We start from the raw sequence: 288,358 nt of genomic DNA on the forward strand, positions 1-288,358 counted from the left end.
AATGGATAAAAAAAGTGATTGTTACTTTAAAGTCAAAACAGTGCGGAAGTATTAAAAAAAAAAAAGTGAAGTGAACTTCTGTGGCCAAATTCTAGTCAGGGAAGATAAGTGTTCTCATAAAAATTCTCTGAAATCACAAAAAATATTTAAACGAACAAAAAAACACATTGTTTCTCACAAGCAAAACAAGCAAAATGCTTAATTCGGAACAAGCTTAAAAGGTAAGCTCACCTTTACAGAAAAATCTGTAAGGTGAGCTTACACTGGACCCTCTCCCCTTCCCCCCTGGTCCCGCAGACCAGCGATCAACCTTACGGACACATCGGGTCGCTGCTTTACCGGTCCGGGGCTTAGAAACCCCCTGCGTCTCAATCCACTAAACGTACCTCATCAAAACCCCGGTCTGGTAAAGCAGCGATACGATTTCTCAGAACGGGAGATCGCTGGACTCCAGGTTAGCGGGTCCAGGTACGATGGGAAGGTGATACAGATTTTCTGTAAAGGTGAACTTACACTTTAACGGTAACCCTTGAACTCTGGGAAATACAAGCTGTATATGGGAGCTGTTTTTTCCTATCTGTCCACTCTCAAGAGTTACACAGCTCTGTCACACAGCATGCCCAGGCTAATGAGATGGCATTTTTGTACTGCAGTTAAGTATTGCGGCTTGGTCACCTCACTGCCCCCAGCCTGTGACTGGACAATAAAGGATCAGTATTGCACTGATGAGGTCATCTGATCACCACAGCCATCAGAATACAATAGCCCGGGAGGGAAATTTATGGATGGAGAAATCTATTAGTGGTTGGCCAACTAGAGGATAATAACCTGTATAATAGAGTTAATGATTTCAAGTACATCAATGTGTTTATGTTATACCTGCCTGGAGTTCATCTGTAAAAGGAATGTCTTTCTGTGGAATAAAATGTACAAACCACTACAGACACTATATAAAACATGTTATAAAAAAATATATAACGGGATGATGGAGTGCTTCTTGTAAACAAGATGTCTGCTTTCATTTTCTATGCAAGTACATCTATATCCGATTGCACATGTCAACACGACAGTTCGCAAAACTTAGGTAGTATAAGTGATTTGAGCAAAAAAAAAAAAAAAGGATGTAAAAATATTGCAAAACAACCAACAAATAGATCAGGAACATCTGGCACACATTTTTAGGCCCAGGTTACACTGACTATTCTGTAGTAGTGATCTTTAGCAGCTTTAGAATCACTCTCCTTAGAGTTTTTTTGTCAGGAAAAAAATAAATCAAATGTCAGTCAATGAATGCCATTGTCATTGAAAATCATAAATTTGTAGCTGAATACTGAATAGTGACTGACAGAAACGCCTGCTTTTAGTAGCTATTCATGTTATCCAATGAAACTGCCAACGATCATGGCACACCAGCTATTTATAGCTGCAACTCTGTATCTAGCTACATATATTGTCAGAGAAAATAAGCAGAGTTTCATAGTCTCTGCACATTGCTGCTATGAAGTTGCTAGTGTGACATAGCCACTTTGATTTAATTGTTTTGAATCACAATCAACTAACTATCCTGTGTCCTGAAAGATGCAAGGCTGGGTTGTGGAACCTTTATAATACGAACATGCATGTGGCTGTTGAAAGCCAACAATGTTATCAGATTAAAAACTACAACACCAATTAACCAAGACTGACATCAATACCTTTGACTTACTGACCATTTAACCTAATCCTTGTCTTTTCATGCAAATTCAGGATTTTAAGCAATCCAAAAAATAAAGTGTCAGAAATCACAAAGTATGAGCTTAACACTCAGAAATCTAACCAGTTTCCAGCATTGATTGTCTAAGCAGAAGTGAGCAGGCAATTTGAATGTAAATTTTTAGAGAAACAAGCTCATGCATGACATGGGAAAATAGACTCCTGTTCCAAACTGTCCTAGGGTGACGTTACATGCAAAATTAGACATGGCTAGTTGCAAGAACAATCTCTGAGATTACTTTTGTTCTTCCAAATATCAACCTCTAAGTGCTGGTTCACACTAATGGGATGCCAGACATTGTATGAGATTTGCACCGCATTGCTGTGCGGAACACATGCAATGCGATTTCAGCCATACAAACTGTATAGCTGAAATCGCATTTGCACCAAAATGGTGTAGGACCCTTTTTTTGGTCCGCACTGGAATTAGATTGCACAAGTGTTCACAACTATGCAATCTGATTCCTGCACCCTTTCACAGTTTGCACTGCGATCCAATCTGGGGGGGGTGTCATAAACATTGTATTGATACCCTCATGCCACATACACATGGTCGTTTTTTTGTGATGAAATAAAACGACGTTTTATATCATGAAACAAAACAACGTTTTTGAAACTTCAATTTTAAAAAACGACGTTGCCTACACACCATCGTTTTTTCAAAATGCTCTAGCAAAGCGCGGTTACGTTCAGCACGCTTTTCCATTGAAGCTCGCTTCATACCTTGCTTCTGAGCATGCGCGGGTTTAAAAACGCCGTTTTAATAGTCATTTTAGCTACACACGGTGATTTTTTTATGACACAAAAAACAACGTTTTGAAAAACGACACAAAAAATTGAAGCATGCTCGAATTTTTTTTTGTCGTTTTTCAGAAGACATAAAACAACGTTTTCCCCACACACGGTCATTTTAAATGACGTTTTTAAAAACGTTGTTTTTTTCATCCAGTCCAGCGGCCTTATCCGGTCGTCTGTACAGACTCACCGGATAAGTCCGTCCGATCCCATCCCTCGCATGCGTCGTAATGATTCGACGCATGCGTGGAAGTATTTACCTTCCAGGGTCACGCACGTCCGCCGCGTCATCGCGGCCACGTCACCGCGGATGTATTCCGTGGGGATTTTCATCTGATGGTGTGTACAGCCATCAGATCAAAATCCGCCAGAGCATTTATCCGCTGGAAACGGTCCGGCGGACCGTTTTCAGCGGATATCCTCTCGTCTGTACGAGGCCTTAGTGTAAGCTGTCTGTACCATGTACAGGCAGGCAGTTACACAATGTCAGGAAGACTCGCCTAGAGAGCTCAAACGACGCCATCTGCAAAGGCTGTCGGGTACTTATAGTCCTCCGACTCACAGAACTCTGTGAATGAATGACGCAGCCTGGAGGGTGGAGCCCCACGCGGCCCTATTTTTTGTGACAGCAGGTGTGGGGAGAAGATCCCCTGCACCCTGTCGCAACAAGGGATTGGTGGTGTGGGGGCTGCTGCAACAGTACTATGTTACAAAAGGTGAAATTAACTTTTAAGTTGAGTAGAAACTAAGTTTTATTTTCGATCAACCCAACGGGCTGAATAAAATAAAAATGGACAGCTCGCTGTACTAACACAATCGATGTTAGTGCGACGAACTCCCCCACTGTGCTATTGTGTTCCGACAGGGGGACTGCCCTTCCCCCAACAGAAATCGTTGATCGGATGCTGGCTTTCCAACATGCCCATTCAACAGAATCCGGTCGCAAGACCTGCGTCTGCAGAACAGACAGCTGTTCATATGTGCTGAAAGTCGGCTGATTCCTGCCGAACTTACCATTTTTGGCCCATGTGTGCCCAGCTTATGTTACACTATTTTTTACTAGTAAAGATGAGCTTGAGCATCCTCTGAACCCATCTCCAACATAAACTTACACTTTTTTATACACACATTGGTTGCAGACCAGGTTATTGTAGGAATGCCCCAGCATGCAACTCATTGGGAGTAGAGAAAAAAAAGTGGGCGTTTTGGGTAAAACAGGAGCTGAGAAGATGCCAGAACTAAGTCATAAATACTAGGGGAGGGCCTGAGGACCAAGCCTTGCCCAAATTCAGGAGTCCTAAAATACTGGATAGAATGGAGGTAGGAAGAAGCTCAAAATCAAGGGCACAAAGTCCTAGCAAAATGAAACTAAAGCAAAAAACAGATGCAAAAAACACAGGGTTTGTAGCCCAAAATATTAACAAATTTACACTGCTGCATCAAGGACCCTGTGATTTAGAGTTAGGGACAACACTTATCAGAGGTGCCTTTATGTGGTAGTATAGCTTCCACATGTATTTGCAAATGTATGCAACAAAAAAAAAAAAAGCAATTTTTAGTAGTTAGGACATTCTGTATATTGCGGTTGCCATTTTAGATTGACTTTTAGCCCCCATTCACACAGAATGCAGCTTTGCAATCCAGCTACTTTAGCGGGATTTCAAAGCCGCAGGGTCAGTGCGATTCCATGTGAGGCTTTCCAAAATCTGTACAATTTCATGCACAGATTAAAATATAGGTCACACATGAAATCACCCAAAATAGTGCAGGAACATTTTTCAAAGTGGTGCAAGTCAGACTATGTTGTCACTTTCTATGGTATGGGATAGGGTTTGTGCCAACACTTTTTCAAGGACCAGCAATTTCCCCCATGTCTAGGACTGCCATGACAAGCCAACCTTTATAATCCCTAACAAACAATCTGTAGGAGGTGCCCCAAGGCTTCTAGATGATTCGCTGCTAAAGTATACAGATAACTTACACAGGCCAGTGATGAAAAGAGCTTGGCCTGTCATTGATGAGAAAATGGATTCCAGCTAGAGTTGCAAGAGTTGTCACACAAAAAAAAAACACTGACATTTTCTGATTCCTGGGCCAGGTCAGGAAGCTGAACATATCCAAGACCTGTGTCAATGAGTTTGAGCTAGTGTCAGTGGGCATATGCAGGTGCATTCTGCATTGATATGAGTTTAATATGCTTCCGAGATCATTCTGAGTTCATGGACAGACATTTGGCATCTAGTTAACCACATCCTGACCGGCAGTTGACCTCCTATGCTTCCTCAACCTCCTTCAAGCCGTTTAGAATTCATATTTACCTGTAAGCAGTTTTGATGCAAACAAAAGCCTGTTGACAGTGGCCTAAGCGCTCATTGTCGATAAACTGCTGAATGGCAGCTCCCCTTAAATACAATCCCAGGAGTAACGATGACCAGATTCCCTCAGGAGAGTAGACATACTAATGACAGCCAATTCCTGAAGATGGTTGCTGGTTACCTCACATTGTTCTATGGCCTGGTTTAGTTTACTTATAACAAAAAGACAAAAAATAAAATAAAAAAAATAATCTATATAGTGTCACGTATAGAAGTACCAACCAACAACATGCTTCTGATACAAATAAAAGCTGCATCAAAACTGGAAAACATCATACTATGTAGTGCAACTTGCTCACAGATGCCACATCGCCTAGCATACAAGGATTCAAATGTACACAATACTTCTGCTTTTTATTAGAAGCAGTCGAAAATTATATTTCTACGGAATAAATATACTCTTCAAACAGAATTCATAAGGCACAAAATTTGCAGATTATTAATCAGTATAGCCAAATACAGCAGTTTATCAGCATCTTATTACAGGAAGGGCAATTCCAACTGGATATTACCAGCACTTTAGCTGACAATTAAAAACACCAAATGTCAATAAGAATACTATATTCTGTTGACTGCTCACAAGTGATCCTTTAATTCCATGTAAAAAAAAAGTGCAGGTCAGAAACACTGGAATAATTAGTTGAGGGGGCAAAAATGTGCAGAAAACATAAGCAGCCAAAACATTTAGACTTACACTGAAATATGAATAAAACCTTAATATTACAGAAAACCACCACACAAGCATTAACACATTTTAACTTGTTGAAAACTAAAGGGCAGCACAGGAATCAACAAAACGTTTACAATATTTTCAAGTGAACTTTACCCATCCAGGGCAAAGTAACATTCACTTAACTGCCCTCCTAATCTCTACCCTGTTGCCTATACTCCACAATTCCATCTCCATCCCTACCACTCCACTAGCATGCTAGAGAAAATACAAATCATTCAGGTTTGATTTGGGCATACCCAGAGGCATGGGCTACCCATCAGCCCTCACATGGCTGCAAGCAAATTAAAGGGGTTGTAAAGGTTAGTTTTTTATTTTCTAAATCGGTTCCTTTAAGCTAGTGCATTGTTGGTTCACTTACCCTTTCCTTTGATTTCCCTTCTAAATGTTTTTTTTTCTTTGTCTGAATTTCTCACTCCCTGTTTCTCCTCAGTAAGCTTGCCTCCATCATCCGAGCGGTGTTTAGTCAGCCAGAACAGCTTACTGAGGAGAAACAGGAAGTGAGAAATTCAGACAAAGAAAAAAAACATTTAGAAGGGAAATGAAAAGGTAAGTGAACCAACAATGCACTAGCTTAAAAGGAACCTATTTAGAAAATAAAAAACAAACCTTTACAACCCCTTTAGGTCTAACAAGCACCCAGCTTTGCACTGTACAAGAAAGGGAGAGACACTTGCTTCGACTGATAAGCAAATGGAATTCAGGAGGCGATAATTAAGTGAATCTGTAACTTTGACCTGCAAGGACAGGCTCACGTTAAATATAAAGTTTCAGCTGGGGAAGGGTTAAAGTTTATGAAACAACTGCCATAGAATGGTTGCTTTTTTTAACATGAGGTTAAAAAAATATGGGAGCGAGCCATGGTACTGAAATTAAAGAACCAGAAAACAAAAAATTATACTTGGGTAAAAAATCTGACACAATTTGTTAATATGGATATAGAGGTACAGATATATGTACAAAAAGTTGAAACATATGGCATTACCTTTGCCATGAAGCTACATTATCAGCCATTGTAGGCTATATAAGGCTTACCAAAGGGGGCCTTGTAGTGTCTTTCAATAAGCTTGTTAACTGGAAATAAGCTATAACAAAATATTTCTCTGCAGGACAGGGGATTTACTGCAGTAGTTTTCATTTCTGGTAAGCACTTGACACTTTTGAAATACACAACATTAGTTGCATATTGGTTTCAATGTCCCTTTAAGTATAAGTGCACTTGCACATAAAAATCAGTACAGAACCCCTGCTGGCCTCTGCAGACAAATTATATACAACAAATTGCACCTTTATCCCGAAAAAGTCTCAGTATCTCAACAGAACAGTGTTCCTGTACCAAGCAGAACACTGGGTTGGTGGGCTTTAAGGCAGACTGCCCCTTATTTCCATGAGGCCAGCCTGGAACAGACCCATCACCCCATCTACAGCTTGGTACGGACTGACGGTTTTGTTGGGAATTATAGAATGCCAGATCTCGTGAACACCACATAAACCGCAGAAACTGTTTACTTCAGCACACAGGCCCTACATTATATGAATATTATGGCTGCAGATGCCAGTTGGTGGGCTGCAATATTGATAATTCATAGAAGTACGTTTATTTTGATCAACTTCAAGTATAGGTCCTACTGCCACACCATAATCCCCAACGTATTAAAATACTACAGAACTGCCCATCTACTGCAAATTATTCAGGATACTGAAGTGACCTCAAGAAATATGGTCTGGAAACAGCCAATACTGTAAAAAGTTCCATGCATCTATAGCTACCCTATAGCTCAGCATTTGGAAGTTCATCTCTTCAGGCCCACTAACAGGTAATGCTCTGTGGTTCTCTTCACCACATTACAGGTGAAACCATAAGCTCATACAAGGATCCACGAGTGTAAAGAAGCCCACAAGAAATTGTTCAAAGCAAGGAAAGAAGATGCTGATTAGGTGCTATGGGCAGGGCTGACACTTTTTACTTTTATTGATGAGACTAAAGAACACTGCTTGAAACTGTCAGGAATAGGAACCATCATTGGAAACTGACAACTGTTTTAAAATAATGCATATCTAAGTAGATTCACAACACTGAAAATACTTTAGCATATTTATGATACTTTAGGATCTTTAAAAAAAAAAAAATCTTTAGTATGAGGTATTTTTTTTTAAATTTCTGGGACTTGCCCTTTAAGACTTTACTATCTTATTGTAGTTATTAACTTTTGGAGTGCAAACATGACTAGAGATAGTTCTAACTCCAGAAATAGATCATGGGTAAATAAGTTTAAGACAGGAGATATGTCCAGAATAAAAATAATAATAATAAAAAAAAAAGAAAATATACATACCTATATATGATATACAATATACATACACACAAAACTGATTGATTTTACCATCTCTAGAAAGAAATACAGAATTTTAGCCCTGTCATGTATATCGTAGTCTGTTAAAACCATGCAATGCAGCCTAACAGCATTGACAAAATAAAAAACAAGGTGGGAAACCACTTGTGGGTGCAGACTTGAACAACCAAGTTGGAGGCAAAACATTTTTTGTCTAATCAAAAGTATATAAAAAGGAAGATTGGAAAATGGCCATGTACATACTGAGCAAACAGCTCAAATAACTACATCCACTTAGTTAAGGATGAAGCAACACTCTTCTCTAGAAACAACATACATATATTACATATATATATATATATATATATATATATATATATATATATATATATATATATATATATATATATATATATATATATATATACACACAAATAAAAATCACATTAATTTTATGTTATTTCCAAGGCAGACTTACAGCACTTTGCTGCATTTCAGTAATTTGGCAAAAAAAAAAAAAAAAAAATCACCAATTTAAAAAAAAGAAAGAATAAAGAAATGTAGGATTGGAGGCTCCTCCTCCTCGGTTATGCAGTTACTCCACACTCTGGTGGAGAGAGATATAACACAATTTAGGCGAGCAGGAGTAGTGATGGAGTTTGGTCACACCAGGTTGTACTCTTTAAGGTTTAGCTGTAGAATGGTGTCTTTTACAGCAGCAAATACAAAGCGGATGTTCTCTGTGTCTGTGGCGCAGGTAAAATGTGAGTAGATTATTTTGTCACTATCGGGATTCAGATCCACGAACATTTTCAAGATGAATTCACGAGCAGTCGTCGCATCTCGTTGAGGGCCTAGAAAGCAAATACATAAAAAAAAATTAACTTTGTTTCAGATCTCTTGGCCGAAGGAAAGAGGTCAAAGACTTCACACACCTCCCTTTTGGGTTCCTTTCACAAGGGTGGATCGATAGGGTCTGCCTGTTCTTTGGGCAGATCGGATAGGACCATCTATTGTCCTCTAAGGAGTAGTGGGTATCAATAAACATGTTTCCATTGACAACCACCAACATCAGATCAAATTCGCCAAAAACAGACAGATAGGGGATCGTTTATCCATCCGTCTGGCGGATCGCATGACAGTCAGGTGTAAATAGACAGGTGGTCTGTTTACATCCGAACGCCTATAGAGGACAGTGGGCTGGGTCGGTGTCTGATCTGCATAAGCAGAACAGACAGGGACAAGCCACCCACCAGCTCAGCAGGGATTAGTGGACAGACTACGCGCTGAGCTGGTGGAGTCCACCCCATGTGAAAGGAGCCTTAGTAGGTCATTATGCTCCTATATTTGCATATAGGAAAGAGACCATCACTGACTGCACAGAACAATGTAGCTCCTCCCAGTCTTGTTCTGTGTTCTCATATGCTGACAGATTCCTATTTTTTCAGACATTACTTGTTTTAAAAAAAGTTGGTAGGTTTGAACTGCATTATTACATACCAAGCTCCTGGGAATGAATAAAAAGTGAATAATTAGTGGAATGATTGGGAACCCCTGGCAGATTTAACTGCTTTAGAGAGAATTTACCTTACTCCATGCCCTAAAAAAAAAACTAACAGCAACACAGACAGGTTTTATTTATTTTTGTAAGGTAAGGAAATCCTATAAATGTTGTCAATTTCTTTATTATCCAATTCTCTATGTAAAAGGTTGTTCCCAGAATGGAGTGAGAGGGAATCTCTCCAACTGAGCCATAGGATAGCAGTAAAACCTGACTGCAACTGAAGCAAAACCGTATTAGAGCACATAAAAAAGGTCACAACATTTCTGGAAACAAATGAATTATACTATCATCAGAAGATCGAACACTGGCAAATTAAGCGGTAAGGGCAGCCCAGTATTACCCCTTACCACCGCTACCATACCACAGTTTTTTTTTAGCAAGCAATAGTAGGAGCGGATCATAAAAACACGGGTTGGACCCGTGTCCAATAATGTAATCAAAGAAAATGATTTTACATGTAAGACAAAAATCTTATTATATTAATAGAAAATTACAGTACAGAGGATAAAGTATTCGGTAACCAATGGACAGCCAAGAGAAGTCCAGCTGAGAGGGGAGCAATAGAGTAGAGTAAACAGAAGGCTAACATTCCCAAAAATAAAACCAACAGGTTAACAGAGGTGTATCAAAAAGGACCCAAAGAGCAATCTGAAGGACCTTACGACTGATGCTGGAGGCCTTAAAGGGTCACTAAAGGAAAACATTTTTTTTGCTGAAATGACTGTTTACAGGGTATAGAGACATAAAAGTTAACGGATTCCTTTTAAACATGATTAAAAATAGATTCAATTCAATCATATAATGTACCTGTAGTTTCACTTTCATTTTTAAACTGTTTTTTATGTTTCTGTGAAGTAAAGAGACATACAGAACAAAAACAAACAAATCCAGGGCAGTGTTTTGTTTTTAAAATGAATCTAATTGGTTCTGAGGAGTTTTAGACACACAGCTTGGACCACAGTGAAAAGCTGCCATGAGATTTTTCATAAGGAGCCAGACAAGCTGGAAGTGTGGAGATCACAGCAGAATTACAGCAACTTCAAAGCAAAAACGAACAATGAGGACATGAAACCAGTACTGCAGTAAGGTAAAGGAAGCTATTTAGCTAAATAAAAAATCCTTTAGTGATCCTTTAAGATTCACCTAGTAAAACTTATTCGAGTGTGAACAGAAGACCAGGTGGCAGCCTTGCAAATCGAGACCAAAAACCCAAGAGAAACTAACTGATCAGGCAGAGTGGATCTTGACAGGAAAAGGGGGCACCTTACTCTTGTGGTCATAAACATGAATGATGAGCTGTCAAATCCAGCTAGCCTTACAAAGTGCACGGATCATATGATATTTCTCAGCTTTCCTAAGGCAGGGATTGAAGATCTGACACCGCATCACACAGTGGGCGTAATCTTAGACTTGAGGTAAAGGAAAGGAAAAGGGAAAAGAACCCCCACCTCCACCCAAATACACCCTCAATGGGAAACATACACATCTAGGGCTGTCAATCATCTTCTGTGTGCTGGGGGGGGGGGGCATCACCATGGATTCCCTGGTGTCAAAGAAAACTGAGAAATCATGCATGGAGATTGCAGAAGAAGGAGAGAGCAGCCGGGTCCCACCCTAGGCGCTTTTTTTTTTTTTTTCCTTACACTTCAGACTCCAACCTCATAGAGTATGCATTGGTACGCTCATGTTCTGTTTGCCAGCCCTTAGCGTCTCTAATTTGGTTTCGCATCATTAGTGTGGTTCTTTTTCTTTACTTTTTTCTTTCAAATATATATATATGTTTTTTTTGTCCTTTTGTGTTGCTCATTCGTTGTTTGATTTATTGGCAATATAAACACTTTTCGATTTTTTTTTCCTCCTTGTTATCTCTCCCTCCCCCTCCCCCCACCCACCCTCCCTCCCCCTATCTCACCACAAATAATCTCGGATGCCTCCTGAAGACTTCTTCTCTATTTTAAGATCATCTCTAGGTCTCCTCCCTAAGTTTTTCAGCATAACTCCAGGATCTCTTAAAATCCCTCCAATTATCCCACTTCTTATCCTGAACTATATTTTTGCCCTCCACTCCTTCTCTCAATTCTTCAATTTTGTAGGTTTCTTCCACTGAGTCTATCTATTCCCAGATTGAAGGGCATTCTGTCTCCTGCCATTTTCTCGGTATTATCCTTTTGGCTGCATTTAGTAAGTGTGGAACTAGGGTTTTCCGATATTTTTTGATTCCTTCCTCTCCGCCATGAAACAGTACCACCCATGGGTCCAGCTTGACTTTCCCTTTTGTGATCTGTTCAATACATCCCAGGATTTTTTTCCAAAATTCCTCAACTTTGGGGCACCTCCACCACAGGTGGGCCATGGTTCCCGGGAGCCCACATCCCCTCCAACAGTCTCCCGTTTGTCCGTCTTTAAATTTGGATAATTTGTCCGGGGTCATGTACCACCCAGTCATACATTTATAGCTCATCTCAGCCGTGCGGCTGTCTACCGCTGAGGAGTGGACCAGTGTCAGCATTTTCTCTATTGTGGCCCTATCCCGTTTTGACTCAAGTTCCCTCTCCCATTTTTTAACGAATGGAGGGACAGTCTGCTCATCCACTTTTAGCAAAATCCTGTAAAGTTTTGAGATAGTTCCCTTGACCTTCTCAGATATGCATAATTTCTCCAGTTCAGATAACTGCTCCCCTGACCTCAATGGGTGCGGCAATTTTTTAATAAAGTGGGCTAGCTGGCCATATCTCCATTCGTTAATTTCAATATAATTTTTTTTTTCCTTTAATTCTTGTAGTGTTACTATGTGCCCGTTTTTGATTACATCTTTTAATTGCATCGTGTCCTTTTTTATCCAATTTCCTCCAATCTGTGTTTTGCCCGGTGCGAAGTAGTCATTATTTTTTAATGCTAGTAGTGGTGAGTTAAATTCTTTATCTCACAGGATGGCGTGCACGTGCACGTGAGGACGTGGCGCGCTTGCAGGTGGGGGGAATGAAGAGCTATGGGATTGCCTGAGGGGAAGGACGGACCGTACTATCTGAAGGGAGGAGACGGCTGACGGACGCCCCTACGCTGCACGATACATGCTGACAACCGCGCCGCACAGTGGAGGACCCGCACGGATACCAACGTTTGGTGGCGGAGGTCCAGAGCCTAGCATCTGGCATTGCAGGCTACGCCGTGCGGACGTGGGAGACTCGGGAGAACCCGGTGAACACCTGGTGAGTAGCGAGGACAGACGAGCGGCAGAGAGGAGGCGGGACTACTCGTTTTTTACTGTAAAACTGAAGGGGACTGCTCTTTGATATTAAGCCCATAAAGCCTATAAAGCCTATTAAACCAGAGATGTACCATGTGAGAATTGAGTGAGAAAAGAGCTTTGGTTACAAAGTATAAACCCTCAAAGTATCTCAAAACGGTGCTCTTAAACAGATACCTGGGCCTATGAATTCTGTGCTATGTACGCTAAACAAATATATGTTACACATCTAGTACAGGCATGAAAATTAATAATACGGTATGCAAATCAGCACCTGGGTATATCTGAACTTTGAACTCTGAACTTTTTTTTTTTTTTTCAAAAAAAGAAAAAAAAACTCCTATGATACCCCTGATATTGGCCCGAAACCTCATTGAAGAAACTACAGCTATATGTAAACAGGGGAGGTCAAGCTATTAAAAGGAGATCTGAAGATCAGTGTAATTAACAAGAGGGCCCCCAGATGAAATCGCGTTCTCTCAGTGATATTACATCCCAAGTCATTAATTCTCTCCCATTTCCTTCACTTTTTGGTTCTCTTGTTTGTCGCATGTTCTCTTGTGTTATTGCTGTCTGATTTTTACCCTAATCTCCTGGCTCGGCAAGTTTTGTTGAGCCGGAGTGAGTGGAACGTAAGGGGCGAGGGAAAAAGTATACCTAATCTAAAGCATACGGAAATAGTGCGGAGATATGCCTGCATATCATCCGTAAGTAATAAACCCCAAATAAGCCTTTCTCTCCAATACGAGAATAAAGACACGGAAAGGGCGTTTTCTTTAAAACTGCCCAAGTACAGGAGATTAAAAGAGGTGGTGGCTAAGTTGAAAGAAGGAGAAAATAAATAAGGGGGGAGGAAATAGGGGGTCGAGCTGGGGAAGAGAATCAGAAGAGGGAGGCAAGCAATGCACATGATGGCGAGTAGATCCACAAAAGGGGGTCCCCCGAAGACATCAATCGACAAAATAGCAACAAGCTCCATCAGATCGTTTATGGTTAAAGACGATAGTCCACGAACACAGGGGGCAACAACAGATGAATAAAGATAAAGAGAAAAAAAAAGAAAACAAGAAACCTCAGAACGGAGACTCAAGAGAAACATCAATAGAATTAAGAGAGGGGATGGTGGAGAGCGACCCAGAAAATAATAGGATGGACGAACAGCGAGCACCAACACAGCCCCTCTTAAAGGGAGAAATGGAAGAAATGTTGCTGAGATTGGAGAACGCGATCAAGGGAGAAATACAGACCCTACGGACAGATCTCGGACACTTACTTTCTAGAGTAGAGTCAGTAGAAGAGAGGATAGATCAGCAAGAACTAGAATCAAACACTTTAAAAGACCAACTGGAACAGATGCAACTCAAACAGAGACAAATTATGTATAGACTGGAGGACCAGGAAAATAGAAATCGGAGACAGAATCTGAGAATAATATCTTTACCAGAGGAGAATGCGGAGGAGCTTAAGATAATAATACAGAAAATATTCAACCCCCTATTGGAACGAGCGCTAGAAGAAACAATTGGGATAGAAAGAGTGCACCGAGTGGGAAATCCTAAAAGAGCAGAGACGGAGCGTACCAGAGACATTATTGTAAAGTTCCAGCTATATGAAGACAAGAACAAGATTTGGAAGAAACTAAGGGGGGCACCCCCATTAGTGTATAATGGACGAGAGCTCCAGGTCTTTGCAGACCTGGCCCCCGATACATTGACAAGGAGGCGGCTCTTAAAACCACTTATAAATCAGCTCGTAAATCAGAAAATTAAATATAACTGGGGGTTCCCCGCCTGTCTAATAGCAACGAAGGAAGGGAGGTCCGCAGTATTGAGGTTTCCGGAAGACCTCAAAGATTTTTGTAGCAGATTAGAAATACAGACCCCTGACCTGCCCGATTGGGTGTAGCGAACGGGCAGAAGTAGATAAAGAGAAAAAAATAAACAGAAATAAAAAATTTTTTTAAAAAAATGCGGACCGTACCCTAGAAAGACGAGATAGACCCTTCACCCCCCGACTCGAAGTAGTCAGGAGGGGAGGAGAGAAGGCAATCCCAGACCCCACCTGGAGAGATTCGAACCAAGATATGTTAGCTAGTTCGGAGGTCATCAGGTGGCCAAGGGGGGGGGGGGGAGATGGGGGGAGGGAGAGGGGGGGGGATGGAGGGGGGGGGGAGGGTGTGAGGGGGGAGGGAAGAGGGAAGGGCAGGGGAGAGGAAGTTCTTTCTCACCAGGACAGCCAACAGGAAAAAATTCAAAGGAAAATAAGATGTCAGACCCGAAGATGAAAACAAGGAAGAAAAAAAGATGCCGGTAGTCAAATGTGTATCATATAACGTAAAAGGCCTCAATAGCCCGGTAAAGAGACACAAAATATTGAAAGAGTTGAAAAGATTGAGAACCGACATAGCCTTCTTACAAGAAACCCACCTCTCAATTAATTCTAATATTAGGTTATATTCCCAGGACCACCCAACATGGTACTACGGAGACACTGTCTCCAAGAGAGCTAGAGGAGTGGCGATTGGAATCGCCAAGGGGACGCGTTTTAAATTATCGAGTAGAATGACAGATCCAGAAGGGAGGTTCCTTTTTTTAAAAGGGAGGATTGAAGAGATGGAATGTACCCTTGTAAACATATACGCTCCGAACAATCGCCCTATAAAATACGTAGCTGAGATACTGGGGAAGTTAAAAGATTTTGGAACAGGAAAGGTGATACTGGGAGGAGACCTAAATTTCTGCATGGACCCAAAAATTGACAAGACACCACAGACACAGGGAATTAAGAATACACAGATAAGAAAGATAAAAAAAAGCCTTTATGGAAACCAATTGGTTGATGTGTGGAGAACTTTAAATCCTGAACAGAGAGACTACACGTTTTATTCACCGGTACATGGAAGCTATTCCCGGATCGACTACTTTTTAGTAGATCATAATACCCTGGAAATGGTAGTTGAAACTAAAATTGAAGCAATCACAGTATCCGACCATGCTCCAATTAGCATATCCTTGAAAATAGCGGGAAACCAGAAGCCAAGACAAACCTGGAGACTCAATGAGGAGCTATTGATGGAGGAATCCAGCTTAACGAGGATAAAAAAATATCTTGAAGAATATTTCAGGTTAAACGACATAGAGGGAATATCGACAGCAACAATATGGGACGCACACAAAGCTGTAATAAGAGGGACCCTAATATCGGAAGGAGCAAGGAAAAAAAAAGAAAAAAGCCGCAAAAAGGACGAACTAATCACGGAAATATTCAAATTAGAACAGAAACACAAAATAACGGGAATGAAACCAGAACTATACCAGGACTTGGTGAATAAACGAAATGAACTTAAAGAACTTATGGACCAGGAAACAAGAAGAGAGTTCAACCTCATCGCGAAGGAAAGATACAAATGGGGAAATAAAACACATAAACACCTTGCCAGGATGGTTCAGAAGAAGAAAACAAGGAACTATATAGAGAAGATCAAAAAAGAAAACGGGCAGGAGGCACGTACAACAAAAAATATTGCTGAAACCTTTAGAGCATATTATGAAAAGCTATATGCAGTCGAACAGACAATCCGATCAGAGGAGGAGAAAAAAGATAAGACCTCAGAATTCCTCAATGCAGCTGGACTGACAATAATGAACCAAAATGACAGCTTGACGATGGACAGACCAATCACAGAAAAAGAAATTCAAACAGCCTTGACAGGATGTGCGTCGGGTAAAAGTCCAGGGCCAGACGGCTTTACGGCCATATATTATAAAAAATGTAAGGAGATTCTCCTGCCAGTACTATGCAGATATTTCAATGGCCTAGGAGGAGACTTTGGTATGAGCAGAGAGGTCTTAGAGGCAATTATCACAGTCATACCAAAGGAAGGCAAAGATATCAAAAGCTGCTCCGGTTACAGACCGATCTCTCTCCTGAATGCCGATACGAAATTGTTTGCGAAAGTATTGGCAGAGAGAATCAAACAGAAGATGGGAAAACTGATCCACCCTGACCAGACAGGTTTTGTCCAGGGAAGGGAGGGAAGAGACAATGGCGTCAGAGCCCTACTGATTCTTCAAAAAATAAAAGAAAATGGATCCCCAGGTCTACTCCTGTCGATAGACGCGGAAAAAGCGTTCGACAGGGTAGACTGGGGATTCATGATACAAACCTTGGACAAAATGGGTTTCGGACGGAGGATGCTAGACTGGATCAAGACCCTTTACCGATCCCCAACGGCCAAGATAAAAGTAAATGGTAGCCTCTCAGAATCTTTTATAATGAAGAACGGAACAAGGCAGGGATGTCCTCTATCCCCCCTTTTGTTTGTACTGTCTCTTGAACCTTTCCTGGCTAAGATCCGTAAAAACGTGGACATTGAAGGAGTTAAGACAGAGGAGGAGGAACACAAGCTATCAGCATTCGCAGATGATGTACTCTTTTACTTGGTGAACCCCATAACATCAATCCCCAAGTTGCTGACCTTATGTAAGCAATATGGGAAAATTTCAAACTTTAAATTAAATGTCACAAAAACGGAAATATTAAACGTAAATATAAATAGGATAGAGGAAAGACTATTAAGATCAACTTTTCAATTCCCCTGGGTGAGGGAAATTAAATATTTAGGAATTCGACTAGCAAATACTATAAAAAAAATATATGAAACTAATTACATACCTCTCCTGGATGAAATAAAGGCTGAAATAAAAAGGGTAAAAAATAGACCCATATCCTGGATAGGGCGAATAAATTTCTGTAAAATGGTCCTACTACCCAAAATTGTATACAAATTCCAAATGATCCCTATTGCTCTACCAAGATCTATGCTTAACACACTGAAAAAAATTATCATGAATTATATATGGAGCCACAAGAAGCACCGAATCTCCTTACAGACTCTGAAACAACCTAAGTCTAAGGGAGGTCTCGCAGTACCGGACATAAAAAAATATTATGAGGCGGTCATAATATCAAGAGTGGTGGAGTGGGCCAGGGTCAACAAAGAAAAAAGGTGGGTCGGTCTGGAGAACACACTATCAAAGGTGAAGCTTGAAGCTATAATATGGAACCCCCCCCCCAATTTAGAGAATTAAGCACGAAAACACATGAGATTACTAAAAATGCACTTAAAGTATGGAACACGGTCTATAAAAAAACAGAGAAGGACTTTAACTCACCCCTTATAGCACTGAAAAATAATGATTATTTTGCACCAGGGAAAACACAAGTGGGGGGAAATTGGATAAAGAAAGACACGGCACAATTAAAGGACATAATTAAAGACGGACACTTGATAACACTATTAGAACTAAAACAAAAAAAAAGTTTGATGGAAATCAACGAATGGAGGTATCAACAGCTCAGTCATTTTGTTCAAAAGTTACCACCTCCACTAAGATCAGGTGACCAGCTAACGGAGATGGAAAAATTATGCTCTACAGAGACCTCTAAAGGCCCCATCTCAAAGGTGTACAGGATCTTGGTGGAGAATGACGAGCAGGAGATTCCACCATTCATTGAAAAATGGGAAAGGGAACTTGAAATACACCACGATAGGACCAAACTAAAGAAAATGTTGAAACTGGTACACTCCTCCGCGGTAGATAGCCAAACCGCTGAAATGAACTACAAATGTATTGCTAGATGGTACATAACACCGAACAAATTAAATAAATTCAAAGAAGACCAATCAGGACACTGCTGGAGGGGCTGCGAGACCCCAGGAACCATGGCCCACCTTTGGTGGGAATGCCCCAAAATAAAGAGATTCTGGGAGAAGATACTGGAACTTATAGAAGCAATCACAAAAAGTAAAATAAAGAAGGATCCATGGACCATTCTCTTTCACGGAGGGGAAGAAGGGATCAAAAAATACAAAGACTCCCTGGTGCCGCATTTGCTGAACGCGGCAAAGAAGCTAATTCCTAGAAAATAGCAAGAGATAGAATGCCCCTTGATATGGGAATGGATTGACGCGGTGGAACAAACATACTCGATGGAAGAATTAAGGGAAGGCATAGAAGGGAACAACAAGGGTCAAAGTAAGAAATGGGATGGATGGAGAGCTTTTAAGAGGTCATGGAGCTATGTTGAAAATCTAAGGGCTGACATTTGAGATTTCGGAAGAGATAGATAAAGAGGCTGAGCGTGGTGAGAGGGAAGATCTGGGGAGGGGAGGGAAGGGGAACAAAAACGGGAAAAGAACATAGTATATTTTGAATTTCGTTAAAATAAACACATAAAAATTATACTATAACAAATTATTAAAAAAAAAAAAAAAAAAAAAGAGAGAAGAAATATATAAACAAAAAAAAACCAAAAAAAAAGCAAGATAAAATTCCACCTTTACTAATGATGCGAAGCCGAAATGGAGACGCTAAAGGGCCGGTAAGAGAACTTGTGCGCTCCAGGTAAAACTCTACTAGGTGGAGTCTGAAGTAAAGGAAAAGAAAAAAAAAAAAAAATTCTTTATCTATTTTTTTGTACGTAATATCCCAAATTTTTAGTGCGTTTTTTGTTATCTCATGTGTGTTCTCTTATCAAGTGCCCTATATTGGGGTGGGTTCCATATGATCTTATCCAACCTTGCCTTCGCTAGTTCGTTTTCAATATTAACCCACCTTTTTTCTTTGCTGGCCCTAGCCCACTCCACCACCCTCGACAATACCACAGCATCATAGTATGTTTTGATATCCGGTACTGCTAGTCCCCCCTTATTTTTAGATTGTCTAAGAATCTGGAAAGATATTCTATGTTTCTTATTTCTCCAGATAAAGTCCATGATCTGTTTTTTGAGAGCTGAGAAGAGTATTCCAGGCAAACTTATCGGTATCATCTGAAACTTATAGGTAATTTTTGGTAAAATTACCATTTTACAAAAGTTTATTCGTCCTACCCAAGATAAAGAGATTTTTAAGACAGCTTACCTGTAAAATCTTTTTCTTGGAGTACATCACGGGACACAGAGCGGCATTCATTACTATATGGGTTATATGGAGTACCTTCAGGTGATGGACACTGGCAATCTCAAACAGGAAATGCCCCTCCCTATATAACCCCCTCCCATAGGAGGAGTACCTCAGTTTTGTAGCAAGCAGTATGCCTCCCAAAATGGTCCCCAAAAGAGGGGTGGGAGCTCTGTGTCCCGTGATGTACTCCAAGAAAAAGATTTTACAGGTAAGCTGTCTTAAAAATCTCTTTTTCTTTATCGTTACATCACAGGACACAGAGCGGCATTCATTACTATATGGGATGTCCCAAAGCAATGCTTACAATGAGGGGAGGGAGAACATCTCCAAGACAAAAGGATTTAATTTAGAGAAATACTCAAATCATAATAAATCCAACTTAGTTGAGAAAATTAATCTTAAATTTTAAATTTAACTAAAAAAAGAGGAGCCCCCGGAATCCGAGGGTCTCAAACTGCAGCCTGCAGCACTGCCTGCCCAAAGGCTGTATCCGAATTCCTTCTTACGTCCAACTGGTAGAATTTTGTAAACGTGTGGACAGAAGACCAGGTTGCCGCCTTGCAAACTTGAGCCATAGAGATCTGGTGGTGTGCTGCCCAGGAGGCGCCCATGGCCCTAGTAGAATGAGCCCTTAATGATACTGGAGGAGGCAACCCTTTCAAGCCGTAGGCCTGAGTGATTAATTGCTTAATCCACCTAGAAATGGTGGACTTTGCAGCTGCCTGCCCCTTCTTGGGCCCATCCGGTAAAATGAACAGCACATCTGTTTTCCGGATCTTCTTTGTAGCTTTAAGATAGGCCTTCATGGCCCTGACAGGTATGCAGCAACCCTTCCTTTCTGGAAGTAGGTTTAGGGAAGAAGGATGGTAATACCAAATCCTGGTTCAAATGAAAACTGGATATAACCTTCGGTAGGAAGGAAGGATGAGGGCGGAGAACGACCCTGTCCTTATGAAAAATAAGATATGGTTCCTTACAGGATAAGGCCGCCAGTTCCGATACTCTTCTTGCGGAAACTATGGCGACCAAAAATACTAACTTCCTTGTCAGTAAAACCAAAGGAATTTCAGCCAACGGCTCAAACGGTTGTTTCTGTAAACTTGACAGAACAAGATTTAAATCCCACGGACAAAGCGGGGATTTAACTGGAGGTTTAATACGTAAGACCCCTTGAAGGAAGGTCTTAACCAGCGAGTGGGTGGCCAGCGGCCGCTGAAAACCACACTGACAAAGCAGAAATCTGTCCTTTGATTGTGCTTAATGCCAATCCTTTATCCACTCCTAGCTGGAGAAAACTTAAAACTCTATCGATGGTGAACTTGCGAGGAAGCCATAGCTTGGACTCACACCAGCCTACATAGGCCTTCCAGACCCTGTGATAAATCACCCTAGAGACCGGTTTCCTGGCTCTGATTAGGGTAGAGATTACTCTCTGAGACAGACCTCTACCCCTGAGAATCAGGGATTCAGCTTCCAGGCCGTCAAATTTAGATGCCGTAAGGCAGGGTGGAGGATCGGACCTTGCGATAGCAGGTCTGGCCGTAGAGGAAGAGTCCAAGGGTCTCCCACTACCATCCTTAAGATTAGTGAGTACCATGCCCTTCTGGGCCATGCTGGAGCTACCAGGATGACTGGTATGTGCTCCACCCGGATCCTGCGCAGCAGGCGGGGTAGTAACTGGAGCGGGGGAAACGCATAAAGAAGTTTGAACTGATGCCAAGGGCAAACCAACGCATCGGTTCCGCAGGCCATCGGATCCCTTGAGCGGGACATGAACCTGTCTAGCTTCTTGTTGAGTCTCGATGCCATGATATCCACGTCCGGCACTCCCCATCTTTGGCAGAGTGCTTGAAAGATTTGTGGATGCAGAGACCATTCCCCCCGGTAATAGAGTCTGGCGGCTTAAGAAGTCCGCCTGAAAGTTGTCCACTCCTGGAATGAATATTGCCGATATGCAGGGCACATGAGCCTCTGCCCATAGGAGAATCAAGTTCACCTCTCTCTGAGCGGCTTGACTCCTGGTTCCCCCTTGGTGATTTATGTATGCCACGGCCGTGGCATTGTCCGATTGAATTCTCACCGGGAACCCCTGCAATTTTGACGTCCAAGCCCTGAGGGCTAGTCGAGCAGCTCTGAGCTCCAAGATGTTGATGGGCAACTGCTTCTCTGGCTTTGCCCAAGTACCTTGGCGAGTGCAACCATCCAAAATTGCTCCCCAGCCCGTCAGGCTGGCGTCTGTGGTCACTATCTTCCAAGCCACTGGGCTGAAAGACTTCCCCTTCAGTAGATTCTGAGGGTCTAACCACCAACACAGACTTTGTCGGACTCTTGATGAGAGCGGCAACGGGATATCCAAGGCCTGTGGCCTTCTGCTCCATGCTGACAGGATGGCTGCCTGCAGGATGCGAGTGTGGCTCTGGGCGTATGGTACCGCCTCGAATGTGGCCACCATCTTGCCTAGTAACCTCATACATAGGCGAATAGTCTGTTCCTTCTTGCTTAGAACCAGTAGGATTAATTCCTTGATGGCTTTGACCTTCCTCAGAGGTAGAAACACTCTTTGTTGTTCTGTGTCTAATCTCATGCCGAGATATTCCAACTGCCTTGTGGGCAGGAAAGCTGACTTTTTTCGATTTAGGACCCAGCCGAACTTCTCGAGGTATTGGACCGTGAGGGCCACTGATCGCTCCAAGCCAGGAGACGAGTGATCTATGACTAGGAGGTCGTCCAGGTATGCTAGGATCGTGACCCCTTGGATCCTTAGCTTGGCTAGGATTGGAGCTAGGACCTTCGTGAACACCCGGGGGGCCGTAGCCAACCCGAAGGGAAGCGCCACGAATTGGAAATGACGCAAAGCCACCATGAAGCGTAGATATCTTTGATGTGGCTGATAAATTGGAACATGAACGTAGGCATCCTTTATGTCTATGGACGCCATGAAGTCGTCCTTTTGGAGTGTGACAGCTGCTGACCGCACGGATTCCATCCGAAATGAGCGGACTTTTAGGTATGCGTTTACCATCTTTAGGTCCAAAATTGGCCTGACATCTCCATTGGACTTTGGGATGATGAATAGGTTGGAGTAGAAACCCAGCCCCTGTTCCAGGACTGGTACCTCTACTATTACTTCCTGGGAAAGTAGATGATTTAATGCCGACATTAATGCGGCTCCCTTCTCCGGATCGTTTGGAATCCTCGACGCCTGGAAATGAGGAGGAGGAAACTTTAGGAAATCTAATTTGTAGCCCGTGGCCACGGAAGACCGTACCCACTCGTCGGGAATGCTGGCTTCCCAGACCTCTGAAAAGAGTCGCAGCCTTCCCCCCACCTTCGTGGGTGGGGGCGCCCCTTCATAAGGTCGGCTTGGGGGCTGGTTTTGCTGGTTTGCGAAACCACTGCTTTCTGCCTCTAGCAGCCTGTCCTTGTGACTTGCTGTTGAAGCCGAAGTTTGCTTTCGCAGGAGGCCGTCGATACTGTTTGGCATTAGAGGGCCCCTGCCCAGGGGAGTACTGTCGTTTAAACGCAGGCCCCTGAAACTTCTTCTTAGTTGGCAAGAGAGTACTTTTGCCGTTTGAAATGGTCTGAATGTATTTATCTAGGTCTTCTCCGAAGAGTCGTCCTCCATGGAAGGGGAACCCTACCAGGAGCTTCTTGCATGGGGGCTCGGCCTCCCAGCTTTTTAACCATAAGAGTCTTCTCATATGGATAAGGGATAACGATAAACGTGACGCTTGCTGGATAGAATCCTTAATTGCGTCTACCGTAAAACATATGGCCTTAGGGACATCCGAAAATTCTTCTGCCTGCTGGGCAGGAATAAGTTTAAGCATCTGCTTAACTTGATCCGATAATGCTTGAGCAACCCCAATCGCAGCCACAGCTGGCTGTACTACTGCCCCTGCAGTAGTGAAGGAGTTCTTAAGTAGTGCTTCCAAGCGTTTATCAACTGGATCCTTGAATACCTGTATGTTTTCTACAGGGCATGTTAATGATTTGTTAATACATGAGATGGCTGCGTCCACTGCAGGAGTAGCCCATTTCTTGGAAAATTTATCTTCCATAGGCTATAGGGCAGAGAATCTTTTAGGTGGTAAGAAGATTTTATCTGGCTTGTTCCAATCTTGGAACAAAACTCCCTCTAGTAGAGGGTGGATCGGAAACACTGCATTGCTTTGAGGCGCCCTCAGTGAGCCCAAAGCTGAAACCGTCGATACCTGGAGATCTGGTACTGGCAAGTTGAATGCATTATGGACCAATTCCGTTAAGGCTTGAATCCACCAGCTCTCCCCTTGGGAGACTGCTCCAGACTCCTCTGTATCCGGATCTTCGATCCCTGAACCTATTTGGTCCTTGTCCAAGAGGTCGGTCAATTCCCCTGAGGAAAGGACCTCCTCTTCTGAGGGTCCGTGCTCGGGCGACGGAGATCTAATCCGTTTACTGCCCCGCATAGCTGTGGCTATCATTTTTCCCATTCTTTTCTCCATCTCCTTTAAAGAGGTGAGTAATACCTCGTCCGTGACTATCTTAGGGTTGGACTGACCCGCGCCAGCTCCAGCCCCAGATCCCGATGGCCCCAAGGCTCCCTGTGGGGAAAGCAGCGGCATAACTTTGTCCGAGACCTCAGACTCTCTGGGGGAATCCCCACCTCTTGTACCCTCTGACCCGGATGCCATGGTACAATACCGAGGTACACCTGCTAGCTTATTGGTTCTTGGAACTATAAATAGTTAATTGCCCAAACACCTGTTTGGGGGATAAAAAATGCTTCCTCTCCCCTAGATGACTTTTTTTTTTTTTTGTTTCAAATCCAGGAAAGAAAAAGCATTCTGTCCCCCTGAGTAGTATTGCAAAGAAAAACTATGAGATGGAAAAGAAACAGCCTATTTCTAGGCTTGAAAACAGTCTTCTGAAGACTGCAATATCCTTTCTGGCCACTGTGTGTCCTCGGCGCCCCGTGCTGCCGCTCTGGTCTTTCCTCCCCAGTTCCAATGTATCGAATGAGCTGTTTGGAATGAAAAAGGAAGGGCCGCCCCTTCCTTAAGCCACTGACCCGCCCTTCCCCCCTCAGCTAAACGGCGCGAATTGCGCCTATAACACGTGAACGCGTGCCCGCCGATAGGGGGGGGGGGTTGGGGGGAAGGGAGCCTCTCTGCTCCAGCTGGAACCACGAGGAGGTCAGCGTTTTGCCTGCTTGCAGGCTCAGAGGAGGAAGACTGATGGAGCATCGCCTGGAGGCTTGCAGGTAAGCACAGCTCTCTGACACACACATACACTTTATATCACACAGGCCCCACTCAATGCTTTTCCAACACTACAAGGGAGGTCACTTCTTATGGGGAATAATACACATAGAGCCATCCTATCATTAAGATATGTGACTAGTTTGCCAGATGCAGCGCATAACCTTCAGGCCCTGGGTTCCTATGAAGGATCCACTGTCCTGGGCCCATATAGCACTCTGGCAACAGAAACATTAGGCACCCAAAGGTTTCTAAGTTCTGGGCCCAGGGTCCAGCTCTCTAAAAAGAAAAGCATTATGGGCTATACCCCAAGGGTTTGGGGTCCGGTTACTGACCACTTTAGCGCTGAGGCCTTTGGACAGAACCGGTTAGCTCACCTAATCCCAAGGATGCGGAGGCAAGCTAAACCATGACCAACACCTAAGACACTGGCGTAAAAACTGAGGTACTCCTCCTATGGGAGGGGGTTATATAGGGAGGGGCATTTCCTGTTTGAGATTGCCAGTGTCCATCACCTGAAGGTACTCCATATAACCCATATAGTAATGAATGCCGCTCTGTGTCCCGTGATGTAACGATAAAGAAATTGGTCTATCTTTTATCCTTCCAATTTCTTTCCTTATTTCATTTAGTAAGGAGATAAAATTTATCGCATACATTTTTTTAATTGATTTTGCTAGGAGAATACCGAGATACTTAAGTTCTTTTACCCAAGAAAAGCGGTATTCCATTTTTAGGTCCCTTTCTTCGCTTCGGTTGACGTTGATATTCAGGATCTCGGTTTTAGCGACATTGATTTTAAAATGTGATATTTCCCCATATAGCGTGCATAGATCTAATAACTTTGGGATTGAGGCCTTAGGATTTGTCAAGTAGAAGAGGACATCATCCGCAAACGCAGAGAGTTAGTGTTCGTCCTCCCCTATTTTGACTCCTCTTATGTCGGGGCACTTGCGTATCCTGGCCAGGAGTGGCTCCAAAGAGAGCACAAACAGGAGTGGGGACAGGGGGCACCCCTGCCTTGTTCCATTTTTCATTGTCAGTGCTTGGGATAGACTCCCATTTCTTTTTATTTTTGCACTAGGCTCCCGATAGAGGGTCGCTATCCATTCCATCATCCTTTGTCCAAACCCCATTTTCTCCAGGGTGCGTAACATGAGTCCCCAGTCTACCCTGTCGAACGCTTTTTCTGCGTCTATCGACAGGAGTAGACTCGGGGACCCCGTCACTTTCATTTTTTGAATTATCAATAGAGCTCTCACTCCATTGTCCCTCCCCTCCCTTCCCTGGATGAACCCTGTCTGGTCTGGATGTACCATCCTAGTCATTTCTTGTTTCACTCTTTCGGCCAAAACCTTTGCAAACAGTTTTATGTCTGTATTTAGCAGAGATATTGGTCGATATCCTGAGCAGTCTCCCCTATCCTTACCCTCCTTGTGAATGACCGTTATAATGGCCTCAGAGGCCTCTCTGCTTAAACCAAAATCTTTGCCCAATCCATTAAAATATTTGCATAATTTTGGTAGAAGGATTTCTCTGCATTTCTTGTAATATAATATGGTAAACCCGTCAGGGCCTGTGCTTTTACCTAAGGCCGTGCCAGCTAGAGCTAAATTAATCTCTTTTTCCGATATTTGTCTATCCATCACTAATGTTTCGCTTCTGCTTATTTTTGGCAGCCCTGCTTCCTGCAGGAAATTTGCGATTTTATTCATTTTTTCCCCCTCCTGCCCGTTCTTTTGTTCCACCGAGTAAAGTTTCTCGTAGTATACCCTGAAGGTTTCCGCGATATCTTTTGTTGTGTGCATAATCTCTCCTTTTTCGTTTTTGATTTTATCTATATAATTTTTGGATTTCTTTTTTTGCACCATTCTTGCTAGATGTTTATTTGTTTTATTCCCCCACATATATCTTTCCTTAGCTACAGAGTTAAATTTCCTTCTAGTTTCTTGGTCCAACAGTTCTTTTAGTTTGTTTCGTTTATTGACCAAATTCAGGTAAAGATCCCGTTGTTTCCCTACTTTTTTATGTTCTTGTTCTAGCAGGAAGATCTCTTCTATCAATTTTTCTTTTTTGCTATTTTTTTCTTTTTTTTTCCTACCACCCTCCGAGATCAGGGTCCCTCTTATCACTGCCTTATGTGCGTCCCATAGTGTTGCAGCCGAGACTTCATCCGACTCGTTCAACCTGAAATACTCTTCCAGCTCCTTTTTTATCCTTATTAGACTAGTCTCATCTATCAATAAGTGTCCGTCTAGTCTCCAATTACGATCTGGCCTCTGGTTTCCTGGGATGTCTATTGTAATGCTGATCGGGGCATGATCAGAGATCGTCATGGTTTCTATTTTTGTCTCAACCACAATTTCTAAGGTCCTATGGTCTACTAGTATGTGGTCTATCCTTGAATAGGTCCCATGAACCGGGGAATAGAATGTATAGTCACGTTGGTCTGGGTTGAAGACTCTCCAGGCATCTATCAATTGATTCCTGTGTAAAGTATCCCTCAGTTTTTTTAACTGTACGTTCCGGGCATCCGGTGTCTGGGACGTCTTGTCTATTTTTGGGTTTAGGCTCAAGTTCAAGTCTCCTCCCATAATTATTCTTCCTCTCCTGAAGTCTGTTAATTTCCCTAGTATTCCCAAAAGGAATTTTATCGGTGAAATGTTTGGGGCGTAAACGTTTACTAGGGTGCACTCCAATCCTTCCAGTTTTCCCTTTAAGAAGAGGAATCTCCCCTCTGGGTCTGTCAGTCTATCAGTTAATTCAAACCGTACCCTTTTTGAAATTCCAATTGCTATCCCTCTGGCTCTTTTGGAGATAGTGTCTCCATAGTACCAAATGGGAAAGTCTGGGGCATATAGTCTGACATTCGATCCTAGAGTAATATGGGTTTCTTGTAGGAAGGAAATGTCTGCTCTATACCCTTTCAGCTCCTTTAGCACCTTGTGTCTCTTGGTTGGGCTATTGAGACCTTTCACGTTATAAGATATACATTTAATTTGTGGCATCTTTGATTTTTCCCTTTTTCTTTTTTCTGATTATTTTGGTGAGATAGGCCCCAACCTCCCCCTCCCCCCCATCTCCCCTTTAGGCCAATTCATGACCTCTGAGCCATCCTCCATGTCTGGCTCAGTTCCTCTCCAGGTGGGGTCCCGGAGCTACCTCCTCTCCAGTCCGATCGTCTGGCTGGTGGGAGGGGGGGGGATTAGCGAGTCCCCCACCATCGCCAGAAGTAGAAAAAAAATTGTTTCTCCTCTACCCTATCTTTTCCCCCCTCTCTTTGACATAGAAGGGGGAACCGATAGCCCAAAGAGAAGGACCGACAAAAAAGAGAGGAAACTAAAAAAAAAAAAAAAGGGGAGCGAGCTCGGGCTCCATCTATACTAGGTATTTAGAGAATAGTTCTCCCTTCCTTCCAGAATTTCCCCTACTCTATCTCCATCCTGGCAAGTCCGGTATCTGCATATCAAATTTTTTACAAAACTCTTCCAAATCTTCCGGGAATCTCAATGTTGCAGATCTCCCGTCTTTGGTCCCGATTAAGCAGGCCGGAAACCCCCAGTTGTATTCGATATTCAATTCTATCATCTGTTTTAGTAGTGGTTTTAACGCTCGTCTTCTTGCCAGGGTCTCTGGTGATAGGTCTGTAAATATCTGGATCTCTGTCCCTTCCAGGACTATCGGGGGCCGTCCCCTTAATTTCTTCCAGACTATTTCCTTGTCCTCATATAGTCGGAACCTGATTATGACGTCTCTTATTCGCTCCGAGCTCCCTCTTTGCGGGTTCCCAATTCTGTGAACTCTTTCAATCCTTATTTGATCTTCTACAGGTCTTTCCATCAGGGGGTTGAATATCTTCTGCATTATTTTCCTAAGATCTTCTCCCCTCTCCTCTGGTATTGATCTTATCCTCAAATTTTGTCTACGACTTCTATTTTCCTGATCTTCTAATTTATATAGGATCAGTCTCTGTTGCAATTGGGTCTGATCTAATTGATCCTTTAATATTTTTACTTCTTGTTCCTGCTTCTCTGTTCGCTCTTCCATTGTTTCAATTCTAGAGAATAGATGACCCAGATCTGTCCGCAAATTCTGTATTTCCTCCTTTATTTCGCTCTTGTTCGCTGTTTCCAGTCTTGACAACATCTCTGCCATTTCTCCTTTTGATGGAGATTGCGAGTCTGTGCATTGTTCCTCTGTCCTACTGCTTTCAGGACTGTGTTCTGTAATGCCTTCCTCACTAGTCTCCAGAGATATTTCGCTGTTGTTGCTCCCCTGGGGTTTCTTATTTTCCAGCTTTTTATCTTTGTTTACTTGTTGAGGTTGTTTCATTGTGCCCTGTGTACTTTGAATTTTGGGGCTATCCCCTTTAGTCATAAATGGTCTGATAGAGCTTGTTGTATTTGTGTTACTTGGGGTTTTCGGGGGGCCCCCCTTCGTAGACCTACTTGCCATCCTGTTCATACTGTTATTTTCTCTTCTCCTTATTCTCTTCCCCAGCTTGACTTCCTCCTACCTCCTCTTCATACACAACGGTCCCCTTTCTGCTCTCGTCCCAGCTATCTCTCCTCTTCTTGAGCAATCTCAGTGGGATTGAATTTCTCCCCCTTTCTGTTTGTATAGTAGTATACAGCAAAGGTATAGGATAGTATATAAAGTCCCGAGTATTATTATTATATATTTTCCTTTTTATTATGGATACTGGTACCTCCGAGGGGCTCTTAGTTGATTTTCCCTTTTTATCGATGCTGGCCGCTGAGTTTTAACAGGATAGGTCCTTTATGTTTATAATATGGGGGTAGTCCCCACTGTGACATTTGCTTTATGTGTTTATTTTTCGCCTTTCTGTCTCTGTCGACTTCTCGGGGAGGCATACACAGTCAGCCCCGGGTAATACACTAGCACTAAGGCCGGCCTCTACCCAGGCCAATAGATACTTCGAAGGATAATAAACAATACCAACAGTACTTAGAACCAGGTCTGGTATTGGGGAGAAATGAAAAAAATGGACACAAGGACTAAGGAAAAGTGCACTTTATATGAGGCTATGCTTTGTACATTTCACAGGTTTACAACCACTTTAAGACTGCCAACTCAGGATCTCACCTTGCAGAAGTGACTGATCAGAAAAGGATAGGCTGCCTTTGGAGTAACTACAAAACCAGGTTGAGAACCCACAGAATGATAGGGGCATGTACAGGGGGAAATAATGTGCACAAGGGGAATGAGAGGCAAGTTTTTATGGTAGTTTTCAAGTAGTTTCTGAACAGAAATGCCAAGGGAGATACCTGGCTCTTGATGGTACCAAAGGCCACTTGCTGTTCCAAACCAGATTGGAGAAAAGTTGGAAAACTTCCTGGAGACATCGGCCCGGATTCACGTAGAGCGGCGCATCTTTATGCCGGCGTAGCGCATCTCATATGCGCTATGCCGACGTAACACAGAGAGGCAAGAACAGTATTTACAACGCACTCGCTCCCTACGTTGCGCCAGCGTAGCGTAAATTCGTCGGCGTAAGCCCTTCCTAATTCCCTGATATAGGGAATGACGATCACTGACGTCACACGTCCAGCCCCGCCCCCTACAGTTAGAAACACACATAACCCCTTCAGCGCCCCCTAGTGGTTAACTCCTAAACTGCCATTGTCATTTTCACAGTAATCAGTGCATTTTTATAGCACTTTTCGCGGTGAAAATGACAATGGTCCCAAAAATGTGTCAAAATTGTCCGATGTGTCCGCCATAATGTTGCAGTCACAAAACAAAACAAAAAATCGATGATCGCCGCCATTAGTAGTAAAAAAAAAGTTTTTATAAAAATGCCATAAAACTATCCCCTATTTTGTAAACGCTATAAATTTTGCGCAAACCAATCAAACGCTTATTGCGATTGTTTTACCAAAAATAGGTAGAAGAATACAAATCGGCCTAAACTGAGAACAAAAATTATGTTTTTTTTATATATTTTTTGGGGATATTATCGCAAAAAGTAAAAAATATAGAATTTTCCCCCAAATTTTTGTTTATAGCGCAAAAAATATAAACCGCAGAGGTGATCAAATACCACCAAAAGAAAGCTCTATTTGTGGGAAAAAAAGGATGCCAATTTTGTTTTGGAGCCACATCGCACGACCGCGCAATTGTCAGTTAAAACGACGCAGTGGCGAATCGCAAAAACTGAACAAGTCCTTTACCTGCATAATGGTCCGGGTCTTAAGTGGTTAATCGGGCGACAAGCCACACCGGTCCATGTGCAGATTGGCTGTTAATTTGATTCTGTCAAGACAAAATAACATTTTCCCTCTAGGAGGCGGCACCCCGGAAACACGTTGCGGCCAGCCCCAATCCTGATTTGGTCTCTTGCGGGTGTGAGAGCTAAATATGCCACTGGTTATATATACCTCCAAACAAAAAAAAGGGGAAAAGAGAATCTGCACTAAGATTAAATAGGTAATTCCATGTATCCACAGGATTACAAAAAGGTGCTAGTAAAAAACAAATACAGAGCTGCGACTTTCTGTGGAACATCAAACCGTGAACAGAAAATAAAAAAACAGGATTTTTATAACAGCTTACCTGTAAAATACTTTTCTTGGAGTACACCACGAGACACAGAGCCATATTCATTACATAATGGGTTATATGCTCACCAGAGGTGATTGGACACTGGCACAACCAATCAGAGACAGTTCCCCTCCATATAGCCCCTCCCATTAGGGGGAGTACCTCAGTTTTGTAGCAAAGCAATAAGGTTCCCTTTAAGAAGGAGGGGGGGGGGTCTCTGTGTCTCGTGGTGTACTCCAAGAAAATAATTTTACAGGTAAGCTGTTATAAAAATCCTGTTTTCTTTATCGTACACCACGGGATACAGAGCCATATTTATTACATAATGGGATGTCCCAAAGCAATGCCCTATATGAAGGGGGAGGAGACACAGATCAGGCAGAACGCCATGGACAAGAAGCTCTATACTGACACCAGCACACTTCGCCCAAAGGCGGCATCCTCATGTCCTCTCACATTTATCTGATACAATTTAGAGAATGTGTGGACTGAAGACCAAGTTGCAGCCTTACAGATCTGAGCCAACGAAGCCTGGTGGTGCACTGCCCATGAAGCACTTATCGCCCTGGTTGAGTGCGCCTTAACAGAAAAAGGAGGAGTCCTTTCCTTTAAACCATAGGCTTGAAAAATCGTCGGTCGGATCCACCTGGAGATAGTGAATCTTGACGCCGCTTGTCCCTTCCTGGGATCATCTGGCAAAATAAACAAAATATTTGTTTTGCGATTGCCTGCAGATACACTCGCTAGATCTTGTGAGCTGTAAAGGTGTAACAACTTTTCCTCCGCTGTCTGCGGATTCGAAAAGAAAGAAGGTAGGACAATATCCTGATTTAAATGAAAAGCCGACACCACCTTAGGTAAAAAGGCAGGATGGGGTCCAAGTACAATTTTGTCTTTATGACAAACTAAATAAGGCTCCTTGCAAGAAAGAGCTGCCAATTCAGATACTCTTCTAGCTAAAAAGATAGCAACCAAAAATGCCAATTTCCTGTTTAAAAGTGTGGCGAATAGGTTCAAAGTGTTGCTTCTGCAACACAGATAATACTAGATTCAGATCCCATGGGCACAAGAGAGACTTGACTGGTGGATTGATCCGTAGTACCGCCTGAATGAAAGCCCACACTAGGGAACGAGATGCAAGTAGTCTTTGAAAGAAGACTGATAGAGCTGATATTTGACCCTTAATGGCACTAAGGGCTAGTTTCATATCCACTCCTAGCTGGCAAGAATCCTGCTTATGTCATATCTTTGACGATTCCATTTGTTGGTTTCGCAACATATGCTTCCCAGACTCTATAGTAAATCAGTCTGGAAGCTGGCTTTCTGGCATAAATAAGTGTAGAAAGCACTGGGCCTGCAATCCCTTTCTTCTTCAGAATGTGGGTTTCAGCAGGCAAACTGTCAAATTTTGCATTTGTAAGGAAGGATGGAACACTGGACCTTGCGACAGCAGGTCATGGCGAAGCGGAAGCTTCCAGGGTGTTCCTACCATCATCTTTATGATCTCAGCGAACCAAGGTCTTATGGACCAATCTGGGGCCACTAAGATTACAGGGATCTTTTCCTCTTTGATCCTGCAGAGTAGCCTCTGTAAAAGGGCTATCGGAGGCAATGCATAGATCAGTGAAACTGATTCCATGGGACCATAAGCGCATCCGATCCGTAGGCCAGAGGATCTCTTGTCCTGGACACAAATTTGTCCAACTTCCTGTTGAATCTGGAGGCTAACAGGTCCTTATCTGGGGTTCCCCATCTCTGGCATATAGCCTGAAAGATCTCGGGGTGGAGAGACTACGCTCCTGGTTAAAGTTGCTGGCGACTCAGATAGTCTGCTTGCCAGTTTTCTACCCCTGGAACGAAGATTGCAGATAGACAAGGCACCTGTTCCTCTGCCCATTTTAGACTGCGATTCACTTCCTTCTGGGCGCCCTGACTGCGGGTGCCTCCTTCCTTGGTGATTGATGTAAGCTACTGCTGTAGCATTGTTGGAATGAATCCGAATTGGGTAACCGTCTAACCTGCTTGTCCAGGTTTTGAGGGCCAAGTATACTGCCCGTAATTCGAGTATGTTGATGAGCAGACTTCTTTTGATTTTGGCCCAGCTTCCTCCCACACAGCTCCCCAGCCATTAGGATGGCATCTGTAGATATCACTCTCCAGGTGATTGGGAGAAAGGATCTTCCTTTCTGCAAGTTCTTGGTCTGTAACCACCAACTGAAGCTTTGGCGCACCTGAGAGGACAGGTGCATGGGTAAGTCTAAGAGCTTGGATCTTTCTGTTCCAGGTGGCTAGAATGCTGCCTTGAAGTAGTCTCAAATGGAAGTGGGCATAAGGGACGGCCTCGAAAGAGGCTACCATCTTGCCTAATAGTCACATGCAAAGGCAGATTGAAGATCTCTTCTTTGCCTTGACTTCGTGGATTAGGTCCTTTAGCGACTTGATCTTTGATTCTGGTAAGAATACCCGGCTTTGGGCTGTGTCTATGATCATGCCCAGATACTCTACCCCTCTTTGGGCTTGTAGAGCATAAAATGACGTGTCCAAGGTCACAAGGAGCCAACATGAGGATAAGATCCTATGTCTTCAGGAAGTCTCCCATGGCTACTCTGGTCTTCAGAGTACTTAACCTGCGAGGGGTGGCTCCTTCACCAGTGAACGCTGACATGTGGATTCAAACCCATGCCTGTCAGGAAGTCTCCCATGGCTGCTCTGGCCGTCAGAGTACCTAACCTGTGAGCTATGGCTGCTTCACTCTTTGTGAGTTTACAATTCATCCTAGGTGCTCCAGGTATCTTATAGTGGTGAGCACTGCGTGATCCAATCCTTCCACGGACTGATCTATTACAAGTAGATTGTTTATATAGGCTGTTATCTTTTTGCCTTGTGCTCTGAGATTGCCCAACAAAGGGGCTAGTACCTTTGTGAATACCCGGGGTGCTGTGGCCACACCAAAGGGTAGAGTCACAAACTGGAAGTGGCGATCTTCTACCACAAACCTTAAAAATCCTTGGTGAGAGGGATGCATAGGTACATGTAAATATGCGTCCTTGATGTCTATGGACGCTATGAACTCCCCACCTTGCAGGGTGGCGGCTACTGATCGAATAGTTTCCATTCAGAAATGGCGAATGTTCAGAAACTGATTTAGCGATCTTAGATCCAGAATGGGTCTGACGTCTCCATTTGGTTTTGGGATCACAAAGGGGTTAGAGGAAAACCTAAACCTCGCTCCTTTAGGGGTACATCTGAGATTACCCCTAGGGACAGTAAGTGACAGTAATCCTTTGAAAAAAGGACGCTCTTTTTAGGAGGAACTTTTGAGTCTTGGGCTTTGAAACCGGGAAGATGTGATTTCTTGAAATTCCAGTTTGTATCCCAAGGATACTGTGGATACTACCCATCTGTCCTGTATTTCTGTCATGCCGCTAAAAACTGACAAAGCCGCCCCCCCCCCCCCCCCACTCGGCTGAGCGGGGGCGCCTCTTCATGCAGAGGCTTTGGGTTTTTGCTTGTTAGCTTTAGAACCCCACTGCTTCTTGTTTCTTTGGGCCTGGTCTTCTTTGGCTTTTGTGGCTGGCTGAAAATGCCGTCGCCACTGGCTGGAGGTAAATCTGCCAAAAGCCGGAGACAGAGAACGTTTGAATCAAGGACGGTTGTTTTTCTTCTTCTCTGGTAACAGCGCAGACTTTCCACTGGAAATCTTTTGGATAGATTTCTCCAACTCTTCTCAGAAGAGGTGTTCACCATGAAAAGGAGAACTCGCTAAAAGTTTTTTGCATGCCAGTTCCGCAGACCAATGCTTTTTTTTTTTAACCATAAAATTCCAAGTTTATTGAAATGCAAAAAAGATGGCATACATACATAAAAAAATTGTGGACCAACATCGCCCAAACATTTAGCGGTACAAGGTTTGATCTAAACATAGTAGGCACTATCGAGCTGTTCATTACATACATGGTCATATATACAGGAGCGCATTAAAACCATTAGTTAGACACATTTGTGTAGAGGAACACGGAGAGGTAAAACTAAGGCTCAACCCAACAGTTCAACTTAGGTCCATTACACAAAATACATTTGGATTGTCCAGAGCCACCCACTCTGGGATTCGGTCGTGTTGAAATAATACATATGTGACAATTGTGACGCTATATAATAATCCTGAACATCAGGAAGAGAACATCCTCCCTCTGTATTAGGATTCTTAAGTAAATGCCACGCTAGTTTATGACGGACTGTGCCCCTAACAAAAGAGTTTAAGAGGTATGTACAAGGGAGTGTGCCATACCATATATAAAATTTTAGGCAGCAAAATAATTTTTACTAAGTTAATTCTACCCATAACCCCTAAGGGCAGTCTCGCCTAGGCCTGGGTTCTAGCCTTAATAATGGCAAACAGAGGTACTACATTAAGAGGGACGTAATCTCTCAAGTTCCTGGTTACCCGCACCCCTAAGTATTTAACTTCCGCAACTCTTTGTAAAGGTAACTCCTGGGACATTACCGGGGGGGGGGGGGGGGGCAACTGGTCAAGGGGGAGAATTCGGGACTTGTCCCAATTAATCCTTAGGCCTGAGCATTTGCCCACCTCCTTAATAATAGTCAAAGCGGCCTGTAACGATTTTCCCTTCCTAAGGCCTATTACCTCCGGGCTCATTCTAATAGCAATAGCCAACGGTTCAGCTGCCAACGCATAGAGCAGTGGTGACAAGGGGCAGCCCTGCCTCGTACCCCGTTCAAGGGAAATCTGTTCTGATAGCCACCCATTCACAAATACTCTGGCCTTTGGGGTCTGGTATAGGAGCTGCACCCAATGAAATTCGGGCCAAATCCATACCATCCCAAGCATTCCCATAGATAAACCCATTTGACTGAGTCGAAAGCCTTGGCCATGTCCAAGGCAACCACTACCCTGGTTCCGCTGTTTTCATGCTAGGCTTGTACGTTCATGAATAACCTCCTGATATTCATGGCGGTATTCTTTCCCGGCAAAAAACCTGTTTGATCGGCATGAATCAGGGTGAGAATGACTGTATTCAGCCTGGATGATAATATCTTGGCTAGTATTTTAATGTCCACTGTTAATAGGGACATAGGTCTATATGATTCTGGATATTGTGGGTCTTTGCCCGGTTTAGGAAGGACAATAATTTGAGCCTCCTGCATGGAGGCGGGAAGCGTGCCAGAATCAAATATGGACTGGAATAGTGCCCTCAGCTTAGGGACAAGCGTCTCCGAGTATGTGGTGTAGGTGGCCTATCCTCTAGGTATGCCAAATATGCCAGCATTTTCCAGGCCTTCTCCCCGTGTTCATACACCTGTGTCTTACAGAAGAAGATGCACTGCTTGGCCTTTTCCATGTGCAATTGTGATATGACTCTAGTCTGCAATTGTACCTTAGTTAAGTTCTCAGGCGTGGGCTGTACATTATACATTTCCTCTAAGTTCTGTAGCGCGTCCTCAGCTCTGCTCACTACTACCTTTGAAGACAGTTTAAGTCTGTTGATCCTGATGTCCAAAATTCTGCTTGAATGTGATTTAAATGCATCCCACCGGGAGTTAATTACTGTGGACCCCTGCCCGTCAGAAAGGAAAAACTGTAATTCTCGTTCTATACTGTCGTGGTCCGTCAAAGCCGTCAGCAAGTAGGAGTTGAGTCTCCACACCCTCCTAGGAGCCTCCCCCAAGAGGGACAGCTGAACCCAACATGGTGAGTGGTCTGATAAGGCCCTAGGTGCAAAACCTGCCCCGCTCACCCTTGGCACGAGTGGAGCAGAGACCATAACATAGTCTATGCGCGACATAGTGGCATGGCTAGTTCAGTGACAAGTATACGCCCGGGTCATTGGGTTTCGCAGCCTCCACACGTCCACCAGGGCAAATTCCCTCATCAGGTGGCCCCGTCTGGACCCCCCTGGTGTTCCCTCGGGACGCGCCGGTCGATCCATAGTCATGTTGAAATCCCCCATCCACACCGCCGGTACCGTCGGGTATCTGGCCATAAATGCCAGGGCCGTGGTGACGACCTCCGAGCAGTACGGAGGGGGGATATAACAAGCAATCAGTAAAATAGGCATTCCGCCGATGCGGGCATGTAGGAACAGATATCTCCCCTGCTGGTCAGACTCAAAAGACACTAGTTCAAATGGAGTGGCCTTGGACACCAATAACGAAACTCCCCTAGAAAAACTGGTATGGGTGCTATGGTAAGCCCAGCCTATCCATGGGCGCTTTAGTGCAGACTGCAAATGACCTGTAACATGCGTCTCCGTCAGGGCCATTACATTAGCCTTCTGTGATTTGAGATAGGCCAGGGCAGCCGTGCGCGTTAATTTTATTTCTCACGCCCCGCACATTCCAAGTCAGGATTTTAACCGAGGTCATGGGATCACCGGTCGAAATCTACTCGGCCGGAGCAGCAGGGTGACAATCTGGTAAAACATTATAGGCATCCTTTCCTTTAACACATCACTGTTACTTGCACCTTCAAATACAGTCATTCTCCTTACATCTCTACAGCACAGAAAGTATTGTAACCAAATAGGGTCACAACGGTGGCCCTGCAAACTTAAATCCCCCCTCCCAGCCCATCACCTCCCCAACCTGGTGTGAGCATTAGTTTCCCAGAAAATATAACCAGTTCCAGAAAAAAAACGTCCAGTAGTAGAGAAACCTGACTGGAGGCACATAACTTTGGTTCTGTGTACATCATGGCATGGCAAACACTGTCCAGTCCCGTAGGGGTGATTGTTCACTGAGCTGCACGTGGAGCTGAAGCGGGAACAAGGAACCATTCCCATGAGGTTTTAAAGGACCCGCTCCTCCTGCTGTTCAACTTATGTCCCACCATGTCATACCCCACTTCTGCACCAATATCCTTTACGGATCTCAAACACATCCGCCACGGCGGGCACATATATTCAAATAGGGAATCTGATTCCCCCTCCGATCCCGAAGGGAGCCGTCCCTATTCCAAATGATCTCTTATAGGATAATATAGAAGCATGGTAAAATCTAGGGTTGTCCCGATACCACTTTTTTAAGACCGAGTACAAGTACCGATACTTTTTTTCAAGTAGTCGCCGATACCGAATACCGATACTTTTTTTAAATGTCATGTGACCGTTTTCAAACCACAATACAAACTAAGGATATTTTCTTTAGAATTATGAAGAACTGGTACATCATGGTGTGGGGCTGTTTTTTAGCATACAGTACTGGAAAACTACATATCATTGAAGGAGTGATCACTGCCAGTGCCACCTATCAGTGCAGCTCATCGATGCCAGTGCCCAAAAGTGCAGCTAGCCAGTGCCACCTATCAGTGCAGATCAGTGCCCATTAGTGCATCAGTGCAGGGAGGCAGCTTATTAGTGCATCTCATCAGTGCCACCCAATCAATGCCAGTGCCACCTATCAGTGCCATCCATTTATGAGTGCCATTCAATCAATGCCAGTGCCACCTATCAGTGCCATCCAATGGCACTGCAGCTGCCTGGACGTGTGGATTTATTATATAGCGGTCGTTGACCGGCCGCCGGGCTCTGGTGAGAGAATTAAGTTTGGGCCTATATTATGATGGGGGCCTGGAGCTGCAGCTCCATCAGCCCCACGGTTAATCTGGCCCTGCCTCTATGCACCGCTCGATGTCACAAAAAAAAAAAAAAAAAAGTATTCTATTTTGGTATCGGGAGTATTTGCACGAGTACGAGTACTAGCGCAAATACTCGGTATCGGTCCCGATACCGATACTGGTATCGGTATCGGGACAACCCTAGTAAAATCCCCCACTTGTGGCCAGGCCAAAACTTGCAAAAATAAAAGTAAAAAATTAAAGTTGTAATAGAAGAGCCCGAGGCAGACATCTGTAGTCTCCCACATCTGGGCCTCATGTAGGCAGTCAAGAGGCACATGTATATGCTCACTCACGGCTTCCCAAAAAAAAAAAAAGCTGTACTCACATGCATCCAAAACCGACTCTATGCTTGTCTCCCTTTCCGATCCAACCAGGCTGCTGCGGACGCTGGTGTGTCAAAAAACTGTACCCGGCCATCCTCTTCCACTCGCAGCCTGGCTGGAAACAGCATGGCATATTTGAGGTTCAGGACACGCAGACGGCGCTTCACATCCTGGTACTGTGATCTCTTCCTTTGCACCTCGTTGGAGAAGTCCGGGAACACCGCCATCTGACCATTTTCCACTCGCATTTTCCCCTTTTCCCTGGATAGGCGCATGATTTTATTCCTATCCCTGAAATTTAGGAATCTGGCAATAAATGTACGGGGGGTGCCCCTTCAGGCGGGGGTTTTGCCGGTATTCTGCTTTTCCACTGCAAACATCGGTGAAAATGCTTCTCTCCCATACACTTTAATTAGGAGGTTCTCCAGGAATCCAGCCGGTTCTCTGCCCTCCACGCGCTCCGGTAAACCTATGAAGCGCAAATTACAGCGGCGGAGCCTGTTCTCCATTTCATCTTGGTGGGAGTGTAGCTGATGAATCTGCCGCTGCATGTCCTTCACATCATGTTGCATGGGGTGTAGCATGTCCTCTGCGGCGCTGATGCGGGCCTCCGTCTCAGAGACTCTCTCCCGGACCGTGGACAGATCCTGTCTCATGAGGGCTATGTCGATCTTTACCTCATCAATTTTAGTAGTGAGGGTGCCCTGAAAGGCGGCTATAGCTTCTAGCACTTTCGCTGTCTCTGCCGCATGGCGATCCTCCCCCTGAGCCTCGTCCGTGCCATCTTTGGCCTGCTCCTCTTCTCCGTCGTGTCGGTATTTGGCCAGTTTATCCGCAGCGGCGGCCGATTTCTTCAGTGGGGACATCTGCCGCTCCGGTCCCGGAGGTTCCAGGCAGGCTTTTGAGTAGTTATAAGTTCAATCTGTGACTCAGGATGGTAGATAGAATTTGCAGCAAGAGGAGCTCCTACGACCCACTTCCTACTCCATCGCTAGCCAGGCCACGCCCTCCCCGCAGACCAATGCTTTAACCAAAGGACTCTGCACATATGTACCAACTGGAGTGTAAGACGAGATGCTTGCTGCATGGAATCTCTCATAGCATCTATTGTAAGACACAAGGCTTTGAGAAAATGTTCCCACAACTTGGCCTGGTCTGGATACAACTCCTTAAGTCCCTCCTTTACACATACCCACTGCAGCTACAGCAGGTTGTGCAACTGCACCTGCTAGTAAGAAGGAGGATTTCAATAAGGATCCCAACCTATTTTCTGAAGGGTCCTTGAACACCTGTGGGTCATCTACTGGCCAAGTCAGGTTTTTGTTCACAGAAGATATGGCTGCATCTACTGCAGGCTAACTCCACTTCTTGGTAAATTCCTCCTCCATGGGGTAAAGAATTTCTTTGGAGGAGAGAAGCGCTTGTCTGGGTGTAACTAGTCTGCGTAAATTAGCTTCTTTAGCAGTGGATGAACTGGAAAAGAGCCTGAACTCTGCAGGGATTTTAATGAACCTAGAGAGGAGACAGGTGATTCTGATAAATCGGAGGCAGGCAGCCTGAATGCAGTATGTACTGCTTCAGCATAACATTGCGCCTGTGATTTTAGCATCTGGGAAGCAGAGAAAGGCTCCTCTGCCTCTGAGCCGTCTGACTCCCCATCCCTGTCCTCTGCAGATATAGCCTCATCTTCCTCCTTCTCCTCTTCAGATCTTTCTGACAGAGGATCTAATGTTAACGAAGGAGATCTGCTTCGCTTTTTGTCCCTTTGTGAGGACTTCGCGATTAAAGTCGCAATCTTTGCTTCCAATTTCTCCATGGCTGCTGCAAAAGTGTCTTTAGTGACATATGCAGGCCCAGATGCCACCGCAGAGACTCCTGAAAGTGGCAATGGATCCTCCTGTATAGGCAAGGCCTACTGGGGAGGATGGTACCGAACAGGCACGGGTAGAGCCCCCTGGCTCCGGCGGTGTTGCCTTTTTACTTTTAGCCCCTGAACCTTTCTTAAGGGAAGACGTTTTTCAGAGCAACAAGCAGAGGTACCAAAATGCATATACTACTGTGCTCAGTTTAGCAATTTACATAAAGTATGCAACTTAAACACCCAGTTTCCTGCAAAGAGTAGGTGTCTCTTTGGTAATGCCCACCAACCACATAGCTTAGGTGTCCCCAAGATGCTATGTCCCGAGGGAGAGCTGCTGCTACCGTCTTTCTTGCTGCCTCTGGCTCCTATTTGGGCGCCATTTTCAAATTTGGTGTCCCGTGCGCGTTTCATGCTAAAGCGCCCCCCGTGCACGCGCGACCTAGACGGCTGCCTGGAGGCATGGGGGACCTTCCCTGTGCCTTTTTGGGAAGAGAAGAGCGGTATGGTGCAGAGTGCTGCAGCAGAAAGCGTGCTTGTGGGTCTGACATGTCTGTGGCTTAAGGTGAGTAAGTTCAAGATTTTTACTCCCACCGGTGGCCAAACTTGAGAAGACACCGCTCTAAAAATATTTTTGGAAAAGGTCATAATAAAGTTTAACTTCCCTTTCCCTTACCTTATCCCCACAGCAGGGTTTAACTGCCTTTACAGACAGTCCCAATCTTCACCCATCTCTGCGGGCTTTGTGTGCCAACCTTCAGGGTTATGGGTTCCTATTTAAAGGATACCTCTTCCCTGGGCCATGTAAAAGACTCTGACCAGGCCTTTTTGCTGCAGTAGCGAAAGTGCTGGAACTTCAGAGCCCAGTCCTCCAAAGAGAGACATTACAGGCAAACACCTCATACGTGAGGCCCGGATCTCATCCAATTTTGTCTTAAATATTTTAGCGTCCTGGATGGACCCGACAGTCTAGCTCTTCTAGCCCTCAAAGGGTTCTTTGAGCTTCCCTTAGCACTTCTCCACGCGTCCAATCCTTAGACACTAGCGAAAAAAGAGGTACTCCCCGGATGGGAGGGGCTATATGGAGGGGAACTGTCTCTGATTGGTTGTGCCAGTGTACAATCACCTCTGGTGAGCATATAACCCATTATCGTAAAACAGTAAAAAATAAAACAATTAAAACTTTTTTTTAAAAAGTCCAAAAGGTTCTATGTAGAACTGTAGCAGCGCTACTTTTAAACCAGCGTTTAAAATTCTTTAATGGATATGGTAAACTCATAGGCATATGATGATAGTGCAGATGGATCACACACAAACTAGTCCTTAAATAAGTGCTCCTTTCACCAAGGGGGGGCGTTCACCACGTGGGGGGATGTTTACTCCCCTGCTGGGGATGCACTCACCACAAGATTGAAATAAAAGGGCCTGAATTATATGTCTGTGTATATCCCGGAAGATGCACTCTCCACCAGCAGGTATGTGAAGTTCAATGTTAATGTTTAGAGACATTTCCTGAGGTGTGGGGAAGAGACCTACAGACTCCAACATTTCCATAGAGAAGGTATGCGGTTTGAACTTAACATACCTGCTGGTGGAGAGTGCATCTTCCGGGATATACACAGACATATAATCCAGGCCCTTTTATTTCAATCTTGTGGTGAGTGCATCCCCAACAGGGGAGTAAACATCCCCCCACGTGGTGAACGCCCCCCCCCCCCTTCATCTGCACTATCATATGCCTATGAGTTTACCATATCCATAGAAGAATTTTGAACGCTGGTTTAAAAGTAGCGCTGCTACAGTTCTACATAGAACCTTTTGGACTTTTTAAAAAAAAGTTAATTGTTTTATTTTTTACTGTTTTACGATTATTGTCATATTTGTTTAGCAGCAGCTGCATCTCATACATATTTATTAATCTGTTACCGATCACTTTGAACTTACGTGCCTAAGCGCTGAGTAGTGCTATATTGTAAGAGGGGCGTTATTAGCACTATTTTTGAATTGATATAACCCATTATGTAATGAATATGGCTCTGTGTTCCGTGGTGTACGATAAAGAAAATATAAAGTTATGCTAAACAGCTAAAGTGAACATGTGCAAAGGCATGAAAAACTTCCAATAAATACATTTTCAAATGGAAAAAACTGAATAAATAATAATGTGTAAATATGAAAACAATCTGTAAAGCAAATCCCAAATTGATTCATAAATATAAAGTCCACTATAATCCAAAACAAGATAAATGGATGATCCTTGAACCATCCACAATGGTGATAGCTATAATGAGTGTCCACCCGTGCAGAAAAATTCTTAAGTGGTATGATCCACGCTCTTCTATGATAGACAATACAACCAGTGAAGTGATATCCACCACCAATATGCATAAGGATCTGCTTACCAGAACCCTGTGGTCCCTTATTATAGGGGACCCAGGGCAGCCTTGAGAGTATAGACACTGCTGGGCTGCCTAGCTCTAAGGACCCGCCGCACTGTTAATCCGCACACTCCAAGGTGATGGATGCCAAGTATGGTATATGATGCGAGAAGGCAAAAAAGCCTTGAATAGTGTAAAACCTCGTAGCTTTATTGACAACTTAAAAACAGATTGCACTTACAATTATATGATGACAGAATTGCCTATAGCCTGCTGCGCCGGCCAGACGCAAAGCAGGCAGACCCGTCTGTCTGGGAACCACGAGCAGTGAGGGAGGGTGACGTCAGCGCGTCGCTCGTTCCGCCCTACTAGTTTTGTGAAAAATCACGTTTTCCAGGGGCATTCTGGAAGACGTGATTTTTCCCGAAACTGACGTCACCTTTCCTCACTGCTTGTGGTTCCCAGACGGACGGGTCTGCCTGCTTTGTGTCCGGCCGGCGCAGCAGGCTATAGGCAATTCTGTCATCATATAATTGTAAGTGCAATCTGTTTTTAAGTTGTCAATAAAGCTAAAGGGTTTTACACTATTCAAGGCTTTTTTGTCTTCTCACATCATATACCATACTTGGCATCCATCACCTTGGAGTCAGGCAGCTCAGCAGTGTCCATACACTCTAGGTTTTTTTTGGAGCTTTATAGCCCAGCAGTGTCCATACACTCAAGGCTGCCCTGGGTCCCCTATAATAAGGGACCACCGGGTTCTGGTAAGCAGATCCTTGTGCCTATTGGTGGTGGATATCACTTCACTGGTTGTATTGTCTATCATAGAAGAGCGTGGATCATACCACTTAAGGATTTTTCTGCACTCATTAAATCTATCACCATTGTGGATGGTTCAAGGATCATCCATTTATCTTGTTTTGGATTATAGTGGACATTATATTTATGAATCAATTTGGGATTTGCTTTACAGATTGTTTTCATATTTACACATATTTATTTATTTCAATTTGAAAATTATTTATTGGAAGTTTTTCATGCCTTTGCACATGTTCACTTTAGCTGTTTAGCGCAACTTTATATTTTTTCTTTTCCATATACCTCCATACAGCGGGCCCAAGCTTATCCCCACAGCGGTCTTCTCATCCCTTGTGCGGCTGGCTGTTTGATTAATGATCGACATCCACCCTGTGTGCAGCTTGCAAGATACTTTTATGTAAGTGTATCTGAATAAAGTGTTACTTGTTTTTACACTCACACTGACCCAGGCAACCTCTATCTGCTGATTTTGTTTATTGGGCAGAAGCCCTCTTTCACCTGGCGGACTGAACTGGTTTAGGTAGAAACCTTGAAAACCTAATTTATTCGGGGCAATGGTTATGACTCCCTGGGAGGAAAGTCCTAACAGGTTCAGGGCTCTTCAGAGAATCCAGGGTAATCCCTTTTGGAGTAGCTGATGCAGGCAGAACTGAAATGTGCAGACTGTGTCACTAAGGACTGAGATAATATTGTGAACTATTGTGAGTCCCAAGTTCTCAAGGTTCTATTCTCCTCATCCTTGTCTGAATGTGCAGAAGCAGCTACAGCCTCATGAAAATCATAGAAGGACTCTGGACGAAATGCGCAAGCATGATTGCAGCACCTGTAATCTGATGCCGCGTACACACGATCGGTCAAACTGATGAGAACGGTCTGATGGACCGTTTTCATCGGACCAAACTGATCGTGTGTGGGCCCCATCTGTTATTTATCCATAGGTTAAAAAAAAAAGCAATCTTGTTTTAAATTTAACCGATGGATACCTAACCGATAGAAAAAAACGATCGTTTGTAGGCACGTCCATCGGTTAAAAATCCACGCATGCTCTGAATCAAGTCGACGCATGCTTGGAAGCATTGAACTTCGTTTTTTTCAGCACGTCGTTGTGTTTTACGTCACCGTGTTCTGACACAATAGTTTTTTTAACCAATGGTGTGTAGGCACGACTGACCAGCAGTCAACTTCATCGGTTAACCGATGAAAACGGTCCATCAGACCGTTTTCATCAGATGAACCGATCGTGTGTACAGGGCATGAGACAGCTAGCATGACTGTGATATTATTATTATTATTATTATACAGGATTTATATAGCGCCAACAGTTTACGCAGCGCTTTACAACATCAGGGAAGACATTATAGTTACAGTACAATTTAATACAGGAATGATCAGAGGGCCCTGCTCGTTAGAGCTTACAATCTAGAAGGGAGGGTGAAGTGGAACAGAGGGTAGTAGATGTGGGGGGTGATCAGGTGGGCAAAGTTAAAATACAGTTGTTAGATGTGGGTAGGATAGGCTTCTCTGAAGAGGAGGGTTTTCAGGGATCCTCGAAAAGCTGAAAGAGAAGGAGATAGACGGATAGTTTGGGGTAAGGAGTTCCATAGGCTTGGAGAGGCTCTGGAAAAGTCCTGTAGACGAGCATGGGAAGAGGTGATGAGAGTGCTAGAGAGCAGGAGGTCTTGAGAAGAACGAAGAGAGCGATTAGGTTGGTATTTGGAGACAAGGTCAGTGATGTAGCAGGGGGCAGAATTGTGGATGGCTTTGTAGGTTGTAGTTAGTATTTTGAATTTAATTCGTTGGGCGAGCGGAAGCCAGTGGAGGGATTGACAGAGAGGAGTAGCAGAGACAGAGCGGTTGGTAAGGTGGATAAGTCTGGCCGCGGCATTCATGATGGATTGAAGTGATACTTAACGGATACTGTGAACTCAGACATAATAGCAGAGAAATCCTCTCTGGACAATACTAAATGGGTCCCCACTTCTCCCCCAGGACAGCAGGCAGATTGAAATGTGGTCACACCAGATAGCCCCTGCCCTTGTGCCTCTGATCCACAATGTGTGTATGTGTGGGAATCCTGCTAGGGAAACTCACAGACCAGTCTACAGGCGGGTGAAGGGTTAACGGACAAAAGAGTTTGCCACTAGATTCACAGGAGACCTTGCATCTGAATAATAATAATAATAATAATAATAACGGTGGTGGTGTGTGGCAAAAGACATTTAAACCTAAATGGGCACACACAGTGGGGCATCCAGGCCTAGGGGATGGCACCAAATAAAAAACAGTTTCTTTCAACAAATAGAGCTTTCTTTTGGTGGTATTTGATCACCACTGGGGTTTTTATTTTTTTGCTAAACAAACTAAAAAATACCGACATTTTTAAAAAACATTTATTTTCTTTGTTTCGGTTATAAAATGTTGTTTTCTCCTTCATTGACGGGCACTGATGAGGTGGCACTGATGATGAGGCACTGATATGTAGAATTGATGGGCTATGATATGCAGCACTGATGGGCAGCACTGATGATGTTTTGACAGGTGTTACTGTAGGGCACCAATTGACAATGTGATGGGCACCGACTGGCATTGTGGTGGGCACTAATTGGCACTTTATTGGGCACTGACAGGCGATCCGGGGGGGGGCACTGACTGGCAGATGAGTATGTTTTTGTTCGCCTGTGGTGGAACATCTGATGGGGCTGCACTGATTATCAGCACAGACCCCCCTCTGACAGGGAGAGCCACCTATCGGCTCTTCCTGTCAGCGCGAACTGAGGAATGCCGTTTACCGGCACTTCCCGGTTGACTAGATGATCAGCCGTTATTGGTCACAGCTGATCACGTGGTAAGAAGCCTCTGTCAGAGGCATGTTATCCTGCTGGACGTCATATGATGCCCAATGAGGATAACAGAACCACTTCCCATACGTCAATCTGTTATATGCAGGGCGGGAAGTGGTTAATGATATGAGCAGTGGCTCTGCAGTGAGATCTTAACACAGAGCAAATACAAATAAGATATCAAAAGAGCAGGATAATAAAAAAAAATTACGATATTAAATAATGCAAGGATACTATAAAGTATCCATACAATTTTCTCTTTTTAAAGAATAACTGCAAAATAAAGTCCGAGTGCAAATAGAATAATATTTAGAATAAAGTGCAAAATGAATGTGCAAAAATGTAATCCTCTTCAGAAATGTTCAAAGATAGCCATGTAGATAGTGAACGTCCATCACCATTACAACATCCCAGCCGTGAGGGATGCAGGTTTACTAAATTTATAGGACCCTTGTCAAGTCACCCATGGCCAGATGACAGATGCACACCATTGGAGTCAGGAGTGCACCACTATGGTAGTGGACCCTAAGGCTGACTGCTGCGGATGCAGCTCTGGGTGGTTCAGGAAAGCAGGTCCACTGGAGCACCAACACGGATTCCACTGGGAGCTAGAGCATAAGATTTCCTAGGGCACATTGTCTAAGAGCCAGCAGGTGTTCACCAGAGCTTTTAGTGGCGAGGGTGGACTGCGCTGCAACTGGCTCTGGGTCGTGGTCCCCAGGGTCTCCCAGCTCCCAGTGACCGGTCTCTAAGCTGACACAAGTGAGAGGTAAGCAGACAGACAGACATAAATATTAGTTGAAAATTCATGACAACCCTCTAATGAAAGAGAAGTCAGTAGAGCATATATGGCCAAACACCCTGGCCAGGGTTTTCCCAAAGCTCTCCTACAGGATTCACTCGAGGACAGGAGTGTGTATTGTGTTGGTCAGCTCAATCATAATACATTGGAAACATAAGGACATAAAAGAGAAAACTCCACATAATGTAAAACCATTTTGGTTTGCTTTATTAAAAAGTTTAAGGTGTAATGCTTTAAAATCTTACAGCAAAAAATGTCCCGCACTTCTGGGAACAAGCAATGACGTCAACACATCGCTTCCCCTATGCATTTCGTCACACGTGACATTGTCTGGGGCACGGGTGCTATCGCTGCATATATACAGGTTGTGTAACCAAGCCTCGCTCTGAGCCACAGGCTTGTCATTCGGAGCAGCAACCAAGCCTCAGCCCTGGTTATTACAGACCAGGAAATACCTATAAAACAGTTTAACCAGACCTCAATACGAAACCCATTGTGTTATATAATTTGGTAAGAACTTGAAAAGCACCCAAATAACCCAAACAAACTAAAATTGGTGGAATAAGAAATTTCCTATCCACATCGGTAACAGCACATAGGGTGTCTATTACACTCCACTAGCAATTAAACATTGGCAAACCCAGAAATTGGCTTTAAACCTTCATATGGAGACACCGGATGACATGAACGTATTATGGCCATCTAGTGGACAAAAATAAAATGGCCATTGCCAAGGTAAATATTGGTTTGTTTAAAAATTAAAAAAATAGATATCAATAGAATGCCTGCTCACAAAAAAAAGGAAGAAGTATATAAACCTTGCCTTTAGGTCATAACTGTGTCTCAGAGCGAGAATGGATTTTCATGAATCAAATATAATAAATGCATAATGAAAAATATAGAATAAAAATGATTACATAGCAACCTATATTTACCACAATTCAAAAATCATACCCGTAGTAATTTTTTGTATGATTAATTTATTACTATGTAAAATATCAAAAAACTTAAAATAACCACATAAAACATACATTCATCACCCCCAAAAAAGGGGAGGGCCTGCAAAAAAAAAATATATAAAGAGGAGAGGAATAAGAGGAAAAGGAGAAAACCTTATCCTATGAAATATCTATAAAAGCCTTTACATCTATATCCACGTTTAATCCATGAGTAAACACACAATGGTCCTCAAGTGAATCCTGTAGGAGAGCTTTGGGAAAACCCTGGCCAGGGTGTTTGGCCATATGCTCTACCGACTTATTTCATTGGAGGGTCCTATAAATTTGTTAAGCCTACTTTCCTTATTGATGTGATGGCGTCACGGCTGGGAGGTTGTAATGGTGATGGACGTTCACTATCTACACGGCTGTCTTTGAACATTTCTAAAGAGGAAAGGATTAAATTTTTGCACATTCATTTTGTACTTTATTCTCAACATTTGCACTTGGACTTTATTTTGCAGTTATTCTTAAAGAAAGAAAATTGTATTGACTCTTTATAGTATCATTGCATTATTTAATATTGTAAAATGATTTTTATCATCATTGTTAATTTAGCATGGTTCTTTTGACCTCTGTGATACCCAGGCTCCCATAGGAGTGCAAGGCTCAGGCTTACTATAGATGTCTTCTCCTGCAGACTCTCATCAGGCGGAAGGGTGGGGAGGAATGGACAGGCCCCTACCTTTAGGATTTTAACCTTTACAGCGGCCATACCCACTAAAGGGGTCTTCAGCAGGAAAACGTATCCTTATTCTCCACATATTAAAACTCCCGCATTACATATTGCAGGTGCTTTGTCTCCTTCTACCCCCTCCTCTTGGTGGTCCAAGTACGTGGCTCCTAGTAAGCCCTGTGAATTAGAGGCTCGCCTGGAGAATGCGGAGGGGCCACACAGAAGCCTCGGGATCATTGAACACAATTGCTTTTAAATTCTGGTTAGGTGTTGCACCTCTATGTTTCCATCAATTGAATGGTAAATATATCATTATACAAATGAAGATATGTCTTGTTTGAAATGAAATGATAATGAACATTGTTAATAATGTCCATATAAGCTAAAAAAGTCTTTTAGAGTAACAAATCCCCCATAAGACCACAAATGTAGGGGTCAAAATGCATTGGGGTACTCATGTGTAGTGCATAATGTAATGTAACAACATTGTCTTAATGTGCATTCCTTATCATCAATGATGGTAATTTTTGTTGTTTGAATGTTCTAACCAGAGCTCATATTTAAAATGTTGTGTAAAAAAACCAGAAATGTATCCTTTTGACTACAAAAATAAAATACATTTTAAGCCAATACTTTTTGATGGTTATCTTGCTGCTGAAAACCCCCCCAGGGGAATCCTTCCATGTTTTAAACAATTTTGGTGTGTGCAGCCCTGCTGACTCTCACGTGTGTTCTTTCCATGATAGGCTTACTATAGATATCTTCTCCTGCAGACTGCCATCAGGCAGAAGGGTGGGGAGGAATAGACACTAGACCCTACCTTTAGAATTTCAACCCTTACAGTGGCCATACCCCCTAAAGGGGTCTTCAGCAGAGACAGGGTTATACCAGATGGGTGCACCACAACCCTGGACCTGTAGAGCACTCCTTGGCTGCCTTTTCAATTTTCACTACGTGCCTAGCTAAACGCCTCTACTGGAGTCCAATGCTAGATTACACATTACAGGCTGGCCTCACATTGTCCTCATTGTAGTGGGGCTTCGGATACAGCCTCCAAGGTTATGCCAAGGGTAAAAAAAACGTCAAATTGGAGAACCAGGGGCTCTGCAGCTTCTGAAGAAGCTTGCTAGAAGAAAATAATATTGATGAAAAGAAGTTTGTAGCTTCTATCAGAGCAGCGAGAAGACATCCTCTTCTCCTTGAACAGTAGCAGAAAATGGGGAATGCTGGGAGTGGGAGGGGTTATAATGGGTTGTCGTTATAGCTTTGTTTGCCAGTGTAAAATCCCCAGACGACAACAGCATAACTCATCGGGTCCAGAAAAATTGTAATTGTAAATGTAATTCTTATGGAAAAAAGTTTTGGCTATAGAAACACTTAAAAATGACCTTGTGCCTACAGCATGCACACTTAAGGTACATATCCTGAAAATGCAGTAGAAGTAAGCCCTCATTAACCTCTGTATTATAAGCATTGTGGAGAAAGATAATTTTCAACGTTTAGAACATACAGTATCTCACAAATGTGAGTACACCCCTCAGATTTTTGTAAATATTTTATCATAACTTTTCATGTGACAATACTGAAGAAATTACACTTTGCTACAATGTAAAAGTAGTGAGTGTACAGTTTGTATAACAGTGTAAATTTGCTGTCCCGTCAAAATAACTCAAAACACAGCCATCAATGTTTAAACAGCTGGCAACAAAGGTGAGTATACCTCTAAGTGAAAATGTCTAAATTGGGCTCAATTAGCCATTTTCCCTCCCCAGTGTCATGTGACTCTTTAGTGTTACAAGGTCTCAGGTGTGAATGGGGAGCAGGGGTGTTAAATTTGGTGTTATCGCTCTCACTCTCTCATACTGATCACTGGAAGTTCAACATGGCAAAGAACTCTCTGAGGATCTGAAATATATATTTTTTTGCTCTACATAAAGATAGCCTAGGCTATAAGAAGATTGGCAAGACCCTGAAACTGAGCTGCAGCACAGTGGCCAAGACCATACAGCGGCTTAACAGGACAGGCTCCACTCAGAACAGGCCTTGCCATGGTAGACCAAGGAAGTTGAGTTCATGTGCTCAGCGTCATATCCAGAGGTTGTCTTTGGGAAATGCTCAGACCATATGCTGCACACTGCATCAAATTGGTCTGCATGGCTATGGTCCCAGAAGGAAGCCTCTTCTAAAGATAATGCACAACCAGGTGAGGAGTACAAACCCCAAACACACCTCCAAGATGACCACTGCCTTGCTAAAGAAGATGAGAGTAAAGATGATAGACTGGCCAAGCATGTCTCCAGACCTAAACCCTATTGAGCATCTGTGGGGCATCCTTGAATGGAAGGTGGAGGAGCACAAGGTCTCCAACATCCACCAGCTCCCTGATGTCGTCATGGAGGAGTAAAAGGGGACTCCAGTGGCAACCTGTGAAGCTCTGGTGAACTCCATGCCCAAGAGGGTTAAGGCAGTGCTGGAATAAATGGTGGCCACACAAAATTCTGACACTTTGGGCCCAATTTAGACATTTTCACTTAGGGGTGTACTCACTTTTGTTTCCAGCGGTTTAGACCGTATTGGCTGTATGTTCTTTTATTTTGTGCTGGACTCCAGGACAGGTTAGTGTGCTGATATTAAAAGTCAGCAGCTGCAGTATTTGTAGCTACTGGCTTTTAATATTTTTTTTCAGGGGACATCCGCTTTAAGACTCTTTAGGAAAAAATAACTTTACAGTAAAAGTAGCTAGAAGTCAGGAGTGACTTGTTTTAAAGCTCCTTTTACTGCTTGTTAATAATACATAAATAGTTAAAATGTCCATAGTCTAGACACAGGCGCACTTTAATATTATAGCAGAACTTCACCCTAAAAGGGAATTTTTTATTTTTTGTTGTTCCCCCCACGTAGTGCTTTTTGACGTTTGGGAGTGGGAAACCTAGTTTCAGTAGGTACCTGCTACCACTTCTGGTCAGATCACCTAAGTGATTACACCAGAAATTCGCCTCCCCTCCTCTCCTGCCTGCAATCTCCTTGGAAAGGTAAGCGTCCTTTTAACGAAAGTCAGGAGCTACAGTATTTGTAGCTGCTGACTTATTTTTTTTCAAACAGGCTAAAAATCCTCTTTAGGCAGAAGAAAATTGAAAGGAAGTGAAAAGGAACCCAACGCTCCACCTGTTGGCAGAAAATGGCAATGCAACACATTAAGCAATAATTCATACTTACTTGACTAAAATAAAAATATAAGAATACAATTAAATCAAAAGTAGGAATACCATTTACAGCTAAAGCAAGGTCTCAAAAATGTATCATCAGAATGTTAAACCTATATTGACATCAGATCCTGATCTATGAAAACCGTCAGGCCACATATAGGTCAGGCATTTAGGGCCAGATTCACAGAGAATTGAACAGGCGCAGCGTATCAGAGATACGCTACACCGCCGTATCTTACCTGGCGGAATTTCGAATCCAGGAAGATTTTGCGCCGTAAGTTACGGCAGCGTAGTGTATTTCTCGGCGCGTATTTCAAATTGGGCGGGTAGGGGGCGTGATTCATTTAAATGAAGCGCGTCCCTGCGCCGATTGAACTGCGCATGCTCCGTTTTGAAATTTCCCACCGTGCTTTGCGCGAAATGACGTCGCACCGACGTCATTTTTTGAACTTCGACGTGAGTTACGTCCTTTCCTATTCACGGACGACTTACGAAAAAAAAAATATTAATTTAAGTTTGACGCGGGAACGACGGCTATACTTTAACATGGCAAGTCTATCTATACGCCACTAAATAGCAGCTTTAACTATACGCCGGGAAAAGCAGACTAGCGACGACGTAAGAGAATGCGACGGCCGCGTGTACCTTCGTGGATCGACGGAAAAAGCTAATTAGCATACCCGACACGGAAAACGACGCAAACTCCACCCAGCGGGCGCCAAAGTATTGCACCTACGATCCGAAGGCGTACGAAGCCGTATGCCTGTCGGATCGAAGCCAGAAGCCGACACATCTTGGTTTGAGGATTCAAACTAAAGATACGACACGGCAAATTTGAAAGTACGCCGGTGTATCAGTAGATACGCCGGCGTACGTCTTCTGTGAATCTGGCCCTTAGTACTTAATCTGTAAGTCTGTGAGCATATCCAGTAACTATTATTGCAAATTTGATCATTTAAGGACTGTTCCCCTTTCTTTGAAAATGTATACTGTGGTAGGCTGAATTGAGAAGAAGGGGTTTAGTGGAACCGAACATTGCAAATGAGCACAAGAAGGTATCTCTGCGCTTCTCGTTCTCAGAAAAGTGTGTGTGTTTAGCAAACTTTACACCCACTGGAATGGGACCAATGTAGGCGTGCCAGTTCCAGTTTTGCAATGCAAAAAAACACAGAGAAACTACAAAAAGCAGCATAAAGGTATTGGCTGTGTATAACTATTAAATCTATACAAATAAGGAAGGGGGGTCGTAAACTACAACAGCTTCATGTCTTAACAAGATTTCTGATGCACAATTGAAATCCTGAGGGTGAAATCGAAATGACTATAAATGGCAATGCATGAAGCTCTGGAATCTACCGGTGATTATGAAAGTTACAAATACTTTACCTTATTGCTGGTATGAAAATGGCACAATTACAGTCATGCGAAAAGTATACCCCATGGAAATTGCTGATTTTCCAACATATTTAAATTCCCAAACATTATATCTTTATTTAAATACTGCCTGCATATAAAAGGTTTTATGCTTAAAAATAAGGGGGCTTTCATGCTGATGCTGTGCGTTTTTCTACAGCGTGGGTGCAGCACAGTGTACCTGTGGTTTTTCTGCAAGTAACCTATGCTTTGCCATAGGCTTCTATAACATTGGGCGGTTCTGCACGCAGGACTTTTGGTGCGCTTTCAGAAAACACATCAAAGCCGCCTGTCGCCTGATCTAATAGAAGTCTATGTAAAGAGCAGGTAACCAGCATGAAAAAGTACACCAAGCTGCAGGAAAACTGAACCACATCAGTATGAAAACACCCTAACACAAAGTAAAAAATGTCTTTTCCATTATAAAATATCAACAGATGCATCCGTGTTGTGCAAAACGTAAGTACTTTGGTCTCAGAAACTGGTATTGTCCCTTTACCAGAAATGACTCCTTGTAGATGTTTTGCATTGATCTCGAATCAACTCTAAAATTTCTGACCACCTCTCCATACAAAATTCCTTCAGTTGCAAGATGTTTGAGGGTTTCCTTGCATAACTGCCCATTCCCCCCCCCCCCCCCCCAACATTCCAATCCAATAAGGATTTGACTAGGCCATTCTGTGTGCTTAAGATCATTATTGTGATGCAAAATCTATTTCAACTTGTGGCAGATAGCCTCACACGCTTACACTTTAATATGATACAGAACGCATAGTTGATTCAATGGCTGCACGCTGCCAAGGCTGTAACCCCAACCCATAACGTTTATACCACAATGCTTCATAGTCTGTATGAGGTTCTTCTTCTGAAATACTGTCTTTGGTTTGAGTCAAACATGTCAATTGTTCCTTTTGCCAAACAGCTCTATCCTGGATTCATTAAGCCATAGCACATTGTGCTAGAAGGCCTATATGTTCATTGGCAAACTATAATCTTGCTCCAATGTTCCTTTTTGAACCACAATGACTTTTTCCTGGCACACTTCCCATGTAGGATAAAATTATGCCATCTCTAAATGTAGATGCATGCAGTTTGACAACAACTGTTAAAAGTTACCTGCAGATCTGGAAGATTTATTTTAGCATCAGACAGCTCTTGGTCTGAATTTGCTAGGCCAGTCAGTCCAGGACAAATCTCCCTCATTTGTAGATACATTTTCCCTTATAGTGGATGGATTGATTTTAATTAACTCTGTGATCTTTTTAAATCCCTTGCGATACATCCAGGCACCCAACAGCTTCTGAGCGCCTCAGAGAACTCCATTGATATTGGCAGAAAGAACACACCACACATCAATAGTAAAGAAAACACCAGACTTTAGATATCTGTGGTTTAAATTAGACATGTCCCACGTGCACACTCCCTAAGGCCCCTTGCAGATGAGCCGGACTCTGCCAAGCACATCCACCTGCTCAGGGAGGGATCCGTCCTGTGATCCCCATGCTTCTATATGGGACGTTCGGATGGAAACTGACTACTTGTCTGTTTCCATCCGACTGTCATCCAACCTGCTGGATAGATGGGGAACGGATCCCCATCTGTCTGTTTTTAGCTGACCGAATTAGATGCTAGCACAGGTGTCCGCTAGTGTGATTACTTTTTCCACGTGACAAATCTGAAGTTTTGTTCATTTTGATTATGAGAATGAAAATTATGTGCAAGTATATCACCTTATATGTAGACACAGCTTGAACAATGACCTATTAGTTGCCTTTTTTTTTTATAAAAAAGCTCAATTTCACAAATTCCCTAAAGCATAAATAACATTCAATAGTGTAGCAGCAAGCTTACCTTCAGATAATTTATGTTCAATCAGTAAGCCCCATTCTCTGGAAAACAAGCTATTTTCAAAACTTGTCTTCAGGCTAGCTGCTGGCTACCATTTCCTGTTGTGGAGACCAGTAACCACAGTGTGCCATCTATGTGCTGGGTGACTGGTCTCCTCACTGCCCCCCCAGCAATTCTAAGCAGCTCAGATGTCATAATAGAAGCAGGAAGATGCTAGCTGCTGATGCACTTTACTATGCCTCTCTGTCTTGCTCTGTCCCTGAGCCTTCATCCACTGATCAGTGTCCTGCAACACTTGAGTAGAAGAAAACGCACAATGGTGTAAGTCTTGCTGTCTGAGGTGCCTCTGCACCCTGAAGTTTAATCCACGGATCAGTATTCCGCAACTCCTGTCTATGATCGCTGAGTATAAGGCTTCAATGTAGCAGACCTTCTATCTGCCTCTAGTGCAGTACTTCTTCTACCCTGAAGTATAAACCCACTGATCAACATCCTGCACCTCCTGGCTAGGAGCTCATGACACTGACAGCAAAGTAAAATGCTGTAGTAGAGTAGACTTGATGTCTGCTCTGATGTCTCTCTCTCTCTCCATCCCCCTGTAATTAGATCTACTGATCAGCTGCCTGGGAGCTCTGGGTACAGTGTGTGTGAGGTTTTAGTGGAGTAGACTTGGTATCTGCTCTGCTGTACCTCTTGCTGCTTGCTTCCCTGAGCCCCAATCAGCAACAGAGATCTTAATGGTAGCAGTAAAACTTCAGTTTCTAAAAAAAAAAAAAAAAATTATGTTCATGCTTGGTCTGTTAACTAAATGTGTAACACTTATATAATTTACTATTTAGTGATGGGGGAGAGTGTGGCCAGTCTCTGTCTGGCACCATTACATTACTAGCTAATTTTACTTGGATACTCCGAGGGGACCTATGATGAAGTCACAGGAAATATACAGAAGAATATCCCCTCAAAAGGAAACAGACAATTTATAGTTAGTTATTATTATTTAGCTTTAAATACTGCCTTAGATATTAAAACAGGCATGTCAAACTCAAAACTGGTGGACCATGCAAGGGATCAAAATTTGTCTGCAGAAAGCCACACCTGTTTTGTTCTAGAAACATTACATTGTAAAATGGAGTTATTTTGCACATAAAAATTACTTAAGCTGTTGCAGTAATTAGCTGGACAGCAACTAGGGCTTCTTGCAATTTGAAGGACATCTTCTACTTTGGTAACCCCCATCCCTGAGGGCAACTTCAATAAAAGTGAAGCTATCTTCAATCTTAAAATACTCAGGGTCGTACGAGGTCCCAAACATACCAGTCTGACATACCTACCCTAAAATAAACCTGTAATGCAAAAAAATACTCAGGCTACCACTGCTGACTTCCTTCTGATAACTAATTATCATGTAGCGAAGACAGATTCTGAACATCTGCATATTAGTGTCAAAAATATAGAAGCCTATGGGTAAACATCAGTTACAAAAAGTCACAGAAAACCTGGAGGATGTCATCAGGCTCTGCATGCACTCCGAACTATGAATACATGTAAAAGCACTTGCAGGCAGCTGACACAGATTGAGCCTAATGGAGAAAAAGTACTTCTGGTACTTAGAATGTTTTATGTTGACATGCTGGAAAAAGGCAAGTTTTTTCACATAATACTTACCATCAAACTCAGGAAAGTAATCTACAAGGTGAGAGTACATGATCTTGTCTTCAAGAAGGTCCTTCTTATTGAGGAACAAGATTACTGAAGAATTCTGGAACCAGGGATATGTGATAATCGTTCTAAAAAGAGCCTTGCTCTCCTCCATCCGGTTCTACAAAGAAAATACAAATATAACCACCATGAAGTTCTTCTGTTTGAGCAGAGATTCCATATGAATCAAATAAAGTAAGGAGACTGGATTTCAATGGTTCAGTTTTTGATGTTTTGAGAAAAAAAAATACAAGGTCATGCAGTGCAAAATGCTGGGGGTAAGAAATGAGGAGAAAGCACCAAGCCCAGCAAAGGTTGGATGCAAAATATCCTTCACACTGTGAATAGTAATGAAAAGTCAAACACATGGCATCTAAATCGTACAAAAAAAAAAAAATGTTTTTAAACCCCAAGGCTCGGTTTACATAATGCCGCGTACACACGGTTAAACCGATGAGAATGGTCTGATGGGCCGTTTTCATCGGTCCAAACCGATCGTGTGTGGGCGCCATCGGTTATTTAACCATCGGTTAAAAAAAGCCAACTTGTTTTAAATTTAACCGATGGATTCCTAACCGATGGGAAAAAAACGATCGTTAGTAGGCACAACCATCGGTTAAAAATCCATGCATGCTCAGAATCAAGTCGACGCATGCTCGGAAGCATTGAACTTCATTTTTCTCAGCATGTCGTTGTGTTTTACGTCACCGCGTTGGACACAATCGGATTTTTAACCGATGGTGTGTAGGCGCGACGAACCATCAGGCAGCTTCATCGGTCCGTTCTCATCGGATGGACTGATCGTGTGTACACGGCATTACGTGAACCAGACCAACTTTCAATGAAGCCGGTTCATGTACATGCGGACCGATTGCGGTGCGAATGTAAAAAGGGTCCTGTGCGTTTTTTAGTCAGCTGAATGGAAACCGCACTGGACTCTGCACAGGAACTGGCCCAGCATATATGTGAACCCAGCCTAAAGCACTGACTTGCAATTAGAAGCGTTGGTATCCTGCCATGTGTGGTCCTTTCGATAGAATTTGGAAGCCAAAAAGTTTGGATACCCACCTCATTATCAGACTCCACAAGAACCTGGTCATATTCACTAAGGGCAACTAGGAACATTATGGATGTAACATTCTCAAAGCAGTGTATCCACTTCCTCCGCTCAGATCTTTGACCTCCTACATCAACCATTCTGTTAAAGAGATAAAAATAATAAGCATACTTTAAGAATATAGTAAAAAAACAGCGAGTGCTTAGGAGGTGGAGCTGCTAGCACAAGAAGGTGACCAACCTAGTACCCAGTCAAAATCAAAACAATGTGCAGCCCATAAATACAATCATAAGTATTACAAGACCGTATAAATCCTATAAAAAAAACTTTTTTTAAAGCGGTTGTATACCCATCCCAAGGACTTTTTTTACAAGGACAATTGCAGGTTATAAAATTAACTCTAAATATTTCTGTCTAATGACATCACCCGCGCATGCACCATATGTCCTAATTTTTTTGGCAAGCATAGACCATGCCGGGGCTGCATTGTTTCTTAGTGTCGATGTCAGCCCCGACATCCCGCGATACTTCCTTATACTTCTTCCTCATTGAGAAGAGGATCATGGACACCTTGTGACTCGCGTCACAAGGTTGAGGGCTATTACTGCGCATACGTACGAAAGTAAACTAGAAGACAGATGCGGAAGTCCAGAGCCGATAAGGTGACGGCTAATACAGAGCAGCAGCATTTCGAATATAAAGGATGCTTGACAGTAAGAACGATTTTTGGGCATACTCTTAGGCCCCTTTTACATGTGCGGACCGTATGTCCGCATTTTCATCCATCCGTTGCGGATGAAAACGGGACATACATTGGTCCCTATGTGATTGCGGGTGTCAGCGGATGACCATCCGCTGACACCCGTAATCACCCACCTCCGCAATGATCCGATTTTTCTGACGGAAGAAAATCTTATTTTTCTTCAGTCTGGCGGATCGGATGAACACGGACATACGGTCCGTGTTCATCCGATCCCCCTATAAGGGAGAGCGGAGGAAAGACAGGGCGGTCCCTGCACAATGTGCGGGGACCGCCCTGTCAGCCGACGGCTCAGCGGGGATTTTACGGAGGATCCCTGCTGAGCAAAGCGGACACACGGGAGCGGATCATTACTGATCCGCCCCGTGTGAAAGGGCCCTTAGTGGCCATTTTATCAAAAATAAATATTTTGATTCTAATATTGTTTAACCATTTCACTTCCTGCCCATACACATTTTAAGCTTTCAGCACTGTTACATTTTGAATGACAATTGCGAGGTCATGCAACACTGTACCCATATGAAATTTTGATAATTTTTTCCCCCACAAATAGAGCTTTCTTTTGGTGGTATTTGATCACCTCTGCAGTTTTTATTTTTTGCGCAAAAAAAAACAAAACAAAAAAAGAGCGTCAATTTTGAAAAAAAAAACTTTTTGCTATGATAAATATCCCATTTAAAAAAAAAAAATCCTCAGTTTAGGCCGATATGTATTCTTCTACATGTTTTTGGTAAAAAAAATAAAAAAAAAACAACAATAATCGTATATTGATTGGTTTGCACAAAAAATATATAGCGTCTACAAAATTGGGAATACACTTATGGCATTTTAATTGTTACATTTTTTTTTTACTAGTAATGGCGGCAATCTGCGACTTTTATCGTGACTGCAATATTGGACACTTCTGACACTATTTTGAGACCATTCACATAGCAATCAGAGCTATAAAAATGCACCGATTACTGTGTAAATGTGACTGGCAGGGAACGGGTTAACGCTAGGGGGCAAGGAAGGGGTTAAATGTGTATCCTAGTGATTCTAACTGTAGGGGGAAGGGACTCACAAGGGGAGGAGACCGATCGGTGTTCCTCTGTACTGGGAACACACCATCGGGCTCCTCTCCTCTGACAGAACCGTGGATCTGTGTGTTTACACACAGATCCACGGTCCTGCTGTGTTCACGGGCAATTGTGTGTGCTCGGCGGACATCACGGTCGCGGGGCACGCGCATCGGGTGCCGAGAGACGCGGAGTGCGCCCCCTAGAGGCTCGGGAAGAAAAAGACATCATGACGGCGGCCCTGAGGGACAAAAGGTTCCTGCCACCGTCATATCATGATGCACGGTAGGGAAGTGGTTAAATCATTTAGCTTTTGGAGTGTTTACTACCGCTTTAATAAGTGTTAAAAACATTTATTTATAAATACTAATACAACACCATAAATGTGATCCTATAGTCTCCATAAAAAAAAAAATGTATATCTATATACATCAAAATGTCCACCAAAATTCCACTCACAGTGACACTTCCAAACGTAATGGGTATCCAGTCGTCCTTTACCAATATACACTAACTAGAAGGTTATTAGTAAACAGCATGGCACAACACTCCAATCATATGAAATCTCCAGCAATTGCTCTTACATGTATATAACACTCAGCCGGAGGGGAGTCCTAGTCAAAAGATGCTCACCATACGGAGCCCGAGAGGTAATACATGTAGGGCCAGATTCAGGTAGGACTTACGCCGACGCATCTCGAGATATGCCGCGTAAGTGTAAATGTGCGCCGTCATATCTATGCTCCGTACCCACAGAACTACATACGCCTGAAAATAGGCTTCTCCCGACCGACGTAACTTTTCTCCGCCGGCGTATCGTAGGCGCATATTTACACTGAACGTATCTGGCGCACCCATTGATTTCGTATGCAAATATGCAAATGAGGGAGATACGCCGATTCCCGAACATACGCGCGTCCGGCGCAGGCTACTCGCGGTGCGCGCAAGTTGTACGCCCGGCCTAAAGTTACTCCACATAAAGCAGGGGTAACTTTGCACCAGACTTGCACAAGTCAGCTGGAGAGTAGCTTCAGCAGCACCGTTACGGACGAGCTGAGCAACCACACTTGCAGGACAACACATGGCAGCCGTGGTCCTAGCACTACTAATGGGCCCACCGCCCCGTAGGAGGGCACGGCAGAGTATATACCGAACGCGCATGAACGTCTTTGGCATGGGGGAATCGGAGGTGTATCGCATCTTCAGATTCAGCCCTGATGCCATCCTGGAATTAGCCACAGCCCTTCATGATGACATCACCAGCAAGACACATCACTCACATGCAGTGCAGCCACTGGTCAAGGTACTGGCAACACTCCTTTTCCTTGCAAGTGGATCTTTTCAGCGTACAAGTGGAGTCGTGTCTGGGATGTCACAATCCACCATGAGCAGATGCGTGCACCATGTTGTCCCCGCAATCCTCAGATGCATGTCCCACCACATCATCAAACCCACCCATGAGCATCTGCGGCAGAAGGCAATGCGGGATTTCTATGAAATTGCAGGATCCCCACGCACCGTGGGGGCCATTGATTGAACACATGTGGCACTACGGCCCCCCCGTGCCACAGAGCACATATTCCGCAATCGGAAGCACTAGCATTCCATCAACGTACAGGTGATAGCTGATGCCCAATGCCTCATATGGCACGTCCGTGCCAAACACCCAGGGTCCAGCCACGACAGCTACATATACCGTCAAAGCAACATCCCAACAGAATTTGAACAGAACATGTACGGGAACAGCTGGCTGGTTGGTGAGTGACATGGGAGTCAGGCATGACTGTCCGACCCCATGATGCACACATCACGAGGGGCACATGCACGACTAACATCCTCCTGTCTTTTCCCTTCCAGGTGACTCAGCATATGCACTTGGGCCCCATCTCATGACTCCATTCCGGAATCCCGAAACCAGAGGAGAGAGAAAATACAATGATGCACACCATACGTACGCGTGCAGTGGTGGAACGCACATTTGGCCTCCTGAAGTCCCGTTTCCGATGCCTGAATAATTCCGGGGGTACCCTGTTGTATTCCCCAAACTTTGTGTGCCAGATCATCGGTGCATGTTGCATGCTGCACAACTACGCCATGAGAAAGGGCCTTGAGATTGACATACGTGATGACCTGACCCCCGAACCACACAGTCCCCCCCTAAACGAGGCTACCCCGTCTGCTGAGGGAAGAGCAGTCAGGAGATGCCTCGTGGTAGGCATGTTTGCACATTAAACACACACATTCATCATGGCACAAGGAGAATGCACGCATGCACACCACTGTGGTCCCTAGCTCACACACACCACATCCACATCACATTGGATTAGCCCAAGTCCACCATGCAGGACTTGGGAGCAGCAACGCCGCGCCAAGGCTCCAATTATGTCACTGACCATTGATACCACATTCACACGGTCGTGGGGATAACTTCTCCCCAACGACCAAGGGTGACACCCCTTACTGGCAGGAGTGTCACCCCCACATTCACACACCAGTCACACTGTAGCCTGCACTACTGATCGTGTGCAGTATTAAAAAAAAAAAAAAAAAAAAAACGCTCCTCACCGGAGCAGAAATAAAAATAAAACTCCTCACCGGAGCTGAAATAAAAATAAAACTCCTCACCGGAGCCTAAAAAAAAAAAAAACACCCACTCAATTGCCCCGTCGTGGGCTCCGCCTGGTGCCACGTCTCTGGCTCCTCAATTGCCTGGGGGCAACTTCAGGTGGGGGTGTGGCATCATCAGGAGACTCCTCCTCAAGTCTGCCACTCCTGGCAGGTTCTGGCTGCCTGCCCTCCAACGCCACTGCTATGCGGGTGAGCACCACGGTGGTCTCTGTGTGCATCAGCAGCTGGCGGGTGGTGGTTTGATGTTGCTGCCGCCTCATGTGCCTCACCTCTGCCGATTAATGAAATTTGAGATGGCCACATATATCTGCAGTGTTTTCTTATCGCTCTCCAAAGCCTTAAAGCGGAGTTCCGGCCACAATTTCACTTTTTAAATATAAATACCCCTGTAATACACAAGCTTAATGTATTCTAGTAAAGTTAGTCTGTAAACTAAGGTCCGTTTTATTAGGTTGTTACAGCATTTAGACACTTTATAAAAATAGAAATTGACTGGGGCCATCTTAAGTGTGGGCATCATGAAGCCAGACTGTATGACTTCCTGGATTTCAGCCTTGCAGATCTCGCACATGCTCAGTGCTGCACAAGCAATGTAATAGTTTTCAGATCAGGTTTCAGCACTTGTACTGTCCAAGTCACATGATTCTTCGAGACTGGGGAGTGCACAGACTCCTGGAAAGTTACACCCACTACATTCCCAGGAGTCTTTGCGGTGAAGCTTAAGCACCTAGGTGCAGGAAGAGGGAAGATTAACTATTCTGCCTAGCAACAACACTTTGAAGGCATCTAAAAAAAAAAAAAAAATTCTTAAAGGACTAATGACATTTTTTTAAAACTACTGATGTAATGTTATATTTATGGGTGGAACTCCACTTTAAGACCCATGGCTTTCTCCTACTCTGTTATTTTGTTATCAGCATAACTTCTGACAAGTTCTCTGTCAACTGTGATAAAAACAAGCCTGAATTTTGTGTCAGGGTGGGTGCTATAAATAGATCAGCAGAGAGTTGGTCTATTCACAGAACAGCTCTGCAAGTCTCCGCCTATGTGGGGGGGGGAGTGCCATCCCTCCAATCAGAGGTCTCACAGTGTATGGCAAGAATCCACACCCAAACAGGTGAATTAGGAAGAGAAAATTCTAATAGGATGTGCACTTTCTAAAGAATATTTAAATCTGAAGACAGCAGATCTACATGTAAAACTTATGTAGGGGGATTGGTTTCATCACTGTGTATCATCTGAGGCTGTTCACTTCACTGGGTATATGTAAGGGTTTACATCCACTTTAAAATACAATTAAAAGCACCCACTTGGTGTACACCAAAATCAACATGGGTGGACTTACAGTGATGGCTGCCAATCTGGAACTCGGAAGTGGCGGCGTGACGTCAGCACGCAAGGCCCCATCTAACGCAAGTCTTCAGAGGATACGCCTACCCAGCCGTATTTTGTTTTGTTTGGTGTACACCATGCAGATGCTTTTAATCGAAAAAATTATTAAAATAAATACTACACTAAAGGTAACCTCTTGGGCTCTGTACGGTAAGTATCATTTGACTAGGACTCCCCCCGGCTGAGTGTTACACACATGGAAGAGCGATTTCTGGAGATTTCATACAATTGGAGTGTTGTGCATGTGTGGGAAATGTCACCATTAGTGGAATTTTCATGGACGATTTTGATATATGTGGACATCTTTTTTTATGGACACCATTTGATCACATTTATGGTGTTTATTAGTATTAAACATATGTATGTTTTTCACACTTATTAAAATAAGTTATACGATTTATAAGGTTTTGAAATACTTAGGTTTCAATACATTGTTTTGATTTTTATACCTTTAAGAATGTTTTTAAAGCAGGGCTCAATTCCCCAAGAACGTCTTTGCAAATATTACTTCATGATAAAATTGTATATACAATGATACACTACTGAAATCTCTGGTACTAAGCAAATTAGAAAAAAAAAAAAAAAAAAAAATGGAGGGTCCCATTATATGTACCAAATTGAGCAAAAAATATTTATTTATTTTTATAAATTGGGAACCTTATCCTGGTTGGTTAGCTTTGAGAACGGTGTTAAGGGTTTTAAAAAAAAACTTTTTTTCTAAATTTTGGATAGAGTAATGGCCCGTACACACGATCCGAATATCGGACAAAAACTGTCTGAGGAAGAATCGTACGATTTTCGGATCGTGTGTACACTAATTTCGAGAGCCGATCAGGACAGTTCGTCCGATATTATTCGGACAATCGCGAAAATTTTCCTTGTACGATATCAGATCATACGATTTTCGTTTAGTTAGTATAGTTGTCGTCCGAAAATACAATACAACACATGACATCACTTCCGATTTTTTTTTCTGTCGTATGAGAATTTTCATGACTTTACTAACCTATTCAATTTCTACTTGCGACTATTAAGCGAAAAAGGTCATACGGTCTGTCGTACGATATTCAGATCGTGTGTACGGGCCATAAGAGAGGGTTAATCTCCCTGTCTACCAAACAGCACAATCAGCTACTTTCTGTCAAGTGTGCCTACAGCCTCATATTTGTATATATGCAGTGTAAGATGTAAAGCATTTCACACAAGCACCAAAATTTCCACTTTTTCAGCGTTCAGGCATTTTTTTATTTTTTTTTGCAGCCCACTGCTTTGGAAAAAAAAAATTGTATTACTGGTCAGAATTGTACACGCATAAAATGACACTCCCTTCAATTGTGGGAGCTAGAAGCATATACACGTATGGACATTTCCATTTATACAGGTAAACGCTCACACTATATGGACCAGACTTATACACAGAACCTTCTGCCAGTAATAATTGGCGTTAATACATCAGTACCGTATGCAAGGACCCAAAAAGTTCAGACTCGACAACAAAAACTTCCAAACTATGAACTTTGTAACTAAAAACAAAATTGGTAATCAATACAGCATTTACCTAAAGATGATGTTTTCCAAGTCAAAGGGGTACTCTATAATACCAGTTGTTGGCACTCTGACACGCAATACATCTTGCTGTGTGGGCAGGTACCCAGGCTTGGAAATACGTTCCACGTCAGACAAGTAACTGAAGAAAAGAAATAAACAGAACTTCACACTTAATAAGAACAATAAGGAGTTAAGCACTCTTAAGTAAAAGCATTATCTGGAAAAACAAATAAGGTTTTTCTTTGTCAAAGAATGATGAAGGGTTAGAAGCCTCTGTCAAGTCATCTACTGTCATCTATGAAGTGTTCATAGTAGTGCAGAGGTGTTGGGATATCCCTATCAAATTTGTAATTACTGTCAGCGTCCTGTCCCAGTGTCCACAGCAATCTAAAATTTCGAGTACAGGTGTCACAGAGACAGAAAGGTGGGAAAATATTTCCCTGTTGAAGGTTACAGACAGTAAGCCTTCCCCACACTTTAACCCTTTTGTTGCCATGTCCTTTTTTTTTTCTTCTTCAAAATGTATCTGAATCTGTCCTTGTTTATACTGCCTGTAACCCCTTGTAGAACAGGGGACTATTTATAAACATTCCCAGATAAGATTCACACAGCTTTCACTCAGGAGTCACACATTTTTAAAAGCAGATCTTCACTGTATCGGAACACCACAATACAAAAACACCAATAATTCATATTCAAAGCAAACTCCCCCATCCTTCCAGGTCTCCATGTTTTATTTTGTTGAGAAAACACTTTGAAAAACAACCCCCTAGCATTTCTGGCTGTGGCCATCTTGAGTAAGGGTATATGATTCATGTAGTATTTACTTTCTTGAATTTATCTGCCCTTAGCTCAAGCATGCATGCAGAAGAGTGCGCATAGCTGAGAAAGCCCTTCCTCACATCCTGAAGACTCCTGGGATTTATGACATTATTTGCCTAGGTAAAAAACCAGGAAGTAACTAAAGAAATAAAAAAATTAAAAAAGTTTAACCACTTTAGGCAGCTAAATTCCCAAGCCAGGTTTTGCGATTCGGCACTGCGTCGTTTTAACAGACAATTGCGCGGTCGTGCGACGTGGCTCCCAAACAAAATTGGCGTCCTTTTTTCCCCACAAATAGAGCTTTATTTTTGTGGTATTTGATCACCTCTGCGGTTTTTATTTTTTGCGCTATAAACAAAAATAGAGCGTCAATTTTGAAAAAAATGCAATATTTTTTACTTTTTGCTATAATAAATATCCCCCAAAAATATATATATCATTTTTTTTCCTCAGTTTAGGCCGATACGTATTCTTCTACCTATTTTTGGTATAAAAAAAAAATCGCAATAAGCGTTTATTGATTGGTTTGCGCAAAATTTATAGCGTTTACAAAATAGGGGGTAGTTTTATTTTATTTGTTTTACTACTAATGGCGGCGATCAGTGATTTTTTTCGTGACTGCGACATTATGGCGGACACTTCAGACAATTTTGACACATTTTTGGGACCATTGTCATTTTCACAGCAAAAAATGCATTTAAATTGCATTGTTTGTGAAAATGATAGTTGCAGTTTGGGAGTTAACCACAGGGGGCGCTGAAGGAGTTAGGGTTCACCTAGTGTGTGTTTACAACTGTAGGGGGGTGTGGCTGTAGGTCTGACGTCATCGATCCAGTCTCCCTATAAAAGGGATCACTCGATCGATGCAGCCGCCACAGTGAAGCACGGGGAAGCCGTGTTTACATACGGCTCTCCTCGTTCTTCAGCTCCGGGGAGCGATCGCGAGGGGCCGCCTCGTCCCGGATCGCTCCCCGCGGGTTACCGACCGCCGCATGTACCGAGGAGGTCTCGATCGGACCCCCGTACATGTACGCCCATATGCCTGTACGTGTCATTCTGTGGACGTATATGTACATGCGGCGGGCGTTAACCGGTTAACACAAGTAAATTTGATATACTTTCCTATTTACTAATGCTAACAGCACGAGAATTAACAATAATCAATGTTGATTGGGAGAGTGAAGTTCCACTTTAATTGAATCCAATTTTGAAAAATGTGCAAGTCGTTGATGTAAGTTGCGCGACTCCTTTGTGAAAACACCTATAAAATAGTCCCCTGGGTGTGCTTCAATGGCTAATAAAGTGGTTGTAAAGGTTAATTTTTTATCTTAAAATAATAACAATGTTACACTTGCCTACTCTGTGCAATGATTTTGCATGGAGTGGCCTCAAATGTCCTCGTCTGGGGTCCCCCACTCTCGGCACAGAGCTGGACATAGGTAATTATTTGGGGATGGGGGCTTATGGATTATTTTTTAATCTTAATGCAGACAATGCATTAAGGTAAAAAAAACTTTAAGTTCGTCTGATGAAAACGAACCAATCTCATCGGACAAACCAATCGTGTGTGGGCCCCATCGTTTTTTTATCCATACTCTTATGGTTAAAATACTGATAGAAAAAAAACGATAGTCTGTGGGGAAATCCATTGGTCAAAAATCCACACATGCTCAGAATCAAGTAGATGCAGGCTCGGAAGCATTGAACATCGAACATTTTTCTCAGCACGTTGTAGTGTTTTACGTCACCGCGTTGGACACGATCGGATTTTTAACCAATGGTGTGTAGGCAAGACTGATGAAAGTCAGCTTCATCGGATATCCGATGAAAAAATCCATTGGATTCGATTCCATCAGATATCCGATCGTGTGTACAGGGCTTTAGCCTTTACAACCACTTTCCGTCCGTAGGAAAATTTACTGCAACTGTGTGAACTACTGTGGTCATCTGAAACTTGTTTGCAATGCATGGCCAAATAAGTGGCATTGTTAATCCAAAATATCCATCCCTGACTGCTTGGCTCCAAGACAGTAATTCATAATTTGTTCTGCCTTTTCATGTGTTTATAATCAGAGATTCCATTGTTGCTATATGGCCAGTATAAAACAGGCTGAACCATGTAATCACAGCATGTACAACCACCACCGCAGAAGCCATATACTGTATGCCATAACTTCCCCCATTGTAGCTGTAGGCACACACACACACACTTCCCTTCCAACCTCACAGTAAACCCCTGGCCTAGCACTGCAAATTATTTTATTACTTAAAAATAGTAAGAGACGCAATAAAAGTGCTGGTAAAAGAAAAAAAAAAAATTTTAATCAACAACCCAAAGCTAGACACATTTATATAAGGCGTTACATTTTGGTATTTACAAATTTTATTGCATGTAAAGCATTAAAAATGAAACATCTAAAAAGGTGGACTTACTATTTGGCAGAGTCTGACAGCTGGTATTCCCGACGCCTATCATAGCATTCTTGGATACCTGGGTCATTCCACAAGGTTTTGATTGCACTAATATATGGCTGTTCAAATGTACACACTTTTTCCACATCAACTTCTCTCACAACGAGTGCATTAGCCTGGAAATAAATGAGGTAGCAAAGTCAAGAAGCCAGTTTAATCATCAGCAAGCATACGCAGGTTCAAGTTTGAGACAACAAAGCAACAATGTTGTCTTGTGAGTCTCCCAAAAACATATGTACCAAGAGAACATTGACCATGGAAGGGAGAACTCAGATGTTGCTTGAAGGACTTGGTGAGGTATAACTGAAAAAATATCATTCCTAGTGGTTTTCCACAAGTCTAAGCCCTCGAATTATGTTGGATAAAAAAATTTAAATCTAACAAAGATGTATATTCATTGAAAACCCTGACATGCAAGGATTGATGTTATATGCAACCAAGTCTTATGGTACAAGCTATGAGTTGGTTGCTATCTATGTTGTAAAAGGGCACTAGACGTCAAGAGTGAAATATCGATCTGGTTTAGGTCATACAGGTGCCATGCCTAAAAATGCTGAGCGTGTGCTTTAGCCTTTAATAACACTATTAACCACTTGCCAACCAAGGTACGTACCTATACGTCCTTGGGTTTTAGTGGTCATACTGGCATCATGTTATTTAGCCAGCGATTCTCTTTCATGTAGAAGTGATCTGCGTGGCAATTTAGCCACTCGAACACTTCTGCGGGTGGCAAAAGGGGATTCCACCCCCATCTCCCAGGCGCTCCTGTCCCATCACGGAGACCGGGAGCGATGCAGCTGGTGGCGATGGCTGCCCTGTACAGAGAGAGGTACAGACGTCACTCCCCTCTCTCTGTAACGCTAGAAACGATGAGTAGTTTGTCACTTCCGGTCCTTGTTTACCTGGCCACCAGTTGCCAGGAAAGCAGGCGATGTGTAAAAAATGAAAAAAATAAAATTCTAAAATATACAAATAACAAAATAAAATGCAAAGCGCCCCCGTCTCACTGTGCTTACGTGCAAATGCCAAAGCTCTAAGTGCAGTTGCTTTCTGCTGCTCCGTTCCTGTTAGCATAGTCACTTCTGACAAGTTCACCGACACAGCAGCTGGAAATTTGTGTCGGGGAGTGAACTTAGAGGTAGATAAGCAGAGAGCTTGTCTATTCACAGTACAGCTCTGCACGTTCCAGCTCTCACTGTGATTGGACACAGCGGGAGCCAATCAGCGGGTCCAGCGGACCCAATGCCCACAGAACCTGCCAATCGTTCCCAAGGCAGACAGAAAGGCAGTCTGTCTATGTAAACAAGGCAGGTTGCCGTTTTGCAACAGGAGAAGACAGATCTTGTGTTTCTGCTAAGCAGAAACACAGATCACTGTCTTCTTACAGTACAAGCTACCCCCCCCCCCCATCCCCAGTCACATACCTCCCAACTTTGAGATGAAAATGAGGGACACCTATCAGCAAAAGTATGCAGGCATAGGACACACCCCTTGTCACGCCCTTCTTAAAGGAGAATTGTACAAGAAAACAAGATTGGTTAAACCCACAAGTGCTTTTTTTTTACCACTACTATTCCTTTATATTGGCTTTTGGAATTTACAAATGCAGCCATTAAGAAATCAGGTGAAAAGTTATGTGCTGAAAAAAACATTTTGTTCGATAAAAAGTGCATTTCATATACATCTATATAGATCAGAGCAAAATGACGGACAAATAAGGAGGAATGATAGACATTTCTCCAAATCAAGGATAGTCCCTCCAAATCAGGGACAGTTGGGAGCTATGCAGTCAGAAAGCACTCCCTAGGGACACATGTAACCCTCTGATTGCCACTGTTAACCCCCTTCCCTGCCAGTGTCATTAGCAGTGTTACCGTGCATATTATTTAGTCCTGATCACTGTATTGGTGTCACTGGTCCCCCAAAAAAGTGTCAAAGTGTCACTAAGTGTCCGATTTGTCCACCGCAATGTCTCAGTCCTGCTACAAGTCACTGATCGCCACAACTCCTGGTAAAAAAAATATATATATATATTCCATAGTCTGTAGACACTAGCTTTTGCGCAAACCAATATACGCTTATTGGGATATTTGTTAACCAAAATTGTTGGTCTTTTTTTGTTGATAGCGCAAAAAATACAAACCGCAGAGGTAATCGAACACCACCAAAAAAAAGATCTATTTGTGGGAAAAATTACACCAATTTTATTTGTGTACAGCGTTGCATGACTGTGCAATTGTCAGTTAAAATAATGCAGTGCCGTATCGCAAAAAAATGACCTGGTCATGAAGGGGGGTAAACCTTCCAGGGCTGAAGTGGTTAAGTCAGATGCTTTTTAGAGCTTCATACACAGCTCTACTTCGGCAATGAGCACCCCATTCCCAGATCACTGCCGCTCTCCCTCACGTCCTTTCCTCTCTGCTCCAGGCAGCCCGAATTCTGCTCCTAGCAGTGCTCCTGTAAACTGGTTGATTGTTTCTTTTTCAAAGTGTGTCAACAGTAACATCATGTCAAGTCTGCTGCGCATTATGGCATTCACAAGATGGCCCTTCTTTCCCATTTTGTCTGGCGACAATCTCTCAGAGAAGATGGTATGGGCTATGTCAGTGCCTGAAAGCCCTGTGTATGATTAACGTCTGGCATGACTAAGCTTTTTGACCTACTCTCAACATTACCTGCTGCAAAATGTCTGTGGACTTCTCTCAATAGATTTCATAGCCAATTTATCTCCTTCCATGGACAAGGCTGCCATCTGGGGAACAGTGGACCACTTTAGCAAGATGGCCTATTTTGTGGAATTATTCAAGCTGCCTTCTGTCAAACAACTCTATTTATACTAGAAATGATCAGGCTTCATGGCAGTTCAGCAAACTTTCTGACCGAAGATCTCAATTCATCTCTGGTTTTGGAAGGCTTTCTGTCCTCAATTGTTAATTGCCCTATTTGTCTATTCTGCATATGGCCTGCAATCCAAGGCCCCTTTTACACTGTTGGACAGTTCATGTCTGCCTGTCACTTTTGCATCTCTATAGAGTGTTGGATGTCAGCGGAGACATGTCCGCTGACATCTGAGCTGTTTCGCTAAAAACAGACGTATGGGGATAAGTCCTCATCTGTCCATGGCGGATCGGATAAGATCTGATGAAAACGGACATGCTGTTCGTTTTCATCAGTTAGCTCCATAGGAGACAGTGGCACCCGACAAGCCCCTCCCTGCTCAGTGAGCAGAGAGGAGCTTGTCATCCATCGGCTCAGCGGAGATCTCCCGCTGAACTGGCGTGAGCAGGCGGACTCTGTAGCGAGTACGCCTAGTGTGAAAGGAGCCTAATGTGCAAACAGAGCACACTAACCAGTTACCAGAAGTCTTTCTCCACTGCTTCATTTTTGACAAGCAAACAAAGGCTCCATGCAGACTGGGCCTAAAAAACACCAGTTCTAGAGAGCGTTTTTGTACAGGCTTAGACTCGTTTTAGGAGTATTTTGAGTTTTTTTGTTTGCCAGAAAACGCCAATCAAAAAGGCAAACCAGAAGGTTTTTTTTTTTTTTTCTGCCTCTATAGGCTAAAATATGCCTCTAAACGTCCTAATGTGCATGGACACATAGGATAACATTAAGCTGCTTTTACTGGCAAAACACAACTACAGGAGAAGCAGCCAGTGTGCATGGACCCTGAATGGGGCTCTTTTCACCCATGGGAAGAATTTGCTATTATTATCAGACACACTCTTCTGGGGTTTCACCTTTCCTTTGTGCTTATGGCCTCCCAACTCTGGGCCTAATCCCTTTCTTCTCTCAATTCTAATTTTCCAGAGGTCAACAAGCTTAAGGACCAATGTTTAGCTACTCCCACCTTCAGCCCTGGTTCACACTGGGCTGCGGGAGTGAAGCCGTGCGAGTTCAGCTGAACTCGCATGGCTTCACTCCCGCTGGCAGTCCCGATTTCGGCCGCGATTTAAGAGACATCTGCACAGATGTCAATGTAAATCGCGGCCTGAAATAGCAAAAAGTAGTACAGGAACAACTTTTTGAAATCGGTGCGGCGTCGCACAGATTAGGACGGTGTAATTGCCGACAATTGCCGCCGATTTGAGATGCGATTTCACATGTGAAATCGCATCTCAAATCAAAGCAAATCGCTCAAGGTTAATGATTTGGCATGGCTATACATCCACAATTTCTCTGTTGAGGGCTTTGGGCTTGTGATTGTGTTCTGCTTTCTGGCTCCTGCAGTCACACCTTGTCTTGTCTTGGATTGCTACTGTTGCTTAACTCCTTGCCTGGAAACTGTTCTACTGATTGCTGTCTGCCCTAAACCTTACTTGGATAAAAAAAAAACTTCCCACTGCCTGCTGCTAGCCAGTCCTGACCATTGTCAGTTGGTAACCTGCCAGCCAGCCACTTGTCCTCACCACTCCTATATATGGTATCGGCCTCGAACCTTTTCATTGTGATGTCATCTGATACAGTACGTGAACTATCTCTCTCTAAGGGTTGCTGTCCCAGTCCTGTAGGCATTCTAAGTACTGGCAGACATATTAGCCTTACGAGAAAGGTGGCTGGTATAGGTAAAACTGCCCACAAGTGTTGGTAATGTCACAGGACAGGCCACAAGCACTCAACACTGCAAAACAATTGATGCCATTGAATAGGAACATCCATTCCAATCCATTAAAACACAAAGGAATCCATATTGCCAACATGTAAATGTTTGGAAACTTCTTGTCACTAGAGTAAGTGGCACCATTATAATGTTCATGGATTCTGACCCAAAGGGACCTAGAAATGCACGCAACATTCTGAAGTGCCCAAAAAGTGCATTCTACAACATATACCACATTCTTGGTACTACAATTGATATAGTCATGAACAGTGAACTCTTTGCCCATGGATCAGGAAACAACAGTTTTAGGATTTCTACTATACTTATCACAGTAGCGGCAGGTTTTTAAGCCACAACAAAAGAACCACTGGTATTGAGCAAAGTGCTCTTGTGACAATATCGCTGAAAAAGGCTGGGGGAGGGGCAGTTGCCAAGGATAATAGCACGCCTACTGGAGAGCCTACAACCACTGGGATAAGTGTGGCCTGTCTGCTAATGATCCAAGGAAGAAAAAATAAATAAAAAAATCAGTGATTGATGCTTCCTGCCATCAGTGTTGCTCATCTTACTTTAAAAAAGTAATTAGTTACAGTTACAAATTACTTCTCCGAAAAAGTAATTGCGTTAGTGACTCAGTTACTACATTGAAAAAGTAATTAATTCGTTACTCAGCAAAGTAACTTACTTTTTTTTTATATTCTACAATGCAAATACGTTCTATAACTTCTTTAATATCACCTCTGGACCCTTTTACACTACACAGCCCTCTGCACCCCTTTACATTACACAGCACCCTGCACCTCTGGACCCCTTTACATTATACAGCCCCCACAGCTCTGGACCCCCTGCATGTTACACGACCCCCCTTCAGTGCAAACCCCCTCCCTCAGTGCAAACCCACCCCTCTGTGAAAACCCCCCCTCAGTGCAAACCCCCCCCAGTGCAAACACCCCCCCTTAGTGCAACCCCCCTCAGTGAAAACCCCCCTCAGTGCAAACCCCCTCCCCTCAGTGAAAACCCCCCTCAGTGCAAACCCCCTCCCCTCAGTGAAAACCACCCCTCAGTGCAACCCCCACAGTGCAAACACCCCCCTTAGTGCAAATCCCCCCTCTCTCAGTGAAAACCACCCCCCCTTCAGTGCAAACCCCCCTCTCCTCAGTGAAAACCCCCCCTTAGTGCAAACCCCCCTCTCCTCAGTGAAACCCCCCTTAGTGCAAAACCCCCTCCTCAGTGCAAACCCCCCCTTAGTGCAACCACCCCCTCCCCTCCCCATTCAGTACCTCAGATCAGCGCAGCGACGGCACATGAAGATCTCCTCCCCCTCTGTACACATAAACAGAGAGAAGGGGAGGTGGCTTCACATGGTTGCGCCTGTGTGACGTCAGCGTCAGGTCAAGTGCCGAACACGGAGCACCGCTCACAGCCCGTGGCTGTGAGGAGGGGATGGATGTCACCCCGCACCCCTCCCTCTCCTCCTCTCTTGTATCGCGGCTGCAGCGCTGACTGCTGTGCTGCCTGCGGCTGCCTAAGCCACTCTGAGTCTGCGGCGCTGCCGCTCTGCTGCCATCTAGTGGCGGTAGATGTAATTGCAGTAACGCTGCCCAAGAAATGGGAACAGCATTACCATGAGGGGGAAGAGTAATCAGTTAGATTACTCGTTACCCTCAAAAGTAACTGCGTTAAGTAACATCGTTTACTTTAACGCAGTTACTGACAACACTGCCTGCCATGCAAAAGATGAAGGGCATCCAGGTGCAGAGCCTGCACTCTACAGTCTGGAGACCACCAGTTGAGAAGAGCCAGTGGAAATGCCTCATCTCTACGAAAGGGTAGCGCCCTCAGCATCGTCCAGTGAAGGGACCAGTCTGCTTAGCCTGTCACGCAGAAAGCTTTTAGAACAGGGATCTTCAAACTACGGCCCTCCAGCTGTTGCGGAACTACACCTCCCATGAGGCATTGTGAAACTGACATTCACAGACATGACTAGGCATGGTGGGAATTGTAGTTCCTGAACAACTGGAGGGCCGTAGTTTGAGGACCCATGTTTTAGACCTTCCCAAATGAAGCTCTACAACACCAAAGTGATGAAGACCAAGTCAGAATACAAATTACAAATGGATTCCCTGACATAGCAGGAGCCTTATTGTTTTAGGGAACCAGACTGAAACCACAGATCTGGAAATGCCAGAAGTGGACTCAGTCTCCCAGGGGTGGGAAGAAAAAAGTACCCCATTTACCCCAAGAGACCGTCCAGTTGCACCTGGGACTTCTTGGTTCAGAGAGACCATTTGTAGGTCTCTCCTCTAACCTAGACCAAAAGACAGAAGGGGAGGCTGAAAAGGACTGAGTCAAAAACAAGAGGGTAAAAGATGCTTTGGGTATGGATTAAAGCGGAGTTCCACCCATTTAAAAGTCAGCAGCTACAAATAGTCTAGCTGATGACTTTTAATAAAACAGACACTTACCTATAACATGGTCCAGCGATGCGGTCGTATGAAGCCTCGCTTCTCTCCCCCTCCTCTCCGCGGTACCGGCATTGTAATTGGGAGCCCATCTGTGGCTTCACAGTCGGGCGCGTGTTGCCAATGGCCGGGCAATCTTCTGGGACCTGTGTAGTGTCCCAGAAAATTGCAGGCGGGGGGGGGAGAGGTGAACTTCCTTCCGTCTCCCCGGCCACATGGGAGGAAGTGGAAGCTGGGGTCCTGTCAAAATTGGGTACCCCCTCAAAAATTTCATGCCAAATGTGGCATGTCAGAGGGTCACCAGTAATTAAAATGGAAGTTCCATTTTTGGGTGGCACTCCGCTTTAAACAACCTATAAGTCCTGAAAGGGGTAGGGCAAGGGAGTGAACATAATATATTTTAAGCAACAGATAGCATGGATTCATAAGTTATTACCGGAGCCCACGGAGATTCGGGGCTCAGGTAAGTAAAACGGGGGCGGGGCATAGAGTGCAATGTATTTTTTCACCTTAATGCATAGGATGCATTAAGGTCATCACAGAGGACAAGGGGGCACTCTTATCAACTGGAGGAAAAGAGATTTCATCTCCAAATACGGAAAGGTTTCTTCACAGTAAGAGCTGTGATTTAAATATGAGCCTCTTAACCCCTTCCCGACCGCCGCATGTACATATACGTCGGCAGAATGGCACGTACAGGCACATTGGCGTACCTGTACGTCCCTGCCTAGACATGGGTGGGGGGTCCGATCGGGACCCCCCCCCGCGACTTGCGGCGGTCGGGTCCCCTCGGGGAGCGATCCGGGACGACGGCGCGGCTATTTGTTTATAGCCGCTCCGTCGCGATCGCTCCCCGGAGCTGAAGAACGGGGAGAGCCATATGTAAACACGGCTTCCCCGTGCTTCACTATGGCGCTGCATCGATCGAGTGATCCCCTTTATAGGGGAGACTCGATCGATGACGTCATTCCTACAGCCACACCCCCCTACAGTTGTAAACACACACTAAGGGAACACTAACTCCTACAGCGCCCCCCTGTGGTTAACTCCCTAACTGCAACTGTCATTTTCACAATAAAGAATGCAATTTAAATGCATTTTTTGCTGTGAAAATGACAATGGTCCCAAAAATGTGTCAAAATTGTCCGAAGTGTCCGCCATAATGTCGCAGTCACGAAAAAAATCGCTGATCGCCGCCATTAGTAGTAAAAAAAAAAAAAATAATAAAAATGCAATAAAACTATCCCCTATTTTGTAAACGCTATAAATTTTGCGCAAACCAATCGATAAACGCTTATTGCGATTGATTTTTTTTACCAAAAATAGGTAGAAGAATACGTATCGGCCTAAACTGAGGAAAAAAAAATTTTTATATATGTTTTTGGGGGATATTTATTATAGCAAAAAGTAAAAAATATTGAATTTTTTTCAAAATTGTCGCTCTATTTTTATTTATAGCGCAAAAAATAAAAACCGCAGAGGTGATCAAATACCACCAAAAGAAAGCTCTATTTGTGGGGAAAAAAGGACGCCAATTTTGTTTGGGAGCCACGTCGCACGACCGCGCAATTGTCTGTTAAAGCGACGCAGTCCCGAACTGTAAAAACACCTTGGGTCTTTAGGCAGCATTATGGTCCGGTCCTTAAGTGGTTAATATAAACAATAGAAAAAGAATAATAGTACCATCATCCTAGGAATCAATTTGGAATAGAGTAAGGACTAAGGGGACCCCAAAGGCCCAAAAGGCCAAAAAGGGAAAGGGGGGCAGGGGGACTATATGGGTACTAAGTAAAATGGAAAAGTAGTGGAGATAATATATATATCAGTTTATTTAGCATGGTATCAAAAAACAAAAGACATGCATAACTATAAAATACATAAAAAAACAGCAATGTAAAGCAATGGACATATTGCACGACCGACCATACAGGTCACCGAGATGGAATAGACCCTGAGCACAGGGTGTCGGTGAGAAGAGGGGGGTCATACAATGCAGTATCTTAACTAGTTTCGCAACAGGGTTGCTTCGTCAGGAGAATTCTATACAGAGAACAACCACTCGCTAGGGAGCCAACAGCCAACCTCGGAGAAGACTCTCCCGCGGCGACCAGGGGGGGCAACTGCGGAAGTGGACCTGTTATGGCTGTGTATTATTAAAATGTTAGGATAAAGGGGCCCTAGGACCCAGGTGGAGACGAACGGCAGGTAGTTATCAAAAGCCGCACAATAAGATTGTGTGTTAGAAATTCAGATGTGCCATCGACAATAGGTTCGCTTGTAGATGTACAGCTTTTGTTTGATGGAACAAAGGCGCGTCCTAGGGCCAGGTGTGCATTGTATGACCCCCCTCACCGCCACCCTGTGCTCAGGGTCTATTCCATCTCGGTGACCTGTATGGTCGGTCGTGCAATATGTCCACAAGTAAAATGGAAAAGTAGTGGAGATAATATATATATCAGTTTATTTAGCATGGTATCAAAAAACAAAAGACATACATAACTATAAAATACATAAAAAAACAGCAATGTAAAGCCTGTTTTTTTATGTATTTTATAGTTATGTATGTCTTTTGTTTTTTGATACCATGCTAAATAAACTGATATATATATTATCTCCACTACTTTTCCATTTTACTTTCTTCTTGCTTAGTACCGATATAGTCCCCCTGCCCCCCTTTCCCTTTTTGGCCTTCGGGGTGCCCTTAGTCCCTACTCTATTCCACAGTAAGAGCTGTGAAAATGTGGAATAGACTCCCTCCAGAAGTGGTTCTGGCCAGCTCAATAGATTGCTTTAAAAAGACCTGGATTCTTTCCTAAATGTACATAATATAACTGAGTACTAACATTTATAGGTAAAGTTGATCTAGGGAATATCAGATGGTCTCAGGAAGGAATTTTTTCCCCTGCTGGAGCAAATTGGATCGCACTTTGCTGTTTTTTTCCCCTTCCTCTGCATCAACTGTGGGTATAGGATTGTGTAGAGCAGGGGTGCCCAACCTTTTGAAGAGCGAGGGCGACTTGGTAACCGGTCGTGGGCCACAATGAGCGGAGTGGGTGGATCGCTGCCCACTCTACTCTATAGAGCCTCTATTCTTTTTTTTTTTTCACGGATCGGATTGGAAGTAGGCATTTGGAAACGGACACAAGTCCATTTACATCTGCCACTCCTTTGAGGTGAATGGAGGGTCCGACTGGGTCGAACTGACCATGTGAAAGGGGCCTAAGGCTGCTTTCACACTGATGCGCTGTTTACCCGCACCACAGGTGCAGCTCAGTTCACCTGTGGCTTTTCTTCATGTTAGCTGCACTTTGCCATAGACTTCTATTATATCCTGTAGGTGTGGTGCACTTTCAGAAAGCACACAAAACTTGCTGGTAATAGAAGTCTATAGCTCAGTGCAGGTAACCCACTGGTGCACCGCTCTGCAAATGCGGATCAGTTTAAAAGCAGCCCAGTAACCACTGCAGAACAGATATGCCCATACATACACACACTGTAATTTTATCAATAAAATGTACCTTTAATAACAGTATTTAATTCCATCCCAGAGTAGGAGGTCGCAGGCCACATTAGAGGCCTGGTGTAGAGTATATGGGATGACTTTTTTTTATTGGTTGAACTAGATGGTCTTTTTTCAACAGGACCAACTATGTAACATCCATCCTCGCCTGCGGTTAACCCACAGCTACCAACACTAGAAACTTGTGAAGACTGATTCAGTTGAAGATTGCAGGTGTAACACCATTTAGAAGTGTTTGTACTGCAAGAATCCAGAAACCTGAACCTCTTAAAGGGAAACTCATCTGAGCGTTCTACAATTTGTGCCAACAAATCATGCTAGGGTGGACATAAGGGTCAGAAAAGTGGTAAGGGGCAGCTGAAGGAGATGCCAAAAACAAATATTTAGCCTGTGAGCTACAGGAGAATGACCTGAACCCTCAAAACTAACCAAAGACCAACCTGGATGTACAAATAGGCCCCCCACACTTGGAGTGGGGTGCACCTTCACACAGAGGAGTCCATCAGAGGGCTTTTTTCAATTTCTGGCTTTAAGCTCTATGGCCTATGTAGGAGGTAAGCTTTAAGTTCCCAAATGTACTTACTGCTGAAGGGTGGTATTCCTCTGCCCCCTCCATAGTCCTCCTACATTAAAGTGATTGTAAACGATCACCTTGTAAAACAACCCATTCAGTTTAAAATAGAAATATTTTTGCATAGATATAAAAATACATTATAAATACCTTCGTTCCCTTGCCTTTGATCACATTCAATCGGTTCTAAGCTGCATAAGAGCTAGGGGAGGAGAAGTAGCAGTACATTGAGCTTCCTAAGAAATGGCTGTGCAGTGGGGACATGTCAAGGACAAACCGCAGAGGTGATCAAATACCACCAAAAAGAAAAACTATTTGAAAAAGAACCTACATTCTCTTTGGGTACAGCATCGCACGATCGCACAAAATGTCATGCAGTGCCATATCGCACAAAATGGCCTGGTTACAAAGGGGGTAAACCTTCCAGGACTGAAGTGGTTAAAGAATGCCAAGGAATCGAAGATTACTACATCCATTCTTATATTATCATCATGTATTATTGTTTTTGATTGTAGCAGTCACATCTGGTCTATAGGATATAGCATTATACTCTAAAATATCTCCACCTTTCTGTCTTCTAGTACAGATGCACAGTCTCTTCTTTCCTGTATATCATGCTTCATCAAGGCAACGTCCTTTTAAAACTTACTGAAGTTTAGTTTTGGATAGAGTCAAGAGGGATTAGACCCCCTACAGGTTTTTATTGCTGTCTGTGCCCCTGTGATGGAGATTTACTCTCTCTCTGTCCTGGTTAGCCATTGAAAGTGAAAGTAAATCTAAAAGAAAATCCCATATTCTGAGTTGACATCAGAACAGTAATAGAAGGGAAATCTTCCAATGGTGACACACCAGGACTTCCTCAAACTTCCTATGGGAGCGAGTGAAAATATCCTCTATTGGACACATATGGCAAAAAACACACAACACAACACACTGACAGGATATAACCTTCCCTTACTCTTTTCAAAAAGAAAATAACGTTTTAACTTTTTTTACTCTTTAAGGCACTGTATTGACTTGGTAATGGAGGAGTTACTCTTATTAATTGCCAGCAGTACTTCTGCAAATGTGTTCATCCTTGGGCATCTGTATTAGGCCCCTTTCACACTGTCAGTTTTTTCGAAAGAACCTGAATGGGCACTCCATGCAAGTCTATGGAGCATTGGATGTCAGCGGTGACCATGTCCGCTGACATCCGATCCGCTAAAATCAGACGTATGGCGATACGTCGCCATCCATCCTGGCGGATCAGATCGGGTGAGATCTGATGAAAACAGACATGCTGTCCGTTTTTGTCCGATTTCTCTATAGACAAGCAGCGGCAATTGACAAGCCCCTCCCCGCTCAGTGAGCAGAGAGGGACCTGTCATCCGCCGGCTCAGCGGAGACCAACGAAGAGATCTACCGATGAGCGGGCGGACGCAGCTGACAGATCCGCCTTTGTGGGAATCTGCTATATCAGGGAAAATAACCAAGATGAGGAATCTCCATTAACATGTTCAGAGTGATCTAGTCATAACCAAGGTTTTGCCCACTCCACCATTATGCAGGCATGCAGGTGAATTGTAACAAAAAAGTTTGCCTGCAGGGCCCGTTCCAGATGTATGGCCAGGCTTAGACCATGTAACTGGTTGCTGTGGAGTCATACTGGTTTTATTTATTTTTTACCATCACTGCGAGAGCAGGATACAGCATCACTGGCAGGCTAGGGAGGAGGTCTGGTGTTGGTAGGAACCCAGAACTAGAGTGCAAAGCAGCAGTGGCAGGTACAGTTACAGTTGGAGCCATACACTATTGGACTGGTTGTAAGAACCTGGAGTTTGCACGTTCTCCCTGTGATTGAGTGGGTTTCCTCCAAGTACTCCGGTTTTCTTCCACACTCCAAAGACATAATGGTAGGTTAATTGTCTTCTGTCTAAAAATTGACACTAGTATGTATATGTATGAGTGTTAGGGACATTAGATTGTAAGCTCCATGAGGGCAGGGACTGGTGTGAATGTTTATCACAAATTTGCTTGGAATCTAGGAGCCAGCTAAAAAAGTTAGGAGCCAGAAAACGCACCCCGTCCCGACGAGCTTGCGTGCAGAAGCGAACACATACGTGAGCAGCGCCCGCGTATGTAAACGGTGTTCAAACCACACATGTGAGGTATCACCGCGATTGGTAGAGCGAGAGCAATAGTTCTAGCCCTAGACCTCCTCTGTAACTCAAAACATGCAACCTGTAGATTTTTTAAAACGTCGCCTATGAAGATTTTAAAGGGTAAAAGTTTGTCGGCATTCCACGAGCGGACGCAATTTTGAAGCGTGACATGTTGGGTATGAATTTACTCGGCGTAACATTATCTTTCATAATATTAAAAAAAAAATGGGGATAACTTTACTGTTGTCTTATTTTTTAATCGCCATGGCGACCTGGCGACCGGGATTTGTCTAGCCCTGGTTTATCATATATGTAAAGCGCTCCGTAAGTTGACGGTGCTATACAAGTACCTGTAATAATAAATAAAATAAACTTTCTGCTATACCCCTCTCTAAAAGCCTAAGTACATCAGATCAGAAGAAAGGTTTCATTAATTCACATGACGTGCCTGTGCACAGGAATCAGATTTTGTCCCCTTGGGTGGAAGCCAATCTTACAAATTAACACGGATAATTCTACTTTTAATAGTGATGTCTAATGTCTTGTCATTACCAGCCACAACCTCTCGTAAAACAGTTGAGAAGGATGTTTGCTACAGATAGGGAGCACCATATATTCTATGATCTTGACAAAAAGCATGCCCATTCTAGCTGTGTTGCATGTTACATTATCCTAAGCATCCATTCTCTGTGCTGTACACAACAGGTGGCAAGTACATGACATACAGAATTCTAAAAGACATTACTTCATACTACTTACTTCAACTTCAGTACATTCGGAAAGTATTCACATCGCTTCACTTTTTTCACATTTTATGTTATGTTACAGCCTTATTCCAAAATAAATTAAATTCATTATTTTCCTCAAAATTCTACAAACAATACCTCACAATGGCACCGTTTGAAATCTTTGCAAATTAAATTTATTAGAAAAAATAAATAAAAATCACATGTACATGAGTATTCACAGCCTTTGCTCAATACTTTGTTGAAGCACCTTTGGCACCAATTACAGCCTCAAGTATTTTTGAGTATGATGCTACAAGCTTAGCACACCCATTTTTGGGCAGTTTCTCACATTCTTCTTTGCAGGACCTCTCAAGCTCCATAAGGTTGGATGGGGAGCGTCGGTGCACAGCCATTTTCAGATCTCTCCAGTCAGGTTTAAGTCTGGGCTCTGGCTGGGCCACTTAGGGACATTCACAGAGTTGTCCCATAGCCACTGCTTTGTTATGTTGGCTGTGTGCCTAGAGTCGTTGTCCTGTTGGAAGACAAACCTTTGCTCCAGTCTGAGGTCCAGAGTGCTATGGAGCAGGTTTTCAACAGGATGTCTCTGTGCATTGCTGCATTCATCTTTCCCTCGATCCTGACTTGTCTCCCAGTTCCTTCTGCTGAAAAGCATTGCCACAGCATGATTCTGCCACCACCATGCTTCACTCTAGGGGTGGTATTAGCCAGGTGATGAGCGGTGCCTGGTTTCCTCCAGACATGACGCTTAAAGCGGTAGTTCACCCCCCCCCCCCGACACATTTTACCATCGAGACAGGCATTGTAGCGCGAGCTACAGTATGCCTGTCCCGATTTTTTTAACCCCGTACTCACCTTGTAGTCGTCCATCGTAGATTCCGGCTCCCGCGGGGAATGGGCGTGCCTATGGAGAGGGAGGATGATTGACGGCCGGCCCTGGCACGTCACTCTCCCCGAAGACAGCCGGAGTAGGTCTCGGCTCTTCACGGCGCCTGCGCACAGGCTATGCGCACGCGTCGTGAAGACCGAGCCTATTTCGGCTATTTCCGGAGAAGCGTGACGCGCCAGGGCCGGCCGTCAATCATCCTCCGTCTCCATAGGCACGCCCATTCCCCGGAATCTTCGATGGACGACTACAAGGTGAGTACGGCGGTAAAAAATTCGTGACAGGCATACTGTAGCTCGCGCTACAATGCCTGATTTTAAGGTAAAATAAAAAAAAAAAAAAAATTTCCCGTCGATAGGGTGAACCCCCGCTTTAACATTTAGACCAAAGAGTTCAAATCTTTGTTTCATCAGACCAGAGATTTTTTGTTTCTCACGGTCCGAGTCCTTCAGGTGCCTTTTGGCAAACTCCAGGCCGGCTGTGATGTGCCTTTTACTGAGGAGTGGCTTTTGTCTGGCCACTCTACTATACAAGCCTGATTAATGGAGTGCTGCAGAGATTGTTGTTCTTCTAAAAGGTTCTCCTCTCTCCACAGAGAAAATCTGGAGCTCTGTCAGAGTGACCATCGGGTTCACCTCCCAGATTAGAGAGGTTGTAAACTCGGGGGGGGGGGGGAGAGAACCCTGTAAGACAAAAGGCATAATGAGCTAGTATGCATTGCATACTAGCTCATTATGAAATACTTATGGTACCTTAGAACAACACACTGCTGACATTTTACCCAGAGTATCTTCTGGGTTTGTGGGCTCCGGCGCTATGACTGGCCAGAGCCATGATGACATCACTCCTGCGCATGCGCACGGGAGCCACCGTTTACGGCACAGGGCTCAGAAGGAACAGCACCCATGGTCGTTCCTTTAAAGCGCATGCGCCAGTGATGTCACTGGCTACATGTAATGAAAATATCTCACTACCTATAGGTAAGATTTAATATAGGCTTACCTATAGGTAAAGGGCAGCAGAGGAAGTTTACTTCCTCTTTAAGGCCCTTCTCCCCTGTTAACAGTTTGGCCTGACAGCCTGCTCTAGGAAGAGTCCTGGAGGTTTCAAACTTCTTCCATTTACAGATGGAGGCCACTGTGCTCATTGGGACCTTCAATGCTGCAGAAACTTTTCTGTGCCCTTCCCTAGATCTGTGCCTCAATATAATCCTGTCTAGGAGGTCTACAGACAATTCATTGGTTTGTCCTCTGACATGCACTGGTAACTGTGGGACCTTATATAGACAGGTGTGTGCCTTTCCAAATCATGTCCAATCAACTGAATTTACCACAGATGAACTCCAATTAAAGCGGAGGTTCCATTCCAAAAAAAAAAAAAAAAATTTAAAGTCAGCAGCTACTAACACTGTAGCTGCTGACTTTTAATAAGGACACTTACCTGTCCTAGCCTCCAGCGATGTTGGCCCCCGCCGAGGCCGATCCTAGATCCTGGCAGCTCCAGGCGCCGCCATCCATAGTAAGGGAAACCGGCAGTGATCAGTGGAAACAGGATGCAACTGGGCTTAATTTTGAGTGCCATGGCAAAGGCTGTGAATACTTATATACAATATCTCACAAAAGTGTGTACACCCCTCACATTTTTGTTAATATTTTATTAGATCTTTATACTTATAGCGGGACTGCATTAATGTGGTGGACAATCTGACACTCTGTGGGAACCAGTGACGCTAATACAGTGATCAGTGTTAAACTATGTTTCTCTTTTCCTGTTTTTTCTATATACAGTATTTCACAAAAGTGAGTACACCCCTCATATTTTTGTAAATAAATTATATATTTTCATGTGACAACACTGAAGAAATGACACTTTGCTACAATGTAAAGTAGCGATAGTAAAGCTTGTATAACAGTGTACATTTGCTGTCCCCTAAAAATAACTCAACACACAGCCTTTAACCACTTGAGGACCGCCACACGACGATATACGTCAACAAAATGGCACGGCTGGGCACAAGGGCGTACATGTATGTGCCCTTTAAGAGCCCAGCTGTGGAGCGAGCTCGCGACCCGGTCCTCTTCTCGGTGACTGTGCCCGCGGGAACAGCGGACCTGATCGCCGCCGGTGTCCCGCGATCGTGTCACGGAGAGGAAGAACGGGGAGAGGTATGTGTAAACAAACATCTCCAACAATTTTGACAAATTTGAAAAAAATTCAATATTTTTTACTTTTTGTTATAATAAATATCCCCAAAAAACATATAAAAAAACTACCTATTTGTGGTAAAAAAAAACAAAAACAAAATAGGGGATAGTTTTATGGCATTTTTATTAATCATTTTTTTTTACTACTGATGGCGGCGATCATGACTGCGACATTATGGCGGACACATCGGACAATTTTGACACATTTTTGGAACCATTGTCATTTTCACAGCAAAAAGTGCTATAAACATGCACCGTTTACTGTGAAAATGACAATTGCAGTTTAGGAGTTAACCACTAGGGGGCGCTGTAGGGGTTAAGTGTGACCTCATATGTGTTTCTAACTGTAGGGGGGCGGGGCTGGACGTGTGACGTCATTGATTGTCTTTCCCTATACCAGGGAACAGACGATTAATGACACTGCCACTGTGAAGAACGGGGAAGGTGTGTTTACACACACCTCTCCCCGTTCTTCAGCTCCTGAGACCGATTGTGGGACACCGGCGGCGATCGGGTCCGCGGGTCCTGCAGCCATGGAGCTACGGGCCAGCGGCGCGTGCGACCCATGGCTGGGCTCTTAAAGGCGACGTATCTGTACGTGCCTGTGCCCAGCCATGCCATTCTGCTGACGTATATCGGCGTTAGGCGGTCCTTAAAGCGGAGGTTCCATTAAAAAAAAAAATATAAAGTCAGCAGCTACTAACACTGTAGCTGCTGACTTTTAATAAGGACACTTACCTGTCCTAGCCGCCAGCGATGTCGGCCCCCGCCGAGGCCGATCCTCGATCCTGGCATCTCCAAGCACCGCCATCCATAGTAAGGGAAACAGATTCCTATTATGCATGCGCGAGCAGCGCGGCGCTTTGTGAATGGGTCGGCTGCTTTCTGGGACACACACAGTTCCCAGAATGCAGCGCGCCCCATTCACAAGAAGACACCCAGTGTAGGAGGAGGAAGAGAATCCGCCGCGGAGGATGAAGAGGCAGATTCGGCACTTCCGCATAGCAACAGCTATTTAGGGTAAGTAAACTTTTTTTTTTTTTTCCCATTTTTTTAGATTTCTGGTGGAAACATTTTTTTTCAGGTGGAACCTCCACTTTAAGTGGTTAAGGCTTTACAACTTCAATTTGTCCACCGTACCCAAAAATATGTATACGCATAAAATATCTTACCTTGTTCTGCTCATATTTGTAAAGAATTTTTAATGTTTCCATGGCACGGATCATAGATTGCATTGCAGTAAAGATATTCTGAAAAACAAGCTTGGTAAAGCCCTTTTTGTCTTCTTCTGAATAGCCAGTACCATGGATTATTCGCATCTGTTTAATGAATGTGCTCTTCCCACTTTCTCCTGTACCTAGAGAAGGGAAAAAAAAAAATCATCAACATTTTCTCAGATTTAAGCATATAATAGACTTAAAATAAGATACAACTGCATACAGAAGACATTCATAACAAAAATAAAAGAACGAACACTATACAGTATACAGTTTAAATATTCACCTGTTTAATTATAAACTCAGTAAACCTAATATGGCACCTGTTGTGTTGTAGTGTAGGGAAGGGGAAGAAAGTTCTTTCTATGAAAGAAACACAATTGTCCGCCTGTAATCCATTCACAGATTCTGTTTCATTCATTGAAAATGTATTAAAAGCTTCTATGAAGGGAGCAGAAAGGGCAGGCATACTTGATGAGTACCTGTAAGGCCTCGTACACACGACCGAACATGTCTGCTGAAACTGGTCTGCGGACCAGTTTCCGCGGACATGCTCAGTTGTCTGTACGGCCGACCGGACAATTTTCCGGCGGATCAGACAGGTTTCCAGCGGTCAAATGTCTCTTAGCATGCTAAGAAACATGTCCGCTGGAAGCCTGTCCGATGGACATGTTCGGTCGTCTGTACAGACTCACCGGACATGTCCGCTCGGCCGAAAGCCCTCGCATGTGTCGAAGTGATTAGACGCATGCGCGGAAGCATTGACCTTCCAGGGTCGCGCACGTCGCCGTGTCATCGTCACGGCGACGGCGCAGCCACGTCACCGCGTTCGCTGTCCGTGGGAAATTTGGTCTGATGGTGGTACACAAGCCATCAGACCAAAATCCGCCAGCGGACATGTCCACGGACCGTTTTCATCAGACATGTCCTGTCGTGTGTACGAGGCCTCACAGCCCCTTAGTTCCATTATTCCCTGCTTTACCAGGATATTATGGCAGCGGGAAAGAGGGCTTGGTGCGCGGGGTGTTAGAGGGTATGGATAGTCTCTGGGGAGGAAGATTGTTTGTTTGCTTGTTTTAGGTAAACCTAAGCCATAGCCTGTATTGGCAGGCTAAATGTACCCACGTTGATCGATTAATCAACTTGGGTTGAACCAGTCTGTCAGATTTTACATGCGATTATTGCTAGCAGCTGGTATAGCTGCTAGCAATGATCAATGTGTTCTCCCGGGGGACACAATGGTTCCACAGGAGGGATTCCCCCATTAACACCGACTGTTGATGGTCCCAATTCAGCACACAGACAGGCTAAATGTAAACAGAGAATGGTTTGAGGCTACACGGTTACTGCAAACAAGGAGTAAATACTGCCAGGGGCTATAAGTGAGGACTTCTCATGCAATCACTGGAGATCAGAGCTTGCCAGATGTAGGCGCACCCTACACAGGGTGAAATCAAACAGGCTAACTTTTCAAGGGTCGCATAAGATCTAATGCAAGACACATCCATCCGATTACAATAGGTTTTATTATATATTATATATATATATATGCATATTATAATCACCAGCTTCTACAATATTTACTGCGGATACATTTTATTTGCGATAAATTGGCCAAAAACATTTAAGACACTCAGTTGCAAAATACAGGTTTTATAAGCCATTGATCAATTACTTTACAACATAATTTAAATGGGTATTAAAAATAAAAGCAACATTTATTATATTGTAGTGTGGTAATTCTAAGTGCCGGTTCACACAGGGGCAACCCGGGTTACAGCGCGGCTTTGCAAGGCGACTTCAGCGCGACTTGGAGCAACTTACAACATGACTTAGGCTGCATTCACATCTGAGCGTTTTGTCGCCTGAAGCGCGACGCTCAAAAACAATAGAGGGGAAAAAATACATTATTCCCTATGGAGATGGTTCACATCTCCACTCCAAAACGCCTGACGCCGAATGCCTGAAGCTCAAACAAGTTCCGGACCCTTTTTTTGTTGCGTGTATCGGGCGGTTTGGTAGTTTTTGAGCATTTCCATTTCCCATAGAAAGTAATGGAAACGCTCGATTCAAGCGACTAGTGCGACAACGAGCGTTTGCTACGGGCATTTTGTCATTTTAATTAATAGAACATTTCACCCAGGCAGAAGATAAAAAAAAATCTACCAACATAGCAACAAGTGATGAAAAGATGATAATTTATCCTATTGGCTAAAATAAAAAACGTCGAAGTACAAAAACGTCGGACGACGCTGTATGCAAACGCGCAAATAAGCATGAATACGCGTAACAAAACGCCGGAAAAAAACGCTGGAAAAAATGACCGACGCTCAGGTGTGAATCCAGCCTAAAGGACAGGCGACTTTGGCTGTGGCCAATCACAGAATAATCAGCTCTGTGGGAGGGAGGGGTTTGCCTGAGTAACTATTTTATTTTCCTGTATTGTTGCTTCTGTTAAGACTGTGATCCCCCCCCCCCCCAGGGAAACTAAATCTTAAAGGGAAAATTAGACATGGGGCAAGTTTGAAGTGAGTAACCCTGTAGCACTAGTGACAGACGAAGCCTTCTCCTTTTTTCTTTTTTTTCTTTATGGCATAAGAGGTACCTATTGAGACCACTATGTTGTTAGTCTGTATGTTGATTTTATGTATATTTATTGTTCTGTCTGGAAAAAAATCAATAAAATGAATTTACAGATAAAAAAAAAAAAAAGACTGTGATCCGACTTTGGAGGCAACTTTCATTGAAATCAATGGGTACAAGTTGCCTAGAAGTCGGCTTGAAGTAGTACAGGAACCTTTTCTGAAGTTGGAGCGACTTCAGTAGTGTACATTAAGACGGCTCCATTCACTTCTATTTTCCCAAATCTCTTTATTTATCCTTTCTCTTTCTCATACACAATATACATTCCACATTTCATATAAAATCACATTAATACAAATATTCCATTACATTCCATTTTCCATAAAAAAACACATTAATACCAACATTCTTGTTTCATTTAACCTCTTTCTTATCCCTTTCTTCCATTGATGTAGTTCCATCCCACCTCCATGCCCCTCTACCCTGAAGCCATTGTCATATTCTCTGTCCAGTTTGCCCATATTTTCTTATACTTGTCCCCATTTCCTCTATTATAGGTCTCTTTATACAATGACAAGTTATTATTTATCAAGTTTTTCCATTGCGCCACCGAGGGGGTTTCCACTTTTTTCTAATTTAGCACTATGGCCTTTCTTGCGTAAAAAAGCAGCAAACCCACCTGTATTCTTCTTTCTATAGGGGCCGCATTTTCCTCCACTAGTCCTAACAGGCAGATCCCTGCCTCCAGGTCCAGTTGAACTAGCGTCACTTCATTGATTACTCTCAAGACCTCTTTCCAAAACCACCTTATCTTTGGGCAGGTCCAGAAAATAGGTATAAAGTTTCCTGGAATACCTGCGCATCTCCAACAATTTTGGGGATTTGATGGAAATATTTTGGACAGTTTATACGGTGTATAGTAGCTCCTATGTGTTATTTTAAATTGGATTCACTTGTCCCGAAGTGAGACTAAAATCTGAAATGGGAATTTGTATATCTTCCCCCAATTTTCTGGTGACAGTTTTGGAACATCTCTCAACCAACATTCACCTAGTTTATTCATATCTGATAGTTCTGTTTTTGCCAAATGGGTGTAAAAAGCTGAGATCCATCCCCTTTCCCTTCTCTTTCTTACCAGCTGCTCCAAGCCTGTCTCCACCAGCTGCGGGATGCCACCAGAAAATTGGGCTGCCAAGGCATGGACCAACTGCTTATGTCTAAAAAAATAGTTCTCTGGCACATTCCATTTTTCTCTCATATCTACAAATGTGGATATTTTACCCTCACATATTACTTGTGATATTTTTTTATTCCATATTTTGCCCATGCTCTGGGCTCCTGAATAGAATTTAAATGTACCAATTCGGGATTTCCCCATAATGGGGTATTTGGGGATATATTTATATTTAGATTGCTTTCTCTTGCTATGCCTACCTTCCATACCCTTATTGTTGTTATCATTGACAGGGTTAGATCTCTCCTACATTTCAGCCCTCTAAATGGTAATGCCTGCAGTACCTCCAAGGACTGGACCACTGCCGCCTCCACCATTGTGGCGGGATCATATCCATCTGGGTTCAACCATCTCCCCACAGTCACTAACTGAGCCCCAAGATAATATTTATATAGATCTGGAAATGCTAACCCCCCCTGTTCTACTGGACGCATAAGTGTTTTTAATTTTATTCTGGCTATTTTGTTTTGCCATATAAATGAGGATAGAACACCACGTAGCTGTGTAAAAAAAAAACATTTTGGTAACCATTGTGGTGAGTTTCTAAACAGATATAACAACCTGGGTAGAATCTTCATTTTTAATAAATGTATATGTCCCAGCAGAGACAGAGGAAGAGTTTCCCATATGTTTAATTTTTTCTTATATTCCTGCAACACTGGATCTAAATTTAGTTTTTTAATTCCTCAGCCTGGCGTGATATTATTATGCCCAGATATTTAAACTCTGTTACCCATCTCAGTGGACAATTTGGGCTTGCTGTATCCTGTGCGCCTTGATCGATAGCAAATAACAATGATTTATCCCAGTTAACTTTAAGTCCTGTAAATCCTGAAAAAACATTTAAATAACTCTAGGGCTCCCTTCAATGAAGGACCTGCGTCTTTTAGAAATAACAGCATATTATCAGCGTACAGGGCTACCCTCTCCTCCAGCCCCCCTATTCGGAGTCCTTGGAAGTCTTTTGTCGTCCTCAGAGCCTCTGCCACTGGCTCTATCGCGACTGCAAAGTGAGCCGGAGAGAGAGGGCATCCCTGTCTTGTGCCTCTGTGTAACTGAAAAAAAGGAGACAGTTTTCCCCCCAATATTACCACGGACATAGGTTTTCTATATATTACTTGTACCCATTTAATAAATGTTATTGGAAACCCCATTCTTCTGAGTACCTCCCATAGAAAAGGCCATTCAACCGTATCGAAGGCCTTCTCTATATCTAGAGACGCTACTGTTCTTGTTCCTTCGCAACTGTGATGGGCATGTATATTTGTGAAAAGTCTACGTAGATTTACATCTGTTGTTCTTTGTGGAATAAATCCTGTCTGATCTGAATCTATGAGAGTCTTCAATAATAGCTGTAATCTTAATGTTAATATCTTAGTTAATATTTTGAAATCTATATTCAATAGTGCTATCGGTCTATATGACGAGCATGTTTTTGGATCCTTTCCTTCTTTATATATTAATGTTATATGTGCCTGTCTCATTGAATCTGGTAATATCCCTTTCATTAGTACACTTGTATACACCTCTGCCAATTTTGGGGCTAGGAGAGCTTCGTATTTTTGGTAGAATTCAACCGGAATTCCATCTGGGCCTGGTGCTTTTTCCCCTGGGAATGTTTTTATAATCTTACTTAATTCTTCGCTCGTTATTGGATCCAGCAATGCCTCTCTCTCCCTATCCGACAACCACCCGAGGGCCACCCGGTCCAACAGTTCCGACATGTCCCCCGGGCGGAAGTCGGAGGGGAGAGAAGAGGCATATAACCTGACATAATATTCACCGAAAACCTTCAAGGTCTCTTCGGGTTCCTTTACTTTGTTTCCTTTTGATGTTTCTATTTCTGCTATAGTTGTGGCTTGATATTCCTGCTGCGCCAATCTTGTCAAAAATCTCCCACATTTATCACCCTGCTCGAAAATATTTTGCCTTTTTTTGTAGTTCCTCCATGTGTAATTGTAATTCTCGTTGTGTAGACATCATAAAATCAAAATTGAAATTGTTTGAGTTTTGACTATATTTTTCCCTGCTACTCTCTACCTGTATTTGTAACTCCTGTACCTTAACCTTTTGTTTTTTATTTACTGCTGTAGTGTTTGAAATGTATTGTCCCCTTAGATATGCCTTGAACGCATTCCCAGACAATATCCACAGAAGATGATCCCTCATTATTTTCCCAATATTCATTTATAATGGTTACCATCTTTTCTGCTATCTCTGGATGTGTCACCCATTGTGGAGATAATCTCCACAGCGCCGCATCTCTAGGGGTTGGGATTCGTATTGACACCAACAGGGGAGCATGGCCCGACAGGCCACTCGGGAAATAGACAGCATCTATAATATCTGTTAACATTGTTGAATCTACAAAGGCTAGGTCTATCCTGGACGCTGTTTTATAAGATGTGGAATAGCAGGAATACATCCTTTTTTCTGGGTTTCTCCATCTCCATATCTCTGTCACCTCTGTTGCTTGCGTCCAATTATACAGATCAGAAGACTGATACTTGGAAGGTCCTGGTCTATCCATCTTAGGAGATAGTACCGAATTAAAGTCTCGAATAAACATTAATTTTGCTGGAAGAAATTGGATAGTTCTTTCCATTATCTCGTTCAGGATTCCAACAGAGAATGGAGGTGGAATATATACTGCCACTACATTACATTGTTGTTGTCCGATCGTATACCGAAGGATCACATATTTCCCTTGTGGGTCTATATAGGCTCCTTCTACCTTCCCTGAAAATGTTTTGCTAATTAGAACTGATACCCCTCTAGCATAGGATGAATAGGTAGCATGGAATTATTTTTGTATCCATGCTTTTTTTAATGTCGTAAATTTTCTCCCTGTTAAATGCGTCTCTTGAAGTATAATCAATTGGGGGTTATATTTTTTTTATGTATTGAAACATCAGGGCTCGTTTAAATTTGAGTTTAACCCTCTAACATTTCATGATATTACCGAGTAGCTTTTATTCTTACTTGACATTATATCTATGGCCAATACCGATGCTTCCAATGCTTTTCAGTTTAGAGGGGGGGGGGGCATGTCTTATGGGATCCTGAACTACACATCTGGGCATTTACACAAATCATTCTTACTGCATCCTTCCTACCCTCCTCCCTTCCCACCCTATCCCTCTCCACCTCCTCCTTTACTCTAAATTTCCATCCATACCTGGACAAGAGTGGGGAGGCACTTTGATTATCCCTTTTCCCACTGATCATGGTATCTATTCCATAACCAGTGCCCAACATTTCTCACACTCCACTCTCCCCTAAAACAACCCACAAATTAACCAATTTCTTTCATTCAGCTGTGTGACGGGCTTACGGTAATTTATACAATTATCGATATCCTATTAATCTTTAACCTTATCTCCTGTTAATTATTTTATTAGACAATAAAATTTCAATTATGAACTATTTTACCTTGCCAACTTCTTCCCCCAAAAAAAAAAATCTATAATTTTTTTACAACATAGGCAATGTTAGAATACATTAACTACGCATATACTATTATCCGGCTCTATTCACTTCAATTGAATTTCTCATGTCGCGCGACTTGGGGGTGACACAATTCGGATCCCGGTAGTGTGAACCGGCACTTAGATGTGATGGCTGCATTTAATTATCATTTTTAGGCTCTTTTATTTTCACTTGGTGATCTGACCAGCAAGTCTCTGCAGATGTAGTAGTTAGAGGGTTGAGACAAACCATTTAGCACTGACAGGGGTGCTTACAAATGATCAGCTTTTATTTAAGTAAAACCTTTATTGCAAAAGGAAAAAAAAAAAAATTGTTGCTGTAACTGCTTAAAAAGAGTTAGCTGGAGTTTGGCTTCAAATTTGTTTGTGTATATAAATCTGAAAATACAGCTAACATTTCCCTCCTCCCAGATTAACAATGCTGCTGTCTAAAGGTGTCACAGTGCTCCTTCATCCAGGAGTGAACCCAATCTAATACAGGAGGTGTGCTACTGGCCAGATAACCAGGTGAAATTAGAGGGTCGTGATGCCACCATCCTCTACACTCCCCTTGTCAACATGCATTTTGTTTTGTGTATTACTTACACTAAATTCTGCTATGATCACCAACATCCAGTCAAAATCCAGAAAAGTAACCACATGACTTCAGAAAAGGAGTGGGGGTGGGAATTAAAAAATAATGCCCGTCTCCAGGCTAGTGCATGAGATATGCAAATAACCTGTCACTCACAGCAAGGGGGCGGAACGGACTAAGGTTTTTCTCTGTAAGTCCATTTTATTTCACTGAACAATAAAAGAGGATTGCTCAGAGCTGGATTAACTCTGTGTGGCAAGACTGGGCACAGATGATAGGAAATCCTATGCTGTACATTGTGACATAAAAATAAAAAAAATTCGGGTTTACATCCACTTTAAGATAGATAAGGGATGTAAAAAGATATAAGCAATGAATGGCCCAAAAATCACCAGTTTGACACAACTGCTGTAGATGCACATTCGGTAATCCACAACTGGTGGTCTGAAATAACATGCAATGTGGGAGCCGTAAGGCTTCACTTACTGTTTCTCTTAGTAAGGATGCCGGCGCCTGCACCCAGAGCCGAGGGAAGGGTCGGCTTCGGGTGCCGACATCGCTGGTTCCCAGGTCAGGTAAGTGTCCTTCTATTCAAAGTCGGTAGCTGCAGTATTTGTAGATGCCGACTTCTTTTTATTTTCTACCCAGGTGGAACTCCGCTTTAAGATTATGAAAATATATTCAAGCTCTGCCAATCATCGTTGACAGTATTTTGTCTATATCCTAGCACCTTTCCCCTCAAAAATAAGTATTAAACTTAATGAACGTTAAATGCTGAAGCTCCTCTGAGCTAAAATGGTATACAGATGCCAGGGATGAAAAAAAATGCCTAATTTGGAGAATTAAATGGGTATTGGCAAGTAACATAACTTGACTGTTGGCACTAAATCAACTGCAATTTTAATCTCAAAGTTAAAACATGAAAAAAGGGCAAACAACTTAGCCTCTACTTGCAAACAGCAGCCTGCCAGTGACAGGATGGTAAATCAGAAACTAAAGTGAGGTGGAAAAACTGTTTGCAGTTTAATCTGTAAGTAAATCTCTGCTGCAGAACTTTTAGGTCTATGTACTAGTTGATTTTCAAACAAATGTCGGTTTGAACATTCGTTCAAAAAAAATTTCTTTTGTTTTTAACAATCAATTTTTGAACAATTAGACTTTACCACGCAAAAATGTCATACACTGTAAAAATGAATTTAAGAAAAAATTTCCATCATGCTCCTTCAAATTTCCACCTCACTGCAGTTGAAAATGAATGTCGATTAAATTTAACAAATGATTAGAAAATGTAATTGTGATGCATTTGCCTATATGTCTCAGTTTAATATCAGTTTAATGCTCCCTGCTAGCCATGTATGTTAGAGGTAGAAAGGAATTTCATGTGTGATTCATTCCTCTAACAGGTTATTGAAGTGCTAATGTCCCCTCACTATTCTAAACGTTAATTGATCTATTGTGTTGTGTGAAGAAGATCTGTGTTTACCCTTAAAAGATGTGTATTGTATCATCAGGCTAAATGATTAGAGAAGTAGTATGTTAATTATTCCGATTGCTTCAGTGTAGTAATTAACTCCACTGATGTCTTTATCTAAAGAAACGTGTCTGCATGGTCGGCTCCGACTTGTCTCCTATAATCTGTATGGGAAACCCCACTGTGTGAGGGGGGCGTTCCTAACAGGTTGTAACCACATATAAGCTGAGTTTTTGTGTCATTAAAGTCTCTTGTTCCAGCATTAAGCCTTGGCATGTGTGGCTTATTATGGCGATTCCAGGAGGGGGATGTTCTTGTATGGGGAGAAGGGAATGCTTGACGGGGATATCATTCTAATACCGTCACAGTAATGAATGTTCTTGAAATAAAAAGTTTTATATGAAATGAAGTAGCAAAGGGAATCTAAACAGACAATTTATATCCTCTAACACAGGGGTGTCAAACTCAATTTCATTGTGGGCCGCATCAGCATTATGATTGCACTCAAAAGGGCAAGACAAGATGTCCAGTGCATCCCCTCCCCTTATATTAGATGTCAAGAGCCACCCCACCATCAGAAGTTGAGTCCCTCACTCTCCCTTACATCACAGTGCACCCCCCTTTCCTTATGCTAATGCTGGGAAGAAGCTGGATGCGTTGCTTGAAAGCAGAAAGTACAGGGTCTGGAGGACCAGAGGAGGGCTGAAGCTTTCCTGCAGCTGCAGGAGAGGTGCAATAGCCAAATAAAATGCCCTGGAGAGCCGGATTCGGCCCGCGGGCCTTGTGTTTGACACCTGTGCTCTAACAGAAAGTCATCCCTGATAAGATGAGACAAGATAACATCTTCCCTTGCAATATTATGCTTTGCTCCTATTTACATATCTGCAGGGCATTAACGCATGTGCATTTATTTGTGTTATAGTCCATGTTAGTGTGGGATATATTAAAAGAGAAGTATGGCGAAAGCTTGTTTGGTCATACTTCTCTTGTGGGTCACAGGCGTGGACTTACTTCCCCCCATGACCCAAAATCAGCTGACAGCGCTCTATAGCCCGATGTCGATGACGTCACAGAGCTACTCCAGTCTCTGGATGAATCCTGACAGCACAATGGCTAGGTGGTTAGCGCTTCTGACCAGCAGCACTTGGGTCATCGGTTCAAATCCCAACCATGGCACTACCTGCCTGGAGTTTGCATGTTCTCTCTGTGCCTGTGTGGGTTTCTTCTGGGTACTTTGGTTTCCTTACACCCTCCAAAGACATGCTGGCAGGTCAATTGGCCTTAACATGTGTATGTATGAATGTGTGTTAAGGATCTTAGATGGTAAGAGAAGGGACTGATGTGAATATAATATATACTATGTAAATGCCTGTAATAAATCAAAAATATGTTGGGATCACCCCAGATGACTAACTGGCAGCTGGTTCAGCCTTACAGTGTGCTGCTGAGAGCCTAAGCCGACTCTCTCCACAACCCAGTGCTGGAGGGGCAGTGCAGAGCAGAGAGTTGGTGACTGGTAGGCACTTCCCTCTGAAAACCCTAAAATGAGTAATCAACAGTTATATGATGCCCAATCCTCAGACTTAGAGCATGTGTGGGACAGCTGCAGCAGTGGATCAATGCTGAAGCCATATATGTAAATATAAGGGGTTATTTGCGAAAGGCAAGTGCACTTGGAAGTGCAGTTGTTTTAGATCTAATGGGGACATGCAAGTAAATGCAAGTAAAATAAACAGCATTTTGGCTTGCACATGATTGGATGACGAAATCATCAGCGCTTCCCCTCATTTCAGATCTACAGCGACTGCACTTCCAAGTGCACTTGTAGGCTGCATTCACACCTAAGCGACAAAACGCCCGACGCGGGACGCTTCTGTCGCTAGAGGGGAGAATTCCCATTGCCGTCTATGGAGATGGTTCACATCTCATAGACGCGCAACGCCTGTCGCCTGAAAAAAAGTCCCGGACCCTTTTTTTCACGCGACAGGCGCGTTTTCCCATAGACAGCAATGGGAATACTTTAGAAAAAAAAAAAAAAAAAAAGAAACATTTGTAATCGCGGCAAATCTGCCGCTACACGCGTACGCGGCTGTCGCTTAGGTGTGAATGCAGCCGTAGTGTAAAGTGGATTTGCCTTTCGTAAATAACCCCTAGTATTTGTAGGTGGATTTTTTATTTTCGTACTTCTCCTTTAATGCAGCCTATTCAAAATGAAAAGGCTGCCAACAGGGCCATGCTCAAATACATTTGCAGTCTCTAAAGACATGAAACAAGTCATAATGCAAATATAGAGAGGGCTTACCAAATTTAGCTAAAAGGAACCTGGAAAAACCTCACCAGTCTGAGGGACAACTTCTATCTACTATTGGAGGCTGCCATCCTCCAACCCCAAGGCAAGAATGTCAATGTGCATCAGGCTGCACAAGTGAAAAGTCCCCAGAACTAGTCGTGTGTCATACTTTTTGCTTTTAAAGAGACAGTCAGAGAGAGATTAACCACCTGACCTCCAGAAGGTTTGACCCCACTTCGTGACCAGAACATTTTTTGCTATGCAGCACAGCGCTACTTTTACTGGCAATCGCACGGTCATTCAACACTGTATGCAAATTAAATTTATATAATTTTTTTCACACAGAGCTTTCTTTTGGTGGTACTTGATCACCACTGGGTTTTTTTTTTATTATATAAATGAAGAAAAAAAAAAAAAAGACAGAAAACGTTGATTTTTTTTTAATAAAAATCAATATATTCGGACTGTGATCGGACACAGCCAAAATAAATCATGAGCTGACATCTGCAGGGAAATGCACAGGTCAGCAGGGGGTGTGCGATTGCACACCCAAACCCAGAAGCAAGCCGGTATATTTACGTTGCGGAGCCTGCAGCTGCCACTTAGTTATAAAGGCTAAACATTTTTTACCTTGAGGCCTCGTACACACGACCGAACATGTCCGCTGAAACTGGTCCGCGGACCAGTTTACGCGGACATGTCCGACCGTGTTTGTACGGCCTAGCGGACCGGTTTCCTGGCCTAGCGGACAGGTTTCCAGCGGACAAAAGTTTCTTAGCATGCTAAGAAACTTGTCCGCTGGAACCATGTTCATCGGACATGTCCGATGGTTAGTACAACTCATCGGACATGTCCGCTGGTTATGACGTATAACCAGCGGCCCTAAATCTCGCGCATGCGTCAAATTGATTCGACGCATGCATGGAAGCCGCGTTCCCGCGTCACCGTGTTCTCTGTCCGCAGGGATTTTGGTCTGATGGTGTGTACACACATCAGACCAAAAGCTCCCAGCAGACACGTCCGATGAAAACGGTCCACGGACCGTTTTCATCGGACATGTCTGCTCGTGTGTACAAGGCCTTATGCATTCCTCAAAGCAGGAACAAAAATTGTCTCTGGACAGCCGCACTCTGAACAAATTGTAGCATTTATTAAAAGAAGGACAGCACTACAAGTCACAGTAAAATAAAACCCAACCTCTTACACGTTTCGCACTGAAACTAGTGCTTAGTCATAGCAGATTAATGCATTCCTTGCATGAAGATAAAAAAAAAAAAAAAAAAAAAATTTATGTAGCAGTATACCCCCTCATCCTTCCTTATACTTACCGTATTTGCCGGCGTATAAGACGACCCCCTAATTTTCCAGCCAAAATGTTGGTTTTGGGATATACTCACCGTATAAGACTACCCCTTCCTACTAGTCATGCCTCGCCTCACGGTGCCACCATTACATGCCAGACTGTGCCCCATTACATCCCAGACTGTGCCCCATTACATGCCAGACTGTGCCCCATTACATGCCAGACTGTGCCCCATTACATGCCAGCTGTATGCCAGACTCGCTGTGCCCTTACCTTATCCTAAGACATGCAGAATCGCAGACGTACTGTACGTTTTTTCAAAAGCCGCGCCTCCTACGTCTTCTGTTCCGTGATAGGCGGAACAGTCAGCTTCCCAGGAGGCACTGTGTTCAGTGTTCGCCTATCACGGAAGCCCTCTCGTCCGAGGACGAGAGGGCCTCCATGATAGGTGGACACTAAACACAGGACGAGAGGGCCTCCGTGATAGGCGGACACTAAACACAGTGTCTCCTGGGAAGCTGAGTGTTCCGCCTATCACGGAACAGAAGACGTACGAGGCACGGCTTTTGAAAAAACGTACGGCCGCGATTCTACATGTCTTAGGATAAGGTAAGGATGTTGGTAAGGATGTTAGGTTACCGGCATATAAGACGACCCCCGACTTTTAAGACGATTTTAAGGGGTTAGAAAGTCGTCTTATACGCCGGAAAATACGGTACCTGAGCCCTCATTCGATTCAGCACTGTGCCCCTCTGCAGCGTCTCTCCCCTCACTTCTTGGTCTCACAGGCTTGGCTGAGAGAAGCAGAGGGAGAGAGCTCTTATTAGAGGCACTCACAAGAGAGGAGGAGCCAGGTGCTCTGGTGGGGGATCCAAGAAGAGAAGGTTTGGGGCCACTCTGTGCAATTCCAATCTTTTTTTAAACACTTAAAAGTGAAATTTTATCCATAACAACTTTGAAAGGGGGGGGGGGGTCACACACTCTTTAGCAAGGAACATACATTATACATACATACTAGTAATTATACAACCATAATAGCATACGCTATAAATTGCAAAGCCCCCAAGCAGCAGTAAATCTTTAGGTAGTCGATCAGCCTCTACATTTTTGGAACAGTACCCAAAATTAGAGAGCAACTGAGCATGTGCAGAGCAGGGTAAAACAGTGAATTACTGGATTTTAAACAAACACTTATTTTTTATGTTTTACATAGCTATCTACAAAATAAGCCAGCCTGAAGTGACCAAGCAGGATTTTTTCTTTCTGACTAAAGTTTCACTTTAAAGCGGTTGTAAAGGCTATATATTTTTTATAAAGGAGAAGTCCAGCCAATTCATTTTGCACTCTTTTGATCTGTATTCAGCAGAGCGGACTGAAGCTCTGTCAGTCCAGGCACTGCGTCATCAGGACCACGGAGCCTGGATCTGCCAAGGGCCAGGACTAATACCTGGCTCAGCCCCTTAGCGGAGAGCCTGAGGTCGCTGCTCTGCCCCTCCACAGCTCGTTGCTCCAATGAGGGAGAAGAGCGGAGAGCTGTGACTGACAGTCTAACAGCTCTCTGGTCACAGAGCTGCGAAATTTTTTTTAAAAAGTCATAGTAACTGTCATTTAACCTATTACAGCAATGAAAACAAAAAAAGGACCTGGAAGGCAGGGGCTTATACAGGTTAGTACTAAAGTGGGGGTATATAAATTTGTAAAATTATTCCCCAATGTTAGTCCCCTTCTTTAAACCAACTTCTTGAAAATCTTTATATATTAATTTGCACAATACCGGAGCACCTCTCCCGCCACCGATAAAAGTGATCTTGCAGCAAACCCAAACCTGCTGCAGAGAGCACTTTTATCTCAAAGAGAAACGCACGCTGTTCCTGAAAATACCAGGTTTATGGCAGCTAGCTAGTACGGGTACAGCGTTTTTTGCGCAAAGTGGTTAAAGTAGAAATACAGCGTACACCAGACTAGCCTTAGCCCTCGTTTCACATTGAACACGGCTTTGAAATCGGCAAGCATATGCATCTTTTTCCTTTTACACAGGTTAGTCAGCATAAGTGTTGGGGGAGAAGAGGACATTTTTAAGGATTAGTTAGGTGTAAGCTGGTATACTACTATATATATATATATATAGCAATGATCACTGTACTAGCATCACTGGTTCCCACAAAGTGTCAGATTGTCCACAGCAATATCGCAGTCCCGCTATAAGTCGCTGATCACCGCCATTACGAGTATAAAAACAATTCCAGCATATATTCCATAGTTGCAGACGTTTGCGTAAACCAATCAATATACACTTATTGGGATTTTTTTAACAAAAAATATGTACCGGAATGCATATTGGCCTAAACTTATGAAAAAAAAATCAAATTTTTGTATTGTTTTATAGCAAAAAGTTAACTTTTTTTATTTATTTTTTTCAAAATTTACGCTTTTTTGTTTATAGTGCAAAAAAAGAAAAAAGCAGTAGTGATCAAATACCATCAAAATAAAGCTCCATTTGTGGGGGGGGGGGGGGGGTGACAAATTTTTCTTGGGTACAGTGTCGCATTGCAAAAAATGGCCTGCCATGAAGGGGGTAAATTTTCCGGAGTTCCTTATGGTTAAAGAACCCTGCAAACCCCTGGAGGAACCCCTTAAGGTTCCACAAAAATCTTGTTGAGAATGATTGCACTAAGAGTATAAAACATATACAGTTTAACCACTTCCCGTCTGCGCTATAGCCCAATGATGGCTACAGCGCGGACCTACAATGCCGGGAGGCCGTAAATAGACGTCCTCCCCTTTCCTCACTTCCGAGCGCGCATCGGGGGACTTCTGTGCTGGCAGTGTCCCTTGGACACAGCCAATCACAGATCGCTGTAAATGGCCAATCACAGCGGCCATTTACAGCGCGATCGGCGTGGCCAATGAGAGATGATCTCAAGTGTTAACATATGAGATCATCTCTAATTGCCAGCTCTCCCTCCCACAGAGACCACGTGTGAGGAGGAAGAGCGACCTGTGCGTGTACTGTGAGTGATTACTGTGAAGTACTGTGAATGACTGTAAAGTAAAAAAGCTAAAAAGTGCCCAGTGTCAAAGTGTCAATTCGGTGTCAGTGAAATCAAATTAAGTGCCCACCTGTACCATCTGTTATCAGTGCCCACCTGTGCCGCCTCTATGCACATCTGTGCCACCTCATCAGTGCGATCAGTGCCGCCTTATCAGTGTCCATCTGTGCCACCTCAATAGTGCACATCTGTGCCACCTCATCAGTGCCCATATGTCCAATCAATCAGGGCCCATCTGTGCCGCCTCAACGCACATCTGTGTAATCAGTGCACATCTGTGCCACCTCATCAGTGCCCATCTGTGCCACCTCATCAGTGCCCATCTGTGCCGCCTCATAAGTGCACATCTGTCCAATCAATCAGGGCCCATCTGTGCCGCCTCAACGCAACTCTGTGCAATCAGTGCCCATCTGTGCCGCCTCAACGCACATCTGTGTAATCAGTGCACATATGTGCCACCTCATAAGTGCCGATCTGTGCCACCTCATCAGTGCCCATCTGTGCCACCTCATCAGTGCCCATCTGTGCCACCTCATCAGTGCCCATATGTGCCGCCTCATAAGTGCACATCTGTCCGATCAATCAGGGCCCATCTGTGCCGCCTCAACGCAACTCTGTGCAATCAGTGCACATCTGTGCCACCTCATCAGTGCACATCTGTGCGATCAATCAGTGCCCATCAGTTTTGCCTCATCAGTGCAGGCTTAGCACACATCTGTGCAGGCTCATCAGTACCCATCAGTGCGGGCTTAGCACACACCTGTGTAGTCGCATCACCACCCTGTCCAAAATATGTTTTTCCGCCAAGGAGGCGTACAAAATACTTTCTACGGCCGACGAGAGCAACGGGGAGCTCTCTTTTTCGGATTCCCTTTCAAATTCGGATTCTGAGTCGGATGTAAATTATGAGCCAGTCCTCAGTAGTGGAACACTGACAGACTCAGAGGAGGAAGATCTGCTCGCCAAACAAAGGCGTTCTGGTGAGGAGGCAGTGCCATCTACCAGCACCGCAGTGCCATCCACCAGCACCACAGTGCCATCCACCAGCACTGCAGTACCTTGGCAAGAAAGGCCAAGGACCCATGTCAGCCTTCTCTATGCCCTTCAGAACCCCTTGTGGTTTCCTCCTAATTCAGGAGAAGCCAACATTCCCCCTTTCACTACCCAGACAGGAGTCCAGGTGGACACGGAGAATTTTTCCCCAATCAATTTTTTTTATTTCATTTTTTCTGACGATATGCTATCTAAGATTGTGGCCCAGTGCAACCTGTATGCACAGCAATTTATTTTGAATAATCCAACATCTTATTATGCTCGTCCCTTCGAGTGGAGAGACCGAATGGTGAATGAGTTGAAGGTTTTTTGGGGCCTCACATTTTGTATGGGACTCAACAAAAAAGAAAATGAATTGCAATCCTATTGGTCAACCCGCCCCATCTACCACATGGGGATTGGCAACTTCTCAATGGCCCCCTGTTGGTGGATACATATTCAAATCATCTACCACATGCCAATCTTCTCCAAGGTAATGCCTAGAACCAGATACCTCATGATCATGAGGTTCCTCCATTTCAATGATAATACCCAGTGCCCTCCCCGTAATGACCCAAATTATGACAGACTTTTCAAAATTCGCCCCTTACTAAATTATTTTTCAGAAATATTCCCCCAGTTGTATACCCCGGACCAGTGGATGAGTCCCTTGTTAACAATTTAGTGGCAGGCTTAAAATCAAGCAATTTATCCCCAGCAAAAGTGCCCGCTATGGGGTGAAGGTTTACAAATTATGTGACCGAGCCACAGGGTACCTGTATGCCTTCAGAGTGTACGAAGGGAAGGACACCCAGCTGCATCCCTCCAATTGCCAAGACTACTTGGGATCAAGCGGGAAAGTTGTTTGGGACCTCATATACCCCCTAATGGAGAAAGGCTACCACTTGTACGTAGACAACTTCTACACATCTCTGCTCCTGTTCCACAACCTTCACCGGAAGAAGACGCCAGCATGTGGCTCCGTAAGAAAGAATCGGAAGGGCTTTCCTCAAAGTCTTGTCAATAAGAAGAGAAAAGGAGAATAGGCAAGTCTGCGAAACATGGAGATTTTGGCAGTGAAGTGGAGGGACAGAAGGGATGTCTACATGTTGTCTTCGATCCACAATACCTTTGTGGAAATTCCCAGAAGGAATGGCCCCATCCAAAAGCCCACATGAATCCAGGAATACAATTTGTTCATGGGGGGAGTCGACTTCAACGACCAAATGCTCAAACCCTACCTTCCCTCAAGACGGACATACCATTGGTATAAAAAAGTAGCAATTTATTTTTTTCATTTGGCCATATACAACTCCTATATTATTTACTGCAACTCCACCCAAAATACCCAAAACGTCCTTGGTTTCCAGGAGGATGTTTTCACTGCCCTTATATTCCAGAACGGCCCACCAGGAAACATCCGATCAGATGTTCTTAGTTGACTCTCTGAACGCATCTTTCCCGATAAAATCCCTCCCAGACCAACAGGCCAACAACGTAAAAAAAAAAGTAAGGTGTGTACCAGTGGAGGAGTCAGAAGAGACACATCTTATTATTGTGCCCAGTGATCTTCCCAACTAGGTCTCTGCATAGGTGACTGTTTTAGCTGTTACCATACTTCACTAAATTATTAGTGAAGTATGGTAAACGTAATACTCAGTTCCTGCCTTCACACACCTTATGCCACTGCCTGCTCTGTAACTGACCCTGGCTTGTTATTCGACCACACTTCTGCCTGCCGATTCTGTACATTAGGGCTGCAACTAAAGATTAATTTCATAATCAATTAGTTGGCCGATTATTGTTTTGATCAATCGGATAATAGCCTTAAAAAAAAAAAAAAAAATAGCATTTAAAAAAAAAGTTGGGCCAATTTGTTGTTGGGCAGATTACAAAACACAAATTGCCACAAAAACACATTACATGCTTTTCTGCAGCTTCTCCATTGAAGTATATTGTACCAAAAAAAAAAATAACACAGTTTTGTGTTAAAAAGTCCATGCCCTTTTCAAATACGCAGCAGCTGAAAAGAAATCATGGATGTGAACGTGTCCCATTGGAAAACATGTAAATGAACTGTAGTGTGTTTCTGCAAAAATCACCAAAAAAAAAGGTGTGAACCCAGGCCTGAGATGTTTAGTAACATAATGGGGTTAAAAAGACAAAAATAAGTACAAAAAGAGCAAATAATCGCTACTGTAAGGGGTTAATTTTTTTACTGTGGGACAGTGAAAGTAATATTTACAGTAGCAATTAGCTTTTTTGTACTATAAAAGGGCCAGTTTTTTTAACCCCATTATGTTACTGGCCGATTAATCGATTATGAAAATTGTAATCGATCAGTTGTTTCGGCCCTACTGCACATACCTCTGCCTGATCTGGAACTGACCCTGGACTGTTTGACCATGTTTTTTGAATGCCTCTTGGATTGATCTTGTACCCTCTGCTACTGGACTAGTGGGATTCAACACAGGGGTCTCACATATGTAAGGGGCACTAGAAAAGTTTTTCTGGATGAAGAAAACACATTTTTTGGTTTTCTCATACTAGATTAGGGTCTGGAGACTCAGAGGCTTCAAAGAAATCTGGGTAGGAGAAGCCTCTATCCGTCCCTATTCTGTCCTGAACGAGGCCCTACTTCTGCCTGCTGCCTGTAGGACTTACTGCCATCATACTTCTGCCTGTCGCACTGACCACACCACATGGATCATGTTCCTTTCTACTACCAGGACCAATATTTTTGGCACTGCTGACACTATCTCTGCCTGCACTGATCCTGCACTGTATATAAACAGAATCCCTGCCTGCTGACTGGACAATTGTTTGCCATTGCTGACCAAGTCCCTGCCTGCTGCCTCGACCAGTGCCATCTTCCTGTGGACAACTACGCTACTTAAAGCACAGGTAATCTTTTGTTTACTCTTTGATCAGCAAATTGTATTTTGGGGTGTAATTCTTGGTATGTGCATTCTATGTGTCCCTGGAACACCCGACGGTGTTCCTTGCATATTGGATCTCTGTATGTGGCCAGGCTGTGTAAAAGTCTCACACATGGGGTATCGTTATACTCAGGAGTGGCAGAATGTATTTTGGGGTGTCATTTTTGCTATGTAAATGCTATGTGTTGGAAATATCTTAAAACGGACAACTTTGTGTAAAAAAAAAAAAAAAAAAATGTGTTTTTTCACATTTTCCAAAAACTATTGAAAAAAAATGAACCATTCAAAAGACTCATTATGCCTCATAGATTATACGTTTCGATGTTAGATTTCCAAAATGGGGTCATTTTGTGGGCGTTTCCATTGTCCTGGTGCTCCAAGGCCTTCAAAAGTGTAATAGGTGGTTGAGAAATGAGATGTGTAATTTATGATCCTAGAACGCCTGAAGGTGCTACTTCAATGTTGGGCCTCTGTATGTGGCCAGGCTGTTTTTGAGGTTCACTTTTTTTCATAGGTTTTCTGATAAGCAATAAGAGGAAGATGTAATAAACAAACACAAATTATAAATTTGACTGAGCTTTGTTTTTTTTTTTACACAGGTACAGATTTAAGTGATGGCTCACACAATGTTCTTATCCAATTCATACTAAAAGCTGTAGCAATATTATCAGCATTATTCTGGTTGCTGGGAGAGCAACAGATAAAATACACTGGGTCGCTGAGCAGCAGCATTTACTGAGCTCCCAGCAACAATCGGTAAATCAGCAACTCAAGTACCAGAATCCCATATCAATGGCTTACAAACAGCTGTTTAATTGCCAAAACTATAGCACAGTCTGCCCCCAGGGTACAGACGTCATATTATTCAACAATAACATTTCATTTCTTAGCTAATCTCTATTATCAGAGTTGACATTTTGTGGCCACCACCAAGTGGCAAATCAACTGCAAAACAGAAAGAAAAAAAAAGTCTCAATCCGGCATTCTTAAAAATGAAAAGCACTTGATCTCACCGATTGTCATCAGATGCTTTTAAGGGCAGAAAAAGCATCTGGGGTTTTACTGACCCCAGATCTCTGAATAAAGAGTACCTGTCACTGCCTATTGCTGTTACAAGGGATGTTTACTTTCCTTGTGACAGCAATAAAAGTGCCAAAAATAGACATTTTTTTTTTTTTTAAAAAGCACCCCATGCAGTTCCATAGCCTGTAACCAAATAACAAGATGGCTACTATATTGCAACCTGCAAAGGTTCACTGCAGAATTGCAACCTTCACAAACTGGGCTACACAAAGAAATAATCATTTAAGCTTCAGGCTCTGTTCACACCTAGGCGTTTTGTTTTCGGCAGAAAGTTGTGCGATTTTTGCCACGATTTTGTACAGGTCAAAAGGTCACCAAAATTTTAGAAAAGGACAAAATGCCTGTAATCTGCCAATAAAGAAGCTCCTGTACTTTTTTGAGCTTTAGGCATTTTGCTTCGGATGACAAAACGCTTAGATGTGAACAGGGGCCATTGAATTGGTCTTGTTGGGCATTTTTAGAGTTGAGGCTATCAGCAGAAAAACGCCAAAAAACGCCTAGGTGTGAACAGAGCCTCAGCCCAGGTTCACACTGGACTGCGGGAGTGAAGCCGTGCGAGTTCAGCTGAACTCGCACTATTTTACTCCCTCTTGTCAGTCCCGATTTCAGCCGCAACTACAGAGACATCTGTGCAGGTTTCTGCACAGATGTCAATGTAAATTGCGTTCTGAAATCGCAAAAACTAGTACAGAAACTACTTTTTGAAATTCGCACATGCGGCGTCGCACTGATTAGGACAGTGTTATTGCCGACAAATGCCGTCCATTAGACATGTCAAAACGCAGCAGTGTGAACCAGGGCTTAACCACTTCAATACCGGGCTTTAAAACCCACCTCCTTCCCGGGCCTATTCTGGCACTTCTTTCCTACATGTACAAATCCTCATTCTTTTGCTAGAAAATTACTCAGAACCCCCAAACATTATATATGTTTTTTTAGCAGACACCCTAGGGAATAAAATGGCGGTCATTGCAACTTTTTATCTTGCACCGTATTTGCGCAATAATTTTTCAAACGGCTTTTTTTTGTAAAAAAAATGGTTTCATAAATTAAAAAATAACAAAACAGTAAGGTTAGCCCAATTTTTTGGTAAAATATGAAAGATGATGTTACGCCGAGTAACTAGATACCTAACATGTCACGCTTTAAAATTGCGTACACTCATGGAATGGCGCCAAACTTCGTTACTTAAAAATCTCCATAGGCGACACTTAAATTTTTTTACAGGTTGCCAGTTTAGAGTTACAGAGGAGGTCTAGTGCTAGAATTGTGGCACACGCTATAATGCACGCGGCGACACCTCACATGTGTGGTTTGAACGACGTTTACATACGTGGGCGGGACTTACGTGTGCGTACGCTTCTGAGCGCGAGCTACCGGGGACAGGGGCATTTTAATTTTTTTATTATTATTTTTTCTTTTTTATTTTACTTATTTCTTTATTTTTTACACTTTTTTTTACACTTTTTTTTTTTTCAATCGCTTTTATTCCTATTACAAGGAATGTAAACATCCCTTGTAATAGGAATGTGTGTGACAGGTCCTCTTTAAGGAGAGATGCGGGGTCAATAAGACCCCACATCTCTCCTCCAGGCTGGAAAGAATGAGATTGTGAAAAAAAATTCACAGATCTCATTCAAACTAGCCGCAATTGCAGTTTGTTTACTTACGGGGACCCGGGCGTGACGTCATCACATCGCGCCCGGGCCTCCGACGGTCATAGAGATGACTGGTGACCAGATGGTCACCAGTCTTCTCTATGGCAAACATCCGGCGGACGGTGATCATCTCTCCGGGCCCCCGGTGGGACTGGAGAGCCCGGAGAAGCACCGGATGGCGGCGGGAGGGGGGGGGTGTCCCCTCCCGCCGCCTGTAAGAACGATCTAGCGGCGGAACCGCCGCTATGATCATTCTTACGGTGCGCAGGATCGCCGCCGCTAAAAAATGATATCTCAATGATGCCTCCGGGTGCAGGCATCATTGAGATATCCCCCCGCAAAGCCCATCACGTCATATGACGTCCACCGAGGATAACAGGTCCCCGTTTTGGACGTCATATGACGGCGTGCGGGTGTCAAGTGGTTAAGGATGTTTACACTTCTTGTGACAGCAATAAAAGTAATAAAACACCCCGCCCCCCTGAGCAAACACGCAAACAGAGATCGTCCCACACATGTGAGGTATCACCGCGAATGTCAGACCGTGGGCAGACATTATAGCACTAGACTTCCTGTGTAAATCTAAAGCGGTAATCCGTAAAAGCCTTTAAAGTGTCACCTATGAATAGTAAAAGTTACGTGTGCAATTTTAAAGCGTGACAGGTTTGGTATCCATTTCCTTCCTGATGACGCAAGGCTGATTGCGAAACACGTAGAGGCTTCTAGGTAGCACTTTGGGCGGAATTACGTCACCTCCTGCCGCTGAGCCGCACGGAGGCGTGGAGCGCACGCTAACCGAGGGGATCCACACATTGGTGAGCGCTCTGTCGCTCGGCATTGCTGGAAGGACTTGGTGCCGGTCTGGAGGCACCGCAATTTGTGAGTGAGACCTTATTTTAACCATTTTTTTAATAAAACAGTTTGAACATACTGCACTATGATTAGTACCTTGTTTTAGAATAACCAGTTGCCACCAGGACACACATGTTTATGTGGAGGAGGATTGCGCATTGGCTGTGAGGAGGGGAGAGATCCACTTTGATATTACAGACGCATTTTAAATCTAGGTGTGGCGAGTGTCCATTTCAGAAGTTGGTGACGGTGGCACGTTTTTTTTTGGCAGTCACACTTGCTTTCATATTAAGGAGCACTATAATTATTTTGGACTTTCATTGGACCTTTTGTAACACTGGACTTGTTTTGGGAGATTATATTGCATTTTTGTTTTTTCATTTATAACTCATACGTGTTTGGTTTAGATTATTTTCGACTTGTGTTTTTTTTTTTTGCTGTTTCTTTGTTTTTTTTTTATTATACTGGGTTCACTATCACTGGAGATAACATTGCAGGATTGGCGCAGCAACACATTCATTTTTATTTTCTACACTTCATTCTGAGGCGTATATAGTACTGCGGCAGATCTTTTATACACAAAAGAAAAAACGTTTTGCGCCGGAGACACGCCACATATCTATTGGTATTCATTTACTTGGCGTAAAATCTTTTACTTTTACTAAAAAACATTGGGTTATGTAGTGTGTATTTCTGCAAGATTTTTTTTTTTTTTTTTTAAAGTGTATTTTTTTTCCCAAAAAAAACCAAGCAATTTATTCTCGAGGGCCTTCGCTTAAAAATGTTATATATTATATATACACACACAGTGGGCCAGATTCACATAGGTTAGCGGATCTTTAGATCCGCGTAACCTATCCGATTTAAGATCCGCCGCCGCAAGTTTTTGTGGCAAGTGGGTAATTCACAAAGCACTTACCTCAAAACTTGCGGCGGCCTATCGTAAATCCCCCGGCGGAATTCAAATTCCACGGCTAGGGGGAGTGTACTATTCAAATCAGACGCATTCCCGCGCCGATCGAATAGCGCATGCGCCGTCCGCAAATTTACCCAGCGTGGATTGTGGTAAATGACTTTGCAAGGACGTCATTGCTTTTGACGCGAACGTAAATGGCGTCCAGCCCCATTTACAGACGAGTTACTACGTCAAATTTTTAAATCGCGACGCGGGAACGACGGCCATACTTAACATTGGCTGCGCCTTATAGACCCAGGGGTAACTATCCGCCGGAAAAAGCTGGACGTAAAAAAAAAGCGCCGGGCGGTCGTTCGTTTCTGAATTGGCGTATCTCCTCATTTGCATTTTTGTCGCGTAAATAAAGCGAAACGCCACCTAGCGGCCGGCCTGGAATTGCAGCCTAAGATCCGACGGTGTAAGTTACTTACACCTGTCGGATCTTAGGCATATCTATGCGTAACTGATTCTATGAATCAGTCGCATAGATACGACCGACGAAACTCAGAGATACGACGGTGTATCACGAGATACACCGTCGTATCTCTATGTGAATCTGGCCCAATATCTCACAAAAGTGAGTACACTCGTAATGGCGGTGATAGCAGGACTGCGATATTGTGGTGGACAATCTGACACTTTGTGGGAACCAGTGAGGCTAATACAGTGATCAGTGCTAAACTGTTTTTCTTTTCCTGTTTTTTTCTATATACAGTATCTCACAAAAGTTAGTAGACCCCCTCATTTTTGTAAATAATTTATTATATCTTTTCATGTGACAACACTGGAGAAAGAGACTTTGCTACAATGTAAATTAGTGAGTGTACAGCTTGTATAACAGGGTAAATGTGCTGTCCCCTCAAAATAACTCAACACTGCTGGCAACAAAAGGTAGTACACCCCTAAGTGAAAATGTCCAAATTGGGCCCAACGTGTCAATATTGTGTGTGGCCACCATTATTTTCATTAACCCTCTTGGGCATGGAGCTCACCAGAGCTTCACAGGTTGCCACTGGAGTCCTCTTCCACTCATCCATGATGACATTACAGAGTTGGTGGATGTTAGAGACCTTGCGCTCCTCCACCTTCCATTTAAGGATGCCCCACAGATGCTCAATAGGGTTTAGGTCTGGAGACATGCTTGGCCAGTCCATCACCTTTACCCTCAGCTTCTTTAGCAAGGCAATGGTCATTTTGGGGGTGTGTTTAGGTTTGTTATGTTGGAATACTGCCCTGCGGCCCAGTCTTCCGATGGGAGGGGATAATGCTCTTCTTCAGCATGTTACAGTACATGTTGGTATTCATGGTTCCCTCAATGAACTAGATATAGCTTCTAATGCCGCATACACACCATCACTTTATGTGATGAAAAAAAACGACATTTTCTGTGAAGTAAAAAAGGACGTTTTTGAAACTTCAATTTTCAAAGACGAAGTTGCCTACACACCATTGTTTTGTCACAATGCTCTAGCAAAGCGAGGTTACGTTCACCACTATTTTCCATTGAAGCTCGCTTCATAACTAGCTTCTGGGCATGCGCGGGTGTAAAAACGTTGTTTTAAACGTTGTTTTTTGCTACACAGTCGATTTCTGTGAAGTAAAAAACGACGTTTTGAAAAACGACACATAAAATTGAAGCATGCTTCAATTTTTTTTTGTCGTTTCACAAGACATAAAACGACGTTTTCCCCCACACACGGTCATTTAAAGTGACGTTTTTAAAAAAAAAAAATTTATCACATAAAGTGATGGTGTGTATGCGGCATTAGTGCCGGCAACACTCATGCAGCCCCAGACCATGACACTCCTACCACCATTCTTGACTGTAGGCAAGACACACTTGTTTTTGTACTCCTCGCCTGGTTGCTGACACACACGCTTGACACCATTTAAACCAGAAGTGTCAAACTCAATTTCATAGTGGGCCACATCAGCATTATGATTGCTCTCAAAAGGGCCGGTTGTATTTGAAAGATTAGATGTCCAGCGTATCCGCTCCCCTTTACATTAGATGTCAAGATCCACCCCACCATCAGAAGTTGAGTCCCCCACTCTCCCTTACATCACAGTGCACCCACTTACCTTATGCTGCTGCTGAGAAAAAGCTGAATGCATTGCTTGAAAGCAGAAAGTAAGGGTCTGGAGTAGGACCAGAGGAGGGCTGGAGCTCTCCTTCAGCTGCAGGAGAGGTGCGAGGGCCACATGAAAGGACCAGGAGGGCCGGATTCGGCCCGCGGGCCTTGTGTTTGACACCTGTGATCTAAACCAAATAATTTTATCTTGGTTGCATCAGACCACAGCATGTGGTTCCAGTAATCCATGTTCTTAGTCTGCTTGTCTTCAGCAAACTGTTTGCGGGTTTACTTGTGCATCATCTTTAGAAGAGGCTTCCTTCTGGGATAACAGCCATGCAGACCAATTTGATGCAGTATATGGTCTGAGCACTGACAGGTTGACACCCCACCCCTTCAACCTCTGCAGCAATGCTGGCAGCACTCATATGTCTACTCCCCAAAGACCACCTCTGTACATGATGCCTAGCACAAAAAGTTAATAGTGGTTCCAATAGAAATGTGACAGAACACACAGTGCATTGCATATTGTTGTGTATGGGGCTGCATAGCTGCAGACCAGAAAGGATGAGCATGTCAAAAGCACCTACATTGGGCACATAAACATTAGAACTAGACCACAGTGCAAGGAAGAAGGTTGCCTGGTCAGATGAATTTCAGAATGGTTTGAGGAACACAGTTCAAGGTGTTGACTTTTTAATCCAAGTATCTGTGCGATGTCCTGGAAGTCCGATTAATGAAGGTCCCACCTCGCAAACTTACAGAACTTAAAAGGATCTGCTACTGCCTTGCTGCCAGATACCACAACATACCTTCAGAGGGCTAGTGGAGTTCATGCCTCCATGGGTTATGGTGGGTGGGCAGAATGGTATGGCTGATCGGTTTACATAGCGAGTGAAAGCTATTTATTGCCTCAGAATGAAATAGTATGTGTTTTATTTAAAGGGATTCTAAAGTTAATGTTTTTTTTTTTTTTTTTACCTTAATGCATTCCCTGTATTAAGGTAAAAAAACATGTCAGGAATTGCTGTGCACTTTATAAACACACAGACCACTTACATTTCCTACCTCTGGCTGAGCCCATTATCCTGTTTTTCTTTTCTTTACTTTTGGATAGAGGGAAATTTGGATAATATTTTTTTTTTTAACCCATTTGTGCCCTGCGGGGAATTTTTCTCTGTGCTTCCTTATCCTGAGACTTTTCCTCATTTTCTCTCCTGGAGACAAAAGGCAAGTGTGGAAAAATTTCCTCAGCGGTCAACTTCAAATAAAGTTTTTTTTTTTTTTTTTTTTGTTTAGAACAGCCATCTGATGCACACCACACTGCCCCTTGCCAAGCGTTGAAATTGAAAAACACTGTCCTACATAAAACTTTTTCTTGATCGGAAAATGTTTTAAAAATCGACATAATCAACTCAAGTCAAGTATGAGCTAGAAACAAGAAAATACTGTAACTCACAAAGCAGAGCAAACTGACCCCACCATTTAGCCGACATATGTACTGTATTTCAAGAACCGCTGGCCAAAAAGGGAAATCCTCAACACGTATTCAACTGTGTACTTAGTCGTTTGCTTGTTCCACTTTAACCAGTTCCGGACTGCCTACCGTATTTGTACTGCGGCAGGGTGGCCCGGCTGTGCAAAATCAGGTACAGATATATGATTTTGAGCTCCCGCTGTGATTGGACACAGCCAGAGCCAATTGGCAGGAGAGACGAATCAGCCGTCAGCCTGTGTAAACAAGGGTAAGTACTGGTAAGCTGAATTACAGATCTCTCTTCCTTCAGTGCGACACTGCTCCACAGTAAGCACCTTCCTAGGGAACATTTAACCCTTTGTTCGCCCCTGCTGTTAACCCTTTTCCCGCCAGTGTCATTTATACAGTAATCAGTGCATTTTTATAGCACCGATCGCTATATTTGTGTCACTGGTCCCCAAAAAGTGTCACTTAGTGTCAGATGTCTGCCGTAATTTCGCAGCCCTGGAAAAAAGATCGATGCCATTACTTGTAAAAACAATAAAACATTTTTTTTTTATAAAAACGTCCAAACCAATCAATATACGCTTATTGTGATTTTTTATTAATTTTTTTTACAAATATATGTAGCAGAATACATTTTTTTTTTTTTATTATTGTGAATGTTTTATAGTAGAAACTAAAAATAAATACATTTTTATTTAAAATTGTTGAGGGGATCAAATACCACCAAAAGAAAGCTCTATTTGTGGGGGGGCGGGGGGAAAAGGACAATTTTATTTTGGTACAGCATCGCAGAACTGCACAGTTATCTGTTAAAAGGGACACAGTGCCATATCGCAAAAAATTATCTGGTCATTAAGGGGGTAAAACCTTCCGGCACAGGCAGCTGTAAGGTAAAGATTTTCTTAGTAAATGCTCTTCTCTAAGAAAAAATCTTGTTTAGTGGAAAATACACACACACCGATACTCTTGCTACTTGTACAAGCTCCATCCAGCCAAAAATGATTATTCAGCTTTTGGCAAGTTAGATCACAAAACCAAGCCACACACCTACCCTGACCATTATTAGGGAGTTTTGCTGTTGCTACTGGAGAATATATATATATATATATATATATATATATATATATATATATACACACACGGTATATATATTAGAGAGAATGCTGCAAAAGCAAATTTCACCTTAACCACTTCAGCCCCAGAGGATTTGGCTGCCCAATGAACGGCCATTCTTTGTGATTCGGCACTGTGTCGCTTTAACAGACAATTGCGTGATCGTGCGATATTGCACCCAAACACAATTGAGGTATTTTTTTCCGAACAAATAAAACTTTTCTATTGGTGGCATTTCATCACCTCTGCGGTTTTATTTATTGTGCTATAAACAAAAACAAATAAGAGCAACAATTTTGAAAAAAAATTTAATAAAAAAAAAGGCAATATTTTTTACTTTTTGTTACAATAAATATCCCCAAAAAAATATCTAAAAATAAAAAAATGTCTCTCTCAGTTTAGGCCTATATGCATTCTTCTACATATTTTAGTGGGGAAAAAAATTAAATTGGTTTGCGCAAAAGTTATAGCGTCTACAAAATAGGGGATAGATTTATAGCATTGTTATTAATATATATATATTTTTTTTTACTAGTAATGCAATCTGCGATGTTTATCGTCACTGCGACACTATGGCTGACACATCGGACACTTTTGACGCTATTTTTGGACCAGTCATTTATACAACGATCAGTGCTATACAAATGCACCAATTACTGTGTAAATGACACTAGCAGGGAAGGGGCCCGCACAGCAGCAAATTCAAAGCAGCGTACAGGTATGTTGCTTTGCGCAGCCGTGCCATTCGGTCGACGTATATCTACAGGCGGAGGTCGCAAGCGGTTAAAAACCTGGGCAGTGTAGGTAAATAAAATCTGCTGTTATTCCTGTGCACTCTTAAAATGCTAGCAGCTTTACTACTTTAAATTATATCCAAAATGGCCCCTTTGACATGTCTGTCACGTGACACGCCCTAGGTGCGTCAAAGAAGTTCTGACACTTATTTGGTTGTAGAGCTTTGAACGTCTGCTGGCTGCATTTGGGGTCACATTAAAGTAAAAAAAAAATACATTACACCACTTGGACCTATAGGTAATCCTATAATAAGGCGGCTTACCTGTAGGTACTGTAAATATTTACTATAGTTACCATATACGCACTGAAGAAAATGCTCGCTCCTGACGATTCTTCAGCAACGTGCCGTGACCGGCGACTCCCTCGCGGGAGAGACGTCATCGATGCACCGGACAAATCACAGCACCGGTGCCTGCGAACCCAGAAATAACTCCGGGAGACATGCCGCCGGTCATTTTTTTTCCCCCAAGGTTTACAAACACTTTAACCTCCCTGGCGGTAAACCCGAGCGTGACTCGGGTTGGTTTTTCATGTTAGGATCGGTAACCCCGAGTCACGCTCGGGCTGGACGTGCAGAGTGTGCAGCGGCGCGGCTTACCTTTCGCTGGATCCACAGGCAAGTTACTTACCTTGTCCCTGGATCCAGCGATGCCACCCCGCTGTGTGAGCGAGCGGGACCTCCTCGCTCGATTCACAGTCTCCCCGTGTGCCGCCGACCTCCGTTCCCTGCGACGTTACGACGCACGGGAGCAGAGAACGGCGCCAAATTCAAAAAAGTAAACAAACACTTTACATACAGTATACTGTAATCTTATAGATTACAGTACTGTATGTAAAAAATACACACACCCCTTGTCCCTAGTGGTCTGCCCAGTGCCCTACATGTACTTTTATAAAAAAAAAAAAATGTAATTTCTGCCTAAAAACTGTAGATTGTCCAAAAGTGTCCCTTTATGTCAAAAATGGTTTTAGATCAGCTAGAAAACAGCGATAATAAATTATAATCACTTGCAGAAATGTGTGATAGTGATTTGTGGGGAAATACGTCATAAAAAAAAAAAAATAATAATGACAGCGACAATTCTGCAACTGAGCACATTTCAGTGATTTTGAGTTGATTACATTATTGAATAATTTTTATTATAATTATATTATTATGTGTTAAAATTATTTATAATTATTTATTATATTATAATTTATAATTTTGTTTTAAAAAAAAAAATCATACCTGGGATGCCTACAAGACTCTTGCTTGGTCAGATTTAAGTGAGTTATTTCTAAAAATTACAGGCCTACAGTATAAAACTCCAAATTTCCTTGCAAAATAATTGTACCGCTTTTGGTACGCAATTCCAGACAGAATCATACCGCCAGGGAGGTTAAGGCTGAGTTCATATATGTGTAGCCCCGGGTTCGTGCCTGAGGTCTGGGGCATGTCTGATCACTGGGTTCTGGTGCAATTCAGGTCCGAATTCACAACTGAACCAGTCCCAAAACACTCACAGGACCCTTTTGCCATCAGCCCTGGACCTGTGTAAACCAGCTCCATTTAGAACTGGCCACATTCACCTTTAATGAAAATTGGATGCGGTAAAAACCGCATCCAATTCGCACATATGTGAACCTAGCATAACAATTAATGTCACAACAAGCATAACGCAAATGTTTCATGCTTTCCACGAATGCAAGCAGAAACGTGTGCTTTTATAGAACATGCAGATGTAAATGTAGTTCATAACCCAACCCAACCCGACCCCCCCCCCCCCATCATTTTTAATAGCGTAGGGAAGGTTTTAGACACAAGAGGAAGTGGGAAGAAATCTCTCTAATGTGAGCCTCTATTCCTGTAATGGTGATTTTTCTCTCACTTCAGTGACCTTGTCAACAGGACAAGGACGGTGAATGTCCCTCTAAGGACACAGACAGCAAGCAATAAATACAGTCGTGCTCAGAAGTTTACATACCGTGGCAGAATTTATGATTTCTTGGCCATTTTTCAAAGAATATGAATGACAACACACAAACTTCTCATGGTTAGTGTTTGGCTGAAGTCATTTATTATCAATCAACTGTGTTTACTCTTTTTAAATGACACCAGAAACTACCTAAATGACCCTGATCATGAAGTTTACCCCAGTTCTTAATACCGTGTATTGCCCCCTTTAACATCAATGACAGCTTGAAGTCTTCTGTGTTATTGGTGGATGAGGCTCTATCTTCTCAGATGGTAAAGCTGCCCATTCCTCTGGGCAAAAAGCCTCCAGTGCCTGTAAATTCTTGGGCTGTCTTGCATGAACTGGATGTCCCGAGACCTCCCCAGAGTGGCTCAATAATATAGAGGTCAGGAGACTGAGATGGCCACTTCAGAAACTTTATTCTGCTGTAGCCAATGACAGGTCGACTTGGCCTTGTGTTTTGGATCATTGTCATGTTGGAATGTCCAAGTACATGCCATGCGCAGCTTCCTGGCTGATGAATGCAAATGTTCCTCCAGTATTTTATAACATACTGCATTCATCTTGCCATCAAGTTTGACCAAATTTCCTGTGCCTTTGCAGTTCACACATCCCCAAAACATCAGCGATCCACCTCCGTGTTTCACAGTAGGAATGGTGTACCTTTCATCAGGCCTTGTTGATTTCTCTCCAAATGTAGAGTTTATGGTTGTGGGCAAAAAGGTGGTCTCATCACTCCAAAATGACTTTGTGCCAGAAGGTTTGAGGTTTGTCTCTGTGGGTTTGGCGTATAGCAAGTGGGATACTTTGTGGAATTTGCGTAGTAATGCCTTTCTTCGGGTGACCCGACTATGCGCCCATCTTTCTTCAAGTGCCTCTTTATTGTGCAGCTTGAAACAGCCACACAACTTGTTTTCATAGTCCTGTATTTCACCTGAAGTTATTTGTGGGTTTTTCTTTGCATCCCCAACAATTTTCCAATCAGTTGTGGCTGAAATTTTAGTTGTTCTACCTGACTGTGGTTTGATTTCAACAGAACCCCTCATTTTTCACTTCTTGATTAGAGTTTGGCATTCTCAATTCATTTGATATCTTTTTATATCCCTTTACTGTTTTATACAGTTCAACTACCTTTTCCTGCAGATCCTTTGACAATTCTTTTGCTTTTCCCAGAATCCAGAAATGTCAGTGCAGCACTGGATGAAAGATGCAAGGGTTTGTTAGAAGTCCAGAAATTCATTAACCTTTTATCACAACAGATCACAGGTGAGGATGGTTACCTTTAATAGCCATTCAAACCCCTTCGTGTCAACTTGTGTGCATGTTATCAGGCCAAAATCACCAGGGTATGTAAACTTTTGATCGGGGTCATTGGGGTAGTTTCTGTTTTTATGATTTAAAAAAAGAGTAAACACAGTTGATTGATAATAAATGGCTTCAGCCAAACACTAACCACGAGTGAAAGCAAAGTTTTTGCGTTATCAATATGCTCTGAAAAATGGCTAAGAAATCATAAATTCTTTAAGGTTATGTACACCTCTGAATCAAACTGTACCTGACAGGAGTTCTGTTCAGCTCTGGAGATTTTGGCTGACCTACCCCGCTCATATTTCATCATGGCTAGGTCATGTGTGCACTGTACATGCAATGTCACTCACCCTATTTAATCCCTATAGAGAGGCGACAAAGCAGGTTTACAAGGCCTGGAGTTCTGAAGATTGTTAGGCTACTTTCACACTGAGGCGGTGCTTTGCCAGTGTTAAAACGCCGCTATTTTTAGTGGCGCTTTACCGTATTTTTTGCAGCGCTATTCGGCTGCTAGCGAGGCGCTTTTAACCCCCGCTAGCAGCTAAAAAAAACAAAAAGGTTAAAACCGCCAGCGGCGCTGCCCATTGCTTTCAAAGATGCAGCTGGCAGAACATTTTTGAGCATTCTGCCAGTGCACCGCTCCAGTGTGAAAGCCTGAGGGCTTTCACACTGGAGTGAGAGGAGCGGCTCTTTCAGGGCGCTTTGCAGGTGCTATTTTTAGCTCTATAGCCACCTGCAAAGTGCCTCAGTGTGAACGTAGCCTTAGAGCAACGTGTCGAAACTTACAGAGACAGAGCAGCGGGAACCAGTATAATGGCGAAACGCTACAGGGCAGTATTTGACTTACACCTTTGTGTGATCCTGTGCATCCAGTGATTTCAAAAATAAATGCAGAGAAGTTGGAAATGCAGTGTGGTCCCGCAATTTAAAATTTTTCCCAGATGTCTACACTAAGATACAAGTCAGATTTCATGCATCCCCTCCAACAAATATGTCATTTTTGGTGCAATACTCTCAATATGGAAATTACATCTACCCTGCAAATTTACTCAGAGCCCTGCAAGTGCAGCAGCAGATTGATATTTATAAAACCACTCCCATACAGATTCAATCATCACATGGACACAAACCGCTCTTTCTTCAGCACAACGTATGTAGAAACCTTTAACTAGGGTTGTCCCGATACCACTTTAGGACCGAGTACCGATACTTTTTTTCCCCAAGTACTCGCCGATACCAAATACCGATACTTTTTTTTAAATGTGTCCCCAAATGCAGCCATGTCCCCCCACATCCAGCCATGTCCCACCCCCATATGCAGCCATGTCTCCCCCCATATCCAGCCATGTCCCCCCCCATATCCAGCCATGTTTACCCCCATATCCAGCCGTGTCTCCCTCCATATCCAGCCATGTCCCCCCATATGCAGCCATGTCTCCCCTCATTTGCAGCCATGTCTCCCCCCATATCCAGCCATATCCCCCCCGATGCAGCCATGTCCCCCCATTTGCAGCCATGTCTCCCCCCATATCCAGCCATGTCTCCCCCAGCCATGTCTCCCATATGCAGCCATGTCTACCCCCAAATCCAGCCATGTCCCCCCATATCCTGCCATGTCTCCCCCCCCCCCCCCCATATCCAGCCATGTCTTCCATATGCAGCCATGTCTCCCATTTGCAGCCATGTCTCCCCCCCCCATATCCAGCCATGTCTGCCATATGCAGCCATGTCTCCCCCCATATCCAGCCATGTCCCCCATTTGCAGCCATGTCCCCCCCCCCCTCATATCCAGCCATGTCTCCCATATGCAGCCATGTCACCCTTACCTGCATCCCCGCTGCCGCCGACTGCTTAATACGCACGGGGAACATCACAGCTTTCATTTGAATAGCTGTAATGATTCGCGCCGCGCTGCGTATAGACACTCCCCCTTGCTCGGCATTGGACAGTTCACCCGAGCAAGGGGGAGTGTCTATACGCGGCGCAAATCATTACAGCTATTCAAATGAATGCTGTAATGTTCCCCGCCCGTATTAACCAAATGGCGGCGGCAGCGGGATGCGGCGTTGGCGCGCGGGGGGGGGGGGGGGGTTGGGAGTATTCTATTTCGGTATCGGGGGTATTTGCGGGAGTACGAGTACTCCCGCAAATACTCGGAATCGGTCCCGATATCGGGACAACCCTAGTAACAACGTTTGTTAAAAACCTTGGAATATACATAGATTAGATTACTCAGAGGGGAATCCACCCCCCCCCCCCAAGAAAAGTCAAGTTACTTTTTAAGAATTAATGGCATTGCCCACATGTCTGCTAAATGGCATGGCATTTGTGTGTATCAGAATATTATACAATTTGACGCGTTTCGAAACTGCACTAGTGTAAACCTAGGGAACTAACGAGGTGCAGTGAGAACAATTTGAAATAAATGTAACTTTGCTTCTTTCTTCTTTCTAAAGGTGACTTTCCTAACAGGAAATTAGCTATTTATTGAAAAATCTCTCACCGGATTTTCCAGTTTGTTTAAAAGACAATGATTAGCCATTCCAATAAAATTATATTTAGATTGCCGTTGGCCCTTTAGGTTGTGAAATGCATTTATAAAGCTGCGAATTCCTTAGATTTATAATTAAAGTCACTTGCAATTTTTCTTATTCACAGCCCCATGCATGGCAGGAGGGGAATGTTTGTGCAGCAGCTCCTGTGTGCTAGAACAATGTATCCATGAGTACACTCTCCATCTTCGACTACATTTAAAAAGCATGCAGTGGGTGTAAGTTAGTGGGCAGTGCATGTTTTCCTGATTCCCTCCCCAGAGCAGAGTCTTTATTACCAGACAGAATAATGAAAGCTACAGTTCAAATGTGTTCAGCCCAAACAGTTTACTCATAAATAGTAATTGGTTTGATGTGAAACCCATCTGCAAAAACCATTTCAATTTGCATTCAAGAGACCCTGCAACACCTAAAAAGAAAAAAAAAATTGCAGGTAACAGCACAGAAAAATCAAACATTTCAAATCCTTAAAAAGTGTTCTTCCTTTCTGTAAATAATTTTTATTTACTTGTAATGGGGCTCTGAAGTTGAAGATATGAGTACTCCTAAAGAGATCTGTGAATGAGTAAACTACAGCAGCCCTCAAAATTTCCACTCGCCTACTAGCATTTGGCGAGTGGATTTAAGCTGGGGGCGAGTGATGACAGGGCTGCATGACCAATCTTCCTCCAATCTGTGCCTACACTTAGAGTCCCGATGAGATCGGCGGCCAAAGAGGAAAGGTGCATGCTCGGGAAAAGTAGTCTGGTGAGCCGCGCACAGGCAGAGCAGTACACAGGTGCTCTCCTTACAATTCTCATTAAGCCATGGGACCTAACAGTATGACCTCTCTGAGCCTGCCCCCCTCCCCCGGGCCCCGACCAATGTATCTGGAGGATTGCAAAAATTACCACTCCGGTGCAGCGCTCACTGAAAGTTGCCCTGACATGAGAGTGGCAGCCTTCTAGTTTGTGCAGTTTTCTTCTCCTTGTGCTCTATGTAAGTGTCCAACAGTTTAGCCTGAGCACTGTGAACAGACTGGTCTCAATGTGTGCTGTGCGCTGTCAGTGTGCGCTGTGCTATGGTGTCAATGGCTGTGCAGTTATGTGGATCTCAGCGCTGGATTGTACTCCCTCCCGCTGTGCTGCACCTCCTCTCCTCTCTGCCAGCCTGAATAAAAGGGGGAAGTGGGGCCATGCAAGCGTGGAGCCGCACACACAGGCTCCTGATGAATGGGAGAGAAAGAGAGAGGCTGGATGGGAGTTGCAGAGGAGACAAAAAGAGAATGGGGAAGAGACCCAGTTCTAGTGCCCGGTCCCTCTGGTCTGCCCCCAGTGCCCTGTCCCTCTGGTCTGCCCCCAGTGCCCTGTCCCTCTGGTCTGCCCCCAGTGCCCTGTCCCATTTTATTTAAGTTGTTGTTGGTAATATTTAATTTTGTAACTTGATTCTGCATAAAACATTGTCATTCCATGAGATAATCTACGAGGGCGTGTTTACGGGTGCAATTAGGCGCAGGGCAGTGTATGAATTAGGTGGGGCAACTGGTGGCGAGTAACTCTTGAGGCCTGGCTAGTAGCTCAGGACTTGAAATTTTGAGCCCTGAACTACAGTACACATCCCATCTGCCAATGCAGAGTATTCTCAATGAAAAGCTATGATTAACCACTTAAGGACCGCCTCCTGCATATATACGTCGGCAGAATGGCACGTACAGGTACGTCCTGTACTAGTACCCGCTCCCGCGACCTGGTCCGAAGCTGCGGGACTCGCGGACCCGATCGCCGCTGAAGTCCCGCGATCACTCCCTGGAGCTGAAGAACGGGGAGAGCTGTATGTAAACACGGCTTCCACGTTCTTCACTGTGGCGGCTGCATCGATTGTGTCATCCCTTTTATAGGGGGACACAATCAATGATGTCAGTCCTACAGCCACACCCCCCCTACAGTTGTAAACACACTTCAGGTCACACATAACCCCATCAGCGCCCCTGTGGTTAACTCCCAAACTGCAACTGTCATTTTCACAATAAACAATGCACTTTAAATGCATTTTTTGCTGTGAAAATGACAATGGTCCCAAAAATGTGTCAAAATTGTCCGAAGTGTCCGCCATAATGTCGCAGTCACGAAAGAAAATCGATGATCGCCGCCATTAATAAAAAAAAAATTAAAAAAAATTATAAAAATGCAATAAGACTATCCCCTATTTTGTAAACGCTATAAATTTTGCGCAAACCAACCGCTAAACGCTTAGTGCGATGTTTTTTCCCAAAAAATAGAGCTTTCTTTTGGTGGTATTTGATCACCTCTGCGGTTTTTATTTTTTGCGCTATAAACAAAAATAAATAGAGCGACAATTTTGAAAAAAAAATGAATATTTTTTACATTTTGCTATAATAAATATCCCCCAAAAATATATATAAAAACATTTTTTTTCCTCAGTTTAGGCCGATGCGTATTCTTCTACATATTTTTGTTAAAAACAAAAAAAATTGCAGTAAGCGTTTATATGTTGGTTTGCACAAAATTTATAGCGTTTACAAAATAGGGGATAGTTTTATTGCATTTTTATAAAAAAAAAAATTTTTTTTACTACTAATGGCGGCGATCAGCGATTTTTTTCGTGACTGCGACATTATGGCGGACACTTCGCACAATTTTGACACATTTTTGGGAGCAGTCATTTTCACAGCAAAAAATGCATTTAAATTGCATTGTTTATTGTGAAAATGACAGTTGCAGTTTACCACAGGGGGCGCTGAAGGAGCTATGTTTCATCTAGTGTGTGTTTACAACTGTAGGGGGGTGTGGCTGTAGGTCTGACTTCATCGATTGTGTCTCCCTATAAAAGGGATCACACGATCGATGCAGCCGCCACAGTGAAGCACGGGGAAGCCGTGTTTACATACAGCTCTCCCCGTTCTTCAGCTCCGGGAGCGATCGCGAGGGGGCGGCTAGAAACGAATAGCCGCCCCCTCATCCCGGATCGCTCCCAGACGATTTCCGACCGCCGTATGTACCGATCGGACCCCCGACCCGCGGAAAGGCAGGGACGTATATATATATATATATATATATATATATATATATATATATATATATATATATATATATATATATATATATATATATATATATACGCCCATCTGCCTGTAAGTGCCATTCTGTGGGCGTATATATACATGCGGCGGTCATTAAGTGGTTAAAGACAGTCGCATGGTGTATGGTTTCCAAAGACACTGGAAAGCATATACAGTACAAGTATTATACAGTATTGTTTTTAATAAAATGTTAGAAACAGGTTTAAAGACTTTAAACCCTATTTTTTTCTAAAATAAAACACAGGTTTAAAACTACAATACAGGGCAGTTTAACCCCCCCCCCCCTCTTCCTGCCAAAGCCAATTTTCAACTTTCAGCGCTGTCATGCTTTGAATGACAAATTGAGCGTGCATACAACACTATCCACATCCAATTGTAGCTTTTCTTTCCCTCCCCCCACACAAATAGAGATTTCTTTTGGTGGTATTTATTAGGGTTGTCCCGATACCACTTTTTTAGGACCGAGTACAAGTACTGATACTTTTTATCAAGTACTCGCCAATACCGATACTTTTTTTAAATCTCATGCGACAGTGGCACATGTGTCAGTATTTTTTTTTTTTTTACAATTTTTATTTATTTTTTACAATTTGTTTAATTTTTTTTTATTTTTTTTTTTTTCAATGCTTTCTTCTTCTTTTTTAAAGGGGTGGGGAGGAATGGACATTGTCAGTGTGTTTTTTTTTTTTTTTTACAATTCATTTTTTTATTATTTATTGCAATTCCTTTATTTTTTTATCAGCCCTGTTGGGGGGCTTTGGTGAAATATCAGGGGTCTTAACAGACCTCTCCCCTCTGAGACAGAGAAAGGGACACCAATTCCCCAGTCCATTTCTCAGCTGCACTGAAAATGAATGGAGAGAAGACAGCGGCTTCTTTTCATTCATAAACTGAAACATTGTAAACACAGTTTACGATGTTTCAGTTATGTGAATGTACAGAGTCATCACTGACTCTGTACATTCGGAAAAGGTAGGAGCCGGATTTACCGGCTCCTACCGCTGCTCTCCGTCCTGACTGATCGAGGGGGTGAAGGAAGAGAGCGGAGGGGGGGCACGGCAGGAGAGCAGAGGGGGGGGGGCACGGCAAGAGAGCGGAGGGGGGGCGGCACGGCAAGAGAGCGGAGGGGGGGCGGCACAGCAAGAGAGCGGAGGGGGGGGGCGGCACAGCAAGAGAGCGGAGGGGGGGGGCGGCACGGCAAGAGAGCGGAGGGGGGGCGGCACGGCAAGAGAGCAGAGGGGGGGGACACGGCAAGAGAGCGGAGGGGGGGGGACACGGCAAGAGAGCGGAGGGGGGGGGGGGGACACGGCAAGAGAGCGGAGGGGGGGGGACACGGCAAGAGAGCGGAGGGGGGGGGACACGGCAAGAGAGCGGAGGGGGGGGACACGGCAGGAGAGCGGAGGGGGGGACACGGCAGGAGAGCGGAGGGGGGGGCACGGCAGGAGAGCGGAGGGGGGGGGGACACGGCAGGAGAGCGGAGGGGGGGGGACACGGCAGGAGAGCGGAGGGGGGGGGACACGGCAGGAGAGCGGAGGGGGGGGGGACACGGCAGGAGAGCGGAGGGGGGGGGGACACGGCAGGAAAGCGGAGGCGGGGGGGGGACACGGCAGGAGAGCGGAGGAAAAAGACGACATGGAGGGACACGGTGGGGGGCTGGTGGAGGACAGTCAGCGGTGATCAGTGCTTGTAACTCCCCCACAGCACTGATCACCCTGTCCAAGTATCGGGTGAAGCATCTGAGCATTTGCCAGAGTACAAGCAAATGCTCGGTACCGATACTAGTATCGGGACAACCCTAGTATTTATTAACCACCACTGGGGTTGTGTTTTTTTTTTTGTTTAGCAAAAAACAAGACAGAACTGTTTGAAAAAAAACAAAACAAAAACAACACACACACACACACACACACACACACACGTTTGTTATAATATTTTGCAAATAATCTTTCTTCGGAAAATTTAAACCAAAATGTACTCTGCTAAATTTTTTGGTGAAAATAACCTGAATCAGTGTATATTATTTAGTCTGTCGGAATATCTTGGTGTTAACATCACCCCTCTTCACAATGGCTTATATAAGGCTAACTACACCCCATTAATCGCACGCATTACCTCTCTCTTAAAAACTTTGTCCTCCTACCAAATTTCATTTTTGGGCAGAATTTGCGCAATTAAGATGAACATCCTCCCCAAACTTTTATATTACTTTCGCACCATACCAATCAATGTTCCTAAATCTAAACTTGAGGCACTTCAAAGACTCATTAATAAATTCATATGGGCTGACAAGAGACCAAGATATACCGGTAGTTACGCCCTACAATATAAATCACACTCCAGGGGTGGTCTGGGTCTCCCCAACTTATGGAAGTACTTTTTAGCCGCGCGCCTCTCACAGATATCCCAATGGTTTTCCCCAAATAAAAATATTCCCTGGATGAGCTTTGAGTCCTCATCTATATACCCGTTATACCTACAAGGGATACTTTGGTCCAAATACGTCCTTTATAAGGACCTCATCAAACGCAACATTATAGTGGCTCATGCATTCAAACTCTGGCAAAACACTAGAGACATTTTTTCGCTAGCATCAACCATCTCCCCACTCACATCATACCTAGGCGACCCTAGACTACCTCTTGCATATAAAAACAGACACTCGTTCACCACCTGGACAGACCATGGGCTAATCTCCTTAGGCTCACTACAATCCAAATGGAGCTTTAGAAGTTTTGAATCCCTTCAAAAAGACTTTAACCTCCCCTCTTCGGAAATTGAAAGATTCCATTTAATTAAATCATTTTTTCAAACACATTTTTCACTCTCCACGAGCCCAAATATAACAATTTTTGAGAGGATATGCAAATCCTTCTCCAGAGACCTATAAACAAGTGATAAGCGCTTCAAATAGGTGATCGTGACCATAACAGAGGATGATTCCAATACTACGTGCACAAATAAAATCAATAACTGCACTGTGATATGTGAAAAAATATCAACTGGGAAAGGACAAACCCAAAATTAACACAAGGATGTGAACATGAAATGGTATAAATAGATAAATAAATAAATAAATCTCTGTGCATTCGAAAGTGTCCAGAAATAGTAAAGTGCAAATGCTGAGGTTTCAAAGAATAAATGGATAAATAAATAAAGAAGATCAAAAAATGACAGACAGTCTCTAAGCCAGGTGAGTCTGAAGAGGTGAACTTCTGAAACTCTATTTTCTTCCCTCAAACGATTAGTGGACTATCCTCATAGGTAATATAGTACCCTTACCTGCAGGGTGCTATATATAAGCATATAGTAAGGACTCCACAATGGATGATCTTGCGTCCCCGACTGTGGATCACTCCTGCTGCTCCGGCTATTGGATATCTCCAGGCTCCATGGTCCTCAGTTCGGGTGGAATGGGGGCAGAGAGAGAAGAAAAAATGCCTCCGATGGTGTAGTATATTTAAGCTTGCGCGTGTTTATTGTAGCAAACAATAAAATAAAATAAAAATAAAACGAACAGAACAAGGATGGGCGCATGCAATGTTGGATTTGAAATTCCCGGGGACGCGGCGTTCTATGTACCGCCTGACGTTCGTTAGGAACGTCAGGCGGTACATAGAACGCCGCGTCCCCGGGAATTTCAAATCCAACATTGCATGCGCCCATCCTTGTTCTGTTCGTTTTATTTTTATTTTATTTTATTGTTTGCTACAATAAACACGCGCAAGCTTAAATATACTACACCATCGGAGGCATTTATTCTTCTCTCTCTGTCCCCATTCCACCCGAACTGAGGACCATGGAGCCTGGAGATATCCAATAGCCGGAGCAGCAGGAGTGATCCACAGTCGGGGACGCAAGATCATCCATTGTAGAGTCCTTACTATATGCTTATATATAGCACCCTGCAGGTAAGGGTACTATATTACCTATGAGGATAGTCCACTAATCGTTTGAGGGAAGAAAATAGAGTTTCAGAAGTTCACCTCTTCAGACTCACCTGGCTTAGAGACTGTCTGTCATTTTTTGATCTTATTTATTTATCCATTTATTCTTTGAAACCTCAGCATTTGCACTTTACTATTTCTGGACACTTTCGAATGCACAGAGATTTATTTATTTATTTATCTATTTATACCATTTCATGTTCACATCCTTGTGTTAATTTTGGGTTTGTCCTTTCCCAGTTGATATTTTTTCACATATCACAGTGCAGTTATTGATTTTATTTGTGCACGTAGTATTGGAATCATCCTCTGTTATGGTCACGATCACCTATTTGAAGCGCTTATCACTTGTTTATAGATATTTGATTTTTGTGTTATGTGAACACTCTTAGATATAGCTGCATCAGATTTATATGTGTGATCACCGCTTTATTATCATCACTGTATACTCACAGTAGCGCATTGAATTCTTTTCACTTTTTACCTCCTCCAGAGACAAAGGTATGATCTCTAGGCTCTATAATTACCTCAATGATTTCTCTACCCCCGAGAAAACCCAACCCATGCTACACTGGGAATCAGATCTAGGTATTGACCTTCCCCCGGATACATGGTATGCAATGTCAGAAAACCTCAGGAAAAGTAACAAAGCAGTCTCCTTTAGAGAAACCCCAACAAAATTATTTACAAGGTGGTACCTTACACCATCCAAAATACATACTTTCTACCCAACAGTTTCTCCTGACTGCTTCAGGGGTTGCCAAACAGAGGGTACTCTACTTCATATCTTCTGGAGCTGCCCACGTCTATCACAGATCTGGCGAGAAGTAGCTCGCAAATTTGAAGCCTCCTCCAAACATAAGGTCTCCCTCACCCCATTGATCTGCCTTCTATACGGAAATATTCCAGATATTCCCCCCCCCATGCTCCAAACTCCTCCACTCACTATGCAGTTCAGTGCAATGGATGATTGCATTCAACTGGAGGTCTGGCGAAGTTATATGGTCACAGGTACTCGACAGAATGGAGTTATTGAAACTCTCGGAGAGAATTTACCACACAATACATGACAGTCTTCATGTCTTTGAGGCCAAATGGTCATATTGGTAATTCAGTAAGTGATGCTTCTGATGTTTTATTTCTTTTTTTATATATACACATTCAATTTTGGTGATGTGCTGCTAGATTACCCTATGTTCACCCAGGGACCAAACACTGCAATGTGCCTTATATATTACTATGTCATTGATATACCTCTAAAGAAGGTTATGTTTTTTCTACCTATGCTTGTACTCTAATTTTTTTATTTTTCACAATAAAAAACTTTTGTAAACAAAAAAAAAAAAAAAACTATTTAAAAAGGAGCCAAACTACTTTGCGATTATAAAATGGCTTCATATTATCACTATGCTTAAATCATTTTTTTTTGGCATGATCAGTCATTTTCAAAATTAAATGACATTTTTAACTTTCATTTGCCAGTGTATACAAACTTTTGCGCATAGATATACCCAAAAGGGGAAAGCTCCGCTTGTTCACACCTGCCTATCACACACACACACACACACACACACACACACACACACACACACACACACACACACACACACACACACACACACACACACACACACACACACACACACACACACACACACACACACACACAGTCATATTTGGCACTTTGAGGGGGCGGCGTTTGTCAAATCCACAGCCATCTTAAAGTATGTCCGCCTCGTCCTCGAAACACACAGGTTCCAGAAGTCATCAGGACCATTCAGAAAGCACAGCACTACCCGCACATGCGCAGTAGGAAACTCTCTGTAAAGCCTCAAGGCTTCAATGCTGGTTTCCCTTAGTGAAAATGCTGGCACCTGCACCGAAGCCAATTTAAAAATCGGATCGCGTACAGACAGACATTTCTGGATCCCTGGAAAGGTAAGAGTCCTTATATTAAAAGTCAGCAGTTACAGTATTTGATTATGCTGACGCAGGGTTTGACAAATTTGCTTGGAATCTAGGAGCCAGCTAAAAAAGTTAGGAGCCAGAAAACGTGTGCAGAGCTCGCGCGCAGAAGCGAACGCATACGTGAGCAGCGCCCGCATATGTAAACGATATTCAAACCACACATGTGAGGTATCTCCGCGTCTGGTAGAGCGAGAGCAATAATTCTAGCCCTCCTCAAAACATGCAACCTGTAGAATTTTTTAAATGTCGACTATGGAGATTTTAAAGGGTAAAAGTTTGTCGCTGGGTAGAACTCTTAATTGTCAGAGGATGGTTAACAGTGAGTATGCATGCTGTGCCAGAGCAGAAGACATTGCAGTACAAGAAAAAGGAGCTTTGAGACTGTAGTATATATAAATGCATTTTAATTCTGACAGAGGATTGTAGAAGGCACCCTTGGAATTAATACTGTTCAAATATATATTTTACATTAAAAGTATAATTCTGGTACTGGGGTGGTGAAATTTTTATGCATGCACTGCTAAATAGGGTTGCTGAGTTCCGAATGCCTTTGCATGAACACTTGGCACTACCGTTTTGTTTCTAAAAAAAAAAAAATATATATATATTTTTTTTTTTTCTTAATTGTACATTCCATCCCATTGGACCGGCGCTCTGAAGCCGCGGCCTCGCCTAAAACATCCTGCCCGGCCTGACGCCGCTTGCGGCCTTTTCCTAGGATCGCGGCGAGCTGCAGGCAGGATGTTTTAGGCGAGGACGCGGCCTGGTCCGCGGAGCGCCGGTCCTAAGTTTTTAGGCGAGGCCGTGACTACGGCCTAGTGTGCCGCGATCCTGGGGAAAAGGCGCTCTGCGGACTAGGCCGAAGCCGCAGCCTCGCCTAAAACATCCTGCCCGCAGCGATCCTGGGGAAAGGCCACGAGCGGCGAATGCCGCTCGCGGCCTTTTCACCAGGTTGGCGGTGAGCTGCGGGCAGGATGTTTTAGGCAAGGCCGCGGCTTCGGCCTAGTCCTCGGAGCGCCGGTCCTATGTCCACCTTCCAAGCCAAGACCCCACTCGCCAGGACGCTATTTCTAGTCGCCATGGCGACTGGGATTTGTCGAGCCCTGTGCTGAGGTTTACATTTTGTGGGGAGGCTGGAGCCGCTCTTTAATGCACAGAATGCATTATCGTAATAAAAAATAAAAAAGTGCCTTTAGAACCACAACAATTCGGTCCACATAGCCAAAAAGGGCTGAGTATTTTTGTGTATTAGTGAGATATGCCTCAAACATACACAGCCGTCTACTTCAACTGCCTGGTGCAAATATAAATCTTCCTGCTTGCTTAAAATTTTAGGAAGGTATACAGAGACATTCAGGTAAACTTGTTCTCAATGTATTTATACATTTCCCAATTTACTACAGAATATTAGAAAAGGCATCACACTTTAGAGCCGGTTCACACAAGGGCGACCTGGGATCCGACTTGAAGTTGCCCCAAGTCGCGTGGTTGAGAAAATGAATGGAAGTGAATGGGAGTGGTCTTAATACACACTTAAAGCGGAGTTCCAGCCACAATTTCACTTTTTAAATATAAATACCCCTGTAATACACAAGCTTAATGTATTCTAGTAAAGTTAGTCTGTAAACTAAGGTCCGTTTTGTTAGGTTGTTACAGCATTTAGACACTTTATAAAATAGAAATTGACTGGGGCCATCTTAAGTGTGGGCATCATGAAGCCAGATTGTAGGACATCCTGGATTTCAGCCTTGCAGAGATTTTGCACAAGCTCAGTGCTGCTCAAGCAATGTATTAGGTTTCAGATCAGGTTTCAGCACCTGTACTGTCCAAGTCACATGATTCGAGACTGGGGAGTGCACAGACTCCTGGAAAGTTACACCCACTACATTCCCAGGAGTCTGTGCGGTGTAGGTTAGGAAGCTTAAGCACCTAGGTGCAGGAAGTGGGAAGATTAACTATTCTGCCTAGCAACAACACTTTGAAGGCATCTAAAAAATATTTTTTTTTTCTTAAAGGACTAATGACATTTTTTTAAAACTACTGATGTAATGTTATATTTATGGGTGGAACTCCACTTTAACACCCACGACTTCAGAACAGGTTCCTGTACTACTTCAATCCGACTTCTAGGCAACTTGTACCCATTGATTTCAATGGAAGTTGCCTCAGAAGTCGGATCACTGTCTTAACTGAAGCAACAATACAGGAAGATAACATACATTTCTCAGGCAAACCCCTCCCCCCTCCCTCCCACAGAGCTGATTGTTGTTTGATTGGCCACTGGAAAGCCTCCTGTCCTGGAGGCGACTTGAAGTTGCCTTGTAAGTTGCCTGATGATTCATACTCAAGTCGTGTCCAAGTTGCCTCCCAAAGTCGTGCTTGAAGTCGTGTTGCCCCTGTGTGAATCGGCTCTTTTAGGCTGCATTCACACCTGAGCGTTTTGTCGCCTGAAGCGCGACGCTCAAATACGCTAGAGGGGAAAAAAAAACATTATTCCCTATGGAGATGGTTCACATCTGCACGCCAATACGCCTGACGCCGAACGCCTGAAGCTCAAACAAGTTCCGGACCCTTTTTTGTCACGCGTATCGGGCGGTTTAGGCGTATTTGAGCGTTTCCATTTCCCATAGAAAGTAATGGAAACGCTTGATTCAAGCGACTAGCGCGACAACGAGCGTTTGCTACGGGCGTTTCGTCGCTTTAATCAATAGAACTTTTCACCCAGGCAGAAGATTAAAAATATCTACCAACATAGCAACAAGTGATGAAAAGGTGATCATTTTTCTTATTGGCTAAAATAAAAAGCGTTGAAGTACAAAAACGTCGGACGACGCTGTATGCAAACAAGCATGAATACGTGTGACAAAACGCCGGAAAAACACGCCCAAAAAACGACCGACGCTCAGGTGTGAATGCAGCCTAAGGCCCCGTACACACGATCGAACATGTCTGCTGAAACTGGTCCGCGGACCAGTTTCAGCGGACATGTTCGGCCGTGTGTATGGCCTATCGGACAGGTTTCCAGCGGACATTTGTCCAGCCGACCGTTTTCCAGCGGACAAAAATTTCTTAGCATGCTAAGAAACATGTCCGCTGGAAGCCTGTCCGTCGGACATGTTCGGTCGTCTGTACAGACTCACCGTACATGTCCGCTCGGCCGAAAGCCCTCGCATGCGTCGAAGTGATTCGACGCATGCGTGGAAGCATTGACCTTCCAGGGCCACGCACGTCATCGGCCACGTGTCCGCGCGGATTTCTGTTTGATGGTGTGTACAACCATCGGACAGAAATCCAGCAGCGGACTGTCCGCTGAAAACGGTCCGGCGGACCCTTTTCAGCGGACAGTTCGTCTGTGTGTACGAGGCCTTAGAGTCACCTTGATATTACCAAACACAACAAACTTCTCCATTTTTGTTAAAATATTGCTCGCTAGTAAGGCTTGAGGGTCAGGAATTTGTTTTCACTGATTGAAAGCCTAGACATCTGTTGGTATAAACAGCAGCAAATGATGTGCCCAAGAGAGTGTTTTCACACAATTTCACATTTCAGGACATCCATTGCCCCTAAAACTTCATACATATACAAAATTAATTGAAAAGATAATTAAAAACATTAACAGGTGTTGCAAATAAAGATATGCATGTCTACACATTTCACAGAAATGCGATTTATTGTACGGTTTCTGTTGTGTGCATTTTTTTAGTACCATATACACTCGAGTATAAGCAGAGTTTTTCAGCCCTTTTTTTGGACTGAAAATTACCCCCTCGGCTTATACTCGAGTCAGTACCCGAGTCCATTGCCACCTGACCTCACCGTGCCCATTGCCGAATCCGATCTGTGTACCCGAAGGTGGCCGTGCAGTTTTAAAAACTCACGCTCTTCCTTGTGCTGTTCCGTGATAGGCGTAACACTCGATTTCCGAGCAAATACTATGTTCACTGTTCCGCCTATCACGATCGCTCTCTCGTCTATCACGAACAAAAGGGCGATCGCGATAGATCATGTTCCGCCTGTGTTCAGTCGCCCTCTCGTCTATCATGAATGAGAGGGCGACTGAACACAGGCAGAACACCGAACAGTGTTTGCCGGGAAACCGTGTGTTCCGCCTATCACGGAACAGCACAAGGAGGAGCGCAAGTTTTTAAAACTACACGGCCGCTGTCTATGTCATGACTCTTCTGGGATTAGGTGCAGCTGGCTACCCAGCATACAACTCCTGTTCTTGCGCATGTGCAGTGGGAACAAAATTGCCCCAGTTTTAAAATGCAGTGCCCCATCAGTTTTCTCGGGCAGTTCAATAAAATAACCTTCGATTTTTTATGCTGCTCCTGTTGCCGAAAGTACCTAATGATACCCTCGCTGCCACACAGTACCAATGTAAAAGAAAGACTGAATTCCCAATTCAAAAATGACACCCATATAACACAATGCTACCAGCAGGGGATGCCCATTGAACGCCTGGGATTAATGACACTGCTTTCCCAGGAGCCAATGGACAAGCAGAAATTGCGCATCTGGCCATGGCCAGGTTGGACAGAAGTTCAGCCTTTAGGCTCAAGAAAGGGTAGTAAAAAAGGGAGGAAAATGTCAGGTCTGATCAGAGGAGAGCAAGCCAAGTTCCAGCACAGCTTTGAAAACTGACCATGTTGTGCTCCCATGCATAGTGTGGTCAGTTTTTAATAGCAAAGCAGAGGGACTGGCAGGAACACCAGGTATTTTACACATAGGAAGTAATACAAAGAGAACAGTATACATTTTCATACAAGTACATGGTACAACATACATTTATCAGAAATATGAAATGGGTTTACAAATTATTTAAATGGAGAAATTACTACTACTACTACTACTGGATGGGCTTCACCACTAAAGAAAAGCTGAAAAATGCCTGCAGGTCCATGGGGGATAGCTATGCATTAAGGATAGATAGATAGATAGATAGATAGATAGATAGATAGATAGATAGATAGATAGATAGATAGATAGATAGATAGATCTTGGCAGGAGGGAGGGGCCAGGAGAAAAAGAAGGTCCGAGGCTGCTCTGTGCAAAAACACTGCACAAAGCAGAAAAGTATGACATGTTTTTTTTTTTTAAACTTCAATATAACCAAGATCAGATAAGACAATAACCTAAATAGGTTTGAAGGGCAGCCTTTGTAGCACCAAGGGCCAAAAGAACCAGCCCACATCCTCCTCTTTGGTGCTCCTGGCCCTTCCCTCAGCTTGCTATGGGGGCACCCGAGTCGAGTTGCAGCTCTGTGTCCATTCAGAGATGGAGCCCCACTTTGATCTCTCTCTCCTGATTGGCTAACTGACTTTGACAGCAGCAAGATCAAAAGGGGGCCGCTGCTGTGTCTCAGACAATTAGGAGGGAGAGTCACGGACAGCCAAAGCACTCATGGACATTGCTGGATAGAGAAAGGGCTCACTGGGGGCAGCTGCTGCACACAGGAGGTTTTTTATCCTTAATAGAATGCATCAAGATAAAAAATCCTCTGACTTAAAAATCACTTTAACAATGAAGTGAGAGATCTCTGAACCAGAACGGGCAAGGTCAAGATTTGTCCTGTGAAGGAGGCGAGATGCTGATCTATACCAGATAGATTTGCAACCACGTAAAAGTCAACTTTCTAGCATTTCAATATGGTAGGGATGGTTGAATTCAATAAGCCCCTTACCTTCAAATAGCTATGCCACTAAAACCAGTGACTGCAAAGCAGCATGGTTAACTGGTCCTAGGGACAGAAGGTACAGAAGATCCAGGAGGGCCCACAGAAAGTCTGCTATGTCCAAATACTATTTCCTCCTGGGCCAGTTTAATGCAATGAGAATCGCCTGAATGTTTATCTTAAAAGGGGTTGTAAAGGTAAATGTTTTTTCAACTGACCCTTCGAAAGTCCCAGGCGCGTCCATGTGATCCTCTTCGGTTCCCAGCTTGGCCGTTGATTGGCTAGGCTGGACGGATTAATAGCAGCGCAGCCATTGGCTGGCGCTGCTGTCAATCACAGCAGGTGACGCGGCGTGCCGGGGGAGGGGCCGAGTGATACAGTCGGCGGCTATGCCCACCGCTGTATCACGGGAGAGTGCTGGCAAAAGCTTTCTACCAATGCGAGCTCACATGAAGGTAAAAAGCTTTTGCGAGGAGGAGCCGAGTCAGCCGCCGAGGGACCCCAGAAGACAGGGCTAGGGGACACTGTGCAAAACGAGCTGCACAGTGGAGGCAAGTATAACATGTTTGTACAGACTAGGCAGAAGATAGAGAGATGGGAAGGTGTAGATCAGGTGGAAGTGATCTTTGTCTCACCACAGCTTCTGCTGAAAATGCCTAAGGATCTCTGGACCTGGCAACACACTTGTCCAGTTTGTTGTTGAATATAGACACCAGAAGATTTTTACACACACACACACACACACACACCATGCGGCAAAGTGCTTGAAGCACCGCTGGATAGAGAGCCTTCTCCCCTGGATTCAGATGCCAACGACTGAGAAAATCCTCTTAGTATTCCATGTCTGGGATGTAAACAGCCGACAGGATTTTAAAGTGTAGTTCTGTCACTTCCTGGAATCCATCTGCCCTTAGCACAGGCATACGGGCGGAAGGGTGTACTTGGCCGAGAATGCCCCTCCATCCCTCCTTTAGACTCCAGGGATATACGACATTTGCCTTGGCACGGAAACCAGCAAGTGACTTAAGAAATGGAAGAAATAGGATTTGTTACTCATCGTAAAATTGAGTTAGTTGACAGACACAGCTGCTGCTTCTTTATCCATGGCCAAACAGGGTTTGATAGCCACACCTACTGGAGTAGGACACTAGGCAGAAAAAAAAAAAAAAAAAAAAGACTCAGCGCCTCCTATAGGCAGTCCTCTCTGGGTATAAAATCCCATCTCTGCCAATAGGCCTCCAGTCAGTTACAATCAGTATCAAAAGGAGAAAACTCCACAAAAGGGGTGGGTGTGTTGTCCGTTAATTAACTCAGAGAAGACATTTTACACTAACAAAAAAATAAATACCATTTTCTCTTGCATTCATTATTGATGGACACAGCCACTTCTTCCTAATCCATGACCAGGCAGGGATGTTTCTAAGCAGTGCCACAATGAGGAATGGGTAAACCAATCAATGGAGAAAAAACCCAGGTCAACATGCCAACAATCTGAACCACTCCAAAAGGTTCCCAGAGTCCAAAACAGCTGCCTGAAAAACTTTTGCGGCCAAAACTACACATAAACTTTATAGAATTAAGCAAATGTATGCACAGACAGCCAGGTCGCCCCTTGGCACGCTTAAGAAACAGATGCCTGGAGGTCGGAACACCAAGGAGGCGCTAACCACCCTGATGGCATGTGCCATAACAGAAGAGAGGATCCCTCCCCTTAAGGCATATGTCTGCCAAATCCAAAATGAGAAACCGTGGCAGAAAAAGCCTCCTTGCCTTGGATGAAACCACATCCAAGGAGTTCAAGGCCACCTCTTTGGGTGCCAAGGCCTAGGACACAGGATAGAAGGAGGAATGCCCTCATTCAAGTGAAAATAATAAAAGCACCTTCGGCAGAAAGGAACAGAAAGGTCGAAGCAGAACCTTGTCCACATGCAAGACCAGATAAGGCAGCTTACAGCACAAGGCCGCCAATTCCAACACCCGCCAAAGTGATAGAGTCTAGGAAGGCAACGCTCTGCAAGAGTGCAAGTGAGGGAATATCCCAGATGCCATCAAAGGGAGACTTCTGAAGAGCCAAAAACACAATTCAAATCCTATGGTGGCAACAGGGGGCACCACATGATGAACTTTTGAATGAAAGTACAGACCAAGGAATGCGTAGCCAAGGAAAGGTGAAAGAAAACAACTAGAACAGAGACTTGAAATCAAAGCAAGCTTCTGATCTATGCCACGGTGCAGGAAGTCCAAAACCTGAGCCACCGAGAAAGAGCAGGGCTGGAACCCCAGGTGTTCATACCAAATGATAGAGGCCCTCCTCCAGGTATGATAATAAATCTTCTGGAAGGTATACTTGGGAATCGCCAAAGCAGACAGCCCCCTGTCCCTCAGAACCTGGCTTTCAATAGTTCTCAGCGACGGATAGCAGAGTGGCCCCTGGATCAGAAAGTCCTCCTGAAGAGGCAGCCGTCGGGGAGCGACTGGTACCAATCACACCACGTCAGCGTACCATAGACGACAAGCCCAGTCCGGAGCCACCAGGATGACTGGGATCCATTCGGCCTCTAGCCTGCTCAACAGATGAGGTATGAGATGAAGGGGCGAAAAGGCGTAAAGGAGATTGTAATGCTCCCACGGCTCCACTAGTGCATCTTTCGCATCCGCCAAGGATCTTGCCACAAACCTGCAAACTGCTCTATTAAGGCAGGCACAAGGAGATCTGGCATCTCCCAGCAAAGACAGAGCTGATGGAACACCTTCGGGTATACTTTCTGTTCTGGAAGGCCAGAGACCGCAACCACCAGAGATGGGAGGCCCTCGTTGACCCCTCCAGGTGAATTTGAATGTCCAAGGCAGTGGGAGACCTGCTCCATTTCTATAGGATTTCCATCTGCAAGGTTTTCGTATGGTACAGAGTGGACAGAACCACTCATGCAAAAGCGCAGGGAGGGCCACCTGCAGGCCCAGAGCTGCTGCACCACAGACTGGAGCGTCCAGAGTTTGTCCGGTGGGAACACCACCTTGGCCTGCTCATAATACAGGATCAGCCCCCAAATACTCCAAGCACATGGGTGGGGTCAGATGTCCTGGAGAAAATGCATGGTAATCTCCACACTTTCCAAAGGTGACAAGTAAGTATCTGCCGGCAAGAGCAAGTCATCCAGGTAATTGATCAAAGAGATCCACTGTTGTCTCAGCAAAGCCAGGACCTTGGTAAACATCAAGAGAGCGGTGGCCAGACTAAAGAACAACACTACAAATTGATAAAGTGCATCCCAATAGCAAGTTGTAGGAAACGCTGATGTCCCCTGCAGAAGGGAATGTGCAGGTAAGTGTCTCTAAAGTCTGTGGACCAGAAACATCAGGTGAAGCAAGGCCACCAAACAATGGATGCCATTTTGAACATGTGGACCCTCACAAAAGCATTCTGGGCTTTGAGATGCAGGATCAGGCAAACACTAAACTGATTGGAATAAAATCCCCGAAACCGCTCTGATGCGGGCACCGAGACACTCCTAGAAGGATCAGATCCTTTACAGCACCATACAGAGCCCCCAGACGGGCCAGCGAGAGTCGCAGATCGGAGGGAAAGAACCTGCCTGGTGAAAAGGATAAATTTCTATTTTTTAGCCTGGGAGAATGATTTTTTTTTTGCCCACTTGTTGGGAATGAGGGAAGTCAACAGGCCCGGTAACTAGCGAAGCTCGCTCCACAGTGTTTAGAGATGGAAGGGAATCCAACAGAGTGTGCGGGTAAGGCTCCTGTGGCATATCCTCCTCTCCACCGAAGTGGGGGCTGTCAGGCAGGGGCAGCATTGACACAGACTTTAGGCGCCTGGTCATGTGTCCCTGCAAGACGCTAAACTCGCTGGTCGCCCCAGTCCAAGATGGGGCATAGCTGCGGCCCACAGAGCTGGTTAGAATGGGGTGACCATTGGATCTAGATTATTCAGCCCGTCACCTAGCCCAACTGCTGATAGAAGATCAAAGCCAAAATTACAGAAAAAAGTCCCAGCAGCAAACACGTCCATTCTCCGGAAGACACTAGACAGGAATGACTGGAGGCCAATAGCAGGAAGGGGGTTTTATACCCAGAGAGGACTGCCTATACGAGGTGGCAAGTCTTTTTTCAGCCAAGTGTCCTACTCCAGTAGGTGGGGGTGGGGCTATAAAACCCTGGATGGTCATTGATGAAGAAGCAGCAGACGCTCCCACTAGCATCGCAAAGTTCTCCTTCCCCTGATGTCATCTGGGACTTGTCACAGGTCCCGGAAGACTACAGGACCATTCACAAAGAGCAATGTGACTTGCACATGCGTAGTGGGCAGCTGACTGTAAAGCCAAAAGTCAGTCTGCTGTCTAGTTAGAATGCCGGTGCAGGGAACCTGTAAGTGAGAAAAGAACTAGTCCGGATGAGGAGGTGCCGGGAAATGGGCCCATTTATTCAAAGGCAGCAGCTGCTGACCTTTATTTACTTCTTACAAACTCGACAACCACTTTAAAGCACAAGTAAATATATTTTGTTTCCCATGTACCCAACACACACACACACACACACACACACACACTGACCCCCCCCCCCCACCCACCATGTACCCAACACACACACACACACACACACTGACCCCCCCCTACCCACCATGTACCCAACACACACACACACACACACACACACACACACACACACACACACACACACACACACACACACACACACTGACCCCCCCCCCCCCACCATGTACCCAACACACACTGACCCCCCCACCATGTACCCAACACACACACACACACACACACACACACACTGACCCCCACCCACCACACACACACACACACACACACACACACACACACACACACACTGACCCCCCCTACCCACCATGTACCCAACACACACACACACACACACACACACACTGACCCCCCCCCCCCACCATGTACCCAACACACACTGACCCCCCCACCATGTACCCAACACACACACACACACACACACACACACTGACCCCCCACCACCATGTACCCAACACACACTGACCCCCCACCACCATGTACCCAACACACACACTGACCCCCCCACCACCATGTACCCAACACACACACACACACACACACACACACACACACAGACCCCCCACCACCATGTACCCAACACACACACTGACCCCCCCACCACCATGTACCACACACACACACACACACACACACACACACACACACACACACACACACTGACCCCCCACCACCATGTACCCAACACACACACTGACCCCCCCACCACCATGTACCCAACACACACACTGACCCCCCACCACCATGTACCCAACACACACACTGACCCACCACCACCACCATGTACCCAACACACACACTGACCCACCACCACCATGTACCCAACACACACACTGACCCCCCACCACCATGTACCCAACACACACACTGACCCCCCACCACCATGTACCCAACACACACACTGACCCCCCACCACCATGTACCCAACACACACACTGACCCCCCACCACCATGTACCCAACACACACACTGACCCCCCACCACCATGTACCCAACACACACACTGACCCCCCACCACCATGTACCCAACACACACACTGACCCCCCACCACCATGTACCCAACACACACACACACCACCCCCCCGCCCCCACCATGTACCCAACAAACAAAAAAACACACACACACACACACACGTACGTACGTACGTACGTACGTACGTACGTACGTACCAAACACACACACTGACCACCCCCCTGCCCCCACCATGTACCCAACACACTGACCACCGACCCCATGTACCACACACACACACACACACACACACACACACACACACACACTGACCCCCCCAATATGTACCCAACACACACACACACACTGACCCCCCCCACCATGTACCCAACACACACACACTGACCCCCCACCATGTACCCAACACACACACTGACCCCCCACCATGTACCCAACACACACACACACCACCACCCCCCCGCCCCACCATGTACCCAACAAACACACACACACACACACACACACACACACACACTGACCACCCCCCTGCCCCCACCATGTACCCAACACACACACTGACCACCGCCCCCACCATGTACCCAACAAACACACACACACACACACACACCGCCCCCACCATGTACCCAACACACAAACTGACCACCCCCCCGCCATGTACCCAACACACACACACACAGACCACCCCCCCGCCATGTACCCAACACACAGAGGATACAACACCCCCCACCATGTACCCAACACACACACACACACACACACACACACACACACTGACCCCCCCCCCTCCACCATGTACACAACATACACTGACCCCCCCCCCTCCACCATGTACACAACATACACTGACCCCCCCCACCACCACCACCATGCACTCAACACACACTAACCCCCCCCCATACCCAACACACACACACACCGACCCCCCACCACCATCCATGTACCCAACACACACACTTACCCCCCCCCCCCCACCGACCACCATGTTCCCGCACACACTAATCCCCCCCCCCCCGCATATACCTACCACACACACACACTGACCTCCCCATGTCACAAACACACAGACAGCCCCCCCATGTCGCGCACACAGACAGCCGCCCCCCCCCATGTCACACACAGCCCCCCCCCCCCATGTCACACACAAACTCAAATGTACGATACACACAGCCCCTCCATGTACCAAACTCCCCCCCGCCCCCAATGTACCACATACACAGCCCCCTCCCATATCATGTACCCAACACACGCCCCCCCCCCCCCCATATCATGTACCCAACACACGCCCCCCCCATATCATGTACCCAACACACGCCCCCCCATATCATGTACCCAACACACGCCCCCCCATATCCTGTACCCAACACACACCCCCCCCCCCCATATCATGTACCCAACACACACGCCCCCCCCCCCATATCATGTACCCAACACACGCCCCCCCCCCATATCATGTACCCGACACACGCCCCCCCACCCCATATCATGTACCCGACACACGCCCCCCCCCCCATATCATGTACCCGACACACGACCCCCCCCCATATCATGTACCCGACACACGCCCCCCCCCCATATCATGTACCCAACACACGCCCCCCCCCCATATCATGTACCCGACACACGCCCCCCCCCCATATCATGTACCCGACACACGCCCCCCCCCCCATATCATGTACCCGACACACGCCGCCCCCCCCCCATATCATGTACCCGACACACGCCCCCCCCATATCATGTACCCGACACACGCCCCCCCCCCATATCATGTACCCGACACACGCCCCCCCCCCATATCATGTACCCGACACACGCCCCCCCCCATATCATGTACCCGACACACGCCCCCCCCATATCATGTACCCGACACACGCCCCCCCCCATATCATGTACCCGACACACGCCCCCCCCCCCCATATCATGTACCCGACACACGCCCCCCCCCCCCCCATATCATGTACCCGACACACGCCCCCCCCCCCATATCATGTACCCGACACACGCCCCCCCCATATCATGTACCCGACACACGCCCCCCCCCATATCATGTACCCGACACACGCCCCCCCATATCATGTACCCAACACACGCCCCCCCCCCCATATCATGTAACCAACACACCCCCCCCCCCATATCATGTACCCAACACGCCCCCCCCCATATCATGTACCCAACACACGCCCCCCCCTCATATCATGTACCCAACACACGCCCCCCCCTCATATCATGTACCCAACACACGCCCCCCCCTCATATCATGTACCCAACACACGCCACCCCCATATCCATGTACCCAACACACGCCCCCCCATATCCATGTACCCAACACACGCCCCCCCATATCCATGTACCCAACACACGCCCCCCCATATCCATGTACCCAACACACACACACACACACACACACACACACACACACACACACACACACACACACACTGACCATCCCCCCGCCCCCACCATGTACCCAACACACAAACTGACCACCCCCCCGCCCCCATGTACCCAACACACACACTGACCGCCCCCATGTACCCAACACACACACACACACACACACACACAGACCACCCCCCCACCCCCATGTACCCAACACACACACACACAGACCACCCCACCATGTACCCAACACACACACACACACACTAACCCCCCCCGCCACCACCATGTACCCAACATACACTGACCCCCCCCCCCCCATGTACCCAACACACACTGACCCCCCCCCACCATGTACCCAACACACACTGACCCCCCCCCCCCCCCATGTACCCAACACACACTGACCCCCCCCCCATACCCAACACACACTGACCCCCCCCCCCCATACCCAACACACACTGACCCCCCCCCATACCCACCACACACACACACACACACACACACACACACACACACACACACACACATACCGACCCCCCCACCACATACACTGACCCCTCCCACCACCATCCATATCATGTACCCAACACACGCCCCCCCCTCATATCATGTACCCAACACACGCCCCCCCCATATCCATGTACCCAACACACGCCCCCCCCATATCCATGTACCCAACACACGCCCCCCCATATCCATGTACCCAACACACACACACACACACTGACCATCCCCCCGCCCCCACCATGTACCCAACACACAAACTGACCACCCCCCCGCCCCCATGTACCAAACACACACACACACTGACCCCCCCGCCACCACCATGTACCCAACATACACTGCCCCCCCCCCCATGTACCCAACATACACTGACCCCCCCCCCCACCATGTACCCAACACACACTGACCCCCCCCCCCATGTACCCAACACACACTGACCCCCCCCCCCCATGTACCCAACACACACTGACCCCCCCCCCCATGTACCCAACACACACTGACCCCCCCCCCCATACCCAACACACACTGACCCCCCCCCCCCATACCCAACACACACTGACCCCCCCCCCCATACCCACCACACACTAACCCCCCCCCATACCCACCACACACTAACCCCCCCCCCATACCCACCACACACTCACCCCCCCCCCCATCTCCCCCACCCACACACACACACACACACACACACACACACACTCTGACCCCCCCACCACATACACTGACCCCTCCCACCACCATCCATGTACCCAACACACACACACACACACACACACACACACCGCTGCCCCATGTACCCCACAAACACACACACACACACACCTCCCCATGTCACACACAGACAGCCCCCCCCCCCATGTACCATACACATACACATACACACACACACACACACACACACACACACACACACACACACACACACACACACACACACACACACACACACACACACACACACACCCCCTCCATGTACCAAACCCCCCCCCCCATGTAACCGACACACGCCCCCCCCCATATCATGTACCCGACACACGCCGCCCCCATATATCATGTACCCGACACACGCCCCCCCATATATCATGTACCCGACACAACGCCCCCCCCCCCCCAATATATCATGTACCCGACACACGCCCCCCCCCCCCAATATATCATGTACCCGACACACCCCCCCCCCCCCATATATCATGTACCCGACACACGCCCCCCCCCCCAATATATCATGTACCCGACACACGCCCCCCCCCCCCCCCAATATATCATGTACCCGACACACGCCCCCCCCCCCCCAATATATCATGTACCCGACACACGCCCCCCCCCCATATATCATGTACCCGACACACGCCCCCCCCCATATATCATGTACCCGACACACGCCCCCCCATATATATCATGTACCCGACACACGCCCCCCCCATATATATCATGTACCCGACACACGCCCCCCCCCCCATATATCATGTACCCGACACACGCCCCCCCATATATCATGTACCCGACACACGCCCCCCCATATATCATGTACCCGACACACGCCCCCCCATATATCATGTACCCGACACACGCCCCCCCCCCCCCCCATTTATCATGTACCCGACACACGCCCCCCCCCCCCCCATTTATCATGTACCCGACACACGCCCCCCCCCCCCCATATATCATGTACCCGACACACCCCCCCCCCCCCATATATCATGTACCCGACACACCCCCCCCCCCCCATATATCATGTACCCGACACACGCCCCCCCCCCCCATATATCATGTACCCGACACACGCCCCCCCCCCCATATATCATGTACCCGACACACGCCCCCCCCCAATATATCATGTACCCGACACACGCCCCCCCCCATATATCATGTACCCGACACACGCCCCCCCCCATATATCATGTACCCGACACACGCCCCCCCCCATATATCATGTACCCGACACACGCCCCCCCCCCATATATCATGTACCCGACACACGCCCCCCCCCCATATATCATGTACCCGACACACGCCCCCCCCCATATATCATGTACCCGACACACGCCCCCCCCCATATATCATGTACCCGACACACGCCCCCCCCCATATATCATGTACCCGACACACGCCCCCCCCCCATATATCATGTACCCGACACACCCCCCCCCCCATATATCATGTACCCGACACACGCCCCCCCCATATATCATGTACCAGACACACGCCCCCCCCCATATCATGTACCCAACACACGCCCCCCCCATCATGTACCCAACACACGCCCCCCCCCCATATCATGTACCCAACACACGCCCCCACCCCATATCATGTACCCAACATACAGCCCCCCCATCATGTACCCAACATACAGCCCCCCCATCATCATGTACCCAACATACAGCCCCCCCATCATCATGTACCCAACATACAGCCCCCCCCATCATGTACCCAACATATACCCCCCCCCCATCATCATGTACCTAACATACCCCCCCCCCCATCATCATGTACCTAACATACACCCCCCCCCATCATCATGTACCTAACATACACCCCCCCCCCCCATCATCATGTACCTAACATACACCCCCCCCCCATCATCATGTACCTAACATACACCCCCCCCCCCATCATCATGTACCTAACATACACCCCCCCCTATCATCATGTACCTAACATATACCCCCCCTATCATCATGTACCTAACATATACCCCCCCCCCCCCCATCATCATGTACCTAACATACACCACCCCCATCATCATGTACCTAACATTTACCCCTCCCCATCATCATGTACCTAACATATACCCCCCCCCCATCATCATGTACCTAACATTTACCCCTCCCCATCATCATGTACCCAACATATACCACCCCCATCATGTACCTAACATATATCATGTACCCAACGCCCCCTCCATCATGTACCCAACAAACACACACCCAGCCCCATCATGTACCCAACATACACCCCCCCCCCCATCCCCATTTATCCAACACAGCACCCCTCTTCATTCATGTACCTGACACACTCTCCACCCCATTTCATTTACCTAACACACAACACCCCCCCCCCCCCATATTCCCCTAGTACCCCGTTCCATGTACCTAACCCCCTCACCCCAATATTTCCATAACACAGCACCCCCTCCATTTATCTAACACACATATTGAACCCCCCCTTATTTCCCTGACATACAGCACCCACTCCATGTACCCCCCCCCCCCCCCCCCATTTACCTGGCACACACATCCCCCCTCCACGTACCTAGCAGTAACAGCTTCAGCTCCCGCCTGGAGTCCTTCTTGTCCTTCTTCAGCTGCTTCTCGATCTCGGCATTGATCCTTTTTGACTCCTTCACCTCCTCACTCAGACAGCAGGCCATCATGGAGTCCAGAGTCATCCCTTCCCCCCGGCACTGTGGCCCGCACCGGGGGCCTCTCCCTCCCGGGGGGGAGACGTTCGCTCACTGGCCCGAATCCGGAGCCTGGTCACAGGGCGCCGAGCATCCAGCCGAGAATACTGGAGGAGGGCGGACACCAATCTCTTCCCCACCCTAGCTGGCCGTACCCGGGATTTCCGCTCCTCCAGCCCTCGGAGCCGCCACAACCTACCCTGACGGCTAGAAACAGGCTGGGAAGGACTTGTCAGCTGCCCAATCAACAACACCGAGGTCACGGGACATGGGGTTGGGCGGGACTTCACGCACATTAGGGTTGGTTGCCTGCTTCGAGCTGAAGTCGAGGCTGCTCGCAGAGAACTGTGGGAAGTTCTAAGGCGGATGGCGTACCGATAGGGTTGTCATAGAGACTAGGGCCTGTGTCTTACTAGGCCTACATTGCAGAAAACTGCACTGTTTTGGTTCCATTGATCAAATAACTGCCACCTATCAATGTACGATAGATTGACAACTTGGTTTACATGGAAACAGCCATAATTCTACTGTTATTCTATGTACTTGCCACTTGATCTCCAGAAGGTTTTCCCCTTCATGACCAGGGCAGTTTTGCTATTTAGAACTGTGCTACTTTAACCAGCAATTGCAACACTGTACGTAGATTAGATTATATATATATATATATATATATATATATATATATATATATATATATATATATATATATATATATATATATACACACACAGAGCTTTGTTTTGGTGAGATTTGATCAGCACTGTTTTTTTTATATTTAGAAAAAAATATATTTTCTACTTTCTGTTATAAAACATAGCCATATATGTAGGTCAAAATGTATTCTGCTACATGTCTGTTAAATAAAAAAAAAAAAAGAAATCCCAATAAGTATATACATTGGTTTGTGTGAAAGATATACCTACCTCCCAACCGGCCCGGACTCGCCAGGGCCGTACCAGGATTTTATTCAAAGTGTAAGTTCGCCTTTACAGAAAAATCTGTAAGGTGAACTTGCACAGGACCCTCCCCACCCCTCCGTCCCACTAACCTGCAGCGTGGCGACCTTCCATTCTGATCCCGCACTGGGAGGACAGTCTACGCGGGTTCTGATTGGTCGGCGGCACCTGTGTGCATGCTCCTAAACATCCCTTCTGACAGTGTACGTTTAGGAGATTAAGTTCTGTGGATTTCTAAGCCTGGTGAGTCAGCTATAGCAGGGCTCAGAATGGGAGATCGCTGCACTGCGGGACCAGAGGGGAGGGGATCCTGTGTAAGTTCACCTTACAGATTTTTCTGTAAAGGTAAACTTACCCTTCAAATCCTGGTGTCTCGGGAGTCCGGCTAAATCCTGGAGCCCACACCTAACCCACATCTCGCCCGGGGTCCCACACCAGTGCCGCAATTGCATGATGGCAGCAGGCACTTCTCTCCCCGACAGGCTGCCTGTATGAGTTCTCACAGCAGGGGTGGGGGGCGCCATGGGCAGGTAACAACCTTTCATGCTGCCAAGAGAGATTGGGGGGGGGGGGTTAGAGTATATGTGCTAGGGCAGGGCTCAAAATTTCAAGCCCTAAACTACCAGCCAGGCCTCAAGAGTTACTCGCCACCAGTTGCCCCACCTAATTCATACACTGCCCTGCGCCTAATTGCACCCGTAAACACGCCCTCGTAGATTATCTCATGGAATGACAATGTTTTATGCAGAATCAAGTTACAAAATTAAATATTACCAACAAAAACTTTAACAAAATGGGACAGGGCACTGGGGGCAGACCAGAGGGACAGGGCACTAGAACTGGATCTCTTCCCCATTCTCTTGCTGTCTCCTCTGCAACTCCCATCCATCCTCTCTCTCTCTCTCTCCCATTCATCTCATCATCAGGAGCCTGTGTGTGCGGCTCCACGCTTGCATGTCCCCACTTCCCCCCATTTATTCAGGCTGGCAGAGAGGAGAGGAGCTGCAGCACAGCGGGAGGGAGTACAATCCAGCGCTGAGATCCACATAACTGCACAGCCATTGACACCATAGCACAGCGCACACTGACAGCGCACAGCACACATTGAGACCAGTCTGTTCACAGTGCTCAGGCTAAACTGCTGGACACTTACATAGAGCACAAGGAGAAGAAACTGCACAAACTAGAAGGCTGCCACTCTCATGTCAGGGCAACTTTCAGTGAGCGCTGCACCGGAGTGGTCATTTTTGCAATCCTCCACCTCACTCATTACTTTCTGCTCTCCAGCTACATTGGTCGGGGCCCAGGGGAGGGGGGCAGGCTCAGAGAGGTCATACTGTTGGGTGCCATGGCTTAATGAGAATTGTAAGGAGAGCACCTGTGTACTGCTCTGCCTGTGCGCGGCTCACCAGACTACTTTTCCCGAGCATGCACCTTTCCTCTTCGGCCGCCAATATCATCGGGACTCTAAGTGTAGGCACAGATTGGAGGGAGATTTGTCATGCAGCCCTGTCATCACTCGCCCCCAACTTAAATCCACTCGCCAAATGCTAGTAGGCGAGTGGAAATTTTGAGGGCTGTGCTAGGGGGTGCTTTGGGAGGGGAGAGGACATGTGCAAGAAGGAGGGGGGTGAATTTAAAATTTAACCCCCATCACAATTCCTCTCCCTTCCCAAAAGACCCCCTAGCACAGAGGTGCCCAACCTTTTGAAGAGTGAGGGCCACTTAAGCGGCTTGGTAACTGGTCACAGGCCACAATGATCGGAGCAGGTGAATGGTGAACACGGACATAGCCCGTTCTACTCTATGGGTCCTCCGATCCACCCAGATAGAAGGGTATGGATCACTTTCTGTTTTTTTAGCAGATCGAATTGGAAGTAAGCTGCTCCATAGAGGTGAATGGAGGGTCCAATTGGGCCTACCTAAAAAACAGACAGGCCAACCTTATCGGTCTGAACATGTGACAGGGGCCTAAGGCTGCTTTCACACTGATGTGCTGTCGTTTACACGCACCTGTGGTTTTCCTGCACATTAGCTGCACTTTTCCATAGAATTCTATTATATCTTGCAAGTGTGGTTTCCTCATCAGGCTCTGGGCTTGTCTCGTCGTTCGACAAATTATTATTTGCAGACACCTGCTTATCATCAGACTCCGCCATGTCGTCTGTGTGCCGAAAGAGAAGGAGCGGGGAACATTCGAGAAAGAACGTCATGGGCAGGCGACGTGTGCGGAGTGTCATGCATGCATAGTGTATATAAAGCTTACACACATGTGTCGTACCTACGTTCTGTGTGCGGAGATAGGAGTAAAGTGACGAACGTCAGACCGAAGGTATGTTTTTTACTTGGGAAATTAGTGGCCTATACTGCATAGGGATTGAAGGCCTATATGGGGATAAAGATTACTAGAGTTTAGACTGTGATGACATTAGTATTTTTGTCTTGTGTTTTGTCTTGCAGAAATAATGAATCCATTTCTTGCGAAAGATTTTTTGATTGAATTGATTGATAGATTAAAGAGAAAGTATTAGCCCATTATGTGACACTTACCTGCAAAAGAATCCAGCGATGTCCCCACTGCAGAAAGCATCCATCTTCTGTCTCCTCTTCCTTCCGAGCTGCGGACTCTAGCGATGTGATTCGCCGGAGCCACGTGACGTCATTCCCGCGCATGCGCACGAGAGCCGCAATTCACGGCACAGGCTGGCACTTAGTTTTGTTTCTTCCCCGCGCATGCGCCACTAACATTTGCGGTGGACTACAAGTGAAATATCTCCTTAACGGCGCACGTTTAGGAGATATTTCCACTACCTATAGGTAAGCCTTATTCTAGGCTTACTTATAGGTAGAAGTAGTCAAAGGCGCGTTACAACCACTTTAAGGGAGCTGCCCGCTCTGTGGGAGACAAAAAAAAACATCCATAGAAAAAGGGGTAAGGACAGCAGCACTGGAGACCCTGCCCCACGCAACCAACAGCTGGATACTAAAATTGGGACCTTGAGAGTGACATACAGGAGTGAGCGCTTTAAGTTCCTGGCTTCTCAGAGGTTAGGAGCAGCAGCAGGGAAGGTATACGTCCCGAAGTTGTGGTATTACCAGAGATTGTCCTTTCTAAATGACCACCTTGAAGCAAGGCCATCACTCTCTAGTCTTCCCTGCAGCCAAACTGAGCCTTCTCTGGAGCAAGAAGAGCCTTCCATCCTGGAAGAAGAACCGGATATGGCCATCTGGAGCCTGGTATAGTATTTTCTAAACATTTATTGTGATAAAATGAATGCTGTAAAATAGATGTTAATATGGAAAGAAAAGAAAAATGTTTAATCAAAAAGTGTTTTACGCAGGAGAGATATGGGAGGAGGCACTTCACACTGTTAATACCTGTTTGCTTAATGTGTCGCAGAAGGTGTCGCAATTATATATCTTGTTAAGAGTACACTTTACCCCTGTGAAATTGTTTAAAATGGGTAGGGCACCTGACCCATTGTGTGGCAGATGCAGGACGGTGCCTGGAGATCTGATTCACCTGCTCTGGCGTTGCCCCAAACTCCATAGATTCTGGTCGGAGGTGCTGACTACACTTAATTCGGTGTTCCAGACCACCGTCCCCCTCGATCCCATTTGTTGCCTGCTCGAAGCTCTGGAATGGGTGATACCGGAGGAGGTGACTCGAGTGGCATTTGCCAGAGCACTGTTTCAGGCGAGGAAGACCATCCTTGTACATTGGAAATCTGTGGCACCGCCCAAGGTCAAAACATGGATACAGTACATGGGTAACATGCTCCTGATGGAGAAATATATATATCAGCACTGGGGAAATGCAGGCAAATTTGTTAAGCTATGGGATCCCTGGCTGGCCGTGCCTGGCCTAAGCCCCCCGGAACTTTTACAGCTGATTGCGGTGTGTTACACCCATGACACACTGATGTGTCGTATCAATACCTCTGATTGTTGTACTGTACTTCATGTTTTCATACTCTGTATGTTTTTGTGAGCAATAAAAACTGTGCAAATTAACTTTTAATTAATCGATTAATCTTTATTTTTTTTGATCGATCAAAATCTTTTTGATCGTTTACAATTCTTTTGATTGGTACTCACCTCTCCGCTGGCTTCTGGGCCTTCGGGGAGTTCTGTCGGAGATCCAGTAACGTCACGGACACCGGCGGGGCTTGCCATGTCCATCTGAAGGGCTCCTATGCTGTGCCTTCATATCTGCATGCCGACGGGACCTTACTATCTGCCAAACGCAAGGGCTGTTACACTTCCCTCTATCACTTCCCTCTATCAACCTGGGATTCTACAACCATCCACTGGAAGTTGTGATAGTTCCCTTCATGGGACATCTACATGCCGACGGACTGATGTTAACCTCTCCTCATCTGTATTCAGCAGTGGTATCGTTGTACACATTTTTATACCAGTATCATACTTAGCTACATGTTTTTATGACTGCTTTTGCTACCGTTTGGTATTACTCGCACCATGTTGTTGGTAGCTGCACTGGGAATCAGCCTTCAAGGAGATCAGCTAAAAGTAGTTGGATCTGTATGTGCGTTATAATTAATCAAAATTAGTCGATTAATCGATAAAAAAAAAAACGATTAATCGAACAGAACATTTTTGATCAGTAACAGCCCTAATAAAAACCTTTCTGATTAAAAAAAAAAAGAAGTGTTTTACACATTCTGAGAATGCACGTTTTTTTAAGCATACACACGACCGGTTTTCTTGTCGTAAAACAGTCCGACGAGAATAACGACGAGAAAATTGAGAATCCCGACAAGAAAATATAGAGGAGGTTCTCTATTTTTCTTGTCGAGATTCCAGGCAGTTTTCTCAACAAAAAAACATATGCCGCCTACACACGTTGTTTTTAAAAAATGTAATTCAAAATGATCGTGTGTGGGCTTCACATCATTTTTCGGGTTCTGAAAAACGACAAAAAAAAAATTCTAACATGCTGCATTTTTTAACAACTGTAAACCTTGGGGGTCCTTAAGCTCCGCGAGACAAGTGCGTAAAACCGTGTCAGTAAAGCAAAGGGTCTTTATTGGTGACCAAACAAAACAAAATAAAGCTTTTCTTCAGCATCCAAAACGTCACAACAAAAGTCCTGCTTGTTTCCAGCATAAATTAGGAAAAAGTCTTTCTTCAGAAAAAACAACCAAAAGAAAGGCACATACGTTTTTAGTAAGAAGTCCTCCAGACCTTCCCTGCAGACACAGCTTCACTTCCATTCGGTTGGAGCAAAACCACCTGTCGTTCAGAAGGCAGATCAAGACCCTGCTTTTCTGATGGCATGAGACACAAACAACCAGCGCCCAGAGGCGATTCAGTTCGCATGTGCCGCGCTATATAAATTTTTCATTCATTCATTCATTCATTCATTCCAAACTACTCAAAGGTCCTCTCTGAGCAGCTAGCAGACTTCCATCTTGTCCTCACAGGTGCACTCTCCCAACTCACTCACTCCCTCCAGCATCACTTCCTGCTTTAATGGGTGGTTGTCTGTGAGATTTTAACCCCTTGTGCGCTGGCTTCCAGGGTTTAGGAGTGGAGGCTCCATCCCACCCAAATAACACTTTGGAGCCTCCAAAATTCCAGGCCCCAAACTACTTTATTAAGATAGAGAAGACTGCGAGCCAGTCCTCTCTGAATTAGCGCCTGCCTGGAACTTTTCACCCACTTTTGGGTGACCCCCTGAACCTTCTACCTCTATTTAAATGGACCATAGTCCAAACAGTGGTGCCGTATAGCACCCGTCCAGGACCCACCCCCGGTGTCCTGTACACAACGTTTTAAACTATGTCGTTTTTCGGGTTGTAAAAAATGATCGTGTGTGGGCTAAAACGACGTTAAAAACCCACGCATGCTCAGAAGCAAGTTATGAGACGGGAGCGCTCGTTCTGGTAAAACTACCATTGGTAATGGAGTAAGCACATTCATCACGCTGTAACAGACAGAAAAGCGCGAATTGTCTTTTACTAACACGGAATCAGCTAAAGCAGCCCCAAGGGTGGCGTCATCCACATGGAACTTCCCCTTTATAGTGCCGTCGTACGTGTTGTACGTCACCGCGCTTTGCTAGAGCATTTTTTAAAAACGATGGTGTGTGGGCAATGTCGTTTTAATGATGAAGTTGGAAAAACGTCGTTTTTTCTACATGCCGAAAAACTGTTTTTTTTCATGCCGAAAAATGATCGTGTGTACGCGGCAATAGGCACAAACAGTTTTCTATGCAAAAAACTCTGCCAGCAGTTTTCTTGCTGTTTCTGGCCGAGAAAACCGTGCGTGTACGAGGCTTAAGACAACATTAATACATGCAATTCCACTCTGGGAAAACTGTATATCTGTGCCTTTGTACTGGATACTAACTGTGGACTATAATCACCTCTCCACACTGACAGCCATGCTCTGCTATAATTTCAATTAAAGCTGTCTCTGTGGGGTTAGCAATTTGACTCAATCAACCACTCCTAACAGGGGTCTTCTTTTGCAAAAAATAGGTTTCTAATTAAACCTAGTGACAGGATGGACTTTGTTATGTATGGTATATGCCACTGAGATCAGAAGTCTGATCCACAAATATTACCTACGATTATTAACAATAGCCTTGTTATAGGTGTGTGTGTGCATGCATGGTTTGAGTGTGATGCAGCTGCTCTTAAACAGACAACGTTGTCTAATTTTAATATGATCTTGGTGTTGGTGGTGGGTACTTTTTTGTAATAATATATTTTTCTAATAAAATGTATCCCTTATTAAGCAGCATTGTCCGCCTGTGTCTCTTCACAGTGGGAATCTTTCCCCTGTAACCCTTTTCTCTCTATAGCATTTAGGCACAGAGACCGCACCTATTACTGGTGTGTCTGCAAATTTTGGGACACCACACGGGTATACTGCACACCCAGTATGGTGGTAATTAATAGTGAGTATTGAACTCCAAACAATTTTTCTATATACCCCTGGACCTCTGCATTCATAGCATAACACTCCTTTCCCTTGCACTCTGTGCATTATATACTCCTGGACTCCTGCGTTCTGAGCATAACACTACTGTCCCCTGCCCTCTGTGTATTGCATACTCCTGACCCCTGCATTCTGTGAATAATATTGCTGTCCCCTGCATTCTGTGCATTATGTACTCCCGGACCCCTGCATCCTGAGCATTACACTCCCGTACTCTGCATTATGTACTCCTTACCCCTCCATTCTGTACATTATGTGCTCTTAACCCCTGCATTCTGTGCATAATACTCCTGCCCCCTGCATTCTGTGCATTACTGACCCCTGCTATATGTGTGTCCTTTACTTCTAAAGCCAGTACTGACTATAGAACTATGTGTGTTACATACTCCTGATCTTGAATCAAGGACAGGCAGATGCTCACAGGCCACTAAAAGAGGGCAAGCAGGCTCTGTGTCTACAGCCAACAGTGCTGGTCGTGGACACGGTGCATCCTCAGCACGTGGCCGTGGGGCACGCTTGTCCTTTTTTTCTGCAGCTGGCCATGTTATTGAGCCACAACATGCAAAACAGTTGGTGGAGTGGATAACAAAGCCGTCCTCATCCTCTGTCACCCAGGCTCAGAGTACTTTGCCTGGCAATGCAGCTGCCAAAGTGGCCTATTCCATCAGCTCAATGTTATCAGTCACTCCTTCCCTAGCCCCACCATCATGCACGAAGGAGTCCCCCAAACTTTTCGACCACAGTGTCGGGTACATGCTGCCGGAGGATTCGCAGCATTTTGAAGGCTACCCAGGTTGAGGATGAAGGCAGTAACGTGAGCCCAGAGAGAGAGGGTGCCCAAGAAGGACAAGAAACTGGCAGTCATGTTCCCTTAGCTGCAGCATACTGCCAATTTTTCTCCAGTGACGAGAAGGGAGGGGATGATGAGGTCATTGACTATACCTGGGTGCCTGATAGAAGGGAGGAGGAGGCACATCTCCAACGAGGCAGGATGCTCTCCAGGGGCCAGATTTAGGGCAGCCACCTGACTGCATAACACCGCAGAGCTATGCATGTGCAGGGTGCTGCTCACTGCGTATTTTGAAAAGTTCTTTGGTGTGGGCCTTTTTTGACACGTGTGCAGCAGATCGCACCATTGCTTTTTGCAATTTATTTCTGAAACGTATCAAGCGTGGCCAAAACAGTAGCCTCTTGGGCACCACATGCTTGACCAGACATATGTCGACCTTCTATGCAGTCCATTGGCAACAGTACTTAAAGACCCACACCAAAAAACAAGGTGGACCTCTCCTTGCTCCTCATCAGCTGGGATCTCCAACCCCACTATACCTCCAGTACAAGATTGGGGGGGCGTGGCCGGATGCATGAGGGAGCGAGCGTGTTGGTGTGAGTGTGTGAGTCTCCACTCCACTCCCCCTCCCCGGGGGTTTTTGAAAATCATGCCGGCTTTGGAGCACCAAGAACGGGTCTCTAACCCATGGAAGTCGCTAGTGTAATGCGGCATTAGTTTGCACTAGTTTGCCTTCTATATGGACTGGTAGAGGTCGGTGTTTGTACCATATGCCGACACGTTGTTATTACCTGGCGTGCGGAGGAGAAGACAAGTGCTGCGATCCTGGCAAGTCTCACTAATGCTTGGTGCCTAGTGTGCCTAGTGTGGAGCGGCGTGAGGAGCATTTGACATCCACTGTCCTACTCTCCTACTGTCCTAGAGTGTCCGTCGGCCGGCTGGATTAGGGACAGAGTTGGGCTCGGAGGCCAGCTTCAGTGAGCTGGAGGAGCCGTAGGCAGAACGGAGCGCAGGGGCTGCTCGAGCTCTCGCGAGATCACACTGTCAAGTGTGAGCACGGTCTGTCTCTCTACCCTGGCGGCATACACCACAAACAGGAGCCAGCGAGCCAGTGAGGGGTGACGGAGGCATTGGGTGTATGCACAGAGTACCAGTGCAGATGGACAGTTAAAAAAACTGTTGGATGCCAGGTAAGGGCAATATTTATTTCTTTATGGTATTGCCTATACTGCCCACACTCATCCCAGCATTGAAAATAACTTTACTGCCTGTGGCAGGCTGATGGGACAAATAACTGGCTGCACAATATACAACAGTGGAAAAAACAAGTAACATTAATACTGCATTATTGGCAGCTATCATTTATCAATACCCCTGAGCTTTTAAGGCTATTTTTTTTTTTTTTTTGCAATAGATGAGTCACGGTTATGGTCAGGGCTCAAGTCCTGCGGGAACGCGTGGGAACGGAGTTCCTGCACTTTTTTTACAGCAGGAACGCAGTTCCCTTTGCAGGACTAGAGCAGCCGAGCCAATCCTTCACTAAGTGGTGATGCCCAGCTTGAGTCACTGTCAGGGGCAGGCGAACCTTAGTAATCCTTTATGTTACTGGCCGCTTCCTGTATATGGATTCATCGGGAAGTGTGCGGGTATTCCGTCACTTCCTCGATGCCGCAATGTCTCCTGGGAGCTTTTGTCATTGTTCCCAGGAGACATTGCAGAGGTCTGCCGCGAGTTATCGCGGGATTTAGAAAGAACTTGCGGTTTAGTAATTATGCATATGAGCGTATAATTTTGTATTCTTTTTGGTGGGGGAGTGGATCTTGGGTGGGAGTTCCCACACTTTTTTCCCCAGGACTTGACCCCTGGTTATGGTCCAGTCCCATATGAATAAAAAACGGCCCTGGCAGATAATGCACACTTGTGATGAGGTGATAAGGTCCGCCCTATAAGTAAGGGTTGGGAAGTTTGCACCCTTATTTCTGTGATATACTGTCAGTAATCACAGGTTAATAACCTATAGGCTAACAGTTGCCGCCTCCTTTTTTTTTTTTTTTTGGCCAGAGTTATTTAGCAGAGTTTGCTGGCAAATAGACGGCACGATGGTAAGAGGCACCTGTTGTAAACAATAAAGGACTGTCAAATAGTACCGGTATTACACCATGGTGATGCAACAGGAGTGGACACTATAGGGGTGTTAAAGTTTAAGTAGGGGCGTTAATATGTCCAAAAAGTGTGGAGAAGAGGAGCAACCAGTCCAGCAATATCCAATCCAAGAAGGTAGCCAAGGAACCCAAGGTACCCGCTCTACAAAAATAAAAGCAGTACAACCACCTCAGGAGGGGGTTAAAAACACCCGATCTGCGAAAAGTCAGGCAGCAGCTGCGGCGACGGCAAAACTGGAGCGCTGTGACCGTACCTCCCTAACTCCAACAAAGGGGACTCACCCTCAGCAAACGGTTCAAGCAAGATCGGCAGTGGTTCGGAAAAGTCAGGGTGGAGGACAGATATCGGACAGCCCATCGACTGCTGTGAAGCTTAGTACGAAAACTCCAAAGTACCAAAGGGGCAGAGGGAGGAAAAATCAATACTGAAACTGCTGTTATTGCTGTTTTACCCCCCGTGAAGACAACTCAAATCAATATGGAGAGAGCACCCATAGAAAGGGAGGAGGAGTCTACATTGAGGGATTTGTTGCATGCCATTAATGCCTGTAGAGACGCAATAACTGGCCTGGATGCAGAGCTTAAAGGCATCAAGGGTGAGCTCCTTTCAATGGGGGACAGGGTGACTAAGACAGTGGAAAAAATGACTGTGCTGGAGGAGAGACTCAGTACTGTGGAAGATGATCTTTATCCCCTTAAACAAGTGATTACCGATATGAAGAAACAGATGGATATACACTCTGCAAAAATTGACGATTTAGAAAATAGAAATCGCAGAAACAACGTTAGAATAATAGGAATGCCTGAACAGAGTGAAGGAACTAATGCAATAGCATTTTTTGAGGGGTGGTTTAGGGAGGTCTTCGGGGCTACATCATTTTCACCATTTTTCGGTATTGAGAGAGCCCATCGTACCCCCTTTAAGCCTCAACCGGCAAACAAATATCCCAGGCCAGTACTCATTAACCAGTTCCCGACCCCCGCATGTACATATACGTCCACAATATGGCACGTACAGGCACATGGGCGTACATGTACGTCCTCGCCTATTAGCGGGTGGGGGGTCCGATCGAGACCCCCCCACCGCTACATGCGGAGGTCGGGTCCGCTCGGGGAGCGATCCGGGACCACGGCGCGGCTATTTGTTTATAGCCGCTCCGTCGCGATCGCTCCCCGGAGCTGAAGAACGGGGAGAGCCGTGTGTAAACACGGCTTCCCCGTGCTTCACTGTGTCGGCGCATCGATCGCGTCATTCCCTTTATAGGGAAGACACGATCGATGACGTCATTCCTACAGCCACACCCCCCTACAGTTGTAAACACATACTAGGTGCACCCTAACTCCTACAGCGCCACCTGTGGTTAACTCCCAAACTGCAACTGTCATTTTCACAATAAAGAATGCAATTTAAATGCATTTTTTTTGCTGTGAAAATGACAATGGTCCCAAAAATGTGTCAAAATTGTCCGAAGTGTCCGCCATAATGTCGCAGTCACGAAAAAAATCGCTGATCGCCGCCATTAGTAGTAAAAAAAAAAAAATTTATAAAAATGCAATAAAACTATCCCCTATTTTGTAAACGCTATAAATTTTGCGCAAACCAATCGATAAACGCTTATTGCGATTTTTTTTACTAAAAATAGGTAGAAGAATACGTATCGGCCTAAACTGAGGAAAAAAAATGTTTTTATATATGTTTTTGGGGGATATTTATTACAGCAAAAAGTAAAAAATATTGCATTTTTTTCAAAATTGTCGCTCTATTTTTGTTTATAGCGCAAAAACTAAAAACCGCAGATGTGATCAAATACCACCAAAAGAAAGCTCTATTTGTGGGGGGAAAAAGGACGCCAATTTTGTTTGGGAGCCACGTCGCACGACCGCGCAATTGTCTGTTAAAGCGACGCAGTCCCGAACTGTAAAAACACCTTGGGTCTTTAGGCTGCATATTGGTCCGGGGCTTAACTGGTTAAAATGTTTAATTATACTGATAAAGTGACTCTGCTCCGAAAGGCCAGAGAGAAGGGAGATATTTTTTTTTTTTTTTTAAAGTGTATTTTGTGCGTGTACTCGAGAGAGGAGCCGGACTGCAGGAGTTGGGAGTAGGCAGGCCTCCCCCAGAGGCAATCTGCCACCTTTCTCCATGCCCCGGGTGGCAATGGCGGGTGTGTGAGGGGGTCCTCCCACACAGCCCGCCCTACCTGCTCCGCTTTGAAGCCCCGTTAGTCCTTCGCCTCTCTTTTTTTTAGAGACCGCGTGGTCAAAGTGCGTGCATGTTAACCCAATTTCGAGTGCGTGTAAGTCTGGTGGTTTTTGTGGGAGGGGGGTGGGCGTACTAAGCGCAGGCTTACCTCGCATAGCACACCCACCGGGAGCCGGGCTGAGACCACCAAACTCAATTCACATGTAGCCGAGACCGGGATCCGAACCCCTAGCTGCAGAGGTGAATGGCTTGTCAGCGCAGTGCCAATCGCGTTGAGCCACCGCAGCTCCCTACGGGGGAGATATGTAGGGAGATATTTTTTTTAATGGGACGAGAATTTCATTCTATCAGGATTTTTCCCCAGACCTGCAGGAACGAAGAGGAGAATTTATACCGGTCAAACGAATGCTTCAACAACATAAATTAGACTATGCGTTACTTTACCCTGCACGCCTGCGAGTAATGGCGAAAGATGGTACCAAATTTTTTGATACCCCTAAAAGTGTGGAAAAGTGGCTCGAAGAAAACAAACGGGACGTTTAAAAGTTTTTTTCTTTGGGACATAAGCTAGGAGTAAAACAGGACTGGCTTTGAGAACTTTTTGAGGAGAATTTTTTTTTTTTTTGTTTTTTTTTGGGGGGGTTTTGTTTTTGCACAAAATGCACAAAATACGCAGAAAGTATAGATTAATATAATAAAGCAGTAGGGTGAGAGTATGGAGGGTCTAAGAAAACTGCTGCTAATACAAAGTGGTGTGGGAGTTTAGGGGAAGTAGGATATAACTAGAAGCAAAAACTCTGAGTATACACTTTAAATTAACTGAACAAAATATGAAGAGGCACGGAAGCACTAATGTTAATTAAAACGGGGGGGGGGGGAGGAGCGGGAGGGAAGGTACAAAAGGAGTTAGATGTATGGTAGAAGGAAAGATCGAATGGGTATGAGTGATGGTGAGTGATGGTGAAGTAGAGAGGCATGTGAGAGAAGAGTGGAGAAGTAGGAGTGGTAGTGAGGCCATAGGTATAACCCAGGGGGTAGGCCTAGATGGGCCAGGGGGGGGGCTGGGGTAGGAAGGGGGGGGGAAGAGAAAGCACTAAACACTAATCTACAGGGGCGTGACCGGAAGCCAGCCTGGAAGGAAGCATCCCCTGAGAGCTCCTCTCCAGCCCGCAGCAATTAGGCAACAAAACGGGGGTAATTCCTGCCATCCATGGGCGGATCGCGGACCACCAGGTCCACTAAGGCTCGGGGAACATCCCAACCCCCGCCAGGCTCATCCTCGACCCTGAAGCACTATTTTCGGCCATCCGACATGCCGCCGGGCGGAGGAGACAAGATGGCGCCGGACGCTGCCGCCTTCAGCACAGGGACGTCTCCCCCTCACTCACCTCACCATCCGGAGCCATCCCCGACCCGATCGAGGACATCCGATTCGCCGTCGAGCCCGGATGGCTCCCAGCAGCCGGTGAGTGGATCCCCGCATCCGCATCTCCCTGCCGCAGACCACGCGGCACAGGCCGCGGCTTTCTATGGCCCCCAGGACACTCAATGTACGGGGGCCTTCCCCCGCCTGCTCCGCTCTGCCCCAGACCCTGAGCTGCAAAGCGGGGACCAGCTCTCCTCACCCACATTTAATCGGGAGGATTTCCCGGCCCTGCAAGCCACCAGCACCTCCCAGGCCTCCATAGGCTCTCCACAGCAAGGCAGCTCCCCGGCCAGTGCTAGGCCGCAATCCACCTCTCCCGCAGCACAGGGGCTTATTCACCCGGCCATCCATCTCGGGGCCGGGGATAGGAGAGGGATCTCTCCCCCCTCATATGCCTCAATGGCAAGCACTTGTGCCCCATGGCACGGAGGGGCCCCCACTTCTATGGAGGTACAGGCTCGGGCCTGGTCCGCATCATGGGACGCATCTCAGCAACCCCCCCCCGAGGCCAGAAAACATGGGGACTTAGGTCCCAGCCACCAGCCACCCCCCATCAACCCACTCCATCCCACGCATGACACCGGGGGACCCTCTCATTATCCCCCTCCGCCATGGCAGTCCTACATGCAGGCCTTTCCCACGAAAGACGACTTTAAACAGTTAATTGAAGACGTCAAGGCGACCTGCCGCGCTGAAATTCAAGTTCTCCATACGGGTCTCAAACACTTAGCTGACAGAGTGGAGATGGCGGAGGAGGAGATCCAAGAGACTAAAATGGCAGTGCACCGCACACAAATCCAGGCATCAGATCATCATCTTATGCTCAGAGACATGCAGCGGCACATCGAAGACCTGGACAACAGGGGGCGCCGCAACAATGTCCGCATACGCGGCCTCCCCGAAGCGGAGGGGGCCGAGGACCTGCAGCTCACCCTCCAGAAACTATTCAATGGCATTCTGGGCGAACCAGCAGACAAGACCATCGAGATGGATAGGGCTCATCGAGCCCTCAAGCCAAAGGGCCCTGCCTCCAAACTGCGGGACGTCATATGCCGTGTAAACTCCTACCCGCTGAAGGAAGCCATAATGCGCAAAGCCCGCCCCATTCGTAACCTAGTCTTCAACAATAATCCACTACAGCTCTACCCGGACCTTTCCTGGATTACCCTCCAGAAACGGCGTCTTCTTCAACCCCTGCTCCGCACCTTACAGGACAAAGACATTGTGTACCGATGGGGCTTCCCCTTTAGCCTCTCCGCCAGCCACCAGGGAACTTCTGCCACCTTACGCTACCCAGAGGACCTGGACACCTTCTGCAACACACTGGACATCCCTGTCCCCCAGCTGCCAGATTGGGACCTTGTGGCTACACCACCCCCACCACCGGTGGTCTGGCAGAAAGTCCCGCCGCTTAGGCGCCCCAGAGGCCGCGACCCTGGCCGCAACTCCCCCAGGCACAGGCCTACATGAGATGGTCACCCTGGCCACAAGAGCCGCCCTGAGCACTACATGAAGCTTTCAAGTTTTGTTTTTGCCCATTGTTTACATTTTTTTGGTTTTACCCCCGGTTGCCCTAGCCTTACCCCTGAGCTACATATCGGGCCAGTCTCGGACGAGACCCCGTAGAGGCTACCCTTCTGATTACGGACCCCCCCATGGCTAATAGCCTGAAAGTTCCTTCTTCCCCAACCCCCACGGTGGAATTTATCCACACCACCCCCCTGCCCCCCCGACCCACATTTTTGGACTCTTTGGTCGGGAGGTCCTCAAGGAACTGTTGGGTCCCGGGGGCCCTCGGGCCACCTGGACCCCTATTGTTGAATAATGTTGTGTTCTTCCTCTGTTTATTTGCTTACACCTCTCCTTTTCTTTCCAGATCTCTCTCTCTCCTCTTTCGAGCAGGCAAGACCCGAAGGCACGCCTCGGTGGCTGCCGGCCCGGCGGCCCCTCCACCCACCCTCCCAGAACCAGACGTAGCGCACCTGACTCCAGCTAAGTATGACTCACGACCACACCACCCACAACATGGCTAAGTTGCTATCCCTGAACGTACACGGGCTCAACTCTAATAAGAAACGACATTTAGCACTAAGGGAATTCAGGCAGTCGGGGGCGGAGATCATAATGGTACAGGAGTCGCACTTCTCCAAGGGCGACTCCTTTACGTTCGCAGCTAGATATTTCCCCTTAATATACCAGGCCTTTAGTTCGCGCAAACGGGCAGGAGTTGCAATCCTGGTCAAACGGGGCATCCCCTTTACCTGCACCGACACCTACATTGATCCCCTGGGCCACTTTATCATCCTGAGGGGAACGTGGCATTCGAGAGACATAACCCTGTGTACCTTATACGCCCCCAACGCCCATCAGCACAGATTTTTGGGCCGGGTTCTTGCCCGCCTAGCCCGCTCCCCCCACGGTTTATTGGTGGTGGGAGGGGACTTCAACCTACCCCACTCAGCAACCTGGGATCGCCTGGTAGTGAACCCCCGGGCCTCTCAGACTAGGGCCCTGCGGGACTCCAAGCTTTTCCGCCAGCTTACGAGGAAACATGCTCTATTTGACGCATGGCGGGCGCTTCACCCAGGGGATCGCCAGTTTACCTTTTACTCATCCCCCCATCACACACACTCACGCATAGATTACTTTCTAGTTAATAATACCACGCTACGCGCTACTAGCTTCGCACAGATACTACCCATCTCCTGGTCTGACCACGCTCCCATTACGTTGACCCTCGACCTGACCGCTCCCAACCGCAGGCCTTGTAACTGGCGACTGAATGATTTCCTCCTGAAGCACATCCCCTCCAAAATGGAGATAGAAACTGCCCTACAATTGTATTTTAGCGAAAACGATACGCAGGACATATCCACCACCACACTGTGGGCCGCTCATAAAGCGGTAATCAGGGGACGCTGTATGGCCATCTCATCGGCCCTTAAGAGGAACGCTGAGTCAGCTAAAAAACAGGCGGAAGCGCAGCTTCAAGCCCTAGAATCCCGTCTCCAGACCTCACCCTCCCTGACGCTTCTTAAACGCATTACCCTAGTGCGGTCGACACTCCGGGACCTCGCGCTGGGTCGAGTCGAGAAGGCCCTTGTCCGCCTCCGCCAGGTATACTATGATAAGGGCAATAAGGCGCAAGCTCTATTAGCAAGGAAGCTAGCCGATCGCTCCCTCGCTTCCACCCCGCACCAGGTCCAGGACAGATCGGGCAACACCATATCTCACCCGCAAAGTATTGCGGACGCATTCGCAGCATTTTACGCGGATCTGTACAACAGGCCTGAAATCCCCCATAACCCACCCACCCCCGACCTACTTAGGATGACACAATACCTGACACAGGCGGGCATCCCTCGGCTACAACCGGAGGACCTGATCCCCCTTAATTCTCCCATCACGGATGAGGAGCTAACCCGGGCCATTAAGGCCCTGCCCGCCCACAAGTCCCCAGGTCCAGACGGGTTTCCATACGAATATTATAAGACCTTTCTCCCCACACTTCTCCCCCACATGACTAAACTCTTCAACGCCTTTCTACAACAGACCCCCATCCCGCAGGATATGCAGCGATCATTTATCACCCTCATTCCTAAACCTGACAAGGACCCTTCATTATGCGCAAGCTACAGGCCAATAGCCCTATTAAACTCAGACCTCAAAATATTTACGAAGGTCCTCTCCCTCCGTTTAAATGTAGTCTTGCCCTCCCTGGTCCATAAAGACCAGGTGGGCTTTGTCCCCCTCCGCCAAGCGGGGGACAATACGAGAAAGGTGATTGACCTAATTGACGTGGCGGGCAGGGAGGGCTCGGAATCTTTGCTCCTAAGCCTAGACGCAGAAAAGGCGTTCGACCGCCTTGGCTGGCCCTTCATGCTCGCCACGTTGAAACACATGGGGTTTAGGGGACCTTTTCTTCAGGCGGTCCGACACCTCTATACCAACCCGTTATCACAGGTAAAAACTCCCTTTGCCACTTCGTCCACCTTCCCTGTCACCAATGGAACCCGCCAAGGGTGCCCACTCTCCCCCCTGCTCTTCGCTCTGTGCGTCGAGCCCCTAGCAGCGACGATCCACGGTAACCCGGACATTCGGGGTATTCCAGTAAGGGGGAGGGAATTTAAGATCTCCCTCTTTGCTGACGATATTATTCTAACATTGACGCGCCCCCGCATCTCCCTGCCCAATCTTCACGTTGAACTTGAACGATACGGGGCCCTCTCGGGATACAAAACCAACACCTCCAAGTCGATGGCCATGCCGATAAACATGCCCGAACCAGAGACCCTACACATGCAGTCAGTCTTCCCATATCACTGGGAGCGAACCTCCCTGAAATACCTGGGGGTCCATCTGACCCCGGACTTTGCATCCCTGTACCAGGCCAATTTCCCCCCCCTTTATAGCTCGATCAGGGCGCTGATCCATAAATGGAAGCCCCATCAGATATCCCTTCTGGGCCGGATAGCGGCCATAAAAATGGTGATCCTTCCAAAACTGCTGTATCTGTTCCAGACCCTTCCCATCCCAGTCCCATGCGCCCATTTGCGAGCCCTACAAGCAGACCTCCTCCGATATGTGTGGAACTACAAGCGCCACAGGATCCCACGTTCGGTCATGACGGCGGCGCGAACCGAGGGAGGCCTGGCCTTCCCAGACCTGGTGAAATACTACCAGGCCTCACAGCTACGAGCGGTGGCATCATGGTTTCCCCAGAAGTCCTACAATAGGTGGACGGAGGTGGAAAAGATTTGGCTGGCACCAATTCACCCCAATAACCTCCTCTGGAACGCGAACGCGTCGGTGGAGCCAGGACGTTTGCTAGGCTCCATGCGGCAGCTTCAAAGCATATGGAGGAGGCTAGCCCAAGGCTGCCGACTGAAATCTGATAGCTCCCTGCTGACTTCCTTTCTCTATAACCCTAAAGTACCGACAAGCCTCACCCACCCGATGTCATGGCCCTGGGCCTCGCGAAACCTATTTCATTTTGGCCATTTAGTAGATCCCAGGTCCCGCACCCTACACTCCTTCGCTGATCTTCAAGCCAAACATGACATTCCACGACAAGCTTTCTTCAGCTACCTACAGATCCGCCACTACGCCCACACAGTAGCCCCTCGGCTCCTCTTCTCGAAGCCAACCCCATTTGAGCGCATTATACTAGAGGGCACAGCTCGAAGGGGCCTTATATCAGACATATACCAAATCTTAAATGAACACTCCTTCCAACAAAACGGTAAACACGCCTATATGCTTCGATGGGAGAGGGAGCTTGGGGAGGTGCTCTCGGAGGAGGAGTGGGGAGCGGTTTGGAGACAGGCGGCCAAAAGCTCTATCTGTACCCTTTATAAGGAGAATGCATACAAAGTGCTGTTTTTTTGGTACCTGACCCCGGACGTTCTCCACAAGATCTACCCCTCCACCTCTGACCGGTGCTGGCGATGTAACCAAGCGAGGGGCACGTTGTTTCACATATATTGGGCCTGCCCCTTGATTGTCCCGTTCTGGACTCAGACAGGAGAGCTCCTGACCCGCCTCCTGGAGGTGCCCATACCCCTCTCCCCGAAGCTATTCCTTTTGGGCCTGTCCCAACCTCGCATAGCCAAACCTTATAAAAAGCTGTTAAGACACATTATCACGGCGGCAAAGTGCTTGATAGCACTAAACTGGAAGAAACCGATGCCCCCAACCCAAGAGGCCCTCTACGTTAGGGTCAAGGATGTAGAACTCATGGAAAAAATGACGGCTAGGATCCGGGACAGACTAGAGGATCATGACCTTGTCTGGGAGAGGTGGCATGTGAGGGAGGACCCGCCGTGAGCCGACGACAGACCACCGAGGTATGCTACAACACCCACCCCTCTTGCCTGCTTCCCCCTCTCCTCTCTCCCTTTTTCTATCCTCTCCTTTTTCTTTTTCTCTCTTCCTTTTCTCTCCCTCTCCACTTGCCTCTCCCACTCACCCATCCCCCCCTTCCCGCCCCACCTCCTCTTTCCTTTCTCTCTTTTGTTTGAATCCTGTTATTTTATAAGCTACTGATAGTACAAATAACTATGAAACCACTGTGTAAGCACATTAAGCTGGAATTGTGTACCTCTTCTCTTCTCTTACACCAGATATGTTGCCATATTTTGTACTGCCCTTTTTTTCAAAAATAAAAAACTGTTATTGATAAAAAAAAAACACTAATCTACAAATACAAGCACAAACAGTAAGGTGGCGAGATATGAGTTATGCACGTACTAGACGGTATAGGAGTATTAATAGAGAAACACAACCACAGTTAGACTTATTGTTTTACACATTATAATAGAGGGGAATCCTGTAAGTTTTTCTTCCTTTGTTGTCTTAGTAATTTTAAGTATAATTTGGTTCTGTAAGTCTCAATGAATAAGGTAACAAAGAAGGAAGTACTACTTATGACATGGAATATTAGGGGTTTAGGGAACAGAGATAAAAGGAACGCAATGTTTAGGTACTTTGATAGGTTGCAGCCTCAGATAATATGCTTACAGGAAATGCACCTGCAATCTGATTCTATCCACCGGCTGAGTTCACGTAAATACCCGAGGCAGTACCATTCCATATACTCTTCCTATTCTAGGGGGGTTAGTGTAATGGTGTCTGCAAATGTTGCGTTTAAATGTATTCAACAACAAGTGGACAAAGAAGGTAGATACGTTTTCCTGCTATGTAAACTTAATAAGTTAAAATGTATTGTTGCTGCAATATACATTCCCCCCCCCCCTCCGTTTTCTGCGGTACCCTTGAGAAGGCTGGCACAATTCATTGCTCTATACCCAGACACTCCTGTGCTAGCATTGGGGGATTTTAATAATATTTTGAATCAGGGACTTGATAGAATGTCTTTGATACCCAAGGCGACAGGACAGAAGGTTGGAAAAACTACGTTCGCTCTTTTGCTTTCAGAAGTGGGACTCCACGATGTGTGGAGGGAGAGACATGGTGATGAGAGATGTTACTCGTGTCACTCGGCCTCGCATGGCGGACTCTCTCGAATAGATTTGGGCCTGGGAAACGAAACATTAATGCAAAGGGTAAGGGACTCGGCCTATGAGCCAAGATTATTGTCGGATCACTCTCCATTCTGGGTTAGACTGGATGATATGGTTGTAACGGGCCGCCCATTGTGGAAAGTAAACCCATTTTGGCTGCCCTTACTCCCATCCCCAGACAGGACGGTAGGCCTGTTGCAGGAGTATTGGCAACATAATAGGGGTAAAGCAAATGCAGGAGTGGTATGGGATACATTAAAAGCATTTTTGAGGGGGTGCCTGATCAGGGAAATATTGGGCATTAAGACCCGTTCGGGGGAATGGGAGGATAAAGTTCGGGATGAAATGAAAACCAGAGAACAAGCGCTGGTAGTAGATCCCTCTCAAAGTAATCAGGATTCCTGGGTTGAGGCACAATCTTTGTACAACTCGGTACTGCTGTCGGCAGCGGAGAAGAGGAGATACTTCCACCAACAGAGTCACTTTGAGGAAGGGGAAAACACGGGACATATCCTAGCATTAGTAGCCAGGGAGCAAAGGGTGTCCTCGAACATTTTGGCTATAAGAGTGGAGTCCGGGGAGATACATACTCTTAGTTCCGAAATTTTAGACGACTTTTATGAGTTTTATAGGGAGTTATATTCCACTAGAACTAAGAATGCAGACTCGCAGATGGCTTCATTTTTACGGGGCTGCCCCATCCCTCAACTGGCCGAGGAGGACAGGGAGATGTTAAATCTCCCTATCACACTGGTAGAACTGAGGGAAGCGTTGGAAGGGGCTGCGCAACATAAATCCCCAGGTCCGGATGGACTACCAGTGGAGGTATACTCTCAATATGGAGAGGTCATATTGCAGCCCTTGCTGGAAGCATTGTCTGAAGCAGTGGAAAAGGGAACTCTACCTGATAGTATGCAGGAGGCTATAATTATATTATTTCCTAAACCTGGCAAAGATGAATTGTCTCGAGATTCATATCGTCCAATTTCTTTATTAAATACGGACGTTAAACTTGTAGCTAAAATTCTGGCTAAAAGGTTATCGCATGTTATAGATAGGCTGGTGCATCAAGATCAGTCCGGGTTTATACCTAATCGTTCAACGGCCGATAACATAAGAAGACTATATATGAATATTCAGGTGCCGGTGGATAACCCAGGGGGTAGGGCTATTCTGTCACTGGACGCTACTAAAGCGTTTGATAGTGTGGAGTGGCCCTACCTCATGGAAATATTAACTAGGTTTGGACTGGGAGATGGGTTTATAAAATGGGTAAAGGTGCTGTGATACATTTGCCTATATGTCTCAGTTTACTGCTCCCTGCTAGCCATATGGGTAGAGGTAGAAAGGAATTTCATGTGATTCATTCCTCTGACAGCCTATTGACGTGCTAATGTCCCCTCACTATTTCTAAAGGTTAATTGATCTATTGTGTTGTGTGAAGGAGATCTGTGTTTAAGTGGCTTGTGTTAATTATTCTGATTGCTTCATTGTGGTAATTATCTCTCTATATGCGGGGTCGAGCGGTCTGGTTGATGTATTCAGTACAGCTAGTGCTCAGCTTCACTGATGTCATTGTCTAAAGAAAATGTGTTTTCAGCATCGGCCCCGTCGTGTCTACCTAGTCATCTGTATGGAAGCCCCAGTGTGAGGGGGGCGGAGATTTGTCATTGTAACAGTTTTGGAAATGACATATAAGCTGTGTGATATAACATTAAAGTCTGTGTTGTTCAAGCAGTAAGCTTGTCTCATGTGTGGCTTTCTGGGCGATTCCAGGGATATCCCTCCTCGTGGAATATTGGGGTGATTTTCGTTATGGGAAGAAGGGAACGTTGACGGGGATATCATACCGATACCGTCACAGGTGCTTTACTCCAAACCTAGAGCTAGACTTGTTAATAACAATCTTTCCCTCCCATTCGAGCTACATAGAGGCACCCGACAGGGATGCCCTCTATCCCCATTGCTGTTCGCCCTGGCAGTTGAGCCGTTGGCGATAATGCTTAGAAATACATCGGAGGTGGTTGGGTTTCGCAGGGGCCAGAGGGAGGAAAAAATTTCCTTATATGCAGATGATATACTTATGTATCTAGGTGACACGGCAGCCTCGCTGCGAACAGCAATGGGGATAATAGGAGAATTTGGAAGCTTTCTCTGGGTTTAATATAAACTGGTCCAAATCAATATTAATGCCTATGGACCCAATGAGGGAGCAGCTACCTGTGGGAGCAGAGCAGATCACAATATCAAGTAGTTTTTGCTATTTGGGTGTGGTGGTTTCCCCGGATACGGCGGAATATCTTCAGCTGAACCTGGGTCCACTACTAGCAAAGCAAAGAGAGAAATGTGACAGCTGGTGCAAACTCCCCCTATCAGTGGTAGGGAGAGCTAACTTAATTTAAATGGTATGGGCTCCACAACTCCTATACATCTTCCATAGCTCACCGATATGGTTATCGAATAAATGGTTTAAAAGAATTGACACCCAGATGCGGGAATTGATATGGAAGAAAAAAGTATCCAGGATTAGTTTAACCACCCTACAATATGGAAAAGATAGGGGGGGATTGGCGGTACCTCACCCCAAAACATACTTTTTAGCCTCTCAGATACAACAGCTGGCGGGATGGGAGCGGGAAGAAAGAGAGGACCCGAATAGGAATATGGTAATTGGCACTGCCCCCACATTGAAGGCAGCCTCCCATCTTGAGATGGACTTGCCCAGTTTGCCACAGGCAGCACCCACAGGAACCCTCCTTAGAAAGGTATGGGGGGAGCTACGGAAGACTGTGAGGACAGAGGGGGTGTTACCATTCACTCCAATATGGAATAATCCTAGATATGTAGAGCTACAGGATTTAGCAGGTTTTAGTACCTGGAAAAATAAGGGAATTTGGTTCTTTTCACAGCTGTACGAGGGTGGGGTACTGAAAACCTACGAGCAGCTGTGTAGAGAATACCAATTAGCCCCACGGGGCTTCTATCAGTATCTCCAGCTCCGGCATGCTCTACAGAAACAACAACAAACACGATCACTGGTGGTGACCTCACCGTCATCTTTGATGACGGCGGTTTTGCAAGCAGAAGCGCGGAGAGGACTGATAACTAAAATATACGAGGGACGGTTAGCAAGAATTCAAAGCCATGCCTCCCTGAGAAGTCATAGGAAGTGGGTGGAAGATATTGGGGAGATAGACGGAGATCAGTGGGAGAGGGTGCTTGAATCTGTTCCGGCGGTATCTGTCTCTGCGTCGCACAAACTGTCGCAACTCTTTATCCTACACAGGGCTTATAGAACAGCGCCTCAACTACATAGATGGGGAAGAAGGGATACACCTATGTGCCCAAAGTGTAAAGTTCAGCAGGGGGATTTCATACACCTGATTTGGAGATGCCCAAAGCTTCACAGGTACTGGGAGGAAGTATCACAGTGTATCACTAGAGTGGCACAGGTACCAGTCCCATTGGACCCTTTAGTATACCTGCTAGGGGCCATCGAGCCAGGAGAGTTTACAAAAGGAAAGTACTATATGGTAACTAGACTGTTATATTTGGCAAGAAAACTCATTGCACGTTATTGGATGGCTCCGGGGGTCCCCACGGGAAAGCAATGGATTGCATATGTCAACTCCCTGTTGGGAAGAGAACACCTGGCTTATAAACGAAGGAAAGCAGAGGGTAAATTTAAGGAGATTTGGTATTCCTGGCTGAGAGATGTGAGTGTCGCTCCACCAAAATTGGTGACGGACAGATTTTCTATGTAGAGTGCAGAGGACGGAGGAAGGGAGGGAGGGGGGGGTATAAAAAGATAGAGACGTACATTGGAGAATTATAGGAATATAAAAATGTGGTAAAATGTATGTCAAATGAAATGTAATGGATGCCGAATAGGCATATCTATGTATGAAATAAGAAAAGAAAAGAATAAAAATAAAGTGGATTTAAAAAAAAAATTACCTCCAGTCCTCTCAGAAACCTGCACTGAGAGGAATGAAGGTGTAGAATTTGGTGTCCCAAGCACTTGCGGGCAATCTGCTAGCAGTACACCTAAATCCGATTATAGCAGGCAAATTTCCCTACCCCAGTTGCTAAACCGTCAAAAGAAATTTGGTCCCAGCCACCCACATGCTCAGCGTCTGAATACCAGCTTGGCTAAATTGCTAGCACTCCAACTGCTGCCTTTTCAGCTGGTAGACTCTGCCCCCTTTCGTGAATTTGTGGAATGTGTGGTACCTCAGTGGCAGGTTCCCAAACACCATTTTTTTTCATGGAAGGCCATTCCGACTTTCTACCGCCATGTGGAAGGCAATGTCTTGGCCTCATTGGACAGGGCGGTCAGTGGTAAGGTGTATGTTACTCATGGCACAGCAGGCATAGACAGGGACGTTGCCTTTCTTTCACGGCACACTGGGTAACTCTGCTGGCAGCTGGGAAGGATGCAGGACAGGGTGCAGTATTTTTGGAGCTTGTTCCACCACCACGCCTCCAAAATGCTAGTAGTGGTGGTTCTGCCACAGCTCTCTCCCCCACCCCCTCCTCTTCTTCCTCTATGGCCTCTTCCTCTGCAGATTTGTCCTCTGAACCAGCGGTGCTCCGTAGGCATTCAAGGGGCTACGCAAGCACTCAGGCAAAAAGATGCCACGCAGTGCTTGAGTTGGTCTGCTTAGGGGACAGGAGCCACACTCTGTCAGCTCTGCAGGGGCAGACGCAGAGGTGGTTGATGCCACACCAGCTTCAGCCAGGAATGGTTGTATAAATTGAAGGAAGGGCGTCAGTAGCACTATTTTGAAAGGAATGGTTGTATGCGACAATGACACCAACCTCTCTGCCCTCCGACAGGGACACTTGACCCATGTTCCCTGTTTGACTCATGTCCTGAATTTGGTGGTGCAGCGGTTCTCGGGCAGGTACCCGGGCTTACAGGATCTCCTGAGGCAGGCCAGGAAAGTCTGTGGTCATTTCTGCCAGACATATATTGCCAGTGCTCGGCTGGCTGATCTTCAAAGGGAATGCAACCTGCCCAAAAACCGCCTCATTTGTGACATGCCCACCAGGTGGAACTCAAGGTTGGCAATGCTGCAGCAGCTGCACATGCAGCAGAGGGCCATCAATGAGTACCTGTGTGAGTATGGCACCAGGACAGGGTCAGGGGAGCTTGGCTTTTTTTCGCCACGCCAGTGGCTACTGATCAAGGATGCATGCACTGTCCTGTCACCATTTGAGAAGGCCACGAGGATGGTGAGCAGTGACTGTGCATGCATCAGTGATACTGTCCCTCTTGTCTTCCTGTTAGAGCACACGCTTCGGAGAATAATGGACAGGGCACTTGAGGCAGAACAGCGGGAGGAAGAGGACTTCCTTACCTCTCAAGGCCCTCTTTATCCAGATATTATTCCTGCGGGCCCACTGATCACACAGGAAGAGGAGGAGGATTGTGTCAGCATGGAGGTGGAGCATAGCACTCAGCATCAGCAGCAGTCTTCAAGAGAATCGTTTTCAGTCCCCAGAAACCCATGGACTTGTACGTGGCTTGGAGGAGGTGGTTGCGGATCATGTGATCCTTAGTGACCCAGAGGACTCAGAATTGAATGCCTCTGCAAACTTACGCTGCATGACTTCCCTGATCCTGTAAAGCCTGCGAAAGGACCCTAGGATTCGTGGTATCAAGGAAAGGGATCATTACTGGCTGGCAACACTTCTTGATCCACATTACAAGGGTAAGGTTGCAGAACTTATGCAGCCTTCGCAGAGGGAGCAGAGGAGGAAACATCTTCAGGAGGCCTTGAAGAAAGATTTGTGCAATGCGTTTTCAGACCCTGGGAGGTTACAATTTCCTGGTGCTGGACAACGTGTTGCTAAGGCTTCGTTCAGTCACAGAAAGAGCGGTGGAGCAGGTGGCTGGCAGACCGATGCCTTCAGACAATTCTCAGTCCTCAGCGCCAAGGTCTGATCAGTTCCAGCAACCATCGCCAGCGTCTGCATTACATGGTGCAGAAATATATAGGGGCAAGATCAGACTTGGAGACCTTTCCAACAGAGCATCCACTGGGTTACTGGGTCTTGACGATGGACCACTTGCCAGGGCTTGCTCAATATGCAAGTGAGCTACTGGCCTGTCCTGCATGTAGCATTCTTTCTGAATGCACATTTATTGCTGCTGAAAGATTTGTAACTGATCACAGAGTGCGCCTGTCCACAGACTCTCTTGATAGGCTCACATTAATAAAAATTAATCAGTCTTGGATCACCAGCTACCAAGCACCTGATGCTGATGTGACCGATTGATTTTTCTATGGATGTGGAATCCCTTGAAGATTGCCTATACTGAGTGACTATCCTATTATGCTGAGTGACTATCCTATTCCTCCTCAATCTTGATGATGCTAGCTTCTAAGAATATTTTTGGTTTAGGGCACCACCACCACTGCCTAAGGCCCAATTTTTCTGCCCCTGTTTAACAGGGGCATGTAATTACAATTTTTGATCCAATATTTCACAGGGCTCGTTCCTGCGCTCAACAAGAGTATCTGTGAGGGGTTACAGTGTTGTGGCACCACCACCACCAAAGGCCAAATTCTTCTGCCCCTGTTTAACAGGGGCATGTAATTATAATTCTTGATATAATATTTTATAGCAGGGCCCGTTCCAGCACCCACCAAGAGTAACTGTGAGGGCTTACAACTTTTTACAGTACCACCAACACCTAAGGTCCAATTTTCTGCAGAGTATATAGGGCAGTGTCAGGGCTGGGCTCAGCCCTTCCTTCTCTGTGCTGGCAGCTCAGCTAATTGCCAGCTCCCATCTCTCTCCCTACTTAAAGCTTCCAGTTCATTTGCACTTTGCCTTCGCCTGTGTTAACATCATAAGAGACTTTCTCCTGTGTTCCTGTTGAAGACCTGCTTGACTGACGTTCCCTCTGGCTACAGATTCTGCTTGCTGTACTACTACCTTTAATGCTGGCTCTTGGACATTGACTTGGCTGACTACCCGTTCCGGTTACTGAACTGTGGCTATGTTTAGACTACGCTTACTCTGTTTACCTTTTTATTTTTATTATTAAACAAGTGTGATTTAGCTGTACTTCTGTCTCGGTCTGATTCATGGTTTCTGACAGGCAGGCCGTAATAGCAGCCCTCAAAATTTCCACTCGCCTACTAGCATTTGGCGAGTGGATTTAAGCTGGGGGCGAGTGATGCCAGGGCTGCATGAGCAATCTCCCTGCAATCTGTGCTACACTTGGAGTCCTGATGAGATTGGTGGCCGAAGAGGAAAGATGCATGCTCAGGAAAAGTAGTCTGGTGAGCTGTGCACAGGCAGAGCAGTACACAGGTGCTCTCCTTACAATTCTCATTAAGCCATGGGACCTAACAGTATGACCTCGCTGAGCCTGCCCCCTCCCCCCAGGCCCCGACCAATGTAGCTGGAGAAAATTGTGGGAGCAACTGCGCTAATACATATAGAAATGAACAAACTAATGCTCATAAAAAATACACGTGTGTAAACAAAATCAATGTAAATAAAGCTGCACCTTCCTGTAAATATTGTACAGTAATAACATAAAATGGAAAAAACAAGATGCGCTATATAAAACGAAAAAAAAAACTTTTTTCTAAATAATCATGACATAGATCAATGTCCATATATGATCTAAAAACAAAAAGAAAGTCCAGATCCCCAGTGAAGTGAAGGAAACAGAAAAATTAGTCCATAAGTGCTTGATCTAAAGCTGTAGTGACGATCCAATGAATAGCAAAAACCTCCACCATAAATCAAGATGTCTGCTTACCAGATGACCAGCGGTCTCTTAATTAAAAGAAGACCAAAGTAGGCGTGTAGATAAACACTATGGCAGTTGGATTGTAGAAAAACTGTATAACAAGTACACCTCCGTCTCAAGCCAATCGATGGAAAATTGGGGTCCCGATGATCATGAAAGACACATAAGGGCCACAATAGTGTAGTAACGTAGGTAACATTTATTAAAAAGAAGAAAAAAACGCACTTACATATAAACGGTAAAATTTAGGCATGTCAAAATTTGGAGCTCCGGCCGGAAGCCAACCAAATAGACCCGTCCAGGTAGGTAGGGAAAGGTGCAGTCAACGCCCTATGAGGAAGCGAGTTTTCGCGAAACCGGTCGGGCGGAACGAGTGTCGTATCGGATCACCCCCCGTTGACTGCACCTTTCCCTACCTACCTGGACGGGTCTATTTGGTTGGCTTCCGGCCGGAGCTCCAAATTTTGACATGCCTAAATTTTACCGTTTATATGTAAGTGCGTTTTTTTCTTCTTTTTAATAAATGTTACCTACGTTACTACACTATTGTGGCCCTTATGTGTCTTTCATGATCATCGGGACCCCAATTTTCCATCGATTGGCTTGAGACGGAGGTGTACTTGTTATACAGTTTTTCTACAATCCAACTGCCATAGTGTTTATCTACACGCCTACTTTGGTCTTCTTTTAATTAAGAGACCGCTGGTCATCTGGTAAGCAGACATCTTGATTTATGGTGGAGGTTTTTGCTATTCATTGGATCGTCACTACAGCTTTAGATCAAGCACTTATGGACTAATTTTTCTGTTTCCTTCACTTCACTGGGGATCTGGACTTTCTTTTTGTTTTTAGATCATATATGGACATTGATCTATGTCATGATTATTTAGAAAAAAGTTTTTTTTTTCGTTTTATATAGCGCATCTTGTTTTTCAATGTAGCTGGAGAGCAGAAAGTAATGAGTGAGGTGGAGGATTGCGAAAATTACCACTCTGGTGCAGTGCTCACTGAAAGTTGCCCTGACATGAGAGCGGCAGCCTTCCAGTTTTTTTCTCCTTGTGCTCTATGTAAGTGTCCAACAGTTCAGCCTGAGCACTGTGAACAGACTGGCCTCAATGTGTGCTGTGCGGTGTCAGTGTGCGCTGTGCTATGGTGTCAATGGATGTGCAGTTGTGTGGATCTCAGCGCTGGATTGTACTCCCTCCCGCTGTAGTTCCTCTCCTCTCTGCCAGCCTGAATAAAAGGGGGAAGTGGGGACATGCAAGCGTGGAGCCGCACACACAGGCTCCTGATGATGAGATGAATAAGAGAGAGAGGATGGATGGATGCAGAGGAGACAGCAAGAGAATGGGGAAGAGACCCAGTTCTAGTGCCATGTCCCTCTGGTTTGCCCCCAGTGCCCTGTCCCTCTGGTCTTCCCCCAGTGCCCTGTCCCTCTGGTCTGCTCCCAGTGCCCTGTCCCTCTGGTCTGCTCCCAGTGCCCTGTCCCTCTGGTCTGCTCCCAGTGCCCTGTCCCTCTGGTCTGCTCCCAGTGCCCTGTCCCTCTGGTCTGCCCCCAGTGCCCTGTCCCTCTGGTCTGCCCCCAGTGCCCTGTCCCATTTTGTTAAAGTTGTTGTTGGTAATATTTAATTTTGTAACTTGATTCTGCATAAAACATTGTCATTCCATGAGATAATCTACGAGGGCGTGTTTACAGGTGCAATTAGGCACAGGGCAGTGTATGAATTAGGTGGGGCAACTGGTGGCGAGTAACTCTTGAGGCCTGGCTAGTAGCTCAGGACTTGAAATTTTGAGCTCTGCCGTATAGTTTATACAGGCGGTCCCCTACTTTCAAACATCTGACTTAAAAATGACTCCTACTTACAAACGGAGGGAGACAACAGGAAGTGAGAGGAAATCTACCCCTAGGGAGGGAAATTCTCTCCTGTAGGAGTTAATATGAGAAAAAGGTAACTCCTCTCCACTGATGCTTTATCACCAATCCTTGTTTCACTAAAAACTCCAAATTGTCAACAAATAATTGTCATTGAGACAGAAAGTGAGGTGAAATCTTCTGAACAGGTGCACAGACAGCAAAAAAAATGTTTACAGGGGTGATAGCCCTTCCCTATGTTTTCCAAAAAGCTTAAAAATAGATTTCTTTGGCTGGACTACACTTTAAAAATGTACCTGTTCAAAATTACAAACATATTCTACTTAACAAAAAACCTACAGTTCCTGTCTTGTTTGCACTGCCTGTATACTGCTGTTCAGAGTATATACAGTGGCAGTGGCGGCTGGTGCTCAACATTTTTGGGGGGGCGCAAACTAAAAAAAAAAATGCAGCCTCACTGTGCCTATCAAATGCAGCCACTGTGCCATCAATTGTCACCACTGTGCCATGCCATCAAACGCAGTCGCTGTGCCATCAATTGTCACCACTGTGCCATCAATTGTCACCACTGTGCCATGCTATCAAACGCAGCCACTGTGCAATCAATTGTCACCACTGTGCCATGCCATCAAACGCAGTCACTGTGCCATCAATTGTCACCACTGTGCCATGCTATCAAACGCAGCCGCTGTGCCATCAATTGTCACCACTGTGCCATGCCATCAAACGCAGCCACTGTGCCATCAATTGTCACCACTGTGCCGTGCCATCAATTGTCACCACTGTGCCATGCCATCAAACGCAGCCACTGTGCCAATTGTCACCACTGTGTCCATTGTTGCCACTGTGCATGTCACTGTGCTGTGCCCTTTAATTGTTGCCACTGTGCCCATTGTTGTCACTGTGCTGTGCCCTTTAATTGTTGCCACTGTGCCCATTGTTGTCACTGTGCTGTGCCCTTTAATTGATGCCACTGTGCCCTTTGTCGCCGCTGTGCCCTTTAATTGTTGCCAATGTGCCCATTGTTGTCACTGTGCTGTGCCCTTTAATTGATGCCACTGTGCCCTTCTTTCGCCTTTGTGCCCATTGTCGCCGCTGGGGTATAGTGGTGAGCAGCATTGAAGGGGTTACTAGAGGGTATAGTGGTGAGCAGCATTGAAGGGGTTATTAGTGGGTATAGTGGTGAGCAGCATTGAAGGGGTTATTAGTGGGTATAGTGGTGAGCGCCATTGAAGGGGTTACTAGAGGGTATATTGGTAAGCAGCATTGAAGGGGTTTTTAGTGGGTATAGTAGTGAGCAGCATTGAAGGGGTTATTAGAGGGTATAGTGGTGAGCGGCATTGAAGGGGTTACTAGAGGGTATAGTGGTGAGCGGCATTGAAGGGGTTATTAGAGGGTATAGTGGTGAGCGGCATTGAAGGGGTTACTAGAGGGTATAGTGTAATCCCTGTAAAATGCACTTACCTTTCTGCTTCCATGTCCTCCCTCGATGTCTTCTTCCGCCTTGGTGACGCTTTAGCCAATCAGGTTCCTGATAACCAGAATCCGGGAACCTGATTGGCTGAAACGGCCGTCAGTCTTATCCAAGGAACGCAGCCCCCTTACGTTCCGAGGATAGACCTTCCGGGAGACTAGGGCTGTACTCGGAAAGCCTATCAGAGCCGCTGGCTCTGATAGGCACTCCTGCTCAGCCAACCATTCAGGTAACCAGCGCCCTATGTCCGGTTATCTGAATAGACCAGCGGTAGCTGGCAACCAACAATAACATACATTCGTGCAATACAATGCATGAATGTATGTTATTTGTGAGAGGGGGTGGCGCTGCAGCGCCCTCTATAGACGGACGCCATCACTGCAGTTAAAATGTAAAAATTACATTTTAAGCCTAATAAAAATTCTTAAAGGGCCCTTTTTGTTTTTGTGACTACAGGAGGGGGGCGGGGCAGCGCCCGGGCGTCCCTATGGACGGGCCGCCACTGTACAGTGGGGATCGAAAGTTTGGGCACCCCAGGTAAAAATTTGTATTAACCACTTCAATACCGGGCTTTTATACACACCTCAATACCGGGCCTATTCTGGTACTTCTCTCCTACATGTACAAATCATCATTCTTTTGCTAGAAAATCACGCAGAACCCCCAAACATTATATATGTTTTTTAGCAGACACCCTAGGGAATAAAACGACAGTCATTGCAACGTTTTATCTTGCACGGTATTTGCGCAATAATTTTTCAAACGCCTTTTTTTGGGAATTTTTTTTTATGAATAAAAAAAATAACAAAACAGTAAAGTTAGCCCAATTTTTTTGTAAAATATGAAAGATTATATTACACCGAGTAAATAGATACCTAACATGTCACGCTTTAAAATTGCGCACACTCATGGAATGGTGCCAAACTTTGGTACTTAAAAATCTCCATAGGCAACGCTTTGAATTTTTTTACAGGTTACCAGTTTGGATTTACAGAGGAGATCTAGTGATAGAATTGTTGCTGGTACTCTAACGCACGCGGCGATACCTCACATATGTGCGTTCGCTTCTGCACGCAAGCTACTGGGGGCAGGGGTGTTTTATTTATTTTTTTATCATTTTTTTTTTTTTTACTTATTTATTTATTTTGTTACACTTTTTTTAAATGTTTTTCTTTTTTTATTACTTTTATTTCTATTAGAAGGAATGTAAACATCCCTTGTAATAGGAAATGTGTGTGACAGGTCCTCTTTATGGAGAGATGGGGGGTCAAAAAGACCCCGCATCTCTCCTCCAGGCTGGAAAGCATGAGATCGGTGAAAAAAAATTCACCAAACTCATGATTACTGTTGCTTACTAGCCGCAATCGCGGCTTTGTTTACTTACGGGGACTCGGGGGTGACGTCATCACATCGCGTCCGGGCCTCCGACGGTCATAGAGATGACTGGTGACCATCTGGTCACCAGTCATCTCTATGCTTCCTGCCTACGCCAGACTATTCTTTCTCCGGGCCCCTGATGGCACGGGAGAGCCCGGAGAAGCACAGGATGGTGGTGGGAGGGGGGATGTCCCCGCCGCCTATAAGAACGATCAAGCGGCGGAACCGCTGCTATGATCGTTCTTATGGTGCGCAGGATCGCCGGCACTAAAGAATGATATCTGAATGATGCCTCTAGCTGCAGGCATCATTCAGATATCCCCCCGCAAAGCCCAGGACGTCATATGACGTCCACCCAGGATGGGAGATCCCATCTGTGGACGTCATATGTCTATGGGCTAGTATTGAAGTGGTTAATGTGCATAACGAAGCCAAGGAAAGATGGAAAAATCTCCAAAAGGCATCAAATTACAGATTAGACATTCTTATAATATGTCAAAAAAAGTTAGATTTTATTTCCATCATTTACACTTTCAAGATTACAGAAAACTAAAAAATGGTGTCCGCAAAAGTTTGAGCACCCTGCAGAGTTAATATCTTGTACTGCCCCCTTTGGCAAGTATCACAGCTTGTAAACGCTTTTTGTAGCCAGCCAAGAGTCTTTCAATTCTTGTTTGAGGTATCTTTGCCCATTCTTCCTTACAAAAGTCTTCCAGTTCTTTGAGATTTCTGGGCAGTCTGTCACGCACTGCTCTTTTAAGGTCTATCCATAGATTTTCAATTATGTTGAGGTCAGGAGATTGTGAAGGCCATGGAAAAACCTTCAGTTTACGCCTCTTGATGTAAGAAGCCATCTTCCCTTTAACTTCAGCTTTTTCACAGATGGCATCAAGTTACCATCCAAAATTTGCTGAAATTTTATTGAATCCATTTTTCCTTCTACTCGTGAAATGTTCCCTGTGCCACTGGCTGCAATACAACCCCAAAGCGTGATTGATCCACCCCCATGCTTAACAGTTGGACAGAGGTTCTTTTCATTAAATTCTGTGCCCTTTCTTCTCCAAACGTACCTTTGCCATTCTGGCCAAAAAGTTATATTTTAACCTCATCGGTCCACAGAACTTGTTTCCAAAATGCATCAGGCTTGTCTATATGTTCATTTGCAAAGTTCAAACGCTGATTTTTGTGGTGTGAACGTAGAAGAGGTTTTCTTCTGATGACTCTTCCATGAAGACCATATTTGTACAAGTATTTCTTTATAGTGGAATAGTGTATCACAACTCCAGTATCTGCCAGATCTTTCTGGAGGGATCGTGCAGTCAAACGTGGGTTTTGAATTGCTTTTCTCACAATCCTGCGAGCTGTTCTGTCTGATATTTTTCTCGGTCTTCCAGATCTTGCTTTAACTTCCACTGTTCCTGATGACTGCCATTTCTTAATTACATTCCGAACAGAGGGTATTGACATCTGAAAACGCTTTGCTATCTTCTCATAGCGTTCTCCAGCTTTGTGAGCGTCGAATATTTTCAGTTTCAGTTTTCTAGACAACTGCTTAGAAGAACCCATGGTGCTAATTGTTGGGGCAAGGTCAGATGAGTCTGGGCATTTAAAACCTTTGAGATTGACATCACCTGGTCTTCCCAGACGATGATTGAGAACAATCCATGACACTGGCAGGTCTCAGCTTTGCAAAGGGGACAGTGCTTGATAAATTCTGCAGGGTGCCCAAACTTTTGCAGACGCCATTTTTTGGTTTTCTGTAATTTTGAAAGTGTAAATGATGGAAATAAAATCTAACTTTTTTGACATATTATAAGAATGTCTAATCTATAATTTGATGCCTTTTGGAAATTTTTCCATCTTTTCTTGCTTCGTTATGCACATTAATACAAATTTTTACCTGGGGTGCCCAAACTTTCGATCCCCACTATAGGGCCTGGGTGCCCCACGCCTTTCCTTTTTTTAATTTGTGTGTCGGACGACGCTGTATGCAAACGAGCATGAATACGCCAGACAAAACGACCGAACGACCTACGCTCAGGTGTGAATGCAGCCTTAGCCCAACACTAACCATGAGTGAAAGAAATTCTGCCAGGGGATGTAAACTTATGAGCACAACTGTACAGTGGGTAAAATAAGTATTAAACAGATCACCATTTTTCTAGGTAAATATGTTTCTAAAGGTGCTATTGACATGACATTTTTACCACATATCAGTAACCCATGCAATCCATTTATACAAATAAAACCAAAACAAATAAGTTCAGAAATTAAGTTATGTGTAATAAAATGGAACGACACAAGGAAAAGGTATTAAACACATGATGAAAGGGAGGTGCAAAAAAGGCATGGAAAGCCAAGAAACCAGCTGAAATCTATCAGTAATTGAAAAGAAATCCTGCTCCTTGTTAGTGCAAATTAATATCGGCTGGTTCATTCTCAACTGATGGCCTATAAAAAAAGGTGTCTTATTATAAAGGTGTCACACAGAAAAAACATCTCATGATGGGTAAAAGCAAAGACTTTTATAATCTTATTGTTTCAAAACATACTAATAGCATTGGTTACAGAAGGATTTCTAAACTTCTGAATGTTCCAGTGTGCACTGTTGGGACCAACATCCAGAAGTGGAAAGAACATAATGTCACCATAAACTGACCAAGATCAGATGCTCCTCGCAAGATTTATGACAGAAAGGACCACTTGTGGAGAGCTTCAGAAAGACCTGGAATTAGTAGGTAATGCACCAAACCACCATTTCCTGTATGCACGCTCACCACGTAAGACTCCATTGCAGAAGAAAAAGCATGTTGACGCTTGTTTAAAGTTTGCTGCACAACATTTAGACAAGCCTGTGAAATACTGGGAGAATTTAGTCTGGTCAGATGAGACCAAAATTGAACTCTTTGGATGCCATAATACATACCATATTTGGAGGTCGAATGGCACTGCACATCACTCACAAAAATACCTTACCAACAGTAAAGTTTGGAGGTGGGAAAATCATCTAGTAATGAAAACCGTATCATTTAGGCTTGTGCAATTCGTTTCGTAACGAATCAAAATTCGGACGAATTTAGCAACTTTTCAGAGGTTCGGAAGCATTCGAATTTCCGAAACAAAGCAATTACGAATAAAACCGAATCCGAAATAAATTATATTGCAAATAGCGAATGCCCGAATGCCTTCGGCATAATTTGTTGCGTTGATGCGGCCTAATTCAACAGCAAGTCGACTTGTTGTGATCCCAACCACACATCCAACAATAATGCCGCGTACACACGACCATTTTTTCACGATGTGAATTTTTTTTTTTTATGTCATTAAAAACGATCGTGTGTGGGCTCCAGAGCATTTTGCACGACGTTAAAAATGGGCATTAAAAATTTAGAACATGCTCTAAATTTACGTGTCGTTTTTAACGTCGTAAAAAAATGGTTGTGTGTAGGCTTTAACGACGTGAAAAAAACATGCATGCTCAGAAGCAAGTTATGAGATGGGAGCGCTCGTTCTGGTAAAACTAGCGTTCGTAATGGAGATAGCACATTCATCACGCTGTAACAGACTGAAAAGCACGAATCGTCTCTCACCAAACTTTTACTAAAACGAAATCAGCAAAAGCAGCCCCAAGGGTGGCGCCATCCGAATGGTACTTCCCCTTTATAGTGCCGTCATACGTGTTGTACGTCATCGCGCTTTGCTCGAGCATTTTTTTTTTCACGATCGTGTGTAGGCAAGGCAGGCTTAACAAGAATCGGGTTGAAAAAAACGTTGTTTTTTCTAGACCATTAAAAATGGCCGTGTGTACGCTGCATAACACTCTCTGCTCTACTCTCTGCTCCTCCCTCACCGTGCTGAACCCCCTCTCAAAATGGTGTACAGGGGCGGAAGCTATAGCCGCATGTCAAAAACAAAAGTAAAAGATTTTGAATCGTTACAAATAACCGCAATGTATTTAGAAAAGTACATATCCATTTGAAGCACATTAGGCAGCGCCATTGTGAGAGAGACACAGAAAATTACGAATCAACTAACCAAAAAAAAGTTATGAATCAACGAAAAACAATGTACTCTACCGAAAGTATGAATTATAAATCAACTAAAAATAAGGCTTACATTAATACGAATCATTCCGATTCAATTAAAAATTACACTTGCGAAAATACGAATTAGTCCGAACAGGAAAAATCCAGTTTAGCAAATCAACAGGACGGAAAAGAAACTAAACTAAAAAAAAATTCCATTGTGCACAAGTCTAGTATCATTAGCAGTAATCCGCATGGATTCATGAAGAATCGTTCTTGCCTATTAAACTTTGTGACAGGAAGTCAGGTAAATCTGTGGGTGTTGTCACAGACAGGAGATACATTTCTGCCTTATTTAGACAATACACCAATTATTATCAGGTGTCTGCTGCAGAAATAGCCAGAAAGGTTTAAGGGCGTTGGAAAACTTCAGCTGTTCAGAATGAGGCAATTAAGGCCTCTATAAGTAATCCAGAGGATTACTACTGATTGCTGCATCCTGAGGCTTTTTGAGTGAAGGAGAGCAGTGAACAGAAATACTTCTGAAGAGGTGAGGTGCTGTTGGTTTTTCTGTGTGATAAAAATCAAAAAGACTATTTGTTTTTCTGCTGTATGACCAGCAGTGTCTGCTCAGCAGTAGGCTGTGCCAGACTCTATAGATAGGTTCCTGTGTGGTGAAGGTAGACGCCCCAAGTGGCCAGGGTTTATTTTATGTTTGATTTTGTTTATGCTGTTTGGATGCTTGCACTTGCTTCCAGCAAGATGGAAGAATGAACCAAATTCTTTGTTTTCAACCGTCTTCGGCTGTTTCACTGTATCGTTCAGTGTGAAGTGAACCCATCCAGGGGGTCACACACCCCCGCTACCGAGCTAACCCCTTACACATGGTGGGGTGCCGCGGGCAGTTAAAGTAAACCCAAAATGGAGGAGATACTGAAACAGCTGGCTATAGCAAATGCAAATCAACAGCAGACGAATGCAGGTTTGCAGCGGAGCATTGTAGCTCAACAACAAGCTCATGCAGCTCAACAACAGGCTCACCAAGAGCATTGCAGGCTTGGAACAGAGACACCAGCAGCAAATGGAGGCCATTGTGAAACAGCTTCAGAGACAGCAGACCAAGGCTGGGAGTCAGGCCAGTAACATACCGACTTTTCAGGTAAGACACTTATTGCCAAAGATGACTGCAGATGAGGACCCTGAGATGTTTCTGACCACGTTTGAGAGAACAGCGGAAAGAGAGAGTTGGCCTAAAGAACAGTGGGCTGGACTAGTGGACTAGTGGCCCCCCTATTATCTGGAGAAGCCCAAAAGGCATATTTTGATTTGGAGCTGGCAGACACGAAAAACTATGATCGGTTAAAAGAGGAAATATTGGCACGTTTTGGTGTAACCCTGTCCGTGCTCAGCGGGTCCACAATTGGAGTTCCAGCTGAGGAAGCCACCTCGGTCGCAGATGTATGACCTCATCCATTTGGCTAAGAAATGGTTGCAGCCAGAAACTATCCGGACCAAACATTTTGGAGCGAGTAGTCATGGACAAATTTCTTAGGTCTCTTCCTAACACCCTGCAGAAATGGGTGAACCATGGTGGTCCGGAAACCGCAGACAAACTTGTAGACCTGGTCGAAAGGTACCTAACAACAGAGAATTTGTCCTCTTCCACCAGAGACGCACAGACTTTTTACCCCAAGACCAGACCCTCCCCACCTATAGGTAAGACTACATCAAGGGATGGGGGTGGAGAGAGGGACCAAGGAGCAACTAGAGGAATTATCAGGACTACTGCTAATGTTTGGCGAGAGCGGCCTGGAAGACCCATCCCACAGGAGAGGACCAGAAGGTTGAGATTCAGGCCTGTGGATAGATTGAAGCAGTCCTGCTTCTAGCAGCAGCTTTTACTTTGTTGCCACTCCAGCCAAAGTGGGTACAGTGCCCCCGGATAGGTCCCTTTCACAGGCCTGGCAGCTGGAGCGTCACTAGAACTTCTGGGAAGGAACAAGTCTCTGCCACAGACTTGGCTCTAATAGGATTAGGATTTAGTGATGAGACCTCTGCCACAGGCCTAGTACTTGAAAGCATTGCTTAGTCATGGCTCAGCCATGACTAAGCACTGACTGTAAGTGCGAAACGCGTCGGCCATACTGTATCTTGTTGGTTTGCAGTGACTGTTTGTGCAGTTGAAAAATAAAAAGACAACTTTTTTAAGTGATTTTGGAGTGCGGCTGTCCAGTTCTCGTCCATTTATTTACTCTCCCCCAGCATGCCCCACGAGGGAAACACTCCTCTAATTGGCTGCTGGAGAAAAACGGCCCTGCCTGGACCCCTTTGGCGCCACCTGCCATGCAGAGATGTAACTACATCTCTGGAGCACAGAATGACCCACAGGACAGTCCAGAACTGACGGAAACCCAATTTAGTAAAACAGCACGGATGAGAGCAAGGTAACTCTCTCATCCCCCACTAAATTTGACATAGCACCTGTACTGAAAAGTACACAGGCGCTACACACTCCCCCCACTTGAAATGAAACTGTCCCCAGTGTCCTAAGGCATTTAAGCCTGAATGCCAGCCTGGATCTGCTAAACAGTAAGGAAGAAAGTAGGACAAGAGAAAATAAACATTTGCATAACTTTGAAGTACAAATATTAGCTTCATGGAATATTATAGTAAGAACTATGGTATTACACAACACTACAAATAAACACAATAGCATATACATTCCTATCTATCTAATCTGCCCCAGTCTCCGACAGCGTTGATAGTAGGTAGGATCAGCAACCTGCAGAAAAATAAAAGAAAACATACAAAATATATATACTCTCATATATTAATAATTTTTCTCTATTTACAATCTCCAAGGTCAGAGTTCAAACTGCACCCTCGGGCCCAAGCGTGAAATTTCCCCTCCTCCCAGGGAGCTATCATAAGTGCTGAGTATTTCTTCTACTCTGAGCTGCAAAAGAAAATAACATATATACATTTGGATTCTGCAATAAAAAAAAACTTTGCAGAATACTGCCACCTAGCAGTCAGTGCGCTGGTACTACAAGGCAGTCCAAGTTTAATCCAGAAAGTACAGTAGAAAAAGAGAAATGTAGAGCAGAACATTTCCTTTGGTGAATTTTCTTCTGGCGCTGCAAAGAAACGGACAAGACCCTATTCTAAATAACTGAGATAAACCCAACCCAAAGTTCTGCACATTCACCAGTATGTGGATCCGGGAGGGGAATAAACAAACACAAAAAAACTGAATAGGGGAAAAGGTCCTTATCCATCTCTTCTTCAAAAGCAGTAGGTCGGGTAATATAGGCATGAGACCTACTTGTAAAAGCGTGGGTCCGGCAGTATGACAATGTCACCTCTTGCAGTCGTGAAAGTCACTGAAAAGACCTGATCTTCTCTCCCAGAGCATTTCAACACAACCCGGTCATGGTAAATATGACGGCCCCAGCTCCACTCCCTGAGGCAGCGCTCAAATTTGGGATTCAAATGGGCAAGGTTCAATTCCGTGCTCTTGACGAGTAGGGGCACATTCAAATGGGACCATATAGCATCATGACCCCAGCCCTCCCATTCTTGGTCGACCTTGAGAAGGATGGCGGGCGGAACATATGGGTATTCATACCCGTAATTGGCAGCAACTTTTCGTATCACCACGCGCTGCAAACAGGCCAAGTTGGGCAGCAGGCGTGGGTCTCCGCTTCCCGGCAGCACAATAGCGTCCGGTGCCCGTCTAAGAGCAGGCACGGCAGGGGTGCAGTGAGGGCAAGAGCAGAAACAGACTCACCCACTCGGGTTCGATGCATCGGACCCACATGGTGCGCTCCAGCCGGAGCGTTTCTTCCGTCTTGTGCGGGGGGACCCGAAATTCTCCGTAGCCCTGAGACTCCGGAAATATGGACTCGAAATAGTAGTCATCCCCATCATCCGACAAGGATTCCAGATCGGAGGAGCTACACTCCTCCGCGGGCAGGCAGCCGCAATCCTTGGATGAGTCTCTTGGCCAATCCGGTAAACGGCGGGCAGGTAGGCCTCGACCGCAGCCGTGGGAGGCCTGTGCAGGGCCCTCTCCAATAGCAGCACGCCACAAGGAGACCGCAGTGGTTGTGGTGGTCTCCGGTATGGCTTCGGCCGGTGTGCTCGTCACACAGGACACAGAGTCTCTTTGGTCCGTCTCGCCCAGTTTGCTTACCTCCAAGGTGTGGGATGGTGAGGCAGCGGTTAGCAGAGTCAGGGTGGACGAGATGGTAATGACCTCCGGGTCAATAGCCTCCGGCTCAACGATCTCCACCGACAGGAAGGGTTACGGCCATGTGGCTTCCTCCACCACAGTAACAGTCCCGGAGATCCAATTCACCCGATACTCCCGAGGAGCTTCAGCGGGTGGCTTAACTGTAAAAAGGTAGGCCCGGTATCTGTGGCACCGAGCGAAGGGCAGGATCCGTACGGACAACTCCTCACAGCGAGGGCAGGACAGTCCCAAGGTCTCGGATCCTCCGCTAGAAAGAACAAATTTTCCTTCTGTGGACATCCGGATCCCCATATCGGTGAGGGGTATTCGGGATGAGACAAACATGGTGGAGACTCCCGGTGTAGTCATAGGGGGTCTCAATCGCTGAGAGGCTGCGGGCGGCAGCGAGGGAACAGACATCTCTCACGTGGCACCCTCTCTCGTAGGCGGGCAGCGATTGCTGGTTTGGCGCGAAAACTTGCCCTACGTCTCACGCAGGGGTGGGTAGCTCCTCCCACTTGAAAAAAACGTGTCTGGACACATTGCAGGCACGCACTCCGCTGCACGTACGCCCAGACTTTGTCTACCTGAGATTAACTCCTGAGATTAACTCCTTCTTCACCGCACTGTGAACACCCGACAATTCCTTGCTTCTCAAATAAAGTTGACTCACGGTTCCGTTGCGAGAGGTCCCGGGTTCAAATCCCGGACGAGCCCCCACGTGTAGCGCTACCCACTCAGGAGTCGCTGGTTAGATTTGGGATCGGCGTAATTATGTTACCTCTACGATGTGTCTAGGGATGATGATGGTGTGTAAAGCAATGACGGAATGTCCAGATAGTAGGGTGACGTTTTCAATTACTGGTCCAACATGACCAACAATCCAACTGAGGTAGATAGAAGTAGGTTGGTGAAAGAAGAACATACAGATTCAGGCCTGTGGATAGATTGAAGCAGTCCTGCTTCTAGCAGCAGCTTTTACTTCGTCGCCACTCCAGCCAAAGTGGGTACAGTGCCCCCGGACAGGTCCCTCTCACAGGCCTGGCAGCCGGAGCGTCACTAGAACTTCTGGGAAGGAACAAGTCTCTTCCACAGACTTGGCTCTAATAGGATTAGGATTTAGTGATGAGACCTCTGCCACAGGCCTAGTGTCACGTACCTGGTAGGAGTCTGATATGATGAGGTCGGCCTCCCTTGTATCTCCAGCCCAGAACCCCTCGGAGGGTGAGACAGATGGCGGTTCAGGTTAGGAGGAACACGAGTGCCTGTGAGTGTTGCTTGGAGTGCTGTCAGGTGGAGATGAAGACAGAAGACACTGGAAAAGCAGCAGGCACCGGCTAGATGGTGTGGAGAGAACAGCTGGAGTTAAAAGGGAACTCCAACCCTCTAGCAGAGTCAGGGTGAACAAGTAGCAGGAACTTCCGGGATGCGGTGGTCAGAGGGATAGCCGGGTTGATAACAGACAGGCAGCAAGGTACACAGGGATCAGCAGGAGCAAGGTCGGATGGATAGCCGGGATCAGAAGCCAGGAATGCAGGAGGAATCAGAGTCCAGAGGGAGAGTCAAGGCAAGCCGGGTCGGTAACAGGAATCTTGGCAGAACATACAGGCGTCAGGAAATCAGGGAACTGCTGAAGACCAGTCAGCACCGCCTAATGGTCAGAGCTCTCTTTAAATAGGCATCAGGAAGGATCTTCCTGTTACATGATGAGCCTATGGCTCCCATTTCTTCTACTGGCAAGATTGCCAGTACTTCTTCTATGGCCATTTCTTCTACTGGCAAGATTGCCAGTACTTCTTCTATGGCCATTTCTTCTCCTGGCCCTATTGGATCACCTGCCTCCGGGCTCACCTCAGATCGACTCCCCACCAAACAGCACAACTCGCATGAGAAGTCACTCATCTCATCCATTCACTTTTTCACTAGATTGATTTTGTTTTGGTTTATGTGAGTATTTTCATCTAACTATTGTTGATTATATCACTTTTTGCGCTTTGGCACCAACCAACAGGCGCAACAGTTTACACTGCATCTCATCCATTCACGTTTTCACTAGATTGACTTTGTTTTGGTTTATGTGAATATTTTCATCGAACTATTGTTGATTATATCACTTTTTGCGCTTTGGCACCAACCAACAGGCGCAACAGTTCACACTGCACCACGTGCCCAGCGGCACCATATTTATTTCTTGCAATATGGTATGTTGTTGATGCACATTCTGTTTATAATTGTTATGTGTTTCACATTCTTTGGCAATTGATTTTCATTATTGACGGTCAGTTTGAGCGCTACACATTTATTTTCCTTTTCACTTTTTGCTTTTTATTCAAATGAGCCGTGTTAGCAGCTTCCATTCACTTATTATTGGCAGCGCAGGGTATCCACCTTTTTTTAAACTGCGTAGAGGGTCCTTTAACCACTTAAGGACCCGCTCATGTACATATACGTCCTGTTTTTAAAGATGGATATCTCTGTAACGGCAGCAGCTGCAGCCACAACCGAGATATCCATCTTTTCAGTGAGCGGTCCTGTAAACGATAACGGTGGTCTCCGCGGCTGATTCGCCACAAGATCACCGTTATCGGAGGCGATCGGGTCCTCTCTCCTGCTCAACAGGGATACGAGTGAGGGCAAGATGGCCCCCCCCCCCGTCCCCATAGCATAGCAGAGCGGAAGTGACGTCAAAATGCGCGCCGTCGTATCTTTAAGCGATTCACAAACGTACTTGCACCCGATACGCTGTTTACGTAAGGCATTTTTTCCGGCGTAAAGATAAACCACCAAAAAGATGGCGCACCCCATGCAAGGTATGGACGTCGGAACAGCCGTCGTATTTTACGTTGTTTGCGTAAGCGTACGTGAATGGGGCTGGGCGTAGGTTACGTTCACGTCAAAAGCAATGAGTATTTGCGACGTGATTCTGAGCATGCACGCGCATGCGCCGTACGATCGTCGCTTCATTTACATGGGGTCATGATTCATTACCATACAACACGCCCCCTACCTGCCTATTTTGAATTAGGCGGGGTTACGCCGGGCCATTTGCGCTACGCCGACGTAACTTAGGAGGCAAGTGCTTTGTGAATACAGTATTTGCCTCACTATGTTACGTCGGCGTAGTGCAAATGGGATGCGCTACGCCGGCATAAAGATACGCGCCTCTACGTGAATCTGGCCAACAATGTTTGGGGGTTTTAAGTAATTTTCTAGAAAAAAAAAAGTTTTAACCACTTAAGCCCCGGACCTTTAGGCAGCTAAATGCCCAGGCCAGGTTTTGCGATTCGACACTGCGTCGCTTTAACAGACAATTGAGTGGTCGTGCGACATGGCTCCCAAACAATATTGACGTTGTTTATTTCCCAAAAATAGAGCTTTCTTTTGGTGGTATTTGATCACCTCTGCGGTTTTTATTTTTTGCGCTATAAACAAAAATAGAGCGACAATTTTGAAAAAAATGCAATATTTTTTAATTTTTGCTATAATAAATATCCCCCAAAAACATATATATATAAAAAAAAAAAAATCCTCAGTTTAGGCCGATACGTATTCTTCTACCTATTTTTGGTAAAAAAAATCACAATAAGTGTTTATCGATTGGTTTGCGAAAAATTTATAGCGTTTACAAAATAGGGGATAGTTTTATTGCATTTTTATTATTTATTTATTTTTTTACTACTAATGGCGGCGATCAGCGATTTTTTTCGTGACTGCGACATTATGGCGGACACTTCGGACAATTTTGACACATTTTTGGGACCATTGTCATTTTCACAGCAAAAAATGCATTTAAATTGCATTGTTTATTGTGAAAATGACAGTTGCAGTTTGGAAGTTAACCACAGGGGGCGCTGAAGGAGTTTCGTTTCACCTAGTGTGTGTTTACAACTGTAGGGGGGTGTGGCTGTAGGTCTGACGTCATCGATCGTGTCTCCCTATAAAAGGGATCACACGATCGATGCAGCCGCCTCAGTGACGCACGGGGAAGCCGTGTTTACATACGGCTCTCCTTGTTCTTCAGCTCCGGGGAGCGATCGCGAGGGGGCGGCTAGAAACGAATAGCCGCGCCCTCATCCCGGATCGCTCCCTGAGGCTTACCGACCGCCGCATGTACCAGGGGGGGGGGTCCCGAACGGACCCCCGACCCGCTGAAAGGCAGCGACGTGCGGGCACGTCGTTCTGCCTGTCCGTGCCATTTTGCCGACGTATATGTACATGCGGCGGTCGTTAAGCGGTTAATCTTGTAAACGCCAAATCTGAAAAACAGCCAAGGTCCTTAAGTGGTTAATGTAAGAGCGGCAAGGATGTGGAATTCCCTTCCACAGGCGGTGGTTTCAGTGGGAGCATCGATGGTTTCAAAAAACGATTGGTTAAGCACCTGAAAGACTGAAACATACAGGGGATATACAATGTAATACTGACATAATCACACATATAGATTGAAAAAAAGACACATGTCCAATCTCACCTACTATGTAACTCTATTGCCGCGTACACACCATAACTTTATGCGATCTAAAAAAACGACGTTTTGAAAAACGTCAATTTAATTAACCGTGTGTGGGAGAAAACGTTGTTTTATGTCTTCTGAAAAACGACCAAAAAAATTGAAGCATGCTTCAATTTTATGTGTCGTTTTTGCCCAACATCGTTTTTTGTGTCCTAAACATTGACCGTGTGTAGGTAAAAACGTTGTTTTAAGCCCGCGCATGCTCAGAAGCAAGTTAGGAGACGGCAGCGCTCATTCTGGTAAAACTACTGTTCAGAATGGATTAAGCACATTCGTTAGGTCGTTTTCAGCTTATATAGAAGAAAAGAATGCGCTTCTTTACACCCTGCTTTTAAATGCTACACAAAAATGGTCGTTTGTTGCGGCTGATCTTGTTACATAGTTATGACAAGCGTTTAACTTGATTATTTCTTGTTAGATACTGTTTAGGTTTGTGTTGTGTTATTTAGGTGTATCTTCCATCTTCAAAATTTTAAATATATATATTGGCAACCATTTTGTTTGTGCGTTTTTATTTTGGGCCAAACTTTTGTTGAAATCTCTATTTTGGGTTGATTTTGGAGTGTGTGAAGTGGCTGCAACAACATAATTTTTTTTTTAAGTTACCCACAAGCATGTGTTTTTACCTTGTTAATGTTTCCTAAAAGTTTTGTAAAATGGGTCTGCCCACTCACTAATGATCTCTCAAATAGCAAAAAAATACACATGATCAAATTTGTATGATAAATCAAAACTGCATTTATTCTGCCTAAAAATGACTAAATAAAATGGTGGCAAACAAAAAACACAACTTAATAAAAACAAAGATGCCAAGGAAGGCAGCACTTGAGAGCGTGCTTGAAATTTGTAAAACAAGGGTCCCCCAAGCCACCAATCCAGGCTGTGAGTCAACTAAAAATTCCATCAGGGGCACCGTGTTATTTTTTTGGCTTTCTCTTCACAGCAGCCTTCCCTGCAGTCTTCCCTGCAGTCTTCCCTGTAGCCCGAGTCCTTGGGGGGCTGGGTTCCTGGAGGCGATGTAGTGCCAGGAGCCAGAGCAGCCTCATGAAGAGGAGGAGCATGAGCAGGAGCTGGAGGAGCAGCAAGGACAGGAGGAGCAATCCGCACAATGTCGGTGTCATCATCGAGCTGCCCCAGGGATGCCATGCTTATGGCTTTGAAGATGAGGAGTTCGCAGCGCACACGCTGGCTCTGCTCCAGATTATGGAGCTTGGCTGCAATGAGCGCTGCGAACCCCTCTACTTCACTGGGTGGCTCTCGGATGGCCACAGTAGCTTGGCGAAGCAGGGCCTGGGTCTCCTCCTCCATTTGTCGCAGACTCCTGACCCTTTGTGTGGAGTGGAGGGATCCGGGAGATGGTATCCCGCCGGCGTGCCTCCTGGGTCCCACTGGGGCCTGCCACCTCCTGGCTCCCAGTGGGTTCTGCCACCTCCTGCCTTGCAGTTGGCCCTGGCTCCCCCTGGCTCCCTGCGGGCCCTGGCTCCCCCTGGCTCCCTGTGGGGCCTGGCTCCCCCTGGCTCCCTGTGGGGCCTGCCTCCTCCTGGCTTGGCTCTGCCTATGTATCAAAAACAGGTACATAGTTTATTTTTGTTTGTCATTAATCACACAAATTTTTCAAATCATGAGAGATGCAAATTGAATGTCAATATATATTACACACAGGGTCGCCATCCCTAATTATGTGGCCCCTTACACACCTTCAGACATGGTCCCCCTCGAGTTGTGGGGGTTGTTGCAGGCTGAATTTGGGAATTAGGGGGCCTTTACCCCAAAAAGCAAACTAGTCTATTTGTTGTCAACTAGATTTTACCCAAAAAGGGTGTTTGACATCTGGGACCCCTTGCAGGTGTATTGCGTTTCCCCCCCCTACTGGCCTACCCGAAAATGACACACACTCATTCCGACCCCTTCATTTTTCTATTGTGTCCCCCTCCTGTTTTGCCACTACTGTCTATTGATATTATCTTAACACATTTTATATTCCCTTTGAATTTATAACACTAGTAACATCAATTTGCCATCATTATTATACTTGTCATATACTAAATTCATAGAAAAATTACATACCTGGCTCCATGGGTCACAATTGGGGTCCTCCAGGAACTCTTGCTCTTCCTCCGAGCTTGCCTGCTCTTGTCTGCAGGGAAGACTGGAGGATTGGCTGCTGGGAAGCTGGGAGCTACCTCTTGGGGGAAGGGTAGACAGGGATGGCCTGGTCTCAATATGGTCGTCCAGGAACTGCAGCTGACTGTAGTACCACAGGGTAGGTTTGTAGATGGAGTCAGCTGCAGCCCCAGACCTCATTGAGGCCAGGACTTGGACCCGTTGGGCCCTGTAGGTGCCCCTGATGGAATTAATTTTGTTCTTCACAGTGTCTCTTGTGGCATGGGGGACCCTTGTTTTAACAAATTCCAGCATGCTCTCCTTTGCTTTTTCCCTGGCATCTTTGTTTTTAGTAATTGTCTTTTTTGTTTGCCACAGAACAGGATGTTCTTTCCATTTTTTAATGAATTCAGACATGAAGTCCGCATCCTTGAAGGGATCCATTATTTCTGCGAATGAAACATATAATCAAAAACATAATGTCAGTCAAGCCACTACTACTAAAGCTTTATCACCATATCTAGCCCACAAACTCATTCCCTGTTCACTATAATAAAGAATAAAAAATTAAGTTACTTACCGTCGTTTGAAATGATCGTTACTTCCGCCTTCTTCAACTGACTCTGCACGCCGCTTTCAAACACGTCCGATCCCTTTTTACAGTACGCACGCGTGACGCTCCGCACGACACCCCGCCCCTGACGTTCGGAATCGTCCTTTCCACGCCCCTTCTCTGTCGTTTTGTGAGGGAGAATGATGATGGACGAGATGAACGAGAATGTGGCTTCTAGCTCAAGCCAGGAGGCAGGCCAGGCCCAACCAGGCAGAACAATCAGGTGCAGAGCCTCCAACATGTCCTTCCAGGAAATGGTGGAGATGGTCATCATTTTTAGGAGGGAGGATTATGATGCCAAGCATGGCCCGTACAGGCATCCGAATAAAGTCAAGGCCGCAATAATGCAGAAGGTGATCAGGAGGCTCCATCACAAGTTTGGGAAACGCAGGAGCAGAGAGCAACTGCGAAAAAGGTGGTCAGACCTCAAAAAAAGAGAGCCCCAGCAACTAGCAAAAATCAAAAGGGTGATTAGAAGAAGAAGTAAGTAATTGTCATGTGTATTAATTATTTGGGTGTGTTCTTTGTGCCATGTGGTTTTTCTTTCAGGTTGACCAGAATAGTTACTTTGATTGTTGACCCAAGATTTTGTCATCGGAGTCGTCGTTCATTCGTTGACTTTTAATAAGAAAAGCCTTTTTTTGTGAGAAATGGCATCATGCCTAGTTCGCATGGGCAAAGGGGAGTTGAATCACTGTATCAGACAAAAAGAGCGTTATTTGATTATTTTGGGTCAAACGAACGACGACTCCTAGGACCAATTATTCGACCCACAAACATGAAAGTTGTGACATCTTTCTGGTTTGAGGTGACATCAATTGTGGTATTGATGTAGATGTGTTTATAACTAGATTTCTAAAATAATGAATACCTTAATAATATCCATAAAAAGGAGCGTTTGCTCAGCAGTTCTTTACACATGTGTACTCAGTAGCACAATTATTTGTCACAATCCCAACCTATGTCGGGTGTCACACAGAGGTGAGCTGATCCAGTGGATACTTGGTTACCTTCCATGTAGAAAACGACACCAAATATACCAAGATTTTAAAGTGCTTTGGGAATGGATAAAATGCTGATCTCTGGGTTTTAAAGGGTTTTCCCAAAAAACAATAGTGCCATCTTTTAATTAAAAAACATACTTTGTTTGACTTTCAGGCCTCTCTAATGTTTTAAACTCATGTTTTCCCTTTCTTCATTCTCGTAGGGCACAATGAAGCAGCAAGGCAGGAGGCCCAAGAAGAACAAGCCACACCCCCGAGGGATGTAGACGAAGGGGAACCTGCCACAACATCGGGTAAAGTATCATATACCACAGCCTCAGGTAATGTAGATGTAGGCCTACATAATGTTAATACATGTTTTGGTCCCACATTTCAGGAAGAAATCGTGCTGGTGAGGGACTTGACACCTATAGTGCCCAGCTCCTCATCGCAGAGGTCTTGTTGTGCAGGGCACAAGTAGAAGACATCCGTCTTGCCACACGCGAAATTCGGCACAAAGCCAAAACTCTGGAACGTCAGCTCAAAAATTTGATTAATGTTTTGGGGAGGGTTTAATTTTTTGGGGGCCTTTTTTTTGGTTTGAAAAGCCGTGATTTCCAATTTTTCCAATTTCCAATAAAAATAAAATAAAAAAAAGGATTTTTGAATAATGAAAAAAACAAAAAAATACAAAAAAAGTGATTTTATATTTGAATATTGAAAAAAAAAAGTGATTTTATATTTGAATAATAAAAAAGCAAAAAAATAAATAAATCTGATTTCATATTTGAATAATAAAAAAACAAAAAAATAAAAAAAATCTGATTTTATATTTGAATAATAAAAAAACAAAAAAATAAAAAAATATGATTTTATATTTGAATAATAAAAAAACAAAAAAATAAAAAAATATGATTTTATATTTGAATACTGAAAAAAAACTAAAAAAATAAAAAAATATGATTTTATATTTGAATAATAAAAAAACAGAAAAATAATAAAAAGTGATTTTATATTTGAATACTGAAAAAAACAAAAAAAAATTAAAAAATTATTTTTACTCGTGTAAAAAATAAAGATATTTGTACTATCAAAAATGTGTGGCTAGATGTTTGTATCAATGCTGACTCATTAAATAACTCAGGTATATTTTGTTGGTTAAGATTGACAATGATGTGAATTTAGTACATCCCAAACACATGGCTCTATGAGAACCTCGTAAAAAGCTAGAATACCCAAAATTGGAAAACACAATTAAAATTAAATTAATTACACTGTTTATTCAAGAAAAGAAGATTTTATTTTTTACCCAAGATCGGGCATTGCAATGGCCCCCCTCCCCATAAAATAATCAACATAAGATTGACGCACTGCACGTGCGGTTTGGGGGGCCAAGCCTGTATGGCTTGCCTCACGGAGCACCTCCGGGTCCACAACATCTGCCTCATCAGGCAATACAGTAAGGTAAGTTGGTGAATGTTTTCTCAAATAATTGTGTAGAATGCAACAGCATAATATGATGTGATTCCATTTGTATTCCGCAAGGTTCATTGCAGTTAAAAACAATCTGAATCGGGTGGCCATGATTCCAAAGGCATTCTCTACCACACGTCTTGCCCTGGCCAGCCGATAATTAAAAACCCTCCTCTCAGGGGTGAGGGTGCGTTGGGGAAATGGCCTCATTAGGTGGGGACCCAATCCAAATGCCTCATCTGCTACAAACACGAAGGGCAGACCCTCTTCGTTCTCCTCCGCAGGTGGCAATCCTAGGTCCTCCGAACTCCGTCTCCGCAAAGACACCACCGTCCGACATCCGGCCATTTTTCCCAACATCCACGAACAAAAAATCATAGTTGGCAGACACCACCGCCATCAAAACAATGCTGTGGAAACCCTTGTAGTTGTAAAAATGGGATCCACAATGAGGTGGGGGCACGATGCGGACATGCTTGCCATCAATGGCTCCTCCGCAGTTCGGAAAGTTCCAACGCTGGGAGAAGTCCGCTGCCACAGTCTGCCATTCCTGTGGCATGGTGGGGAACTGTATAGAACAATAAGAAAAAAAACATTCAAACAAACATTGAGAACAGAATATCTCTAAACATTCAAGGGATCACAATAAAATAAAATTACTTAATTTAATATTCCAAAATAATATGGGATCACTAACCAGATTAATCACCCCCTCTGATGTGCAATAAAAAACATTAGGGGGAGGGGGGGGGGGCCCGAGCTGAGTTTGTGACCTGACAAACAACACCCAAAAATAATAAAAAATTAATATATTTTGGATAGATATTAACCTTAAAAATTAACAATTGTGTGTGTGTGTGTGGGGGGGGGGGGGTTGGACTACAATGGAGGCCACAAATAAAGGGGGATATAGGGACACACAAAATGCAGCACTACAATGGAGGCCACAAATAAAGGGGGATATAGGGACACACAAAATGCAGCACTACAATGGAGGCCACAAATAAAGGGGGATATAGTGACTAGGCTAGGTGGGTCTGGCCACAAAATAGAATGCTGGACAGGTTGGCTAACTAAAAGATACATGTAGGCTAAAAAATATTTATAAAAACAACATACATGGAGACAAAGTGAACATTCTCAGCATATTACAAACAGGTTAATTAGGGAGTGTTTTTGGTAACAAAATTAAGCAGACAATATAGACATAGTTTGGGCATTGAAAGGACACCACTTACCTTAACATAGTCCTCCTGCAGAACCTGAATGATGGCAGAACAGGTCTCCGGGATTATGAGGCCCAGAGCCTGGGGGGAGATGCCCGTCAAGAACTTCAAGTCCTGCAGACTTCTCCCTGTTGCAAGGTAGCGCAACGTAGCAACTAGCCGCTGCTCAGCAGTGATGGCTTCCCGCATAACGGTGTCCTGCCTGGTGATATATGGCGACACTGAAGCCAAAAGCTGCTGAAATACGGGGTCAGACATCCTAAGAAAATTCCTGAAATCATCAGGGTTATTTTCTCGGATCTCCCGCAGCAGAGGCATATGAGAGAACTGGTCCCTGCGTAGCAACCAGTTCTTGGTCCACAACCTCCTCCTCGCCCTGTTCATGGACCGTTGCCGGGATGCAGCACATATCCTAACAACAAGCACAGCACAATCTCGGCGACGAGTTCGTACCCGCAACATGGCTAGAAAACGGTCGTCAAATCAGATCAGACTAAAAATTACGACCTGAAGTACAGAATGGCCTCTGAAGAACGACCGGCAAAACAGCACCGTGCACACAAGAACGCAATGCCAAAACAAATACGTCCTAAATACAAGCACTGTATCACAGATCAGACGACAAATACACAAAATGTACAACAGAAAACGTCATTTAAAGCACAAACACTGAAAAGCGCGAATCGTCTCTCACCAAACTTTTCCTTACACGCAGCAACACGATATCAGCAAAAGAGGCCGTCTTCCGCATGGAAACGACCCTTTATAGGGACGTCGTACGTGCTTTACGTAACTGCGCTTTGCTAGAGCTTTTTGAAAAAGCGACGGTGTGTATGCTACGTCGTTTTTCAAATTGAAGTTTCAAAAACGTCGTTTTTTTTTCATCACAGAAAACGTCGTTTTTTTAGATCGCATAAAGTGATGGTGTGTACGCGGCATATGTTGTGGGGCTGTTTTTCAGCATATGGCACTGGCAAACTTCATATCATTGAAGGAAGGATGAATGAAAAATGTACCAAAAAATCTTATTAAAAATCTGCTGCCATCTACCAAGATGATGAAGATGAAACAAGGCTGAACTTTTTAGTGAGACAATAATCCCAAGCCAAGGAAACTCAATTGGTTTCAAAGAAATAAAATAAAGCTACTAGAGTTGCCCATCCAATCACCTGACTTGAATCCAATAGAAAATCTATGGAAAGAACTAAAGATCAGAGTTCCTATAAGAGGCCTACGGAAACCTTCAAGATTTGACTGTGTGGAAAAATGGGCCAAAAATCACACCTAAACAATGCAAACGTCTACGGTTTGTTTTCCATCGGTGAAAATAAATAGAACATGTTTTAAAATTTTCCTATGGATAAAAAAAACAATAGAAAAAAACGATCGTCTGTGTGGAACTCCATCCGAGAAAAATCCATGCATGCTCAGAATCAAGTCGACGCATGCTCAGAAGCATTGAATTTCATTTTTCTCAGCACGTCGTAGTGTTTTATGTCACCGCGTTGGACACAGTTGGATTTTTGACTGATGGTGTGTAGGCAAGACTGATGAAAGTCAGCTTCATCGAATATCCGACGAAAAAATCCATCGGATTAGATTCCATCAGATATCCGATCCGTGTGTACAGGGCATAAGACTTTAACCAATATCTAAAAAGAAGCAGTCTGAAAGCGGTCTCTTTGTTATGACACACCTCCATCCCCAATTATTATGCAATAAAACTTTGCCCATGGAACTTTAAATGAGGTGATCATAATGGTCAAAACCAGTAAATGGAGTAAATTGAGTAGATAAAATCTCAAAATTTATTTACATAGGAATTTGAACATAGGAATTTGAATAATAGCCCATTGAAACAGCATAGTGCCAATTGTAAACAGCCAAACACATAGTAATATGCAATGGTTATAATACAAAACAACACATGTACATCTATATACTTAACGCGTTTCGCAAGCTTAGCTCGCTTCTTCAGGTTTTTTAAGTTCTTTTTGTGAAAAATGTCTGAAAGGTCAATATCAATGAGATAGGACATACAGTATTGGTTGTGGTCAGACAAAAGACAGGGGGCCAAATAAGACATTCCATACTTACATCAGAAGATTGGATCCGAGGGCTAATCCCCATATGGCGGCAGCGAAAGGCATTCCAACCGGGAGCTGAAGGAGCGTGACTCCGCACAACACACAGAGACCAGGTAAAGGGCGAACATGGCGGAAAAAAGAGTGGAAAGAGAATGTCTATTGAGGTTCCCCTATTGGCCATACACAGCGTAATAACTGTAAAAAAAATATGTATACGTTTACAGAGTCTGTAAGGAGCTGCAAAAAAGTTAGCTAGAAGTCAAGTTGTACAAAAGTATCCATGTAGTGTACTAAGTCAGCGGTAATATGGACAGGGATGCACAGGGGAAGGAGGGAATAATGTAGAAAAAAGTATAAGAGGTGGTGAAAAAGAAAAAGAAAGTGGGTGAATGAAAATAAGAGTCATCATGAAAAATGTAATACCGTATTTATCGGCCTATTGCGCGCCCCGGGGTATAGTGCGCACCGCCGAACTTGAAGGAAAATTCCTGGAAAAAAAAAATACTTACAGTTTGGATGCCCCCTCGTCGGTGTCTTGCCCGTCGTCAATCGCGTCCTGCCTGTCGTCCATCGGCGGCCTCGTCCGGTCCGGCATCCTTCTGCGGCCATCGTGGTGTCCTCCCCGCTTCCCGCGCTGTGTTTGAACCACTGCGCCGACATATACCGAGCGCAGTACACTCGGGTATAGTCGGGCAGGCTCGGCTCCTCTCGCGTAAAGGACGTACAGGACGCACAGGACGTGACCGCGAGAGGAGCCGAGCCTGCCCGACTATACCCGAGTGTACTGCGCTCGGTATATGCCGGCGCAGTGGTTCAAACCACTGATTTTCAGTGCAAAAAAGTGTGCGGTATACGCCGATAAATACAGTACATGGTTGAGTGATGCAGAGAGTATAAGTGCCTGGTTTACACAGCGTGTGTGTGTCAATAAAAAGTGTAGGAGTCTTGCTATCAGTGACCAATATAATGAGTAAAATAGTGCTTTCCAAGGTAATACGACTGCAAGGTAGGGAAACAAATGGAAAAGGAAGATAACATCATGTCAGCCCTCCAACCTAAATCCCAGAGCGGCTGCCGGTGCTCTCATTGAGGAATTTCCAAAATGTTGACAAAAAAGAGTTTTACCGTATAGAACATTTGTTTAGCTCCATTACATGAAAGTAAGGTTAATAGTATAACTTAGATTGCAAAATCTTTAGTTTCACTCTAATTAGTTGATGCAAAAATGAATACACCCTACAACAAAAACTACTACATCTAGTATTTTAGATGACCTCCATGATTTGTAAGGACGGCACCAAGTCTTCTAGACATGAAATGAACAAGTTGGTAACATATTGCAACATCTATCTTTTTCCATTCTTCAAGAACAACCTCTTTTAGAGCCTGGATGCTGGGTGGAGAGTGAGGCCCCATACACACGACCGAGTTTCTCGGCAGAATTCAACCAGAAACTCGATCGGAGCTGGATTCTGCCGAGAAACTCGGTCGTGTGTACACTTTTCAGCGAGGAAGCCGACGAGGAACTCGTCGGGCCGAATAGAGAACATGTTCTCTATTTCCTCATTGTTCAATGAGGAAAGTCGGCCCGCCGAGATCCTCGGCGGCTTCAACACTGAACTCGACGAGGAACTCGATGTGTTTGGCACGTCGAGTTCCTCGGACGTGTGTACGGGGCCTGATGCTCAACTTGTCTCTTCAGAATTCCCCATAGGTTTTCGATTGGGTTCAGATCATGAGACACACTTGGCCACTGAATCACGTTCACCCTGTTCTTCCTCAAAAATGCAACAGTGACCTTAGATGTGCGTTTTGGATTCAGTGGTGGCTGGGTTTTTTTTTGGGGGGGGGGGGGCGCAAACAACCCCCCCCGGGCCGCCGCTTCTGGAAGAATGGTCAAACATTTCCATAGACACACACCTAAACTTTGTGGACAGCCTTCCCAAAAGAGTTGAAGCTGTTATAGCTGCAAAGGGTGGGCCAACGCAATATTGAACCCTATGGACTAAGACTGGGATGGCATTAAAGTTCATGTGCGTATAAAGGCAGGTGTCCCAATACTTTTTAGCAATAGTGTGTGTGTTTTATATATATTTATACTATATTGTATGTGGGCATACAACAATGGGCATGACTTTTCCAATCCGGTCTTGCATTTGAACAATATGCTCCACTACACTTTTGGGTGGGGTTGCCTCTTGTTCCCAGGTCTATTTTGCTATATCTAATAGGCCCCTTGGATATCTTCCACACAGCAATTTGAAAGGGAAAAAGCCAGTGGAGGCTTGGGATACCTCCTGTACAGCAAACATAAGGTAGGGCAAGAGGCAGTCCCAATCCCTACCATTTGGCGATCCCACTCGCTTTAACATTCCTTTCAGCATTTTGTTGAACCTTTCCACTAGAGTCTGTACCATCCAGTGTGGGTGGTACACAGAAGTGCATAAGTAATTAATTTTAAACAATTTACCCAACTCTTTAGTAACTTTTGACACAAAGGGCGTGCCCTGGTCAATTGACAGCTTTCAACGAAATATGAGAGAAAGCTTTTTATCAATACTCTTAGCTGAAGGGTTCCTTAATGGGATTGCCTCTGGGTACCTGGTGGCATAGTCCAAGACAACCAGGATATACTGGTGCCCCCTAATGGACTTAACCAAGGGACCTACGATATCCATGACAATCCTGTCAAAGGGCAACTCAATGATTGGTAAAGGTACCAATGGACTCCGGAAATGTGAGACTGGAGCAGTAGCTGACCGACTGGGCAAGATTCACATTACAATTGTACCTCTTTGTGTAAGCCTGGCCAATAAAACCGTTGCAATACTCTTTCATTAGTTTTATCCACACCCAGATGTTCCCCAAGAACACAAGAATGGGCCAGGTCTAGTACCATGCGTCTATAAAGTTGAGGTACTAGCAACTGTTCCAGTTTCTCTCCTCATATTTCATCCACTCTGTATAACAGGTCATTTTCCATAGCAAAAGTGGAAATATAGCCTCCTCCCCTGGCTCTTGGGGTACCCCATTTACTACTTTTACCTGTTCCCTTGCTCTAGTTAAAGTGAGGTCCCTAAGCTGGTATGTCCATGAATACAAACAATGCCCATTAGCTGTCGCTGCAACTTTTGGTGGTTCACAAGACTGACATGCACTAGAGTTACTAGACTGCCAGAATCCAGCAAGGCAGTCATCTGGCAACCGTCCACTTTAATGACACAAATCTGTTTCTCAGTGCCACCTGGCTGTTGCGGGGTGCCTCCTGGTGTAGCAACAAAAGAGCTTTGCTGGGTCATACTGTAACACATTCCTGGTTCCTGGTTTAGTGGACAACTGCCAGCCAGGTGCCCTGGTTCTTTGCAACACCAGCACACTATAGAACCCCAGTCCTAGCAGGTCTCTTTTTGGTGATTAGGCATCTTCACGCCTTGCGCCTCAGGAACCTCAATCGCATTTATCTCCTTTTCCCTCACTTTTTCCCAGGTTGGTGGGCTTCTGTCTCTTGGAGACGGATTCTTTGGATGCTACACCCTGAAGAAAGTCCTCAGTACACAAGTACCACTCCATGAGGGCCACCAACTCATTGGAATCTTTAGGATCAGTTCGCCCGGCAAACCGCTGTATAGGGGTTGGAAGGGCTCTTACAAAGAAGTCCACTACCACTCTCTCTGCAAACTGGGCTGAAGTGGCGACCTCTGGCTGTGACCAAATCCGTGTGATGTGAATGAGGTCATACATCTGGGACCTTGCAGGTAAAAATAAGTCTTCTGTGGGTCTCCGGTCAAAAAGGGGGCAAGGACCTCAGCCCACTGGTCCTGGGGAAGCCCTTCACGCTCTGGTACCGTGAGGAAAGCCTCTACGTCATCCTCGGCCATCATTTTCTGTAGTGCAGCCTGCACTTGCACTTGCGTAAATTTGCAACATTGTCCACACATAGAGCCTTGTCAGTCAGGGACTGTATCTGACTTTGTATGAACTTATGGAACTTCTGCTCCTGCATGGCCACTTGGGTAGCAGTCACAAACAAGTGGTTAGTTCCCTGTTGTTCTGTGTGTGTGCTTGTACCAGCTGTTCAATTAGTTCCTCCATTCTCATAATAGTTTACTGGTACTCGTGAATATTTTTGATTTTAGCATACAGTCTCTTTAAGAGCGCTGGCTTTTTTCTTTTTTATATGCCGCTGCAAGAGGTATAGTCTCTGGGTCTTGTGCCCGCTCCAAGCCACCAATTTGTAGGGGATCAGACTCAATGCTGGGACAAACTCATAGTTACTTTAGGAAACATCATGTTTAATCCACAGGATATTCCCAAACAGAAGAAAAAGGCATCTTACCATCAATCAATCGAAAATAAACTTCTGCTCAACCGAGCCTTACTATGTCCATAGTCTAACCAGTCCTTGGTTTAAGGTAAGTGTCCTTACAAACGTGAATACTTATATATCCAAACTCAGGGATAAGCAGCCATGCTCCTAGTTGACTCCCTATGGAGACACACACACTCTCACTGAGAGCTACGACCAGCTGCCTTAATCAAGACCTGAAAAGAAAACATTAAACTGCAGTCCACGGACTTCGGAGTCTGTCCCACCCAGAGCTCTATCAGACTGCCAATAAAACCAGCCCTGGAATGGACTTTACCAGTACAGGGTAAAGAACTTTCCTTCTTTATCCTGAAGCCTTTGCTGATATTACCTTAGATTACAAATCTCATGCCTCGTACACACGACCGGTTTTCCCATCGGGAAAACTGCCAAGACAGCTTTTGGCCAGGAAAACATGTTCTCTTTTTTCCCGCCGGTTTTTAAGCTGGCAGTTTCCCTATGGGAAACACTGCGGCGGAGCATACACATGGCCGGGTTTCCCGACCAAAGCTCTCATAGCAGTTTTCCTGTTGGGAAAACCGTCCGTGTGTAGGGGGAAAAAGCTACCGAGCAGGTTCTCAGTTTTCCCCTTGGTTTTCCTGGTGGACTTTTTACCGCCGGGAAAACCGATCGTGTGTACAAAGCATAAGAATCCGTGGAGGAACATATATCCCATCAATCACTTTTCCTGTTATTTAACCTGTTACACAGGCACCCCACTACAGTGTGTATACTGTATGAACTATGTGTTCCCACTGATGCTCAACAGACAGGCGCAGTCCTGGAGCCAGCTCAATGGTGAACTGCTGAGCTCGGCCTCTGATCAGGAATCAGGGTGGACACCTGTGTGTTGTCATTATGGTGCACATTTAGCAGGGCTTTTTTTCAAACACCCCACTTACCGATCTGAGGCAGAGATCAGCAGTTCACCATTTGGTTGGTTTGAGAACTGCACATGCACAGTTCAAAGCTGGCAACAAGTGTTTTTTTTTTTTAAAGCCTTTTTCATGCCAGGCACCCACCACACCAAGCACCAAAGTGTAGAGATGTTTGTAAGGGGGCATTGCTGTAAGGTGACACTCTGGGGGCACTGATATAAGGTGGCACTCTGGGGAAACTGATGTAAGGTAAGACTCTGGGGACACTGATGTAAGGGGGAACTGGTGTAAGGTGACACTCTGGGGGTTCTGATGTAAGGTGACACTCTGGGGGCACTAATGTAAGGTGGCACTCTAGGGGCACTGATGTAAGGTAGGACTATGGGGGAACTGTTGTAATGTAGAACTCTGGGGGCACTGATGGCTGGCACTGATATGTGGCACTTACTGATGGGCACTGATTTGCAGCACTGATAGGTGGCACTGACTGATGGGCACTGATATGCAGCACAGATAGGGGGCACTGAAAGAAACCTGCACAGATGTCTCTGAAATTGCGGCCAAAATCAGGACGTTTTATAAATTTTATACATTTTTTGGGGATATTTATTATAGCAAAAAGTAAAAAATATTATTTTTTTTCAAAATTGTCGCTCTATTTTTGTTTATAGCCCAAAAATAAAAACCGCAGAGGTGATCAAATACCACCAAAAGAAAGCTCTATTTGTGGGAAAAAAAGGACGTCAAATTTTGTTTGGAAACAATGTTGCACGACCGTGCAATTGTCAGTTAAAGCGACACAGTGCTGATTCGCAAAAGTGGCCTGGTTTTTGAACAGCTTAAAGGAACACTAAAGGTTCGTTTTTTATTAGATCAATTGATTGCTGTAAGCAAGAGCATTTTAATATTACTTGCCTCGTTTTTCCTTTTGACCTCCAAAATACAGTAATCCAGGTTTGAAAATGCCATTTCCTGTCTCTCCTCTTCTTGCTTTCCACCAGCATCTGAGCTGTTTTGCATGGTGGAAAGCAGAATGTGCTCACCCCCTCCCTATGACTACAGCCCTGCGTGAAGATACTTTCTTATCCCTCACAGGCATGGAGGCTAAGCCTAATGGGAACTGTAGTTCCCATTAGGCCGTGATGTAGCAAGAATGAATGCACACCGCAAACCAGGAAGTCAGTGAGAATAATGATTCAGGAGTGCTGGAGGTGAATAAAACAGCTCGATTTCAACTGGTATCAAACTAGTTATAATGCAAAACATTACTTTTTACTTTATCAGCTACTGTCAGACTTTAATTTAAGAGGAAAATATTTTTGTCTTTACAACCCCTTTAATGGTCCAGGGCTTAAGTGGTTAAGTGCCCCATCCCTCCGTGTGTAAGTCACACCCGAATATGTAAATGGTGTTCAAACCACACATGTGAGGTATCTGTCAGGGCCCCAGCTCTACAGGCGTCCGTGCGCCGCGCATGCGCGGTAGATCTGCGCTCCGACACTTAGGCCCCGTACACACGACCAAACATGTATGCTGAAACTGGTCCGCGGGCCAGTTTCAGCATACATGTTTGGTCGTGTGTAGGCGCGAGCGGGCCGAATTCCAGCAAACATTTGCCCGCCGGGCCTTTTCCCAGCGGGCAAATATTCGTGGACGTGTTTTAAAACCGTCCGCTGGAATCCTGCCCGCTCGGACATGTACGGTCGTCAGTACAGACCTACCGTACATGTCCAGGCGCCCGCCGTCCCTCGCATGCGTCGAATGACTTCGACGCATGCGTGGAAGCCTTTAAATGGCAGGCCCGCCCACGTCTCCGCGTCATCGCCGCATCATCGCCGCGTCATCGTCACGGCGACGACGCGGACACGCCCCGCGTATTGTTTACGCGCGGACTTCTGTACGATGGTGTGTACAACCATCGTACAGAAGCCCTCTGGCAGGCATGTACGGTGAAAACGGTCCGTGAGCGGGTGCGCATGCGCGGCGTGTGCACGAGCACGGGCGCGCACCTTTGCGGGACCAATCAGAGGCATGACCGCCTTATTTAAACCAGCCCCTGTCTGAGGACAGGTTGCTGGTTTATCGTCAGCTCATGTGTCCCTGTTGCTGTTCCCTTGTACCTGGACTTGGAATTCCTCCTGACTCAGCTCTCTCCCGGAACTTCGACCTTGGCTTGTTTCTGACTTCGCTGCTCTCTCCTGACCCCGACCTTTGGCCTGTGACCCGGATCTTGCTACTGTCTCCTGCCCCTGAACCTTTGGCTTGTGACCTGGATCTGCTGCTGTCTCCGCTCCCTGAACTTTGGCTTGAACCCCGGACTTACCTCTGTCTGTTCCCTGAACCTGAACTACACCTGCATTCCGGACCTGTTTCCACTTGTCTCCTGTTTCTGGCTGCCGCACTGCAGGACCTGTTGCTGCCTACTACAGCCACCATCAAGTTCCGTTATCCCGCTGGCACCGGTACCTCCTCGTGCTTCTGCCTCCTGTCTCAACTCCAGGGGGCGGGCGCGCTGGGTCGTAAAGGTGAGCCGCCCTCAGCATTTTAGTCTCGGTGAGTACTTGAGTCCTGACAGTATTGCAACGATCATTAAGCCCTGTACACACGCTCGGTTTTCTCAGCGGTAAAAAGTCTGCCGAGAAAACCGAGGGGGAAGTCGAGAACCCGACAGAAAAACTGCCATGGAGCTTTGGCCGGGAATCCCGGCCATGTGTATGCTCCGCCGGCACTGCCTCGCAGTGTTTTCCATAGGAAAGTAGTAGATCTGGCGAAAAAAAAAAAAACGTTGGGATTCCCGACGGGAAAATAGAGAGCAGGTTCTCTATTTTCCCGCTGGGATTCCCGGCTGTTTTCCTGACGGGAAAACTGCGAGGAAGCCTACACACGTCCGGTTTACCCGGCCAAAAGCTCTCTTGGCAGTTTTCCTCGTGTGTACGGGGCTTTAGAGTGAGAGCAATAATTCTAGCATTAGAGTGCCTCTGTAACTCTAAATAGGTAACCTGTAAAAAAAATTAAATCATCGCCTATGGAGAAGTTGTAAGTACCGTAGTTTGTCGCCATTCCACAAGCGTGCGCAATTTTAAAGCATGACATGTTAGGTATCTACACTGCTCAAAAAAATTAAAGGAACACTTTGAAAACATAGCAGATCTCAACGGGCAAAAATCTCATGCTGGATATCTATACTGGTATGGACTGGGTAATGTGTTAGGAATGAAAGGATGCCACATCATTTGATGGAAATGAAAATTATCCACCTACAGAGGGCTGAATTCAAAGACACCCCGAAAATCAAAGTGAAAAAATTATGCAGCAAGCTAGTCCATTTTGCTGAAATTTCATTGCAACAACTCAAAATGCTTCTCAGTAGTTTGTATTGCCCCCAAGTTCTTGTATGCATGCCTGACAACATCAGGGCATGCTCCTAATGAGACGACGGATGGTATCCTGGGGTATTTCCTCCCAGATCTGGACCAGAGCATCACTGAGCTCCTGAACAGACTGAGGTGCAACCTGGCGGCAACGGATGGACCGAAACATAATGTCCCAGAGGTGTTCTTCTGGATTTAGGTCAGGTGAGCGTGGGGGCAATTCAATGGTATAAATTTCTTCATCCCGAACCCAGGACCCACTGCACCAGCGTAGGGTCAGACAATGGGTCCTAGGATTTTATTCCGATACCTAATGGCAGTCAGGGTGCCATTGTCTAGCCCAGGGGTCTGCAAACTTTTCAAACAAAGGGCCAGTTTATTGTTCTTCAGCCTTTAGGAGGGCCAGATGGTGGCCAGCGGGGTAGAAAATGCCCTGGGCCCAGCATTGGTGAGAATAAATATGGCCTCAGAGTTTGCAATCAGTAGGATAAGGAGTAGTGCCCCTATTAGTAGGAGTAATTGTATCTCATCATTGGTATCAGTGGAAGAAAAAGTGCCCCCTTGTTGGAGTCAGTGGGAAGAATAGTGCCTCATATCAGTGGGAGGAATAAAGCCATGAGGGCCGGAAAAAGGTTAGCAAAGGGCCACATCTGGCCCTCTGGCCACAGTTTGGAGACCACTGGTCTAGCCTGTAGAGGTCTGTGCGTCCCTCCATGGATATGCCTGCCCAGACCATCACTGACCCACCACCAAACCGGTCATGCTGAACGATGTTACAGGCAGCATAAATAATGATAATCTCTGCGGCTTCTCCAGACCCTTTCACATCTGTCACATATGATTAGGGTGAACCTGCTCTCTTCTGTGAAAGGCATGGTGCACCAGTGGCGGACCTGCCAATTCTAGTGTTCAATGGAAAATGCCAATCGAGCTCCACAGTGTCCGGCAGTGAGCACAGAGCACACTAGAGGACGTCGGGCCCTCAGGCCACCCCCATGAAGTCTGTTTCTGATTGTTTGGTCAGAGACATTCACACCAGTGGCCTGCTGGAGGTAATTTTGTAGGGCTCTGGCAGTGCTCATCCTGTTCCTCCTTGCACAAAGGAGCAGATACCGGTCCTGCTAATATGTTAAGGACCTTCTACAGCTCTGTCCAGCTCTCCTAGAGTAACTGCCTGTCTCCTGGAATCTCTTCCATGCTCTTGAGACTGTGCTGGGACACACGGCAAATCTTCTGGCAATGACACGTATTGATGTGCCATCCTGGAGGAGTTGGACTGCCTGTGCAACCTTTATAGGGTCCAAGTATCGCCTCGTGCTACCAGTAGTGACACTGACCCTAGCCAAATGCAAAACTAGTGAAAAACAGTCAGAAAAGATGAGTAGGGAAAAAATGTCCGACACCTCCACCTGAAAAACCATTCCTGTTTTGGAGGTCGTCTCATTGTTGCCCATCTAGTGCACCTGTTGTTAATTTCAATTAAGAGCAAAGCAGCTGAAAATGATCAACAACCCCCTCTGTATACACCCCTCCCCCTCTGCTACTTAACTGACCAGATCAATATCCCAAGAGTGCTGATTCAAAAGTGTTCCTTTAATTTTTTTGAGCAGTGTATTTACTCAGTGTAACATCATCTTTCACATTACACCCAAAAATTTGGCTAACTTGCATTTTTGTTTTTTTCCTAAATCCTGGTCAGTAAATGGTTAGGTGAAATCCCTTGTGTTTCTGATAGTCCCCTTGCTTTCCTATTAATAACTGACCACACTAAGCAGCAGAGCACAACGTGGTCAGTTCTCTAGCTGTGCTGTTAACTCTCCTCCAATGATCAGACTTGTCCTGACATGCCCCCGTCACTGCACATCCATTCGCTGGGAAGCTCAATGTGCTGCTGCTTCTCCTCCCTCAGCTCCTATGCACCTGAGAATAGAGGAAATGTGATTACTTATAAAAAAGGGAAAAAGGTATTTATAATTTTTTTTATATCTACAGTATACAAAAATGTTTTGCGTTCATTTAAGGCTGCATTCACACCTCCGCGACAAGCAACGCCGCGTACGCGGCGTATTTTGCCGCGAATAGTGTATCTTTTTTTTCAAATCCTTCCCATTTCTGTCAATGGCCGAACGCCAATGTCGCCTGAAAAAAAGGGTCCGGGACTTTTTTTCAGGCGACAGGCGTACGGCGTCTATGAGATGTGAACCATCTCCATAGACAGCAATGGGAATTCTCCCCTCTAGCGGCACAAGCGTCCGGCGTCGGGCGTTTTGTCGCCTAGATGTGAATGGGCTCTTAAACTGAATGGATTGTTTTACAAGGTGATCATTTACAATCACTTTAACTTGGAAATACAAGAAATGAAAATGCAGTTGCTAAGCGAAACCAAGCACAAGTTCAAGATACGAAGCAACCAGTTTTTAGGCGTGGTACCTGGTAAAGTGACAGGTCCTCTGGTAGCAAGGGGGGTCATTGTCTGGTTCCCTCCCTAGCGGTCATTATCCAATAGTAACCGGATCCAAACTCACGTTACGTAGACCCATGGCCTGGTCACATACGTAAGGGAAGTGAAGGATTTAACATGAGCATGCATCAGGTCTACACTATGTGCTCAGCAGGACCCCCTTCTATTACTGGGAGGTAACAAAAATACACTGGACTGGTGGAGTGGGCATAGGCTCAGTACGTCATGCAACATACAAGTGTAGTGACACAGGAGAGCACTTTCAGAGAAACTCTGTATTTTACTGCACACAGTGTGGAAGCTCATCTCTAAGTTGTGAAATTGCCCTAATGTTAGGTTCTTCACATTATCGCAGTCTCCGCCTGGTACCGGGAATTGATGAGTGTGTTCCATGCAAAAGATACACCCATATGCAGGGTGAAGTAGGCAGGAGCTTGACATTGTACTCGCCATCTTCTGATCTACTCAGTGGCGAAGCTAAACATTCTTTCACCCCGGGGCAAAGAGTTAGTTTGGCACTAGGGTTGCCACTTTTTCTCCAAGTCAAATTCAAACACTTTAGCGGCACACAGCAATTTTTTTTTTAATAGTATCAACTATACATATATTTTGCAAATAGATGGCATTTCTAATCAAACAAAGTTAATCACAAGAGTCCCTCATTACATCAGAGTCCACAGAGTTCCCATTTTACATCTGAATCAGCAGAGTTCCCTTTCACTGTAAGTGCGGGGGGGGGGGGACTCTGCAGACTCTGATGTAACGGAGAACTCTGGGGCCTCTAATATAAGGGATGTTCTGGGAACCCTGATTTAAGGGGGAACACTAAGAACTTTGATGTACGGAGGGGACTCTGAACACTGTCACCTCTGGTGTAAAGGGGAACTCTGATATAAGGGGTGCTTTCAAAACCCTGATTTACCTTAGTGTACTCACTTAGAGACAGGAGAGAGAAGGGGGAGACTTCAGTCACAGACTGGGATGGATGGTAAGCTCACTTACCCCTTGGTAGTCAGCACTTCTCATCCATTCCACGAGCATGCGTAATTCTGAAGCGTGACATGTTGGGTATCAATGTACTCGGCGTAACATTATCTTTCATTATCTTTCACAATATAAATAAAATAAAAAAATTGGACTAGCTTAACTGTTTTCTCATTTTCTTATTCAAAAAAGTGTATTTTTTCCCCGTTTGCGCAAATACGGTGTGACATAAAGTATTGCAACGACCGCCATTTTATTCTCTAGGCCAGGGGTAGGCAACCTGGAGCCCTCTAGCTGTTGTGGAGCTACATTTCCCATGATGCATTGCAAGGCTGGCAGTTACAATTACTCTCAGAGGTAAGGATGAGTTCCGACGTGTTTGCACAGTCCACGTGCAAAGCCAGTCAGGAAGTCAGGGAGTCATTTCCCCATCTCTGCAGCCGAGCATCAGGAAATGTCTCCCTGCCTGGGATTAGAACAGCAGAGTGCCGACTTACTGGCGGGCTCTGCACGTGGACTGTGCAAACACGCCGGAGCTCATCCTTACCTCTGAGGCCTTGTACACACGACCGAACATGTCCGCTGAAACTGGTCCGTCGGATCAGTTTCCGCGGACATGTCCGACCGTGTGTAGGGCCTACCGGACAGTTTTCCGGCCTAACGGACAGGTTTCCAGCGGACAAAAGTTTCTTAGCATGCTAAGAAACTTGTCCGCTGGAAGCCTGTCCGACGGAAATGTCCGATGGTCAGTACGACTCATCGGACATGTCCGCTGGCCCGAAACCCCGTGCATGCGTCAAAGTGATTCGACGCATGCGTGGAAGCATTGAACTTCCGGGTTCGCGCACGTTGCCGCGTCATCATCGCCGCCACGTCACCGCGTATTCTGTCCGCGGGGAATTTGGTCTGATGGTGTGTAAACACATCAGACCAAATTCACCCAGCAGACATGTCCAATGAAAACGGATCCGCGGACCGTTTTCATCGGACATGTCTGGTCGTGTGTACGAGGCCTCAGAGTAATTGTAACTGCCAGCCTTAAAATGCATCATGGCAAATGTAGTTACACAACAGCTAGAGGGCTCCAGGTTGCCTACCCCTGCCCTAGAGAATAAAATGGCGGTCGTTTTAATACTTTATGTCACACCGTATTTGTGCGAACGGGGAAAAAATACACTTTTTTGAATAATAAAATAAGAAAACAGTTAAGTTCGTATTTTTTGAATACGAAAATAGGAAAACAGTTAAGTTAATCCAATTTTTTTATTTTATTTATATTGTGAAAGATAATGGCCCAGATTCAAGTAGAATTGCGCGATATTTGCGGGGGAGCAGGGCAACGATTTTGCCCTGCGCCCCCGCAAATATTTTGCGCTGCCCTCGATTCACGGAACAGTAGCTCCGTGAATTGCGAGGGCGCGCCGGCAAATTTGCCCGGCGCAAGCGCGCGCAAGTTAAACTTTCCCGACGTGCATTGCGGCAAATGACGTCGCAGGGACGTCATTTGCTTCTAAGTGAACGTGAATGGCGTCCAGCGCCATTCACGTTTCACTTACGCAAACGCCGTGAAATTCAAATTTCACGGCGCGGGAAGGCCGGCTATACTTTAGAATTGGCTGCCCCTACTATTAGAAGGGGCAGCCTTGCGCTAAAAGTAGCCGTACGGAAACTCCGTACCTGGCTTGCGCGGGGCCCGCGCAAGCTTGTGAATCAGTGGTAGTATGCAATTTGCATACTACATGCTGATACACAATGGGAGCGCCCCCTAGCGGCCCCCGCAAAAATGCAGCCTAAAATCTGCGAGGCATAAGAGCCTTATGCCGCGCAGATTTTAGCCTGCAGTCGGTGTAACGAGGTTCCTGAATCAGGAGCACTCGTTACACCGGATCAAGTAAGCACTTGCGCTGCGTAACCTATGGTTGCGCGGGCGCAAGTGCTTCTTGAATCTGGGCCAATGTTATGTGGAATGGCGACAAACTTTGATACTTACAAATCTCCATAGGTGATGTTAGAGGCATGATGGGACTTGTAGTTCTGCAACAGCTGGAGGGCCCCAGGTTGCCTACCCCTGCTCTAGGGTTGCCTAAAATATATGCATGTAAAAAGGACTATACTTTCAGGGATCATTTCTATAGTTTTTGACTGTCGAAATGTGCTCTTCTCTGCCTTTTGGTTAAGATCAAGTGTAGTATCTGTTCTTATCAGTTGCCAGTAGGTGGTGCTATGCTAACCGTCCTGAGTACACGGCGGGGTGGAAAAGGATGGCGGTTGGCAGATGCTAAGCCTGCTGCCTCGGAGGCCTTCTGATTTGGACGGAGAGGCATGAGGTCGAAGCTGGAGGGCTGGGCCCCTGGTCTTCTGGCCTGGATTTGATGCAGTTCCTAACCTGCCAGTTTCTCGAGAGGGAACGTCGACCTCACCCTACTGTTAAGGGGGGATCCTATGAAAAGGGCTAGTACCTCTCGAGTATAATTAGGTAGGGAGTGAAAGAGGAGAAGGGGAGAGCCAGTTTTTAGACGGCTCTCTCCCTGAGCTTCCGGAGCTCTCGTTCCTTCCTGGTGGGGAAGGGGGCTGTGACTGTCCGGGCTGTGGGCAAGGGTCCGTTGAAAAGCCTATGGTGATGTGCCCCTGGAGTGGCAGTCCAGGGGTGCCGTAATTGCACTCGTGTTTTTACGGCACATTTGCTTTTTGGCACCTTGGTCACGTCACCATATCACACTTTTTGACCACCTGCCTCTAGGGCCGGGCCTTTTGGCTAGGACCAGAGGAATTTTTGATTCCTGGCCGGAGGGCCGGCCATCGTACTGCACGATGGTCACCTTTTCACTCTCCTCATCTCTCTTTCTCCCCCACCTTTCTTCATGTTTGTCACATTTTTGTCTTTTTTTTGTTTGTGCACGTTATTTGTTCATTGTGTGATGAGTAGGGTGCCGGTCCTCGGGCCAGCCCTGAACGTCTTGGGAGTGGGTGGACATGGCCTTCTGGCTTATTTTGCCTGCTCTCATGGGGTCTCCCTTCGGGGGAGCCCCACCTAGTACTGGGAGGGTTCTGTTTTGGCAGACCCTCCAAGGTAGGGTGACCAGACATCCCCAGTTTCAGGGGACAGTCCCCTGATTGAGGACTCTGTCCCCGGACCAAGTCTGTCCCTGGTTTTGTCCCCAGATTGGATTTAATAGGGGGCAGGGGCAATTTCAAAGATAGTCAGTGCAGAATTAAAATAAAAAAAATTGAATTACACCCCCCCCCCCGCTCCGCCGTGCCTACTAGCATAGGGGGGTTGTATTTTTTCCATTATCTGTGCCCCTTTCTGATGATCATGTTCTGGTCGGAGTGGAGGGAATATTTCTTCAGTTTCGGGCGCATGCCCATTCAGATTCGCTCGCATGTTCTTCTGCCTTGGCTCAAATCCTGGCCAGCCACCTGCCTATCTCCTTGCCTTCCCTGGCTGAGTGGTCTTCCTCCGCTCCCCACCCAGTAGTAGCCGGGGCCCGGAGAGTAAGACTTGAGAGGCTGTGAGGTGGTCGGCGACGGGCAGAGAGTCGCTGATTGTTGCCATTACTAGTAAAAAAAAAATATGTCCCCGGATTTCATTTTAAAAATCTGGTCACCTTACTCCAAGGAAGTTGGGTCCATGTCGGCTTCGGCTGCTCGGACCACAGTACCTCAGTCCCCGTCTGGAGCCTAACGTCCCGGGGGGGGGGGGGGGGGGGGGGGGGGCAGGGTCCTTTTTCACAGGAGGACCAATTGACGTTTGCACCCGTCTGCACTTTTTTGTCGCGCCTCTTTATGTGTGTGCACATTTTTTATGCACCGGGTGGAGTTTTTTGGGTGTGTTTTGCACGCCATAGGCTTTTCAATAGAAAAATATATATATATATGTAAAAAATAGGCCTTATGGGGTAAAATATTAATTGCCTTCGCTTATAATAGTAGTTTCTGTCATATTTCAGATTGTCGTTAAAAAAAATGTGCTCCATCAGTAAATTTTCTATAAAAAAAAAAAGTCATTGGGGGAGGGGGTCGGCAAACGTCGTTGCACGTCTGGCCACTGTAGGAAAATACCCCCTCAGGTGTGAGCACAACTAGCACGCTGTGCCTGCCGCATGAGCGCCTTCAGAGCTCCACCCACTTTTGGCCAGCAGAGGGCGCAAGAGGCTCGCTTTAGCGGAAGTCGCCATTAAACAAAAGGATCTCCTGAGTGGGGGGTGTTGAGAACGAGGAACAGAGAGAGAGCTGGGACAGGCCAGGGGTTTAAGGGGGAGGAGATAATCGGGTGAAAGATCGAGCTGAGCCTTGTGCGAAGGGGGTTGTGAAAGCGGAACGCTGCAGGCCTACAGAACGGAGAAGAAGCGGTGAAGGCCTCAGGCTTGAGGGGGAGGCGCCGAGCCTCATTATAAGAAGCGGGAGAGACGGCTGGGAGCTGAGAACGTAGCGCCTTCGTGTGTCACATCCGCCCACACCGGGGATATGATGTTTCCGCAAAGCAATAGCCGACACTCGGTGAGGACAAGGCCCGGCCTGTGTGTGTTCTACATGTGATCTCATGGACGGCCCATGACGTGTACAGGGAAGAGAGAGTGTGGGGCACACTACCGACCGACCATAGCGCCTCGCACCTTCCTACTAGGCCACAGTCAAACAACTTTGGCTGCTTCTCAGGGTTACACAGGCTTCGTAACCCACCAGTCTTAGATTTTACTGTGAGGAGATTTATCTTCACTTCCTGGCACAGAAATACAGTAGAAAGTGAGGAATCTCTACAGAGGGAGGCAGTTTTCCTCTTCAACTCTGCCTTGCCTCCACAACTATTGTAGCAGTGGTATTTTTTTTCTAGCCTAGGTGAAAATGAAGCCCTGCTGCCTCCTGGAATATCCCCATCGCATATTCCAGGAGGAGCTTGTCCATAGAGCTAGATTGTGTCTTCAGGAGCTGGGCTGCCTGAACCTGGAGGAGGACCGGCGTAGGACACAGGCGTAGATTTCAGATCGATGTAGATCCATCGGGCAGGTGAGTGTGTATTTGGAAGAGAACTCTGCTTAACAGGTAAGGGGGCTGGGGGAGTGTGAAGTTCCTATCCAGTTTGAATACATTCAATTAGATTCCTGCCGTTAACTATGGGAGGCTGCTGGTGTTTCGTCAGAATTGGTGACCATAATGGAAGTGATGTTCCTTCATCTGCGCATGCGTTCCACCGATACCAGGTTTGCTCCTCTGACAGGACACCTGCAGTCATAAAAGGGCAGCGGGCATCTTGGTTAGGGATGAGCTCCGGCGTGTTTGCGTTCTCCACGTGCAGAGCCTGCCAGGAAGTCAGCACTGCGCTAATCACAGGCAGTGAGACATTTCCTGATCTCTGCAGCCACGCATCGGTACAATGTCTCCCTGCCTGTGATTAGCGCAGTGCTGACTTCCTGGCGGGCTCTGCCTGTGGAGTGTGCGAACACGCCAGAGCTCATCCCTAATCTTGGTACAGCAGCGGTACTCAGCCCTGTCCTAGAGTGCCCCTAACAGGCCATGTTTTGTGAACATGGCCTGTTGGGGGTGGGTACATGAGGATGGGCTTCAGATCTTCTCATATACTTCTTATATACGCTTACTTCATTGCTTAAATTACTTTGAAATGAGCTGGGTGTAGTAAGATGTCTGCTGCCTTCTTGTGACTGCAGGTGCTCTGTCAGATCTGCGAACCTGGTAGCAGTGGAACACATGCAGAGCTGACTGAACGTCACTTCCGTTACCTAATTTGACAGGGTCACCGGTTCTGACACTGGCTCCCACAGCCACTCAGGCAGTGATCACATGCAAGCGATTGGCCCTTGATGTTAGGCTGTGTGTGTGTGTCCTGACCTAATTGTGGAATGAGAGAATACATGCAAGTGGGCACAATTGGTTGTAAGAGCCAGCAGCCCCCCTATTGATTTCGGTGGCACTGCCTCTCGCAGCTGATTCCGGGAACCCCTTGCTTGGATTCTTGCATCTAATCGCATGCAGGGTGCATTCGACCCAAGTACACCTTTAACTTTTTGTATCTACTTTCCATCATTGCATGCCTATCTCCCCATCTCTCACAATCAAACGCTTGTTTATCTTTTCCAAATACATTTTTATTTTATTTTTTACAAGAAATTCTGGCACTTCCAGGGTTCCTGGATTCTAGGTTAGAATGTTGTCGCCCTCAGCCTCTGGGGATACCTACATCATGCATCCCAGGAGGCCTCAGGACCAGTACTGAGCTCAGGCATATTCGAACGTGTGTCAAAACCCACCTGAGCTATCTCACCAAGAAGCTGTTATAGGCGTCAGGTATTCCCCACCCCGCAGACCGTCATATAGGCCTTGGCCGTCTATGATTAGTTCTTGGCTTTGACAGTTTCCCAGCAGGACAGCTCAGGCAGGTTGAAACTTGCGTCCGAGCATTTCTGAGCTCATCCCTACTTGGTGTACTGTACAGCGTTTGTACCAAAGTGCGTCAACAGGGGACTTGCTGTCTCATCCTGGCCCTCTAATCGCATGATTTAAATATTGGAACATGTGCCTGGCTTTTCTCTAAATTAGAAATGCATCCCCACTTCCTGCCTTGGTTACAACAGGTTCACCAGACAGGAAGTCAGGAACACAAGGACACCGATAAGGACAAAAATTACAACCTTTCAGAATGCTCGCCATGCCTCTTACTAAATACATCAGACTGCGAAAAGTGTCATTTGGGGGGTATTTGTACAGTCCTGGCCTTTTAGTGCCTCAAGATATGAGCCCATCAGAATGTTTTATTTTCAAATGTTTATGCCAAAGTTTGTAGACTCTATAACTCCGACTAAATATACACGTGTGTGTGTGTGTGTGTGTGTGTGTGTGTGTGTGTTTTTTTTTTTTTTTTTTTTAATTTATTTTTTTACCAAAGTAAAGGCTTAGATTTATGAAGAGCGATTTATTTGTTTACAACATTTTCAAAAGAAGAACTTTTGTGTGTAGGTTTTTTTTTTTCTTTCTTTTCTATGTTGCTATTTATCTGTTTATACAGCAAAAAATAAAAAGCTTAGTAGTGATTTAAATATAAACAAATAAAGCTCTATTTGTGTGAAAAACTTTAGATTTTATTTTGGGTACAGTGTTGCATGAGTGAGCAATTGGCAGTTAAAGTAGCATTGTGCTGAAGAGCAAAAGATGTTTTGGTCAAGTGGTTGTAAACCCTATTTAAAAAAAAAAAACAACCCTGCAAGACAAAGGCATACTAGCTCATTATGAATTACTTGCCTTACATCGAAGCCCTCGCAGCGGTCCTCGTACCCCCCCCTTTGGCCGACGACATCTCTCCTAGGGGTTACTTCCGGGTATCGCTGCTCTGGCGCTGTGATTGCTTGAGTTTGCTTTAGTGCGAATGTACCGATGACATCGGCACATGCAGGGGACAGGAGATTTCCTGGTTAGCTACAGGTAAGCCTTTTATTTATTTTTCCTGCACTGGAAACTGCATGGTGTGTTTGTTTCTTCCTCGGTCTTCTAGCTAATCTGCACTGTATAACTGCCACTTTTCTAATAGACTGAACTTGCTGATGTTGGCACGTCAACTTGTAGTACCCAATGGAAGAGTGACAACTTCCTATCTGTAGAGGGACACTTGGGTAGTGTTCACTGTAACACATGAAGTAGAAAGGCAAAAACTGTACCTTGCAAGATCAACAATTTAAAAAGAAGGAAAATTAAAGCGGACCATTTAATACAGTACAGGGAGCAAGTGGTTGAATACAGTCAGTGGCTGTACAGCAGCAAAATGGCAGTGTTTTCAAGACACGGGCTGCTGTAGGTGGTAAGTATAGTGCCCATTTACAGATCTTGTCCTGGAAGGACATGCAGCATTTTTAAAAACTAACAAGTGAAAACTGCAAAGCACAGGCACCATAGGAACAGATGGGATTCCTCTTGCCATGCGAGGTTTATGACAAATGAAAAATTGCCCAGATGTGAACAAGTGCAGTGTGTTCTGTGGGGTCACACAGCTGGTCCAGGCACAATTACAACAATGAAGTCTGTCCACATGCCTGGACCGCCACCCGCCTCAGCCTCTCGGTGTGCCAATGAGTTTTGTTCCAAGTACCTTGCTAATTCTGTTGCTTTCAAAACTGTTTCACTTGACTGTAAAAGATTGCAAATGGACTAGTGACCTTTGCTGATTTGCTAAAAGAAAGAATAGCAGGCTTTGTGTTAGATTAGGACCTGATTGTGGCTGGTTTCCTGTATGATCAATCCCCCCCCCCCCCCCCTCCACAATAGGTTAGGTTTTTTTCTTGCCCTTGTCACAATAGCATGAAAAAAAATAGTACAAAGATAAAAGATTTGTATGCATTGTCTGAAGTCTTATCTCTCCTCCCCAGGGCTCCTCTCACCTGCCCCAGCAACTCAAGTTCACAACCTCCGATTCCTGTGATAGGATTAAAGATGAGTTCCAGTTGCTTCAGGCACAATATCACAGGTAGGAATGGGTGCAATCATAACCCTCAGACAACTTTTATTTTATTTTTTTCCACCTCAACACTGTAATTAAACCAGACTCCTCCAGAAGTATCTTGTACAATCCGGTGGCTATACGTCATGTAGCACCAGTGGTTTGAGCTCTTCTGCTTGCAGTTTGGAAATTGAAACCTCTTCTGCAGCGCTGAACATTGTATGTATGTGATTGTCACATCACCTTACTTCTAGGCAGCTGCCAAACCTGTGGTTTCTTTAAAGAATATTTTTTTTCCCTCTGTCTAGAACTTTACACTATGCCAGGGCTCGACAAAATCCGGGCGCCAGGTCGCAATTGCGACCTGGCGCCCGCCGGTAATTGAGGCCGTGATCGCACGGCGGGGGTGCACGGAGACAAGCCGGTAACTGAGGCCGCGGCCTTGTGAAGTCCCAAGCTTCCTTCTGTGACCTGGTGGTGTCCGTTGGCATTACAAGTAAAACAGCAGTTCTAATGTGTAATTTTTCAATGTTTTCCCTGCCATCTCCTTCCCTCTAATTGGAACCCCCAAACATTATATATATATATTTTTTATTCTAACACCCTAGATTATAAAATGGCGATCGTTGCAATACTTTGTCACGCCGTATTTGCGCAGCGGTCCTACAAGCACACTTTTTTTGGGAAAAAAATACTTTTTTAATAAAATAAGACAACAGTAAAGTTATCCCAATTTTTATTTATATTGTGAAAGATAATGTTACGCCGAGTAAATTGATACCCAACACGTCACGCTTCAAAATTGCGTCCGCTTGTGGAATGCCGACAAACTTTTACCCTTTAAAATCTCCATAGGCGACGTTTAAAAAATGCTACAGGTTGCATGTTTTGAGTTCGAAGAGGTCTAGAGCTAGAATTATTGCTCTCGCTTTAACGATCACGGCGATACCTCACTTGTGTGGTTTCAATACAGTTTACATACGCGGGCGCTACTCACGTATGCAATCGCTTCTGCGCGCGAGCTCGGGCGGGACGGGGCGCGTTTTCTGGCTTTTAACTTTTTTAGCTGGCTCCTAGATTCCAAGCAAATTTGTCAAGCCCTGCACTATGTTCATTGATTTGTTTTAAGTATATAGAGCAGATTATCCATGGGTGAGGAAGGTTGCAAATTCTTTGATCCTTTATGCTGGTATTCATTCTCTATATAAGCATATAATCAATGATGATTTTAAGGAGATCTCTAATAAAGCTGATATATTAAGCATTATGTACAGGGCTCAAGTCCTGCGGGAACGCATAGGAACGGAGTTCCTGCACTTTTTTCACAGCAGGAACGCAGTTCCCTTTGCAGGACTAGAGCAGCCGAGCCAATCCTTCACTAAGCGGCAAAGCTTAGTGATGTCTCCTGGGAGCTTTTCTCATTGTTCCCAGGAGGCATTGCAGAGGTCTGCCGCGAGTTATCGCGGGATTTAGAAAAGTTCTTTCTAAATCCCGTGATAACTCGCGGCAGACATGCGGTTTAGTAATTATGCATATGAGCGTATAACTTTTTTTTTTTTTTTTTTTTGTGGGGGAGTGGATCTTGGGTGGGAGTTCCCACTTTTTTTCCCCAGGACTTGACCCCTGATCATGTACACAAACATTTACATACTGAAAGTCTTCTAGCGTAAACTGGTCCCACTTTCCTGTGCCCAGGGAATCGGGTACTACTGCTCATACAACTTAAATGTCTGTAAGCTTAAATGCTGATTCTACTCTGCATTGCTGATTACCTGCATATATGTTTCCCAAACATTTAACTTTTGTATATAAAGCTAGGTTTCCACTATTGCGAACCCTAAAGTCGCATGATTTGAATTGAGTCACACCAATTAGAACGGGGACCATTGAAATACATGAGTTTTGACTTGTCATGCGACTTCACATGTGGCAAGTTGCAGAACTCACAGTAGTTGAAACTAGCAAGTTCATAATTTTATGTAATTTGACTTTTAAAGTCATGCTATTCAGATGGAACTGAGGATTGTCTTGGGTAATTTTCCCTTTGTGGAGTTGCTGAGCATTTTAGAAGATAATGTGACTTGTTGGGAACATCAAAGTATCAATTTTGTGTTTAGTTGACTTCAGTCAGCTTGACAAGGCCTTACACAAAGCCACAGGCTTACCTTGATATAAACACTTTCTCAATATTTTCTAGTTGTCTTTTTAAAAAGATCTCCACTTTGCCCCTCAACTAGTGTAAGGAAGACTTTTATAACTGGCCAACATTACTCGTGCTCTAGTGCAAAGCAACCAGTCATGTAATGTCCTCATTGTAGTTCCAAGGGTCATGCTGCCATCCTTGCATCATCGCAGTTATTGGTGAGCGTATCCTTTTATAGAGATCTCCCACAATGCCTCTGCCTCTTCAAATTATTGGCAACGTAGATATATTGTAAAATACCTAACCTTGTTGTGGAAGAAACAGTATGCTGCTGATAAACTGTGGGCGTCTTTTTGGGCAGTGGGGGAGGGAAAAAAAGCAGAGCTCTGTGCCCAGCAATGTACCAGGAGTTCGAAGAAATCCTGGGTAGTGGACTTCAGTTAGCCACAGCAGCTCACTAAACCCTCTTTTCGGGGTCCAGCCCAAGCAAATACTTTGTATCTGCTAGTTTACTGTGAAATCACAGGTAATAAAATGATTTCTCTGCACAACATGGTTTAGTATTGGACAAGTAAAAGTATGCATCTACTCTTAATTGGCCTGTGACGTCTGCACTGGGCTTCCTCCCCGGCCGCTGGGCCAGTAGGAGATGGAAACATCAGCTGTGGGTGCTGACATCGCTGGACTCCTGGACAGGTAAGTGTTCATTATTTATTTTTTTGCGGAACGCTGCTTTAAAAAGGTTGTAAACCCCTGTTTTTTCACCTTTTGCATCCTATGCATTAAGGTGAAAAAACTTCTGGTAGTGACCAGCCCCTGTTTTACTAGCCTGAGCTCCCCCTGCTTTCACTCAAATCCAATGGTGCTGGGGGGTGGGCTGCGCAGAGGCAGGCTTTCGTGTCTATGGATGCTGGACATGGAAGTGCTCCCGCAAGGTAAGCCCCCTCGGGAGAGTGCTTCTCCGATGTGGGAGAGAGCCGCCAAGAGACCCCAGAAGTCGAGCTACACAGTGGAGGCGAGGTTGAAACGTTTGTTATTTTAAAAGAGTGTTTACGATCGATTTAACAGATACTGAATGATCATACAACACCCTGACTAGTAATGATCATTACCAGCAATCGATATACAGGTAAAGAAGCTTTGTGCAACTGATTACAGAAATCGGGGGTCCATTATGTGGACCCATTGGATATTCAAATCATCAATGTGGTTCTAAACACAATACATTTTTTAACTTCATTTTTTCCCTGCATAAGTCCTGGTTCAAGCCATTGCGACTTGTCATGCGACTTTACAGGTCAAAGTTATATGACAAATCACACCCACTTGTGGCAATAGAACTGTTAAAATTGCTGTGACTCTGAAAAAGATCCTGCACTATTTCTGTGCGATTTTTCAGAGCAACTTGCATTGATCTCTGGTAAATGAAGTTGCACATGAAATGGCACTGATTTTGAATCGCATCCTGAAGTAGCGCGACTTAAAATCTGTGCTGGTGGGATTTAGGGCTTTAAGTAGTTAAAAGGTAAAAAAAAAATTGCAATTTATTAAATCGACCCCACTGTGTGTCTCTGGAAGACACCCCAAATGCAGGTCGTAAGCACAGTGCATTTGCCTGGTCTGGATCCGGTTGTGGTGCAGCTCAAAGATGCATACAGTTCTTTGGTGCGATTTAAGCCCATTCAAAATAAATGGGCTAAAATTGCACTACACTGGGATTGGAATTGCACAGGTGAGCGGTCCGGTTTCTTTGTGGTTCATAGTGTGAACCAAGCCTTAAGGTAAAAACCCTTTTAGTGAGTTTTCTCCACCTTAACTGTTGCATGAGCCTGATCTCGATCCAGCATTGTGCCCACCCCCACTTCTCACGGGAGACTTGGCAGCAGGAGCCATTGGCTCTTGCTGCTTTCATTCAAATCCTGTGAGGGGGCAAAGTCTAGCGGCACTGTTTGTCTGTACAGGTGCACAGCCTAGTTTGAGATGGAGAGCGGTTTGCTATGGAGGCAGACGAATAGGAGGAGCCAACAGTGGGGGACCCCAGAAGTAGGCTCAATGCCGCTCTGTGCAAAACAATTGCACAGGGCTGGTAAATTACATTTTTGTAAAAAAAAAAAAAAAACTGAGCTATTGGCTTCTTCTGCTGTCAATCGAATCCAGGGAATGGGATCTGTAGGCAGTTTGGCTTTGGCGCGAGCAGGAAGTGCAGGTCATCGTGGGGGGATCCCAGGAGACGATCAGGGCCACTCTGTGCAATACTATTGCACAAAACTAGCAAGTATAACATATGCGTCATTAACCGCTTGTCAACCAGCCGTCATTATTATACTGCGGCAGGTCGGCACGTTTCCGCGAGGCGTCGTAGCTGTAGGTTGTCCCTTTAAGCAGGGATAGTAGGTGCGTGCCAGAGCAGGGACGTGTGTAAACTCACAAATCCCTGTTCTGAGGCGAGACAGATCTTGTGTTCCTACTAGCTAGGAACAATGATCTGTCATCTCCTCTAGTCACTACCATCCCCCCCACAGTTGGAACAGTTAACCCCCTTGATTGCCCCCTAGTGTTAACCCCATTCCCTGGCAGTTACATTTACACAGTAATCGGTGCATTTTTATAGCACTGATCGCTGTATAAATGTCAATGGTCCCAAAAATTTGTCCGATGTGTCACCATAATTTCAGTCCTGATAAAATTGCAGATCACTGCCATTACTAGTATAAAAAATTGCCCTAAATCTTTCCCATAGTTTGTAGACGCTATAACTTTTTTGCAAACCAATCAATATATGCTTATTGGGGTGTTTTTTTTTTTTTTTTTTTTTTTTTTTTTTGGGCACAAAAATTAAAAACCACAGAGGTGATCAAATGCCACCAAAATAAAGCTCTATTCTCGTACTTGCTCCCTTTTTTAGGTCTAACATTTTACCATTTGATAGGGGTGTTTTTTGTTTTCTGTTTTGATAAGTGTAAAAAAAAATTAAAAAAAGTTACCAGGTCTGCCTGATAACTTCCTACACTCTCTACCTGTACTTCAGAACCAGCCTGCACTATATTATGAAGAAGGGGAGATATGGAGGTTTTTGTAGTACTGGTCTAGAATGACAAAGCTACTTCTCCATAGGTACTGTACAGTGAGCACTGACTAAGGAAGTGTTAATGGCAGGATCACCAGGTTAAAATAAGGGGAGGAGCTGAAAAAAACTGAATGCAGCCACCACATTTTAGTGCTGGTAAGCTGCAATCTATTACATTTCCTGTTGGTAGTTTAGCTTTGCTGGCTCTGTACAGCAGGTATGAGAATACATTTCTAAAATGCTGGAGCAGGAAAAGTGTTGACCCTGGGAGATACTTGTGTTAAAGGGGTTGTAAAGGCAGAAGATTTTTTATGTTGATGCATTAAGATAAAAAGCTTTGTGTGCAGCAGCCCCCCTAATACTTGAGCCCCATCTCTGTCCAGCGATGTCCACCAGTGTTTCAGCCATCTGAGATTCTGCTTCCCGAATAGCTAAGATAAAGCAGCGGCGCCATTGGCTCCCGCTGCTGTTGCTCAGTCAGCCAATTGGGGGAGAGAGGGGTCGGGGCTCCTTGTCTGAATAGACACAGGGAGCTGTGACTCTGCAAGCTACTTTCTGTGGGGGTACTAAACGGGGGAGAGAGACCAGGAACACAGAAGACTCCCTTTAAGGGAAGGATCCAGGCTTTGTGCTAATCCACTGCACAGAGGAGGGAAGTATGACGTTGTTTTTATAGGGAAAAAGAACCAAGACTTACAATCACTTTTAACTTTCTAACGTGTGATAAAAATTCTCTCTACGTTGTGAATAGCTCCGGTTATTTCACAGACAAATTTGTAGATTCTTTTGTCGAAGTGTACAATCTAGTCTAGCTTATGTTTCTTGGTAGATTCATCCGTTGCCATAACATAAGTTTCTTTGTTCAAATAATAAACTATCCCTGACCTCTCTAGCTGTTTGTGATGGGAAGTAATTAAGGTGGTATTAAACATTTGTTGCAAAAATATGTTTGGGGTTTTTTCTTTTTTTTGTTCCAAGTCACTAATAATTATCGTAATTTTATTTAGAAAACTTTTTCCCCAAAGACTTCTCCCTTTTTTTTTTTTTCCCTTATTTCACAAATGCAGAAAACACCTGTTGCTCTTGCAGTTGTCAGCTTAACAGAAAACGCAAACGGCTTTCTTATTAACCACCGGAAGAATTTTCCCCCTTAATGCGTGGCCCTGCCATGTTTTGCGGTGCGCCATTGCGTCGCTTTAACTGACAATTGCGCAGTCTTGCGACACTACCCAAACTTGCCTTTTACATTTTTTTGTGGGATTGTGGTAGACAAATTTGACCCCAGTGACATTATTGCATTGATCAGTGCTATAAAAATGCACTGATCAATGTAAAAATGACACTGGCAGGAAAGGGGTTAACACTAGGGGGTAATCAAGGTTAACTGTATTCCCTGGGTGTGTTCGAACTGTACGGGGATGGGCTCTCAATCACTGGGAACAGTAGATCTGTCAGAATGGGGATCCAACTTCTTTATAAAGGCAGATCCCCATTCTGCCTCTATTAGGCGATCGTGGGTCGCCGTCTGACATCCAGTCCGCCCGACCTGTAGGAAAATTCCTGCTGCAACTGCGCGAACCGCCGTACAGGTACAGTGATTCGCGCAGGGAAGCCAATTTGCCCCAGTACAACTACGCCGGCTGGTTCTTAAGCGGTTAATGGGTAACTCCACTTTTGTGGTGAAAGAGAATATAGCTTATGCATTTGTTACACAAACCAAAACATGAGTTAATGTTACAAAAAAATTAGCTTATTTCAATTCCTGCACTGTAATTTTCTGTAAAATGCAAAATGGCAACCTAGAGACAATCTGTACATTGTTGGTGTGCAGAACACTTAAAAAAAAAAAAAAATGTTTTGCTTGTGTGATTGTCTCGCAGATTTTCACAGAAGTCTACACTAAGATACAGATACGATTTTAGGCAACCTCTGCAACAGAAATGCAATTTTTGGTACGATACTCCCCAAGGGTTAGACCCCGTTCACACTCACAACACAGCCACGTTTGTGGTAAAGCACAGCTTTTTGGCTGCTTACGGGGTGCTTTTAACCCCCACTAGCAGCCAAAGAAAGGGTTAAATGTGCCCCAAAAAGCACTGCTGCACCTTGCAGGTGCTTTTTCAGCAGTGCCCATTAATTTCAAGGGGCCGTGGAGGAGTGTGTATACACCGTTCCAGAGATGCTGCTTGCAGGACTTTTTCTAATGTCCTACAAGTGCACCAATCCAGTGTGAAAGCACTCAGGCTTTCACACTGGGGATGCAGAAAAGGCGCTTTTACAGGTGCCATTTTTTTTTTTAGCGCTTGAAAAAACGCATCCGGTGTTAAAGGGGTCTAAAAGTAGAACACTTTGTGTGTGTGTGTGTGTGTGTGTGTGGTGTCACCTTAACTAGATTTTCCTCCATTACTGCTCTCGGGGCAATCTGAAACTTGGTATTGTCTTTTACTTTCGGTGACTAAATTTAACCACACAGTTTGCAATAAAAACATGGTGTTCTAATCCCTCTCCACTCTGTCAAAAAAAATCCAAAGGGATGCGGACACTGCAGCTTTCATGATCAGAACACTGGGAGTGCGCCAGCTGATTTATAATGAACCAGGCCCCTCATTTAGAATATGTATTCAAAGAGCCTGGGCCCCTCATTTAGAATATGTATTCAAAGAGCCTGGTCAAACTGCTTTTCACCTTTTTTTTTGTCAAAGCGGAAATGGGTAGGATAAATATTGTCTGTCTTGACAGTAGTAGTGTATTCAAAAGATTTGATGAAAATAAAGGGATAAAAGCCTGCAAAAAAAATGAATACACATCCTAATGACTGCAGAGTGTAAAGTCTTTGATTTTGGCTTTAGTTGCGGTTAAAAAGTTACTGTGTGGGGTCCCCCCCAAAATTGCAAACGAGGCACTTGTTAATGTTTGCCTTTTGCATATCTGCAAGTTATTTGGTATATGGGATGCAGTTTGCCAGAGATTTTACTAGATTAGCAGTGCATCTATACTGCCTCTTTAGCAGATTATTTATATTTTTCAGTCTAAAATTGGAATGCGACAAGTTGGCCAGTGAGAAATCGGAGATGCAACGACACTACGTCATGGTAAGTTCTTGGGAGAGGGGGAACTGTCAATCTTTCACCACAAATATTGTCGCCTTAATAGCTGCAAACTTAATATGCATGATTTTGTGTTGACTACTAGCTGTGCAGTAGAGTGGCATGTTCGCTCATTTACAACTTCTTGCCTTTCAACCTTATTTAGATATATTCTCAAAGCATCTGTCAGATCTGAGTAGCTTGGATGCTGTAGAGTCTTATTTTGACATATACATTTTATTGTGTAAGTCACATTAGATGACCTAGAAACCATATACTTGACTATGATTTTTATTTTTGCCCCTTGAGCACTGTTTCGTATAAACGCCTGATTTTGTTCTAAAATTTGCTCATAAATGTAGAAGTTAGGCTTCATATACACGGGACGTTGTTCAACCTCTCCTGAACGATTTAACTTGACAGCTAGAAGCCGGCGTCTAAAAACATCTGTTTACATGCTGCCTTTTGGGGAGAAAAAAAATATTTGTGGGTTAAAATGAAAAACGTCTTTAAATGAAACACTGTTAAATGTGAGTTACCGCGTTTAGATGCTTGACATGCCTCTGAACGTGTGTTTTTATTTATATTTTTTTCGGGGGGGACTTGTTATACTTGCTAAGGGGTTAATCCGCTGCATTGTGTAAAAAAAAAAAAAAAAAAAAAAAAAGGCTTTCATCCTGTCTTCTCTGATCCTCCCCTTCTACAATCCCTAAATCATCTCCTGATAGAACAGAGCCTTGGGGGCAAGCTGCACATGGCTTGGTGTATTGCTAGAAAGGGGTGCATCCCAGAGGGTCAGGGGTCCTGCAGCCTCATGGGACGATTTGGGGGAAGGATGAAAACTCCTACAAGCTTTAACCCAACTGATGGAAGTCAAGACTGCTGTAAGGCTACTTTCACACTGTAGCCATGCCGCGTTGGCAGTAAAGTGGCGCTTTTTGGCCATTAGTGGGGTCCTTTTAACCCCTGAGGCCACTGCTGCAATGCTTTTCAGGCTCTTCGGAAGCGCTGCCCATGCATTCCAATGGGCCGTACGGGTTAGGAGCGATGTATACATCGCTTCTAAACAACTCCAAAAATGCTGCTTGCCAGACTTTTTGTAAAGTGTATGTGAAAGCACTCAGGCTTTGGCATGGGAAAATGCTATCAGTGTGAAGGTAGCCTAACCGCTGATGAGAAAATGTATTTAACAGTTTTAGATTTACTAAAACTAAATTTCCATGTGCTGTGGGAGACCAGATGTAGTAAATGCAGGGTCCTGGGTTTGGTAACACTTTAAAGTCTGGTCTCCCACAGAACATGGAAATGCAATTATCTTGGTAAATCTAAACTGCTAAATTTTCTCATCTGCAGTATATAGCAATCTTGTGACTTGTGTCAGTCTCTGCTTAAAGCTTGTAGAAGGAGCTTTCATTCTCCCCCTGATCCTCTGGACAGTGTTGATTGGCCCTGATGCTGATCGCATTCACACTCCCAAGAAAAAAACTCTCTAGCAATACTCTTCAAACTGAGCATGTAAAGCCTGACTCCTAATGCTCTGTTCTATCACGAGATGGATTGGAGTCATCGGTTAAAGAGAAGGCAGATCGGAGACCGGATCACACAGGTTTAAACACAATGCAGAGGATTAACCCCTTAGGTTCCACAGTGAGTAATAACCAGCATGTTTTACTGCATATAAAGACTGATTTTTACTGTTGTGAATTTAGTAACTCTTTAAGGTTAAAAATGTTTGGGCATCAGTATACCCCCTTACCTACCTGAGCCCTTATTCGATACAGCCCTGTGCCTATCTGCAGCGTATCTCTCTCTCCCCTCACTTCCTGGTCTCGGGCTTTGCCAATGGCTCCTGCTGCCTCAACAATCAAAGCCAGTGACGGTCTATAGACGCAGACATCAAGGCTCATGGGAGTGAGCCCAAATGAGTGTCCCCATAGAATGCAGTCATTTCTTTTGTTGACTAAAGTTTATCTGATGATGCACTAGGCCTATGCGTCTGATTGTTTCCTTTGTCTGTTAATACTGTAAATCTGTCAGACTGATGGCCAAGCAAGTGTAGTGGTCTCAGTTGTTGGTAAAATTGCATGTATGTAAAGCCTCCCCCCTGACTACATTACTCACCTTCGTGTCCTTTTTTCACACCTGCCATAAAAATGTCTTGTTTTGGCTGGTGTCGGAACCCCTTCACCTCATGACAGCGCTACTTTCTAGAAATAGAACATTGGGTCCAAGCACTGCATCATGAGGACACATGCTTTCCCACATACCTGGGTACTTGCAGTGGTGGGGTATTGCTGTGGAGACTAATTATAACGTGGTTTGGGTTGGACACAGATACTGCCAATATGACCGGAATGGGCACGGTGACTGCATCTCTCAACTGTAAGTAGCTGTACATGAATACTGACAGGATCAGGTGGGCTCAGACCAGGAGCTGAACATGCCTGAGCTCCCCCACCCTATAGCACTGATAAAAAACACATTTTATTTCAGATAAAATAAAGTGTTAATTTGTCAGTGAAGGGGTATGCAGCTTTTTATCTAGTTTGACTTTGTTTTTGTTTTGCTATTTCACCCTAAAATTACTTTCCCATGGTTTACCTTCAAGTGCCTCTATAATGGGGCATAGTATTCCTGGTTGTTAACCACTTCCTTACTGGGCACTTAAACCCCCTTCCTGCCCAGAGGACTTTTTGCGATTCGGCACTGCGTCGCTTTAACTGACAATTGCGCGGTCGTGCGACGTGGCTCCCAAACAAAATTGACGTCCTTTTTTCCCCACAAATGGCTTTCTTTTGGTGGTATTTGATCACCTCTACGGTTTTTATTTTTTGCGCTATAGACAAAAATAGAGCGACAATTTAAAAAAAAAAAAAAAAATGTTTTAATTGTTGCTGTAATAAATGGCTCAATTTTTTTTAAAAAAAAAACATTTTTTATCCTCAGTCTAGGCCGATACGTATTCTACATATTTTTAGTAAAAAAAATCAAAAAAAAATCAAAAAAAAATCGCAATAAGCGACTGGTTTGCGCAAAAGTTATAGCGCCTACAAAATAAGGGACAGAATTATTATTTTTTTTACTAGTAATGGCGGCGATCTGCGATTTTTATTGCGACTGCGACATTATGGCGGACACATTTTTGGCGCCATTCACATTTATACTGCAATCAGTGCTATAAATATGCACTAATTACTGTATAAATGTGACTGGCAGGGAAGGGGTTAACACTAGGGGGTGAGGAAGGGGTTAAATGTGTGTTCCCTATATAGTGTTCTAACTATGGAGGAAGGGGGGGGTGACCGATCTGTGTCTCTATGTACAAGAGACACAGATCCGTCTCCTCTCTCCCTGACAGCACCGCTGTCTGCGAGAGCCGGGAATGAGAGATGATCTCATATGTAAACATATGAGATCATCTCTCATTGGCCGCACAGATCGCCTAGGAAACGGCCGCTCTGATTGGCCGTTCACGGCGATCTGTGACTGGCTGTCCAAGGGACACGGCCAGTACAGAAGTTCCCCGCTGCGCGCTCGGGAGCGCGCGTGGGGAACGCGGAAATGAGCTGCCGTCAATTGACGGCGGCTCAGAGATTTAGAACCACCCTGCGGCCGTCAATAGTCGTACGGCCGTAGGGAAGTGGTTAAAAATGTGTTTCTGACTTGGTGTGCACATTTCTGACCCATGGTAGTACAGTACTTGCTAAAGAGGCCAGCTTCTCTGGTGCCAAGAGTTTTGTGATCAATTTAGGAGGCCTTCCTCATTTTATCCCCTTGGAGAAGCTCTTTACTCCCTCAGTTCAGGGCAATTAGGTCTTTAATTAGGTCTGCCAAGATGTAGCTGCAGATGGTTAAGCAGCCAGCAATGCTCCTGCTTCCCTTTAACCCCTGAGGGCAATTACAGAAACCTTCCTGTTTGTATATGGAGTAATGATCCTTCCCTCCTAAAATCCACCTCAAGGGACCATAATTCTAAGCATAAACAAGCAGAGCTTGTGTGCATGGATTTGTTATTTCTGGTTACTATCCTGTTTTAAAATGTCTTTCCACAAGTGTAAGTGAGTTTGTCATAATCAGAGTGCTGGGAAGGAAGGGGTTATGTTGAATGGCTGTAGCCTTTCCAAGAGATGGAAGCAGGAAAAACCGAAGCTTGAGTAGTGCATAGCTGCCTGCCAAAAAATAATTCCACCCCCCCTCCTCTTCCCCTCTCAGCAGGTCTCCTGGCTTATCCCTCTCTTGTGGGGTTATGCCATTCATTCACTCATCCAGACAGCTGCTTGTTACAGGATGGGGAGGGGAGAGGGCCAGGGCAGAGTGTAAATCTGCCTAAAAATCTTTCTGGGACTTGTAAGACAAAGAGGTCAGACTCTGGGGAGGAGGTAAGGGGGGTCGGGCAGCTTCCCAGACAGGGGATCATTGTATCTTAACCGTTTCAGACCAACAGGTTACATTGGTAAATTTACTGTAAGTCAGAACTTGCAACATTAGTATGGTATTGGTAGAATGGTAATATCTAATTTAGCAGCCCAGATTTCAACTCTGCTCAAAGATGAGTTTTTTTGGGTTTTTTTTGCTAGGGGGGGGGGGGAATCCCTCCGTACAAATGACAATGAAGGAATCCCCCACTCCTGCTGCGATTTGTATTCTGACAGCCGGGCTCAGTACTGTCATAATACGCTGATCACCAGCTATAGCCAATGATCAAGTTTTTCAGCTTGATCGACCTTATGTCGAACAGACAGCCACATGCGGATTAAAATTCAGTGGTTCCCTGCTGAATCTTCCAGATTTCAATCTGTCTATTGCCAGTTTAGCACTTTGTTGCGTTTCTGTAGTGAACTGCTCTGTTGACCCTCATTCTGCAGTATCATAACTCAAAGTTCTGAGTTTTGATTGACATCCCTCTGAGGCATTCAGGCATGTGTATACTTGGGAGAGTTGCAAAAGGGTGTATTATAGCTCCACTTCTCATTTAAGTGAAGAAAAGACATGTAATATCACAATGATGACCCATGTTATGTTTTGCATACATTTTAGAAAAAAAGACTACCAAATTGGCCTAATACAATCAGGCTGCAGATACAGTATGCACACTTTTTTTTTTTTTGTTGCCAATTGCTGCAGCAATTAAAATACACTATTCAGGCGGTGCCTTGAATATTCAGGCCACTGCTCTCCTGGAAAACTTAGAAGGCAAGGGCACCAGTGGTCTAATGCTAGCAATACACTATTAGAAAAAGCGTTCAAACAAATTTTCGAATAATTAACGATGGATCATGAGAGCAAGACAATGTTGCTATCATGTAATGACTGAATTTTGGACAATTGATTAATGGGCACAAGTTTTTCGGCCATTTTGTCACATATGGGAGGTGCGAACAGTTCAGTATTTAACCAGTTGCAGACTGCCGATATACGTTGACAGAATGGCACGGGCAGGCAAATGGGCATACCTGTACGTCCCTTTGAATTTTCTGCCCGGCGCGCATAGCCGGAGACTCTGTTCCCAGGCGGCCCGCGATTGCAGTCGGCAAAGGCAGAACGGGGAGATGCCTTTGTAAACTAGGCATTTCCCTGTCCTGCCTAGTGACATGTCAGGGATCTACTGTTCCATGACTGGGAACAGTGATCACTGACGTGCCACTGGTAGCTCCCCCCCCCCCCCCAACAGTTGGGATCACTCCCTAGGACACACTTAACCCCTTTACTGCCACCTAGTGGTTAACCCCTTCACGGCTGGTGTCATTTTACAGTAATCGATGCATCAAGTGTCCGCCAAAAAGTTGCAGTTGCGCTAAAAAAATCACAGATCTCCACCATTACAAGTAAAAAAATAAATAAAATGCCAGATTTAACCATTACATGCTCCCTGCAAATTGATTTAATCAACCACACATTTTATGCCCTTGATTGGAGCCTGTGCAGGAGTCTTGTAGGACCACTGGAAAACTTGCCTGCTGTATTGTTTTGGAGTCCAATTCTGACATGCTGCCTGCGCAGGTTCATTTAACCTTGGCTGTAGCACATAGAAGAAAAAATAAGAGCAGAAGGTGCCTGACTGCATTATAGTTTTAAAATCAGAAGGTTCAAATGGGCTTTAAAGCACCTCTTCCACTAAACCATATCATGGTCGGTGGGCTATGAACTTCAGAAGGACCTGTACTGACATTGCTGAGCAGCGTGTTGAAGCACGGAAGGGGAAATGCAACATGTAATGCCCACATAGGGAGCCAGTTTTGAGACTCGTGGAACCATTGGTCGCTTAAGACTCAGATGGAACTGTATTCTTATTGGCAAGTTGTGGGTTCAGTGTATTTTTATTTTTTCTATATACCGACACAAGAGTGCCACTCTGTAGCAGTACAACTGCTATGGGGCCAACCTTAAGTGTGGTGTGGGTGTTGTTTTTCCCCGTTTTTTTTTTTTTTTTGTCTGAATTACTCACTTCCTGTTCCTCCTCAGTAAGCTGTTCTGGCTGACTAACCCCCAGCCAGGACGGCTCGGATGATGGGGGCAAGCTTACTGAGGAGAAACAGGAAGTGAGGAATTCTGACAAGAAAAATATTTAGAAGGGAAATCGAAGCAAAAGGTTAGTGAACCAACCATGCACTAGCTTAAAGGAACCCATTTAGAAAATAAAAAACCTTTACAACTGCTTTTAAGGTAAATTAAAACTCCTGTGCTGAAGCATCAATCAAATGCTGTGAGGGTGGCTATGTTCATTCACCAAGGTCCCTCTGTATGTGGAAATGTAGCCACCCTCTCTTGCTTGCAGGGATCCTTGCAATGGATTGCTATTGTTGGTGAGAAATGTATTTTATGGTACTGAAATTCTTAAGCAGCTTGCCAAGAAGCTACATTTTAGGCTTGGTTTCCCATTGTGAAATCTAGCAGTTGCATGCACATTTCCTGTATTTATTTATTTATATATAATTTGGCACAATCGCAATGTATTTGACAAATGTGTTTTTCTTGGTAGGTAATGTATTTTCTTTCAGTTTTGTCTAGTTTATAGATATTTATATACATCAATGTGTTCTCCTGATATTAACAGAATTTCTGTTCTCTTCAGTATTATGAGATGTCATATGGCTTGAACATTGAAATGCACAAACAGGTAAGCACAATGCAGTGCCATTTGGGTAAACCTTCTTTTTTTTTTTTCCTCTGTATGAACGCTGCATTTTTTTCAAATATGACCCAAAATGTCTGCATTCTTTAACTGACCCCAGAACTAGCCATCTTCTGTAACTGGGAATTTTGTACAGATTTGCCAGATGTCTTGGCAGCAAAGCCTTTGTTTTTGTAGGCCCGGGAACTTCCACCTTAAGACGCAAACCATAACCACCACAATAACCTGCGCTGCACAGCTGTTCTGAATCAGTTGCATAGACTCTCAATCGTCGGATGTCTTTGGATCACTTGCATTACAAAAGTTGTGCAAAATTCCACATCCAGCTTAGGATTTGGATGAGATCTTCCCTTTTTGTCTGCTGAATTTAGATTTATTGCATGCAGAGGCTAATTATCAGGGGAAATGTCTTCCTAAGTCCAAGTGCTTCTGTATAAGTAACTAGATTCCAGCTGCATTACTTACAAACTTTACCCTGAAGAGAATGTTTTCTTGTTGGAGAAAGTGGATTCCATTGGTTGGTCTCTTTTTTTTTTTTTTTTTTTTCCCTTTCAGCACCCTCTCATGTAGAACAGATTTAGAAATGTAAAAAATCTGTTTGAAATTCCAGATAACAAGCTGTGAAAGCTTGTTTTTCAAAATGTAATTATTTAAATGCCCCCCCTGGACTTTTTTGAGGCTGCCCCCCTTTCTCTTGGTGTATAAAATGTCATTCAACAGAATATATGTATATTTGTGAAGTTCTTGGAAGGGCAAAGAATTGAACAAATAAGGGTAGAATAGGCTAGAGTGGAAACTGGAAATAGTTCTGTAATAAAGGACTTGTGAAGTAAACATTTGACTTTCTTTAACCCAGAAAAGTAGTCCAGGTGATTGTTCTCATTGGGTAATGCAATCAAATAGGAACACATGGCATTCTGAGAACATGGGTGAAGTGTTGCAATCATTACTGGTACATATTTTTTGCTGTAAAATTACCAAACACCCCCCCCCCCCCCTCAAAAAATTGCACACGCGTGAAGTGGTGACAAACTACAGTACATTAAATTATTCATAGGTGACGTGTGATTAGTTTACCTACATGCGCATTCACATTGCTGTGAGCATGGGGGACTTCTATAATAATTTTTTTTGTTTATTTTTTGTAACCACTTGCCGCCACCCACCATATAGCAAAATGACAGCGGCAAAGTGGTTGCGATATCCTGACCAGACGTCGGCAGGATGGGGGGGCGCATTGCGGTGTTCGGTGGTGCCGTTTGTCAGTTTGACACACCGCAACTCCGATCTAGGTTAAGTCTCCGGAGACTCTTTACCATGTGATCAGCTGTGTCCAATCATGGCTGATTACGATGTAACCAGGAAGAGCAGTTTATCAGCTTTTCCTCACTCGCGTCTGACGCGAGTGGAGCCGATTGGCTGCTCTCCTGACAGGGGGAGTCTGTGCTCATAGTTTATCAGTGCAGCCACCCCTCGGATCTCGCCCAAGACCACCAGGATAGCCACCCCACTGGACCACCAGGTATGCCTATTGGTGTCTCCTTATCAGTGCCTGTCAGTAAAGGGGGAAAAATGTAATATATATATATATAATATTTCGCAGAGGTAATCAAGTGCCACCAAAAGAAAGCTCTATTTGTGGGGTGGATAGCATCTTTGTTTGGGCACAGTGTAGCTTGACCGAGCAGCTGTAATTTTATACAGCGGCAGCGCTATAAGCTGGCTTGGGCAGGAAGGTGTTTAAGTGCCCTGTATGGAAGTGGTTAAACTGGAGAGATCTGGGGTCTAAGATCCCAGATTTCTCCTCTGCCCTCCAAAGCAGCCTATCAAATTGGCTGCTTTACAAGCAGTAATGGCCTGTGAGTAAAACCTTGCCGCTTCTGGTTTCTGACGTTATTCAGTGCACCTGATGCAACAGATGGCCTTCAGCACCCCTTCTGTCGTGGGTGAAAGTGAGATGCTGTAGAGACGCTTAATCGCTTTTACCTCACCAGAAAGCCCATCGTCTGTTCCAAAGAACAGTATCCGGATAATGGCTGCATGCCATGATTCTGGTGTATACGATTCCATCAGAGGCCATATATTGTGTGGCCCAAGTACAGGAAGTGGTTAAAACAGAAACTGGTCTCCAGACTTATTAAAATGCATATATGCCTGGGAAGTAGAGCATTGCTGGTTGCCAGGTTAGACGTCTGTCGAAGCTTAAGCTGCATATATTTTGCTTTTCCTGGGTTCTTCTCTTCATCCCTTCATTAACATTGTAACGTTTCTAATTAACCCTATTGCATCCCTCCCTTCCCCGGGACTATAGCCGAATGACTGCTACAGCATAGACTCGCTTTTCCAGGAGGACCTCCATTGACTATCCTCCTGTGATCATGCTGCCCGCACACTTCCTGCAGCGCACAGGCTTCAGGCTCTGATTGCTGAGTCCTTCGGAGTCGACTGATCAGATTTGGGGTAAAGGGCCAATCACAGTGGCCCTTAACATCGGTGATCAGTTGTCATTGGACACAACTGATCATGTGGCAAACACAAGCCAGTTATCAGATTTTCTATCTTCATGTTGACAGTGTGAGGAGCGAAGAGCCGATAACTGCCTTGTGTTAAAGGGACATCGGCACTGATCGTCGGTGTCCTGATTATTAGTGTGGTCCAAACGGTGCCCATCAGTGCTGCCAATCTGTGTCTCCCATTAGTGCAGCTTCATTAGTGCATCAGTTAAGGAGAGAAATACCAGTTTGCAAAATTTTATAACAAACTATGAATTCTAAAAAAAAAAAAAAAAAAAAAACCTGCAGCGATTAAATATTACCAAAAGAGAGCTGTGTGTGTGTGTGTGTGTGTGTGTGTGTGATATGTAATTTGGGTATAGTTCATTATCGTGCGGTTATTCAAAGCGGTAAAAGTTGAAAATTGGCCTGGGCAGGAAGGGGGTGAAAGTGCCCAGTAGTTGCACTACTTGGAGTGAAAAATTTAACTAATGACTGGAAGGGATAGACCAGTGAAAGTCAGGCTAAGGTGACAAGAGATGGATGTCCACTAGGTAGCAAATGAGGTAAGCTCTGACTTTAGCTTCTAATGCTCACAGTGAAAAGGTGTGTGTGTGTGTGTGTGTGTGTGTGTGTGTGTGTGTGTGTGTGTGTGTGTGTGTGTGTGTGTGTGATCAGAGTACCGTATTTTCCGGCGTATAAGACGACCCCCCTATTTTTCAAGTGAAAACATAGCTTTTGGGCTATACTCGCCCTATAAGACTACCCCCTTCCAAGGCAACACCATGTAAAAAAAACATGGATTCCACCGCATATTCACCACCGATCATTGCGGCCCCTGCTCACCTGTGCCCACATTGCGGCCCCTGCTCACCTGTGCCGTGGATCGGTAGCCGTACATATAGCATGGAGGAAGAGAAAAGCCACGGGGTTGATCGGGAGTCGAGCATGGAGGAAGAGAAAAGCTGCGGGATTACAGAGGGGATAGTCGGCTGTTACAGCAAAGTTTACATTATGTCTCCGCTCGTGATTACACACAGCCCCGCCTCCTGACCTCGCGCCAGTAAGATGGACAGAATGCCAGTCCAATGCTGGGACGTGTTCTGTCCACCTTGCAGGTGTGGGGTCAGCAGGCGGGCTGTGTGTAATCACAAGCGGAGTGAAGGCAAACTTTGCTGTAACAGCAGGCTATCCGCTCTGTAATCCGGTGTCTTTCCTCTTCCTCCATGCTCTATGCACGGTTCCCGATCAACCCCGTATACCGGCGGTACCCGCACTCTTTCCCCCCCCGCTCCTGCACATCCGGGCTGAAATCTTATGTTTTGCGGTTTTAAACCCGGCGTATAAGACGACCCCTGATATTTGGGCGGTTTTTTTAAATGTAAAACGTCATCTTATACGCCGGAAAATACGGTAGGCTATTTCAGTGCAGGACAACAAATGGAAGAATGAAGGTAAAGCTAGAGTCGAGCCTTAATGCCAACATTTTTATAAGGTCTTGTGCAGAAAATGACTGAAAGATTGACACCATTTCTGTTGATTTCACATATTTATGCATTGTTAAAACCATTTTCTTTTTTCCAGGCTGAAATTGTCAAAAGGTTAAATGGAATTTGCGCCCAGGTTTTGCCTTACCTCTCCCAAGAGGTATGTTACTGCATAGTTAAGGGATAGAAAACTTAACATAACGGTGTGTGATACAGTTCCCCTTTTTATCTGGCTTTAGCTGAAAATATCTTAAATGTATAAATTACCTTGGTGTAATCAAATTTTTTTGTAAATTTGCCCTGGCCACAATTATGCATGCTTAATTATTTTTGTCTAGCTCCGTACTGATCTTAATTCTCTCTTTGCAGCATCAGCAACAAGTCCTGGGAGCCATTGAGAGAGCAAAGCAAGTGACTGCTCCAGAACTGAATTCCATTATTCGTGTATGTTAGTGTTTTCTCGATTGTTGAAAGGAGAAACATAAACTTGTAGTGTTTTTGATGAGGGGGGGGAAATAAACTTGCATTCAGTGTGCTCTTCTCTTTAACTTGACATGTCTGACACTGTATTACAAACACACTAAAATGGTCCCTTGTCCCTTTTTGTTATCGTTTTAATTGTGTTAAAGGAGACTGTTTTCACTGGGTGGGAAGGCTGTGACTCATGGACTATATATATTTTATGCTTATTGGATTATGTCTTTCTGTAGGATTAGAAGGCAATGTACCTCAAATGTAAGATGTTCTGACTAGCAAAGCTTCAAAATTTTAACTAGCTTTGGAGCCTTCTACATTACATACATATTGGCCCGTCACTGTGATGGGCAGCCTTATGCTTGGTACACATGATGAGAAAATTTGACAAACTCCAATTTCGTCGCAATCGTACGATAATCTGATCGTTGGTACACAGCTTATTGTACGATACCAGAACAATTTTTGTTTTAATCAGTACAGTATTTGTCTGAAAAATAAATAAAAAGAATACATTTACATTACTTCCGAAGTTGTATTCTGTCGTCCGGGAATTTTCGTAACTTTAGTAAACTCTTCCTTTTCGATATGAAACCAGCATGCAAAAAAAAAATGGGCGATCATTCGTCCGATATTCTCATCGTGTGCATGTGTGTATGTAGCTTTACTGGTCAGTAAGAATGTACAGGAAACAAGTGGGCAGATTTCAACACTACCATGATGTGTTTGAGCTTTGACTGGTAGAATGGCCCAGTGTTGAGTCTAATAGCCAGGGAATTGGTGCCTGCATTTCATAAGGAGGTCAGAGTTTACTAAGAAATTTGGAAATAGAGGAATAATAAAATTGTGTATTTCCTGTTCCCATTTGTTGAGGTACACAAGATTCAGAAATTTTGGATTATACTGCCACCCACAGAAGGATTTTGACACTGGCAAAAGATGAAAAAAAAAAAAAAAAAAATACCAACCTGACATACCTCCCACTTTACTGAGAAACTGTTACCATATAAAAATGGCCATATATTGATTTCTTCAACTAAGACTTTTTTTTTTTTTTTTTTTTTTTTTTCACATGTTGCTTAAGATGGTCTCTTTTGAAGCTATCCAGATTCTTATTGCTTTCAATGGTGTATCCAGAACCCGCTGAATTGGATGTTAGCTGAGCCTGTCTGGAATGTGACCTTTGGGCACTGGGCTCTGTTGTGTGCTTTTCAGACCTTTGTGTACTGTTGGCCATGGAGTGCTTTTCCAGCCCCTGGTGTGCCCGTTTTTGAAATCTCGTTTTATGAGTAGGACGTGTGGGCTTGGCATAAGAAGCTATTTATTTTTTTAGAAAGATTGGGTGCCATTCCTTTTCCCTGATTTGTTTACCCTAAAAGAGTTCAAATGCTGTGGAACGTGTAGGCTCCCAAGCACATTCTCCACACTGTTCTCAGCATTCTTCCCCCCCCCCCCCTTTTTAAACGATGAAGTGTTTTTCTTGGACTTCATTATGGGCTTGCGCTTAATTATAAGAGTATAGCGCTGCTGAGTGTGATTAATACATTTTAATTTATTTATTTTAAATGTGCATTGGAACAACCACCACCAATATCCCGATTTAATAACCTACCATATGTGAATATTTGTGACTTGTATCACACAACTTTGAATCAAACAATAGTGCTTATAAATTTGAACACCATGTGCTCCCTCTCAGGTCTCTCTCTCTCCTCCAATTTGGAATGTGTAGGCATGTATAAAACACATCCTCCTGGATTTTGGCTCCTATATGGTGAACCACTTTAGCCTTCATCGACAGGGACCTTGAAATGCCAAATACAGCCTCCAGGCAATATGGGGGCCTTTTAAGATACCTTAGGTATTCACCTGGCCATAAAATGCTGTGCTTTCCAGGCATGCAACACCAACTTGCTTTTCTTCCCAACCAGGACTTCTCCCATGCCTACAAGCTCCAATTGGAGGTGGGAGTTCTGGGAGCCTGCAGTGTTCAAACGTATAAGCAATATTGTTTGTTTTGCAACTGTGTGGGACACAGAAGTCAAATATTTGCAAGGACTTCAATACAGGACATTTTCACCCCCTTCCCGTCCAGACCAATTTTTCAGCACTAACCGCTGTGTGAATGACAATTGCGTGGTCATACAACTTTCCTCCAAGCTTTTTTTTTTTTTTTTTTTTTTTTTTTTTTTTTTTGGTGGCATTTGATCACCACTTTTTTTTTTTTTTTGTGCGCTAGAAACAAATTGATAACCCCCCCCCCCCCTCCCAACTTATACAAATAAATCCTCAGTTTAGGCAGATATGTATTCTACATATTTTTGGTAAAAATCACAAACGTATATTGTTTAGAGCACCTTCAAAATGGGTTAACGCTAGGGAGTGATCAAGGGGTTAAATGTTACCTAGGGTGTGATTCTAACAGGGGGATGGGACTGACTAGAGGGGAGACCGATCTGTGTTCCTATATGGTAGAAACACACAAGCGGTCTCCTCTCCCCTGACGACGTGAATCTGGGATGGATGGGACCTATGACAATGGGTGGGGAAGGAAAGGGTCAAGTTTTTTTTTTTTTATTATTTATTTATTTATTTTTTATATATATATTCAATATCCTAAAGCACTACAATTCACATATGGTATTTGAATATTATTGGTCTTGTTCAATTGCATGTTTTAAATACTTGTACAATAGAAGTATATAGTAGTCGCACTCAGCAGCGCTACACTCTTATGATTATTTGTGGGAACATAGATTGGTCTTTTAAGCACAGTAATTTAGGATTGAGTTGGTTTTTATCACACGGTAGTGCAGGAGGTTCACACTATCACTTTTATGGTCTTGCCCTGCTAAGAGGCTGAGGGGTTCTTCCAGGCTGAGCTATTTATTTTTGTGTCCAAATGTTCCGATAGGTGGTGGTATAACCCAGATGTCTCTGAATCCTGTCTATGAACTCCAAGGAAGAAGATTTTAGTCTGCACAAAATTCTTGTTTCTTAATCCTAACTTTTAAAGAACAGATGATAAAGTAATTGTGTACATTTGGGTTATGCTGCTGCCTTTGGGAATTTGGCCTTTGGCAAACAAAGCTTTGAGTACAGTTTAGTGTAACCCATCTCACTCCTGTTGTATCTCCTGAGAGAAGCAAAACCCTTTTTTCTTTTTTGTATCAAAATTCCATTCCAGAAATTTTGTGGAATGTATCTGGTCTTTTTCCGAGTCCCCAGGGGGCGGAGAGCTAAAGTTTTTTATATGCTGCAGATCTCAGGAGGGAAGAGGGTGCCCCCCCTTTCACACAGGAACAGAGCTGAGGCTGTTAATAGGCTTTCTGCTGAAGCTCCCTCCCCTGTCACGCAACTTATGCAGATAGAGGAATGAGACAGCAGACTGAAGTGACGCTTGGGGTAGATTGAAACATGCGTCTAAATAGCCCTTGCCTTGCACCCGCCGATTTCTCCAAGTCGGGCCAACTGTGCCACAAGTGCAAACAATCACAATTGCAGCATTTAACGCCTGTCTGCTGCCTATTGCAGCATAAGAGGGGCATTAGGCGGGTGGCAAAAACATTGTTCAACCATGTATTTTTGCTGCTGTCCCCCCCAAACCACAAGTCTAAACTAGGCCTTGGTGCTCTAGTGTACACACTATAGAGAGATATGCTTTGTTCGTATTGCAGAGGTTTACAACCATTTTAGGTCTTGCCAGGAGAATGTCCTTGCCCTTCACTCATGTGGATTGCTTTTAAAAACACCAGGATGTGCCCAAGTTACATTTCAGTATCTCTTAATATATGATTAAATTGGATTTTTGTTTCTGACCCCTCCCTCTTGTTGCTTGCCCCCACAGCAAGCAGCTTGCTAGGGAGCTGTGGCTCGGCCCCATATGTCCATTCAGACATGGAGCCCTGTCCCCTTTTGTCTCCTCGGTTGGCTGACTTTGACAGCAGCGGGAGCCAATGGCACTGCTGTCTTGGCCAGTGAGGAAAGTTCTGGGCAGCTGAGACACTTCTGCAACATCTCTGGATGGACCTCGGGGTAAGTATTAGGGGGGCTGCTGCACACAGAGGGGTTGTTATCTTAATGCATAAAGATTGAAAAAAAAAACATGCCTTTACAATCGCTTTAAGGGCTGGTGTTTTTCTTTCTAATTTTCTGTTTTTGCGTAATCCTTTTGTGGCCTGGTTTAACTCCCTTTTATGATGTGTTTTTACTTACTTGCTTTACAGCAGCAACTTCAAGTTCACCAGCTGTCTCAGCTACAGGCTCTTGCCCTCCCTCTCACCCCTCTACCTGTGGGTCTGCAGGCACCCTCTCTGCCTGTCAGTGCAAGCAGTGGCCTTCTCTCTCTGTCTGCACTAGGTTCCCAAGGACATCTTCCCAAAGAAGACAAGAATGGTCATGATGGGGATGCTCGGCCTGATGACGACGGAGACAAGTCAGATTAAGATATGGAGGAAATTTAGATGGATAAAGGTGCAGCGCAGTGGTAACTCTAGCACTGTTTAGTGGAGTTGCATTGTAGAGTGTTATGCCAACGTGCACTGGAAAGTCTCTTTTGTCAAAACAGTTAACAAAGCAAGACTGTCAGCCAAGAGATCCGCTGTATATGTTATTGGACTATGAAAACCTATATATATATTTGGAATGTAATGCAAATTGTATTGTAAATTGGCTAATAATTTTACCAAAAGCACAAACTCACAATTTTTATACAAAACTCATGTCATCATATTGCTTTGGTTTAAGGACCATTTTGAACTGTTTAAGGTATTTTGTGTGGCTTTTTTTTTTTTTTTTTTTGCAGACCATATACTAAATATAACCTGGTTGGCCCAAAATGTGCAACTCTGTAATTGCCTGTCTACTTATACAGATCATTCCTGGCAAATGGCAGTAGTAGTTTCCCCATATTATTATATTTGGAAACTATTCTGACCACATGTGGCACAAAGTAGAGGTAGGTTGAACCAGTATGCAGCTAACAGTTTATTAGAAACCAATGGCAAAACCAGCTTTACTGGCTTCAGGTGGGCAATGCTACTGCTGTTCATACATTGAAATATTGTGGTGAGGCTGCCATTAACCCTATGTAGTTGCTCCCTCACTGCCCCAAAACCCTAGATAGTCTTTCTCCCTTGTGATGTCACTGCTTTAAACATTGAGCGGCTATTCTATAGAAAATTGTAAATCATCTCTTAAACTGACCTTATACCTTGCAATGTGATCTAACCAATCCTCTTTAGAACTTTGCATAGTACAGGACTCTACATAATTGGTAAACTGGGTGCATTGCTTTGATAAATCTTAAAGGAAATGTCATATTCAGATTGTAGGGTGTATGGCCAGCTCTGATTCTGACCCTTACAATTCCTTGTCTGACATGGCCCTTATGCTGTGGTAGACACTATTGGGAGGAGAAAAAGTTGTGTCTGTTATAGGAGACTCTACTTTCTTCTAAATTCCAGTAGGAGGATCACGTCTGAATTATTGGTTTTAGTCGGCTTCTCTGCGGTCTTTCCTGTGGTTTTTATCCATTTGATTTGTGTAATGCCCAGATCAAAACAAGGTTTTAAAAATGTTTTTTACTTTTTCCAATTCTGTTCTGAGAGATTTTAAAATGTCTGCTATTTTGTATTTGAGAAATTTTTAAAGCAGATTATATATATTTTAAGTGTATACATACTTTTGTAGCACTAAAGGGTATTCATTACCTCTGAAGAAAATCTCAATACTCCCGGAAATACATCTAATCTTTCTGTTTTAGCAGAAGGCTGGTGCCAGTTAACATTCAAGGTCAGCATTTACTTCCTTGACTAAGATGCCGGCCCAGGGATGATGCAGTCTGTATCTAGTTCCTTATACAGATTAGTTCCTACTGCAGCATCTCACTCTGGGACTTGCTATAAAAAAATACAGCTTGTCATGACTGGGGGGAGGAGGAGGAGGAGTAGACTGAAGAAGCAGACTCTGATGTTCTCCCAGTGTAAATTTTCTAAAGCAAATCTTAAGAGACCCTGCCTAAGCAGTTTATTGGAAGGCGCTCAAGGCCTGTGTTTTATTGAATTGAGGTACATTGTTTTTGAAATTATACTAGTACTGTGTGTTATAGCATACAAGCAATTTATTTTTGCAGAGTAGTGAAGTTACTGAAAGATTCCCTTTAAAAATGGCCTAAATGTTGCTTATGTTTTTGCTTTTTGTACTTTTTTTTTTTTTTCTTTTCTCTCTCTCTCTGTCAAGTATAATTTGGCATAATGGGAATCTGTCAGGATACAAATATGGGAGCTGCTTTCACTGACTTGGTTTTGGTTGAGCACTCTCCTGACCTATACTTTACTACTTGGTGAGTTATTTGTATGGAACAAGCATATGCAGGTCAAGTGTCCATACATACTTGCACCTGATCAGAGACTCTTAAGTAGTGAGAGAGGGACAAGGATTACAGCTCTGGATGTTGCACTTTTTTTTAGGAATGGCAGTTCTCATAATTCTATTCTGGCATGTTTCTTGTATAACCCTGTACCTAATTTTAAAGTGCCATTTTGATCACCTTTCTACTGATGCCTAGGTTAACCACTTGATGGTTTGGAAAGCAATACAGATTATGTACTCAATATAATTTAAAGCCCCAGAAGAGAATAATAATCTTGGGATCCTAAATATGTCCCTCCTTATTCTCAAAGATGCAAGAATCCTCTGTGTACCCCCCTCTCCCCCTGTAATTCTGACTCCTATCTAATGAGTGAATATAGGGGAAAAATGGCTGCTGACGTTTTGCTTCCTTGGTCACAACTTCTCCCCTAGCAAAGCGGATTCGACAAGGAAGGTGCAGCAGCTTTTCGGTCCTCCTTGTGCTCCCCATCTGTAGCCATCTTTTTTTTTTTTTGTTTTTTTTTTTTGTTAGACTGATAACATTTTGCAAAGAAAAAGAGCACAGACTGGCTTAATTGTGGCTCCAGTGTGAGAGCTGCTTCATATGGGGATTAGTGCAAACCAATAGACAGGTTTGGGTATTTATACTAGCCATATTTTAAAAATGAATTTTATTAAACATTTAACTGGGTTCAAGGGTGTAGAAAAAAAAGGGGGGGGGGTGGGGGACCAAAACAGTAATTCATAACAGAAATCATAAATAATTAGTTTACAAGAGACACTTTTTTTTTTTTTTTTTTTTTTTTAAAGCCTGGTTGCTGCTAGTTACTGTGCATCAGTTCTCCTTGGACTGTTAAAAAAAAAAATATTGATCACAGGAAGGCTGATACAGGGTAAGTGATTGCTATGTGTTAATGTTCTTAGCAATTTTCATACTGAAATGGTTAACATCAAATGATTAAGTTAACTTGTGGGGGCAATTGCTTATTGAATTGGCATTTTGCTATTTCTAGTTTTATGGCCCTTGTGGTTAAAAATATAGTGTTATATAAGGGAATTCTCAGATGGGCAATCTGACATGTTGTGCATTTCTTAATAGAAACACACATTAGGTTTACCCCTTGCTGAGTAGCATCAGCTCAACACCAGAACTAATAAAAACTACACCCCCCCCCTTTTTTTTTTTTTTTTCTCAAAAGCAAGGAGAGCAGTCCAAAAAAAAAAATGTCCTCCCTCCCCAAAATCTGATTGCCCTTAGTTGTATGTACTTGTTTAAGAGTTCCAGTTTTCCCAATTTGGTAAGCGGCATTGATAGTTCAGTAAAATCTTTAACCTCTGTGTTCTGGAAAGGTTTGCATTATTCAGTCTCTGCATAACAGCGCTGCATCTTTAATCCTGGTGTTTTGAAGATTATGTAATAAACAAAATAAATACAAATTTTAACCCCTATTTGCCAATAATTTGCATGGCATTGTAGAAGGATAAAAGCAAAAATGACACCCCTCCATCTATTTGTAAAGTAGCTTGTACCCAGACCAGGTGTGTGCTCTGTATATAGTCCTATAGAAATGCTAAAGCACCTCCCTTATATACTTCTATACTACTTCCTCCTTTTTGTTTTTTGTTTTTTTCTCTTATGTTTTTTTTTTTTGTCTGATCACTGACTGTGTTGGTATTCTGTGTGGAGGGCGTGACTGTGCCTTTTTCAATAAATCGTTTTCAATGCCTGCTCTGAACATATGCCTCTTATTGTCTGCTTAGATCAAGGGTCTTCAAACTTTCTAAACAAAGTCCTTCAGACTTTGGGAGGGTTTGGACTGGCCAGTGGGAGTTGAAAATGTTGTTAGTGGAAGGAATAATCCCCCATCAGTGTTGGTGGGATGAATTTGTACCCCACTATTGTTTTAAGTGGAATGAATGGTGCCTCATCAATGGTAGAAACACAAAGGGCCCATCAGGCCTGCAAGCCGCTGTTTGGAGACCTTTTGGCTGAGATGATGGATATGGAGCAATGAGGGCATACACATTTTAGCTAGCTCTCACAACATTGGCTTTGTCTTTTAAAAGTGATGTGTATTTTTTGCCATGAGAAATGTTCTACCATGTGATACGTTTCCTACCAGTAGTTTGGTAGTGGTTTCCTTATGTATTCCTTAAAGTGGAACTTGATTAAAAAAAATAAATCATGTTTCCATATTAAGAATGCTACCAAAACTATCTATAAATTACCTCCTGCATTGCTTCTGTTTCTTCTTGCAAGATGCTGCCATTTTGCTGAAGCCCAAAGCCTCTGAACAGCAGTAAATCCTAAAGCAGAACTAAACCCAACAATTTAACAGTTTCATAAAGTTACATTCCTGGAATGCCAAGCTTGCAAGTTGTGACATTTGCTTGTCCCTCAACCAAACTGTTAAACCATCAAATGGTGGCTGGTGTTATAACTGATCACATGTGCAGCACTATGGCAGTTGCAGATCAAACAGAAGAAGCTTTCTTGGCTGTAAAGCATAAGAGGGTTTAATTCTGCTTTTAAGGCTCTCAGCAGATCGGCCTCTACAAACTCGGCAGTGCCTAAAAATGTAGAGCAACTGAGCATATGCAGAGCATGGTGAGACGGTGTATTACTGGCTTTTAACCACTTGACGCCCGCGCTATAGCCGAATGACGGCCACAGCGCAGACCCCAAATGCTGGGAGGACGTCAATAGATATCCTCTCCTGCGCACGCTCCCCGCGCGCTGTGATCACCTGAGTCACTAAAACTTGGGTGATCACAGATTCGAGTAATGGGCCGATCCCGGCCCCTTACCACGTGATCAGCTGTCAGCCAATGACAGCTGATCACGTGATTTAAACAAAAGCTGATAATTGTTTTTTTTTTTTTTTTTTCGCCTCCTGCTGCCAGCGCCACCTGCAAGTGCGCATGAGTGGCATCTTTCAATGCCCACAATTGCCACCTATGAATGCACCACCAGTGGTGCCAATCAGTGCCACCTAGCAGAGTAACGTATCAGTGGCTATTAGTGTCACTTATCAGTGCCCATCAATGCAGCCCATCGGTGCCTATCAGTGCAGCCTCATCAGCGTACATTAATGAAGGAGAAAAACTACCCGTATATATACGCAAAGGGCCGAAACAACTAATCGATTACAATTTTCATAATCGATTAATCGGCCAGTAACATAATGGGGTTAAAAAAAAACTAAAATTAGCCCTTTATATTACAAAAAAGCAAATCGCTACTGTAAATATTACTTTCACTGTCCCACAGTAAAAAAATGAATCCCTTACAGTAGCGATTATTTGCTCTTTTTGTACTTATTTTTGTTTTTTTTAACCCCATTATGTTGCAGAAACACACTCGAGTTAATTTACATGTTTTCCTATGGGACACGTTCACATCCATGATTTTCTTTCAGCTGCTGGGTATTTGGAAAGGGCAAGGACTTTTTAACGCAAAACTGCTATTTTTTTTTTGGTTCAATATACTTCAATGGAGAAGCTGCAGAAAAGCATGTAATGTGTTTTGCGCAATTTTGTGTTTTGTAATCTGCCCAACAACAAATTGGCCCAAACAAATGTAAAAATTCAATTATATATAATATATTTTATGTTCAATAAGTATTTATTAAAATTTTTGACAGATATAACAGAAGACATCCGATCAGGAACCCGACCAGTAAAGTATAACACATGCACATAGCCATACCAGATAAATGTGTGTACAAGTGAATAATCCATAGGCGCTTCGGTGGTACAGACAAAGATATGCACTGCAAGCCTACGTCTGACAGGGGCTATCCCTGGCCTGGGCGCCCCATTGGGAGCCTGCTGCGGCCAGGAACCAGGGAAGCAGGAGAAACAATAAAGAGGACAACTGGGGGCAGAAGTGCAGGGAGTAACATAACAGTAAAAGGTTTGCATTTGTACCAGTGGTCTTGACTGTATATAATATATTTTAGATAAAAAAAAAATCAATTTGGTATTTTTAATATTTTTTTTTTTTTTTTTATAGCAAAAAAATAAAAACTGCAGAGGTGATCAAATACCACCAAAAGAGTTCTATTTGTGGGGGGAAAAAATGATAAAAAATGTCATTTGGGTACAGTGTTGTATGACCGCACAATTGTCATTCAAAATGCATCAGCGCTGAAAATTGGTCTGGGCAGGAGGGGGGTTTAAGTACCCAGTAAGCAAGTGGTTAAACAGTATAGGCTCTTTTTTTTAATGTTTTACATAGCTATACTTGCAAAAGGGGCCAACCTGAAGTGACCTAGCAGGACTTCATTTTCTGACTAAAGTTCCGCTTTAACTTGAGGGAATCTGGAAGTGAAGCCTTGCGGCTTCAATGCCCGGTTCCCTACTGCGCATGATTAGCGCAGAGCTTTCCCAGTGGTCCCCGCTGTCTCCTGGGACCAGTGTGTTTCTCAGAAGGCAGGGGGGGCAATGTAGTCATTTCCGGAAGTGGGTGCAAATACCTGTATTACAGGTATCTGCACCCCCCCTGAAAGGTGCCAAATGTGACACCGGACGGGGGGGGCGGTTCTTTAAAGCGCAAGTTCCATTTTTGGGTGGAACTCCGCTTTAACTGGTAATTGCATGGTCATGCAATGTTGTACCCAAACTAAATGTAAATCCTTGTTTTTCCCCATACAAATAGAGCTTTCATTTGCTGGTGTTTGATCACCACTGGGTTTTATTTTTTTGTGATTTATAAATAAAAAAAAAAAAAAACATTTTGGGGGGGAAAAAAATTCTACCTTTTTTTGTTATAAAAATTATTCTATAAACTCAAATTTAGGCCAAAATTTATTCTGCTACATGTCTGGTAAAAAAAAATCCTAATAAGTGTATACCAATTGGTTTGCGTGAAAGTTCTAGCGTCTACAAACTATGGTATATACAGTGGATATAGAAAAGAATTGCCCCCCTTTTTTAAAATCAAATTTTGTTTCTTTGCAGCCTGAACTGAAGACACTGTTTTTGTCTTTTTATCCAGCTGTATTTACTAAAGCAACTTCTAACATCCAAGTGAAAGCTATAACACCAACATGTCAGCAAAAAACAAACAAACAAACAGAATAATTGAGTTGGAAAAAGGATCCCCACCATGTGTCAGTATTTTGTTGAACCACCCTTTGCTTTGATTACAGCCTTTAGTCTGTTGGCATATGTCTCTACTACCTTTGCAGATCTAGACTTTGCAATATTTGCCCACTCTTCTTTGCAGAACTGCTCAAGTTCAGTTAAATTTGATGAATTGTGGACTGCAGTCTTTCCTCAGATTTTCAATGGTGTTCAAGTCTGGGATCTGATTAAGCCATGTAAGGACATTTACCTTTTTCTCCTTAACTCTATGGTCACTTTTTTTCTGTCATTGTCTTGTTGGAAGGATAACTTTCTGACAGAAGGCAGCAGATTTTCCTCAAGGATTTAATGGAGTTTTGACCCATCCATTTTTCTTCTAGCCTGACAAGCGCTCCGGTCCCTTCTGCAGAGAAACACCCTTATATCCTGATATTGCCACCTCCATATTTTGATGATGAGCTGTATTGGATTTCTGCCAGAAATAGGGCTTGTCGCTGAGGCCAAATAATACAATTTTAGGCTCATCTGATCATAACACCTTTTTCCATGTGGCCTCAGAATTTTCAAGGTGAATTTATTGTAAATTCTTTATTTCTCTTATCGTCCATGGACGGACACAGCTCCTTAAGTCTTGACAAGTGGGTTATGTTCCCTGTTTACAGGAGAGGACTAGGCAGAAACATGTTAAATGGTTAAATACATAGAGTTGAGCAGCCCCGCCCAGGGGGCGGTCCCTCCAGACATAACCCTCCTCACTGCAGCATGCAGCCTCAGTTTCGTTCTGCCTAGCAAAGGAGAAGGATGTATGGCTCCCTTTGGGCCCAGCGCCCTGAGGAGAAATTTTATTTTATTCTATCTTATTTTATTTTCACTTTTTCTTAAAGAATCTTCTTTCAACTGTCGGCTGAGTGACCGGCTGGATATTCTAGATCCTTGTAGTCTACTCAGTCCGACCGGCAAGCGTGGACACACCTATGCAAAGAGGCTTGGTCTGCCACGCCATACCTCATGACTCCTGAGGTGGCCGTGAGCTTTGCTCCGAGGTCCACATATGACTGGGCTGTGGTGTTGCCTCACTCACAGTGGACCGGGCCGACAGCTACCTCCATTGCGGTTGTAGATCTGTCAGGAATGCGTCAGCGAGTCCTCGCTCGGACGGGTAAGTACAGTCCCTCCTACTTCGGTGGGTTGGTACGGCTGGGCATTCCTGGGGTTCGGAGGTGCTCTGACAGTGGAGGAGCACTTCTCCCTTCCCTGCTCCTTTCCCTTGCTGCATTGCTAAGGCACGCTGTCCGGGGGGGGGGGGGGGGGCTTTTTCTGAGAGGGCTGTGTTATCTGGCACCTTTTTACTGTCTGATACTGGGTTTTTCCTGTGGGGGTTTTTACTGTAAAGGCTCTAGGAGGCTTTCCCTGTTTAAAATGTGGCGTTTGGCCGACGCTGGCGCCATTTTTTGGGAGGTTTTCAATTACATAGAAAACTCCCATTGGTGGCCATTTTGTCGTAGCCGCGCCATGTGCAGCGGGCGGCCATCTTTGTGCAGTTCTGACCCCTAGTGCTGTATCTACGGCGCACACAGGTCCCTGCAGACGCCGCAGTTCCTTCATGGTTTCTTTCCTCTCCACACGCTGTGTGATGAGAGCGGTCGGCAGCGCTGGGCAGTCTCCTCCTGAGGTGAGTACCCTGGCTATGCTAACAGACTTATTTTGGGATAATTTTTTAACTCCCCGGGTCAGCGCAGCAAGTGGGTAAGATGCCCTGTATAGGGCCCTGGGAGCGTCAGTTTTTATGTTAAGACAGGTATTACATACACATGTAAATGTCTTTTATATTTGGAGTCAGTATCTGGTCCTTCCTCAACATGCTCAGCGGCAGGTGTTAGCACCTGGGATCTCCACAGAGACTTCTTTGTTAGCCCTGGCCACTTTTGGGCCAGGCTGGGGGCGGAATGCGGACGGGCGGGGGTTAAAAGAGTGCCCCCTCCCTCCGTTATCCCCTGGGGAATGCTCCGTATTATTTAATTTGTGACCAATATGTGTTCTTTATCTTTTTTTTTTTTTTTTTTTTTCTATGGTCTATATGACTTTTGTGTGTCACCTTTTAAAGTCCCACCCTCAGGGGGGTACTTTTGTTTTTTCTGCTATGGAGCCATGGACCAGGTACCTGGGTAGTAAAAAAAAAAAAATAGCAGGATAAGGCATTTATGGGTGCGCTTCTCACTGCTGTAAGGGACTCTCTTAAGCTGTATAGTGCAGCTGTGTTTCCGCCGAGGGCTCGGTCCCTTTTTTTTTTTTTTTTTTTTTTTTTTGGATCTCACAAATCAGACCGCTCTGTGTAGGTTCTCTACTTCTTGCCCTTCTTTGATAATTTCTAAGATGCGTAATGAGAAAAGCCACTAAGGTAGTCCCTCACCGCTTGGCGGTTCAGTGCCCTTTTGAGGAGAGCCCTTTCAGGGAATCCTCCGGGTGTCATGTATAGCTGTCCACTCTCCCTATTACGGGAGTCCCCGCTTATATGGATCTGGCTGTTAGAAGATCCGAGGTACTGGCCCTTGTCATGTTTACCATGCTGGGGTCCGTCTTGCGGCCTATTGTGGCTACTACTCTGGAGTCTCAGTCAATTTCTGAGGGAGCATTTTACACCAGACAGTGGAGGAGCACCGTCTCTGTACCAAAAATATTAGGCTAGCGGACCCGTTGGTCCAGGGCCTCATATAGGTCTGTGATGCTTCTTTTGAATACTGCGCCCTTGTTATCCAGGGCTTCTGTTTCAGAGATGGTACGCGGTGGTGTCGTGGTTAATTCCATTACTTGTCAGCAACAGTCATTGGTCCGAATTCCGGACACTGACACCAATCTAGCTGGAGCGTAATTTGTCGCTCTCTGTGTCTGCGTGGGTTTCCTCCGGGTACTCTGGTTTCCTCCCACCCTCCAAAGACGTGTGCATACACTTCCATAATATACATACAAACTTTGTGTATGTATTATTACGGGGGCTGACAAGGGCTCAGCTGGGGGACAAAATTGTCCCTGGGTGCGTAAATGCCCTATGCAGTCGTCTTCCCTCCCTGCTCTAGGTGGGGGGGCGGCTTACAGGTTCACAATTCAGTGAATCTCCCTGCTCTCTGACTGATGGGTCTACGAGGTGGGCTCTTCAGAGTCCTAGATAGGGTTTACGCCTATCCATAGAACAGAGTTATTTTCTCGTTTATTCCTCGTACGGCTTGTCGGTCTGCCTGAGAACAGCGTGGGACTTGTAAGTCCCGCAGGGACGCATACATGCATGTCCCGTTTTGCATATGTCACAGAATTTTATGTGCTCCGTCATGGGGGACAGTCCTGCATGGTGCAGTGGTAAGCCACCTGCACTTCGGTGCACAAGGTCATAGGATCGAATCCATTAGACCCACCATGGGGCTGCTACCTTGTGGCCCTCCCTCTTGATCTGGCGTTAGCACTGAGGAGGAGCTCGCAATTATCCTAACTTTGTTGGGACAGTGAGGTTTTGCCTCGTAGGCTTCTTGAACGACCTTTTTCTGAGGGCAGCTTCTGTCTCAGACCTAATGGAGCTGTTTATAGCCATTCAGACCCCCCCGAAGTCTCGGGTGGGTGCTAAACATTTGGAGCCGGTCCTGAGTCCGACTCAAAGGGAGCGAAGGTCCTCCTTCCCCTGGAGAAATTGCAGACTCTTCAGTCTGCAGTGAGGGTATTGGCATCACGCTCGGTCTTCTCTCCGGGTGCATGCTGGTCCGGGACCTGTGGGTAGCCTTCTTCGAGGCGGTACTGTATGCCTAGTTCCACACTTGGGCCTTCCAGGAAATACTGTCCAGGTGGTAAGAAATTTCTTGTCTCTGTAATCGGCAGATTCAGGTGCGCCACCTAGTCGGAGTCTTCTGAGTTGGGACAGAGATCCCCGGATCTTCAACCCAGTGGTCGTTGTTTACGATGGACGCAGGCCTCAAGGATCGTGGGGACCCCTGGGGGGGGGGTCCAGTCGGCCCACAGTCGCTGGTTTTGCATGGACCTACAGCCACAACTTCCTGAGTGTGCCTGCTCTCTTCTGATCTTGGTGGCTACCCAGGGTCGGGCCTGGTTAGTACCTGGGTGCTGTGGACCCTGTCTACCGTTCTTTGTCCCACTATTTGGTTGATCAGGCTTTGATTCTCCTCGTGTTCGAGGTGGTTGCAAGGTACTAGCTGGTCTACCATGGATATGCCAGCAGGCCGACTACTGGAGTCACCTGATGCTGGACCAGGGTGACTGGTTGTCTGTGCCCGGGGGTGTTTCGGCTCCCTTGCAGGAAGTGAGTCTCACAGGGAAGGCGAGATTATGGCTCAGCGGTAGACTGCCTGTCCTGCAGGCAGTTGCCTCTGGGTTCAAGACCAGGAAGATCTGTGTCGTTACGTGGCCCGGGCTCACCTTGGTTTTTTTCCACTCGTGGATCTCCAGGCCGCTCGTCTCCACCGCAAGGGTGTCGAAGTAGTGACCAGGTCTAGTGCTCTGGTACTGACGCGTAAGTTGCGCTGGTGACCCTATGGGGGTCTGTATCAGCGGCCTTATACCGTTCCTCCATTTGTGTTGCTTCCTCAGGTGCTCCATAGAGTGGAGGCTGAGGGGATCCCGATGTTCCTAATCACTCCAGATTGACATTGGCGTCCTTGGTACGCCGTTTTTGGGCGCTTCATAACGGAGGTACCCTGGCCGTCGCCAGGGCGAGAGGTCCTTATGTCTCGAGGTCCTTCTGTCTCGAGGTTCCATACTTCCTTCTGTTGTACAGTCACTAACTTAGTCAATATGGCTATTGGTAGCCAGACTTGAGTCTGACTCGGTCATCTCATCCATGTTGAGGGCATGGTAGTCTTCTTCCAGGAGAATCTACATTCACACCTGGCAGAGCTACATCTCTTGGTGCGAAGAGATAAAGTGACGTCCACGGACGTATTCGATGGCCAGGGTCCTGCTGTTTTTTACAGCTTGGTGTGGATCTCAAATTACTTTTAAGCACCGTTTGGGGGCAGAGTTCAGCCTGTATGACAGACCGTCATACAGGCCTATGCTCTTAGGGGGCGGGCCCCCCTTTTTTCCGGTCGCGGCACTTTCGACCAGGGCACCTGGTGCTTCCTGTTTTTTTTTTTACGACTTCATACGTCGGTGTCACAGGTGTGCAGGGCGGCGACTTGGTCGTCCGTTCACGTGAGTGCATGATGCTTTCGCCCGCTAGCGTTTGCAGGCGGCCGTTTGAAGTTGCATCTCCTCCGTTTGAGGAGCTCTGCTTGTTTTGGGGTGAAGTTAAAATTGGTTTTACTGATATATTTCCCACCCCTCATTTTGACACTGCTTGGGGACGTCCCACTTGTCAAGACTTAAGGAGCTGTGTCTGTCCATGGACGATAAAAGAAAATAGGATTTTTTGTACTCACCGTAAAATCCTTTTCTCTGACGTCCATGGACGGACACAGCTCCCACCCCTCCTTTTTAGGTTTGTACTGCTTGTTACGAACTGAGGCTGCATGCTGCAGTGAGGAGGGTTATGTCTGGAGGGACCGCCTCCGCGGGGCTGCTCAACTCTGTTAATTTAACATGTATTTAACCATTTAACATGTTTCTGCCTAGTCCTCTCCTGTAAACGGGGAACATAACCCACTTGTCAAGACTTAAGGAGCTGTGTCCGTCCATGGACGTCAGAGAAAAGGATTTTACGGTGAGTACAAAAAAATCCTATTTTCACTTAAATCATATATTGCTCACACGTCATGGGTATATGTGGAATTGCACCAGTAAATACATTTAGCTGCTTCACCTGAGTATGGGGATCTCACATGTGAGACTTTTTAAAAGCCTTGTTGCGTATAGGTGCCGAAAACCCATCTCCGCCTTCAGAGGCTTTCAAAAGGCACAAATTGCTCATTTCACTTCCTTACTACTTATCGGTTTTGGAGGTCCTGAAATGCCAAGATGGCACAAACCCCACTTATGTACTGGCTTGGTGGGTAAAGGCATGGTGGTGGGGTGTGAAGGATGCAATCTTGTGCATATACAGTGGGTACCAACCTGTGTCAGGCTACCTGTTTTGAGGTCTTTGGCGCTGCCGGTATGCCCTGCGGTCGTGCTTTCTGATACCTTAGGCCACTGTTTTGTGGCTTACTTGGCAGGCATGGCTGTGAGCCATTTTGCCTTCGAGCATCTGCCCTTCTCTGCCTCACTTCACAGAACCTCTGCTTTGCCCCTGGTGGAACAAAGCTAGGTGGTGGGACAGCAGGCCTGTTGCTACTGCCGCTCATCCTCTGCCATCTAGTGCCAGGATATAGCTGGAGCTCTCCACAAGAGGCCGCACTGTTTTTCATTTTGGTGTGGTCCCAGCTGGTGGCCATGTTTTTTGGGGTCCGGCAGGTGATAAGAGTGGGGCAGATGTGATCTTCCTAAGACGTAGCTCGCCCTGCCTGTGACCTGACTCTTACAACAGTGAGGATCTGCTGTTCTGCTGAAACGGTGCTGTTGGACACACTTATTACCTCTGTGTGCAAAATCTTATCAATGGAGGATGCCTCTGGGGTTATGTTTGTACCCTTTGGCACGCATGAGCCATGTCGCGAGGCGACAGTTTCCCTTATCTGCCTTCTTTTTTTTTTTTATTTTTTTTTATTGCCTACAAAGATGGGTGTCTTAAGACCCTTTGTGGTCCTAAAAATGGCTTGCCATGCGTTTTGCCCATTTTGAAGGTGCGCTTCTGAAGAAGTGGTCTGCGCTGCTGGTCGTGGACACTCTTATTTCCAGGCTGAATGGGCCACCATGATGCAAGTGGAGACAATTGTGGATATACTAGCATCTCTATTCAACAGGGAATTGCTAAAATTTATGGTGAGGATGAGGGCTCCTCTTGTGAACAAAGACACCCTGGAGGTATTGTGGAGTCAGTATCATCATATGCGTTCCCTCCCCTCGGGCTTCTGTCCCGCCTGCTTCGAAGAATGGAAGCCAAAGGCCTTCCAGTCATTCTGGTGGCTCTGGATTGGCCCCTGGTATGTCGGCGTGGTGCGGTTGGTCACAGATATCCCTTAAGCCTCATACACAAAATCCGATTTCCATCAGACAAATCCGTGAAATTTTTATGCCAAGGGTGTTGGCCGTGCACCTGTTCTGCATACAGACGACAGAACTTTTTCAGCCAACATATACGAAACTGCATGGTTTTTCTGCTCTTTAGCGCCACCCTTTGGGCAACTTCTGCTATTGTTGTCTTATAGATATAGATAGCATTGGTTCAGCGCATGTGTGTTTGTACTTTGGATTTTAGTCCGACTGACTTGTGTACACACGATCGGATAATCTGACATGACCAATTTGTTGTCGGAAAGTTTGAGAGCATGCTATCCCACACTTGGGTCATGGTACCAGGAAAGGCATCCTGAAAATGTCTCTCATGCAGCTGCCTCACTGCATCTGGGTCGGACCACAGCACCTTCTAGATACAAAAGCGCAGTGATCTCTTCCTGAAATTTTAGGAAGAATCCACTTCTTCCTGATGCTTTATAAAGTACAAAAGCATTTAACAAAGCTGATTTAAATAAATATGCAGCCACTTTCTTGTATCAGCTTCTGGCTGTACAGGAAACCAAGTATGGCTTCATCATCTGGTTGTTGAAGTCCACCGCTCCTATGTTAAGGTTGTAGTCTTAGACTCCGAGGGGCTTCTCAACAACACCAGATGCATTTGTAATTTGGACTGTTGTGTTTGTGTGAATGGTAGACAGGACAAAAAAAATGCAGTTTGTCATTCCACTTCACTGCAAACAATGCATTATTTCTCAAGAGGGTTTTCTCCCCCTTTCTAAGTCCGGTATTACAAGCCATTGGGGGAAGCCTCAACAATTAGGTCACACAGTGCCAATTGAGCCAATTCCAAGATCCAAAAGGATTCTAAAAAGTGGCATGCTGGTATAATTATTGTGGATCAATTTGACTGCTACACATTCTTTAGTAATGACCATGTTGAGGGTTAGGCCCTAAAAAGTTTCCAAATTAGGAAACCGTGATAGGTTTCCATTCAAATTATCTGGCAAGGAACATATTTGGGTTTGCAAGGATAAATAGCTTGGCATATAAATTGCTTTTGTCCACAATCAATTGATACACAGATCTTCTGTGAAAAACAGCTCCAAAAAAAAAAAAAAAATCAAGGGGAGTAGTTAAATTTGCTGCTTACACCTGAATTTCAATGTTGGGCAATGAATAGAGGGGAGTACAGATGCTGCAGAATCTGTGGGCTGCCAATCTGCACTTGCAAGCACATCAGGAAGGACTCTATTTGTTCTATGGGCCTGTATTCTAATTTTTGGTGGCTGCAGGACACTACTTGTGCTAGCCACTGCACCAACTTGGACTGCACTTGTGGGACTCGCCATGTCACCAAGTGATGATTCACAGGGCCACCCAATTGAAGGTTTTTATACCTGCTCCATCTCTTTTGTAGTGTACTGTATCCACTGCTATTGTGGTATGCAGTACGTGGGTAGGACTGTCGGACTAATTCGAGCAACATTTGAAGAGTATCGTAGGAATGTGGAAAAAGGTCTCCCCAAATTCAGTGTATACAGACTCTGGGGTAGATTCAGGTAGATTGGCGCATCTTCATACCGGCGTAGCGCATCTTATTTGCGATACGCCGACGTATATCAGAGAGGCAAGTACAGTATTCACAATGCACTTGCTCCTAAAGTTGCCCTGGCGTAACTTAATTTCGTCGGCGTAAGTGTAAGTGGGTGTGACTTTATGCAAATGATCGTTGGAACGTGGAGTAGTGATATACGCCCGGCGTATCCTGAACGGAGCATGCGCAGTGAAGTGGACGTATGATCGCTCCCCTGTGCGCATGCTCACAACTACGCCGGCCCAACTTCCTGGGATACGCTGAGCCTATAAATACGCCCAGACATGCGCCCGTCCGGCGCAAAAGTACATCCTGATTCCCCCCCCCCCCCCCCCTATAGGGAAAGTACTTTTGCGAGGCAATGTCGGCCGGTGCAAATACCCAGAGGAGAGATCGGAGGAAGAGGAACTTTTGCCAGGAGGAGAGGGCAATTATTGTTGCTTGGATTGTGGAAAATGACAAGTATCTCCATGGTGCCCTCAGTCACCAGACAAGTAAGGCCCGTAAAAAGGAGATCGTGACGGAGCTGAGCCTGCAGGTCAGTGCCGCGAGCAATGCCACCAGGAGCACCCTGGACATTCAAAAAAAGATCAATGATCTTAAAAGGAAGATCCGGGAAAAGCTGGGTGCTATTGCACGTCATGCCAGGGGCACAGGAGGAGGAGGACCACCCTGTACTGTGAGGTTGACCCCGGAGGACGAGTTAATCGCACAGTGCCTGCAGCGTGAGCAGGTGGAGGGCATGGAGGGGGTACGACTCCGGACACAGGCCTTGAGGACAGGTAAGTGTATTTTATCTCCTATACGGTGTGTAGCATGTGTAGGGGTGGAAGGGAACATGTGACAAGTGTGTGGGTCCACCAACATGTGAATGTTTTGTGTCATCCACAGATGTGCAGGAGGGAGCTGGGCCGTCGTCGGCTGCAGGGCGACCCACGCCATCCAGGGTTGAGAGTGCCCATACCTCTCCCCTGGAGGAAGTAGAGGAGGAGCACGGGGACCTGGAGGATGCGATTTTTATTCTGGAGGAAAATCCTAGCATCCCTGAACCCTCTCAACCCTCCTCCCCCATCATGGGACCCTCTCAACCCTCCTCCCCCATCATGGGACCCTCCTCCCCCATCATGGGACCCTCACAACCCTCCTCCCCCATCCCTGAACCCTCTCAACCCTCCTCCCCCATCCCTGAACCCTCTCAACCCTCCTCCCCCATCAGTGAACCCTCCTCCATCAGGGGAAGCTCCACACGGGCCTCCCCCTATGCATGGTCACAAGCCTCTCCTGCCCCCAGGAAGGCCACAAAAAAAAACACGAGGGGTTCAACAGGCCATCCAGGAAACCCTTGCGAGGGATCAAGTCCCGTCAGACCCAGCATGTGGGTGCTGTTGCAAGGGACATTAAGCGGGTCACAGACAGCCTGGCCTCCTCGACCCAGATCGATGAATCTTTGGGGGATATCAGCGCCAATTCCGCAGCAGTGGCACCCTGTGTTGGGGAGCTGCAGGCGACGACCTCCCGCCTGGTGGCTGAGGTCAAGAGCCTCAAAGTGGCTGTTAAGGCCAATACGGCAGAGGTGAGGCGGCAACAAAACGTGAACAACACCCACCAGCTGCAGATGCATGCCAAGACCACCGCGGTGCTCACCCGCATAGCGGTGGCGTTGGAGGGCAGGCAGCCAGAACCTGCCAGGAGTGGGAGATGTGAGGAGGAGTCTCCAGATGATGCCCCACCCCACCTGAAGTTGCCCCCAGGCAAGTGAGAAGGCAAAAATGGGGCACCAGGCAGAGCCCACGACAGCAATTGATTATTTTTTTTTTATCTCCGGTGAGGAATTTTCTTAATTTTTTTATCTCCGGTGAGGAGATTTATTTTTATTTTAATACTGCACACGGTCAGTAGTGCAGGCTACAGTGTGACTGGTGTGTGAATGTGGGGGGTGACACTCCTGACAGTAAGGGGTGTCACCCTCGGTCGTTGGGGAGAATTTATCCCCACGACCCGTGTGAATGTGGTATGAATGGTCAGCAACATAATTGGAGCCTTGTGGTGGTGTTGCTGCTCCCAAGTCCTGCATGGTGGACTTTGGGCTAATCCAATATGATGAGGATGTGGGGTGTGTGTGCTAGGGACCACAGTGGTGTGCATGCGTGCATTCTCCTTGTGCCATGATGAATGTGTGTGTTTAACCTGCAAACATGCCTACTACGAGGCATCTCCTGACTGCTCTTCCCTCAAGAGACGGGGAAGCCTGGGTTAGGGGGGGGACTGTGTGGTTCGGGGGTTAGGTCATCACGTAGGTCAATCTCCAAGGCCCTTTCTCATGGCGTAGTTGTGCAGAATGCAACATGCACCGATGATCTGGCACACAAAGTTTGGGGAATACAACAGGGTACCCCCGGACTTATCCAGGCATCGGAAACGGGACTTCAGGAGGCCAAATGTGCGTTCCACCACTGCAGGGGTACGTGTGTGTGCATCATTGTATTTTTGCTCTCCTCTGGTTTCTGGATCACGGAATGGAGTCTTGAGATGGGGCCCAAGTGCATATGCCGCGTCACCTGGAAGGGAAAAGACAGGAGGATGTTAGTCGTGCATGTGCCCCTCGTGATGTCTGCATCATGGGGGGGACAGTCATGCCTGACTCCCATGTCACTCACCAACCAGCCAGCTGTTACCGTACATTTTCTGTTGGGATGGTGCTTTGACGGTATATGTAGCTGTCGTGGCTGGACCCTGGGTGTTTGGCACGGACGTTGGGCATCGGCTATCACCTGTACATTGATGGAATGCCACTGCTTCCGATTGCGGTATATGTGCTCTGTGTCACTGGGGGGCCGTAGTGCCACATGTGTGCAATCAATGGCCCACACAGTGCGGGGGAATCCTGCAATTCTGAAGAAATCCGCCATTGCCTTATGTCGCAGATGCTCCTGGGTGGGTTTGATGATGTGGTGGGACATGCATATGAGGATTGCGGGGACAACCTGGTGCACACATCTGCTCATGGTGGATTGTGACATCCCAGCCACCACTCCACTTGTACGCTGAAGAGAACCACTGGCGAGGAAATGCAGTGTTGCCAGTACCTTGACTAGTGGCTGCACTGCTTGTGAGCGATGTGTCTTGCTGGTGATGTCATCATGCAGGGTTGTGGCTATTTCCTGGATGGCATCAGGGGTGAAGATGCGATACACCTCTGATTCCCCCATGCCAAAGACGTTCATGCGCGTTCGGTATATACTCTCCCGTGCCCTCGTAGGTGGCGGTGGACCCATTAGTAGTGCTAGGACCACAGCTGCCATGTGTTGTCCTGCAAGTGTGGTTGCTCAGCTCGTCCGTAATGGTGCTGCTGAACTGCTCTCCAGCTGACTTGAGCAAGTCTGGTGCAAAGTTACCCCTGCTTTATGAGGGGTAACTTTAGGCCAGGCATACAACTTACGCGCACCGCGCGCGCGTATGTTCGTGAATCGGCGGATCTCCCTCATTTGCATATTTGCATACAAAATCAATGGGTGCGCCAGATACGTTCGGCGTATATATGCGCCCGCGCTCCTCCGGCGGAGAAAAGTTACGTCGGTCGGGAGAAGCCTATTTTCAGGCGTATCTAGTTCTGTGGTTACGGCGCATAGATACGACGGCGCACATTTACACTTACACTGCGTATCTCGAGATACGTCGGCGTAAGTCCTACCTGAATCTACCCCTCTGTATGTAAAATGCAATTTCTCCATCACTCCACCCCCTGGCTCACAAATATCAAGCACCTGATAATTGTAAATAAAAATAATAATTAAGGTATTCTCCCACCCCCTGGTTTACCTTAAATTAAAAATGGGGAATCTAAGTGTAGATACCTATTTTCCCTGTCTGATTTACCTACTCAGAAAATCTAATTCGGATGTTAGGGGCTGAAAAATATAAAAATATCCAAAGTTCAAAAATATAAAAAACACTATATATAGGAGTAAACTTTTCCTTTCGAACGCACAGGAGCGGGTATGAACATCAAACTTTCCTTTCCAAGAGTTTAAAAGCATAGGAGCTTATCTATTGTGGGGTCACCAGTATGGTATTTGTAAATTGAAATCATATCACATCTCAAGTGTCTCTTCTCCAGAGAGAATAAGTTTTAGTGCTCGCAAACTTTCTTCATAACTAATATCCTCCAGACCTTTTATTAGCTTTATTGCCCTTCTTTGTACTCGCTCCATTTCCAGTACATCCTTCCTGAGGACTGGTGCCCAGAAATGGACAGCATACGCCAGGTGAGGCTGGACCAAAGTCAAGTAGAGTGGGAGAATTATCGCTTTATCCCTATAGTTAATCCCCTTTTTAATGCATGCCAATAGTAGATTGCATTCGTATTTTTGCCACCCAAATGCATTATTTTACATTTTTCTACATTAAACCTCATCTGCCATGTAGTTGCCCACCCAATTAACATGTTCAGATCTTCTTGCAAGGTTTCCACATCCTGCGGAGAAGTTATTGCCCTGCCTAGATTACTGTTGTCCGCAAATACAGCGATTGCGCTGTTTATCCCATCCTCCCCATCTTTATGAACAAATTAAATAGGATTGGTCCCAGGACAGAACCCTGAGGGACCCCACTTCCCACCCATGACCATTCTGAGTATTCCCCATTTATCACCACCCTCTGAACTCACCCTTGTAGCTAGTTTTCAATCCATGTGCTAGCTCTATGCTATGTAAACGGAGCTTACTTTGTACAGTAAATGTTTATGGGGAACTATGTCAAATGCTTTTGCAAAATCCAGATACACTATGCCCTAATTGCACCCTTACATATCTTGTTGCATTCTTTGTAAAGTCTTAATGCTGGTGATGTTCCTTCAGCCTTGTATTTTTTGAAGGCCTTCTCCTACATTGTACCCCTACCATTTCACCCCACAAAAGTGACAAAAAAACACACACACACAGCTTGGGACAAGTCCTTTAATATTTTTTTTTAAAAATACAGTGCCGTAATCCTTCTATGAGTCCGACCTGCTGACACAAACGATATAGCCTCCATAGGAGGCACCCAGCCGACGTCTGGCGGGTATTAAATAACCAAGGGCGGGGCCACCCATGACGTGTATGGGTGACCCTGCCCCCTCTGATGCAGCAGGTTTTCCGGCGGTTCCCGTGCCGTGTCAGAGGGGGGCGGGGTCACCCGTGACATGACGGGGGAACTGCCGAAAACCCTGTTGCGTCAGAGGGGGGCAGGGTCACCCGTCCACTGCACTGGTTGCCCGCCCTTGGTTATTCAAGAGCCGTCAGACGGCTTGCATGTCATTCGGCCAGGCGCCTCCTAGGGAGGCTGTATCGTTCGTAGCGGCGGGTCGGACTCCTAGAAGGATTACGGTGCTGGAATTTTTTATTATTATTACAGGACTTATCCCAAGCTGTGTGTGTTTTTTTATTTTTTGCCACTTTTTTGGGTGAAATGGTAGGGGTACCCCTTACCAATCCACATAGGGGGGGGGCTTCGATCTGGAGGCCTTTTTTGTTAAAGGGGGCTTCCAGATTCCGGTAAGCCCCCTGCCCGCAGACCCCCACAACCACTTGGCAAGGGTTGTGGGGATGAGGCCCACAACCCACATGTTGAGGGCATGTGGCCTGGTACAGTTCAGGAGGGGGGCCACTCTCTCGTCCCCCCTCTTTTCCTGAGGCCTGCCAGGTTGCGTGCTCGGATAATGGTCTGGTATGGAACCCCACGCCATTTAAAAAAATAAATTGGTACGGGGTTCTCCTTAAAATCAGGTCTGGTATGGATTTTGAGGGGGACTCCTACGCCATTTTATTTTATTTGGCGCAGGGTTCCCCTTAATAACCATACCAGACCCAAATGGCCTTGTAATGGACTGGGGAGGGCAATCCATGCTGGTTTTTTTCAATGACTTTTATCTGTATTGCCGGGACCCGACAATTCATTATAGCCGCGAGTAGTTTTAGATTAATTTTTTTCCTTTAGAAATTTCATTTTGTGCATATAAACATGGGAAACATGAGCTACTTTTCAGGCATACTATAGACACCCACCAGGTATGAAATTTAAAGGAATATTTCACTTTTATTGATTCACTTTAAGCATTATTAAAATCACTGCTCCCGAAAAAACTGCCATTTAAAAAAAAAAAAATTGCAGTGATACATGTCCCCTGGGGCAGGACCCAGGTCCCTAAACACTTTTTATGACAATAACTTGCATATTAACCTTTAAAATTAGCACTTATGATTTTTCATGTTCGTGTCCAATAGACTTTAACTGTGTTCGCGTGTTCGAACAAATGTTTTGCCTGTACTCATGTTCTGCTGCCAACCGAACTGGGGGGGTGTTCCCTAGTCCTCAAAATTAGCTAGCTATGAACAATTTGGACATACACATATCTTATGTTACTGCAGTAACAATCAGACCAACAAATTCTCATTGCTTTTAAACTTCTACAGCTCAGATCAATGCTATTTACTATTACAAATTGAGGGTTCTTGAAGATATACAAATGAAATTGTTGTATCAGTCTCTCACCCAATTTATCAAACAAAAACAAAATCGAAAGTCGGTGTCCAGTCGTGGGCACCAAAACAAAAATGGCTTGCACCTGATCACCCAAAGTAATCTCAAAAAAGCCAGCTAAGTATCCGATACATTTTCTACGCTTTCTGAATGAGCTATGGCTTACAATACAGGAACACAGCATTAAACCCAGCACAATTCTGCATCTAATTTGTATCTCTTTTTTACACAAATTGAATCCTGCTCACATCGCCAAAGTGTTTATCACAGTCACGTTATAGTTTACCTTCTTTTAGGGTTTTTATTTGATATGTGCAAAGAGAGATCACACAAATACTTAAAAGTATAACATTTATTTAAGATAATGACAGATACAGATAAAGAAAGTATGACAAGAATACTTAACCAAAGATGCTGTTTCTGTCATGGGTCCCGTTTGCTGTTTCACACATGGCACAGGTGACCACAGAAGCTTGCATGGTAATGGTTGCAAGCTCTGGATGAGACAAACTTACTCCAGTTTGGGCTGTGGTATTTAGACTTGTGTATAAGGAATAGACCACCCCAAGCCAACTCCCTCTGCAATGTGACCCCTCAAGGACTTGACCAGTTAACAATACCATTCCTTACAGGTTAATAAATTCTTATGACCTTATATGGCCTCTTTAACCAAGATTTAGAGGCTTAAAATGCATTAGTAAGCCACTTTATTAATAAAGAAACATGTAATGCAATGTCCCTATCACCCATGAATGACATAGTTTTCTCATTCAACCATAGGGTTGCAGAAAAAAAAAAGATTTTTCACTCGATGTGGCTGGGGAAATCTTCCCCACTGAGCTTGTGTACACAATGATCAGTGTTGCCAGCTATATAGCCTGCAGCACTGATCGAGTGGGGAAAACCCGACAGGGTGGTTGTACAGAAGTCAGACGGTAGGTTGAATGCTTTACAACCTCTCTGCCAATACATTGGATCGAAATTAGCTGTCCCTGCTGAACCAGCCAAGGTCCAATCCGTGTATGGCAGGTTTTCTAATCAATAGTGCAAATCACGTGTTCTGACTACTGTATGCTTCTTTCATATCTGTGTCTCAGAAAATTATGAAGCCAAAGACAAACAGGCAAAAAGCATTTTTTAGAAGGTGGTCAGCAATTGCTGCATATTTCTCTCAGGGCAGGTTTGCTTTCATGTAGATCTGAAGACTTTTTTTCTTAAAATAAGTGCCTTTTCCCCCCTCCTTTTATGTGTGATCTCAATGCAGCTTGTATAACACAGATTTTATACGCAAATGCATTTTTCACAGTTTTAGGAAGTGTTTTAACATCTCCTGTGCAGTGTTAATATTGTAAAACACATTAGTGTGTAAGGCACTGCTAAAACTAATGTAACAATGTTAATGTGCTTTTCTTGCAGAGTAGCATAAACGCTGGGGACAGGATGACATTTGAATGAAATGTAGGGGGAAAAAAACTCTAATAGGGATTGTTAAAGATGAACTCTGTGAAAAATGTATTTTAAATTCTATACTTGCTAAGTAAGATAGTCCTAATATTATGTATACTTTGTGTGGGTGGCTTCTGCATAGTATAAAAATCATAACTTGGTGCAAGCTTTATATACAGCACTGGATTTCCAGGTGCTGCGGAATTGAGAGATGTGGCTATGGCAGTGAAGGACTCCAGTCACATCCTTGCCCCCTCATCCCTTCTCACCCATTTACAACAAGCCTTGTATTTTTTCTGCAAGGAGTACAGTGCATTCTGTGAATAGAGAAGAGGGGAGGGGAGAGGAGGTATGTGATATGCTATTCTTTAATACAAAATGGGCATTTATACAATGAAGGGAGTTTGTTATGAGACTGATATATAGACTGTCAGAGTTTATAGTGTCCCATATAATTTTTCTTTCTATTTCATCTGAGACTCCTTTACATGGATGTCATCTGGTCCAATCAAAAGGGTATCCATGTGTGGGTCTGGGGCACTTTCTGCCCACTGCAGCATGGACTGAGCTATATATGTGATTGGAAGGAAATGGGTCAGAAAACAGACTGCTGGGAACCACCTGAAACTATTGATGATACAGTCCCCATGAGAAAGTTCTCTATCAAGGTAAGGACTGGATGGGACTAAAAGTCCCAGGAGGACAAAAAACTTCAGAAGGAGGAAATGGAAAGAGAAGCAGTCCCATATGGGATGTGAGAGGTGACAAGAGACCAGTCTGGTGAGTTGGAGAGCTTCCTGTTGTGAGTCTTTGCCACAGAGTCACAGAGAGATTGGGCTACCACATCTGCACAGAGTGCACAGCCGTCAGAGAAACCCAGAAGTAGGCGCCACTGGTACTATGAGAGATCACCATTATTGGGTCCTGAGTCACTGTCAATGCCACTGGTTCATAGGGTGCCCACGTGTCCCGGATTGCCCGGGACATTCCCGCAATTAGCAAGTCTGTCCCGGGCACCTTCATTGCGGGACAATACAGAGCGAGCAAACCCTGCAGTAGCGCTGGCGCTCGCTCTGCCTCCTCTCCACCTGAGACTCTGGTCACTGGTTGCTAGGGCCGCCTGGCATCTAACAACCAGTGGCCTCACAGCCCGACTCTCCCCAGCATGCAAAGCGGAGGAGGAGTTTGTTGACTTTCCTCCTCCGCGCCTAACGCTCTCCAGACTCTGCCATGCTGGATGAGGCTGTCTGTCAGGACTCAGCAGGGGAAGCCCCAAAGACAATAATCCACTGGCTCAGACACACCGGTAATACTGGATTACTGTCTGCGGAGGAGTGGATGTGGCAACTCCAGTGGAGAGCAGGGGCAGGGCTGTGTCTGACAGGATGGACACGGCTGCCTGGGCTTTGCAGTGAGGACCAGGGCCTCATAGGCTTGCCCTTCCTCCTCGGTGACTGTGACTGCTGTCCCTGGACTGGAAGTGGTAGGGAGTGCAGCGATGCAGTGCAGGAGGACACTGCAATAACTTCCTTGGCTAAGTTGGCTGGCAGCTCACACTGCTTGTGTAGAGGAGTCGGGAGTGACTGATAGAACAGCAGCAGTAGTCGAGTCAAGAGGGAGATCTCCTGTCACAGCTTCTTCTGCTCCCAGAACAGGGAATTGAATGCCTTGAGCCCTGCCTCCAGATTACAATGCTGTATGAAGTTTCCCAGGTGAGTGTCTCTGCTATAGACTGGACACATCTGAACAAGGTCCAGAGGATTGCACATTTAAGCCATACAGTACACTTGTATTAGATTGCTTTGTGAGTGTCAGGATTTTTTACTTAATCAAGTAGCCATGTGCCAAGTGTTGTTGTTACTTGTTATCCATAGCAGCCAATCAAACTGTACCTTACACTGTCATCAGCTACATCTGATGGGCTTCTGTACTTGTGCATATAAGCATTGCTTATTACTGTATATTCTGCATTGCTGTTTATTAAATGAGGCCTTTTGGTGTTTGTAACTTTGCCAGGTTATGTAACTGAATGCATTCTAAATGCCTACAATTGTTGTAATATGCTTGCTGCTAAGCAGAATGAGGGGAGCAGCTGTGTAAAGTAACCAGTCAGCTTCTAGCCTCAGCTTGTTTGGTTAAGCTTTGGAAATGAAAGCTAGAAGCTGATTGGTTGCCATGCACAGCTGCTCCAGTCTTAGTAAACTCCCTTTAATGTATGCAATCAGTGGCGGTGCGTCCATAAAGAGCGCACAGGCGCCGCCCCCTCTCTCCTGCCATCCCTCTATCACCAATAGATAGATTCATGCATTGCATGAATCTAGCTATTGTCACCACTGCCACCCCCTATTCAGGCGCCTGGCCCCTTTTCGGGCACCGGGAGCCAGAATTACAGTGGCGGGGTATTTTTTTGAAGCACCTGATTAGAGCCATAGGCTCTAATAGGCATAAAAAAGTGACCTGCGAGCGCCATGCGCCTGCGTTTGATGGGCACAGTGGCGGCAATTGATGGGCACAGTGGCTGACGTTTGATGGGCACAGTGGCTGACGTTTGATGGGCACAGTGGCGGCAATTGATGATTTTTTTTTTAGTTTTCTGAAGGGGGAAGTCTGTACTGAGGGAGGGGAGTCTATACTTGGTGGGGGGGTCTTTACTGAGGGGGTATATACTTTAGTGGAGGGGGGTCCATACTGAGGGAGGGGGTCTATACTTAGTGGAGGGAGGGTCCGTAATGAGGGAGGGGGGTCTATAGTTAGTAGAGGGGGGTCCGTACCGAGGGAGGGGGGTCTATACTTAGTAGAGGGGGGTCCGTGCTGAGGGAAGGGGGTCTATAGTTTGTAGAGGGGGGTCCGTACTCAGGGAAGGGGGTCTATAGTTAGTAGAGGGGGGGTCCGTACTGAGGGAGGGGGGTCTATAATGAGGGAAGGGGGTCTATAGTTTGTAGAAGGGGCCGCCATACTGAGGGAGTCTATTATTACAATGTAATAATAAAAATACATTCATACACGCATGGTATTGGGACGATATAAGTGCCAAAAACACCAATTCACCCGACAAATCGCTCGCCGTCGAAATCCCGTCAACCCCGAAACTACATTCAACACCCCCCCCCCCCCCCCCGATCCCTGACAAAATTGTCCCTGAATGGCAGTTTGGAAATGTGGTCACCCTACTGGTTCAGGATGCCAGAGAGTCAGAGGAGTCTTAATTACAGACTGTATAGTGGTGAGAGACCACAGGCCACAACTTTATTACACATTTCACAGGTTGCACAGTCATGGGAAGCCGAGGGCCACAGCTTCCTTAACCACCTGTAGACTCATGTTGGATTTATGGACATTCATTCACATCAGGCCACCTTTAGATCTATCACGCTTCAGTCTAAAAATACAGAAAAGTAGGGAGAACGTTTGCAGTTTATTTTTTTGATCTGAATGGATGGCATCTGTTTTCATCCTTCTGAGAAACTGATAGGTAGACCTGATCAGACCGCCTCAGTGAAATGTGCCTAGCAGTACATGTAAACTCTTTTATGCTTCTTCTATCATGTCACAGCTCCATAGCAATTTTTTGATAGCAGCTGTGAAAACTCTTTTTAAAAGCAGATATGTGGCTTGTCCTTCCTAGCAACCAGATGAGAATTGATTTTTTCAGAACCTTTTTGTAAGTGTGTGCAGTTGTGACACCAAAGTAAAGGAGGCAAACAACGTTGGGGTTTTGATTCATCATGTAAAAATGTAACAAATGTAGTTTAGGATGTCAGTAATCTCTAAGGAAATAAAGTAGACCTAAAGGCATTGGGGATAATTTACTAAAAGCAAATCCACTTTGCACTAAAAGAGCACTTGAAATTGCACTGAAAGTGTACTTGGAAGTGCAGTCGCTGTAGACTCGAGGGGGACATGCAAGGAATATAAAAAACAGCATTTTAGCTTGCACATGATTCGATAATAAAATCAGCAGAGCTTCCCCTCATTTCAGATCTACCTCTCAGATTTACAGCGACTTCACTTCCAAGTGCACTTTCAGTGCAATTTCAAGTGTACTTTGCACTTGTAGTTTGTACTCGTAGTGCAAAGTGGAGTTGCCTTTTCGTAAATAACCCCCAAAATGTATGTTTTCATTGTGGATAAAGATGAGTTTTAAACCCTGTCAGTTTATTTCCTGCCATCTGGGTTTCTTTGGGGAGATTTTCCTTAACCCTCCTGGCGGTATTCCCGAGCGTGACTCGGGGTGGATTTTTTGTGCCAAAATCGGTAACCCCGAGTCACGCTCGGGGTAGCTATGCAGAGCCTGCAGCGTGTGCTGGCTTATCTTGTTCCTGGATCCAGCGATGCCACCGCGCTGTGTGAGCGAGCGGGACCTCGCTCGATTCACACAGTGTCCTCCTGTGCCGCCGATCTCCGTTCCCTGCGACGTTACGACGCACGGGGGCGGAGATCGGCGCCAAATTCAAAAAGGTAAACAAACACGATACATACAGTATACTGTAATCTTATAGATTACAGTACTGTATGTAAAAAATACACACCCCCTTGTCTCTAGTGGTCTGCCCAGTGCCCTACATGTACTTTTATATAATAAAAACTGTTCTTTCTCCCTGCCAACTGTAGATTGTCCATAGCAACCAAAAGTGTCCCTTTATGTCAAAAATGGGTTTAGATCAGCTAGAAAACAGCGATAATAAATTATAATCACTTGCAGAATTGTGCAATAGCGATTTGTGGGGAAATTCGTCATAAAAAAATAAAAGTAATGACAGCGACAATTCTGCAACTGAGCACATTTCAGTGATTTTGAGTTGATTACATTATTGAATAATTTTTATTAGAATTATATTATTTAATTATTTATTATATTATAATTTATAATTTTTTTAAATGTCATACCCGGGATGCCTATTAGACTCTGGTTTGGTCAGATTTAAGTGAGTTATTCCTAAGAATTACAGGCCTACAGTATAAAACACCAAATTTCCTTGCAAATAATGGTACCGCTTTCAGCATCTTTTTTCTGAAAGAAAAGAGGTTAATTTCCTGTCCCTTAGCCACAACAGAAAGCAAGAGAGAATCACTCCAAAGTGTGGATAGCTGAGGATGTCATCAGGGTCACCAGAACTAGTATTCCCATTGGAAGATTTCTTCTGTTCTGATGACCATCATCAACATTTGGGATTTTCTTTTACTTTTGGCTATGATGGCAAACAGGACAAATACTATACAAATAATTAATCTATTTGTCAGGTGTTTTAATCCCTCTCCACTCTATCCAAAATGAAAACAAAAGGTTTTCCCTCAGTCATTTGTCCCAGAAGCTCTGCATTCTTAGCAGTGATATGTATAAAGTGCATCATTTATACATATCTAGATCAGCAGCAAAAGTGTGGGTTATAAAATGTGAACTTCAGGACACTTCTGAGATCATTCAAGATTCATTGATAGATGCATTTTACCTGCAGTTGACCTCCTTCTGACCTGCATTTGAGATCCTTCAATCTGCTTTTGCATCCCCATAGACTTGTATTGGAATGCAAAACCAGCTTGAAGAGGACAAAGACCTGATGACCGGGGCCATACATCATACAATTTTCTTGTAAAATGTTTGTATATATTTACCAAAAAACATATAATTCGAGGTCAAACCTAAACAACAATTTCAATTTGTATCCATTTAGGCAGGCCCTTACACTACATCTGGAGGTAAATCTAAAGGAAATTGTATAGTAAAATTTTATCATGTATAGCCAGCCAGATATAAACGGTCCTCCTTAACCTTTTGCATCTAGAAAGTCATTCTTATGGTATTAACTCATGTATAAACTCTCAAAGCACTTCTTTACATCTAGTCCAGCAACTATGAAGTGAATAGCCATGGCTAGTTGAACACTCTGATGGATTTATGAAAATTTGATCCTTGGAAATAAACTGCAAACTGATGAATATCCTGGAATAGGACTGCAGCAGCCCAAACTGTCATAATCTTCCACCTTTTTAATTTATCACAGAGACTGCTTTGGGATTACCCACCATTGACTGGATTACACCAGTCTCTATTCTATAACTTCATTTTACTGTCCCCATAATGTCACCTATTCCAGAAAAATCAGTGCAGCCTTTACTGCAGGTCCCCTCCATGTTGGACAGCAGACATCTCGCAGAGATTACACTATATAAACAGAGCCTGCACAGATCTCTTCCCTCCTGATCATTTTTTTTGTAGTGTCTGGCTGGTACTTCCCTTATAGTTCTTTTGTTATTTAGGAGCAGCATCTGCTCTATTTTCTAAGCTTAAAAGAGTGATGCAGCCTTTCTGCCTGCACCACTCATTGTTAATTCTCTCATTGGGTCTGATGACAGTAAAAACAAGGTTTAGCAAGAAGTCAGTGATTAACAGCACCAACTCTAAAAAATAAAAATAAAGTAGACCTCACATCACATATTTTTTACGTGTTAAGGGCATGCATTGCAGATACAGTATATGACCTCTCAGAGAGATCAACTTGTTCTGTCTCCAAAAGGATGATTCCATCTTTGTACAGGCACCACATACTGTAAGATCAGCATATACTTCCAGACCTGAGATATTGGTCTGCAGAAGACAGTCGTGAATATCCTGGTTTCTGTGCAGTTCTTAACACAAATGACTGATACAGATCAGCCCTCTGCTGCTACCTCTCACCTTGTAACTTGCTACAAACTACAACATTTCAGTCAGATAGATCGATCACTTGTGGAGTGGAGACTGAGGAAATGCTTTCTCCTGAGTGTGGCAGACTAATTATATCAGCTCGACCTAGGCAAAGTCACTTGACTGGGGACTCACAGATTGTTTTTTATTGATAAATGGTAGAGCTATTTTGGAAGCTTATGTATTTTCATTACATTTGGGGAGTTTATTTACACAGACGTTAAAGTTACAGAATGGTCCACTCCTAAGAGTCGGTTCACACTGCAGCGGCACGACTTCGGGGGCGACTCTGCAAGACGACTTCAGAGGCGATTTGCAAAACGACTTCTGTATAGAAGTAAATGCAGGTCGCCCTGAGCCGCCCCCGAAGTCGTACAGGAACCTTTTTCTAAGACGGAGCGACTTGCGTCGCTCCTATTAGAACGGTTCCATTGCATTCAATGGGACGCGACTCGTCTGGCGGCTGAGCCGCCTGACGTGTCGCCCCAGTGTGAACCGGGTCTAAATCTCTTAATTTTTGCTGAGGGGCTTACCTTCCTCAGAAAGCAGAATACACAGGGCTATAGGAATTGTTAGAAATTCAAAAATTACACAGACACATGTGTATGCATTTAACTGGATGGATTTGTGTCTTTTTCCAACCTCATAAACTACCGTATAAGCTATGTACCTCCACTTTGGCAACCGGGACCTCTGAACACTTCATTAAGTGGTTGTAATCTCTGTTACACCACTTATAGACATACCTGCAGGTACAACAAGGCTTACCTGAAGGTACCGTGAATATCTCCTAAATTTGCACAGGAGATATTCAGTATATACACTGCTGCCGATGTCATCGGTGCATGCGCACAGAAGAAACGACCCGCTGGCATCAATTCTTCAGGACTCGAGTCATGACCGGTGGCTCCCACACGCATGCGTCATCGCGGTTCCTGTCAATCACAGTGCCGGAGCCGCTAACCCAGAAGTTAGTCTTGTCTTGCAGGGTTTGTTTTTTTTGTTTGTTTTTTTCTGAGGTTTACAACCTCTTTAAGATGTCTGTGCATTGGAAGTTTATATTTTATGCATGGCTAGTAAAGCAATATTGTTTAGTTGTTGATGCTGGAATATATTGACATTGAATTGTATGTATGGTAAAAACATATCCAAATCACAATTATATTGTTTTCTCCTGTTTCCATCACAGCTGTTAAAAGGGGCAGAACTCTTAAACACTTCCCTGATGTGAGGGGCATGTTTGGAGGTGCAAGCAGTCTAGATCATTAACATTAAAGGGTGTTTCCTAAGTCTTGCAGTCTCCACTACCCTACGTTACCTGACCTTTGATAAGTAATTGTTGATTCACAATAATTGCTAAATTGTACTTACAGCAGTGTGTCTAATAATGTCCGATTTGCATTATGCCTATACTCTGTTTTTATGTTTCTTTGTGTATATACAGCCTTCCCAGGGTATCAGCCAGAGTGCAGGTAAATTCCACAAATTTTAAAGACCCTTCTGTGTTTGATCAATGGCCATTGCATCCAATATAAATTGCATCCACTAAATAATGGACAGCACTATAGTTAAATTTTTTTCTAAATTAATAATTAAGCCATAGGTTCCCAGGCACCTGTGGATGTGGTAGTTCAGTAGTTGTCAAAGAGGGCTCCCTCCCTTGCTAAACACCACGCTGCTGATGAGTCCCCTTCTTGTTCCAATACTATTAAATGAGAAACAATGTACAGTATACTACACATGACTTCTCCAGACACTGGCAAACCAAGCCTTCCCAAGAAATTCGAACTGCCCTTATTTCCACTGGCTTAGAGGTTCCTTTTTTCCCCCCCAACTTCTTCTCCCAGAGAGACTCAGAATGTTCTACTTCCCGGGTTGCTTAATAGACACAGGGACCAATTGTCCCAGGTCATTCACAGCCTTTTATTGAGGGTGCAACCTAACAGATACTAGTTGTTACCCATTAGACACTGGAACGGGACAGAGGCCAATCACTGCATCTCAATCTGAGTCCATTGCACCCAAGGCATTTCAGCACTGTCCAGCAGGACATATATGATGTGTTTAACATATTTTCAGTACCCCTCCCACCAAAGGGAAGAGTTACGATGAGTTGTATCATCACAATGGAACGCTCTACAGATGAACATCCGCATGGAAGAAAACCATTGGGCCTTCAGGAAAAAACTTAAGACCCACCTCTTCTGAAGGATCGGGACAACACTGGATGCAAAGCGCCTTGAGGCGATTTAGTGCGCATTTGTAGCGCTATACAACTTACTCACTCACAATAATGAAACATTTACTGAGAAACACGTTTTAAAGTGAACAGGGATTTTAATCCTTGATCAGTAATAGTGTTTATTTGTGTGAAAAATAATGCTTGCACAGTCTCTAGCATTATCTCTTAGCTCCCTAATTCAGAGGCAAAATTTGACCCTTCACCCTCTCTGCCCCCAGAAGATGTAGTCCTGCTCCACCCAAGGGAAGGGCTTCCAACTTTTCCTCATTATAGAGCTTCATACTCTTCAATCGGAATCTTTACCATACAACCACCCCAAATGGCTCATATGTATCCCCATCCAGAGATTCTGGGTGACAAAGCATTCCCATGAGTGGAACCCTGCCTTAAAGAGCTCTACAGTGGGGATCGAAAGTTTGGGCACCCTAGGTAAAAATTTGTATTAATGTGCATAATGAAGCCAAGGAAAAATGGAAAAATCTCCAAAAGGCATCAAATTACAGATTAGACATTCTTATAATATGTCAAAGAAAGTTAGATTTTATTTCCATCATTTACACTTTCAAAATTACAGAAAACAAAAAAATGGCATCTGCAAAAGTTTGGGCACCCTGCAGAGTTAATATCTTGTACTGTCCCCTTTGGTAAGTATCACAGCTTGTAAACGCTTTTTGTAGCCAGCCAAGAGTCTTTCAATTCTTGTTTGAGGTATCTTTGCCCATTCTTCCTTACAAAAGTCTTCCAGTTCTTTGAGATTTCTGGGCTGTCTGTCACACACTGCTCTTTTAAGGTCTATCCATAGATTTTCAATTATGTTGAGGTCAGGAGATTGTGAAGGCCATGGCAAAACCTTCAGTTTACGCCTCTTGATGTAATCCCCCGTGGATTTTGAGGTGTGTTTAGGATCATTATCCATTTGTAGAAGCCATCCTCTCTTTAACTTCAGCTTTTTCACAGATGGCATCAAGTCACCATCCAAAATTTGCTGAAATTTTATTGAATCCATTTTTCCTTCTACTCGTGAAATGTTCCCTGTGCCACTGGCTGCAATACAACCCCAAAGCACGATTGATCCACCCCCATGCTTAACAGTTGGACAGAGGTTCTTTTCATTAAATTCTGTGCCCTTTCTTCTCCAAACGTACCTTTGCTCATTCCGGCCAAAAAGTTCTATTTTAACCTCATCGGTTCACAGAACTTGTTTCCAAAATGCATCAGGCTTGTCTATATGTTCATTTGCAAAGTTCAAACGCTGATTTTTGTGGTGAGGACGTAGAAGAGGTTTTTTCTGATGACTCTTCCATGAAGACCATATTTGTACAAGTATCTCTTTATAGTGGAATAGTGTACTACAACTCCAGTGTCTGCCAGATCTTTCTGGGAGGGATCGTGCAATCAAACGTGGGTTTTGAATTGCTTTTCTCACAATCCTGCGAGCTGTTCTGTCTGATATTTTTCTTGGTCTTTCAGATCTTGCTTTAACTTCCACTGTTCCTGATGACTGCTATTTCTTAATTACATTGCGAACAGAGGATATTGACATCTGAAAACACTTTGCTATCTTCTTATGGCCTTCTCCAGCTTTGTGAGCGTCAACTATTTTCAGTTTCAGTTTTCTAGACAACTGCTTAGAAGAACCCATGGTGCTGATTGTTGGGGCAAGGTCAGATGAGTCTGGGCATTTAAAACCTTTGAGATTGACAACACCTGGTCTTCCCAGACGATGATTGAGAACAATCCATGACACTGGCAGGTCTCAGCTTTGCAAAGGGGGCAGTGCATGCTATAAATTCTGCAGGGTGCCCAAACTTTTGCAGACGCCATTTTTTTGTTTTCTGTAATTTTGAAAGTGTAAATGATGGAAATAAAATCTAACTTTTTTTGACATATTATAAGAATGTCTAATCTGTAATTTGATGCCTTTTGGAGATTTTTCCATCTTTCCTTGGCTTCGTTATGCACATTAATACAAATTTTTACCTGGGGTGCCCAAACTTTCGATCCCCACTGTATATGTTACCTGAGAATACTGGCTCCATGGGTATTAACTATATGTAAACCCAATTACTAACACTTCATATAAAGCTTTAACATGCAAAAGTAATTTTTTAAAAGTTATTTTTAATATTTTTAAATGTGCAGCTTTTATTAAAATAATACCTGGTGATCCTGCCATTAAAGTCCTTGTTCAGGTACTTGTTATAGGGTGACAACACTCTTTTTATGTCCTAATGCAATTGCCCTAATGCATTGTCTTCCTTTTCTACACAGGCCTCTAATAGACACAGCAAGTGGTCGTTTCAACACACATTATGCAGGCATGGTCCACTGTTGTCACCAACAGAATACCCACCATGAGAAATGCCATGCAGCCATTGCTGAAGTACATGCATGCATACACAAACACATGCATATAGGCAAATCATTTGCATGAGTTTAGCAGCATGGAGATACCACAAGAGATTAAGGTGGGCACGAACATAAACTTCCATCAGGGACCTTTGTTATAAGAAATTTGTATGTCCTCTGTGGATGTGAGACTTTCCACTCGATGGTGTCCTGCTATAGTGGAAAAACACACTGATAGGTTGATTACATCCTGCTCAAAAGGGTTCTGGTTTGTGTTTGACTGGCAACTAAATAGATCTCAAAAAGGTAACTGACTTTGTCTTTGTGATAAGTGCATTATTCTTTAACCTCTAACGCAGGAAGTGATATAAATGGTTCAGTGTTTTTATAAATCCAATCCAGAATATGTTGGTGTAATATGAATCTAATTTTTTTTTTTAAATGCAAATAGGCTTTAAAAACACATAAAAAATGTGATAAAGAACTAGCCCACTGCAAATCATTTTGTCACTGCTTTATAACCATGTACAATATATTGATAACACATGTCAACAAGTACCGTAGTTATAAAAATGCATATGATGTAAGCATATCCATCAGACAAAAGTGTAAAATAATCCTCCATATGATTAAAAAACGAAAAATAGAATGAAAATATCATATCCATGAGCAGCAGCAGCTCTAGCAATGACAGGCGCACAAGTAACATGTAGGATGATGTAATGACATGCAGAGAGGTCCAGCTTTCTGCCATCTTTATTCCACCCACGCTCTGCCCTTGCATCCGGCAGTAAACACGTTCATTCATAAAAGATGAGGCTGCATGAAATATTCAGAAGCTGCATCTCCAGGGAAAATCCTTGCCAGACAGCTCTTTGACTTAACCCTGTTAGTTCTCATGCATGCAAGGGAATGCTTTTTGAGGTGTTTTCAGCTTCGTATTGATTCAGTTCAATATTTTAGATTGTTCTATTTGAATGTTGATATCTCCTGGGCTTGAATGAAATTATATCCCTTTTTGCTACCTGAATTATGATTATGTGAGTTGTTGGGTTACACAAGCAGATATTAGAATTGGCAGTATTTAAATCTTACTACCCGCCCCACCAGCTGCACATACTTACCCTTCTTTTCTCTCCCCAGCTGCTTCATTCGGCCACCAGGAGTGAGCCCACTGTAAGCTCCAATTTGTAATTTGGAGTTTACACAGAGCAATTAACCTACAGTACAGACCAACAGTTTGGACACACCTTCTCATTCAAAGAGTTTTCTTTATTTTCATGACTATGAAAATTGTAGATTCACACTGAAGGCATCAAAACTATGAATTAACACATGTGGAATTATACATAACAAACAAGTGTGAAACAACTGAAAATATATTTCATATTCTAGGTTCTTCAAAGTAGCCACCTTTTGCAGCAGACACATCTCTAGAACTGTTAAGAGGAGACTGTGTGAATCAGGCCTTCATGGTAAAATATCTGCTAGGAAACCACTGCTAAAGAAAGGCAACAAGCAGAAGAGACTTGCTTGGGCTAAAGAACACAAGGAATGGACATTAGACCAGTGGAAATCTGTGCTTTGGTCTGATGAGTCCAAACTTGAGATCTTTGGTTCCAACCCACCGTGTCTTTGTGCAACGCAGAAAAGGTGAACGGATGCACTCTACATGCCTGGTTCCCACTGTGAAGCATGGAGGAGGAGGTGTGATGGTGTGGGGGTGCTTTGCTGGTGACACTGTTGGGGATTTATTTAAAATTGAAGGCATACTGAACCAGCATGGCTACCACAGCATCTTGCTGCGGCATGCTATTCCATCCGGTTTGCGTTTAGTTGGACCATCATTTATTTTTCAACAGGACAATGACCCCAAACACACCTCCAGGCTGTGTAAGGGCTATTTGACCAAGAAGGAGAGTAATGGGGTGCTGCGCCAGGTGACTACCTCTTAAAGCTCATCAAGAGAATGCCAAGAGTGTGCCAAGCAGTAATCAAAGCAAAAGGTGGCTACTTTGAAGAACCTAGAATATGAAATATATTTTCAGTTGTTTCAAACTTTTTTGGTATGTATAATTCCACATGTGTTAATTCATAGTTTTGATGCCTTCAGTGTGAATCTACACTTTTCATAGTTATGAAAATAAAGAAAACTCTTTGAATGAGAAGGTGTGTCCAAACTTTTGGTCTGTACTGTATATCATGTGACAATGTAAGGTCCCTGAGCAGCCAATCAGTAAGCACCAACCCTTGTTGCACTCACCTGCACTGACCTGCAAAGGGAAAGCACAGGTTCTTTTTTGATGCATACTTTGGAGATTGTCAGATACTTAGGAGAGATTTCTGATATGCAGGAAATGGGGGGGGGGGGGTTAAGATGAGTGAAAAAAACGATTGGGACAGATCTCCTATGTTCACTGCAAATATGGTCACCCAGCATGTCTGCCAGACCCCAGGAACCTGTACTCGAAAAGTGAGGGTTATCTATAAATAATATACAGAAATTGTAATGTCGCCTTAGCAGTACTCGGGAAAAAAAATCTTAACTGGTGCTTTGAATTCCTCTTCAAAAATATATGCGACCTATTAGGTACATATGCACTGTGTGAGATAATAGATTATTATCTATATTATAATAATAATAATAGAAGCACTGTGCGTCTGGCTGCTGTCCCACATTTGCAATGGGATTTGATAATCTCACTTCTGTGCTTCTTCGCTGTGCACCTCACTGGATAGGAAGCTGTACCTGAGGACCAGCAGTGAAAGGATCTTCCTCTGCTTTATTCTGTGGATTTGTGCTTTCTATGCCTCTCCTGTTTCTTGGTCAGTACTCCACCAGTCATCAGACCACCAGTTGGCAGGGGGCAGTTTTGGGAAAAGATCAGCTTACACAGTACAGGGCTTCCCTACCACAGATCA

General features: G+C 44.8%; 2 protein-coding genes and 1 pseudogene across 4 annotated transcripts; 2 read left to right on the forward strand and 1 right to left on the reverse strand.

Moving 5' to 3' along the window:
• Positions 1-8,393: 8,393 nt before the first annotated feature.
• On the reverse strand, positions 8,394-150,696 carry LOC120909973 (guanine nucleotide-binding protein subunit alpha-11). 3 transcript variants are annotated; one of them, XM_040321780.1, is made up of 7 exons: positions 150,277-150,693; positions 88,103-88,287; positions 69,759-69,913; positions 66,514-66,642; positions 59,129-59,258; positions 58,028-58,181; positions 8,394-8,839 (listed from the first exon to the last, which is right to left on the reverse strand). In XM_040321780.1, the coding sequence occupies exons 1-7, from the start codon at positions 150,410-150,412 to the stop codon at positions 8,649-8,651; spliced, it is 1,080 nt and encodes a 359-aa protein (XP_040177714.1). In that variant the 5' UTR covers positions 150,413-150,693; the 3' UTR covers positions 8,394-8,648. The 3 variants fall into 3 exon arrangements, with proteins under 3 accessions (XP_040177714.1, XP_040177722.1, XP_040177732.1); XM_040321788.1 differs by lacking the exon at positions 8,394-8,839 and adding an exon at positions 48,333-49,603 and having other exon boundaries at positions 150,277-150,696; XM_040321798.1 differs by lacking the exon at positions 8,394-8,839 and adding an exon at positions 53,962-57,942 and having other exon boundaries at positions 150,277-150,695.
• A 69,224-nt stretch (positions 150,697-219,920) lies between these two features.
• Positions 219,921-220,003, forward strand: LOC120925266 (annotated as a pseudogene).
• A 1,928-nt stretch (positions 220,004-221,931) lies between these two features.
• On the forward strand, positions 221,932-254,199 carry TLE5 (TLE family member 5, transcriptional modulator). Its single transcript, XM_040321811.1, has 7 exons — positions 221,932-222,267; positions 226,140-226,237; positions 234,449-234,512; positions 241,561-241,623; positions 245,715-245,777; positions 245,987-246,061; positions 250,318-254,199. The coding sequence occupies exons 1-7, from the start codon at positions 222,235-222,237 to the stop codon at positions 250,534-250,536; spliced, it is 615 nt and encodes a 204-aa protein (XP_040177745.1). The 5' UTR covers positions 221,932-222,234; the 3' UTR covers positions 250,537-254,199.
• The last annotated feature ends 34,159 nt before the right edge of the window (positions 254,200-288,358 follow it).

The sequence above is a fragment of the Rana temporaria genome, chromosome 1, assembly GCF_905171775.1.
Source record: "Rana temporaria chromosome 1, aRanTem1.1, whole genome shotgun sequence".
Lineage (NCBI taxonomy): Eukaryota > Metazoa > Chordata > Amphibia > Anura > Ranidae > Rana > Rana temporaria.

Excerpts from the sequence above, each read along its gene's own strand:
- LOC120909973 (XM_040321780.1), bottom strand. The coding sequence starts at position 150,412 with ATGACTCTGGACTCCATGATGGCCTGCTGTCTGAGTGAGGAGGTGAAG. Across the intron at positions 59,259-66,513 it reads TTGGAAAACATCATCTTTAG|AATGGTTGATGTAGGAGGTC; the intron begins GTAAATGCTGTA and ends TCTCTTTAACAG. Across the intron at positions 58,182-59,128 it reads TTGTGGAGTCTGATAATGAG|AACCGGATGGAGGAGAGCAA; the intron begins GTGGGTATCCAA and ends TTTTCTTTGTAG.
- TLE5 (XM_040321811.1), top strand. The coding sequence starts at position 222,235 with ATGATGTTTCCGCAAAGCAATAGCCGACACTCG. Across the intron at positions 234,513-241,560 it reads TGCAACGACACTACGTCATG|AATTTCTGTTCTCTTCAGTA; the intron begins GTAAGTTCTTGG and ends TGATATTAACAG. Across the intron at positions 245,778-245,986 it reads TGCCTTACCTCTCCCAAGAG|CATCAGCAACAAGTCCTGGG; the intron begins GTATGTTACTGC and ends CTCTCTTTGCAG.